Below are 246,243 nucleotides of genomic sequence, written 5' to 3' on the forward strand. Positions count from 1 at the left end.
CCTGACCTTTCTATTAATATAATTCTGTCTGCAGTAACACAGAAAAGATTTTCCTAGCAGGTAAGCATTGCAAATTGCAGTTTAAATTAATTTTTATTTCACCCATTAGCTCCCTCTGCAGTCAGGTGACCTCCTCCAAGAACCTTCCTCCTTTGTCCAGAGCTTTCTAACTAAATGGTTCCTGAGAGCATAGCTTTCGCATCAAGCTGCAAATGAAGAAAAATAGATTAAGGGCTCTTGAATGGATACTAGAAGTCAAATAAGAGACTGTGGAGGATCCTGGGAACTATAGCAACCTGCTGGCAGTGTGGTTTTTTTACAAAGAAAATTAACTGCAGCATTTATACCAGGTAAAGCTGGTGCCTACCACAAGCTTCAGATATAAATCATTACAGCAGTCTTTGCTGAGGTGATGATCACAGGGATGGATTGTTGTCAGCAGTTTCTTGTGATAAAGAATAACAATTTTTGCCTAGCAAGCTAAACATGAAAGAAAGCATCTCTTCAGTCTTCATACTAACTCAGAGCTTTGCAAGACTCATCTTCGGTAATTGACGGCAGATACCTTCAAAGAGTCAGTGTTGTGACAAATCATTAACACATTTAATTTCTGAATAGCCTCACTTTCAATTCCATTTGCTTTAATTTTTGCTCCTCTGTTTTCAACTGTTATGTCCAGTGGACACTCTGATATCCTTGAGGAGGACCCATTTTCAAAAGAGACTTTGCTACTAACAAACAAGAAGTGCAATTGATTTCTATTTCAGTTTTAAGTATTTCATAGATATCAAGTAACAACACACAACCCCAGGATAACCAAACCAAAAGGCAGCAAAACAGAGTTTGCTATTTAGGTAGACCCTGAACTACCTTGGGACGTTTTGGGAGCCCACTCAGTAGGAGTTTGTCTTGCAGGGACACAGCATGCTATGCCGAGAGACTGCACCCAGCTGTTATTGGGCACAAATGTCAGGTTTTCTGTAGCTAGGAGCTGCAAGGGTGCCCTGCACGGAGGAATCCATTAGCTGCCCTGTGCAGTCACAGCTGCTTCCAGCTGACTCTGAAACCAGTGTGCACCCCATACCACACACCAAAACTCAAACCAACCACACGGTGCTCCTGTTCAGACTTGTTTAAGAAAGAGTGGCAGCTGCTGGGAGAGGAGAAGCACAGGAGACACATGGATGGGGACATTGCTGAGGCCACAGACGGAGATGTGCTCTTCAGAGATGCTCCATGCCAGAGGAGGTGCACCTCTGAAGGGACTGCAGCCCACAGTGGGGATGCCCTGAAGGGACTGTGGCCCACAAGTGACATGCACTAGGGTAGGGACACCCCTGAGGGGCTACAGCCTATGGATGATCGCCACCAGGACAGGGACATTCCCAAAGGGACTGTGACTCATGGAGAATATATGCCAGGGCAGGAACTCCCCCAAAGGGACTGTGACCTCTGCATAAACTGCACTGGAGCAGAGGAAAACAAGTAAGAATAAAAGATTGGCAGAAAGAAAACATTATGTGTATAACCCCAACCCCAGTTCCCCAAATCATGGCTGTTTTGCTTGTGATACCACCTCAGCTGGTCCCCAGTGGAATCCCACTAGCTCAGGATGCTCTTACAAGGTTCAGTGCAGGAAGAGACTCATGGAGCCTGCAACTGAGACGTATTCATGTGAGGGGTACATGAGAGGTAGATCCCCCACTGGCTCTTCCTGCACACCCAGAGGTAATGGATTTGTCTCAGTCCTGGCATTAGAGTTTCACAAATTCTTGTTTCCTCTAAGTGCTGCTGTATACACTAATCCTCTGAAAGACTATTAAATCTGAAAGGTTGTTAAGTGTAAGTTATATAAAATGTATATGCTGTATGGTTTCTTCTTTTTAAGTTAACAAGTAACAGCCAATAGCACCTGTTTCTAGGTAGACAGCAGGCATTAACACTAGTGACTCCATAGGTAGTATCCTTATCCCTGAAGTGGTATTAAATAATATGTCAGCACACTGTCAGGCTGAATTGTTGGAAGCACTGTCTTTAAGATGCAGTATTAAACCTATACCTGAAGTATTTACAGTCCTCAGAGATCTCCACTGCACTGTGAACAAGGTTATCCCTGGAGTTCTGACTAAATCACATTTTCGCAATTGCATTCTGTCAATCTAAATTTCCACTGCATTTTTGTTTAGACACTGTACACTCCTTTGCCTCTTGTCTTAAACTGCTGTGCAGTATTTGCGCATACTTTTAGAAGCCTACATGTCGATAAGTGCTTGGAGAGGAAAACACAAGGTCATGCCACAGCTTCAATGGGAAAAGTGGTTTTATTCCACTCAGACTTGAGAAGAGTGGTACAACCACATTCCTCCCTTCAAGCACAGGCCATGTGCTGTTAATTTGAAGGGGGACAGGCTAAACATTGCAGCATTTACAGTAAGCATTAGAAAGAAGTGGCCAGTGGTAACTTCAGTATTGCCAGCTTCAAATAAAGGTAGCTCTTGACCCAGAATCTTTTCAAGGGTGGCACATTTGGGGATCTTTTTAAGCTGAATTCGAATTTTTAGGTACATGAGTACTATTTTCAAGCTTCTGTTTGTTACAGAAGCAGAACTAGCAACTTCTTAGTGAAAGCTTGTGATTTCAGGTTGACATGTGCCATTCAAATAGTAAGGAGAACTAATAACAGAGACTTCCGCACTCATGACGTACTACTTTCCCATTCCCTCTATCTTTTACAAGCCTTTCAGTGCAAGTTCTAGTATATCCTGCAAAAACATAGGACCAAATTTTGTGGCACACTATGCTTAGAAGTAAACCACTGTCTAGATCCCACGAATGCCTCAACAATGCACAGAAGGAGATGGTGCACCCAGGAAAATGGAATTTTTACACTGACAACAGACAGCTTTTCCCCTTTATGTGGGAAAAATCCTTCTAGGTCTTTAGAACCTGAGGAAGGTATGACTTTTTTTTTAATTATAATACTTAAGTTTGTGTGGAAAACCGCAGACAGTATCACCCTCTTTGTGCAAAGACTTGTCTATCCATCATTCGGCACAGCAAGCCAGCTGTTGACTCCCTGTTCTTCATGCTTTTTTTCTGGAATTGGAATCCAGTAAATAACTTACTCTAGAAGATTACCATCAATTTTCTTCAAAGAAAGCAGTCCTCTTAGTTCAATTTCAAATTAAATAAAAGCTCTCTTATCTAAGTGACATCAGAGATAACAACAAAGACACTTCAGAAATTTTTATCACCTGAAATTCCCATAGAAAGCTAAAATAGTACCACACTAAAAGACTGCTTACAGCTTGTCCACAATATGAGGTATAGATATTCTGAACGACTTCATGTTTTTACATGTCTTTTTCTGCAGAATTATCCTTTATTCTGATTTAGTCTCATAATTTGAAAGTTACTTCAGATAAGCAGAGTTCAAATAAGCACATCCACAAATGGAGTTACTCAGCAATAGCTACAGAAATTAAATTTACATCTACTTTAATCAGAATTAACTTTCAAGTGTGAACAAGCTCCTTATTACGTTGTTGGAAACAGAGGCTGAATTACAATGATCTAGTTAGAATACAGCTGCACAGATATACAAGGAAAAATAATTAAAAGTATGATTTTTAAAAGTATCTTATTAAAGCTTTTATTCAACAGTCACTGCAATAATGACACAGAGGCACAGGCCACAGAAGCAGCATTCCAAAGTAGCTACACACACACCCCGCCCATGTGAAAAATGTATTATGGAGAAAAAGAATAATTATACATGCATCTCCCAAGTGGACCACACTTCCTGAAGAAGTCATTTTTAGAGTAGAATAAATATGCCCACAGACTAAGCTGATCAAAAGCCATTTTATACATTTGTTTAAATACATACATACATACATACATACATAATCCCTGTTTAGACTCATCTGCCTTAGCTATTAGCAGCCTACTAAGCAGTAGGAGGGAAGTAGGATGGGATCCACAAAGATCACCTAAACAATTCTGATTCATTTTTTTCTGTCTTACGGTCTTCCCATTTAAGAGTAGCAACAGTGGTTATAACTGCTTAGAAGGGGACACACAAATTAGACTAGCAAGAAGCGATTCCTGCTGGCATGGCAATTCCAGATGTCGCACTGATCCCACTTGGACTGTCAGTCAGATTTCTTCACTCTTCTGACATTTTCAAACAACAACTATTGCTTCTTTAAAGGATTTCCATTTGTAGAAGTAATGGTAGCAGCAGCATAGAAACAAATATGTTTTACAGATTGACTCTTATGATACCTAGCTAATTCATTTGTATCAAACCTATACTGAAGTCACTAGAGTTCTACGTCAGGACCTCGGAAACCATGGCAGGGCCACAGCTTGAATGTTGAAGTGCCTAATGAGAATTTTTAAACAGTGGCTGTTGATCACTCGTTGCGGAGAGAGCACGAGAGCAAGCCAATTCAGCCTGAAAAAATAATCTGACTCATGTACTATGCAGAAATGGCAGAAGCTGCTTTTAACAAATTGTTGATGCATGAAAATCAGCATCAAGGAAACTGAGTTAAAATTGTTGCAACCATTTTATAGACGAACAATGAGGAAAACGCAAAAAAAAAATTGAGTTTTGAGGAGAATGTAATCAGTCATTTTTCATTTCTTTACCATTCTTTTTTTAATTTTTTGTGTGTCTACTTTATTCTTCTGCTCTTATGTGCGAAATCTTTGGTTGCAGACAGAAGGATATTGCACATGCTAACGTTTAACATGAAAGACGATGGTGTAATGGAACAATAGTACATAAATTGGAAGTAATTTAAATGACCTTTCACCAATCTGCAGAGACAGATAACACTTTTTTTACATTTACAGATGTTTCAGTTAGAGTAGTTGTGTTTTAGCTGGTATGTTAATACATTTTTCTTTATGGTTGCCTGTAACTAAAGTACATTTAATGTATTGGTATTCCTCCCTTTTATTCCATTCTTCACTTTTACTGCTAGCTTTGTGCATAAACAAATGACTGCATTAGAAATGTATGTATAAAGAGAATTGAAAATAGCAATTGAAAAATAAGGAAAGAATAAATAGCTTCATTAAGAAGAAAAAATCTTACGAAGCAGATGATTGACATCTTTGTTGAAGCAAATAGCATAATTATGATGCAAACAGCAGGAAGAAAAACAGCTTTCTTGTTTAAACACTGGAAGATACAGCAGGGGCCAGATTCTTGAGCCTTAAGCCAAGGATCAGCTCTCAAAGCACCAAGTGCAGGATTCACGCCGACCTCCACACAAACTCCAGACCCAAAAGGCTTTCAGGTCTGGGCCCTCCGCCTCAGCTCTGAAATGAATTTTACTGGCTGTGGTGGAAGTTTTCATCATTAACAAACCAAACACGTTATTTCCACTGGAGAGGATTTTAAAGGCCCTCTTAGGAAAGCCAGCTGGAAAGCTGTGATCTCTAAAGTTCCTGACAGAGGATTCACATGATGGCCATTAGACACTCTACCTTTGGACTCCTTTTACTTATTTAAATAATTTCTTCAGGAAGGCCTTACTAAATGAAACCTGTGGCTTACTTCATCCGAGTTTGGCACATACATCATCTCAGTCAGACACACAATAATAAGAGACAATTAGGCAACACATTTTAGCCATTTTGAAAGGGAGGAGGGTGGACATGGGCCATGGATTTGTAGTCCTCAGGATACGAGCAGTCAGTCAAGCTTAAGTGCTTGCAAAAAAAATCATATCTACCTCTATATGGGAATTGGCCAGGGTTTCTAACTGATCCTTCTAGCAAAGAGGCACAAGAGACATGTCTGATGTTAAAGTGATGCTACTTTTAATTACATACCAGGAAATAAATGAGATCTGTTTCAAGTGTGTGCTAAAATTAGCTCAAGTTATCAGCCTCCAGCAAATATATTATACCATCCATTGGCCTCAAGAAGGGAATTCCTAACTGCACCTAAAAGTCAACGTTGCCATATGTAAAAGAGCCATCTGAACTGAATCCACTGCTAAGTACACACCCAGCTCTCTATGAACACAGAAAATAGAAATAGCAGCTGGGAACTACAACCTTCTTACAGTATGCTTTTCCTGCATAGGCAAAAAACAGTAGAATACTGGGGGGGGGGGGGGGGGGGGGCGGGGGAAGACAAAGTTTTAGATTGTTCTGCTGGAAGTAAAAAAAGGAACAGTATCTAAAGCTTTCAAGAAAGTTTTTGTTTACCTTGTAAGACACCAGTGCAAGAGTCTTAAATAACAAGGCTTAATTTGGCATGAACCCTCCATGAGATCACCTCTGCTTTTCTTCACGTTCTTCATCTCTTAATCCTCTGATCTAGTTTACACTACAATTTAAACACTAAAGATAATTAGCTTACTTTCTAAGAGCCTTACTGCTAACAAGATATAAGACAAGTCTGTTTGGCCAGTTTGGATTGCAGCGTATCTTTTATTTGCTTTTTCACTGCGTCTCATCTATTTAAGTAGTGATTTCTTCAGGTGGGAGACTTGTTTCCTCTTAGCTCTTTAAAGCAAGATTCAAATCAGTGGCACTTAGAGCAACTAAACAGCATCTTCACATATAATTTACTATTCTTGACATATAAATGGTCATCTCTGGTTTTCATTTGCAGCACACAGAGTAGGTAGCTGCAAAACTGAAATAGATCCAATACAGAGAGCTCTTACTAAATGCATTAAAGGCTCTCTTTATGCTTTGAGGCTATATTAACCAAAGTGTGGGCATTTCACTTAATATTGTTATATTTTGTTGTGTAGTAAAGTTTGCAGTTACTGCTCTCTCTGTAGGGTTTGTATTACGAAACTAAATATGCCAAACGTAACAGGAGAAAATTTTTCTCTCTGTATGTCAGTATAATCACTAAACTATTAGCGTAGATTTTTAATTACATTTACATTATTTGTGTTGTGAAACAACAGTTTTAATCAGTATGCAACATATACTGACACTGCAACCAGACTTACAAAGTCCTTAGTCTTGTAAATCATCTTGAATAATTTTTAAAAGGAGTGAAAAAGCGAAGTGCAAAACTTAGGCAAGTTTTGAAACTGCAATATCTCCTTCCTCAGCAAAAAAAATAGAAAGTAAAACTAAAGAGAAGCCACAGCAGGAGATAGAGAGCACACACCAGGTAGAAAAAATGGAGATGAAGCCAGCATTTGCAACATGACTTTCAGGGCTGCAAATGATTCCCCTTGCTGATCAGAAGAATCAGTCCCGTGACCCTATGCCAAGAAGTCTAGTGTACCCCCGGTATACCATGACACTAAGGAAACAATGAAAGGCAGCCATAAAGGAAAAAGCTTCTTATCTACAGGACAGTACACATTTTGCTGCTTTTTAATTACAACAGTTTAAAACCAAGTCATTCTTAGCTAGCACTTAGCATGACGTTTTTAGTCTGGAATTGTAAACACTAATTTATTTTTAGCTGACAAGTAATAACCATGTTATCTCTAGCTAAATAATACTCAGATAAACAAGAACAACAAATATACTCATGCTAAATAAACAATACATCTTGCAGTAAATTAATAATAACATGTTGCTTTACAAATACACACCACATACTCTAGACAGTGTTTATGCTATTGATATAGGCCACACCTCTCTTGTCAGATATCTATTTTGTTCAGCTGTTGTAAATAAAGGAATTCAGGTTGCATAATTACAGCTGGTATTTTGTTTCACTAGTCAATACAGAACAAATAAATTATTCCACATCTGTGTGTAATTATTTTTCTTCCTCTTGAAATGGTAGGAATCTGAATTTCCTATCCACAGCACAAAGTAACCCAACCCTCGGTTAATTAAATATTAGCTAAGTTTCTCTTTACAACTGTAAATTGCACTGCAGCGAAGAAAGTGACTTGCATCTTTAATGTTACATCGTGATTAATAATGCCAATGTACTAATTGATTCTCCTTAAGACACTGAAAAAGACATCACTGACAACTCTGTTTTTTAAGTTATCAACATTTCTATATTCCAGAGCTATAAAGAAAAGAGGAGAAGGGCAAGAAGGGGAGGTTTCCCTAATCACAGCTCACATTGAAGAATTATATGGTTTTAGTAGACTGCACTCTTAGACAGTCAGTACTGTCCAGAATATCAGCAGATACGGGGTCTTTCTTCCCATCTAAGTCATGGAACTTGTATCTGTATTTTTGTTAAGCATACATAAATGAAAGGCTTTAAGCTTCAGCTTTCAAAAGTGACTGCTAATTTTGAGTGTCTCAGAGGACATGTCAGTGTTCAGCTGCCTTCACCTCTGTTCTTTCTCTGTAAAACTGGGGGTGACAGCAATTTATATTTGTATTCCAGTAACACTTAGAAGATCCATCAAAAATTAGAACCACACTGTTTGAGGGGCTTTAGAGAATGCTTTGGCGAGTATCCTTGGAAGAAAGTTGCTATTCCTGCATTGTATACTGCTGAAACCAGGTGTTAAGGATATGCTTCTTCAGCTAATGTAAGGAGGCCAAATAGCATAAAAGAGCGAGGTCTGCAGGCAGTCTTGATTAGCTTAGTAGAAATGTTTACCAGCTCTCCCAGACAGGCTGGGCTCCGCTGAGACTTCATTTCAAATCAAGTGAGAGCAAACTCTCTAGGCACAAGGTCAGCTATGTGCAGACTGAGCCGCGATGGTGTCCTTTGAGTACATGACACCACCCTGCCCAACTCTTTTCATCAGCAGGCTCATCCCTATCTGTGCTCCCACTCAGAGACTGTGGCAGCAGATCCCCTGTAGTGGTATGACTGCCTCTTCTGCAGGCTCTGATTTCGAGCTGCAACAGCAAGGGCCCTGGTCCAAGCTGTACTGATGACCAAGTGCTGAGTTGTGCCCCTGGGCCCTGCTCAACACTACCCAGAGGTTTTACTGCAGCCGTAACACAGCAAGGTTATGTGCCCAGCCTGCCCACTTCAGCCTCAAGACAAAGAGCAAAGCACGTCCAAAGTGCTCAGTTTTCCCCGCTTTGCTGCGTCCTCCGGTAGTCAAGGATAGGCATGCCATTGCCATTAGTACTCCTGAGGGGCTGCAGAGCAGTGCTGCACAGCCCATGTTTGGTTCATGGGCTGCTAGCTGAAGAAATCTGTCTGACAGCATAATATATAGGTAACTGTTAAGTGAACAAAGAAGCCTGATGACAACAATGGGGAATTAATACTGCCCAAATTCTTACAGAATCACAGAATTATTTAGGTTGGAAAAGATCTTTAAGATCATCGAGTCCAACCGTATCTATCAGAATGTAAGTTTCACGATTTTCAGAAATTCTTTACCAATTTCAGCTCATTGTCTTTTAAATCAAAGTCATTGTGAGGGCATACTGGACTGCAAGATTAGTCCTTGAAGTACACAGCCATACGCAAATACACAAGAAGTGCTTTGCTAACATTCAAACACTGATTTGCTAGCTCAGCAAAGTATTATCATCATGATCACAGTTAACCTGGCAAAGCCACAAGCTGGATTCATATCATGAAATAAACTTTCATTACTGAAACAACAGGGCTGTACTAGTGGCTGGATAGTTTCACCTGTGTGTAAGTGCTGGAAACTTGTAAAGAGCCATCAGCGAGGGATCGCTTTCCCTCATGTCATTATTTATAATGCAGAGCTGACTTGTCTTTGCTGTTAACATGGCACAAAGCACGTTACGTGCCCTGAAGGTCTTTTCGGCAAGAGTTTTAAAACAGAGTTGGGAGGTATCCCAAGTGGAGAGCCAACTATGTTGTATCAACCTGTGTAAATGTCTTACATAGAGCTAATTTGACTTTTCAGACATTGTGACGTTAGAGAGAATTTCTTTCACCAAGTACTGTAAGAGAAATGGTGGTAATACACTCCTTTCTAGGGAAGGTCTGGAGCAGAGCAGCTGGGAGTGATAGTGGCTCTCAGGCTGAACAGAAGTCAATAAAAATGTGCTGTTGCAAAAAGCACAACCACAATGTCAGCATGTTTAAGTGGATGTACAGACCCAAGACATGAAGAAAACCTAATGCTTAGCTAAAATACTGTGTCTAGTTTTACGCACTGAACTTCAGGAACGACAGAAACCATCTAGAAAGTCCAGAGGAAACGACAAAATCTGTATTCTAGAAATTCTATAAAACACGGCCTATGAGAAGAAAGAATTGTTAAAAAAAAAAAAGGGATTATTTAGTCTAGGAAACAGAAGATTGAGGGCAACATAGCAAGTCTGTGTATAGTTGAAAAGTCGATGCAGTAAGGGGATTAACCTGTTCTATGTGCTCACTCCTGGTAATATAAAAGCAATGGGCTTAACCCAAAGTACAGGGGATATAAGTTTGAATAACATTAACATTATAAACACTGGGACGGTTTGCCAAGAGAGACTTTGGAACTAACATCATCAGAGAGCTTCATAAAGGAGAATAACTTCTGGAGATCCCCCCAGTCCTATTCCTTCTGATACTTCTTTTCCTCTGCCCACTAAGAAAAGGAAAGTGCTCTCCTCCTCATGAGCTTTCAGCTAACACAACAATCCAAGAGACTATGATACTCTTCAACTGTCTAGTGTTTTTCTTATTTTAAGAAGATCTGTTCAGTCATTTCTGTGTGCACTCGACACACTCACGAGCATTTGCACTGCTCAGCATCCTCTGCTATTCACCTGCCAAAGTCCCATGACGTTCTGCTTTTCCTTCGATAAGGAAACCGAGTCTGTTTTTTCTGATAGACCAGCTCAACAGTTCCTCGAAAACAGAATTTCCTAGCTCGCTCACAGTCCTCTGAAACGCTGTGGCACCCCGCAAAACGAACCCTGACCTTGCGACTGTGCCATAATGTCACTGCTTCTGTCTGCACGCAGTTTCTGGGAGGCTCGGTTCGATTCCGTTGTGTTTTCCAGGCACAGATCGCGTGCCGGCCGCCCCCGACGCTCAGGCACTCGATGCTGGCAGCGGATTTCTCTCTTCGTGTCCCCGAGGAGCCCTGCGCCCACCAACCCGCCGTCAGCGAGGGACGCGCCCCCCGGCGCGCAGCGCTGCGCGGCCCACCCCGGCGCTTCTCCAGGCAGGGCAGCGAGCCGACGCCCTCCCGCCCAGCCGCCCCGGCACTTCCTCGCAGTCACACGGCCCCCGGAGCTCTCCTCGCCGGCTCCGCCTTTCTCTTCCTCCTCCTTCCCCGGCCGGGCAGGCCCGGCTGAGGCGGCGGAGCCGGAGCGGGCCATGGCCGGGCCGCCGGCGCCCCCCGTCACGCAGCAGGTCGGCAGCGCGCGGGGCCGCGGGCAGCGGCCGGAGGCGGGGGAGCTGCGAGAGGCCGCCCGCTGCCTGGTGGTGGACGCGGACGGGAGGAGCGTCCCCTTCAAGGCCCTGTACGGGGAGCAAAAAGCGATCGTGGTGTTCGTGCGGGTGAGGAGGGAGCGGCTGCCCGGGAGGGCCGGCTGGCCGGCCCGGAGCCCGAAGAGGCTCCTTGCGGGGAGCCCCAGCTTGGCTGCGAAAGGGGCGGGGGAGGGCGAGCGGGGAGTTTACACAAGCTGGGCTGGAGCAGAGAGGGAAGGAAATACAAAGCAGGTCAGTTCTGCTTCCAAGAACCCCCGTTCTTTGGTAAAATGATACAGTATTTACCTGAAAGGAAATAATTCTTCAACCGTGTGTTTAGGGAAACAAGTATGCTGTTCCCTGATTTCCCAGCTGGCAAGCCAGCCCTCGCATTCCTAAAATATCCAGAGACAAAAATATTAGCAAGGCCCCGACCCCAGTGTCCTTGTTCAGACTTGGATTAAACCAGGATCCTAATCCAAATTTGGTGACTGCAAAGAACTTCAATCTTTCCTGTTCCCAGTTCCTGATCACCTCCAAAATGGTTTGTGCCCAAAGTCAGAATCTGGTGCTTCATTGCTATGCAATTATGTCTGTTTCTGACACATCCAACTGGCTGTGTTGCAGAATTTTTTATGTTACACCTGTAAGGAGTATGTAGAAGACCTGGCAAAAGTCCCCAAGGCGTTTTTACAAGTAAGTACTCTGCCTTTAATATGTACATAGGGTTGCTGTAGTCGAGCAGATTTGTTATGTCCCGCTGCAGGCTTGCATGAGGCTTAAACACTCTAGGAATCAAAAAAAGGCTCAGAAGAAAGTCTGCGCTTTCATTGTTTGCTACAATAGCCATAATGTATCTGCCTAGGAGACGCAGGGAAGGATTTATTGCACTACATGCTCTGTTGCAGCAGCATTCTTTCTCCCTGCCCTGTTAGCTTGGTGCTGTTTTTTCTGCTGTGTTCTGAACAGTTAGACAACATCTGACAGGTATTTCTTTTGGTGTTAGTAGTGCCCTGGGCAGCTGTCTTCTCCTGACCACTAACTAACTACTGCCTTTTCCATTATGCCAGCACGGCTGATGGATGGTTGTGCATGGAACAAGATCAGAAAATTGATCTGGATTAAAAATAGTCTCTTTTTCTATGGTTATTTGTAAGCTGCATCAGTTGTGTGACCTGTTCTCCAGGCAGCTGCACAAACAGGAGTGACATAGTGACAGAAAGGAGAAATGGAGTGGGCAGGGGTTGCTATGGACGGGTATTTGTTGGGTGGTAGGAGATACCAGAGAAAGACAATGATCCCCTGCTAAATGTGGAAGGTCAGTCTGTCTCTTCTAGGCTGCTGATTGAAATTCTGTCATATTTTATTCCCAACAGCAGCATAGCTGATGACAGAGACTCAGCTCCTTGCTGACAGCAAGCCTTAGATGGACTAGGAACTTGGGGATGAAAAGGGGCAATTTCTTTGGCAGCCCCCCTTCTCAGGACAGATTTTTCTAAACTGCTTGATCAGTGTTACTGGGAATGACATTTTGTTCCTTTGGCTGCTCAAATAAATGTATAGAGAATCAAAACCGTCCATGCTTTTCTTAGTGTGAGTATTCTGTTTTTAGGAGGTCTTCTTTTCATAACAAGCAAAATGATTCTGTATGGGAAAGGCAAGTATTACAGCCTAATATTAAAACAACCTTATATTTTATTAACTGTTTTACTGGCATCTAAATGAACTTAAGTTTTGGCCTCTATTTTAGACTCAGGCCTAATGTTGCACCTGCAAAAGACAGCAGTACCTGCAGATGCAAGTTATGTCTATTAATGAGCATCTTACAGATATGTAAATCACAGACGTACTTGTATGTGCACCAGTACTTGCATGGTGTTTCTTTAGATGGAGGTGCAACTGAGTGGAAGTTTTGAATTTCCAAAATCATAGCAGGTTGCAATCAATTGAAAAGATTACACAACTAATGCTACAGAAAACTTAAAGTTTACACATCTGTAACTTAAAAGTTATCTTTAAAAATAATTTTTCACTTAGTAAATTAATGTAGCTGCTAACTGTGGGTGATAGACAAAGGTGCAGGCTCCAAACATGTAAGTGATGTTAATTTCAAATAGTTTTAACTCAGTGCACTGTGAGCAGGACACCAGATCTGCTAATGCTTTGCAGCCATGCAGAACCACCAAGTTCCTCTTTACAGTTTCAATACCTGTGTTCTGTTCTAGGAAGCAAATGTGAGGCTTATTGTTATTGGACAGTCATCTTATCATCACATCAAGGTAAATAAAGTAGTCATTAAATACATTGTATCCTCTATTGTGTCTTAATGGTCTGCATTGAGGGATTTCTCTCTGAATGAAAAGATGGTCATTTGCAACCACAGAAAAAGAGAACAGTATGCTTTTTCATGAAGCAATTGTAATCGTAGTACATGAATAAAGCAAATAACTAAAATTTTCAGTTTAAAAACCACTGGGGCTTGCTAAGGAAACATCTTTTCTTGATTTCACTGGAAGCTTTGTTTTAGTAAAATCTTTGGGGTTAAAAATTTTTGGCCTTTAATTTAACATGAGAAATCCACAGGTTTTCACATCGGGGGGGTGGGGTGGTGGGTTGTCAGTGTTTTTTCCACTGTCAGTAGATCCTAACTAATTACTGTCTTAACCTTAAAAGTATTTTTTTGTATGCATATATTTTGCAGCCCTTTTGCAGTTTAACTGGCTATACACACGAAATGTATGTAGATCCACAAAGGGAAATTTATAAAACGCTTGGCATGAAAAGAGGTGAAGGTAATAACATATCAGGTGAGAATAATTTTCTTACTTTGTTTGGACATACGCAGAACGAAAGAAGAATGCTGTGATAAAACAGTATGATCACAATGTAAATAGGAAGGGAGTTGCCCACCAGACCATCTCTTGTAGGCTGTATTTTGTCAAAACACTGGTAATCAGGAAACTCTGAACTATTCATAGCAGCTGTTCGATTTTGTTGTTCTCCTTATATACTTTTGTATTTCTAGATAACAAGTATTTTCCCCTTTTGTTTAGTGCGGAGCCCTCATGTGAAATCAAACACACTCCTGGGAAGCATTAAGAGTATGTGGAGAGCAATGACTGGCCCGGCTTTTGATTTTCAAGGAGACCCTGCTCAGCAGGGAGGAGCTGTGATTTTAGGCCCAGGTGAGCTTCTTTGTTGTGTGTGAAAGTTACAGTCTTCTCCTTCAGCTGTTTGCTTTAACGCCATCATCTTGGCTGCTGTCCCTGTGGATCCCAAGGAGACAGTCTTGTGTTGAACTGTGTGATTTTGGCAGCTGAAGGATCCTGTGGAAGCGTCTTTGTGTAGTCCCACCTCCCACAGAGGTGGCACAAAGCTGATCACAGTCCTGCAGAAACCATTAGGAGTGCTGATGGAACAACAGCCTCAAAGTTTGGAGGGTTTTTTTTGACATCGTGGTGTTCACCTACATTCTGCTTTCACATTTGATTCTAGGCATTTAATGCGGTTTTAGTAGAGGAATAATGCATGAAGGGGGGGCTGCAACATGACAAAGTCATCTCATCAGATCATTAGGAAACATCATGCTACAGCAGATTTAATTCAGTTAGATGCCTCAATGTTCCTTGCTTCTATAACTTAAGTAAAAAAAAAAATCTTTGTCATTGTTTAAAACACAGTATATTGTGCAATCTATAGAGCTAGTACACATTTGTACAAGAACTAGGAGGAAATCAGAATGCTTCTTTGACTCACTTATGCCTTTGAATAAATAAATATTTTATTCAACTATTTACATGTTATTCTCATTCCATTCCAGGCAATGAAGTTCATTTTTTGCACCTTGATAAAAACAGGCTGGATCATGTTCCCATTAACACAGTTTTACAGCTGGCAGGAGTTAAAACAGTAAATTTCACAAACCAACCCCAGATTATTGACATATGACACTGACACAATATATAAATTTTTTTATTTCTGCTCTACAAGAACGATTCTCCAGCGAATTCCCACCAGCATCGGTCTTGTTGTGTCTTTATGGGACATCTGAAACCTTATCTAGAAAATCAGAGCACAGAATAAACTGCCTGGCACTGAAGATGGACACAAAAGTGCTATTTCCATTGCATGTAAGATAACAAAAACTAAAACACAACTGATGCTTATTGCAAAAAATGCTGTAGCTTACTATTTCCTCATCAAACAATCTTGCTAATATATTTTAAAAATCTTTGTTCAAGATGCACTAAACTAAAAATCTGGTTTTGCTCAGGAAGAACTTGGGATTCTTGCCTTCAGCAGATCACACTGGCTTTCAATCCAATACTTCTCAGTGATGTTTTAAAGCTTCCAGCACCGTGTGACAATCTTGTATTAAAATATACCTTGAAAAATCACAGTTTCGAACACTGGGACTTAAGCTTATGCCTACTTTTGCATCTGGCACTGGCAGACATTATGAAATACATTTTATAGTTTTAAATAAATGTTTTAAATACATCATCCACTGTCTGCAGTTCTTTTGTGTCATAGAAAAAGGTGGGTCTGTAAGACGAGGGAGAGGTGTGTCTTAAACACATTTCTGATCAGATTATCAGTTTTGGAATAGGTCATAGTCAATTACTTGTTTTCCTATGAAGATTTGCAGCAGAATATTCTCCCTTCTATGTATGTACTTTCTCTCAGAGCAAGAGGTCTCTGAAAAAATGTCCTTAGTTATTTCTGTCCTAGACAACTGAGCTAAGGACAACGGCATTTTGGTTTGCAGTTCTGTCAGATTTCCTATTATCCATTTTTCTCGAAATGTTTATGTTCAGAATCTATTGCTTTCATTAAAGTAGATGTGCCCTCTTTCATCCATGAGGCACTTCTTTTTAGCAATTTTAAAATAAGATTCTCCAAGATTTATGGAGAAGCATATCCTCCTCTGCAGTTTCTGATCTTTGGCCTTCACTGTAAAATGCTACTATTCATACATATCTCACCTGCAAATTCTCTCCCCTTTTAAGCTTTAACACTAATGCAATTGTAAAACGGTATTCTGTGAAGAGGTTTGTCCCTGCATCCGTTAAGGTCACTGGCAGGCCCAGACCAAGCTCCGGAGCGCTCTACACCATTAAGAGCATGTGAAATTAAATGCAGTGTTCCTTGACGAAAAATAAAAGGCTTGCTTAAGAAACGTAATGATACTGAGCAATGTAATTCCATTAAAGGTACTAGGCCTTAGCACCTTATTAATTACGTACAGATTTTGATATGGTGTGTTTGGAAGAAGGATATTATTAATGTAAAAATACTGTGTTCAGTTCCCTGCTTTGACTAAACGGCACTTGGCACGGTGCTGAAAGTAGTCATGTGCAGACTCTGAACCCGCGTGATTTCAGGGCTGGCCAGAGGCTTCCGCAGAACTTGGCACAACGGACTGGGCCCGGCAGCTGAGGCTCACAGGGGAGTGAAGTCCACTTTTCATGCACCACTGCCCCTGCATTCATAAATAAGGAGCTGCCCCCTCCCTCCAGGGCTGCCCCAGCTCACCAGTATTTTTGAGTACGTCAGAAACACTGGAATGCAGCTGCCTCTATGTTACTTAAACCACAGCAGAAAGCAAGCTAGAAAACTGGTCTTAGGTTTGTAAAACAATGACAAGAAACGCAGAAAACTTATATTATTTTCAAAGAGAAAGCAGAGTGGAAGCGCTACAGATAAGTATTCCGTTTATTTGTAGTGCTTCCACTCTGCTTCATTCACCTGATCATGACTGCCAAGGACACTGACTCTAGTTCCACTTCTGTTTTGCAATCATTTCACTTTCATGTTCTCAGTGCTTTTGCTTTTAAATGAAGTGTTTGGCTAGCTGTTTTTCCTGTTTGTTTTGCTTTCAGTAGAATTACAATACTATACAATAGGAATAGTTCTATTGCTGCTAATACATTAAATAAAACTATAGCTAAAAGAACTGTGGACTCCTAAAAGGGATTGGAATGCATTAATTTGTAGTTTGACAGCTCTGTAGGTTGAAGTCATTCCACCCTCACCATTTCAATACTGACAGGAACCATACCACAGCCTCTGTGTTATCCCAGCCAAATCACTTCTTCAGAAAGATTTGCAAAGTGCAGACAAACAAAAAAAGGGAAGAAGACAGCGAGGAGGATTCAGTAGAAGAGCAGTCCTAATGAGGGCATCGGCCCTGCATTTTGCATCTGGCCACAGCTTCATCGAGTTTGCCGGCGCCCTGCAAGACAATGATTCCCACGTGCATAGTGAATTGGAACAACGATGGCCACATTCACCCACAGGAGAAATGGTTTTCGAAGTATCAGCAGAATTTCAGGTCTCTGGTGTTATTTAGAAAAAGTATTTAAAAAAAGTTACGCTGTGAAAGGTGGAAACCAGTGGGAGATAAACACTGACCTCATACTCAGCAGATGGTAGAATACTTCAGCAAGGGCTTTTGTCATAGCCAATTAGGCAGAGGTGGGGAGGGAGCAGTCTTCAGAAGTTGTTTTAACTACTAGCTTGATTTATTTTAACATCTACTTAAAGTAATGGTGTGTTTTAAAGTAACACCGTGTCAGAGAAGCAGACCCAAACACAGCTCTTTTAACTTTCCAGAAAAATCCATTTAATGTTCAGACCAGAAGACGACTGCGCGTACTGGGCCGGTTTCAGTGGGCCTTACACAACGTCACGTGCCCTTGGGACCCTCTTCTGCTACGTGTCCCGAGAGGCACCTGGAAGACTGCGATGCCTCAAGAAACGCAACTGCAAACACTCATTTCCAAAGGCGGCAGCTTCATGCCAGCGCAAGCGTTGCCGGCCCATCTGTGGGAGCGGACTCACCCCGCAGCCGGAGCCCTCGCACCCCCAAGAGCTGCGTTTCGGTCACGCTGTCACCACCACCACCACCACCACCGCCCCCCCCCCCGGAAGAAGTCCGGCGGGCGAGGCAGGGGCGAGGTGCCGAGGGCCCCGCCGGCCGCCAGCAGCCTGGAAGCGGCGGCGATGGGCGAGCCGCGCCCGGCCGCGCTCCCCGGGCCCACCTGTTACAGCGGCCACTATGACATCACCGTCCCCACCGCTCCGCGCTGGTGACGCCACACCGCGCTGACCCAATCAGAGGCGGTGGGGGCGGGCGGGGGTGCCGGGAGGTGGCCGGGAGCAGCCGGCGGCTCGGGGCGGGGGGCCGTAGGTGCATGGGGCGGTGGGAGGGGCGGTGTCCGGGGAGACGCGTCAGCCGCCGCCGCCGCCGTCGTCGGCGCGGGGTCCCTCCCCTCCGGCGGCCCGAGCCCCACGGGGAGCGGCGCGGCGCGGCGGGGATGAGGCGGGCCGCCTCGCACCCACCGTAGCGGCGCGGCCGCCTCCGCCATGAAACGGAAGAGCTGGGCCGAGGCCCGGCGCCGCGCAGCCCCGGCGCCGCCGGCTCTGAAGAGAACTCGGGGCGCGGCGTCGCGGGCGGCGGGGGGCGAGGCGGAGCGGCGGCAGCCGCCCCCGCCGGGCCGGAGACCTGCCTGAGGATCGCCGGTGAGGGGGCGTGCCGGGGGGGCGGGGGCGGGCAGGGTGGCGGCGCGGCGGGAGAGTTGAGGCGCAACTCGGGGCCGGGCTGCCGGCGGCGGGACGGGCGGTGGCCGCTGGGGCGCGGGGGTGTCCCGTCCCGTCCCGTCCCGTCCCGCCCCCCGGCGGTGGGCGCCGCGCCGGCCCCGAGGTGGGAGGCGCGGCCGCGGGGAAGGAAAACTTCCCCTTAGCGCCGGGTCGCCGCTGTCGCCACCGGGACCCCCGGGCGCTCGGCCGGCGGCCGCCGCCTCTGCCATCTGTGCGGTGGGTCGGTTCTTGCGTCTCTCTGGCGTTTCAGACAGCGAAGTGTTCTTTAAAAATGCGTTGCTCGTCCAGCCATTCTTCCAGAAGAATAAGCACCGTGGTTTTTTAATAACGCGGGCTGTAGCGAGCAGTTGCCCTGTGTTGTCTTTTTCTGCTTGCAAGAGAGGAAAGGGAAAAGATATTTGAACCAGTAAAACATTTCTGTGGGGGAAAAGAAAGTAACGTATTTCTCTCTGTATTGGGGATATATATCTTTCTCCTAGCGTTGTGCTTGCTGGCTAATGGATAAAATAATGGACAAGCGTCACACCTCTTCTTGACACTCGAGTGCCAACAACTTCTGCAGGCAGGTTTGCTCAGTGTCCTCCGTCCCTTCCGTGGCCCTGTGATTTGAGCCGTGCTTTGTTTTGGCACAGGAACCTGCCTCTGTGGAGAAGCGTGTTGGATCACAGCCGAAATAATTCTGGATTTAGGTTTGAGTTCCCCTGCTAAAAGACATGCTTGAGTTTAGTTTGCCTAAAGCAAAAAAAAAAACAAACCCCTTTTTATGTCCTGTGTCAGAATCTGAGAATGGTAGTATTTACAACTTCTCTTAAAAAACAAGAAGTAAACCTCACTTACCACTTCTCTGTGAAGGACGTGGGAAGTTGTCTGTAGACAGCGCAGGCAAAAATACAAAGAGCAAACGTCGACAAAAGGCACCAGTCTTACCTGTGCCAAGAAACAGGGTTCCTTAAATTAACTAGTGGGTCTCCTAGATAACAATATATTTAGAAAACCGTAAGATTTTGTTTTGAAAATTGGGTATAACAATGTAGGAAGAATGTAAACTCCCAAAGCATACCACATTTCTCTTTTTAAAAAGCTCTAATACTGTCAGGGAATAAAATCCTAAATACTCCACCCTAAAATACAGCATTTTAGGCCTAATCTACACAGAGGAACATAACGGTGTGCTTATATGCAGAACTCTAATGCTACAATAACTCCATATGTGTATTTTTCTATAACTGCAACCATTTGTATAGGAAATGATGATGGTACAGTTTTAAGGTTAAATGTAGAAACCTCTCATTTGGCAGGTGATGACTTTTTGATATCAGAGTAATTTCCCTGCCTAGAATACTGTGCAGCCTTGTCCAGCTCAGATCTCCAATAAACAGGTCTGTGTAACCATTCTCACGCAGCAGTTGCTTGGATCTGATGTTGCACATCTGGCATCAACAGGCCTCTTGAATTACTGTATTTTCTCCTCCAAAGAAATGTTCACCCATTTAAATAATACAGTAGAGCACCTAGGCTTTGACTTGTGTTTTTTGGGTGGGATTTCACCATACGCAGCAGTACACGGTATAACAAACTTGATTAAAATGCAGTAGATATTATTATATTTAATAGTATTTCATTTTGTCTTGATCTTCTTTTCTTACTGCGCACAGTGGCTGCTATTTACAAGCTTCTAATAATGGAACAATTATAGTCTGATTTTCATTACGCTGGTATGTCATGTGTGTTCTTTAAAAGAGAAACCTTAAAAGAATAAGGCCACAGGTTTACCTTTTTATTCAGCTGTTTTAAAAGTTATTTCAAGTTTTGAACTGTCAGTTCTGCCTTCTCATAATGCAGTTCTGAGAAATGGACTAATCTATCTCCAGTTCTGGACTGGAGATAGATTAAAGCATAAGGCCTTATTCTTGCAAATGGAGATACTGGTAAATCTTTTAGCCTCTGTAAAGGCTGAGAGATCTGTGTTAGCTTATCTGCTTACAGAAACAGTGCCAAACTCATTAAGAACATTGCAGGCTACCCTTATTTTCATCTTTGCTAAAAGACAGAGGCAGAAAACAAACCCCAATAGCTGTAAAGATTTATGGATCTTTTCTTGCATGATGTTACATTCATAAACAGCAAAGTTTGTAATCCGTTATTTGCATGGATTTTAAACTCAAAATACTTACACTAATTATTGCATTTCTTTATTTCCTAATGTATTGTATGCATCAGCCATATGTGAGAATAATTTTTAATCAGAATCATCTAAATATTTTTGTTTACCATTAAGACTAGTTCAGGAAAGCTATTCTTGTAAAAAATTGTTTGTTTTGGTCTGTTAAGCTGCATGGTAAGCCTTACCGTTTTCTCTTTGTCAGCTAATGCGTGAGGCTTGCTGGTATGAATTCAATTTGCTGGAACTGAATGCATTTCTTCTGTTTATTAGAAGCATATTCCCATATCCTTCTGATCTCGGAAAGAAGTAATTTATATGATCTAAAGAAAATGTAACAATTCTGTGTGAGATGCTTGAAAGCTGTTGATTTCCTTTCCTTGGCTGCTTTTCTTTGTCATTGCTCTGATTTTATAAATAACATTTTAAAGAAGACGTGGAGTTATAATGCATAAACCTCAGGCAAAAGGTGTGTGTTTCTCTCTCACCTCTTTTCAGTAGTTAATTTTAAAATGAAGTAACTACAATACATGGAATTAAATTTTAAGTGATATAACAATGTGGGGCATTTCTTGACATTTGTTTGGCCTCCTGCTAAACATATATCCAGTTTGTTTTCAGTGAGGAACTAACATCTTAAAGGATGCTCTAAGCTGTATTGTATATGCCTTTTTTTCTTTATTGAGAATCGTTTTACTTACACTGTCACTTGGAGTTTTTATGAAATAGCATTTGGTTTAATATGTTCATTGATATGTGGCTTGTTTTTTTGGTTTTGTGTTGTTTTTTTTTTCAAACCATTGAGTTGTCTTTTGTTTTTTCAGTATTGCTGGCCTGTCATTATAAACTTTGTGTATTACGTAGAAAACTATTTTTTTGGAATGCTAAGGACATTTCTACCAAGTATCATTAAGCTTTCCAACGTTTTGACTATCAACATTTTCAATTAGTTTTCATTATACAACTTTCTCAGTACAAAAGTTGTATTTAGTCTTTTATCAATATGACCTCACTTACTTGTGAGTCTTTCTCAAAGTTAAGATTTCAAATACGAGTTTAAAGTTTTTAGTATCTAATCCAGCACTGAAAGTGCATGAACATACGTAGTTTTGTGAGTCAGACAAGAGCAGCAGAGTGCAAGGACTCTATCTGAGTAAAGTAACACAGTGTTGTTGATCAGTCGTGACATGGCCATGAAAATAATTTTTTTCATGGTTTTCTGTTAAATAAAAAGTTCTTTCAGCTTTTTAGTGTGCTTTCATTTTCTTTTTCAGAGGCCAGGCTGATGTTCTAATTGCCAACTCTATCACCACTTAAGTTTGAAATATCATAGTGACGACTGAATGAATCTTTCCAAGGACAGAATGACTAAAAAGAAAATCTTGTACAATTTTACTTTTCGTCTTGACATTGCAGTAGAATTTGTCTTTTATGTTTTCTCATGTGTATTCCTGATATTTTGGAGTCTTTTAAACCAAACACAACAAAATACCATGTACCAACTCTGAACTTAGAAATACACTCCTCTTACAATAGTAAATAACTCTCTGGTTACATTCCTGGTAATTCAAAACAGACTAATGTTGGTTTTTATTGTACTGTCAGTCTCTTCTGAATTTCTCATCTAAGGCATTTGTTCAACAATAGAACTGTAGAACTTCTCTCTTATTAAATAATCTTTGCTGATCATATGCAGACTTGTCCTGCAGCGAGTGCCTGTTCGGTATTTAGTTGTCTCTTGAATTACTGCAATTTCGTTCTCCAAGGCCTGTGCAGCAAGAAGCATCAGGCTTATTGAGAGTAAAGGGAAGGAGATTATTTTGTCATCTCTATATTCACATTAACATGATTTTGAAGGGGTAGCTCTCAGTTTTCTACACGTCTATTTCCACAGAACACTGTAGATCTGAAAAACAAGCAAAATACTTTTCCTCCTGTATGCACACTACAATCAGATGCGTAATTATTATAGCTTGTGTAGACATGCTTGTGCTAGCTTTAATCTCACTAGTTCATGTACCAGCAGTAGCAAAGCTGTGGTAACATAGTCCTCGGTTAGGGGCATGCAAGCTCATTTTGTTGTACGCTGGATGCTTACTCAAATTAATTGCCTACAGTGACGTCCATGTTTCTGTATTTTAACTGTTTTGTTATATGAGGCTAACAAAATTAAGTGTAATTGAAGTATAACTAACATACTGCAGTCATATCTCCTAATTGCAGTGCAGATGCAGCCTGTAAGGCAGTGAGCGCTACTCTCTCATTCTTCTGACAGACAATTAGAAAGGTCTGCTCTAGTTTGATAGTTTTAGGATGACCTTTTATCAGAAATTTGCAGGAATCTGGAAGTGCTCAAGCACACTATGTGAAAGTGAAATACTAAAAAGCTAAAAGTAGCAAAGAAAGCATAAAAATAATAAAATGGAAGCCTTGCTTCTGCAGTCCAAACCTTTGTGGAGTCCTAGTGAAATCAATTCATCAGTGCTCTCGTGTATTTTATGTATAAGCCCTCATCCTGCAATCAGATCCTTAATGAAGGAATTCTCCTTTCTCAGCATGTGTTACTCCTATTAAAAAACGAACACACTAATCCTTGGCTAAACAGAACTGGGAATGTGTTTGCAAAAAAACAGGTTAATACAGACATGGTGAGTAATACAGCATTTGTCTGATACCGGACTGGTAAGCCAGTAGAAAGGTAAATACACTTACAGGAAAGGACTTCTCTGTGTAGCTCATTTCTAAAATCTCCCTATAGGAAACTGTTAAAAAGATGGAGCCTGCTGTTTACATAATAGGGAGCAATTGTTAGAGGTGCACAGGAACGGACAGCTTGTCAGGATATTGGCATTTGACACACACTGCTCTTACTATGAGGTAATTCTGTAAATTCATTAAACTCTAGTTTCTTTCAGGTGTTTTAAAAATAGCAACAATTAACGCTATCCACAGATACCAGTGCAGAATTGAACGCCAACAGCAATTCAAAAGGCCATGTACACACTGTTCACTCAAGATAGGAATTCTTATTTTTGGACATCTGGACATTTCTGCAAAAGCTGCAGAAGATTTTCAGTAAAAGTAGGAGCGCTGAGGAAGCAAGTGATTCTCTTACTCCAGATCCTGTTTAGGAGCAAAATGCTAAAGTATTTTAGGTGTTTGACGTGTGCAAATATATTTCTTTTCATTTTGATCTTCCTTTTGTATTTGAGGATTTTGGATTACTTTTTGTGTAGTGCTTTTATATTTTCAAAAGTGATGTAAAGCTTATGTGGAGAAGCTGGCGTGCAAGAAGGTAGTGTGTCAGTTTGAGTACTACAGCCATTCTGCCCAGACTTTGGTGTGGGTGGTGTTTGTGTACAAGGAGAGCTCAGTCTAAGTCAATAATTAGTCTGGATCTAAAGGACAGATGCCATCGAGGGAAAAATTCTGGCTGTGTATTCCCACTGTTAACCCCCAGTGGGCTGGTTCAGTGAGCTAACTCAGAAGAAAACTTTTCCTTGTAAGGAACCTGGTGGCAGCTGGCCATTAAATCAGTTTAGAAGTGGTGTGAAATTATGGCTTTGGGCTGTAGTGTGACATGTGTTTAATCTAGCAATGCCAGTTTAAACACAATCCCTAGATATCATATCCTCTCAGTTCTCCTTTCTGCTTCCTCCTTTGCCCTCAGTCCTCCCCCCTCACACACATTAGCTCTCATTCTCAGGACAGAGGGAAGTAAATCAGCAAAACAGCTTTTTTTTTTTTTTTTTGCCATTTTTTTTTTAATACTGTGGTAGGATACCTGTTACAGTTTCTCATTCACAGGAATCCATCTTGACACGGCACAGGGAGTAACACAGTAGTGGGGACAGATGCAGGGGAGTTCTGGGAAGCTGGGGCTCCCTCCACCCCCAAAGTGTTGGCCTAAACACTTCCCTAGGACTGCCTTTCTGTGAAGCAGTTTTCCCCGTAGCGTATTTTGCATCCCTTTGGGGTATCAGTGCGCTTTCTTCTCCACACATATTTCCCTTTGTGGGCCAGTTTAGTCACTTCTTAAAAATGCACAGCATTACTCTAAATTTTATCCTTTGGCTTGTTTTCAGGAGATGCTTTGGTAAATGCTGGGAGGTACAGAAGTTCCTCAGCAGGTAATGCACTTCCCAGCTAGTACTGCAGCTGCTGTGCCTACAAGATGGGACTATTAGAAATTAAATAAGCAAGTTTGGTGCCTTGCTTCTGCTGAGAGAGTAAGGAAGTAGGTGCGTGACTTGCTCAGGAGTTACTGTACGTCCCACTGCTTGCACCTGACCTGTAAATGTTTAAGCCGAATCATTCACATCAGGCCACTGTTCTACTGAAATGTGCATTTAGCAAATGTACACTTTTTGGTGGTGTTGTCTGCCTCCACCCCCTGAGATATTGCTGTACTTAGGTGAGCACTGAGCATGTGAGTGCTGAAATACAGATGTGGGGACTCCTTTCATGGCATACTTTACTGTGTATTTTCAAGATACAAGTAATGATTTCTAAGTGTTAGTCATGGAGGATTTTGTTTTGAAGCATAAAGTGATTTTTTTTTTTCCCTGCTCTCCAGAAAAGGAGATACAGCTTTTCTTTATCAGAAATTATGCTTTGAAATTATACGTTCATATGGAGGTGATCTGTTTTGATATTTAAGTAACATATCTGTTCCAGGCAACGAGTTTGCAAAAAATGAAATCTTTCCTTTTAGGTTTGAATTTTAATCCAATGATATTTTTTCAGCAGGAGGAAGAAAAGTATTGCTGTGGTGCTGCAAGGCCTCAATTTTTATTGACCAATTACCGCAAGCACAGCAATTTACAGCAGCAGCACAGTCAGTGTTTAAAGTTCACTGGGGCTACAGCTCCCCCGGCCATAAAAATAATTTATATCTGTGTGAATACCGCTGGCATTTTTTTCCCCTCAGCTTAACAAAGGAAGCCAGGGCAAGCTCAAGGTGCCTCCTGCCTGCATGCACGCAGGCTTTGAAGGGGCAGCTGGGGTGGGGCTGGGATGGGGATGGGGATGTCCAGGTGGTGGCTCCGCTGGTGCTCCCGTGGGCGGCCGTGGGCTGCCGCCTTGCCCCTCGCATCCCTCCGGCATCTGTTGCCTGCAGGCTTTAATTGCACGCCACTACTGTCAAAATCATCGGTTTACGGAAAGATGGGAAGTGCCTGTGTCTTGGCACAAGCGTGCTTCACCGTTTAGTTTAACGTAGGTGCTATGAGGTGCTAAGGGATTTGTGGCTTAGTTGGGGGGGGGGGTGTTGGTATTCGGAGTGCAACAGGTGGGTCTGTTGCCAAAAGGAGGTGGGCCTCTGCTCTGTGCGTCGGTGCAAGTCGGGCTCCTGCTATATTGCAAAGTCGTCAAACAGGTAGCTTTCCTGGGAATGCTTTGTTTGGGAAAGAACACTGAAGAGCTGCGGATTACAGGAACACGGCTGAGCAAAAAGGCTCAATCTTTGTGTGCGTTGTTGCTTAACACCAGAGAAATAATAACATCTAGTTTGGTAATACTTAAAAGAAGATTTGGTTAATTTTAAGTCATTTAAAGTTGTTCTGTTGACAGGTAATACTTCCAACTTTCAGCGGAAAAGTGTGATGTTTATAAAAGCTTTTAATTGTCTTGCATTTCAGATCGCCTTTATTTTGCAATTCTCTGCCAAAAACCAAAGAGTGGAGCTTCAAATACCCATTATTTCTGCATAGATGATGAACTTGTGTATGAGAAGTAAGTACAGACTTATTTTTTCCTGTTTTTTTACAGAAATAAATTAGTTAGAACAACAGCAATGAGGAACCAGTCTAATTTACATTCTGTTTTTAAATGTAGCTGAGGGAAACGTACCATTCCCATTATAGAACTAATTACAAGAGTTTGGTCCTCTCAGACTTATCTGCCATGATGATTTATATGTCTTAGAATTGTTTCGTGGCTTCCCATCAGGATTTCTTAAAAATCTTTTCGAAGCAGAAGCTTTTATTGTACCCATTCTTGTTAGAAGACACAGGAACATGATGCAACAATATATATGCAGAAGTGTGCACTGGACTGCCGAGCTGAAGGGGATGTCTTTGGCTGCTCAAGTATTAAGTGGAATGTCTAAACTTCCTAGAATAAGGGAAGAAACTGGCAAAATCAATTCAAGCCTTTATGAGCTGACAATGGATATATTGTTTCCCCTGTAGTGAATAGTGTATGCCTTTGTATGTCATCTGGAATGCTCCTAATTCTTTAAATATTTTTGATGAAGGACATGCTTACTATTTTTGAAAGTACTAATCAATCTTTATTCTCTGTGTTCACTTTTCTCTAGCAATATTAATTGCCTTCTTTTAAAGTAAAGCTTTTGGATTGCTCTTAAAATAGAGTTTCTAAACTGGTATCACAGAGTGATACAGTAGTGAGAATTTTTCAAACCTTGAGTATTCCAGTTTGTTTGTGAGTGGTGGTGTGTGGAAAACAAAGAAAAAAGTTTTAGTCCCTGTTTAAAGATGACAAAACTGTTTCCTCCAACAAAATAGTATGTATTTAAAAAGACATTCTTGTTTTTAGAATGATGCGCATATGTCACATATATGTTATTGCTCCTTGCTTTGTGTGTCTGATTAAAAAAAAAGGCATTTACAGACATCATGTACAATTTTTTTCCTTTCTCCTACTAGCTTCTATGCAGACTTTGGGCCACTCAATCTGGCAATGGTCTATAGATACTGCTGCAAGCTAAATAAGAAATTAAAGGTAACACTTGGTTTTTTTATTCAGTACTCTTGACTTTTTAAAGAACAAAAACAAATGGGCCAAAAGTTTTTTTTGTTCAGGTGCTTTTCTGGGTTCCTAATCCAGCTAAGTTTTGAATATAAATGCTAAAATTTATCAAGGTGAATTTAGGCAGGAGGAGGATCAGGAGGGAGAACCCACTTACTTTTAAGATCCAGAAGATGCACCACTGCGGCAATAACTAATGTTAAGCTCCTAAAAGATCAGTTGCTAAATGGGTACAGACTTCTTTAAATTAAAAGCTCCCCTCCCGGATTTCATTCTTCTTGGCAATCTGCCAGTATTGAGTGAGCTTGAAGGTGCAATGCAACACATTTTTATTTGAGATAGTTTTTGTTTGACTTGGGCTTCTCTTCTGGTCCTGACATCTCTTTGGTAAGAAGCAGCATTTGATCTTTGATAGTGTTTAGGGCATTGTCCTGAAGGAGACTGCCATGCTCCTACTGCAGATTATCTTCTCTGAGGGGTGCTCAGTAATTTTCAGGATTGAGCTCTTGATAGAGCATAATGTCTAAAACAGAGAGTTCCTATATTAATTAACATGAATGACTTCAAGGTAGTTGACCTCTAACAGATGTTGGAGTATAAAACCTGTTAGGCAGATGAAAAAGCTTATTAGCATTAATGTGAATCACAGTTTGCCTCTTCAAAACTGCTTAGATCTTGAAACTGCCACTGAAATGTGAAAATTGGGAAGTATGCAGAACGTTATAGTTTAACAGATTTTTTTTTTAATTTTTATTCCTTGATGTCTGTCACTGGTATTAGTTTGCGTAATTCAGACTTGCTTTGTCCCTGTGGCACTATGAACAGGTTTGCTGGAGACAAGATTCTCTGGTTTTTGTTTACAGGGTGCTCTGAAACAACATAAGTCTATATTATAATGCCTTTGAATATCTTGGGTTTGGTATTGGAGAGTTGCGCTAGGATTGCTGAGAACATACTACTACTAGTGATCTGGGGTTTATTTGTCTTGAGTGCGTTGAATAGTATCTGAGCAAGTAACACTGCTATTTAAATAGTGACATTTTGTGATAGCTTAGCAGTTGATCACAGTGTACAGTTTCAAGCACATCAAAATTTGTTTCAAGGGATAGTTTTTTAGGGGATAGTTTTTGCTGCCGCCACAGATGTAAGTGTCCTTTCTATTGGCAATGCCATTCCACCCCCTTTCTAAGATAATCGGAGAAACTGTATGCCAAGCTGAGATTAAATTTCAAAAAGTTATTTATGATAAAGTTTAGAAATACTTTCAAAATATTTAAGCATATATTTTCCACTGGTTCTGATCCTTAGAAACAACTACTAGATGATTTATCTAGAGTCAGGTTTTCTTTAAGAATAAAAAAAGTCTAAATTCTGTTTTCAAAACTATTGCGACTTTAACATGCCTGTGATGTTTTTGAGAATGCTACTTTGTATTTACTTCTCATAAATGCCTATCTGTTACATAAGGCTTGAAGTCAGAAATACTAAATGCATTTAAGGAGAAAAAGAAAGATTACTGTAATTTGTATAAAAAATTATTTAGGCTGGATACTGGGAAAAATACTGGAACATTCTAGGTAGGGATGCAACAGAGTCTTCCAAAGATTTTGAGGGACTAGTCTACAGTATACTTGGTCCTCTGAATACAGGTGGCTGAAAGTAGGTGAACAGACCCTTGCATTCCTCTAATTTTATAAAAGAAGGCATGAAAAGTCTAAAATGCAAAATCATAATCTTGTTCATTTCTTGATACAGTCGTTTTCATTGATAAGGAAGAAAATAATTCATTATACTGGCTTTGATCAGAAAAAACAAGCAAATGCTGCATTCCTCATAGGCTCCTACGCAGTAAGTATTTAAATTTTTACATTACATCAGCTTGCTAAATGTGTTCATTTTTTCATACTCGATTTTTAAAACAGCAAGATAAAAACAATTCTCTTCTCTTGAATAATCTTCCTACTAATATATTTTATAGTAAGGTACAACATACTAAGACAGTTTTTAAAGTCTAGCAGGTATGTGAATGGAGTTGTATGGTTTTGGTTTTTTTCCTCTCTACTGCAATCTGTGCTCCTAAGAAGTAAGAGCACCACTGAAAAGAAAAATCTTTATTAATATTTTCATTTAGAAAAAATAACTGGTTCTTGATGTTTTTCCTTCCCCCCACCCACACATACTCTCTTTTTTCTTTTTTAAAATAGAGAAATATTATCTTGCACAAAGTACACTATATCATTTCCCATTGCATGGACATTTAAATATACCTTTTCTTCCCCAGCGGTGTCTTTTCTAATGTAAGGTGATCTCTTCAGTTAACCTAGGAGAAGGAGTGAGATCATGTGGTAGGCTTAGAGCTGGTATAAAGCTTGGGAATATACAAGGTGGCTGGAAATGTACTCAGCCAGGTCCCTGACTGCAGAGGGGAAAATGACTGACTTTACATCACAACTGCATGTGTCTGGTACACAAAAGTGTAGTCAAGGAATAAAATGCTGAATGCTTCAGAATGAAAGATGTGATATGTCATATTCATGTTCTGCATTGACTTGTAACACACCTTGATTGTAACTCCTGTTTACTGAGTAATACAATGAAGTGAAAACCTATGCGTTTTTTGATGTTGGAGATTTGAGGGGTCAAAGCTCATGTAGCCTTAGGTCATTCCTATTTATTAGCTGCAAGGCTATACAGTACTTGCTGTGATGCTGGCAGTCTTCTTTTTGCCTCTGTACATCATGCAGGAGGTCCATTTCCTGCTCCCCAGAGTTTCTCTGTTGTCTGTTATCTACAATACTTATTACAAATTAAGAACTAGATTTCAAAATGTGTCACTCTTGGTGTTTGAAACACAGGTGCTTAGGAATGTTGCTGTGGACCTTTGCATTCTTAAACCACGTGGAAACTGGCAACATGAGTTACTAAACTTGTTTGCAGTTAAGGCATTATGTTGACAAAACAGCTGCGACTTTTAGAAAAACTACTTCTTCAAGTGACTTGATCATAATGGAAGCCCAGAAAGTGAGAGGGGACTGGCTTCAGTTATCAGCTATTATTTGGAAGGAAGTAGGTTTTGTTTTTCCCTAAACTTTTGTTCTGAATAGTTATAGTAGTATTGTGCAGCACAGCAGCTGAAATTTTGAGCAGAATCCACGGTACGGAAAACTAACTAATGGCAAAACAATCTAATACGAAAATACTGTGGTTGACTGTGTGAAAGTATACAAAAAACCTAACACAAATCTTATTTCTGATCATCCAGTAGCCCTGCCATGTTGCAATAACAACATGCAGTTGAAGGGGAATGCTTGGACAGACTTGAATAAAGCTCTAGGATTAATATATATGGATTATGACAGTCCAAAGCATGGTAATTAAAAATGGAGGCTGTTGGACAGAGGAGTAGGCAGTGTTTGCTTCAGAGAACCACAGTGAAGGAGGTGGGAGCTGCAGAGTACAGAAGGGATGCTAACACAGATCCAGCTGAAGTATGACACGAGATCATGACTGACTAGCCAATGCATGTGTGAGGGCTAGTTGCAGACAGCTGGCATATGGCAGAAAGAGGCTGGTCAAAACCACTGGTAATTTTCAGAGTTCAGAGACTTGTGCTTAGGTCATTGCATTTTACAGATTGACTGTTTCAGCAGTTTCCCTTAAAGACCCATGGCAAAGTGCAGCACTATGTGAGTATCAGTCCCCTCCTTGAATGGGGGTGTGTCTGTCTTGCATAATCAGAAGTCCCAGATGGTGAGGTAGCTCTAGCTCGATGCTGATTTTCTTTCCAGTGCAATAGACTTCGGCTTTGGTACTGCTTTTTCTATAAAGTAGGGTACAGTTTCTTCACAGATTGATGTGGGAGGGATTCCAGTGAAGGAAGGTCACAGAATAAAGAGTTACTTTTTTTCCCCTGGTGCCCTTTGATGATCTTTCATGAAGAGGCAGGCTTAATTACAGCACTCACTGCTGAAGTGTTCAAACATACTCATCCCTGCTTTCTGCAGGGAGAATTGGATTGTTCTCTACGGGGCAAGCAATGGTATAGGATCTGTTCAGAATGCATGATAAATATATGTCTATAAGCATATTTCCTGATTGAAAGGAAATATATTGAGGCCTTCTTTATTTAAAACATATGTAGGCTTAAGCATCCACCTACTGCTTCAGTTCAGAGTGCTTTGCTTTTTGATGAAGAAGGATCCATCCAGCTATTGGTCAAAACTTTAAGAAGCTTTTCTGTAATTTTCATTAATCAGACCGTGTCCTGTTGGTAGTGCTCTTCATTGCTTGAACTGAATATCATCAATTAATTTCTGATCCCTTACAGTAAATGGTAGATTGCCACTGTATTTTGTTTTCTGTGGGTTGAATGTGTTTTCTTGTTTGATTTTGGTTTTTTAGCTTCATGGTGCGTTCCCATTTCAACAGTTTACCTTAGGTTGAGGAACTGCATGGCAGTGCATCCAGTTGGAGGAGTTCAGGTGGGAAGAGCAAGGAAGTAGGAAGGAAAAGTAGCCTTTGCAGAGTTTGTCATGAAAATAGTACTTATCTGCGTGTGTTGTAAGGCCTTTGATAACTTAAGCATAGTTCTGGGTGCAAGGTTCTCTGTAGATGCAGGTGCTTTAGGTTACTTGTTAGGAATAACAGGCTGCCAGGTTTTCAGGAATAGCACAGACACAGGAAGTGTGTGTGCTTTCTGGTTTTCTCTTTTTTTTTTAAACACAGTCACATTTTAACTATAAAACTATAATGAACTGTATATAACTAGTTCTCTTCTGGAACTTGTATGTTCTCAAAAATGTTCAATATTTTTGTGCTAGCAACTTCTGAGCCTGTCATATTAAGGGCTTGTTGACCTTAAATTTGTATTCTTAAACAGAATATTACTTAACTTCTTCTTAAAAGAATTGGGATATATTAACATGGCTTATCATTCAACATCTGTTGTTTAAATATATATGTGTGTATATATATCATTTGGGGACATGCTCGTTTTGACTACTAAGGCAATGATGAAAGTCTTCATTAACTGGTGAAGTGTAAGGGCAGCTGTTAGTGTTCTGGTTTAAAAGCAAAGTCTGTTCCTAGTCTTTTCTTCACAGTTGGTGTGTTTTAATGGTTCCCCCTCCTGCCTTCATCTAACTTGTCTTTCTTTCCTCTTCAGTGGAGATAGTTTCTGAACTCTCCAGGCTACACACTTCTTTCTCCCCCCTCCCGCATCTGCTGCTTCCTTCCAGGTGTACTTTGATGTGACAGCACAGCCTAACTCAAGCTACAGGGCTCTTCAGTATAACATGGCCTTAAAAGAACCAAGTTTTCAAATACATTGTTATATATGTAGTTTTAGAATAAAGTATGATTTTTTTAGAGTAAATCTTAACAATTTAGATCTTAATCCCTTCATTGTTCATCTTCCATCTATTTTAATTCTGTATTTTGTTTCATTTTTACAGATTATATACTGCGTAATGGGAATAATGTTCTTCTGTGTAGATTAGCATAAATTTGGCATGTTCAGCCACACAAAGGGTAGTCAGAATTTGGTGTGTTGGGGTTCAATGTTTACACTTTATTTGGGCAGAGGGAGCGAGGGGAAAGAAGGGGGGAGGGGGGGGAACCTTTGTTCTTCACCTTTTAAAGAAAAATTGCTTTTCCTTGGAAGCTATCTCTACTGTTCAGGCCTTACCACTCTACCAAAGCAGCAGTGATCTTCTGAGTTGATCTCTACAGTGGCTTCTCTTGATTTCGCCAGGACTTGGCTGTGGGTGAGGAAAGTCTGCTTCTTACATCATTGCTCCTTCTATATTAAGAAAGAAAATGTACCCTCTGTGCCCTGTCCACCCAATTCCCAAGCTCCCCCCTCTCTCCTTGGCTGCATTAACTTAGTGTTTTTTTTCTCAGGCCTGGCACTAATTATGTACTTGGAGGGTGACCCTCCGAGGGTACCGCCCCATGAACTGCTGTAATTCAGGTCACCTTCTCCAGGACTCATCTCTGTACTTTGTCTATTTTCTCATCTTCTTTCTTCAGGGTAAGCAGCGTTTCCTTCATCCGTTCTGATCCGTAGTACTGTGTTTTTGCCTTTTCAATTTGTTAGTGTCCTTCCTAGCTGTGGGCCTAATGCTGGGTAGAAGCTGGAGGTTGCAGAAGCAATTAGTACCCATCTGTGTGATGTTGAACTGCTCTGTTCTTACTGTGGCGTTTGCAGAATTCTCTCTGTCTAAGCCATGGGAAAGCAGGCAAACCTGTTTGTTTAGTGGTCCAGGCTGAGTGGTGGTAAATGGGTAACTGTGGCCGCGCTCAAATGGCAGGTGGGTAAACCATGTTTACCCTTAGCTAAGTTTTGGTGAGAGGTGCTTGTGTTTGACAAGTGAGTGGCAGAGACGAGATGGACAAAGTACTGGCCTTTCATTTAAGCAAAAGTTGCCTCGAGTCTTTTTGGCGTTCTCTGTGTTTGTGTCCTCTAAAAAGCTACCTTCTCTGAATTATATTTGGGAAATCATGATTAGTCTTCATGATGACAGCTTTTCCTGCTGTTTGTACTAGATTCTTCCTCATGATGTTCTTACCAGACTGCTTGTCTCCATAGAAGAAGAAAGGTTGCTCTTTGGGGGTCCCTCACTAGAGTAGTAGCTTGCTTCTTAGCTGTCGTGAAGTACTGATGTGCCCAGCCCAGTCAGTTCCCAGCTACCAGGGTTTTCTATACCTCCCCTCCGCTGTTTAAAAGGTAATTGGATGTTTCTTGCTTTTGTTTATGATGAACAAAGAGAGTTGCCAGAGACAGGCAGTTATTTCCTCTCTGCAACTTTTATCCACTTAATGACTATGTTTCTGCTAATGAAGGGACTGTTGGCCACATGTGGATTTCTTCAGTACACCACAAATCCATACAGGAAGCTTTTTATTCTAATGTATTTCTAATTTAATTTTGCTATATTTAACCTTTTCTTCTAAGGAATATTGCTAGAAAATTTAATGTATTAACTGACTAGTATATCCAATGGAGGTTTTAAGGAAATACTTAATACTTTTAAGTTATAGTAAAATTACACGTGTGCGAGCTTGTGTTTGAGTCTGGTCACACACAGTAGTTATTAGTATTTGTTCAGAATGGGTGGGTTGTGATTATTTGCAGTTTACAGCAGTTCAGGCTATTTTGGGTGAGTGACATTTTTGGAACATAGTTGTATCCCATGAAATTTGCTTGTAAGCAGTTTAAAATGAATCATCTCATTATTTTCTTGCTTTTAAGTCAGTATGGTTGGTAAAACATGTGACTTAGGTAGCAACCTTAAGTAGACTTTGCAGTTAAGGGTGAGCAGGTGGATAAACTTGATTACACTAAGCACATCATAGACGTGAATTTGAAGTGCTATTTATAGACTTGAGTTGATATAGTTTCTAACAGTACAGCATATTGAAACATTTAATTTTCCTGAAAAAGCAACAAGTTATGTCATAGATGATTATTATCAAACATGTTTTGTCTTGCATGCAGCATTACTATTTCACTTGACAATCCCATGTATTGAAGATTAAGATGCCTTTTTCAACCAGAGCCTCCTTTCCTTTTCTACCAGGAATACTTTTCGTCCTATTGTGAATACCGTTTTCATGATTGTAACGCTAATCTAGGAAACCTTTGTTTAAAAAATAGGGCTGGTTTGAAAACACTAATATGAATCAGACAATAACATAGCTTGCTAAAAGAACTCTCATTCTATGGTTGATTTTAAATGCTCAGAAATAAAGACTGGGTTGCCTAGTCCTGCAAGCCCTTCTGTTTCATTCAGTGAACCTTATAGCAGCTGTTTGACTACATAGCGATGTTGGCAGGAGCAGTGCTTGAGTGCACCTTTCCCAGTACTCAGCGCTTGGATGGTTCTTGACCATTCACAGAGCTGCCTGCAGTCCCTTAATTAGAAACAGATGTCCTAAATGAAAAGGATGATTAGAGCAATGTTAATGGTTCAACTGCTAATCGCAGATTTCTGGCTGTATTTTGAAGTTCAGTAGGATATTTTTTTGTATGCATAAAGAAAGCAAATTTCTAAATTGTTGGTACACAAGTGATTACATAGTGTGATAAAACGGTATGTTATTTTGGCTTGAAAGATGTCTGTTCCTTATAGTAACAATTTTCCTGGAAGGTACTTAAGTAAAAGACTTGTAAAGGATTTTAAGAGATTTCTGTGTGTATTTGTGTGTGTGTATGTAGATGTGTATGTACACCCATCTGCACTTGCATATGATAGTAGGAAAATTCTAAAACCAATGCACCTGTACTTGTGGATGATTTATTTCAGGTCTGCTGAATTTTCTAAGTTTTTTAAAAAGCTGCCTTTTTTTTTTTTTTTTTAATATTTGCCTGACCTGCAGGAAGGGAGCCCCTTGGGAAATCAATGTAAAATTCTAATAGAGTTTTCTCCATTTGTGTATACAAGAACGGACAAAAACTATCCCAGAAAAAGCCTGCTTCTGCTAAGTAACCGTTAATAACATTGCTTGTAATTTATTTTAATATTTTTGATCTTTTTAATAGTATTTCTTGTTGGTTGCTTTATCGGCATTAACTTAAGAGAACAACTTTATTTGTGAAAGTTTCTGTCTTCTTAGAAGGCACAGCAGAAACATAACTTATAATCAGCATCTGGACAAACTGGTTTCAGCTGTTGTATATGTTGATTTCTGGAGGTTATGTCTTTTCCCATTTCCCCTCCTTCCCCCAGTATATGCCTCATGAATTTACAAATATATCTTTGTTTTGCTATTCATCAGATGAACATTTTCATTCTCTTCATTTCTGAAACTTCAGTTCCACTTACTGCCTTCTCTCTTTCAACCCTTCTGTCTACTACAGGTCTATCTGATCACTTTTAGTTTCTCATTTACTGGCTTTCCTTAGTCCTTTGTTCACCCATATCATTCCAATGAAATTGTTAATCTTTAAGGCTTTAGTGGCCTCCTCCTGGTCAGAAACAGTATTATATACAGTTATATATAACTATATAACAGTTTCAGTTTGTGTCAGGAGTATGTTTTTGAAGTGAATCTTTCCTTAAACCCTGCTCACTGCATTTTGGTTCACTTCACGGAGCAGTCTAGGAGCAATCCCAACAGGTAATGGGTGTTCAGTCCACAGGACCAGACTAGGACTAGCTGTTAAGGTTAAAAGGTGCTGAAAGTGTATAATGCAGATGTCAGATCTTCCGTGCTGGCTCTCAGTCTACAGATGCATTTCTGCTGGTGCACACTACTTCCTAATGCAGATGTGGCCTCTGCTGCCTAGATGTCTGTTGCTTCCCTGGGCTTTGCTGCTCCTTCCCTCACTCCGTCAGTCTTACCTGTTTCTGTATCTGGAATTTGGTTCACCCACAACCTGAACCCAGGCTCACCCACTTTCAGCCTCCATCCTGCCTCGCTTGCATCCAAGATTTCCAGCTGGGTGCTCTCTTATGGTCTTAAGCTGTGGCAGAAACTGATCCTGTCTCCACTTTGAATGTCACAGCTTCTTGTGTTGTGTTACTGCCAGGATATTTTCCTTGTGAAGTAAGTGTCTGTTTATGGTCTTTCCCGTTCTGTGTAGAGACTAAATGCCATTCTTCCCTTTTGAAACACTCCACACCATTGCACCTGTCCAGATATTCTCATACTAACCTAATTCTTTTTTGTAAGCCACTTTTCACTGAGAACACCATCTGACCATTTCATCAACTGCTGTCTCTGCAACTGTTCACGTGTCGTATCTTGTGTGTGTAGTAGTGTCACAGCTGAAGTGTAGCAGGATCTCTGTTTCAGAAAATTCTGAGAAATCCAGCTCAAAGAGCTTCCTTCTTCAGTGAATATACTGTATGTTGCTTCAGTTGTACAGGAAGTACTGCCTATTTTGGTTTAGTAGCTTGTCCACGTTGAAAAATGCCATCTTCTTGCAGTGGGGTAAAAGCTCAGCTGAGATATGGGAGAAATCCTTGGCCTTTCTGAGCTACATGTGCTTACAGGATTAGCTAGTATTAGCTGCATTTCTGCTTGCCTGTTGTACAAGTAGTACTCTCTGTATATTACCCAGCCTTACAGCACTGAATCCCACGTTTTTTCCAGGTGACTCATTTCTGGCTACAAACTCTGTTTCTGCTGTTTAATTACGTTCTGTTTGCTAATGCCATTACATTAATGTTTGTAAGTTTTTCTGGGGCAGGGCTCTCTTTCTGGTAAGCAAGCAGTGCTAGATTTATATGGTTGCTAGCAATATGTGTTCACTGTGCTGCAAGATGCAAAGTATGACTGTATCAAAGCACACAACTTGGAATTTCTTGGAACATAACCTTTATATCCAATTCAGGCAATTAATATGCCTGCAGAGTAGAAAGTGAACTCTGGCATCTGAGGAGCAGCTATTCAATGACATTTTGGAGGCTTTTTAAGTCTCTTTTCTATTCCGGGTGTATGCTTGCAAATATAAATGCAAAAGTCACTTACCCCTCCCCAGTGAAAGCACACACACACACAAAATATGCAGTTTTCATTACTTAACTAAACTACTTAAGACTTTTTTTTTCCTTTGGTTTTGCTAATTGCACAGGAAGAATGCTCAGAAAATACTTAACACAGTAATCGAATCAGAGGAAAAATGAAAGGGGTCACCTGTTGCCATGTATGTTTTAGCTGTCTGTTTAGGATATATTTCAAGCTGGGTTTGTGGGGGTTTTTTAGCAGCATTTGTTCCGCCTCGCATTCTCACAAGAATATGTGTGTGTGTGTGGAGAGAGGATGTTGAAGGTATATTAAGCCATTTGTTCAAACTGGCTTTGCAGCAGCATCAAAGAAATTTGAAAGGCAATGCAACTTTTAAAAGAAAAAAATGTCAAAAGCAACAGAAAGCAAAAATGCCACACTTAGATTTTTGGGGAATGTTTAATTAATACCCATTGGGATTCTTACTTTCAAAAAATCTCTAAGGAAAAAGGTCATTAATATAAGAGATGTAAATAATTTTACTGAAAGTTAATGAAAAAAATAACTTTCTGTAGTGTGTTAAAGCTTAGTTAATGCAGTTTTAAAGAAAAAGTATTAACTTGAAATTACCGAATATTGACCTGTTAATGACAGCTTGTTATTAACAATTGTTATCTCCTGGCCATGCTGGGGATGGTGTTTGATGGTATTGGAAGACATGATTTGCGTAAAAGAGGAGGTTTATGGTATTCCTTAAGGAGTCCTTAGTGTTAGAGGCTATCCAGGAGGGATCAGGCATCTCGTGATGGAAGACCGTATGGATATTTGTTGTGAGTTGGTCCTTTGTGAATTCTTTTCTGCGTGTTTTTGACAGTAGAAAGTTTGATACGTACTGCTTCAAGTATGTTACTTCATTCTGTTCTTAGGATTTTGCTTCTGAAGCTACAGATTTTTTTTTTTCCTTGATGGCATCTGGATTTAGTTACTGGATACTGCCTCACCAGTGCAAAGGAGGAAGTACAGGATTTGCAATAATGCAAATGTACTGCTGTAGCAAAATCAAAACATACACAAATTACTGTTTTAATCTTGTCTGCTGAGTGTACACACTGTTTTGTAGACCAGATGATTCATAGCTTTGCTGATATCTCTGTGGGGTTTTGTGCTTTGATTTACATCTTAAAAGCTTAATTAAAAAAAAAAAAAAAAATCTGCAAACTGGTCCAGCAGTGTTGCAGTGGAAGCATGGAAGAATCCAGATGGAGAGAAGCTCTTTCACTGTAGCCTGTAGTTAAACGACTCCCACACAAATCTATAAATTTTGTGTAAAAATATATATTCCTCTAGGTGGACCAGTATTTTATACTGTTTATGTTAGTTTTATTGTTGCACACTTGCATACATTTGTTCTTGATGCCACTCTTTCCCAGCACTTCTGAGCTCTGTAATAATTAATTATGCCTTCTCTAGTAAACAAGCGACTTGAAGTTATTAACATCAATCTTAATCTTTTTATTTTCTTTCCTGTCTTTTTCCACAAAAATAGATAATATACCTGAGAGAATCCCCAGAAGAAGTGTACAGGCTTATATTGTCTGGAAGCATTTCATATCTTCCTTTCAGGTAAGTAACAAGTTGTTAGAACTTTCTGTACCTTGATATTTTGAAGAAGAATGTAGCATTTATCAGTACTAATTTGGGGTGGGTGCTCGCTGAAGTTTTAACATGCGATACATTCACTGCCTGAGCTTTAAGTGCAGACTGCTGAACAGGGGTGTTGGCAGCTGGTACTGAAGCGTATTGACAGAAGGTGAAGGAGCCACGCTGCTTCATATGCACTCTTGTTGAGCTTTTTGATCTACATTGCTTCTCACTTGGCAGTCTGGTTTTGTGCCAGTGGTTGATAGTTAACTGTATTAAAATATCTGTCATTTATCACAAATGGCTTGTAATACTTTTAGCACTCCATTTTTCCCACTTGTCGAATATATGCAGCAACCCACAAATACTGTTTTGTGCATAAAGAAGGCTAGCTAACCTCATATGATGTAGTGTAACTTTAAAGTATTTCTTTTTACGAATGAGGAAATGTGTAAAACCCTTGGTTCATGGTTGCTTGACCCTGAAGGAATGTAATCCTAGCTGTTTCAGACCACCGACTTCTCTTTGTGGTATATGCTGTGCTGCTTAATGTACCAAATAAAGTCCATCCGTCGTGCAGAGGAACAACTTCTTAATTTCTTCCAAACAAGAGTTTCTAAAAGTTGGACTAAACTAACGTTCCATTGGCTGCTGCAATATGCAGAAAAGAATGGCCAGTTTACTGTCCAAATATATTGTTATAAGGTGATTAATTCAGTCCTTGCTTGTTTGTGTTTTCTAGCTGTCTTGCCAAGAGATGGGCTTTTGATGATTTGAATTTCTATTGCTTCCCCCCAGCCATCACCACAGTATAATGGTGTAATAGCACCTCTCTTTATTTGCATACTTCCATCATACCATTTCTTACTTTTAAATTCCATTTTTATATTCCCAGAAGAACAAAAGTCCTCATTAGGAAGACTGTAAGGTTTGTTTCTAAATATCATAACGGTGTATGTGGGTGATGGAGATAGTAGCTTCTCACTCAGGTCATATACCCTGCCCAAATTCCCAGACTGTCACTTCAACAGCACTGCTGAAAGAAATGCAAAGATGTGTTATATAATAAGACTTATTGAGAGCTGACTTCTGAAGATATGTCCAGCCTCTGGGGTAAAGAATACAGTCTGCTGAAGTGTCTGCAAACTTTACCATTTTCTTGAGTTACTAGTGCAGCTAAACCTGGTGCAGAGGAATTCAGATTACATCAATGATGAACTGAGATGTTGGTCTGGGCTCTGTTCCTTTAAGATATTGTTCATCTCTGCAAAAAACAGTACCTTCCCGTAGAATAATAAAAAATGAGTCAGGTAGTTGCTACTTAGGGTCATTATCAACACAAAAACTTTTGTTAGCAGGATGCAAAGAATTTCTTTTTTCACTTACAGAATCACAGTGGGGTTGGAAGGGACCTCTGGAGGTCATCTGGTCCAACCTACGTGCTCAAGCAGGGCCACCTAAAGCTGGTTGCCCAGGACCACGTCCAGATGGCTTTTGAATGTCTCCAAGGATGGAGACTCCACAGTCTCTTGGGGCAACCTGTTCTAGTGCTTAGTCACACTCAGAGTGGAAAAAATGGTTCCTGATGTTCAGAGGGAACCTCCTGTGTTTCAGTTTGTGCCCATTGTCTCTGGTCCTGTCACTGAGCACCACTGAAAAGAGCCTGGCTCTGTCTTCTTTGCACCTTCCCTTCAGTTATTTATATACATTGATAAGGTCCCCGCTGAGCCTTCTCTTCTCCAGGCTGAACAGCTCCAGCTCTCTCAGCCTTTCCTTCTGTACGAGATGCTCCAGTCCCTTAATCATCTTTGCGGCCCTCTGCTGGACTCTCTCCAGTATGTCCATACCTGTCTTGCACTGAGGAGCCCAGAACTGGGCACAGTACTTCAGATGTGGCCTTACAAGTGCTGAGGAGAGGGGAAGGATCACTGCCCTCGACCTGCTGGCAATACTTTGTCTAATGCGGTCCAGGATACCATTAGCCTTTGTCACAGGGCACATTGCTGACTCATGTTCAACTTGGTGTTCACCAGGACCTCCAGGTCCTTTTCTGCAAAGCTGTTTTCCAGCTGGGCAGCCCGCAGCCTGTACTGGTGCCTGGGGTTGTTCCTCCTCAGGTGCAGGACTTTACACTTCTTGTTGAACTTCATGAGGCTTCTGTCAGCCCATTTCTCCAGCCTGTCAAGGTTCCTCTGGATGGCAGCATGACCCTCTGGTGTATCAGCCACTCCTCCCAGTTTTGTGTCATCAGCGAAGCTGCTGAGGGAACTCTCTGCCCCTTCATCCATATCATTAATGAAGATGTTGAACAGGATCAAACGCAGTATTGACCCCTGGAGTACACCGCTAGTTCCTGACCTTCAGCTAGACTTTGTGCCACTGACCACAACCCTTTGGGCCCAGCTGTTCAGCCAGTTTTCAGTCCACCTTGTCTGCTCGACTAGACCACACATCACTAGCTTGTCTATGAGGATCTTATGGAGACAATGTCAAAGGCCTTACTGAAGTTCAGGTAGACAATATCCACTGCTCTCCCCTCATCTACCAGGCCAGTGATTTCATTGTAGAAGTTTATCAGATTGGTCAAGCATGACTTTGCCTTGTTGAATCCATGCTGACTACTCCTTATGATTTTCTTGTCCTTAATATTCCTGGAAATGGTTTGCAGGATTGGCTGCTCCATCACCTCTTTGGGGATTGAGATGACACTGACTGACCTATGGTTCCCTGGGGATTCCTTCTTGCCCTTTTTGAAGTTGAGGGTGACATTTGCTTTCCTCCGGTCTTCAGGCATTTCTCCCAGTTGCCATGATCGATCAGAGATTATTGAGAGTGGCCTTGCAATGACATCAACCAGCTCCCTCAGCATTCATGGGTGTATCCCATCAGGGCCCATGGACCGTTTGCAGTATTCCCTGACCTGGTCCTCTTCCACCAAGAGTACATCTTGCTTACTCCAGCCTTTCCCCCTGTGTTCTGGGACCTGGTATTTGTGAAGGCTGGTCTTGCTAGTAAAGACTGAGGCAAAGAAGGCATTCAGTACCTCAGCCTTTTCCATGTCCTGTGTAACCCGGTCCCCTCTCTCATTGAGCAATGGGCCCACATCTTCCCTAGTCTTCCTTTTGTCACCTGTGTACTTGTAGAAGCCCTTCATGTTTTCTTTGACGTCCCTGGCCAGATTCAATTCCATTTGGGCTTTAACTTTCCTAACTTCATCCCTGGATGGTTGGACAATGTGTATATTCCTCCCAGGTTACCTGTCCTTGCTTCCACCCTCTGTATGCTTCCTTTTTGTGTTTGAGTTTGACCAGGAGTTCTTTGTTCATCCATGCAGGCCTCCTAGCATTTTTGCCTACTTCATACTCATTAGGATGAACTGCTGTTAAGCTTGAAGGGGCTGATCCTTGAATATTAACGAGCTTTCTTGGGCCCCTCTTCCCTCCAGGGCCTTATCCCATGAGACTGTTCCAAGCAGATCTTTGAAGAGGCCAAAGTCTGCTCTCCTGAAGTCCAGGGTTGTCAGCTTGCTTTCCACCCTCCTCCCTGCCCTTAGGATCCTGAACTCCACCATCTCATAGTCACTGCATCCGAGGCTGCCTTTGACTTTCACATCCCCAGTGAGCGCCTCCTTGTTGGTGAGTATGAGGTCCAGCAGAGCACTGTTCCTCATTGGCTTCCGCATCACTTGGAGGAGGAAGTTGTTACCAGTTCATTGCAGGAACTTCCTGAATTGCTTAAGTCCTGCTGTGTTGTCCCTCCAACAGATACCAGAGTGGTTCAAGTTCCCCATGAAGACCAGGGCCTCCCAATGTGAGGCTGCTCCTATCTGTCTGTAGAGGGCCTGATCCACTTGTTCTTCCTGGTCAGGTGGCCTAACAGACACCCACTACAATGTCACTTTTACCTGTCGTCTCTTTTACCTGAATGGGGTTCTGTTATTTCCTTCTCCTGCAGATTTTTTTTCCCCCACCTTTCACACTGATTCATTAGAGAGGAAAAGGATGGAAACAAATTGTAGAGGCAGCCATCCAGGTTCTTCAGAAGTTCTTCCTCCTCTCAGTTGAAATTTGAACATGATGTGCTTTTTACTTTTTTGAAACATTAATGATTCTCTGCTGATGAGGGCTGCATGGTCTCAAAAGGAGGTGTTCTGCCAAGACATAATATTCTTTGATGTAGATTCAGTTTAAATTTATTTTTTGACTTGACTATAGTATGCCTGTAGAATGCTTACTCTGCAGTGCTTATGGAATCTAATAATGGTCACATACTAAGAATATGCCATTCTTGGATCAACAGAATTTAAAAAATTGTAGTTGAAAGAAGGAGTTTTAATGAAAACCAGTTTCTCCTCATGTTTAAGCATAAGCTATTTTATGCATCTTAAGGAAAGTCTTTTAATATATCTACACAAATGTGTATCTTGACAGTTTTAGTAAGAAGATGCTGTTCACGTAGACATAGAATGCATGTGTGCAGCATCTTTTTTCTTTTAAATGGAGTTTGAAGAAAAAATTTGCAGTGTATTAAAATGTGACTTTTTTGAAAGTGTACTTCAGAAGAAAATGTTCTAAGAGTGTATGTTAGAATATGATACTAATTTAGGCATTAGCTTTTGCCACAAGGAGTTTGTGTTGTCTGTTCTTTGTTGACGTGAACACTGAAACATGCCAGCTTCAATGTTCCTGTCAGAAATTGAACATGTCAGCTTTACCAAAACTATACCTGGAGTAATCTTACTCTTGGATCATCTGTTAACATAACTTATTTTATGTTTTGTTATTGTTGTAAGATGCAAGGTGGGGGAAGTGAAGTAATCATTTGACATAATTATTTCATTATAATGGTAATTAACTTGAAGCAATTTTTTAAAGGTGTTTTAGAGAAAGATCTTCAATTGCTTTCATTTGGATTAAAATGGGATAATTTTACTGTTTTGGTTATCATGTCTTACAGGGATGCTTCCTTTGGTACTTGCAGTTTTCATCTGACATTGCTGGACTGTTTTCATGCAATAAACAAGGTCAGTAAAACAATATTTTTCGTATTTCAAAAGGTCAGGTAAATATTGCCCAGCAGAAAAAGGCGGCTTAGGAAACTAGGATCCAATTAGAGCTGTGCAGTAGCAGATTTTCTGATTGTTACCTAGCTTATTATGTATTATGCATTGTAACAAAACTTCTAGATACAGCATCCATTGATGTCGACCGGTACCATATATAATCAACTAGTGAAGATTTTAAAGAGGGAATTCTGAGTTTTATATATGTCACCTTTCAGGACAGCAATTCACACTCTAATCCCTAAGAATTTTGCGATAGGTTTATTATATGCCCCCGCAGTGTTACATTTTAGGCTGAATGTAGCCTTTGAAAGTGGTTTTGAATTGGTTAGTGATACTTTTTAGGCATATGCAGCATGTGCTAATGACTTCAAGTTTTGCTTTAGTGATACAAATAGAACAAATGTTAGGAGGCAGGTGCTTTTGGTTTTTAACTACAAATTATCATAATCTAGAGTTTTATAGCAATACAGTGGTGAAGTAACGTGGCATTGAAGGACAGGGGAATTTATATGCATTTTTTTTAGTCTGTATGAGTAGTGACATGGGGAATTTTGCAGCTTTCCGCCCTACTGCTGCCTTTTGTATTATGGGTATCTCTGCCAAATACTGGTGTTTTTACTGATTAAGCCAGCTTCTTGCAGATTTGTGATTCAGCTTTTTTGGATGTTTTGACATTGGCTGCATGTACGCCAAAAGTGGTGAATTGCTATTCTTCTTAGTACCAGTAAACAGCAAGGAAAACTACGGAAGATTATGCAGTGAAAGAGGAGATTAGAATGTAGTATTTTAAATATCTGGAGATATGAGATTATCTGTGTTTGTGCTTCCTGACTTAACAAGTGGGTAAACTGCCAGTTACCCAAATGTTTACATTTTTTATACAGTATTAAATATAATGGTTGTGGATAATTACAGGACACCAGGGACCACACTAGTGTCTGCTTAGGACTGTGTGTCTGCAAACAATTTAAAATCAGTGAAGATACTAGCATCGTAATGAGAGCGAATAGCATTCGTGCACAAAAATGTTTGCAATCCTTGAATGTAGACTTTAGAATGTACTCATAATTTCAATAGATAATTTTTGCCAGTTATTTTTCTCTTTTTTATTTTGTACACCTGGCAGTAATAAAAGGACTGAATGCTTCTGTAGTCTGGAATTTTGTAGTGATTCAATGAAAACAGAAAAGAGTGGATTTGCTTGTCTAACTTCACTTATATTAAAATTTACAAATCTGTTTTGAACCAAGACTGAATTGATCTGTATTTTTTCAAATATATGAAGAAATCTCTCTGAAAGAGTAGAATAGGTATTAAGGGGCTTTCAGTAACCTAAAAGGGTGATAAACTGTCCTCATTGAAAAGGTGTTGTCTTTGTTAAAATCTGTGTTCTGAATTTTAGGCTTTGCAATATGGTTTCCTGGATTTCAATACATTTGATGTAAATGAATATGAGCATTATGAAGTAAGTGTTCAGTATCAATCTTCTGATTTGTTTGCTGTTACTAATGCTAAGATCATTGTTTATAATATGTGCTATTTTTTTTGTAGTATTAGGTTCCATTTCTGTTTTGTCTCTTTAAACTTTGATTGTTAAATAAAGGTGTGTGGTCAGAGAGAGGACATTGAAATTCAGATTGAAGCATAGTCAGCCACAAACATGGGGGGGGAAGCAGAAACCAAAATGGAAAGAAACACTTTTTTCCATTATTATTAAAGCCCTGGAAGCTGATTGGGGAGTGGGAATTTGGCCACCTTTTAAAGGTCATGCATATTCTTGAGCAGTCTTGATGAGAAACTCGAGGGCATACAAGTCCAAGTCTAACTGAATTCTGGAGAGCAATTAAAGTATGTATCTGTGAACACATGGCAAAGATACAATAACACTCTCTGAGGTAAAGAAGGAAACAGGGCTGGGAAACTTCAAGCCTATAAAAATCACTTTGGGGCATGGGAAACAAATGTCACAATGAAGGACTGCAACTCTTGACTATATGCAGTCTCAGAAATGCAAAGCTGCCAGTTATCTGTAAAGAGAAAATTAAGTGTTCTTAGAATCTAAAAAATTGTTATTTAAATTGTGAACAGAGATAAGGCCAAGGTCATAATTTAGAAACCTATAAAAAGTTAAAAATTGGAAGTTGCCCTTCATCTGAAGAGCATCAGTTGTGTTGTTCTAAAACTCTAATTTAGAAAGAGGAGAATACAGGCAAGAAAAGTGAGGTTGAGAGCATCTGGCATCCTCCCGGTGGAACGGAAAGCAGGCGACTAACATAACTTCCTTTGGCAAAAATTGTACATCACTTCTATCTAGCATGTATTTTGAAACAATAAGGAAAAGCCTGAAAATACAGGGATAATGATAAACCAAGCATTTTCTCTTGACAGAGAGCAGAAAATGGAGATTTTAACTGGATAATACCAAACAAATTCATTGCCTTCAGTGGACCTCATTCAAGAAGTAAAATTGAAAATGGTATGCTTAAAAAAAGAGGTGGGGGACACAAGCCCACTGCTTTCTTAGTTGATTGTTACCAGTAAGAACAAGCTTTAAAAATTGTTCCTCAAACAGTGTGTTTTTTCCTTGGCTCTTTTTCTTTTATAAGAACCCTGGCAGTAAAATTTTAATGCTTGGTTTAATTGTATCTGACCTAGGTGATTATGTTAAAATTCCATTTTCGGTTAGTCTATTTCTTTATGTTGAACATGAGTTCTATTTTGAAAGTGTTTTCATCTCTTATTTTTGAGTCTTTGTTTATTTCTGCAGTTTGAGCCTTACTCTCTTCTTTTTTTCTCCTTCTTTTTTCAAATAGGCTATCCCCACCATGCTCCAGAGGCTTATTTCCCATACTTCAGGAAACATAAGGTCACCACTATAATACGCCTCAACAAAAAACTGTATGATGCCAAACGATTTACAGATGCTGGATTTGAGCATTTTGACCTCTTCTTTGCTGATGGAAGCACACCTAGTGATACTATAGTAAAAACATTTCTAAATATTTGTGAAAATGCTGAAGGTGTTATAGCCGTTCATTGCAAAGGTATAGTGTGAAAACAATTTATATTACAAGTGATGCTTATAGTTACAGTTCCTGAGGTATTTTGCACTATAATTCCGTTATATCTAGTTATTAACATCTCTGCCAAACTGCAACTTTTCCATACAAATTCTTTCTATGCTTCTGTTCTGCACTTCATCTTCTAATTTTTTTAAGTTCCAGAAAAATCTTTCCAGCTGTTTCCAAGAATGAGGCTGGGGAAAGTGAGCTTGCCAATATCAACAGCTCTTTCTGCTAGAAAGTGTAAGCACTTTCAAAGGATGCTTTTGAGCAGGAATTTGAAGTCCTGGCAAGGTTTATAGGTCTTTCTGAAAACACACAATTAAATATACCAAGTCATAAACTTTTGAAAATATCAGTTCAGCTTTTTGAGGAGATTCCTCATAAAGTATGTGTACTCGTCCAGAATCACAGAAATCTTTATCCCTCAGAAACCCTTTATACTAGCTACATTGGGCATGCCCTGAATATCTGTTCCTCCAGAGTTAGACTGCCAAGGAAAAGGTATTCAGAGCATGCCCAATGCAGCTAGTATAAAGATAGAGTTTGCTGTCGTTCTAGAGGAACTATGTTTCCCTTCCCATACCATCTTTAATAGTCTATCAGACATTTGTTCTCCACAAACTTTTCCTCACTAGCGTACCTGATAATGCTGTGATTGAAGAGAAAGGCCTTTTCTTAACCCATTTGCCTGGGACCTGCAAAGACTGCATTTTTGTTCCTGGATCTGCCATCCATTTGCTGCATGTTTAACAGGATTATACTGTGAAGTGGAAGAATTGGTAAAAACACCATCTTGACTGCTGGGAAGCGAGTGCATACTCTTACTCTCCACTGACGTGATAAATTCAGGCATATCACGTAATTGATTATGCCTGAATATTGAGTATCAGTGGTACAAGTGCTTTGTTTTCATTCAAATTCAGATGTTCTTTGATATATATCATACTAATGGTGTCTAGACTACCATATGTTCCTCAGCCTGCTCTTACTCTTGAAAAAGAATGGAATGCAGTAGCCTGTTCTTAAAGTTGGGCAATACATGGCAAGTGCTGTGTGGTTGTCTTGGCTATTAGGCTGTACTGAAGATCTTACACTGGTGTTGATCCGTCAATTGTTAAATGAGAGAAGGTGATGTGTGGTTTGACATTTACAGCAAGTGATTGAGGAGAGGAGCCACTTAGCTGGAGCTGTCCTCCTTTCCTTCTCGTGTTTCCCAGGGTAAATAGAACTGTTTTGAGGGCCATTGCAAAGAAGGTTCCTCATTCTGGAGTACTTTTTGCCTGTGTCAGCTAGTACCCAGACTTGCTTATTGCAAAATTTGTCTTTTCCTTGGGAACTAATGTAAGACATTAGTTAGAGGAGGGGTTGGAAGAGCAACTGGTTTCAGTGCAATGTATGATCATGCAATGTATGCAAGAAGGTGCTTTGAGAATGTTGGAAAAAAGCCAACTGTTTTATCCCATGCATAAAAACATTCTTATACCTGTATACATATTCATAAATAGGTAAATAAAGATAGATAGACTTACAGATATTTGTAAAGCCACTGGCTTTGGAAGGTTACCTCATTCAAAAAACAGGTGAACAATGTGTTAGTAACCTTGTGTATGGAAAAAAAAAAATTCAAAAGGTAAGTTGCACTTACCAAATTTGATCAGTAACAGGTTAGTTTAGTAAACCAGGCAAGTAACTATTTGTCCAAGTAACAATGTCTGTAGCTACAGCAGATTCCAGATGAAGATGGGTATATAAAAGAAGCCATTCTTTTATCTTACACAGCTGGTCTTGGACGAACTGGCACACTTATTGCCTGTTACATTATGAAGCATTATCGGATGACAGCTGCTGAAACTATTGCCTGGATTAGAATAAATAGACCTGGTTCAGTGATTGGACCACAACAACACTTCCTGATGGAGTAAGTAGATTGATGATAAATGATTTAAAAAATAGATCTAGATGTCTTTTTCTTCTTCTTTTATTGTACACTTAATAATCTTTGGTGTTAATGTGTTGTGTTTGGGGCTTTTTTTTTTCCATGTTATGATAGCAAACAGCCAGAACTTTGGACAGAAGGAGATATTTTCCGTGCAAAGTTGAAAGGAAACCATAAAATTGCTGTAACAAGAATTCTGTCAGGAGTAGATGATATTTCCATTAATGACACGAGAAACAGGAGAACCATCCGAAAGGACATTGAACTGGTAACCATCCGAATATTCCGCTCTGGTAAAAGTTGTAACTGCTGTTGAGAATCTCTCAGGTTCTGAACAAACCTGTGGGTACACTAAAACTATGTTAATCAGATTCTTTTTCTGTTTGCCCTTTTTCTAACAAGGGATATGGGGGGGGAAGGTATGGACAGCAAGTATGAAAAGCGTAGTGCAGTACACAGGTGAAGTAGGAGCATCCTCATCATATTTTAGTCTTTAGTAATTAGGTAGACATTAGAATAAAAAAAGTACTCACGATTTGCAATCAAAAACACTGTGATTTTGTTTTGGATTGTCTGTTATTTCTTTGTATGTGTTTAAAGGGAAAGGACGAAAGGTTTTTTGCTCTTTTTAGTTTCTAAGTAATTGCAACTTCTATAATACCTTTTGATGCTGCCTTTTAAAAAAAATGGTACTGCTGTTTTAAAAAGGCAAGTGAAGGAGGGAAATGCTGTACTTGAGTGAAGATTGTACTGTACTTAAGCAAAGATTTGATAATACGTTTCCACTGTTTTAAAGGTAGACAACATTCTGATGTATGTAGTTCATGACACCACTTAATGGTTTACAGCTTTAAAAGCAGGAAACTGGAAAGAACAGAATTGTATTTATGCAAGTGAATTTCCTTTGATTTTATGCTGGCAAACTTTCCTGTTGGGATAATTCTAGCTTTAAGATTTAAGATAAGGTTAATTCTTAAATGTGTAAGTGTCTATATTTTAATCTTGGTTTATCCCTTCCCCCCCTCCACTTATCCAGTACAGTGATGAAGATGAAACAAACTGTGTAACACAAGGTGATAAGCTTCGTGCTCTGAAAAGTAGAAGGCAGGCAAAAGCTCCAACTGCATCTCCGCTAACGTAAGTCAGTTTCTGAATGTATAAATGCCAGAAGTACTTTTATCCTCTTCTTCATGCATACTTCCCTTTGCCCCCAAAAGTTTGTTGCCAAGGCTGCTTTTACTCATTTAAAACAAGTATGAGATTCACTGTTTCTCTGAAAGCGTGGTGAGCGCTAAGGAGGCAGGAGAACTTGATTAAAGAACTGCATTACCCAATTTCTAGTTTTCTGCGTTGTTTTTGATTCCAGTAGTCTGCGCTTTACGAGCTCCCATAGTATTTCTGAATGCTTTACTTCTAGTTTAATCACAAACATTCTTTTATCTTTCCCGTGGTAGTATAAAAATGGAAGAATATGACTCCGTGTGGTGGTGTTTGATTGGCTGAAATAAAGTACGCGCTGTTTTTTGAAGTAAAGTCAGCTACCCAAGAAGAAGAGTTGAAAGAAGAATCTTTAGCTTCCTTTCATTTCCTCTTCCTTGGAGAGGAACTTTCCCTAAATCCTGTGGGCTTTGGGATAATGGCTGGTAGACCTGGAAGGCAGAGAGTAGCACTATTTCAGTAAATAAATTCAAAAGGAGTGCATTTCTGTCAGGGAGCTAGTCTCTTATTTTAGACAAGTACTGAAACACCACCTGTAAAAGAAAGTTCGTAGTCACCTGTGCATCTGTTGTAGCTTGTAGCAAGTGTAGGTAGAAAAACTTTCTGTCTGCCCTTAAATAAACTACAAGAGAATGCAAGACTTGCAGGACATATCTGGATCTCATTTGATTGCTAGGAAAGGAATGGTGACCCCTGGCTGTCAGATTTTTGCAAATAACACAGCACCAGAGTCACAGACGAAAGGCAACTCGGCTTTTGTTGTGCTGTCTTTCTGTAGGGGATGATGCTTTTAGCTGCTGGCCTTTTCTTTTTGTTTCTTTTTCTTTTTTTTTTAAGACCAAACAGTGTCAACAGACTTATAGAAAAAGTGAGAGGTACGCAGTAAGAATGTGCTGAAAGTAAAGGAATATATCTTTGGAAACCCTCACACATCGCTATGTATGAATTCTGCTTTTGTTTTAAAAGATTCTCTTTTGTTCGTGCTCATCATGTACACAGGCAATCGTATAAGACACAACAGATTCAGAACAAAGCCTGTACCCAACTGACATTGAAAAAACCCCCAAACACATCACCTCAGTTACCTCAAATAGCACAGTCAAAAACAGCAACCTTGCACATTAGTTTCTGAGGCACATAGTGTGTTAGTTTCCACTTCATAGTATTTCTTCAGAAAAGGTACTTTAAGTCATTTAATAAAGGTTGTGAAAGATCTCATTTATTGTCTGTTCCATAGAGTGAATGTAGTCTGTATGATAATCTACTCAGAGCCATCGTCTTAATATGCAGAAGGCCTATCAACTATTAAAATATTATTCCATTCATGAAACATTCTGCAACATGACTGCTCTAATTAAAACTAGTTAGCTTGTACTTCTGTAGAATTAAAATAATTGATCTAGAGCTTATAGTTGTTTTTTATAGTGTGCACTGTGGCACAGGGAGTTGGAATTTCCCTCCTCCTGTTCCTCTGAGTTATTTGTATGGTTCGCAGCTTGTACTGAAATAATTTGGTGAAAAATGAATGTATAACTTCTTACATTCTTTGTGTTACTATTATTAAACCAAAATATCACTAGGAATATTTAGCTGTCCTACATGAGTCAGAAGTCTTCCCTACTAGAAGAGGTGTCAGTTGTTTTCTCTTTTAGTTCAGACTGTTAAAAATAATTAATCTTGCAGTGAAATTGATGAATTTTATCTAAGTAAACAAAAAGAAGCTTCTAAATCCTCTATGTAGTTTTATTTCACAGAAAAGGAAAAAAAAAAAAAGGCAAAATAAGAGCACCAGAAGCTGGGACAATTACAGTCTTTGAGAGCTAGAGGCATTGCTTACATTTAAGTTGCAAGGGATTTGTGTGTAATGTTTGTTAATGTTTATTGAAGTTGGTTGTATAAACTGTATGTGCTTTGATGAATAGATACTTTGTGTATGTTCTAATTAGCAATATTCTGCACTTTTGGCAAAGGATTATGAATTAGCTTTTGCTACTTTGAACACAGGAGGGTAATATACCCCCATCATCTGGGTGTTTACATAAATTGTTCCTACAAACTGATCTGGCTCTGATCTAATGTTTTAGTATTAAAACGTATGATTGTGAAGTAGGATGTACGAATACAGGCTGATCAAACTGCGTAAGAGATGGCAGCAAGTGGTCAGAGATACACTGCTCCAGCATGCACTTATTTTCAAAAGAGTGATACAGACTTTGTTTGGAATAGATGACTTTAGTGAGGATTTGAGAAAATTTGCTTTGATTCCAGCAACACGTGGATGCTACATTTGGCAATTTATGGTTGCATGGATTGTTACAGTCATACAAAGTAAGAAAATGCTTGGCAAAGGTTATAGAGCAATATGCTTTTGAAGAACTTGAAACAAGCTAAAATGCACCAATAGCTTTTGCTTTTGAATTTTTGTTCATCTTTTCCTCCCCCTCCAACCCCTTTTTTTAGATGGCTCCTAGCTATGCTGGTGTCTACACTGTGTAGTATTGTCATCTGGTGGATTGTATGTGGCTCCCTTCTACCCAGCCTGCTATTCTGTCTAGATGGTTTAAGAACATAGTAACCATCAGGACCCCCTGAGAGAGAGCCACTGTGTAAGTGTCCCATTCCATTTCTCTACAATAGCTCACACTTTCTGTCTCGTATGTCTCATAAATGCATGTTTTCATATCATGTTTCTTACTGGCTTTGTTGCAAGAGTAAATTTCACTGCTCTGGCTTTGTTGTATTTTTGTATATATTATTTGGAATAACTGAGTGATTTTTATGGCTGGCTTGCAATACAAAAAGGTGCAGAGCTTTTATAATTAGGATAATTTATAATTTTGAAGCCTTTCTTCTCTGCATGCTCCTGCAAATAAGCAAAACTGTATAAGCAAAACTATATTTGTAAAAAGGAAGTACTGCTTTAAAATATGATCCTATCCTTTGCGTATTGCAAATGAAGATGTTAGCTCCAGTTTTACTTTGAAATTCATGAACTTGCAAAGGAGCTGTTTCCCAAAGGATGGTTTTACTCACGTGAAATGCCAGGAATTAGAATTTGTTAGAAATGTCAGTACATCTTTGTTTTTACTAAGAGATTATAGTATTATATGCCATAAGAGGCAGTAAAATGGGACTTGTTTTTTTCCTTTTTAACATAATAGAAGATGAGCCAGGTTGCAGTATTAGGTCAAGGCTCACTTGTTTACCCAGCCAATCTGGTTTCATCTTCTTTTGTTCTCAATTATTTTTTTATTGAGCTGTATGAGACTAGTTAAAACCCTTCTTTCTGTTACTTGGATTCAGGAGCTGAGTAAAGCATTAAAAACATATTAGTTCCTTGAGTACAGTTTTCACTCTTTCTCCACTCTGCTTTTGTCAGAGTAGCTGCAGTGATTGCTGTGCCTCTCTTCCCCTTAAAAGGCGCAATGTTTTCATCAAACGACAACTTCCATCTTTTGGCCAGACAAAACTTGAGCAGCACACAGAACTGCCAGGAAACCCAAACAGGAACTTTTTGCTTGCTACCGTGTCTCCTTGGAGCTCCTCCACCACCACCACCCTCAAAGCGAAATGGTTGCTTTGGGTGAATGCTTGAAACTTTGGTGCTCTCAGAGAAAAAATGGGTCAGAAAAAGTGTTTTACACTAAGTAAGAAAAGGCATTCTCTCCTGGCAGAACATTAAGGTTAAGAGTTTCTGTCTTTACCTTTGGCCTTGCAACTTTTTGCCTGCACTTGAAAAAAAGCATGCTCTTTCTGCTAAAGTAAATGACATAATAACTAAAGAATGAGAACTGGGGGACTTGTGGACAACTAAGTTATCCTGTTAGCCTTAGCTGAGGTTATCTTAATCTATTCTTTTGGAGGGAAAAGAAAAAAGAACTAAAGATCACTTTAGCTTTTTTTTTTCATTGGTACCTAACTTTGTCGAAGAACATGATTAAGTGAGAGGCTTGTTTTCTAAGTTTTACACCAGATGTAGCAGTATTTCTTGTCTGAGTGTCTTCCAGAAGTCAGACCTCAGATTTCTAAACACAGACTAAAAAGCTAAAACTTAAAACATGGGTTAAAAAAATGAAACAATCTGTCCTTTGTTTTCCTGTACTGTAAGATCAATTTCACTCAACTATCATCCTTTCTTTCTCTTATGGTTTCTGTGTTCTGTCTAAAAACTCCCTTGCTGGAGGGAAAGAGAAAAGGCTGTTTGATGTTGGTAAATGTGTCACGATGCAAGCAATCGAGTTACTGGTGCTGCAGCCTCGTATCCAGGATTGACAATCATACAATGTTGGTTTATGTCCAGTACGAGAAAACGCTTGAGCTTTTCTTAAAAGCTAGACTAATGTTCTCTCCATTATGCAGCTAGTGTCCCTTGTGTTTTAAGAGATCAAATTATCAATCAGGATCGTGAATCTCTCTGGCCTCGCCTGGCAGTCCTGTTGGCAGGAGCCCTGTAGACTGAAGAGTATCAGCCACTTGTTGCCTGTCGATGACTTGGAACAGTGGTAGAGGTCTCAGGCCTATTTTCCTAAAAATCATGAGGTGATGAAGGAGAAAGCAATATTGCATTTGACAGACCTCATAAAACAGGTAGCCTTGGCAAGAATAAAATGCCCATCGCAGGTCAGAGAAGACATGCTCCTGTGTAACCTCTCATCCCCTCATCCCTCCCTAGGATACTGGAATAATTTTTCTTTTAAAAAAAGCTTGTTGTGTGGATTGATTTCTCTCCAAGATGTATTACCTTGCTAGCATTTCAAGTTTTGTGAATTTTGTCTTGGGTTGTGGGGTTTGGGCTTTTGTGTCCTGGTGGTGTACCTGCCCCCCCCCCCACTCTGAGTTAAATGGTGGAAAAAAGTTGTGAACTATTTAAAGATGGTGCTACTGACCCAAACACTGTTCCATTTAAGCAGGTTTTGATTTGTTTAAAGGCCAGTAGATTAGCTTGAATAAGAAAGCAGTGTATAAACTAGTCTGGTGTTTGGGGAGTATATTAGGTTCAGAACTACCAAGGTGTCCTGAGGATCTTACCCTTGTCTAACATAGTTTGGGATTTTTTTGAGGCTGAGATTTTGGGAGGATTTCCTCTACTGTGGCCTCATCTCATGTCCATTATAAAACCTATCTATCAAACCTGCTGTCAAGTGAGGCTGCTAGTCTAATTGTGCTAAATCAAAATTCCATACATTAAAGATAGTTTCTTCTCTTACCTTAAACATGTATGCAGTAGCATTCTAATAAAAGCTCTGGTAGCCCTGTTACTGCTCCTAAGCTGACAGTCGTTGGGCTTGAAGACAAGCTCTGGGTGTTTAGTTGTAACGCCATGTCAGACGATGGTGTAAATGGGACTTCATCTGTTTTCCTTGAGGTGCTATCAGCCTTGGAAGTCTAGAATTTTAGTCTGATTTAAACAAGTCTGTCTGATCATTCAGCAAATGTTTTGTTCACAGGGATTTCAATTAATCTTTACTCTTGGGTAGCCATGTGAAGTTGTGTATCACTGAGATGTAAAAATGACATCGACTGAAGAGCAGATGATAGTTAAAGGTTCTACCATGCTCACAGCTGGCTCTGAGCTGATCCCATAAGCCAGCTCCTTCTCTCCCTATCCTTTGGTAAATACAGCAATCTTAAGAGGATGATGTTGTGATTCGTTTGGTTTTAAGGTGCCATTATATATGGTGACTATTTTTATAAGTCACATTCCCATTTAGAACCTCTTTTCTTTTCTTTCTTTGTTTTGAACAGATAAAGTGAAATTCTGTGGGAAGTAAGGACTTACCTATGATATTTTGATGCTGAATACTTAAGTGTTTGTGCAAGATGGTATCTTAACACTTCATAGTGTTTCAGTTCATGTTAGATAAGTATATGCGTTTAAGCTGTGTATACTAACCTGTCTTCTGAACTTCTGGTGTCTGGAAAGAATGGACACCTATAAGAGAAAGATTATAACCATTAGATCATGTTCCAGTAACTTTTGCTTTCTTTTATATGTACATTACATGCATTTTATACAGAGAGACACTGTATGTATATGTTTAAGGAGAAAACATGATTTTTCCATATTTCTGTCTGCATGAGCACTAATAAACCACCATGTGCCATGATTTGGTCATACTTATATTTCAGTAACTAAATGTTATGGGGTTAAGCCAGCTTTGTACCTTTCTGTTCAGTCCTGGAAGTTGCTAGTGGCACAGATAAAAGGTACAGTGCAAGTGTTTTTTCACCACTGGTGTCATTTTTAAAGCTTAGTTGAAAGTGCAGTAGCCCAAATTTGTTCATGTTGTATGACAGCTGTGGCACTGAAAAGAGAATTTTAAGTTTTAATATTAGAGCTTGTTAGAACTGGTTTACAAGCACAATAGAAATTATAAAGTGAACTTCCAGATTTTGAACCTTTTCGCCTTGGGCATGCAAGGAAAACAGATTTTTGCTAGAAGAATTTGTGTTGTCTACAGAAGCATGATATGATGTTGAAGGTATCTGGTTTTTGTTTTCAGCTTCTTGAATAACCAGTTCCTCCGACTTTGAATGTGTTGTGTTTACAGTAGAATTTGCTTTGCATTTTGATAGTAGTTGCCATTACAGTCTTATATCTTATCTCAGAGGAAGAGAAGACTGGTTTGGACTTTTGCAAATCAAGTGACAAGATTTTGCAAGTCTGAAATATTGAGACTTTTTCAAGTAGAAATTTAAAATACTTGAACTTTGTGGTTCTGTAGTCATCTGTTTGCTAAACAATCTAGAAGTATGTGGTAAATAGAGTTGCTGATCTGTTTTACCGCTGTAAAGAATTTATTTTAGATGAAATTGTGTTATCTCCGATGCATATTCTAATTCTGGTATCAAACCCATATAAAACAATGAAAGCAACAGGGGTTTTTTTGCATTTTTGTTTTTGGTGAATATGTTACATGAGTAGGAAAATACTCGTATTTTCTCCCATGTATGCCTGTCCACTTTTGCTCCAAAAGTTACATTATGTTCGTATCTAGGATTCCTTGAAAACAGTTTCTTCAGAGTATTAAGGAACCAGACTGCAGTTTATACAACTTAATGAAGGTTTTGACTTCCAATCTAATATAATCTGCTGTCACAGATGGACTCAGTGAAGTCACTGAAAATTAGAGTCTAATAACAGCAGGGGACGAAAACAGTAGTAGCTAAGTTACTCTTAGCTCTGAATCTCTACAATGATGCACAGTTTTATAGTTGGAACCTTGCACAGATGGAATGTCTAGGGAATAGACGTATAAAATGATGCACTAAATAGATATCTGTGGACTCCATTGACCAGTTGTCACTTTTTGTATCATAATTTCATAATCACATAGTATCATGATTTCACTACAAGTATTTAGGAATAGAGAAGATGTGGTTTCCCTATGAACCAGTTGGCTGGTGGCTAAAAAGAGTTGTTTGCATTTCACAATCTGGAATTCTTTTCTTATTGATGACACTATTAACACTAGGATTTTTCTGCCTGTTTAAGAAATAGTCAATATATTGGTCTAGAGTCTTCCAGAGAAGCGGTTGAGCACAACCAGCATGTAAAGCTGAGTTTTGAGTATGGTGTAGTAATTCCCTGTAAGAGCAAAATGCCAGCATATGCAATGATTTTCCTAGCCTACTGTATTTGAAGGGAATATGTCATGGTTAATTGCAGGAGATTTAGACTTTGATCCTCACAAATTGAATGACTTGGGTTTTTTTCTGAATTCCTTTCTGTGTCAGTCTGGAAAATAATGTTTGGTTTTGTTTCATAGTTCAGATTTTATCTTTTTTTTTGTTTTGTTGTAGTAATTTAAAATACAATTTCTTAGCTTTTTGTCTTCCAAAAACCTAACAGGAAATTCAAAACCATTAATTTAATCCATTCTTTGAAAGCAAAAAAAACCCCACAACCAACAAAACAAAGTGCTATGGTCCTAATAAAACAACTTGCATTACCGTAATTATAACAAGGATGTTGTAAAGAGAAGGATGTGTTTCAGGCAGAGCAGTTTGCTTTTCAGAATTATTTGTGAAAAGCCAGCTGATACTTGTTAGCTCTGCTGCAACTGTAATATCCTCTTTTCAGTGTTTTCCTAGAAACTTTCAGGTTATATAATCTTTCTTTTTTCCTACTCTTTCCAGAGTAATTCTGCAGTCCAGTGTTCAGAAAAATAAAACCTCTGAACCTAGCATTTCTGACAGTACAGACATTACTAAAAGAACTACCAGGTCTGCTGCAAGAAAAAACAGTTTAAAAAGGTGAGAGTTACCCTCTTTACAGATCCAGTAACTGTTCTCTAGGCAAATACTTTGAGCTGGCGTACCCATTGCTGACAGCAACTTTTGCCACAGTTCAACTCCTTCTCCGAGCAGTGGGAAATGAGAAACAATTTTATGGTTTATGTCATGTACTGAGAATATCTGGAACCTTAAATCTTATGTCATTTGTTTACGTTGCTCAGTCTTTCAACTTTGAGAATTTTATATTGTAATTCCTAATGTGAGTCAGAATTATTGAAGGTGAGGGATTTTGGTAACAAAACCCCCCCTTTCTTTACCAAACCTCTGCCTGGAGTAAGAGGTGGAAAAGTTGTTCACTGCATTAAGTCAATTATTAGTCGGTACATGAAGTCAAAACTAAGAGGAATTTGATGGACAACTGAAATGCAGTAGTAGTGGAGAGGTGAAGTGTATAAAATGCAATTGTATACTGGTATGAGATTTTGTACTGAGAGTATGGCTGATCATCTGAACTGAACCTGTTCAGTAAAGCTTAATGAAATTTTAAATTCGGACGGATTTATGCAAGACTGGAAGTGCTTTTTGGCCCAGAAGCCTATGGCCGCACTACTACTATGTTTCTTTGTGTGTGCATGTGCTTATGCCGCTCTACGGCAGCTCTCCAGGTCGTTACCAAAGGTGAGCCTGAGAGCGTAGCTTAAAACAATTCCCAGGCAATTTCCAGTGGTTACAATTGACCAGAATTTGTCTTGTGCTTATAGTGAAACACTTTTGAATGGGTCTGTCAGGTGCTGAAGAGACTTACTTTTCTTGGGAAGAGTAAAAGATGGCAAATAACATAAAAAGTAGTTATGTAGCTTGTTTTATAAATATTGCTGAAAATTCCAAGTTCTTGTGCATCTTTTTCCCCACAGAGCTTTTCTTTCCCCTTCCTCATTCTGTTACCTTGAAGGTAACAGAAGTTATGAAAAATGCACTCTTATCAGGCAACGGAAATAGTCAATAGTAGACTGCAGTAAATTCTTGTCAGAGAATTTTTAGCAGTAGCTATATGAATTATGTTTTGATTCATATAACATTGTTCAAAAATAATCTCTCTTTCCTGAAATGCATGTTTTACTAAAAATCTGAAGTATTTCTCAGGGTTTTCCTGTTCGATTGGTTGTTTTTTTCCTCCGTTTTGCATCATTTTCACCATGTCAGTTTTGGTCCAAACAGAATTGATGGGATTCTGCCTGCTGTTTTTATTCTTCATGCCTCTCCCAGTTTGAAGCTCCTTGCACTGCTTGGTAGCTGTATACATTCACATGTGTAATTGAACAGAGATTTTCAGTTCCTCGAAAACACACCTCCGAGTTGACCTTTGTGTCGTGTGAGATGAGAATACTTATCCTTAGGAGGAAACAACATCCCTAAAATAAAGTTCATGGAAGATTTCAGTTATTTTGAAAGAAATCCTTTAGGTGCATTGCTAGATTTATGACTGAGGACCAAGGATCAGGTTGATCTCAGACTTCATAAACTACTTCATATTTTAATGGATTTTCTAAAACTTCTACCCCAAATATTTCATTCCATATACTGTTTCTTTTCTTCTAACTTTTGAGGTCAAAGAATTTCAGTCACTTTATGCTTGGATCCAATAATCAAATTGTCCTAAATAGTTATGTCACAGTTCTGGAGTTCTTAATTATCTTGTCATCTGAGAGGGCTAAATGGGTGCTGGTCCCTCTAAAGGGTACTTCAGTATGACTGTACAATTTCATGGACTTAGAATGCAGTACCTTGTTGTTAATCTTGTAGGTGTCCTTTTATTTTTCCTGTAGCATTTGGCAAATCCTCACTTTTTTTTTTTTTAAGCATCCCTTTGTTTTTTCATCTAAGTTTATTTTAATTTCTTGAAGTCTGTGCAGTTTGCGTTACCTCATAGTGCTCATATTGATTTACCTATTCCAGATCAAGTGGATCTCAACAAAATTGAGATCATGTCCTAACCAACGTCTGTCTTTGTCAAGACCTTGTTGCCTTCTCTGAACTTCCGACATCACTGTGTACCCTTATTCTTTCATTTTCTCGTCCGATATGTTCCAGTGGAAACCTCTTGCAGTATTTTTACATTAATCTCATTTGTTGATGCTTTAGGTCATTTTAGTCAATTCTTACTGTAGATGAATCACATTTGCGACCCATCCTAACGCAGTATAATCCGCAGAGCGGGGTAATTCATTTGCCATTCATCCTTCAGACTATTGGAGACACTATCATACAATGCCTCCAGAGTGATTTTTCAGCCAAAACAGCCATTTACAGCTAAAACACTCTATTCTGGCTTTGCAAAGAGAATTTAGGGAATTTCAATCCTATTCATAACATTCATTGCATTTCCTTTGCGGAACATCTCTAGATGTCAGCTGCCATCTACAAAAGACCAGTACTGGTGGACATAACACATTATATCTTGTGACAGAAATAACACTGTTGTTGAACGGCAAGAAATCGCATTACTAGGGCGTTATCCACAGTCTCTTTCTGTGGATGCCCTTGTTTCTCCAGTTAAGACATCTTCCTTGTAAATTTGCCAATTACTGAGAAGTTCGTGTTTGTATTTTAACAAGGTGCATAGGTCTGATCCAAACCAATTGAATCATAGTAAGACACAAATGAAAGTCTTTTCCGTGTTGCCACACGTAACAGAATTAGGATTATGTATATAGTAAGTAGTTGATTAGAAATGAAATCTTGAGTGGTGAAGGAATTTTGGTAGGTAGAGGTGCTTAAGGGAATGCAGGTCAAGTTATTACAAAATAGTAATTAGGAGTATGGGGAGAATGTATGAAAACTATAGATTCCTTTACTTCTTTTAACCAGAGAGGTATATCACAAAAACTAACAGAGGAATACACTTTAAAAATCTTATATGCTTGTGCTTTGCTGGGAATTGTAAAGCAGCCTTCTGCACCCTTGTTCAAACACCGAAAACTACCTGCAGCATTTCAGAGCTTGTCTATATGTAATCGAAATCTAGCTTTAAAAAAATTGTTTCTTTACTATTCTTTCTACTTTTCCTACAGTCTGATACCTCAGAGGGAGAGAAAGAAAAGGAATGCTTTACAGCAAATGCGCTTAATGAAATTATGGTACTTTGAATCCTCTGTTGCTTTTCTGTATGGAACGGAACCTTTCTTCATATTGTCTGTGATCAGACCAGTCCGTGCTTTCTTTACAACCAATATTTTTGTGTTCTTAAATGCAGTGACTTTTATCTTCTGCTCCTTTCTTTGAAGTATCTTTTGCTTATTTTACCTTGCCAGAAATATTTGCTTGAAATACATCTTGAGTACGTATTTAACTTTTTTCTTCAAATATGTTTTATTTCAGCAGCCAATCCATCCCAAGGACTAGAACAGTATTGCGTTAAATTTCAAATAAGCAACCAGTGTTGAAGAGGATATTCAGGAGTGAAGGGGATGTTACTAGAGGGGACCTGATGCAATTCAAGGAAGATTACTTTGGCTCCATTTTTCAGCAAAAGTGAAACAGAAGAATCTCTTCCATACTTGTAGAATAAAATGAACTGTCAGCGTGCTTGGTAGACACTTTCCTAATGTGCTAACTCTTCCTCAAACAAAACCAACAAAATCTGTGTACATTCAGACTCAGGTGTAAATACTTAAGCTCTCTATTATAAAGAGGGCTTGCTAGTATGTACGATGCATGTGTATAAATTGTGATGGCAATCACTTAGCTGCTGACCACCAGAAATGAAAAGATGGTGGGAGCTTTTAAATATATAAATCTGTGTTGTCCATTCAGACTGGGCTCAAGTCTCCACTTGAGACTGAAAATCAACCACAAAAGCTTTTTTCTTATAGTATTGGTACTCTCCTGTGTTAATTGGCTATTCTTTCTTACTTTGTATGAAGTTTTTTATGAAGCTGCAGTATTGAGTGCACAAAGTAACTACTGTCCACCAAAGAGTGCTTTATTTTCAAAGGTTGTGTGGTTTGTTTATTTTGGAAAAAACTAACTAGAAGCGATTAACTTGTTTTTAATAGTAACAGATTTTTAGTTGTTCACAACCAATGGCTCTTTTAACTAGTTGTAATTGCTTTAAATCTGGTATGATTTTAAGGGGGAGGAAAAACAGCTTACCATTTAAAGCAGTGCTGTCATATGGAAATGTCATTACTGTTTCTTTTCCTATCTTCAGGTCTTTTAGGTGAAACTTTAGATTACCGTATCTAAAAGGTAAGAATTTTTCCCGGGTTTTATTGGTACAGTTGATAACATGTGGATGTCACTGGTTTTTAGCTTTGAGACACTTAATGAGTGCAGCACACAAAAAAGGGAAAATAAGCTTGCTGTACAACTGAGATTGGTAGTGGAACTCAGGGGTAGGTATAGTTTTTAACAGCTAATTCACACTTTAAAAACTACAGCTTACCTTTGTTAAAAAGCAGTGTAATTTTTAGAGGAATCTGTCCGAGACTGAAATTTTCTACAAGAAAATTCACTACAAGACTGTCTTCAAATACTGGCAGCGATTTTTCCCTACCACTTTTCACATTATGAAATCTCAAAGCTGGCTTTGCAGTGATGTATCCTTGTCTGCCAACTGAAGTTTATAGCTGTGTATCCCTCAGATGAGGACTGTTACCACATCGCCTTAAATACAATACAGTTATCTGTTGATTTAGTGACTCTTACAGTAGAAAGTAGAAGAAATTGAGAGATGTGAAATGTTAGCAATGGAATAACTGAAGTTTTTAAAGATACAGATTACCTCTGCAAGGGGGAGAATTTTCTTTTTATGAATGTAAATGGGCAGGTTCAGTGACTAGTTTCAATCTACATCCTTGTAAATTAAAATTAAGGTGTTAGGCTGGTGATTTTTGAATGCCAGTATGAATAACCACACATTGGCTTGAAAACATTTTGTGGCAAGAACATCATGAGTTGGAGGGGAAGCAGGATGTGAAGTGTCAAGAAGCTTACGGGTAGCATCCGTGAGTTTGGATAGTCAAAATTTGGAAATATGAATACAAAGAAAACAAAAGAGGCTTGTATGGTGCAAAATACAAGGACCATTGAGGCTCAGACCCCTAATATTTTTTGGTTTCCTCTTAATCTTCACCTTCACCACCATTTTCTTCTAGGTGAAAAGCACCTAAAAGAGAGGGACTGAATTCACCCTGATACAGTGATTAAAATTTGTCCTTCCTGCCCCTCCCCCCCAAAAGTAAGCCACTTGCCCAAAAGCTGAAGTACTGGTAACCACAATAGTAGGTACATTGTGCAAATAGGAATCTATGTTTGTTTTAGAATAAAATTCTTATCTTGGAAGGCAGAAGGGATGAAACTAGTGAGGTGAGAGGGTGAGAGTCAAAACAATAAAAATTTAGTAATATTTATTGTGTTTGGCTTTGCCCTTCTCTCAGCTGAGCTTCCTCTTTTAGCATCTTTGGTTTTAACCTAAAAATAATCAATCTATTTCACACCCCTTCCAAATTCCAAACTGGAATTTGCCTTTTTTAAAGTAACCAGCAGAGCCATTAGCACTTCCAGGTTCATCAGAAGTGAATTTGCATAAAACAAGTGCACAAACACACACAATAGCAACTCTAGCTAAACCAAAACTGCATGTTTGGCATGAATGTGTTTCAGGATACCCCTTCCACCACCCAGTATCTTAGTGAGAAACACATAAATGTCAAAGGGATTTTACATTTCAACTCTTCAAAACAGCCTTATATGGAAAATTAACTCATTACCTCATTGTGTCCCATCTAATTGTATTGCTTAGTTTGTTCTTCTGAATTTTTAGTACTTTATCTATAGCATTTTTATTATACCATACCAAAGCTGTCTTAAGTACAAGAATGAAGAGTGAGCATGGGTGAGGGAGTCCTTGGTTTCTAAATCTTTTTCGAATTGTGAAGTATTATGTGCCAAAATGGAATGTGTGGTGGCAGCTGCATCACCCATTGTACCACAGAGCAGCTGAAGGAATTTATTTCTGCTGTCATCAATTAGGAGTTTTTCCTCAGAAATTCTTTCCCCTCTTTCAAATACATGACAGATGGATTCTCCCTCGATCTATTATTCAAAAGTATGCAACATACTCAAAAGCTGTAAGACCTTGGGTCAAATTGCTAGCTTCCATTACAGCATCAATAACTTAACTCAGATGTTAACCCAGACCTTGTCTTTTTGGCCCAGTATGACAATAGAGGAAGTGCTGCTGATTTAAAACAAACAAGTAAGATTTGTTAGAGACTCATGCATAAAAATGGAAAAAAAAAGAAAAATGTGATGTTCATCAGTTTGTTGCACTGCAGTTTTTATATTAATGGTTTGCAGACTGTTTGTCTTGTGTAAACTCATGTACAGACTATCAAGATCTAAAATTTCTTGACTAATCAGTACTGTTCATCCGGATTATTTTTAAATTGTATATTTCTAATCATATTTTTTTAACTTGGATTGACAGAATGGGAGTTTATTTTGCTGAAGGTATTTTTAAGATAAAGCTTCATATTATCTTGTAATATTAAGTAGTTCAATATGCATTTGTGTCTCATTTGAAAATACTGCATATTGTATTTGATTTTATACAAAATATTGAATAGTAAGACTTGTAAACATGAATTGTGTAAAATTAAAAATAATCAGAAGTTTGTTTTCTCACTTTTATTTCCAGCATTCTAAAAAAATTCAGCACAAAACCATCATATCTGTACCACACTGACTCATATGGGCTCTGAAAAATAATGCAAGAATCTCAGCTGCCTGAAAACCTTTAATTAAAACACAAATCCATAAAACATATACTTTTCTAATTTCAAAAATAGAGAACTTCTGGCTCTACATTTCAGGGGACTCACTTTGGAAAACAACAGTAATTGTGTTTGAATTGTTGGGATAGTGTTACCTAGTAAAAAACACAGATAAGACAGAACAGTGGGGTTCTAGTTAATTTGTTTCCTTCCTCTATGATCATACAGTACTCATTTTTGTAAACAGGCTTCATACTAAATACTATATACTTTGATACTTACCATGAAAGTGAAGGTTTCTCAAAAGTAAAAACCAAATTTTCAGGAACACTTCTTTTTGCATGAGTTGATGGTGGCCTAGTTTAGTCTTTTAAAAAAAAATCCAAACACAACAGCAAACAATATTGACCAACTCAAATACTTCTAATCACCCTTACTTTACCTACATTAGAAAATGCAGAATTTGCACACCCCAAGCAGAGCCTGTTTGACAAGCAAGTAAACTTTCACTTGCTCCAAAGATACATTTTTATGGTTGGAAAATATGTGTTCATCTGTTGTACAGTGATCCTTTCTAAACTTACATGAATGTTTAAACCACCTTTTCGTGACACACTAGTTGCCTGCTGAAGAGTGAGTGATGGGTTTTGCCTGGGAAAACATCAGTTTATGCATGGGATGTCCAGAGGGAAACACAGTTAAGCCCTATCATATCATCAGCGATTTCCGGAGTACTGGCACTGGGCAGGGGAGGGCAGAGGACTAAAAAAATCCTACAGAGAACAACTGAACAGTGGCCCAGGTCAAATCCATCGACATGTTAGTGCACTGCGAGAATAATCTGTTTACAGTATTTCTGATCTGGCTCTATTTAGCCTCCTTTGCATTACAGTTTCTACATAGCCTGTGTAGGAGTAGATAAAAATATGCTGTAGCAAAATAGATGTGCTGTTTAGAAATACTCAAGGCTAGTGTTAAAGAGAAACTGCATGCTTTAAGCCTAACTCGCTAAGAGTTTGTTGAGGAAGAGATGTTTGCTTTTTCTTGCATTTGTGTTTTTGAGATTGGTTTCACATGGGTGTTACTGACCAGTAAGCCCCTAAAATGGAATAAGGCTGAGAGGAGATGGGCAAGGGTGATGTGCTTGTGAAGCTCAGGCAATGATGCAGGGTGTCATGGACCACAGCTGTTGCAAAGATGACGACTTCATCTCAACACAAAGGGGACTGGAGGGTGGCCTTTGTTTTAGATAAATGGCTATCAACAGTTGAGTGGATCAACTGGTGGTATAAATGCTTCTCCAGTGCTTTAGAGAGAGTGAATGTCTCCCTGAGCTGGCCAGACCAGCATGGGGAGAGTGAATACATAGAGTATAGGCCCCAGACAACTGCCAAAAGCATTTCAAAGAGAGGAATGGGCTTGAGCTGGCATCAACCTCCCTATTCCTTCCCAGCAACTGGGGAGACCCCACATGGTGACAGGATATTATAGGGACCAGTAATGGGAATCACACTGGTACTGTGATTGAACTGTGCATTGCAATTGCTGGATTTTGCAAAGTGTAACTTACATTTGTGTTGTGTTTTCAGTATACTTCATATCACTCTAAATCAGAAATGCCATGTGACATCAACCCTCTTCAAGTAAATTTGGTATTAAGCATGACACTCTCCATCCATGGAATATCTCCAAGAACCTGGCCCAAGTGTTGGACTGTGTCAAGGGGGACTGGGGGAGGGTATCTAGAAAGTCCGTCCTTTGAACAGCTCCACTGCTGGTCTGTGTTCTCCCCATCACACCCTGTCCCAGTCCACAAGGCTGCTAAAGAATCTGTGGCAAAACCGGCCAGCCCAAGCAGCGGCTGCTGTTTTTCATCCTCAGCCCAGCACGCAGTGGCCCTGCTGCACAGCAGCAGATACAAAGCACTTCTGTGTCACTAGCACCTCCAACTTCCAGCTCCTCCAACTATGGCAGCTGCTACAGACCAGTTATGCCACAAACAGGATAAAGTGGTAAATCCCAAACTCCTTGGGCCCTGACAGCACAGAGAGAGCAGACAGACTACCCTTGGCAGCAGCTATTATTAATGCAAGAAAATCCAAAGTGATTGCTGCCAACAGCAGGAAGACACACTATGCAAATGCTGACGCAGACCAATTCCCACCATTGTGAGCTTGCTTTTACCTCCATCAGTGCTTTGATGCCATTCTCTTAAGATGGCAGGGCAGTTCCTTGGTTTTGGCTCAGCCTCCTCATTACTCCTCCTTCAAACACAGTTTGTCTCTCGACGCACTTGGGTTTCTTCCCAAGTTTTGAGTCCTGCCATTACCAGATTCATCCTTCACTGTTCTTCCCAAAATGTCACGCTCCTAGGACTGAATTGCTACTCAGTACTCACAACAGGTGACATCTGTCCTGTTGTCATGCTTCTAGGTGCTTTTTGTCCATCTCTTCCACACCAACATCATCTCTATTTTTAAGTAAGTAAGTGAGCTATTATTTAATGTTGGTTTGTTGGGATTCCTTCCCTTCCTCCCACTGATCAGACCTTTTCCAGCCTATGGTCTTCTTTCACTTCAGTGGAAGCTTCACTGAAAAGGTTACCAGACTTCACTTTTCCCACAAGAGCTTCCAAGGTCCAGAGCCTTTGCTAGAGCCAGGAAAACCTCTGAAAACAGCATTCAATCCATAAGCGACAGAAATATAACCAAACCACTAACAAGCACAGAATTCCTGGATTATAGTATGTCAACTTACTTTTGCCAGAAGAGAATAAATCTGTACCTTGTTGCTGCTACTTTTACCTTTTGACAAAGCTATCCTGCTAATTCAATTACGTTATGCAAAACTCAGTATCTTTCATTCAGATAGTAACTACTGTACAGATCTAGACAGAGGAACTACCATTGCTAAAAGCAGACAGCAGCTTATTGAGTCCTGTTAACTAGCTGTAAAACGTTGTAGAGACAACAGAACACAGAATATGGATATTCACACCAGCTACCCAAATAGGGAGAGCAAAAACTTTATTCATTAAGTGCTAGTTTGTCTCAAACATAACACTGCCGTTAAATGTGATGCAGTATCTAAAGCTGCTCTGAAGATGCAGCTATCGGCAACATTTGTTGCATCACATCTTCAAAAAGGCATTTGTTTGCAGACAAATAAAACCCAGCTGAATATTTAATGTATTTCACATTAAATTCTAACTAATAGAGCCAAAGTGTAACAGTTGTTACTTCTTCCAAAGACTGAAGGTTTTCCCCCCCTCCAAGCACACACTGTTCAGTATCATCAGGCATGATACTGAAAGAGGAAAGCTTTAATTCCATGCCTGTTATTCAGTGACCAAAATGTACTTTTTCTGCAAAGATAACCATATTTCACATTCAATTGTTGATCCAGTAACAATGAGTCAGTGTTACATTACTTTCAACACTGCATATGTATGTGTGTGTATATATATTTTTATGTGGATGTGTGTATGTGCACATGTGCCTGTAACAGCTCTGAAGGGAAAAAAATGGCTTGAACATTAGGTAAGAATAATCTTAATGACATAGGTGTACTAAGGCTACAGATTTTGGGTTTGGGCCAAAAGGCTTTGCATACCCCCAGTCCTGTTTTCACATGAAAAAGTGTTACCAGAGCTGAAAGCTTATCTCCCATGGGCTCAATTGCCTAATATTCCTTTTTATCAACTCAAGTTTTGATAAAGCCCAACCAGGGCTTTTTACTTCTGAGTCTTTTTAGTTATTCTTCAGTATTCTGATGTTAAGCACAGATATTCCTCTCCTCTTTCCTTTAAAGGCACTTTCATAGTAATACACTCTTGCCAATCCTATACCACAGTACTACATATGATTCAAGTGGACCACATATAATCAACACTATGACAGCTGTGGAGAGAGGTGAATTCCTTTCTTTGCAAACTTACTGTGATTTACATTAATCTAAAACTCAAAGCTGAAATGCAGTAGTTTTTCCTAGGCCACTCACTACAGTAATCCTAACAGCAGAGTACCTTGAAGTAGTGCATTAAAGAGTAACATGACTAAGATCTGCAACACAATTTAATCTCTCCTAAGATGCATGCTATGTTTTACTAGTGTTTGTGTATATATTTACACCTGCTACCATTTGCTTTACATGAAGGAGTAAAGCTAAACCAGGAGTGACTGTTACCAGCAGACATGTGCTTAACAGATACAGCTATTCTGATACCTTAAATATGACAGATGACTGAGATTTAGTAAGTTCTCTTTTCACAGCTAGGCAAAGGAATTGGATCACTGTCACCACTTAGAATTAACAATTTCTTTTCTATACTTATATACTATCAACTAGAGAAACTTAAGCCATATTCAAGTCTGACAGACTGAAAATTGTCACACGTAGCTGCTCTAAGACACTTTTGATTTAATGAGCAGCAACCAGCTACACTAAACCTCATTCTCACAAAGTTTTGTCATTCTGTTTTGAAAAACAGATCACAGTTAGAGGACTAAACAGTAACTTTGCAGCAGCAGGAACCAGACTGAAAAATAAAGCAATCCTTTCAGCCTTCCCAGATAACAGTCAAAACTGAACCAACTGCATTAGACCAGATTCAGCCCAGTAGCATAACAAGATTTCATATTTTTAGTAGAAAAAGGAATGGTTGCTTTTAAGTATTTCACTGCTTTCCTTAGCAAAAAGAGGTGTTAGTAAAAGAAGAGGCTACACCTTCAAAACATGATGGAAAACAGAGGTGAGCCTTGCAAAGAAGCTCTATGCACCTATACATACTCACCCCTGCAAGCAAAAACAAATAAAAATTCAGACACATTCTTCCCTGTCCAATGGGATAAGGGGAAGAGGAAGGGAAGAACAAGCAAAAAAATCCCAAGACCCTCACAGACAAAATCACTACTGTTCCACAATTGTGAAATTGCCATTTTTGGCAGAAACACCCAAACACCTATTAAAAGAGCAGCAGCAGTTAAATCTTAAACTGCAGTGATTTCAAGTAGTAGCTTGCTCCTACAAGGTGAAAGAGTAATTTATGTTATTTCATCCAGTTCAATTACTCAAAAGGCAACAGCATGGGTTCCTCTAACACCAGCACTTCGTTCGCTTTTGCACATTCTTTCTACTACAGGTTGTCAAGAGTATCTCTATGCCACTAAAATGAGCTCCTTGTGGAACCTGAAATCTCATGTTATAGCAAACTGTCATATAAGTAATTTAACAACGTAAGAAAAGTTCTTTGGGCAGCACTACTTTGCAGACCGTCTGTTTGGAGCATATAGAAAAGGGTCAGTAGTCTTTCTAGGATTATTATATCCTACTTGCATAAAGCCTTACCACAGAGATAAGAGTTAAAGTTTCTGAATACTCTTAGAGCTTACTCCAAAGCAAAACAGTTCTTCTCTTCAAGTCTCATCCACTATTTGCTCTCAAAGGAGACTGCTTAGAAGTGATACAAAACAAAGTGAGGCAGAGAACGGGGGGGGGAAGGTTTATATTCATCTGCTTTCCCAGTAAATTGAAAGAATGAGTTCAAGTTGAGCAGGAATTTGAAGACTCCTTTGAGGCTGACAGCTACTTCCGGTGTGGTTGTCCTCTCATTTCTTTCCCTCATCACTTCTGGCACCATTTCCTTGTTTCTCTCGGATACCTGAGAGCAGCTCTGAGTGTCCCCTTTGACAGGGAACAAGTTCGGGTATCTGGCTCAAGGGAGGAAGTACGTTAAAGCTGCAAGGAAAGGACATCCCACCTCATCCCCAATGTCACACAAACTTCTTGGTAAGGCATGAAACATTTTAGTTTGTAGTCACTCCTGCTAAAATTAAAAGCTTAACAGTTTAGTTCTGTCTTTAGCTCAAAATTCTTACTTTACTTCACCTTCAACATCTTCAAAGTAGTTGCAGATTATATCTTGTTACTGAAGCAACGCTTATGGTTAGCTATCAGTTAAAAGCATCTGTGCTGCCTTAATTTTAAAGATCACTTCTGTTTAGAGAGATGTTCACTGTTTTGGGTGAGTAAGGTCTGCTGTTTAGGGTTGGTTTTGGGTTTGGTTGGGTTTTTTTTTTTCTTTTTTTTTTTTCCTTCTTTTTCCAGACTACATCCAAACAGCAAAAGCTTCAATCTGCTACTCTGACTTGTGAAAATAATACCTGTAACCCAAACCAATGAGCCCTTTCCTTTATTTGCCAAACTCCAAAGAACTGCAACTTGTGACTGTGTGAAATACACACTTCACTCAAAGAAACAGGGGAAGCAGCTTTCAAGTGTACAGTGAAATAGAGTCCCAACTGCAGACCATGTTGTACAGTTTACCTTTCACCACAGTGTCATGGAGAACTTGATATAATCTCTATATACACATTTTTAAACACTGTAGTCTTGAACTTCATTTGAAGCCTTGTAGTGAAGTACTGTAAGCCTTCACACAGTCTTCACCAATGGAGGCAGGCACTGGAACCTGTGACAGGATCCCAGTCCATCAGTATCTCCAGAACCCAAGTCCATTAGCAGCGGGCTGCAATCATTCCACACCAAACACTCAAACAGCTTTTCCAGTAGCAAGAGACTTTCTTTATCCACGCCAGCATAAACCTGGTCTCTTCACAGCTACACCAAAGCTACTGTGAGATACCACCATTCATGACAGTTCAAGCTAAAGCCGGAAAATCCTCAGGATCATCAGGATTTGGAGCAACAAGCTGCACCTATAAAGTAATAAAGGAAGCTTTATAAAAATGAGTGCATTTCAAAAGCATCTGACAGCTATGTATATGTATTTTACCCTGAAAAGGGTTCATTCTTCTATTCAAGTTAAATGCTTTGTATCCACCACTATCACAGAAATGCTAAGCATTTATCTCAGAAGTAGGACTACTATAATTTCTTCAGTGTGAACGTATTTATAATGCTGATCTACTGCCTGGGGAGGACCAGAAGATCGCAAGCTCTGTGGCACTGAAGTGAAGAAAAAAAGTAAAGCAATCTCACTGAAAATACTGTCTGTTTTTAGACACAGCATTATCTTTTTACATTCTAAGGGTACTACTCACATTGGATTGTAGTTTTAAACTCTATGCTCTGTTATTATAAAGAGTGTTTTTCATTCAGGTGAAACAAATGCATCAAATCACTTCCATATCATTGTGTAAGTTCCCAACCTTAAAGTATTTTACTCATACTAGGCAGAAGCAAACCGAGACCTTCAGTTAGTATGAAGAATAAAGATGTCATTTTCAGTGCGCAAATGGTTTGGGTTTTTTTTAAAGAGAAAAAGGTCAGTGGAAGTTTTTTTTAAATGATTACATTGAACACTTGTATCATTCTGTAGGATGCTGTAGGATTCTGTCTTCATCTGTAGGATCCCCGATTTACTGATCTCACTCTCAGCAATCAAAGTACTATTACTGTACTATACTGAAACTTTTTGTAAGGGATACAAGCCTTCAGTCGCTTTAATGACTTCCCAATTTATATCAAAACTCACTGCAAAAACAAATCTTCATTGCATCCTTTCCTCTAGTTACCATTACAGCAACTAGTAATAAGACCTTTTGAAATTTATGTGTTGAGTTGTGAGCCTGAACGGGTATTTAATTTTAAGTAACATGATATGGGTCAGGAACCCAAAATAACCAGGCCAACATACTATGAAACAGGAATTAGAAACAAGTCTGTCACTACAGAAATCAATAATTCCACACAAAAGGGGGCGGGGGACACACCACCCCACCCCCCCAAAAAAAAATCCCCAAGCAAACAACAACAAAAAACATAAAAACCATTACCACTACTTCTGGTCGAGATCCTGCCTCCTCAACTCGTCTGCCACGACCGCGACCACCTCGTGCTCCTCTTGATCCACGGCCAGGGCGAGGAAGACTCCCAAAATTAATATCCAGCTGAGATGTTATGTCATTCACTGGTCTTCGAAAGACATGAGAATCATCTTCAAAGGCTTCTTTTTGCAACTAAAAAGAAGATCTGGTTAAAGCCTATAGGTTCCATGGACAACCTTCTCCCCTCCCTGATACACATACACACACACACACACACACTTGTATTACAGACTAAGCAGCAGATAAATCAAGATGATATCCAGAATAGAAGACAGGCCTTAACTTGCATACAGTTTTAACAGAGGCGAGGCACTTGCAGCTTCCCAGATGCCTGGGATAGTTCTTTGCTGGCTCAGAGAGTCCTGGCAACAATATCTTCTGTACCAGCTCCGTAACACTGAAGAGGTTTTTCAGAAATATCATCTACAAAGTTTTCTAAGGGACTGGAGAATCAGCCTTAAGCTACCTACTCTTACAATTATCTTCAAGTAATGGTCAAAAGGCCATAGTAAAGCACAGTATTTGGCTACTAACCGATCTATTAGTCTATTTGCCTGCAGCTATGAGATTACCGTTGTTTTAACTCTGTGTATTCCTAGTAGCTAGTGGATGTAAGACTATTTCCCATCATAATTTTAATGTGCACTGTAGTAATGATAACATATATGTAAACTCATCCCATACAGTGATGAATCAGTTATTTTATTCAATGTCTAATAGGGACAGGGATTTGACCTGTCCATGTTACACAGCTCCCGTACCTCCTATTCTGTGTTCATGTTGACAAGGTCCCTCGATACTGCCAGCCAAGGAACATTACGGGCAAAAAGAACAGAAACTTGCATGCGCTCTTCACACACTTGCATACTCTCTTCAGAGCTTGTGAAAGATATTCTCCCCACCCCTACTACCATCTCCCTCAGAGAAGGAAGAGGGGATAATGGCAACTGTGAACACCAGAAGCCATGCTAAAAAGGACGCAGGCCACTTCAGTATTAGTGTCTGTCCCTGGAAGCACTCAATGACCTAAAGTGATTAAGGCTTAAAAAGCTGCAAGTTTTGATGTTAATATTATAACTAGACAAAGGATAATATGTGTATTCATACATGCATGCAGACTTTAGGGATCAAAATTCCATCATGCTAGACTACGAGTATATGCACATACTTCTGTGACCCCCAAAATCTGAAATCTAAGTAAGCAAGAATCTGTGAAAGAAGCCTCCCCTCTCTACCCAATCATATCAATAAACTAGAAGTTCTCCCTGAAATGTCAATCCCAGTAATATCATGGAATAAAAGTTAGGGAAAAGGGGGGGAAAAAAGCACTTTTTTTACAGAACAAGCTCTCCAGAATTACTAAGAAGCAGGACCCTAAAACTGGAAAAAAAAATATCTATATTCCAAGTGCACAATGGAAGCTGGGATCCAGCACAGATGAGAAATAGGACACTTAGCATCCAGACTAACAGATGCCAAAACCTGAGTTTAATATATACATGCAAGTGTATACCGGCAAGTAAGCTAAACAGGATTCAAAGTTAAGAAAAGAAGCGCTTAGTAAACCAAGTTTCTCTAGCAGCATTACCAGAGATCTACATAGGTGGTAGCAGCAAGGACACATGTTTTATATTGCTAAGACTGAGCCATAAAGGTAGAACAACTTGATATATTATGTATTTGCATACAAAACAGGGGTGATGATCTGAGAGAAGAAAATGAATAGACGGTAAGTTTAAAGCAAGTTTTGGGGCACATATGTCATTACAGTAACAAAGCTTAGATACTGATTTCTAGTCTGTTCAGATTACACTAAAACTAGTAGAAAAAGAAAAGAGACAGTTTCCTAACCCTGGGCATAAAGCAGAGTTTACAGAATTCCTGAGGCAATGCTTACATCATTGCTATATTTTGACTTGTGAATCACCACTGCTTTGGAAGGAACAGTGGATTCTGGCTTCCGGATGTTGAATTCAGGCTTTGGTCGATTCTGTTGCTGAAGATTTTTCCACTCATCTAACGTCATTTCTTGAACTACTTCTTCCATTGGCTCTCCTTCAGCAACTCTAAAGGTTTATAGTTGTAAAGTAAAAACCATTAGCTTGCAACATGCCAGGATGAACAAGAACACTAATCTCTAAAGTAAGGATACGAAACAAAACATTTGGATGTTTCTCACCAAATTACTATCCTCAATTTCACTTACTCCCCACAGTAACTTGATGTGTGAGTTTTACATCAATGTAAGTTAGAAAATATACTTATGGCCTGTTTGAAATTAGTCGTATGAACAAATGCTGTCTCCACCCTCCTGCAGTAAGTTCTGGTATTTATCCAGTCTCATTGTAAGTTCAAGCACTTCGGATTCTAGACAAAACCAGTCTGTCTTTTGATCTGGCATATTCTCAACCCTACTGTTTAACAGTGGATCTACTCCTAGCAAATATAGCCATAGTAAAAAAAGCATACCGAGCAGTTTTAAAACACCCCAATTGCATGGTTTTATTGACTCATACTGCAGGATGACAATGAGATGGATTCACGTTTCAGTGCAGCTTTCAGTCACCAAAAGGACACGATGATCATACCATGGGATCTTCTAGGTAATTATTAACATTTCCTTTGTTAATTTCACAAGACGCTTCTTTGACTTCTTTTGTCAGATGTAGTAGTACACAAAGAGACAGTATTTATCACCGGGCAAAACCAGATTAATCCTAGTCCAGTTTTAATTTGTCACAAAATGCAATAATGATGATATGTTCAAGGAAAACATATGGAGTACGTCGGAGTCTGCCTTGCAAATTTTTGAACTGTAAAGACAGAAGTCCAAGGCTTTACGTCTGTATTCATAAGACAAGATACGTAAGGCAAAACTAAAGATTCCTCTCCACTCATCACTGCTTGACTACTCTTCTGCCATTTTTCTGATGCTGACCAAGACTGACTTGCCCAGGACCAGCAGCTATTAGAGTACACTACAGGTATATCTTTTAATGATATTTGCAGAAAGCTATTCCCTACTAAGCAGCATCACATGCAGAGAGCACAACTCGCTTCATCACCATAACTGTTTGCTCCAGAAACAAATCAAATACCATGAACTACAGGAAAACCTGCACTGATGACTCCCAGACACTTGAGAAACCATTTCTCCCTTCTCCCATGCAAAACTCTTACACATTGCAATAGCAGTCGAAGTTGGTTAAGTATTTCCTGAACATTGATTTTTCCAGAAAACCCTTTCATTAGGTCCCTTCTGGTGGGAGAACTATAGATTTGTTTTTCCTTACTCAATCACAGTTCCAAGTCTTCTTCTACCAAATGCTGATGATTTTTCCAATCTAAATACACAGTCGATTAGATGCAAATTGGAAATTTATTTTATTGTGGAAAGATGCAGAGTCAAATGACAGCCAGTGAACTGTGCATTTTGTTTTTGAAGTTGTACAAGCACCCCATCAGAACACACACATTTGTTGGGAGCATTCTGTACATTTAGAACTCGTTTATACAGGAACGGGCCTGCTCCTTCTTCCTACTTGATCTTGCAGAAAACCACTCTATTTCTTGCCAGTCAATATTATACAACGTTTTCCTGAAGCACCCAGTATATGACAGGTAGAAGCAGAACTGAACAGTAAGACAGCCCTTAATTTTAGTTCTAGGATGAACACAGTTTTAAGTGCACTTCACAGAAAAAGTAAATTAAAAAATATGCAAGTCCTGTACTATATGCCTACCCTCTGACATGCCTTCATGCCCTATTATTTTGAAAATTCCAGCAATTTATTTTGAAAATTCCAGAAGCTAAAAGTTAAAAGACTGGTAAGCAGCTCGTAGTTCCATAATGGTTAAGAAGATCTGAAACTTTATTAGAAGGACTGTTAAGAAAAAGATTAACCTGTTTACTGAGTTAAATAAAAAGGATACTGGTATAAGATGCTGCTGCTTCTGGAAAAACACCAACAAATACTGTTCCATGTGTAAGAGCATTAAGAACCAATTGCATCCCAAACATTTCAATTTGTTGTCCTCAAGAGTAAGAAGCCAGCTAATTTTTGATCAATTATCTGAAGCTTCAGTTTTGGGAATAGGTGTTGGAAAAGCAAGACTAGTTGCAAGCACCCAGAGGAAGAAAAAAAGAAGTAGTAAACTAACAAAAAGGGTCTCCATTAAATTGGTTTAATTTCTTCCTAAGCCACTACCTCAGGACAGAATCAGTAAATTGCATGTCTGAACTTTAGGAAGTCTTTTGTCCTCCTCTCCCATTAAGTTTTCACCACATTAGGGAGACACCATTTCAGTCCTTGGCGAGAGCTGTAGAAAGATACAGAACTGGTTGCAACAAGTACTTGAGAAGTAGCTATCAATCTTTAAATTTGCAAAAGAAAAACAAGCATTTGAGTGCAGCTTTAAGGCCAGCTCTGTGCAGTTATCTGCAGTGTAATACATAATACATTTACTGCATTTTCTACGGCATAAAGCTTGCAAAAGAAAAGGGCAGTAGCGCAAGTTTTCAAGAATACTGAAGGACTGACCAGTGGTATGAAATGCTAAAGTGACCAAGTAATTTGAAACCAAACAACCAAAACAACCACCACCAGGAAGTCCCAAGGACAAGCAGAAATACGTACTCTTCAGGCAAAAGTATCAGCCGCCCAACCACAGAAAGAACCACTGGCAAGGCAGAAGCTCTGAAGGAGGGACCCCAACCCCTGCAAACTGTGTGATAGTATTGCAGGTAACCCAGTCAAGCCGAACGTTAAATCAACAGCATTTGTCCCTTCTGCAACAGCACACTATTATAAGGAGACACCAACAGTTTTGTTTAGAACAGATGTCACTGCTGGTAGGATGGAACAAGGTCTCAACTGAGTAATGTCTCTACGTGGGAGCAGGCAGAAAGTTCAGAATAGAATTGCAAGACAGATATCACATCTAAAATGCGTGATCTACATGAGAAGCCTTTAAAGAGATGCTGAGGAGGAAACATACATAACGCTAATAAAGACAGAAACTTTTGCATATCTATGATGTTAAGGCAAACCACTGAGGAGAAAAAAACCAAACCCAGTAGTTTCTATTTTCAAAGTATTGGAAAGACCATCAAGGGACACTGAAATCTCTATCAGTAGAGGACATTAAAATCAACTAGAGAGGTTTGAGAAGTGGCACAGGTATGTATGGTTGGTCATGCCTTGGGTCAGCAACACCCCTTTCAGAACTAAATTTCTATGATCATAAGACAACACAAGAACATTTCACTACACAGCAACTTGACCTCTCAAAAAAGTAATCCCAGTATTACTTTGAAAAGTACACATCTATCAAAAACAACCGCTTGCCTGTTCTAAAGGAAATACTGGTGGATTTACACTGCAAATGTTTGTTTTTTCCACTGCAAAGTACAGTTTGGTTTTTACTCCAAAGGATGGTTTCAACTGCTAGGTTATTAGCAGTACAACTTTGTTATAGGAAGCCAAGACTCCCAAGGGGAAACACCTCCCTTAGTGAAGCACAGCAACAGGAACTTGCATATCACATTTTGGACAGAGACTCAATTGTAGCAGGTTATTCTGGGCACCAAGCCTGCATGGAAGTGCACTCTGTGCATTACTTCCTACCTTCTAACCTTACGCATTTTTAGCGACTGCTTGGTGTGCATTTTCATTAATCAAGTTAATAAGCTCCTTGGCACACCAACAATCATGCCTACAAAATACTGCTAGACACCTAAGTGCCACCTCTGGACATGAACAAACTGAATTCACAATGCAAGTACATACCAAAACACCAAATGGGATCCTTCAGTAATGGTTCCTACTGCTTCAGTGTTTTCAATGGATGACCATAACCCTCTAGCTATGCCTTGTTTACTGTGCATACTTTTTTTGCAGGAACTGCTCTACATGAACACATTAATATGCAGAAGAAATGCGAATGGAAGAGAATGCCATTCAGCTCAGTTATTCGGCCAATTATTTTCATATCATTAAAAATAATGATAGCAGGTCTTTTTCAGATCAGTTTTTGTATTATTCACCTGCACAAAGCAAATTTTTATTCAGCTTTTATCAAGAAATCAGTGACATGAATCTTTCCTATTAAACATCATTTACAGGAGCATTACCACCAGTCACAGCAAAATTCAAAGTTAAACAAGGTAAGACCAAGTGACAACTGTACAAGTTAACTATAGAAGAAAAACACTGAACCAAATACTTACGAAGATCTGGCCCGGCCTATGGACAGCTTTATGTCACTATTAAAAAAACCAAACAACAAAAAAAACCCCACTAAACAAGAGAGGTAAATAGCTCAGCAAACTTGAAGACAAATTTCGAAAGTGTCCTATTAAATGACCAGAAGGATATATAGCTCCACCAAAAAGAAGAAAGTCTTGTGTGAAGAAATGGAAGAAAACCCCACAGAATAAATACTAACTCTGCAAACACCTTTGATAGGAATTGATTAGGCTATATGTCTTACTGAATAAAAGAAAAATCTATTCATTTGAATTACCAGTCAACAAAAGTGTGTTACATTGTTCAGACTGTGAAGACAAGTTCAACAGAAAGCAGCTGTAAGGAAAGCTTATACTGGTGTACTACTTGTATATTTTATATTTACTACTTCCAGCAAAACACCCCCAACTATTAGCACGCAGTTCGGGGTGCTATAAACAGAGCTAGATAATGTTGATACATTCAAGGAAATTTGAAGATATGGAAAGAAATAACTTGAATTATATTATAGAAATATTAACAAAACTCTTGTCCTGCAATACTTTGCAAATGGAAGCTCAAGAGCAGCAATGTGGACACAGTCCTGAAGGCAAGACCCCATAAGTTACAGAAGCCCATAGAAGTCTTTCCAGAGTTGCATTGAAATTAAACAGTACCACACCAGAAAGCTATACAGTATCTCCACGCAGACAGAATAGTCCCAGTTTCCAGGAATACTTTTTTTTCTTTTAAACGGAAACAGTTACAACAGGAAAGAGAATGAGAGAAGAAACAAACCCAAGTTTTCCACCTCTTCCTCAATACAAGCACAAAACTGCAATAAAGCAGTAGAAAAGAAATGGATTCCTTGGAGTCGCTGCATTTAAGAGTCAAAATGAGAACAATCCTAGCAGTAGCTTATGTGAACACACGCCCCTACACCCTCAATATTGAGGCTGTAGCAAAAGCAGAAGGTAGCCTAGCTAGAATCTTTTGCGGTGTGTAACCCACGAGAAGACAGCAGCTCTGGAGAGCAGGGGTAACCTAAGCATACAAGACCTTAAAATACATCCTGAAGCCTGAAAACCATACCCCACCAGCTTTTGCTTTTAAATATTAAGAGAACAACAAAAATAATTCCACCTTGTTAAGCTGTATGCCATACAACCATCCCTAATTACCTAGGCGCTATTCGCACAATGTCTCCTCTTTTATTTTAAAATACATAGAGTCACCAAGCTGACACTACCCCCAAAGGTAAGTGCAATGAGGTATATGTAATTCGTATTGTGTATACAGATTTGTAAATCTTCAGGACAGGATTTACCACACTGAAAAGAGTACACAATGCAGAATTTTGTACTTGTAAGTTATCTGCATTTTTTAATCTTACGGATTTCAGTGGACTATTCCTAAACGAAGCTTTTTTTAAACACATGAAGAGGAATAAAATCTCCAGAAAGGCTCACAATCTGACCAAATACCTAGTGATCTCTGAGAAAGGGAAAAGAATTGAAGACAACTAGCAGATTCTGGCAGGTGCCTTTTCCACTACATATACTTCTCATGCCTTACGCTCTACAAGGAACTGATGTCAGGACACGTCTACAAAGAGCTTGAATTGGACTGGAAACAAACACAAGTCTGAAACAAGTGAAGGTACCAGTAGCTGGTGAAAAAAGCTGAATAATTGTTCTCATACTTAGCTAATACAGTGCATTTTTGACAGTTTATCTACACTACCCATCTGATTTAAGTTAGTCTTGAAACAATCTTCTGGAAATCCAATCATAGTCATTCAATTTCAGAGACAGATTTCCCCATCTATACACACCTCTAGCTATATATTTATTAAAAGCTAGTTTAAAATTAAAAGAATCAAAGCCATATCAACTCAACTTCTTACAAGGTTATACAACCTGAACATATAAAACAGGTTTTGTAGTCTAGTCAGCTTTATAATTAAGAAATGAACCAAGGCCACTAATAACTGGAGCTGCATCATTAGGTAAAAAAGGCCTCACAGCAACAGAAGAGAAGGCTGACATACTGCACTGACCCTCTTTCACTCATTAGCAGATATTCATGATATGCTATTTGACTGTTCTTTAAAGTCTCTTACTTAGACAAGATTGTCCAGTTACTTTTTCTTAAGCCAGTGTTTATTTGCTGTGAAGTAAATTCTCACTGGACACAGATCAGAATGAAAGCCAGAAGATGAGGTGCAGATTTCTCTCTGTTTCCCTACTTCTAAGGCTCAGTGCAAGACCATTTCCAGCAAGTTTTTCAAGTTCTACAGAGGCTCTTCATGAACAGATGACAACTGCATGGTATTAGTGATTGATGAATACAGACTTAGAGAATTTTATCTTAGTGTATTTTGTGTTTGTACGATTGCATAGGCACCTTGAATACCTTTTTCTCAGAGAACTTCAAAAAGCAGGGTAGTTTTTACAAATTAGCCAAGTTAAAAAGGTAACAGACAATATGTAGCTCCTCCTTAAATTATCACCAAATCTTAGGAATGTAAGCATCACTGGGCAATTAAATGCAATCTGCAGCTGTATAAACCAAGCTTTAGTCAGAATTAGGGATGCATTTTCTTATCTCAAATATAGACAGAACTTTTCTATTTTTAAATATGTGCACTAGCAAAACTTCACAGTTCACATTTCAAGCGTGCCTCCCCATGCAAGTGTATCAGTAACAGTCAATTGTTTTCTTTGCATTTAGAAAGAAAATATTTTAGTCAGACTATACTTGTTCAGAGGCTGTCCTTCAGATGCCCCTGGCTGCTCAGCTCTTTCTTCAGTGTCTTCCACAGGAGCTGTCTGTTCCATCCCACTAAAACAGTAAACAAAAAAACACAAAGTCTTCATGGGTCACATTGGGAAAAAACCTTGCAGATCAATACATCACTTTTTTCCAGAATTCCTTGGAAGGGGAAACAATAGAAGAGAAAAACCTCTAGGATCATAAGCACAAAGTAGATCTACTAAGTGACTAGTTGAGCAACTAACGAAATGAAAAGTATTAGGAAAATCTGACTTCTATGTACTTTTAATCAAAAACAGTGAAAAGCATGCATGAAGACAAAATAATTCAATTGTGAATATTAATACCAGTACGTGATTACAGTATATCACTGATGTCTGGATTTGCCTTTTTGTTTCAACTATTAAAATTGTAAAATTCATACTCCAAGTTCGTATTTTCTGTAACATGGCCATTAGTTCACTGTCAAATGAGAGCAGCAGCATACTTTCATTCCACTGGTAAGCATACATATTTAAAATTAACACCTTCTAGCTTCGATGCATCATTGAGCAGAATTAAGGCACAGACATGCTTTTAGAATTGCTTAGACAACTCCAATTTAATGTCACTTTCACCACGTGCACCACATCACAAGAAAGCATTTATATCTCATGTTTATATCATAAGTCCTGATGCTACTGAACTAAAAAAAATAAATATAAGCCATCTCAAATTTCTTGTACTTTATGAAGTTCACATAACCTTCCCTGGCATTCTACAGAAGCTAGTTTTGTGCTTTTGGTCAGCTAGTGTTGTGCTATCAGCTCAGAACTATGTTAGCCTAGCTGATTCTTTGTTTTGAAAAGCCAGAGTACCTAACCAATCTTTTACTTTTAGTACGAAATATTATAGAAGAAACAGAAGTTAGTACAATCTTTCAGAAGAACTTGGAATATCAAGCCCCAAAATTATTACCCGTCAAGGCTGTATTTTTCAACCTTTTAGCCAGACTGCCTGAATCCATGATCTAAGTTTTAAAAATAAAACTTTATTTTTAAAAAAATTTTGTGAATGAATGTGTACGTGGCCGAAGATGTTTGCTCTAAGTTCAAAGTGCTGCCTTTTCTCTGTCCTTTATCAGCCTTCAATTAAAGAGTTCTAGTTGTATATGAGAACAAAAGCTGCCGGAAAGAGTAGCATATCGCTAGGTGCAAAGAATGGACAAAAGCCGACATTACCAGTCAGCTTTTTGCAAATCTGAACAGAAACGAGTAAGACCAATACAGAATTGAATTGAAAATTTCCGATTTTTTTTTTGATGTAACTGACCATTAATAAGTCATCACATTCTGTTACTGATCCTCCTGTGCGCTTTAAAATGTATTTCAGTGGTAGAGTCAGCTAAATATTACCTCCAGAGCCACACTGAATTGTATTACAGCTTTGCAATTTTGAAATAATCCATAAAACTTGAGAAAAAGAGACTGGACTTTAAGCCCACTAACAGAGTTTCAATCTTTTAATCGGCATTTTGTAGCAATGCCATTAAATACCAGAGTCCCACTTACCTGACTACTGAGAAAAGTCGTAACTTATTTCAGTTAAAAGACAACTTGGCCCCAGTCAAAAGATTTTGGCAGTCTTAATTGAAACATCACCATGCCTTTGCTACAATTTAACCTCACCAACATGAAGGAGACAGTTCAGAAAACTGTAAAAGCTACCTTCATCACAACAATTAATAGAAAGCAAGGCTTATAAAGCTCAAAATTGGCATGAAACAGACAAACAGAAAATGATGACCTAAGGTGGATCACAGAAAATGATGATCTATGGTGGGCACAAGTATATGTTGTACCTTGTATCATCTTTAACTGTTCCCCAGTCGCGAGCTCCACCTTCCCCCTTTTTGTCATCTGCTTTCATTCCCCTAGAGAAAGAAACAGGGTTCTGCAAGTTTAAGAGCTTTTTTTCATTATGACCTCAAACTAAAACTATTATTGACTTTTTGCCAGCCAACTTGGATATAGAAGAAGGGAACAGAATACTTAAGAGACACTACTGCAGTGCTGACTATTGTTTACTTGTACACCAAGTAAGAAGCAGCACACAGAACACTTACATTTTATCATTCCCACTTTGTCTTTCAAATTCCCGTTTTCCTCTTTGGTCAAAGCCATCGAAACTTCTATTTATTCCACCACCTCTTCCTCTACCTCGCATTCCACCTCTTACTCCGCCACGACCTCTTATTCGCCTTTCACGGTCTAGTCTTTCAATTGGTCTAAAAAGAAGATTTCTAGTCAGATTTTTGTTCCTACAGAACAGTTAAAAAGGAGAAAAAAATTCATATGGTTGTATTTGTGCAGCTGTGAGACATCAGTATATGAGAGCTACTGTACAATTTTTAGAGTGCATCTTCACACAGCACACAGTACAGTTGTATTAGTTTTGTCATTAAAAATGGACGTAAACTGAACTCGGGGAATTATTACAAATAACAGGAATAGAAAGTTCAGCTGTTTATTGATAACACTGAAAAGATCAGAGAAATTAAATAAAACATTATAGAACTGTCAAATCTTCAGCAACTTTATCAGGCAATAGCTCCACTGTCTAAACCTAGATTTATATGCAACTGCTAAAAATTTCAGGGAACTTGTTAAATACTGACTATTGTGATGTAAAGTAAGAACAGCCACGCTCTTAAGTGTTAAAGGTTTAGGTGGAATTTTCTAGTACTTATAAAGAAAGCAAAATTAATACACATTCAATGTCCAAGCAGTAGATAGCATGACAAAAGTTTATTTTCAGTTTGAACAGTAAAATTCGTTCAACTGGGAACCTGCACCACATGTTCTGCAAAGCTTGGTACGTGAGCTCAGAAATGAACATTTATGTTGCAGACTGGGAGTTATATTTTCACATCTTTACACTTTTCAGTTTCGCCTTATATTTCTAATATTTAACAAAACCGCTCCAAATCAATCTGCGAGGAAGCTGAAATTACAGATCTGATGGGCATGAACTAAGTCATCTTGCAACAAATCTACACACTAATAACGCAACCATGCCTTCAAGTCACATCTGGCTACTAGATCTGTTTTACGAAGGTTAAGTCTTTCCCTTCCCACACCCCTGTGCAGGTTCTCTGTGAGGCACCTTACTTCTGCCTGTATGATACATACTTTTCCACTGTGAATTCCACTTGTATTCCTGTTGCATAGGAACGGCATTCCCTGAAAGATGGTCTCCATTCAGTTTTGTCTTGTTTCACCTCTGCTCCTTTGTTATTCAATCCTTGCTGTTCTCCCCACTTAGGTGCTCGCTTCTGGCCTACACAAACATACACATACAGATTACTAACAGTTTAACAATAACTGAAGTGCAGTTACCAAATAACTGACTGAAATGAGTTGATTATGCCTTACAGTCTTCTGCTTTACCCTCTCCAATTCTAAGTCCACCAGAATATTAAATGCACTTACAGTTAATGTTGCCAGACACTGTCCGCTTTAAAGACATCTACTTACTTTCCCTTCTGTATCGATGAACCTGCCTCAGCCAAAAATACTACAGGTGTTGACACAGCTCAGACATTTCCAGAAAAGACAGGCTAAAGAAAAATGTCATTTTGCTCACATTAAGTCACAGAAATGGAGAACAAAAACTGTTTCTCTCATGTTCTCTCAGTGTACTACAGAACAAGGCAGAGAAGCTTCAATGGAAGACATGAATTGCAAAATGGCTGCAGGAGCAATGAAGGTGCAGGAAAGAGGAGGACCATTAGAGACAGGTGTTAGTTGATGATCATGAGACAACACACCTCCTGCCAGATGAGCTGAATTTAGAAGTCTGAGCCTGCACCTCTACTTTAAGCTCACGGCTGTGGTATCTAACAATGAAAAGAGGGTCACCTCCTTCTGTTACTGTTCTATGGGGGAGAGAACCATTCATCAACACTACAAGTCACTGCGTTTAAGTGGCAGAAACCCAAGCAGTAAGTACAAAGGCTCCAACATCACTAATTGATTCTAGAATGTCAACATATTCCAGGATAAAATGTATTTAAGCTTTTTGGGGTTTTGTTCGGCCATTGTCAGGGTTAAGGAGGAGCAAGTTGGGCAGGGTGAACGCAGAGAAATTGTGTATTATAAAAGAGAATAAATTGAGGTTATTCACTCAACCCATATACATCTAGCATAAGATTAGAGTTCATTATGTGCTTCCTTCCCCATTCTCCCAAATTCTGTGCTCTATTTAGTACAAAGTTCTCCAGAAGCAAGCAAGCCTTTTGTCTGCTAGGCTCCTATACTCACACTATTGGCTGAAAAAGGTGTTGGTTTAAGTCAAGCAAGCAAGAAACTACAGAAACACTGCTCTCAGACCAACAAAACCGAGCTATTCTTTTCACAAGAAGTACCTGTGCAATGCTGAGCAAGTTACTGAACTCAGGTTAGTGGACAAGTAACAGTCCTGGCCTCTGTTGCTAGCACATAAAGAGAAAAAAGCCTATTCTATGTCACAATACTAAGATACAAATTAATTCATAGCTCCATAGAAATGTCCGTATAAGAAGATCTCTGATCAAAGCTTGGGTGGCAAGCATGAAGTCTGTAACATCATCTTTAAAAAGGAAACTTCAAAGAACTATCCACTCGGTGAATAAGGTAGAAGAGTGGTAAATAAAGCTTTTTGTTATGCAGTAAGGACAGTCGTATCTGTACAAAGAAGATAGTTTTGTATGTGCTGCAGGAGCAACCCTAGCCTTAGTTTTCTTTAAACTACAAACCACTTGACATAATATATTCCAGTAATTCTCTCTTTTCAAGGTTTAGAGTTGCTCGATCCTTAGAGCAGCAAGCATATTTGCATCCCAAAAATTACAATGTAATCTCTGGATAAAGGACAACTTTTGAAATCAGTTTCTGAGTAAGCTTTTCAAATGAGGATGCTTTAATAAAAAGCACAATTATAAAGAATACAGAACTGTACATGCTATTGGGAAACATGTCTCCTCTATGCACATCTCAACTACACCACCAACTATACAAGTGTTAATTCCAAATTGGAATCTTGCTGTGGAAAAAGTGACTACTCATTTCTGACCTCATTTTTACTTATTTTGTTTGGATCTGAATGTGCAACTGCAATACAAGAGTGCATTTTTATTTATTTTTGAGCCTCTCACTGGCCATCAGAAACAACAGTTATTCTGAACAGATTAACTTGACAAGAATGCAGTAGTCAGAGACCACCTTCCCTATGTACTTAGTATTAACCTCAATTTCACCTTCAGATTCAAAGAGATCCTTAGAACTAGTAAAGCAATGCCAAAAAAATGAAATGCAAAAGTCATTTTAAAAAGATGGTCTCTGGTTTTGTTATCTAGTACCACTTAAAAGTACTTCAAAACAAGTCTTGCCAGAAATGCCAGTGTATTACATGTCACTAGCACTGATCGTGCTAGACAAAGGAGTCAGCTCTACTCTGATTTCAGTGCAAGGCTATTTCACTTTGATTCTAACAGGTGGCTATAATTACTGCAAATGGATTTTAAATACTAGAAAGATTGCAGCACTTATTACCTGTATAAAAACATTTTTAACTGGTTTGACAGACATGCAGCAGTGGATTAAAATGCTATGCAGCAACTACACCTCTCTAATAAGCCGAGTCACCCTCACGGCAGAAACTTGTGAATCAGTTCAAATACCAGCACAACTTTCAGCTCTGCATATAAGGGCAAACTAAACAGGAGCTTGGCAACAGTGACAGCGTAAGCTATCCAATTTTAATCCCTGCCACATGTCTGACCCAATGCAGACTCATTTTTATTTACGGAGCTGAAGGGCCACCTACCCTTTGGGGGAAAAAAAAAAAACAAAACACAACACCCCCCCCCCCCCCCCCAACAAAACAAAACATGAGCAATCTTGTGTAGCGCTGCCATCATAGCTTTCACTTAAACAGAACTGGGCTACACTTTGAATGCTCATTAACTACCTCTCCAAGTACACCCCATTTTTGTCTGCCTGTTTGCATATATACACTGCTATGCAGGTTTTCTTCAAAAGCACAAAAAAAGCTCTGGAGTTTTGTGGATCATCTACCTGAGGTCTTACAAACATCATGCTGAAAACTGAAGATGGCTCTTTCCCAGTTACAGAGTTTAGCCTCTCTAAGGTCGTTTTCCTGTGCCTTACAGTTACATCTGCAACCTGTATTCAGCTGAAGACATTGCCCACTGCTCCCCACCTCACCACCACTTCCCCAGGATGTTACCGCAGCAGCCCTGTCTGTCGGCTGAGTTGCCTGTCACTTTCTAAACTGAGGAATAAGAAAAGAAATCTGATGCTTAAACTGTTTCAACAGACCCAGCTTTTTTTTCAGAAGAAGCAGCCGAGCTATTATTAGAGAGAAAGACATCTGTAAATACTAAAATTACCAGGTACTAGAACTAGACATTGCTAAAGAAAAAAAGCCCAGTTTTACGAGCTGTTGTTAAAACTCTAAATCATACAAAGCTAACATACTTAAGTAGTTTTCACCTTCCCCACAATAATACTTTACTATCAGTATTGGTTTTGTTTATACTACAGCATTTAGATAGGAAGACTTTCTAGAAAAGTGTTTTTAATAAGCGTGTATCACAGAACTCACAACTGGGAAAGCAGAAGTTGTTTTTTTAAGACCTGCATTGCCTGGTTTCCCAGACGCTGGATATCTATGAATTAACAGACAGATTTAAAACGACACAGCAAAATCTAGCTGCCTTTGCAGTGTGGTTGTCTAGCTCTCACCAAGTTTCTCTAACCATATCATCTGTCCTCAAACAAGTGGGACTTTTGCTTGGGAGTAGATAGTTTGCTAGGTTTTGTGGGCTCTTCACTGGCCCCCACTGAGACAGCGTGCTCTCACCTTTTTTTTAATTTTTAGTTTTAAGGGGAAAAAAGGTTTTTGTGCAGCAAACCTTGACTTCAGACAAACACCACAAGGAGCCCAGCTTGCAACTGCTATCAGTGACTACAAGCTAGAGCAGAAATCTTGCTGTCTCCCCCATTCCCTTATGTAAGGGGCATGGCAGGTGAGGGTGGCAGCTAGCATGCAATTCATGGGCTGAGGGAGGTTACTGCTGCAAAGAGCACTGAAACCTTGTATTCTGACCTAAAATCCAGCTGACAATGCTGCATAATAGTGTTTTATGAACTCTCACAAGCCTGAGACCAGCTCATCCCACCAAAATAGGCGACACTCAAACCCAGTAAGACAATTCCATCAATACTCCATTTCCACAAACGCAGACTGGGATGAAGAAGAGCCAACGAAGAGTTATTTCTATTTTGCCCGAGTAGCATGCATGGGAACAGAGCAAAGGCAAACAGAGTGTAGTTTTGATTCAGTTAGGATGAACATTGGAGCAACCATAGTAGCCAGATGAAAGACCTGTGTATCTTATAGCATGTATTTGAAGAAAGAAAAAAGCAACAACAAAATACTTTCCACCTGGTAATCTACCCTTAGAGGTTTTCTGAATCAAAGACTATAAGCATTGATTTATGGAGGACAGAACCACAGATAGGCTGCCATGTCTTTACCCAGACTGCTGTCTGAATAGATACATGCTTTGATGTATCAATGTCACCCTACAGCAAGAAGGGCCACCAGTCAATTCTAGTCTCTGCAGAAAAAGCATTCTTTCTCCTTATTTCACAAAATCTGTCTGAAATTATATTCCTTTATTTCTGTAAAATAAGAACAATAAATATTCTTTGCCTTCTCCAAGTCTCACCTGCAGTTCTATACACACTCCTTTTATATCCTCAGACACCTCCTCTCAAAACAAAAACCTTAATTTAAAATTTATCCCAACACATAAATCATTCCGTAAGTTTCATCATGCATGTCACTCTAGTGTGCTTTTTCTAGTTCTAACATCTTTGAGGTGACCAAAAGCGCAGACACACTTCAAGATGTGCGAAGGTGAGATTCCTTCAAAGGCATAACAATTCCTTTCCTGTTTTCCTTGCTACTGCTACCTCAGTAATTCCCAACACTGCTTCTCTCCTAGATGGCAAAAGGAAATAGATCTGCTGTTCTACTCTTAAAAGTCCTAATGACTCCAAGCTCTCTTTCCTAAACTACAATAGTTTGAATCAGAAAAATCTTGCATGTTGCAGTATAGCTTGCAACACTGCCCCCCACCTCGATCCATATTCTCCCATATGTATTACTTTACACTTACTGATAGTGGATATCCACTGTCATTTTATAGCTCATTTACAATATGTAATTTGTGTCATTGCCCTGCAACTCTTCTTCTACTGGGCTAAATAACCTTGTACCAGCAAACGTCAGTTATTTATCCCTCTCACAGCTCTTTTAGCACAGACTTCCCACCCACCTACACACACAAAATGAAAAATTTAAACTGTGCTTAAAATTTTTCATTTCAGACAAGTTTCAACTGCCTTGCAGATGTTAAACAAAGCTAACAGCAGCACAATCACTGGTCCTAAATTCAAATCTCTCTTTCCACTTATTCCAAGAGACCCTTCTTTCCTCTGCTTTCAGCTTAACAGCTCATTTTTAAATGAAAAAAATCTGAGCCTCAGGAAACAATTTAATGGGAGTCCAGAGGAGATGAAGTAAGTACAAAAACCAAAGAGGAATACTGGAATGAGTGCAAGTGGAGAAACTGTGCTGTAATTCAAGGATCTCTGTCACTAATTATGGCTGCATGCAAAGACACTACTTCATTACCATCTCAGTAACACAATAATACCTATACATGGACAACTGATCTTCCTTTACAATAAAGCTGCATAACTGGAAATAGTAAAAGACAGTTCACACTCTCAGGAACTTATTTTGCTATATTTCAGAATATAGCAAATTTAAGACCGCACAAACAATCTTATTTCTTCCCCTTTGCATGTCTGTGTCCATGTGATTTTAATTCCAAACTGCAAGCAATTAATTTTGTGAACTAAAGCATGGCTAATTACACAATTTGCAGAATAATACCACAGTATCCCAAAATACAAAAAAAGGCTTCAGCTATTGCATGCAACACACCAAAGAAAGACACATGGAGTTAGATTCTATTTCGTGGTATTTTGTTTTCATGCGTGCCAGTACTCAATTACAGAATTGCTTACTGCAGCTTTCCTCTGGACCATCCTTATGACTATGCAGCTGAAAGAATGATATTGAAATAAATTATTTAAAAATAAGAAAATTGCAGTCAGTATAAGATAAAATTCCCCAGAAACATTCCATGCCATATTAACTTAAAACCGTAGCTAAAAGCTCAAACACATAGAATTCAGGAACTACATCTAAATGTTACACGAGTCATCAAATGTACATGAAAGAAGAAAACCTTTTAGAGGTATTAGCAACAAAGGTTTAGAGATTTCAACAGAACAGAGCTTATTACTGCATGATCAACAAATTTAATTTGCCTGTACCAGTAAAGAATGCAAGCTCTGCAACTGGGCCTTTTGAATAAAGAGCTGGCAAATGCAGTTTGGCCACTGTGCTAAGAATGAACTGAGTTAACATTAAGTGGTGCAAATATAAGAGCTGTAATACCTACAAACAGCCTTCACCCAAATCCTCAGCATAGTCTAAAAATCACCAAAACACAGTCAGTAAAAGAGGAAAAAAATACATCACTAAAGTCAAAAGCGTAGGTTTTGCTAGGCTATGAAATAGGAGTCCATTTTCTCCTTAAAGAAAGATTAAAAAATAGTCTCCTTACAGTTGTGTCAATTCTTAATAAACAGTTTGGATTCTAAAGGTCAAAGTACTGGATTATCTGGCAAAGTTCTCCTAGGAGGTTTGTTTCAAATTGAAAACATCTCCAGAAATTAAATAAAAACTCCTCTCGAAAAGGCAGTGAAGAACTAAATAAAAAACTGTCGACTTCCACTCTAACATCAAAATGTAACACCAAAAGAAGTCTCTCAGACTACTGTAGAACTTTTTATATATTGCAAGATCAAAGACTAGGCTTGCTTCAAGTCTTTCTAAAGGTAAAGACTATCTTGTTCAGATTTAATATGCCCAAGAAATAATAGAGTAATAAAACAAAAATCGTGAAACTTTTAACAAGACTTTTTGTAACCCAAACAAGAAAACACACCATTAATTAGATAAAACAGTCTGGAGGGGGTCCAAAGGAGGGCCATAAAGATGATCAAAGGGCTGGAGAGTCTGCCTTATGAGGAAAGACTGAAAGAGCTAAGTCTCTTCTCCCTGGAGAAGAGAAGGCTCCGTGGGGGCCACATCACAGTATTGCAGTACTTGAAGGGCAGCTACAGCGAGGACAGAGGCTTTCTCTTCACGAGGAGCCACATGGAGAAGACAAGGGGCAACAGGTAGAAGTTGCACAAGGAGAGGTTTCATCTCAGTATCAGAAAGAAATTGATAACAATCATTCACTGGAACAACCTCCCCAGCGACATGGTGGTGTCCCCATCACTGGAGGTTTTCAAGATGCGATTGGACAGGGTGCTAGGTGATCTCTTCTAGGTTGCCTTTCCCAGGAAAGGTTGGACCAGACAATCCTCCAAGGTCCCTTCCAACCTGGGCTGTTCTGTAATGATTCCGCGAACACTAGTACAATACAGACTGAATTTTATCGTTTCACCCGTAATATCAGAATCTGATTCAACTGTTCAGATGGGTCTAGATGCTTCTTTATGGTGTTTAACTCCCGCTCAGTGAAATGAAATTAGAGGGAGCTATGCCTGAAATCTGGGGGGAAAAAAATTCACTAAGAAAGACTGGAAACAAAATCTTCTAAGTTTTGCGTTCTTTTAACAAAAATTTAATCATTAGTTTCACAATTTAGTAATTTTAATCAATATTATTTATTTCCCCAAACAGGAGTGCACTCTTCTAGCAATGCGTCCATCATTAGAAGCTTTACACCAAATTGAGCTGGTACAAAGACCTTCCTGAGTGGTTACTCATTCTCAACCATCAAGCTGATAGTCCCCTGAATCTTTTACTGTATCCAGAAGTTTTCTGGTCAAATCCTGTATAACAAATCTAACTTTGTATGGCCCAAATAACAAGCTGCCCCCTCTCTTCCAAAAAAGCCTAGATTTTTCCCTCAACCCACCACTTGCTTTATACTTGTCAGCCACACCATCACTGTATTTGCCCTAAGTCAGAGGGCGATCTCTGTCCTTCAGAGCAGGCTTGCTAAGACAGCACATCCAAAGGAGGAGCACGAAGACAGGACCAGGTCTCAACTCTCTGCACTGCTTTAGCATCCTGAGCACTATACATTTACAGTCCTTACTTCACAACAAGCCCAAGACACAAACATACAGCACACACAAAAACCAGGATAGGCACTTTCTTTAAAGAAGAAAGTGTGGCATTCTTCAGAGCAAATAACTCTTAAGGTAGATGTTAATTCACTTTCACAAAGGCTACTATAAGCCAGCAGCCTTTTGTCCATTTTAAATTAGCAGGAAATTAAAACAAGGTGCACGTGCCTGCTGTCTCTATATGAGAAACTGGGTTTCTTAATATCAAGGTGCCAGAAAACAGTCAAAGACACTCCACAGGGTCACTGTGTATTACCACAGAATTATACTCAGAACCTGCATGCTTAAGATACCTATAGACAACTAGGAGGTAAAGGATGCTCTTCACATACTTCCACACTCCTGGTAGGTTACTGATAACCACCACTTCTTGTTCAAGAACTTTTTCATCAAAACTTGAGACTCTGCTGTTCACTGAAAGGCTCCTCTGCCTTCTGTTGATAACCACAGCAAAGTATCCTTTAAATAAAATAAGCCTATTACTGGTGTGAGTATTGCTCTTACAGGCAGAGATCTCCAACAAAGTCACATAACAACCACAGAGGAACCTCAAAAGACGAGTTTCAGACAACTGTCCAAAGGCACAGTGACAACTTGTTAAGATCATCCTCTACAAAGATGCTCATTAACTAGTACATATTTGGCATGGAAAGATTCTCTGCTCCACAAGTCAAATAATCACTGCTGGAGCAGTGTAAGACTAAGTCTAAGCAACAGAATTGGTAGCACTGGCAACGACATGATGGAACAATAACCCCAATTCAAAGGCCACACCTTTTTCTAGGGCATTAAAACACACAGTTCAGTTACTGTGAATTTAACAGGAGCTTTTACTACAGGAAGAAATTAGTATCTTAAGAATAGTTGATGTGTTAAGCTTCATTGCCCGCTGCAGGAGAATGGGAATTTACAACAACTCAAGAGGGTAAAACCAGAGTCTTCTGGGCAGAGATTCTCAATGTTTGGAAACCATCAGCCAGCTCTCAGATACTTTAGGTACTGAACCCAACAACTTGAAATTCGGTACCAGGTAAGTAATAACAATCAGACTCACAAAAACGCCTCCAAATGCAAGGAGCTGTAGCCCAGCAAAGCCTTCAGCTGCAAAGAGGACTGTGCCAGACATTCTGATACAAAAGCCAACTGGCTCCCTGTTCCCCCAAAGCAACATTCAGCATCAAAACCTAGCCACTGACAAACAACCCAGACCATTCCTGAACACTATGCTAAAGAGTTCACCCAGGAAGTAAGTTTTCAGTCAAACGTTTGGGCATCAATGCAAGCTTAAGGCAAACTAAGCACAGATCCCCGGACACGTTATAACCCTGAAGAAGCTGAACTGCCAGAAAACTCAGAGGTACCAAGAAAACAAGCCTGGAAGCATCAAACACCGAAGGAGAACGGCCAGGGTGACGAGCGATGAAACGCATCCACAGGGACGCTAAAGTAGCATGAAAACTACAGATGCTGCAGTGGAAGAGTTAATGCTCTTCCATTTGTCTCTTAGGACTATTTCTGAAGTATTCATTTACACGTCCAAAGGCCCGTTTCACTTCTAAAGCCTCCCGCTTAGGCTGGGAGAGCACCGCAAGACACAGCAAGACCGTGCCGGGAGTGCGCCCAAGCACGGCCACCCGGAGTAACGCTCGGGTTGTCACTTGCTTCTCCAAGGGGACTTTCAGGTTTGCATTCACAACGACAAAAATACAATAAACTGGGTTTTCTCAGCCCTGCTTTGACCCTGCTACCGACAAGCGGCTGCACGCCACAGCACGGCTGCCAAGAGGCCGGGCAAGCGCGGAGCCAGCGGCGAGTCACGCCGCGCTGCAGGGCCCGGGCTGCCCGCACCGGCACCACGCCGCCGGGAGCATCCGCAGGGACCTCACTCCTCAGGAAAACCGGCTGCCGGGCCGCTCGCCCCGCGGGCCTGCCCGCCCCGAGCCGCCCCCGGCGCCCGCTGAGGCGTCGCCTCCGCGCCTCGCCCCGCTGAGTAGGCGCCGCCGGCGTACCGGGCTGCGGCGGCCCCCCGGGCGCGGGGGGACTCCCGGGCTGCTTGCGCTCCTTCTGCGACTCCCTCTTGCCGCCGCCGCCGGCGGCCCTGCCGCCCAGGCCGGCTCTCCTGGCCGCCGCAGCCGCCTCGTCGCGCTTCTTGCGCTGCTGCTGGCGGCGCTCGGCCTCCCGCAGGATGTCGAAGGGGTCCGACTCGTCGTCCAGGAGCTGGTAGAAGCGGTTGGCGACGGCGCAGCCGAAGCTTTCCTGCATGACGGCAGCCACCTGGCTGCCCACCGTTCCCTTCATCATCGCCGTGGACGACTCCCCCCTTCCTCCCGGCGCTGCGGCGGCCACCGGGGCTGCCGCTGCGCAGGGCTGAACCAACGCGCACGGCGGCGGAAGAGCGACAGGCGAACGGCCGCCGCGCCGGCCCCGGCTCAGCGCTACCCGGACCGCCGCACCATTGCCATTGCCGTTACCCCGCCCTTCGCCGAGCCACGACAGCCAATCGAGCTTCGGAGCTCCTAGCGGCCCCGCAGCCACCACCTATCAACGCCGCCGGGCCCACGCACCGCCAACAAGCGCGACCAATGCTAAATAATGGCAAGAGCGAGCAACCAATCCCGGCTTTACGCTCCGCCCCGCCCACGGCGTGCGGCTACGGCCAATTAGCGTGCAGCGCCAGCACGGTCAATAATGGACCACTGACCAATGCGGTGTGCTGCTCAGGGCGGTCGACCTGGTTAATTATTCAGGAGCTACGCATTATTCATGAGCCACTTCCGCCCGTCCCGGGCTGCCTGCCGCCCGCTGGCGGGCACGGCGCGGGTCGCGGCAGGCCCAGCGGGGCTACCAGCGGGGCTACAGCCCGGGCACTGCACTCGCCCATCGGTTCTTTGGCCACAACGATCGTAGGAGGCTGGCAGACGCATTTGTATGCATGTCTGGGTAGACTGTTCAGCAAGAGCTTATAATCTGATATCATCACGTAACTGTATCACCACGAGTTTTTTGATATAATCCATGTCCACTAATGAGTGACTTTAACGAAAGATGGAGCATGCTGGACTGGGAGCTCCAAGGCCAACTCCGCTTTAGGTGGCCAGCACACTTGCATAAACTAGCCTGGTATTCCCACAAAGTTTCTGAATTGCCCTTTTCTGCTTAAAACTGCGGTGGTGGTGATTACACCGACGGACCTCTGCGAGCACGTGCAGTAACACTTCCGACAGCTTAGAAACGCAGCACTACAGTGAGACGTAGGGGTTTCACGGTTTAACCTGGAGAGCTGCTCTGTTCAGCAAAACCAGCGAATGGAGCTGCCCGGCCGTCACCAAGGCTCCGTGACGTGAGGCTGTACGCGCAGGCACCCCCAGCACTGCAGGAGCCACGCTGGTCACAGCCCGCCATGCCTGGAGCGAGCTGCACGTCCTTTAACTGTCTCTCAGGTTTGTAAGTACGACCAACGGTGCAAACACTCCTGGAGACAACAGGGTTCGTTCACAGGGGACAGGCAACTGCCCAGACACTGAAATATTAATGCTTTTATTCATTAAGCTCGTCACATAGCATCAAAATACTATCAAGAGCAAACATATTTAATATTGTTAAGATACAACAGCTCAGATGATTACTTTAGAACTGTTTTTACATAACGTTACATGAACTATTAGTTAATACGTGTGACTGTATGTACTGAACAGCAATGTGTTTTAAGCCCTTCAGGCCACGCGCAATTCTGTGTGCATGTTTCCTCTGCCAGCAGTAGGACGTGGGCAGAGAGGTCACTTCTCTCTTTTTGGTCATTGTTATTACTACATGAAACACGATTGTTCAGAGCAGTTAAAATACTAGAAGTGGCAACAGCTCACCTCTTCCTTCTCTTGTGCTACCTCCATTAACAAAGATCTATTATTTGGCATTAGGAAAATTTACAAGATCCATGTAAAAAAGTTAATCTGCTGCCAGGCCCTTGAATGTCATCACAAAATTTAATGTGTACACTGAGGTGGCATAGGATAAGTATGGAGATATTCAGTTACTTGCAATGCATTGCACCATTCACAGTATCTACAATTTTATGTACCAAATCATAAAATTAATTCCATCGGTCACCGGAGTTCCTCAGCAGCTACATACACTTGTTGAAGCATCAAGTCGTGTAGTTTTGGGAAGTTATGAAGGGTATTCACAGTTTGATTTTGGGATGCAATTATTTTAACACGAGTAATTTTTTTCCCAAATAGATTTTAACGTATCTTTCTGTATTACTACTCCTCTACAACATTGTTCTCTTACCGGAACTTTCTTCCACGGGTTATTTTTATGGCTGAAGCTTTTTAAGTGGGTCAGATCTAAGCATGGGGAAACCTGTTTGCTCATTTTGGAAACAAAAGTTACAGGCTGTAGTGTTTTCTTTCCGGCCCGGTAAGCACGGCCTGAGCTGGCACAGCAGTGGCACAACTTTGACATGTAACACCCAGTTTGAGAAGCTAGGGTATCGTTACCATGAACAAGAACTTACCTAAGCAAAAATTACGTGTTTTTTAGTTAGTTAAAAAGGACAGCTGTAACAAACTGAACTGTCATTCATAATGAAAGGGCTGCCTATCTCTGGACGGATACTTAATACTGCAGTCCAGTACTACAGTCTCTACATTGGAAGAACCGGTAGGAGTTTCCCATTATCCAGAGGGGGGTTAGTTAGTAGTCATACACTGCAAATTTGCTCTCCCTTGCACTTTTCCTGTTCTTGTCAGCAGTGACGGTTGCTAACACTCTTAAAAGGCAGCAGTCTACAGCATACAAACTGCAGTGAACAGAGCAGAACAGGGGCAAAAACCTTCACTGTTTTTACAGCTTCATGGCTTCTCTGTGTTTAACTGACTCACTGTCAGTAAACAGGGTACTGACTGAGTCAGTAAAACTCCCTGCGATGGTAAGACAGTGAGGCAAAAGTAGCACGTTAACGTAATGCCACTAGTTAGCTTCAGCATAAAAGGCCCGCACCAAGTGCCAAGAAATGCGCTCCTGCTTCAGAACAGCGAGATCTACTGCTTAAAAAACCGCAGAAAACCAGCATAAAATAAAGTACTGCTGTATCTGTAAAGCTAAAGCCTCTTCAGTTTCAAGTAACCAGATTTCCAAAGGATTCAGTAAATGAGGCACAGTGGCTACTTGCAGATTTAAAAACTGAACATATAACCAGTTTCATGTTTTCACCAGCTAAAGCCAGATCAGCGTATTTCCAAATCATTCCTCGCTACCACTAAATCTTTCACAGATCAGCCACATACCTCTTACTCACACAGATGAGTTAAAGCCGGCACAAATCCCAATTTCCTGTGGCCGTGGGAGCCTTGCACCCAAGCGGACCTGCAGCCTCCCTGCGTGCAGCAGTTTGTGCTAGCAGGCTGCAGAACTAGAGCGGGTCTCAGTTTCAAAGGATGTAGGCAGGAAATCTAGATTTTAAAGATACCATTTTAGTAATCGCAGTATAAATACCTGAGCAGCTATATTAGAGTGGGAGGGGAAAAAAAACAAACCCACCCCTCAAACTGTAATATACTAAAATTAGTAACCTGCACAAACTTTTAATACCACCTGCCTGAAAAAACTCCTAAAATTCCCGACCCCCGGCCTGTGGGAGCCGGTAAGGCGGCTGCGGCCGGGGGCAGCCCCCGCAGCCACTGGGCACATCTCCTACCCGCTTCTTACCCTCCTGGCGCCGGTGCCTGTTGCTCTACAGCAACGCGGCCTGGCCGGACAGCCCCGGCAGGACAGCCCCGCGGGCTGCAGGACGCCCGCCGGGGCGGCGGCACCTCACGGGGGAACCCTCCCTGCCGGCAAGTGCGCTCCCAGCTCTGCCCGTCGCTGAGGGCAGCGCCGCGGCAGGGGAAGGGAAGGGCTTCCCCCGCAGCAGGAAAGCGAGGAGGAGGAGGCCGCCGCCGAGGGCGCCCCGCCGCCGTGGCGGGCACCGCTGCCCGCGAGACGGCCCTTTAAACCGCGCACACGGCGCGCCGCGAGCCGGGCGCGCCAAGGCCCCGGCGCTGGGGCGGCGATTGGCCCAGGCAGCCCGACCACACTCAGCGCGCGCCAAGCCCGCCCGGGCGCGGCAGCCCCTCCCCCCCGCCGCGGCGGGGCCAATCAGCGTCTCCTCCGAGGCAAGGAGCCGCGGCGGGGCGGGGCGGCCCCAGCGGCCCGCCAGCCCGCTCAGTTTCGAATTCCGCCGGTGAGCCGAGCGCCTGTCCAATAGGGCGGCAGAAGTGAAGCCGCGTCCCGCTCGGACTCCGCTCCCGGGGGCGGGGCCGCCGACTTCCCCGCCTAGCGGTTGGTCGGCGGGAACCGCCGCTCCGTGACGCTAGCGCCGGGTTAGGTGATTGGTTACGCTCAGGCGCGAAATGTAACGCGGGAAAATCTGGGGCTCAGCCTGGGCTGTGGGCGCAGAGGGGTCGCGGCGGCGGCTCCTCCTCGGGCATCGCCGGGACCGGGGCTGCCAGCGGGGCCGGCGCGGCGTCGGAAAGGTGCGGGGAGGCTGCGGCTGCTGCGCCCCGGCCGCTACTATGGCCGGGGGCCGCCGCTGACTTTGCGGATCCGCTCGGGGGTGGCCGCGGAGAGGGGGAGGCACCGAGACACTGCCGGGAGCCGCCGTCCCCGGCGATGAGCGGCTGAGGCGGGCCCGGGCGGCGACAGGTGGCGGCGGCCGCGGGACCTCCGTGCCGCTCCACACCCCCCCCCCATCCCGGGACGCGGGCTCGGACAGCGGGGCTGAGCCGCCGCGGAGCGCCCCCGCTCCCTCACCCCCCCTTCCCGCGCCGGTGCCCGCGAGGGGTCGGCGATGGCGGAGCGGCTGCCGCCGGGCCCCCCGGTGATTTTTTGCCAGGACTCCCCGAAGCGCGTCCTGGTTTCCGTCATCAAAACCACCCCGATCAAACCCTCCTCGCGGGGAGGCGGCGAGGAGACGGCGCCCGCCCCGCCCGTCCCCACCAGCCCCGGCTTCAGCGACTTCATGGTCTACCCCTGGCGCTGGGGCGAGAACGCCCACAACGTGACCCTCAGCCCCGGCGGTACCGCCGCCCCCTCGGCCCTCCCGCCGCCCCGCGGGGGAGCGGGCAGAGCCCCCGCCGGGGACGAGGAGAAGGCGGGGAGCCCGGGCGGCGGCAGGCACCGGCACCTGAAGGTGAGTGCGGGGCCGGAGCGGGGCGGGCGGCGCTGCGGCAGGGCGGGCGGGCGGGCAGGCAGGCGGCGGAGTTAAAGGGTGACTGCGCGCAGCGCGCCCTTCCCCCGCCTCCGCCCGGAGATTTAAAGTGAAATCACTTCCGGCAGCGGCGCGCGCCCCTCCGGTGCTGTCCGCCGTGTGGGGGGGAGGGGGCGGGGGAAGGCGCGGCGGGCAGCCGAGCCGAGCGGGGAGCCGCCCGCAGGCGGAGCGGCGTCGGCGGGGCTCCTGCCCCTCCTTCCTCCGCTTAAAAGTTTTTAAAAAAAAAAAATAAAATAAAAAAAAAAATTGTCGGTTCCTCCCCACGTCGCTGAGCGCACGTCAGCGCGCTGGCGGTGCCTGACGTTTCCCCACCTGCAGCTGCCGGCCGCAGGCTAGCTGTCAGGAGAGAGTCAGGTACGGGCTTGGCACGCTCTGGTTTGGTTAACGGCTAAATCGGTAACGCTGTCACGGCACCGGTCCTCGGTCGCACCCGCGACTTAAAAGCCACTTCAGGGAAAGCCGTGGTTTCTGGCTAAACGGCAGAGGTGGGAACGTGCGGGATTTCAGTTCCGTAATTTATTTCGATGCAGGATGGGATAAGGCGCGGCCGTCCGAGAGCAGACACCGTCCGTGACCTGATCAATGAAGGAGAGCACTCTTCCAGCAGAATACGTTGCAATATCTGCAACAGGGTCTTTCCACGAGAGAAATCGCTGCAGGCCCACAAACGAACTCACACTGGTGAGTAAAGGGAAGGTGTGAATAGCTGGCATGAGCAGCATAGGAAGCAGTAGGGAAGGAATTAAAAAAAAAAAAACCAAACCCAAACAAACCACAAAAAAACCCCCAGCAAACCTGACCTGTTAATATCTTATTGTAACTGCTAAATTAATCATACTTTTCTTCCAATGCTTGTTAGTGCAATCAAAGTCTTTGTAACTGTGTTTGTCATGGGAAAGTGCAGCAGCGATTTGGGCTATAAGAGTATAGACAAATTGTGTAAGTATTTTATCTGCTGCGGTCACAGGCTTACTTTGTAAGAGGGAGAACTTTTCTTGAGCTTGGCGCTCTGTACATGTGTCCTGGTTTCAGGTGGGATAGAGTTAATTTTCTTCTTAGTAGCTGGTACAGTGCTGTGTTTTGGATTTAGTGTGAGAATAATGTTGATAGCACACTGATGTTTTATTTGTTGCTAAGTAGTGCTTATCCTAAGTTAAGGACTTTTCAGTTTCCCATGCTCTGCCAGCAAGCAGGTGTGCAAGAAGCTGGGAGGGAGCATAGCTGGGGCAGCTGACCTGAACTAGCCAAAGGGGTATTCCATACCATGGAACGTCATGCTCAGTATATAAACAGGGGGGAGTTGGCCAGGAGGGGCGGATTGCTGCTTGGGCATCGGTCAGCGGGTGGTGAGCAATTGCATCGTGCATCACTGGTTCCCCCCCCCCCCCTTTTTTTTGTTATATTCCTTTTCATTACTATTATTATATTTAATTATTGTTAGTGTTATATTTTACTTTAGTTATTAAACTGTTCTTATCTCAACCTATGAGTTTTACCTTCTTTCCTGATTCTCCTCCTCATCCCACTGGGAGTGGCAGGGAGGGGGAATGAGGGAGCAGCTGCGTGGTGCTTAGCTGGTGGCTGGGGTTAAACCACAACAATGTGGTAGCACTGTTTAGTCTGACTGCCTCTTCTCTATGATTTGTTTCCTTCTTGCTGGTGTATTTTTCACACACCAATTGAACTTTAGCTGCAAGAGGAGACAGTAACTTAAAAAGTGGCTGGTAACTTGGGCAGTGTAACACCCTAGAAGTGTAGTTTAAATGTTGAGAAAAGAGTTCAAATGCTTAAAATCACCATCTGGTTGTCTCTCCGACCACCTAGAATTCATTTTCTGGAGTGAAGGTGGTCATGCTAATTTACTGAACTGTATGTAGAAGGCAACTCGCAGTTAAGTTAAAATGTAGGATCAACTCACTCAATACCCAGCTGAGCTTGAACTGAACAGGAGATGCTGTTTTTTTAAACCAAGTAAATTTTTTTTTTCCTTCATGTTCCAACAGGACTCTGTATTTGCAATAGCGTGAACTAACATAGCTCACAATATGGACACAACCACCAACAGTACCCCCAAACGCCCAAACCAAACAAACAAAACCCCAGAAAAACCTTGGCTCCCATGGTCTCTTTTTCTGACTCAAATCAGTAAGGCTCATCTAGATACTAATATTAAACTGCAGTTTCCTCATGCTCTTTGGTCAAAAGATGTTTTTATTTCACTTGGTTGTATGAGGTGTTGCACTTGTATGAACTACCTAACTTACTCTGGTGTTACTCCTCTGACTTAATAAGTCAGCATCATCCTCGTTTTGTTGTCCTTCCTGAGGAGCAGTGGCATGGCATGCCTTTGCATCGTTGCACGCAGTCAGATCCTCTTGAGGGAGGAGACACCTGCTATCTCTGTTCTCATTGCAGTTTGCATGGGGAAGTCTTCCTTGATGACTGGCCTAAGAGAACTTTCTTGGCTTAAGTCTGGAATAAGTTTCTCTTGCGACCTCCATTTATCCATTACAACCTTTTTCAAATAGTTTTCCCTAATGAGATATTTCTACAACTTTGTATGTTACTATACTGTTGACCTCAGTTATTTTACCCTAGTTCAGGCTATGTTAAGGATAAAATTTATCTGGCTCCAACTTGAATTACATTACTTGTCCATTTACTAATTTCACTTCATATATTTCTTGCTCTGTAGGTGCATAGTTTCATGGGACAAAGCTTATGTAGTGCTGTGCAAGAGGCCTAAATCAGAAAATATGACAAGGAAAAATATAATTTTGGTTTGTTTTTTTTTCCCCCCTCTGGAAATAATTGTATTATCCAGTAGCATTGAACATGTACTTCAAAGTAAAGATCTGTTTGGTGTGGAAGTGGATCTCTGCTATTTGGTACACCAGGGCTTTTTAAGTAGGTGCACGCGTCTGAGTGGGTAAAAGGAGAGCTTGCTTGTCTAAGTCTCAAGCCAGGGACCACTACTGGATGCTATGACTCTTCTTTTTTTATTCAGCTTTCATAAATCTGTTATTATTTTTAAGGTGAAAGGCCTTATTTGTGTGACTACCCAGATTGCGGGAAAGCCTTTGTTCAGAGTGGGCAGCTCAAAACTCACCAGCGTCTCCACACAGGGGAGAAACCTTTTGTCTGCTCAGAGAATGGTAAGCATCAGAGAACAATTTGCAGCTTTCAGAACTAGGGTCAGTCTAGTACTAGAAATGTACGTATGTTCATGTGGTAAAGATCCATAAAAGCTTCAGATTTTAATTTTGGAGGAGCTTCTAGGGAAGGGAGGAGCCACGCAGAATCTGCGTGATCACGCAAATATGTATCTAAGGATTGCATACGTTATTATGTAATTAGGTTATCAGTAATTCTGTCAGTTGATACTAATGTATGAAATGATGGGGCACGTTATGAACCTTGCAACTAGAGCTTGCGGATTTCAGCCAAACGTAGTGTTTCGTGAGTGAGGAAGGTGGGATTCAGCAGCATCTTCATCCCACAGATGTTATGCTTACTCATTGGCTGGCTGCTTTCCATAACGTGTTCTTCATTGTCACTTCGTGTTTTTTAAGGCTGTTTAAGCAGATTCACGCATGCAAACCGTCATTGCCCCAAACATCCATATGCCCGACTGAAGAGGGAAGAGCTCACAGACAGGCTGAATAAGAAGCAGACAGCTGACAATAAAGCTGTGGCTGAGTGGCTAGCAAAGTAAGTTCCCTTACGGTGTCATCTTTCTCTAAATACTTATAAGGGTGGTCTGAGAAAGCATTTTATTCTTAGTGGCAAAAAAACCCCAACAAACCAAAACCAGCTGTTCCTCCAGTACAAATCAGCCTGGCCTTGCCTTTCCTTAAAGAAGTGTGAACTCCTGGTCAAGACAAAGTTCCTCGTGAGACCTTTTTTTTTGTTGTTGTTGTTTTGTTTTGTTCTCCACTTAAATGCTTCTCTGTGCTTGATCAACACCTCCCAATACCTTGTCAGTTAGTGCTACAGTCTTGCTGAATTTGCATCTGTATGAGGGGCAACAACTGTGTATGCCTAGGGAGAAAGGCCTGCTGGGAACACCATGTAGAGGAGAAATCTGTCACAGATGTTCACTTGGGCACTTTACATTTAAAATACTGAATAAAGGAGGTTTCTGACAGCTTACAAACTACCATATAAGGGCTGAAAGATAAAGCCAAATGCAGTGCTTAGTCGGATGCAAGCTAGTACTTGGGAGGTTTTTGCCAGATTTGAATCGATGGTGTGCGAGTCAGTTGTATATATTTTAAAAGCATTCCCCACATGTGATTTTGTAGATACTGGGAGACTAGAGAACAGCGTGCTCCTGCTTTGAAAACTAAAACAATCCAGAAAACGGATCAGGAACAGCAGGACCCAATGGAGTATCTTCAGTCTGATGAAGAGGATGATGAAGAGAAAAACAGCGCTCATTCAGCTGCTCGCCGCCGCCGTCTCCAGGAACAGCGTGAACGCATGCATGGCGCACTGGCTCTCATCGAGCTTGCAAACCTAGCTGTGGCACCCCTGCGACAGTAGACAGGAAGAGAGTCTGCCTATACAAAATGTACTTCTGGTGGTACTTAACCAGTTAGATTCTGAGCATAAGCTAAGCACCTTATTTGCTTATCCTAGGCTGCTATTCTGTAGAATTTATGAAGAATGTTGTCGCCTCATAACATGGGGTGAGAGAATTGCACTTTTTGTAAGGTAAAAGACCGATGTAAAGTTTCTAAGTATTTTGTACATATGGGACTGCATAATGCAGGGTTGACAAATTTACGTGTTGTGGGAAGCTAGATTTTGCAAGGTTAACTCATTTATTTGAAGCAGTTTTCACAGGAAGCACTTTCTGAACAAAGTGTTTGCGATTAGCAGGATGGTACACATGGCCAAAGAAGGCTGACAAAAAGAAAAGTATCTGACAATTTAAGCAAATTTATATTAAGTGGTAGGTCTGAAGATATTGTTAAGCAGCAATGAAACCGTGTTTTTCTAATGTCAGTATATCTTTACCTAGTATCACTGAGGCAGAAGGCAAAGCTTAGTTATCTCAACTTGTAGACGGGAAGAAACTGCTTCATGCAGGAAACTGTGAGATCGTTCAGGATCTTCACTGTGACTGCTCAAGGTATGAGGCTTGACTTTGCTGTTTTATGTTTTCCGATTTGATTTCAGCAGAATCTCTTGGTAGCACTTGTTGTTCCTAACATGTGATGTTAGGAACTTTTGCACATTGTTGGGTTTATCTGAAAATGATTAGTCTTGCAAAGTCTAGACAAAGGTAAACAATTGGTAATATTTTTTTCAGATATTTTTGGACCCTGTAGTGATTTGGCACTTGATTTTGTTAATAAAGGGGATATTTACAGGGTGGTATGGATTTGTAGTAAACTATTTTAGATCTTCTATTAGCAAACACTAAGTTTTAAAGTATTGCTTTTATATGATTATTAGCAAATAGAAGCCTCCGTACTTTCTGTGCATAAAGCCACCTTATTGCTTTACTTCAGGATAACATGCCCATTTTGTGTTCACTAACTGTAGCACAGCTATCAATTAAACACTGCAGAAAAGTATTCACTATACAACTAGAAAATAGGCTTCCAAGGATAGTTACAAGTGTGTTAACAGTGTGATTTCATGTATTTCCCAAATAAATGAAGTTACAGAACGCTGCCTAGTACTCAGATGCTGATATAAAATGTTTAGCAGCATATCTTGTCACTTCGTGAATGTTGTATACTTTCAAATAGCATTGTCTCATGGTGATCTTTTTCCGTATTTTGCTTTGAAGGCACCCAGAGATTCCTAATATGCTAAGGAAACTTTGTTTTCAGATTGGACTCTTTGTTGTGTGGTTTTTTGTTTGTGTGGTTTTGGTTTTGGTTTTTTTTTTTTTTTTGTTAAGCTACTGCTTTAGGGGATATTAATAATTCATATTTACTGACCTGCTTGCTTTAACTCCTTCCTCTTGTTAAAGGTCAGGAAATTCAGATGAGAAGGGAAGCCACTTTCCCTCTCGGTTAAACAAGAGGAAGAAATCATTTTATCAATCACTTGATGTAGACTGACCAGATGCGTACAGCTGTTCTGGAAAAGTAGCGTGATTTTACACCAGAAACTGCAACTGTTGGATTATGTTCTCTGATAACTGATAACCTGTTGTGGTTGAAAATCTCATTAACCCAGTTGGTTTAAATCATTTATTGATGCACTTAACTAAAGAGTAATTGAATAATTAAAAAAATCACTTTCATTGAATGTAAATCATTTTGCACCAGTGATACGGTTTAACTTTTGCTTCCAGCTCCTAAACTTAGCTGACATCAGGCTGATTTGTTTCTGGTTTAAGTCTTTTAGGCTTAAAAATATGAAACACTGTAGTCGTTCTAGGCTTCTTAGCCTATGTAAAACTGGTAATTCACGTGTAGGTTTGGAGTTTCTCAAGTAAGTTACATGCTTTTGACTGTTTGGTTGGCTGCAGGCAAATGGTCTGATCCCAAAATGAGCCATGAGCGTAAATTCGTTGTACTTCTGAGTCATAGCTCAGAATTGCTCCTGAGTAGTATTTCACAGGGCACAAGACTTGTGTAATTACCAGCCAGTTGCAGACTGGAGTCATAACTTACTTCAGTAGGATTGATTTTTTTATTTATTTTTTTTTTTTTTAAATCCGCCCCCCCCCCCCCCCCCCCCCCCCCCCCCCCAGTCAGCTGTAATGCTTCAGGCAACTCGCAGAGTATTTCTTCAGGTATGAGTACACTGAATTGTACTTGGCTGTAGACAAAATTCAGACAGCTGAAGCAGTTTTGTATCATGACAAGTTTTGGGTAAAATACCAAGTAAAAAAAAATTGAGATGTGGAAAACTGCTTTTTGTTTTATTAAGAAGTGATTACATACAAGAAATCTGGAAGTGTTCAGTGCTTTGAAAGATTAAGTTGTAGTTTGGCATGACTTAACAGCAGAAGAGTGGATGTGCTGTCATTTTAATAGACGCTTTGAATAAAAACTTGGTTTAATTTTCAAGTTCAGTGTGTGCTGTTTGGTAATTGTTAAATACTTGGGCTCTTCCTTGTTTCTGTAAGCCTGTCAGCCTGACTTGTTGCAGAGCATGAAGGTACTTATTTTCCCTGTCTGTTGAAATTTGACAAGTTAACCACCCAAAGCAAATTTTTTAGGGCTTTTTTTACAGTTTGACAAATTTGTGATAAATCCTTTGAAGCCAGGCCCAGGCCCAGTGTGGCGTGGCGGCCCTCGCCCCTGTACGGAAGGGGCCACAGCCTGTGGAAGCCGTGCTGGCCTGAGGAGGGCTGCAGCCCTGGGCCAGACGTCTGCCCTCGGGTGGTTTGAACCTCTCCCTTCCCTGAGGGAGAGTGCTCAGAGGTGCTGAACTCCCTTCCCGCTAGACTGGTTTTAAAACAAAGCTGGTGCCGGACGGTGGCAGCGGGTACCGCGGAACCCCGGCAGCTGCCCTGCTGCCGTGGCCTCCCCCGCAGGCGGCGGCACGTCGCGCTGCATTGTTACCCCGAGCACCTTCCCTTTCAGCCGAGCCCCGAAAGGCCGCGGCGGCAGCGGGCTGGCGCTGCCAGAGAGACCCGGCTGCGACGCCGGGCCCGGCGCCAGCGGCCCCCGCAGGGGAGGCGCGGCTGCGGGACTCCGCGCCCGGGTTCCGCGCAGCGTCCCGCCCCGCCCGGGCGTGCCCTGCGGCCGCTGCCGCCGGCCCCGCCGCTTGGGGCCGGGCCGGGCCGGGCCGGGGAGGAGGCGCGGCGGCCCGGCCGGCCCCGCACTCGTGCAGCCCGCGGTGGGGCCCTGCCCGCCGCCGCCGCCGCTCTTCGCCGCCATGAGTGCCGGGAAGGCCGCGGGGGAGGCGGCGGGCGCCGCCGCGCCCTCGGCGCTGCCCAGGGTGCTCTCAGCCCTCTTCTACGGGACGTGCTCCTTCCTCATCGTGCTCGTCAACAAGGCCCTGCTCAGCGCCTACAGGTGAGGGCCGGCGGCGCGGGCCGGGCCGCAGGCCGCGGCAGAGCGGGCGGCGGGGCTTGTCCCGGCTCTGTCCCGGCCCGGCCATCCCGCGGGCTGGCGGCGGTGCCGCTCTGCCCCCGGCAAGGGCAGGTTGTACCTCGCTCCCGAAGCGGAGCGGGGCCGCACCGCACCGCCCGTCGGGGAAGCGTTTTAATTACCGTTAGCATAACCCAGGGGCGTTCGTGCAGCTCGGGTCCCGGGGCGATCAGCTGGCGGACCGGCACAGGCGCTTTAGCACTGGAGATGTCGGGGAATGTGCTGCGGTTTCTTCAATTTCAGACCCCGTTTATGCCGAGTGTGTACCACTTCTGCAACACCGCCCGACGGCAGAGTCCTTGGCAGGCATATTTTTGAAGCATGCCAGTCTTTTCCTCAAAGACCTTTCGTTATTCCTAGCGTCGAGGCTGGCATTCCGCTCGTCGCACCAGCTCAGACCCTTCAGGGAAACAGCGTTTCCCCTAACTGTTCCTGCCAAACAATCTTGTTACCTTCCTGCGAGCACTTTTCTTTTCTGAGGTAGCCAAAACCAAAAAGTGAACCTCAGAAAATCTCTTAATCATAAAAACACTGAAGAACTACGTATTTGACTTGATGGGGCATCCCATATGGAATTGGTGTCCTGTAGCTGTGATGATCTCACTGTTAATATTCTTTACTTAAATGGTTTGCTCTGGTTTTGCTGTGTTTTAGGTCATTATGAAGTGAAAACACAAAAGGAAAAAAGTTAAAAAGCAAAACTTGCTGTTATTGTCTAATGTTCGGTGCTATTTGAACACACAACAGCTGTATATACCATCTCCCAGAAATTATACATGAGGCAAGTTGAGATTTTGTGTTGTAGTGGTTTTCGTCGTACAATGTGCAGCTCCCTGTACGTCCCTGGCATACGTCTAGCACATCCGTGAAAGATATTCAAGGACAGCATGCCCATCAGTAAGCCTGAATTTTGTATAAAGAGCTTACAGCATTGCTGGGAATGTTTAGGGCTCTGCAAATCAAAAATGTCTGGAGAAATCTGTGTAGTACAGATGAGTGAAGTCTCCATATTTATATGGTGTAGCTGTAAGTACAAACCAAAACACAGTTCAGGTGTCACTTGATTATAAGTGGAAGTCCTGGGTTTTCTACTCTCTTTTTTTTTTTCCCACCCTCCCCCTGCCCCAGACCTCTGTTTCCTGGAATCCATTTTGCTAATGGCTGCTCCTACCCCTTTATCTATGTTATGACTCCACTGTCCTTATTGTCTTCCTGCTGCGGTTCAGAGCATTTCTTTCTTTTGCTAATACTATGTTCCCATCCCAGTGGTGCTCATCTCAGATGTACATTTCTCAGCACACCAAGCAGTAGTATAGAAGTTCCTGGTGGCTTCTGTGATAAATAGCCACAACCTCAAGCAGCCTTGATAAAGGAAAATTACAAAGCTTGTTGGGAACGTGGACCCTCCTTAGGCATTTGTTAGTGCAGATGTGCACAGAGAATGAAATGGGTTTTATTTAGATTCCCTGGATGTAGGTTTGTGTGTGACCATGCCTGACAGTGCAGTCCAGCAAAATGCTGCATGACCCCTGGGAGGCAGCAGGAGCTGTCACGTTCAGGGAGCTCCTAGACACCTAGGGCTTTTGGGCAAAGAAGCTCCAGACACTGCTGGTTATGGCATAAAGCACCCATCCATTGTAAATAACTTCTTTGCTTGTATTTCAATATGTATACAGAGAATTAGCAGTTACTGCAACACCTTTATTGGTTTTAACTTGATGTAGATTTAGGGGAAAAAATGGAGGTGCTCAGACTCTTCAGGTGTCCTCCTGAAGTTTCTGCTTTCTTAACATTGAAGTATCTATGCTTTCAGCTAAAGCTAACTGAAGTGGTATGGTAGGAATTCAGCTGTTTTAGCAGACAATAGGTGTTTCTACAACATTTACCTAGGTACTTTCTTTTCACAACAACATATTGCTGGTGTGTTTGGGCTGTGGAGATAAGCTTCTAAGTTAAGGGAAGTGCAAGAGATTTAACTTACTATACCATCTCAGGATGTATAGTGTATATGTGAGGCCAGTCAAAAAATTATGCATTGTTAGAGTTCTCCAAGTTCTCTTGAAGTTCTCTTGTAAGTTCTTTTCACTTACAAATATCCCCAAAACAATTAGCAATTTAGAATTGATCAGCTGTGCATATGCTGTATAATTTGGATGCAGCTTGTGTTCTGCTGGAGAAATAAAATATTAGGACTCCAATAAGCGTAGCTGTTCCTGAGCTCTTCTGAAAGACAGGCCAGTCATCCACATGTGCAGTTGTTGGCTTTGGTGCTAAATTTAAACTCCCCCCTCCCCTTCCCCCCCCTCTTTTTTTCCTTCTTTCTTTTTTATTTTTTTCCCTTAGTATTAAATATCTGTTTATACTTTTCAGCTTCCCATCACCAATGTTTCTTGGAATTGGACAGGTATGTTCACAAGTAAAGCATACTAAATGTACTCATTATTTTGTAAGTTAAACTAATGTTAGCATAGAGAGATACTTTAGAGGGGGAAATCCCTGTTATACTGCACTGCTCGTCTTCCGGATTAGATACACTGTGAGGAAGAGTGATTTGTTTTAGTGAGATTGAGGAAGTTTCAGCTCAAGTCAAAACTATTGCCTTGGAAGAATCATGTAAAGGACTGGAAATGCCATTTATTTCCCCTTGCAGAGTTCAGTAATTAAAAGATCTAGCCTTCAAAACTGTCAAGATTTATTCTAGCAAGTGCATAGATCCCATGAGAGTCCTTGAGCGTTTGTGGATTATATGCAGAGATATTGCCCCTATTTGTAGACAAACCATATATTTCCTCATAAATCTTTCCCCCCTTTCCCAGCAGTTTTCCCGTAGGACTACCACACAATTTTGGTTCTTTGTTGCCTTATTTACCTGTGGGCAATTTGAACTTCTGCAGCAGAAATATGTTTTTTGTTATTTTTGTTGTTAGTAGGCATCATAGTAAAACCAAAGTTCAAATGTTTGTGTACATGGTCCATAAAGAAGAACGTGTGACTTTGCAGAGGGATGGCTGGGAAAGATGGAGCCTTGAAGCAAGTGTTGTTTAGGCAAATATATTTAAAAGAGAGGATTTACTTTCTGCTAAGGTTACAAGCTAGGGGGTAGCAAGGAAGAGGTGAAAGCAGGGTACTGCAAGTCTAACATTTCTGCTGTTTGGTGCTGAAGAGAGTAAAATGTCTTGTAAAGTCTTTGCTGTGTGAGAGGGGGACTGAGAGTTTCACACATCCAGACTGCTCAAGGAACCACACATCATGTCTCAGTGGAAGCCAAAGACTAGAAAATGTGGCAATAATTCATGTTAAGGGCAATGATATGGCTTTGTTTCTTTGCAGAACCTAAGACTCAATGGCATTTCCATTTTTTGTTGACTGATCCTTCCCAGATTTCCCTGAATACTTTGTAAAGTGCATATAATAAGGTATAATGCTTTAGTCTGCAGAACATGACTCCACCCCATCCTCTAGATAGTCAATTATTGTATTTTTGTATAAGGAAAATTTTAACTTTTTTTTTTTTGCTCGCTGGGGCTAGCATTAACTCTTACGATTGATTGCTCAGATATTCTCCTTCATTCTGTCCATATCTTTATTATTTCTTCCTCATGTTGTCAACAGACTAATCAATGCACAACCTCTGTCTCACATTACCAAAAAAGCTGTAGGAGTGATTCTGCAGACTAAACAACACTCCGAGTGAAAATAGCATGATTATTCTGGGATCCTATCCTGTTTTATTTTCTCAGCTCCTTCTCAGCATGCATTGTTTCACAGGGTGCCGCTAATTTTCTTAAGCTAGTAAAGCATATGTCTATATTGTACTTTTAAATAAATAGCTGGCAAAATTGATAAGAATAAAGTTGTTCCAGTTTATTAATTGCGTGCTGTGTTGTTCTTTGAAAGAAATATGTAATACCTAGCATGTCAAATGCATATAAAGGTTTTGTCTTTGAAGCAGTTCTTTCATTCATACATTACAATTTTGCTCTTATATGACTTCTTGTTTTTTCTTTTTGTTTAGATGGCAGCCACTATACTTATCTTGTATGTGTCAAAATTAAATAAGATTGTTCACTTCCCTGATTTTGACAAAAGTATACCTGTGAAGGTAAGGATTACAGGTCCTGAGATTAAGAAGAAAATGTTACCTCCTATAGTGGCATTCTTTCATATGGAGACAAGATATAAAAGAAGAACAGACAAAATTTTGCATTTGTTTGTCAAATGTGATTATTTGTATCTTTGTTTCCTTTAATACTGGATTTGATCATTTTAATTTCACTGCAATATTCTGGCCTCTTGTTTGCAGAGAAATCTGGTGCCATTTTGTTATGCAGTACATGGGAAAGGGTGCTGCACCTTCATAGAGCTGGATGAACTCTTTCAGATTCCTGAAGTATTTTTCTGGATGTATAGAGCTCCCTGCGGGATCAATGGGAGATCTGTGTTTAAGAAGGAATTTTGATCACAGCATGAAGGGAGAAGGACTGCTTGGAAATTTGAATGGGACATGTGAGAAAACAATAGCAAAAGAATATGTGATAGACCAAAAACCCAAACAACAGTTGACTCCAAATGTAAGATTTATGTTCCATAGGAGAGGCTAAAATAATGCCCACTGAACACACTGTAGGTAGGGGCTAGCTGCATCGTACAGGCCTTAAATGTATATGGTCTAAAGAGGCAGGACAGAGAAAATATGAGAGGATCTTTTATTATCTCAGGTTGGGAACTAGGATCTGAAATTACTACAGCAATGATCCTTGTAGATTTTTGCATCCATGTGCAGTGTTGCTGGAGCTTTACTTTAATGTATAAGCCTGTGTATTTATGTCTTGTTGCAGGGTATTGGTCAGTGTTTGCTCAGAGGTACAGAGAGAGTTAGGTCCCAGCTCTGCTGCAGGGCTCAGATATCATAGCTTTTCAGGCCAGCATCTTCATTGCAGAATCTTGTCTTAGTATCAGTATGAGGTTTACTATGAATGTCTTGGAGCTGTTGGTGAATGCTGTTTATTCTTAATGCACGTTGAAATCATTGACATTTCTGGATGTAAAAATCTTATAGGAATATCTATATTCATCAATGATGAAATGGACAATCTTTATTTTTTCCAAAATATGAAAGAAGAAGGTTTCCCAGTGGGTAGTTTTGAGTTCCGCGTATAAACAACTTGTTGAGGCCTCGAGAAGTTTCTTCCCTCCACTTCCCCCAGTCCCACCACTCTTCCTCCCTGCTGGTGCCTTCACTTTAACATCAGTACAAAGGCATTAAAAAAATACAGCACCCATTTTTTTTGTCCTAATAATATCTATCCTTCGGAAGACTTTCCTGGGTATGCTGGGAGCAGTCAGCACTGCAGCATCCAGGACTTGCATATTGCTTGCAGTGCTGGCTTTGACTAGTCACAGTGAATCAGCTGGATTGCTCATTGTTGATTTCTTTACTTTTTAAAGCACCCTTTGACCAACTCTTTATCTTTTTGACAACTTTTTTTTCACTAAGATTGTCATTGCTTTTCACTCCCTGACTGGTTTATGTCCTCAGTGCTTTCAGCTAGGGTTTTAAAGCAGCAAAGTGCTTATTTTAGTGATGAAGCTTTGGAGTTCTTGACCCTTTTTAAGTCAATGTTTCACTGATCTCTGATGTGCTCGATGTTGTAATTTTGTCTTTACAGTAGACGAATTTCAGAGGAAAGAGAATGTAATGTCAGCTCTGTTTTCATCCTATGAATGAAAAACCCCAAATTTTTCTAAATAAAAATCTGCAGAAGAGATAGTGCATTACAAAATTTTTCCAAACTTATGTTGACAGGTTTAATATTTACTGTGATTTATACTGCTGTTTACTTTATAGTCCTGTTTACTTTTACTGTTACTTTCACTTAAAAGTTAACTTAGTTAACTACAGTTAACTTTTACTGCACTTTTCTCCTCTCTCCTCTTTGCTGTAAAAGAAATGCAGAATTTTTAACATAGGTAAAATGCAGCCCACTCCCCTGTATGCTTTTCCAGCACACAATACTTTGGGAGGGCACAGCCTCCAACACACACAGTGTCTCCTGAAGTATGTATAGGCACAACAACAGCAGCTATTACAGGTTAGGATAGAGGATCTGTTTTGTCTTTCCACCATTTCAGCTCCACTTGACTGATAGTGAATGGGACTAGATGTACACAGCACCTTTGTCCCCGCTGATTACTTCGGTTGATTTTAATCTTCTGCAGCTTCTCTGTAGTGGGAGAATTAACAGCTTTGAGCTGCGGCTGAGTATTGTATAGGGATCCCTGACTTCTTGTACATTTTCCTAAGGCTCTGAATTTCTGTTACTCTTTCTCTGTATTATGTGAGGGCCCATATGTTTCTGTGCGAGTCAGTCTCATTGTGGTAGAAGGTGGGACAGGTAAAGTTTAATTTACCCCTAAATACTTATCTTTCCTTCCTAGTATCTCGCATAGCATAATTTGTTGGGTAGATCTAAAATGGTGTATCTTCTAGGCATACTAGTGTATGTGGAGTACCTAGAGAAGCACAGCATACTTACAGTTTATTCATTCTTTTATTCCACCTGTTCTCTTGCTTATTTAGCTACTGTTATTAATATTACTTTTATACCTAAATTTCAAATGTTGGAATGGGTATTAATCTGAGGATTATAGTAGTTAAAATAAAACTGATTAACATTTACTCTAAATGGAGTCTGAGTCTCATTAGAGGTAGATTGCGACTCTTGTAATGAAATCAGTGAAGCAGTGGTCGTGAATGGTCGCATGAACAAGAGCTGCAGATCAGTTTGCAGTATATTTACATTTTTTTTCCTTAAAAAAACCCTTCTTTCTTGCTAAAAGTACATCTGATATTGCAGTTATCAAATTCTATCAAGTAAAGTTTCTCAACAGTGCTTCAAAACATAATAATCTGAGTTGTGCTTTTAATTTTATCACAGTTGTTTCCTCTGCCTCTGATTTATGTTGGAAACCACATAAGTGGATTATCAAGTACCAGCAAACTCAGGTACAGTAAATGGGAGTTATAAGTAGACTGTTTGGATTTTACCCTTTTCTTTTGTGAGGGTAAAAAATAAACACTAAAGAAGAGCATTGCATAGGGACTTAAATGCTTATGATGTCTGTCTGTCTGTCTAAACCCCTGATTATGAAATTCTTACCCAAACATTTGATCTGTTTACAAGTTGTGTGCTTCTTTTAAGGGGGGCTTAGCCAGGCCTGTACTGACAGAAAATCACAATACTCCTCTGTGACAATGAAAGTGCTTTCGCTTTCCCCTCACCCCCAAGCGTCCAGCTTTTCCTGGGTGTCCTAACCAGAGAGTTTGAAAGCTGTAAGAAAGACGTTTTTGAAGGAAGACGAATAAGGGAAAGATTTGTACCATGATGTTGGTGCGGGTTATTTAGGAAGCACTGAGATGGAAAAACTACTGGGTAGTGGGGTGGGGGCAGCGGCCTAGCCCTGCTGAGCACCAAAAGCAGGTTGTGGGGAGACTGCAGAAGGGCTCGCTGGCTCCTGTGGGCCCGTAAGCATAGATCCATGAGAGTTGCTTCCATGCTAGTGCTAAAAAGGTGTAAGTTATGTAGAGGACCTGCTGTAATAGATTCAATGGCCAAATTTTCTGTGGAAGAGGAGTGCAGAAGCGTGATGGCTGCACCAGGATTGGAGGATACTACCATTGATTGGAGCGCTACCATTGCGGCAGTTTCTTGTATGTTATTACAGGCTCCTGAGGATTTGGTAGGAAGCTAAACCAAAACGGAGAATTTTGCAGGTTTTCAGAATTTCATAACTTTGAGACAGATGCTGGGAGAGAAAATGTATTACTTTTAATTTGTTTACATTTCTTTATAGAATTAATTTTCTCTGACTAGCAGCATTAGACGCCTGATTCTGCAACTCTTTGTTGTATGCATTCAGAAGTTGTTCCACTGAAGTGGCTGTTCAGGCAGACACAAGGACTTTGGCAGTACTGTCCCTAGTAGCACTTCAGCCATTGTGAATATGGAAGTAGTTTCAATCCTGTAAAAGTTTGATTCATGGGTTCTGCTTTCCTGTTTCCCTAACTGTAACTTTAAAATAAAAAGTTTAGTAGGTTATTTTAAACATAAGCGCACCATCTCCTCCTCCTATGACTGACATACCTCTTTTAGATTTACTATTCATAACTAATTTTTGTAACAGAAAAGTAAGAATGGCTGCAGTGTTTCTACCATTAACATTTTGTTACATTGTGTTTTGTTACATTATGTGACATTGGTTTACATTATGGAATTTTCTGCCTTGTTTGGGTTGTCTGTAAGGTGTGGATGATCTTATGCATAACTTCAAAATGTCTGTTGTAAAGTGATTAAACTCTGTATTAGGATTTGTATCATTTATTAATGCAGTTGCTAACAGTTATCTTGAACAGAGGATTAATTGGTGCATATGGCCATGCTGTCAGATTTCCAAAGTGTCAGATGCAAGTGTTTTCTCAAATTAATCGAAAAGGTTTCCAACTGCATTACTTTGTGTAGACCAACAATATGTTGTTCAAAAGCAGCTGTTTGTTTGGTAGGTGCAGCTGGTCCCACGTTTCATGTTTCTTGTACTTTCTCTGATTTTTTCTTGTGGATTCATTTTACTTTTTGAAAGTAGAACTTGTTTACTAAGCATGTTTGCTTTGTATTTCATTTCTGTTATATGTTTTCAGAGACAGGTTTATTGTGTGTCCTCTAAGTTTACAATAGATATAATTTTTACTTGTCCTGCCCATGAATTCTACAGAAAGAATTATTTCATAGGGCCTATGCTAGGTAGAAAATAGCTTTTATATTCCATTTCACTGATGCAGAGGGACCTTTTAGAAGGTGGCCAGTTGCATTGTTTTACAAACTGACAATTCTTGTTATTTTTCAATGATTTGGTTATCTAATCTGCCTCTACTGTCAGACTGACATTTTTTTATATATGCTAAGTGGCTAGGAATTTGTTTTGGTTGCTTATTGCTGGACTAATGGTTTCATCCTCTGGTTAGTAAAATTAGATAAGAATTAGAACATAAAAATGCTGTTAATCTGATGCTATGCTTGGATTTTTTTTTTTTTTGACAGTTTGCCGATGTTTACAGTGCTCAGGAAGTTTACCATTCCACTTACTTTACTGCTGGAAATCATCATACTTGGGTGATCCTTTTTTTTTTTCATTTAAGATACCTTTATTTTAGATCATATCAAATGGATTACTTGTGGCATCTCGTCAGAATATTGAATGAGTGCTTTTCACTGACAAATAGAGAAAAGCAAAGAAAGTGGGTTTATGTAGCTTTTTTTGAAGACTTAGATACATGCGCTTTAGTGAATACAGAAAAAAAAATTTCAGCTTGCTCTCACACAGCTTACTCTCTTTACTGTTGCACAGGAATCAGGTAAGCAGAGCACAACTCAGACACTTTTAGCAGTTGTGGTTTGTGTCTCATCTCGGAGGCCCCTAAGCTGCAAACTGCTTCAAACAGACAGATCCTTATAGTGATGACAGCATGGCGGTCTGCTTATGTAGAGTAACTTCCTGGGTCAAGTCTAAAACCATACCAGTTTAATGAAGCAAAATGGTATCTACCAGTGTGCTGTTAGATCAGAAAACTCCTTTATTATAGCTACCTCCATTATTTTTAATGAGAAATTAAGAAGTGTGTGCTATTGCAGCTTTGGATCACTAGTTTCAGTTGTACTGATGTGGAAGAAGAGGAATATAAATACGTCATACTTTGTCACCGTCATAGTTCTATCCAGATGGCTTGTGCTTGGTTAAGGTGAGGTCACAAGGGGAAAAGCAGTTTGCTGAAGCTGAACCCAGGCAACATGAGAGTGATGGTCAGGGGAAAAGCTTTTCAGAAAGCCCCCAACTAGGCTTTCATCTCCCTTTGGCTGAAGCAGCAGTTGATCAATGTGATTCATATTTGGGGACGCTCTGGGATTCTTTTCTAGTTGTAAGTTCTCACAGGGAAAGCAAAACTTGCTATCTTCTCCTCTTGGCCTGATGACTCCCTCAAGCAAGTGAGCAAAATGTGAGTCAATGAGGTTGTCATCAGTTCTCAGCTGGACTACAGCGATGTGGTGGATGAGTGCAAGCAGTATCCTAACCTAAGGGAAGCTTAATTGCAGAATGCTGCATTCATACAGCCTGCCGCAGTGTATTTCCTCAAGGCTGAAAATGAAAGAACTCCAGAGAGTCTATGCTGGCTTACCTCAGCATTTGAAAAGCAGTCAAGGTTTGGGTTGTTACTGTTGAGAGTCATTATGATCAAAGCCTAAAATATCTAGAGACTGCATACAGCTTTGTTTTGGGGACAGTGGTCCACAGCTGTGCTCCTTTGACACACAGGATTTCTCCAAGAACATTGTACATTTTGTTTTGATGGATCTTTTCTCATAGGCCGGCTCAGAACTGGGAGCTAGCCTGAGAGAATGACTAGGGGAATGTCTGTAAGGCATATTGCAGTATGGTGCAAAAATAAGTACTTAAGACATTCTAAATAAAATAATACAGGTATAAGAAGCAGAATAGTTTTACAGTATGCTTTTCCCTACTCTGTGGCAGTGCTGATGTAGACGTAGTGAAGAATATCATAAGCTTCCGTGCTTTCCCCTTCAAGTACAAGTGTCGTGGTTTAACCCCAGTCAGCAACTAAACACCACGCAGCCATTTCCCCTTCCCCCCTCCCAGTGGGGTGAGGAGGAGGAAAGGAAAAAAAAAAAAAGTAAAACTCGTGGGTTGAGATAAGAACAGTTTAATAACTAAAGTAAAATATAATACTAACAATTATTAAATATAATAATAATAGTAATGAAAAGAAATATAACAAAAAAAAGGGGGGGGGGGAAACAGTGATGCACAATGCAATTGCTCACCACCTGCTGACCAATGCCCAGTTAGTTCCCGAGCCACGATCCACGCCTCCTCCCGGCCAGCTCCCCCCTGTTTGTATACTGGGCATGACGTTCCATGGTATGGAATTCCCCTTTGGCTAATTCAGGTCAGCTGCCCCGGCTATGCTCCCTCCCAGCTTCTTGCACACCTGCTTGCTGGCAGAGCATGGGAAACTGAAAAGTCCTTGGCTTAAGATAAGCGCTACTTAGCAACAACTAAAACATCAGAGTGTTATCAACATCATTCTCACACTAACTCCAAAACACAGCACTGTACCAGCTACTAAAAAGAAAGTTAACTCTGTCCCAGCCGAAATCAGGACAACAAGGTTTCAGTTTCACTTCAAAATAAGTATCTGTTTGAAAAGTAGCCCAGATAGTGTGCTGTACAGCATCGTCCCCAAGAAAGGTGAGATGAAAAACTACATGAGAGATGTGTAGTGATTTTCCTTTATTGGATTATTGGAAAACACTGAAATAAGTCAATTATGAATACCAGTACACAGTAAATTACAGTTTGTTCTAGCACTGTTACTTTAAACCTTTAATCTTTACTTTTAAAATTATCTAGTAGCAGAATGCTCACAATGCTTTTTCAATCTCTGTTCTCAGGCCAAAGTCTGACAGTGTGGCGCATGGTCAATCACATTGCTTCTTTAAGGTTACCAAGACTGTGCCCTCATGTTAAATGTTCTGTGATTACTAATTGCTTTGAAACTTTTCAGGCAGACAGCCATTTAATCTCCTCTTCAAATAATGAAAATGTGAACTGTCTAATTTTTGTCTACAGGAAACGATACCCACTGAGTATTATAGTCAGCGTATTTGCCATCATTCTTGGGGCTTTCATAGCAGCTGGGTAAGGTTTTAATTTGTTATACAAAGTCATGTTATGAGAGGAGGAACAACAGGAGGATTTTTTCCTTCTTAAGTGCCAAGTAAACCTAAGTTGAGATCAGTTACTCTAGATAAAGTTAACTTGGAAAATCTCTCTACTGACATCATTGGGAGGTGCAGGACTACAAAGGGAAAAATTTAACTCCAGCTGGAAGTATTTGGGTGCTTCTTTTCCTCCCCCTAGGTTTTCCATGTTTGCAGGATCATAAATGAACCAAGTTAAAACTGTGTGAGGAATGCTGCTTTTATTTCATAGTATCAATGTATTTTAATAATCTTAGGAAAATATATTCTTGTTCTGGATAGAAAGACTGATTTTTTGGTTATCAAATATTGTTTTGAGTTAGGCAATGTCTATGTTTTTTAATCACTTTGAACAAGTTCAAATGTGAGATTAAGTTCACAAAGCACTCATATGCTAATCTCTTGTGTTTTCTCTCTATTTGAATATTCCTTTATTTAACTGGAAATGTAATGTTATTTTTTGTTTCTTGACTTTGCTATGTACAAAGGTAAATAATTTCCACGTGATGTGACTTGGATAGAGCTATGTCCTGTTAAATGAATTACCCTATATCCATGAGGTAACTAGTCAAAACAGAAAGGACAACAATATGTCTGGTCTGACTGTAAAAAACAAGTAGTCAGACTTTATTTCCTAGCTACTTTTTGTGTTAAAAGAAATAGATAAGTATACTCAGTAATAATTGGACAGGTTGTCAGGATTGAAACAGATGGAATTTTTCAAAGAATGAAAACTGAACATTTCCTGCCACTTCAGCACTGAGTACTGGGAACTCTCTGATGACTCATTTGTGGTGGTCCTGTGACTGGAGAAATGTGAAGTACTTTGACTTACAAAGGTGGCTTAAAGCAAAACCTGTGACTTGCTGGAGTTCTCAGGATTTGCATTTCCTCATTTATGATATTTCTCTACATAAACAAGGTAATGCAATGCATTGTATACTGTTTGCTTATTTACTATATAATATTTCTTTCCCAGGTCTGATCTGTCTTTTAATCTGGAGGGCTACACCTTTGTATTGCTAAATGATATCTTCACAGCGGCAAATGGAGTTTACACAAAGCAGAAAATCGATCCAAAGGTAACTAGGCTGATTACGTTGAATGTAACATTATGACAACATGGTAACAGTGGGTTCCTTATTGTATGACTTTATGAACATACAGTTATGAACTAATAAATAGTTTCATTTGCTTTCATATTTCAGTTGATATATGCATCCTTAATACAGAACAGCCTGGGAAAAACTTGTTATTAGTATCTCAGGCCAGGCTTAGATAAACAGTGTATTTTATTTTCTCCCAAGTCTTTTAGGCAGAGTTTGTAGTGGCTTTAAAACGTTGCTTTTGGCTAAAAAAATAAAATAAATCCAAACCAAAGGCAAATTGTTTACCTGTAAACGTGATATATATATCTAAGGAAGATGACTTTTTGACTAGAAACACAATTTAAGTGAGGTTTATGTAAAATAAACTTGTGGGTTTACAGAGACCTGTCCAGTTTGAGTCAATAACCACAACAACTGGTGTCTTTTTTGGCTATCTAGAAGCAAGTCTACACCAAACCCAGGTATGCCAAAGAATTAGGTGATACCTTGATACATTATACTTTATGTACACATTGAGCAGGCTGCTCTTCAAATATAGTGCCATGAAAACATACTAAGCCATAGCAAAGAGCAGTCTTGGAGATGCTGGATAGAGGTTTTGTCACTGACTTTTGTGGTTTAGTCTGTACAGTGGAAATACATGTCTTCTAATAATCTCAGGAGTCACACTGAATCCAGACTCTGTATTTTTCTTTATGAGCAGCACTTAACAGCCTCACACTTTTCTTCAAAATATGGGGTTTCATTTTAAAGCAAGAGATAAGCTGGAGAGATTTGCTAAGTAGCATGGCTGAATCTGGAGGAAGGGAAGGCTGCTTTTTCATTCCCCAATCTTCTGCCTTTGTGTCAAGCAAGTTAACCAACATGATAAATGGCACCCCTCAAGTTGCTTGAAGCTACATCAGTTACTAGTGATTACAGATGCTGCATCTAAGAGTCAGACTTCATTAATTTTCCTGTTATGCTGGCCCCAGGGAGCCACCCTGTGCCCCATGCTTTCATGGTTGATTTACAGTAGATGGAATGGGTAATCCCTTGGCCAGGCAGAAGCTTATGTGGAGTCTAACACAAAGCAGTTCTGGACCGGTGCCTTGGGAAGTTTCTGACTAGCTGGTGTTGTATAGAAACTGTTTAAGGTATAGCAGAGCAGTAATATTCTGCTGAGCATACAGACAAAGTGACTGAAGTGGAAACTCAGCTCAGTACTAAACACTGAATCCAACTATCGCAAGCTTGTATTTTAAATTGAAATGTATTATGTTTTGTCTGCTCATTGACAATAATGTCAGAAGGATTGCCAGAGTAGTGTTTAGTATTTTGCTCCCAAATGGCTTGTAATTCCAAACACCATGTTTCATTTTTCACAGGAGTTGGGAAAATATGGTGTCCTTTTCTATAATGCTTGTTTCATGGTGGTTCCAACAGTTATTATTAGCTTTTCCACTGGAGACTTTCAGCAGGTAAGGAGCAATATTGCATATCTTAGACTGATAATGGTATTTTGTTCCTTTGTTTCAGTTGGGGGGTGGGTGGGCTTTTTTTGTTTGTTTGTTTTTAAAGAGGTAATCCTACCTCCATGTTAGTGACTAGTATTTGAAATATGTGACTTGGACTGGCCCTTCACAGGTAAGAACTTTTAATTATTCACTCCAAGGAGAAGCTGAATGTGTGTGATAGCCCTTACATGAATCTTTGTTTAAGAACTAATATGTGACTGGGGACTCTCAGGTAGAGCAATTGGTTGGGAATCCAGCTGCATTGTGTGATTTGCCACATGCTCTAAAATGAGATTGCAAATACCAAAACCAGACAATTTCCAGTCCTTCTCTCATTCTGATGCACAGAACAGATTCTTGTTTAGTCTCAGTCTAGTTTAGTAACCTACATTTTACATTCTCATAGAACGACAGCATGATTCTCCATAGCTAATCATAATACAGTATAATACTGTAGGCAGTATGTCCTGGCACGTGAAGTATCAGACCAGGAGGTTTGTGTTTTTCTGGCTCCCTCACAGACTTGCTGAGTTGCCTTTTTATTACCAGTAAAATGAGTCTAGACACTTGTATTCCTCTTTGGAAATGTTTGAGATTTGCCGCTGAAAATTGTTACAGAGCTTGGGGGTGTCACAGATCATGCTAGTATCTTACGTTGTGTGGTGTTGTGCCCTGGACTCACATGATTTTGTCATTGTGTTCTTATAAGTCTGCTTTAAGTGGAAAAATTGTCATTCTCTGAAAATGATGGATTTAGATATGCTCTGAGTGCGAAATCTCTTCGTGTGACATCAGTCAAGTATGACCTTGCGCCAATTTAGGAAAATGCAGCTGATGCCCTTCTTGGCAGACGTAGTGGGGGCCAAGTTTGTATGGTTGCAAGGTTTCAACTGCTTTCCCAGCAGACAGGGCTGGAGGCATTTTGGGAGGACTGGACAGGGAAGTTTACCTTGTCGCTAGGTTTATTCCATGGGAAAAATAAAGAGTGTGTTGTGCCCACATGATGATTTGGCACGAACAGTTTAATGCTTGATTACCTGAAAAGAATAAGTAAGTATCAGAGAAATGCATAGTGCCTATTGTGCATGCACATTGGCTTGGTCACTTAATATTAAAAGTGCCATTAAATGATGTGGATAACTAGTGTCAATGTGATGCACAGAGATTAAATCACAGAAAAAAGGGAGAAAATAGAAAAATACTGATGACAAGTCAACAAATCATTGTAGATGACACCTGTATTTGGCAGATTTTCAGGCCATAGAAGTTGGCTTGCTTTTACCTTAGCAGAGCTTTTTGCCTTGATCCATGGCAGACAATGCACAGCATGTATCTTTTGCCAGTCAAAATATCAGTACCGTGTCTATGTGATAGGGGGATTGCTTCTGCTCCTCTAGCTAGTTCTGGAACGGTAGCTACAGCATCTTGTAGAGACTGCAGTTTGTGAGTGTCGCAGTTATGCACTTCTCCTTCACCAGCTGGCTGACTAGGAGGACAGGAAAGCATGATGCAATGGAAGAGAAAGGAAGCCCCAGGGTGTCTCTCTGTAATACTTTGCAGTTTGTTGTTGCACACCAGCACAATTGTAGCAGGGCAGAGCTGCCCGAGATCCCTCTAATCTATTACCTCAGGTGGTGGAGGCTCAGCTAGCCACAGCTTAGCATGGACCAACAGCCTTTATCCTGTTTCTCAGGGATGTGTTCAGCCTTTGCTGAGTTATGTGCTGATACAGATGACTTCAAACTAACCAGATTAAAATGAGGCATATCCTGGAGTTACTAGAGATGGAGAAGAATCTGTGACATGTTTCTTAGTGACTGTTGTGTGGCACTGTGTGTTTGTTTGCTGCACATCACTAAGGAGCAGACTTCAAAGTGATGATTTAGCCTTTTCATTGACCTTCATTGATGAGAGACCTTAGTAATGCTTATTTAATCTACTTTTGAGCTCAAAAATCCAGGCTTGGACCTTGAAAGCTGTTCATGAATGAATCGATGGTATGAAATAGATTTCAAGGAGATTATTTATTTGCTTTTTCTCTCTGTCTCATATCAACACTATTTATTATATAATATTAATCAGAGTGTTGGTATCTGTATCAATAAATACAAAACCACACATTCACTGTATTGTATTTATATTCATTGCTTGCAGTGTGCAGTTGTATATCTGCACTGCTATACGTGTTACAAGAATGTGTCTAGGTATCATGGATGCTGTCATCCTGTTGTCTCTGAAGTTAAACGCATCAAACTGTTTCCAGTAGTAATATAAAAGTTTTGTAATTATAATATGACTCAAATGTATTTTGTGATTTTGCACATTTTCATATTAATTACACTTTATATGTGTTTACAGTTGATTATATAGCACATAATTCTCTCTCTCTTTTTTTTTTTTCAAATAGGCAACACATTTCCAGCACTGGACAAATTTTTTATTTGTCTTTCAATTTATTCTTTCCTGCTTGTTGGGGTAAGGACACAGGGCAATCAAGTAAGATGTTTTAATGACAGTGTTTCAAATTGCAAATCTCAAATGTAAGACTCGCTAATAAGTTATGTTAAAATTCAAAGAAAATGGCTTTTTGCTCCCAGGCTTCTGTCTTGTCTTTTAATTATTTCTAATAGTGTAAATAACTGTTTCAGTACTATCTGTGTTGTTGACCTCACAGTACAGTGGTCAACAACATGACATTTAGCTTTTTACTTTCTGTACTCAGTATCTCTCTGCTGGCCGTCTCTTCTGATTATCTAACTTCTTCTTTGCAATTAAGAGAATGTAAGCCCTTTAGTATAGGAACTGTTTCAGTGCGTTTGTTCTTTAAAGTACCTGGAGAAGTATAGGAGACTCAAAAGTAATGAAACAATGCTTTGTTCCTGTTGGGACTGCAGAGTCAAAGGAAGAATAGAAAAATGAGTTGGATCCTGTTCTGCTCTTTCACACGTCACCAACCAAGGGGTCAAACTAACTTCAAATACTGCCATTTAAGAATCACAGAGAATAGGGATGACTGCTAGAGCTCAAGCAGCACATTTTAACGTGTATTTTGAGTACTCTCTATATGCACATCATTAACTTAAAATACAGATCCACAGAATCTTTTTTTAGGGTTTGGAACAGGTGGGATTGAAGATCCCAGCAAAATAGTGATCCAGAAAATGTTGAACATTTCAAAGTGTTGCTAAACTTCTGAGCTCCCTGGGAGGAATTTATAAAATTTTCTCCTTTACTTCATTTAGGTTTCTCTTGATGTATTCTACTGTCCTATGCAGTCATTACAATTCTGCGCTCACAACGACAGTAGTTGGTGCGATTAAGGTGAGTTATGGAGCAGAAGAAGGGGATGAGAATGCTCAAATTGACAGGGAAGAGCATTGTCTCAGCAGTGATCCTGATTATGCTTTGAGCTGGAAACTCAAAATGAGGGCTAATACTGAGACACTGCTTATGCCATACAAGGTCACACCACGAAGTGACCTTGTTTTCTTCCATTGAAGCTCAGGTATTTCCTACAAGAGAAACTTGAACCACTTTAATTAAAAGATGTACATTTAACCACATTTATTAGGTACTGTCATCTGCTTCTGTTCTTTATAAGGTTACTGTGAGTTAGTCAAGGTGGCCTGGTGCAAATCCATTGCAAACTGATACAGGCTAACCCACTTTGACTTTGGGCTGAACTAATTTCCATTGCAGCTAATACATAGGACATTCGTAGATACAGAGTAATGGCTAAGCTGTAATAAGGAGTGTATTGCTTTATGGTTAACTGCCTCAGCCTCTGTGTGAGAACTTGTATTCTAGCAGAATGGACTGTTTAGTCTTGGTTTGTATAAATTCTGGTCAATTTGATCAACACCAAAACATGCATGTCTTAAAAACTGAACTTGGTGTCCTTACAGTCTGTTTTCTCTAACCCAGTTTAATTTAAAACCAGTGCAGCTTCCTTTGTGTAGATGAGGCCAGCATGTCTGAGCTGGGAACATCACTGACTGCCCAAGCACCTTTTTGTAGGCCAGTTTGGAGAGAAGCACGGAGCTGTAAGCTGGAAGAGTTTTAGCAAAAGAGAAAACTTGTGCAGGTGTGGGCCACACAACTATCAGAATCCAAACTAGCTTAGGCACAGGAATAGCAGTCCTCAAGGTGCTCCCTTGCATGGGTGACTAAGGAAAACAATACCTCCAGCATAGCAAAATCCGCAAAAGGAAGATGGTACTTCTCTTTCTACAGTTGTTTTTTTTTGAAAGCTGGCAAGATTAATCTAGTAGTTTTCATTCTGTGTCCCTGAAAGCATTCTTTTAAATTTTATATGTCTGCATTGAACTGTTAAGATAGAGCAACACTATTTCTATTTTCTGAGCAGTAGTAGTCTTCGAGATATTTTGAACGGCTTTAAAGTTGAGAGGCACTTTATGATGCAGTAGTCCCCAGTAGAAACTCGTAGAAATGATGTCATTGTCCAGGCTAGCTGCTAAAATATTTGAAACCAACGAAGTGTTGGTAAAATGATCACACAGTTCTATAGCTTTCCTTCTGTCTATAGGGGACAATTTTCCCAAAACTTGATGGGGGCGGGGTGAGAGGTAGAATCTTTAACTTTAAACTATACCTCCCTTGAACTTGAGCCAAGTGCTTTCAATGTACATTTAGTTGGCAAAGTAAGGAGTAACCCTTTTAAAGCAATAATAAAGACCTTTTATTGTAACTTTAAAGCGTACTTTTTATGCTTGAGAACCCAAAACCTGCTTTTAAGAAATGGGATTTGAAAGGAGCCTTCCAAAGATTAAAAAGAAATACGTTTTCAGAAGGTGGCCATAGCTCCATTTTGCCTAATATCAAAGAGCTGGTTTTCTTTTTAAATTTTTTTCTTTCTTTTCTTTTGAGAAAGTCACTCTCAGTGCATTGCGTGCATTTAGAAAACATACTGATTTTATTACTTTGCTGTTACATTACCCATAAGGCTGATGTCCTGTGAAACTAATTTAAATGCTGATTTTAGAGTGACCAGCAACAGACTATAGCTATTTCCTTAGAAAAGTAAATTAGTTGATATTATTTATATTCTTGGAGATGAAAACTGACTTCAATAAATGCATGGCTTTTGTTTCCTTTCAGAATATATCCATCGCTTACATCGGAATGTTGATTGGTGGAGATTATATATTCTCCGTGTTAAACTTTATAGGGCTAAATATTTGGTGAGTGGAACTTGAATAGCCTTTATTTGTTAAAGCTGAAAATTTCTCAGTGAGAGATAGTTTTATGTTTTGTTTGATTTGGCCCACTGGGTTGATGCAGTTTTGAAACTACTGGCCTGAGGAAGCACTGCCTCAGGATGTAAAGTTCATTACAATTAGTTATGTCTTTTCATGTCTGTTTTCAGATACTGAATCTTACTGTGGTAGGATCTTAACTATGGAAACATGCCTGCAGTTTTACTATGTGGGATTGAGTTAATTCTTTTTTTATGAGCAGCAGTTCTGAGCTGTGAGGCTTCGAAGTAAAAGCCAAGTGGTGTGGGAAGTGAGAACACTGACTGAATGAGTTGTGCCCATTGAATATGAGTTATAACTTGTGAGTTGTTACTTTTTGTGCCTGGATGGACTGTTATATCTGTTTGTATGAATCTGTTGGAGCAACTGATAATTGATCTTTGTCTGCTTGGTGCTAGTTTCTCAGATGGCTTACATAGCTCTGAGGCACTCCTAATTTATGCTAGCTGGCATTCTTTAATCCTTTGGAAGGAAAGGTGCATACCTATAAAATGGTATATAACAACATCAGGTATCTCTGACACTTCTGTTCGTTCTTTTTTCTTTAGTATGGCAGGAGGACTGAGATACTCGTTTTTAACCTTAAGAGGAAACAGCAAGCCTACGCAACCTGGGGATGAAGAGAATGCACTTCCTGAGTCAAAGAGTTAGCCAAAATGCCTGTCTTGAAAGAGGCTGAAGATACAAGTTTGTTTAGCATTGCTGAGAACTTAAATAAGTATATGCTGGAACATATTTGGAGCAAGAAAAAAAATCTACCTCAGTTGCCACAGATGTGCACACAATTCATTGGTTCAGAAATATTCTTGCACGCCATGTTTTCTACATGTGGACAAGTTTAATTTTAGCTTTTTTTACACCATGAGCTAATCTATAGGAAGGAATGCCATGAGCAAATCTCAAGTTGTAAATTTCTTCATTTGCCTGTATTTTGGTGCTATTTGTACTCAACAAGATCTGTGAGTTCTGTTTCAGTATCTGCCAGTACTCTCTGAGGCAAAACTCCTTGTAAAGATTATGAGGCTTGTTTCACCATTGCCTTATGCCATATGCAATCTTTGATATCAGTGAAGAGATGAAAGATGCTAGTGATTCAGAATGATGCCAAGTATGCATTTCCTCTTGTGTAAGTGATGTAGAGTGTATGGGACAAAGAGGAGATGTGCCCTCAGATTGTTCCCTGTGTAAGTGTTGACTAAAGAATTCAGGATTTGGCCTAATGTGTTCAGTATACATTGTGTAGACATTCTCTCTCAATCTTTTCCTCACCCTCAATAACATCATGGTGTTCTGCTGCAATTGTCACTATTGTTGTAAGTGAACCCTCATAACTTTGCTGCAGGATCAAGGAGAGAAGGAAATTGAGAGAGGCTTTTTTTAATATTTAAAAATATTTTTGTGTGTGTGAGCCAGTACCAAGCAGGTGATTAGGAGAGATAACAAAGGTAAATCCATTTTTGTTTAGGTACATTCATCTTTTTATATCACAGTCCCCTCCTCTGATGTTTTGTCTATAACTACCTTTTAATGCTGCAGAGAAGTGATGCTACTATGTACACACTACAAGAGGGGAAACTGATAGATATATGGAAGACTAACTTGTGTTTAAATGAAGAGAAAGGATCAGTGTCCTATTGTGTCTTATATATGCAGTAAAAGCTTGTCTGGTGCTAGTTTATGCTTAAAATTCGGAGCAAGGAATCATAACAAGCCCAGGGGGTTGCTACAGTGGGCAAGGCTGGTCCAGTGGTTAAAAAAAAGGTCCAGAATGTGGTGGTCTGGGTTCATCTGGGACATCAATGGCACCACTCTGTATCTTTATTTTCTTCTCTGAAAATACAGTTGAAAATGCTTACCTGTTTCTCTGAGGATATAGTGTTAATCTGTGAAAACACGGTAGAAGCATTGCAGCGCTGGAAGACAGCAGAGTAATTAATCTTGTTGAAGTTCTCAAGTCCCTGCAAGCATGAGCCAAGATTTTTTAAAATAGTCAAATCAAAAGAAGACTTTGGAAGACCTTGACATGGAACCACGGTGGTCTAATGACTTGTTTGATCCCCGCTTGAATTAAAATACATCTAAATCTGAAAAGCATTGCTCTGTGTGTAACACGTGAATGACCCGACTGGATTAGATCTAAGAAACATGTGAGTAGCTCACACCAGAAGCTTCAGGGAATGACTGGGCTGCCCACTGCCTGCGTGGGTCTGAATGGCAAGAGGAGCAGTGACTGCAGATACTAGAAGTGGAATTTAAGGGCACAGTCAAAGTGGAAACAGAAGTCTGAGCTATCCAGTTTCTCACAGCTGGCTAAGAGATGTGACTTCCATTTTCTACCTATTGAAGAGACAGGGAGGGAAAGGGTTGCTGCAAATATTTTAGAGAGAGCTTCTGTTTTTAAAAATTTCCTTTATACTTAAAAAGCCTTCAATATTTTTGAGTGTATTCTTTCATAGGACTCCTCTTTCTCCAGATCATCTCTACCTCCAGAACCCTAATTATTGAACCTCAACTCTCTGCAGTGGGACAAGGCATTGGAAGGTTTTCATTAATTACAAAAAGATTATGAGAGCCATTTGATTGCAATACTGATGGACACACAATGGCACCTGCTAAGTAAGATGTAGTTCCCACAAAGGAACAGCTACTGTATGCATTTAATTAATTAATATTTTGCTGTACCTTTTATAAATAAAGAGATACAGATTATGGTTTTAACAAGGTTTTCATTTTTTGTGTAGATGGACACATAAAATGCTCTCAAGCACACATGCATAGCACAGATATTTGCTTTCTATATGATCCGCTGCTATAGTGTACCTGAAGTAGTGTCATTAGTTCATTCTGTGCCATAGTGGAAGTGATTTTATTTAATTCATTGTTCATGTCATGTTTTTGAAGTGCTTCAGACTTAAGACTTCTCAGCTAAAATATAGACCTGATTTTCACAGTCTTTATGATAGTATTACTCAGAATCATTTAAAAATAAGTTTAGGAATAATGAAAAGTAGGGACTATCTAGAAGAACTTGCAAGTGCTTGCATCCTTTCACAAAGCAACTCAGCTTCAGTCACTTACTATTTTCCTCTGTATTTGTGGAGATAATGTTGATTCCAGTAAATTTGCTGGTTGAAACTCTGGGAATATAGGCTCAGGCAGGCACAACTATCACGTTAGATTTTAGGCAGTTACGGAAATGGCTATTTCATTCAGAACCTCAGTAATTGTGTTTTTCATTTAATAAGGTAGTAATTTAAAACTGATTTCTCTTAGGATACATCTGTAGGTTGTCCTAACTTTACTTTTCTACAGATTTCATATTAGCTTAATGAAATGTTGAAACAGTTGTGAAACTAGATGACTTATTTCCTGTGTGAAGCTTCATTTTCTTTTTTTGGAAAAATAGTAAAAATGGTTAGAGAAAACATTAGTCGTCAGAATACATATTTAAAAGAATTAGTAAGTAGGTTAGTTTTAAGAAATACTGGATTGAGTTCTGAAAGTCACATTCCCTCGTGTCTTGCGATTACATGCTTCTAGCTACAAAACTTGATTTTCAAAAGTCAATCTAATATTTTTAAAACTTTTTAAGTTCTACAAGTGGCAAGGTGTATTTGCAAGGGAACATACAAAGAAACTTAAAAATGGTAACTGGACTGGAAAGGAATATTGTACTGTACATTGATCTGTTCGTACTCTTAATTTTATAGGGATTGCTTAGCAGTCGACTAGCTGTAATGGGGTGAGATTAAGAGAGAAAAAGTACAGTGGTCACCCAAAGAAGCTTTCCACTCATGCAATGTGTAAAGTTCTTGCAGTGATTCCTGTGAAAGTCAGAGAAGCAATACCTCGGGGAAAAAACTTAGACTGGGCTGGATGAACAATTTTTCACATTCATAAGAATTTATTATTTTTCCTGTCAGTATCTTGGCCTGATTTACAGATATTAGGCCCATGAAGTACTGTACGCGTATCTTAGACTTGTTACCAGCCTCTGGAAAAGAAAATGGCAAAGGAGCATGGGCAGAGCTGGAAGTCCAAAGGAGAAGACTGGCAGCTATGGAAGTTTGTGTTTTGACTCCATCATCAAATAGAAGTGTTTTTTGGTTTGGGGGTTTTTTTCATTTAAAGGAGGTATTCAGCATCATTGCTGCATATGAAAAATACAGGGCAACTTGTTCAAATTTAAAGTATTCTGTGACTAGTAAGTAATTCTTTGGGGAATTTGTGATTGTAAATATTTTTGGAAATTAATATTCTAGACCTTTTTTGATTTGACTGGCCTTACAGGGTAAAAAGAGGTGAAATTTTAAGAGCTTATGTGTGAGGAAACTGGGTTGTTGTTACGCTAAGATGGTAATGATTTTTATATCTTGTTACAGATAAGTTAGTGTTTCAGACACTTGTGATTCAGACATCTTTGTAATGCATCTGCATATTGTGGTTTTCTGGCTGAAGGTGTCAGTAATGTGACACTTGACATATATTGCTGCTCTGCAGCTGGAGATTTCTGGGTGTCAGAGGTTTAGAGGTGACTCGTGTTAAATGTGGAAGAATATCATTATAGTATATGGACAAATTTTATTTTCCCTTATCCTAAGTGCACATGTAAGCATCAGTGTTTCTCTTCTCCAGTTTAAGCTGATCTTTGAAAACTGGATGTTTCAAACTGCCACTACAAAGAAGAGTAAAGTTTGTTTCTGTGCCTTCCCTGAGAAATTCCATATGTTAACTTTTTAAAAATTTTTTAATCACTTGAAGTCTGAATTTCATTGATTTAATCTCTGTCTTGCAGTGAGATACTGTTCTTGTGTTTTTCCCCTTAAGGTTTTGATACATGTCCTCAACTTTAATACTAGTTCAAACATACTTTGTTCAGAAAAGCTGAAAGTCCTCTTCCCTTGTTAATAGAATACTGTACTTGTTCATGCCATAATTGCACCATTTGTAAAATAGGCATAATGATATTAACTTCTTTTCAGAAAGCTCTATGAAAAGTTATATAATACTGCTTTCTCTGTATAGAAAGAATTAGGTGACTTTAGTAACCTTCTATTATTTTGTCTTTGAATTGGTAGATAAATCTGTTTTTCTGGTTTCACTGTGAACTTGCCATGGAAATGTCTGGGCTAGAGATTAACTCTTCGCTGTAAGAAGTAGTGCTGATGTGTGTTATCCCCAAGGTTTGGAGTATTCTTATCCAGGGTTTTGGTTTAGACCCATCTTTAGTCTCTATGAATCCTAAACAATGATAATAAAAATGTTTTTTTTCTTTTTGTTCTTGGGTAATTTCCAGAAAAAGAGTGAAACCTTTCCTCTAAAGCAAGCACCAGAAATCATTGTTTAGTTTGGATTTTTTCAGTAGTTTACAAATCTGAGTGCAATGTAGAGATGTTATTCTAATCTAAAGCCTGAACATTCCTTGGAAAAAGAAAATCACGTGGTTTGATTAGACTTCTCACTTCTCTGCCAGTGCTCAGAGACTAGCAGTGTGCTGGAAAGAGGCATTTCCCGGGGTGAGAGCGACTGATCCGTACTAGCTCACTGCCTTCGCTCGCCATGGAAGTGTTCCAGCATCAGCTACTCACTCTTATTGGGGGTCTGATCTGTTTCTGTACGCTGGTAAAATGCATCAGATTTATGAAATATATTTTCCCACATATCTGGAGTGCTTTGCCTCAGACTTTCTTTCGGTCGCTGGGAGAATGGGCAGGTAAAGGAAACTTCTTCACCTTCTTCTTGTAACTGAGTGGTGGATTGTTACATTACTAATGAGGAGCGATGTTCCTTGCATTTCTTTACCCTGTCCCTTCAGAACAAAACACAGTTTCCACTAGGTGTGGTTTGCTTAATTTCTTTTTGTTTTCTCCTATTAACTTCCAGTTTATGAGCCTGAAGGTTTTTGCGTACTTGGGGAGAACAGAAAAATAGTCGAACTGGTAACAGCTCACACACCTGGTGTGTAGATGTGAATTCTCTCCCCACTCCTACTTCTGACGTTTTTTCTCTACTGCAAATGCTTTAGTTTTAATAGCATTGCCTATATCCTCAGTTTCCTGATATGTGAAGCAACTAGTTTATGTCTAGCATATGGTCTCCACTTTTCAAAGCAACTTTTCTTTTGTTCCCGGTGATGTTGTTCCAGTGTGTTTTTTCCAAATTGGTGACCTATCCTTAATGGTATCATTAACAAGCCAAATCTACTCTAGCCTAAAAACTTCAAAGTCTGCAACTTGGCAGTACTTTTTAAAAGATACAATGCAGTCTCATAAAATAACAGAAATGTTTAATAAACGCCTTCTTTTTCCTACTGATCATTGATGTTTTTCTTAAGCTTGTTAGACTATCAGTATGAAGCAAGAATGAAGAGGTACTACAGTTTCTGAGTTCCTGGGCTACAGATGTCACTGATGGTGGCGTCTTGTTAAGAAGTGACCCAGTGCACTTGTGCTTTGTTCCTTTCCCCTGCATTAGAGACTTGATGTGACTGGACTGAATGCATGTTTAGTAAGTGCATCTCACAGTGGATTAATAAGAAATGAAATCCACCCCTGTGCAGAAGACCTGCCTGAATTCCAGCTGCTTCTGAAGCAATACTTAGGTCTCATTTTGATTTAAGTGAGGCAAGGACCTCCGTTCTGTGCATGAGGTGAGGAGCAGCGTATGGAACTTTCTGTGTAAAATCCGTGTTTCCACTGAAGGTTGGGAGATTTGTTTCCTTTAGTGGACCTTTTATGCTCTGTCCTTTTTATAAACATAAAGTCTTCTGGGCCCAGTAAAATTCATAAGGCTTGGATGATTTGCTGTATCATGTGGCACATGAGATCCTGAGAATCATGAAAATTAAAGCTGGCAGGTGGAAGCTTGTTTCCCAACAGACTCTTGCTTTTCCTTTGTTGGTCTGCTTGAAAGCTAAGGATCCACTGCTGCCTCACTGAGGGGACTTTTCTCTGTGAAATGAGAGAGTAATTGCTATTCTGTTGGCAACAAACCCAACCACTCAAAATCACCTTGCTTCCCCAGTGTCTCTTGCAATTTAGAAGTCCTTAATACACATTTTTTCAATATTGACTAATTTTCCATTTTGCTCTGAAAACTTACCAGATTTACCTTGGAATTGCTTTGGTGCTTTCCTACTTTATTTATTTCTTCTTTGTTTCTAAGGTGATAAGGATTTTCTTTCTATAGTTCCTCTTTGGTATTTGTTTGCGTAACATTTAAAGTTCAGGGTGCTTTACAAATGCCAAAGCTTGTTTACTTTCCCAGTAACACTAAATCCAAAGGTAAACTGAGTAGAACAGCTCTGAAGGAAGAGGTTTTTATAGATGGTAGTAAGTTTGCTGTGATGTTTCCTTACAGACAGATTTCCTGTGTGAGAAAGTGTTGTGTCAGCTTCGGTCACCAGTTAGTCCTTATCACCTACCATTCTGCCACCAGCGTAAAAGTGAAAAACTGGAAAAGCAAAAGTTGTAAAAATACGTATATGGAAGAAAATTCTACCACCTCTTAGGCAATTGACTTGTTGCTGAGGCAATTGTTGCTTAGGCAGTTGGCTTGTTGCTTGTTGTTAACCCCATTGAAAATGAGAGTAATAACTACCTACTATATCAGGTAGGTTACTTTGGGGAGGGATTTGCTTTGAAGACAAAAAGTGCTAAATGAAGTAACAGAAAGATGAAAAGGTCACAAGGAAGTAAATTTTTTGAAAGATTGATTCTGTGCGTCAGTAGAAGCATTTGGACTGCAATGTTCAAGAAACACAGATGATGAAGATTGAAGAATTCAAGCAAGAACAAGCTAAAGCAGAGTTCCAAATGTAATCCTTATTCTTCTTTTTACTTTCTCCAGTGGTCACAGGAGCAGGAGATGGGCTTGGAAAAGCGTATTCCTTTGAGGTAAGATAGATTTCTTACCCTTAAGTTTATTTTGGCAAAACGGCAATTGTACCCCTTCATCAGTCTTTGCAAGTTAGTAAAATTATTCTAGGATTCAAAGCCACTGTGATAAACATGGTGCTAATCCTTCTCCCCGGTATGTGCAGAATAGCATTAATCAAGTTCTGAAAGGAAACTGGTTCTGCATTTCAGAGGAAAGTCATTCATGCCTCGGTGGTCTCGTCAGATCAAGGAAATAAAATGAGTAATCCAAAAGATTTCACGTTGTCTGTCCAGGCTAGGAAGTCTCCTAAATTGTCCTTTTATTTCCCAGTTTCCCAGCTAATCTGCTTTTTGACTTTCAGTGGGGTGGTCCAGCATTAACATACAAAATGTAATTTTTTAGCCTTTACACTTGCAAACACACTTTGAAAGATATATCTGAAACAACAAATAAAGGAGAAATCTGTATAAATTAATATAAACTACAAGTTTTGGAAATTATAAGGAAAGCTAATGGTGTAATTAAGAATTGGTAGCTCTAGGAGGCTGCCGGAGAAGAGAGGAGCTCTGTGCTGTCCCTGTAGCTGCTGCTGTGCAGTGTCACTCCAGCAGTCCCTTTCTTTTCACCTGTGCGAATCAATGCTGAAGGCAGGGTGGCCTTGTACTGTCTTGCACCAGCCTTGCTGTTCGTGATAGTGACTGAACAGTAGATTTTCTCTTTGGTGTCTTCACTCAAAACTGGCTCCCTTTCTAGAAGCTAAACAGCACTGAAACATGAGTTGTCTTCAGAGCTGAGGTGACCAAGTGAAAATTAGCAGCCTGTAATATGCAGGAGTTTAAATGTGATGCCTTCTGCTCATAAATAATAAAATATATCTCACAGGAAAGGAAAATGAGTTGGCTATTGAATTAATTTACAGGATTTTTAAGCTAGTGTTTTTAAGTGTATGCATTGTTTAAGCACCTACCTCATGATTTTCATTACTGGGAATGACAATACAATAACTACTTTTGAAAGTGCATTGAATGTAGGAAGCACAAAGACAAATACCAGGTATTATAGTTTAACATTTGACATAGTTCTGATAAAGATCACAAGCTCTCCCGTGGGAGAGAAGGGAAAATGTTGCCTTCTGTCTATTCACTGAGTTGCTGTAGTGATGAGTAAATGGGAAGAGTCTGATGAATACACAGGTCAGGGGGGAATGGGATGGGATCGAGACAGGGAGAGGAATTGTCAGAAATGCTTAAACATTTATTTAACACCATGCTTCTGGGTGTAGTCACCTGTACATGCAGCTTGCTGAACTAACTTTGTGTGTGAGCACCTGGTGATATTTTATCCATGTGAAGGCTGCAGGAACGTTGTGAATGTCTAGATCAGAGCCTCTGTCATTGTTCTGCTTCCTTTGTGCTATATGGGTTATGCAAGACTAAATCCCATTTAAAAGGCCAGCTATGGCATGCGAATGGCTGCTTTATACTATGAGAAAAAATAAAATAACTACTGTGGGTTTTTTTTTTTTTTTTAAACTTGGCTGGAACTGGTTAGATTTTGGGGAACATTTGTTCATTATTTTTGGCATTTGTGGGATGACTGAGAGCCATCTTTATCCATGCTGAGATGTACCTTCCTCCCCAGGTGGTCCCTTTGATTGAAGCTGTGCTCAGCTACTGCTCTGTGGGGCAGATCCCAAGCCCGCACCACATGAGCTCATAGCTTGGCACGTCATCTTGCTGGCTGAGGTCGAAGCACACACTTGTGTGTGGCTTGTGGATAAATAAATCTGACACTGCTGTTTTAATATCTGTGTGCCTTTGGAGTTTCTGGCTCAGCACTGCTGTCTTGCTGGTCTGATGTCAGGGTACAAAATTCTCTGATGTTCTTCTGGCGTAGGTTCCTCTGGTGTTATGGGCTGATGTGAAGGCAAGCCTTGTTTGATGGCCACAGCGTCTGTTCTTCTAGAGTTTGAGCTCTGACACCAAGTGATTAATTTCTTTCTGACATCCTGAGCTTAGGCATGGACTGATAACAATTCACAGCTAATGTAAGGGCTCCACACTTGTTGATTGTGTATGGTACAGAAGACTAAGGAGAGCAGTTCCTGTGTTTTGGAAGGCTAGTGTGATGTGGCTTTCTCTGTTTGGTGTTTTATGTGGAAATCGCAGTAGGTGGTTCATTGGGTAAAATCCAGCAGACTGAGGTCCAGGCAAAGGTTACAATATTTACTGGTTCAGTACCCTTGCTTCCAAGGTTTATGGCTAGATACAGGTCTCTGCAAAGTCTCTTAAGCTCAAGAGCTGCCTGGGGCTGTGTGAAGAGCCCTATGAGGTCTCAGAACACTACTTTGTTGATGCCAGGACACAGACTTTTCAGAGGAAATTATTGTCCCTTTAGTTTCCTGAGCTTGTATTGAGAGGCAAGCACACACAGAAGTTGAGCTTATCCTCTTCTGCGTGAAGGTCTAGGCTTCCATGAAGGCTCTGTCTGTGTTTCTAGCACATCAGGGTGATTTTGAAGGACTAGCCTTCTCGAGCGTAAAGACCCCGACCTTTTAACTGGCTGCTCTGATGTCAGAGTACCAGGATTTTGGATCTAGTTTACTATACTTATTTCAAAAGCCAGGTTTCTGTTAGATTTGGTACATTAGTCCTTGGGCTGATGGGGTTTAGACTCACCAGACTTACAACAAGGAAAAAAAAAGTCAACTGTGAGTGTGCTGCTAGGCTGCCACATCTCTACTCAACTGGTACCATTTCAGGTACTGGTGCGGTCTTGTTTGTTCTGTTTTTCTGATGTAGAAACTACAGGTGTGCTTTAGCATCTGTTACTGACTTAGCACCTCAAACATACTGGGTTTATGGACAAGGCCATGCCATACTCGGAGGTTTATGGTTTAGCCTCTGCACACTTCTCATCTGATGTCAGGGCACAAGCAGGACATTGGTGGCTCACGTGGTCACCATTTTTGTTATTGTTAATAGTTCATAACTCTCTTATAAGTCAGGCCAGTCCCTGTGTGTAATCAATGTTTTAGCAGACCATTTTGAGACAGGCACTGCATTTGTTAATACAACAGTTTCTCAAATCTTAAACCTTTGTTTCATTTCCTGAAATTGCACGTAGTATTACCAGCAGTATAATACAAGCTAAATATGATCTGAGTTTTCCCGCTCCAGTTGCAAATGTATTCTAATTTCTCCACTTGGTCTTGGATTTATTCCTGGAAATACTGCTATTCTACTTGCGTTGCACAGGTGCAGAGCTAGCAGAAAGACTGCAGAATCTTTCTGCCCTCTTGTCTCAGTGCTGGTCTGCTGGACCAAAAAGGGTTGAAAGATTTGAATCATGGAGACCTTACAGGTCTGAACCCCAGGCAAGGAAAGAAAAGGAGTGAAGCACTGAGGCCGTATCAGTGCTCCACAATCCTGGAGAAGAGAGAAGAATCTCTTTTGTAATAGGTAGAAATTTACAGTAGGCAGCTACAGATTCCATGAAGAATTATTAGGGATTTTAAATTATTACATCTAATGGTCCATGTAGAGTATAACCAATTTGTCAGGGTAACTGTAGTAGTTACATGCATGGTTTGAATCTAAAACCTGTGTCTTGCCTTTCACAAAGCTTTATTGTTTAAAAATTCACCTTAGACTGAGCTGCAAAAACACGCTAGAAAATGCAGAGTGACTTTATACTCATTTAATGTAGGTTTAAACTTTTTAACCATGAGTTTGTGAGATTCCAAAGTGCAGATCCTGCTTGATCTTTCTTCATTATTAGCCCCATTTCTAAATGCTAAGTTGTCATAATTCATTATGGCTGGAGTCAGTAATAATGATGTTACATTTTGGCAGACTGAGTTTCAGGAGCATTTTAGTCCTTTGCCACTGGGAGTCAGGATTTCCTAACCCAAGGAGGTTCACGTTACACAGTGCTGGGAGCCAGTGCTTATTCTTAACTATGAGAGGAAATGTCATCCTCTAACGTCAAAGCCTTCATATGTTTGGAAAATGCTTTGTGCTAAAGATGTCTACACTAAAAGTTACCTTTATTTGAAATGTGATAGTGTTAAACCTGATTTAACCTTTCCTGTGGATGGCCAGGAAATTCTTTTCTAAGCGCAGTTCTTTTGGTTTGCTTGAGGGTGCATTTGAATCTCATGTTTGTTACAATGTCCTACGAAACCTATTTCTGAAAAGGATGGACATTTTCAATGTGGGTGAGGAAGCAAAAAAGAGTAGTCATGTGTGTAGCCTCTTTTGCCTTGAGAAATGGCTGCTACAGCCTTATACTTCTGGTTAGTCTGGTATACAGCAGCAAGGGAGAGTCCTCTCCCCTGACCATTAACAATTTTGTAAGATTGCCACAAACATGTGCTTTTAGCTGAAATACCATGCAATCTTAGCAACATGAATAATTTTTTACTTAGGTTTTAGGAGGGATTTTTCTACCAAACGAAATACAGAGACATAGCTGAGAAGATATTGAGAAGCCCAGTGAAGCAGAACTTTGTTTTTATGTTGTGCATGACATGGCTGATATTTGGTCTTGGGTCTGAAGGCTCAAAAATTAAAATAATCCCCATCCAAACATCCCCAAATGGCAGAAAGGAGCAAGTGACCATGGGAATGGAGACCACGTCTCCAATTGGAAACGGCTTGAGTCAAGCTCATTGTGGGCAAAGGGAAATCTGCCAGTATGTAGGCAATTAGAGTTCTCTTCCCGAGAACTTCAAACGGAGCCCTTAAAACAAGCTTTCGAAACTCCTGAGCGTCTAAGTCTGTGCAGGTTTCTTTGGAGCACTGGTCAATTATGTTAGAGGGTCTCCAAAAGCACAGAATTGTTAGCATGGTCTTTGTGCTGAAAATGTAAATGGTTGTGGCTCATGCATTTAATAGACGGTCTGCCCCTTGTACTCTTGATGTAGTGAATTTTGAACAAAGGTCCTTATTCCTTAACATTCTCTGCATTGTTTCAGAAGAGCCCAACAGGACCAACTGTTTCCCTCAAATAGGTTTAAGGAGAAAGCATTGCAGGGAGTCAGCTATGGAAATGAATGGGTCTTCAGTGTGTGGCCTTTGCTGGTTAGTTACTACTTCTAAGCAAACCTGGTACTTTTAGATGACATTGGCTTTATCTTTTGTGCTGACTAATTTAGCTCTCTTTCTCCTTGCTCTCACGGACATTTTTCTAGTTTCAGCTTTATCTTTCCTTTCTTTATGCACACAACTCCGTTCAACTGCCACTTGTTAATAACTTAGTTTCAAAAGCTGGGGCCATGTTTCTCTCTCAGGCTTTGCCTAAAACTCTTTAACTGATGGGAATGGGAGACCTCAGGAAAACAGGAGAAAACCATTCTCTGTTTGTTCTGCATTTGTTCTGCGTATGGTAATACCAAACTGACTATAAACGGACTGCTGTGTGAAATAGTGTTCGCAGCTATAAACTTCAGCTATTGCAAACATCTTTGTGGATGTACATTTTTATGACTGTATTTTGAGGTTTTGTGCATGGACTTCACCTTTTTTCCTTGGGTTTGTTTTTTTTTTTTTAGTTTGCGTCTAATGAAAAAAACAGTTAAAATTGATCCATCTGACCTGCGTCAGATTTTATTTCTGTTAAAAAAATATGAACAAAGTCCAAATCCTTTCAAACTCTTGAGCCTTCAATTCAATATGCTTGATCTACTTCCTCAGGATAAAAAAATGTGATGGTGGAAAGTGATGTTGTAAAATGACTAGGAACTCATCAACATATTTGGCCTCCCGAATCCAAGTAGAAATAAAAATGTGTTTCTGGGAAATGTCATGTTGCTTTCACTCCCTGCAGACTTCCATTCATTTGAAATTGGCTCAGATTATTTATTTTTGTTCATATTATTGGGGTTTGATTGTTGTCCAGTATATTTTTCTTGTAAGGGTCCAAGATTATACAGTAAAGGAGATGTTTTGGAAGACTGTTAAAAGACTGATTATTGCTTGGCCTGGTTTTAATATCTGTTGTTTACACATTAGGCAGGTGACAGGTGAATGAAAGCAATTTAAAAAATCCATGATTGCTTTTATTGCAAAACTGGAAAAAATGGAAAGATTCTTGTCACCTTACTGTTTCCTAACAACTTTTATATTCCTCTCTTGTAGCTGGCAAAACGTGGATTAAATATAGTTATGATAAGCAGAACTCTTGAAAAACTGGAGAGAGTAGCCTCTGAAGTTGGTAAGTGTTTGTCTCAAACTTATCTTCCCGTTTAGCAGGCTGGATTTACAGGAATCTAGAGGTCTCTTCCCTTGGTACAGTATCTAGTACAGTAGGGCCCCAGATATTGCTACAGATACAGCCCCAGGTATTGCTCCAATACTACAAATAATTTTTGGTATTACTGTGTTGCTTGAACCCTTCTAGTCATGGATCACTTTAAAAATATATGCTATCATTCAAATAGTGCAATGGGTTTGATAAAAAAAGTGAATATGGGTTCTTTACTGGCTTCATCTGCCCTTAAAATCTGTAAATACAGGCAAAGGAGATGTAATACTAGAGTTGTCAGAGGGATCTATGAAGCAGTTTATGCTTGGAAAAATAAGGTTACCTTTAGGCTAGTTCTTGGAACATAGCAAAAGAGGAGTAAAAATGAAATCAAGGTACCTGGTTTGGTTTTGGTTGGTTGGTTGGTTTTTTAAGGTTTTCAAGTTACATTTGGATTTTGAAAAAGCAGTTAAATAGTGTGGCTTTAGAATTAATGTTCCCTTTCTTTTCTTCAAAGGATATTAGCCATTTACCCTGGGGAATGGCTTGTTTAAGTAAGTTAAAGATTGACAGTTAGGATTTCTTTAGGAGTCAAATGAGTTTATATCCTCCATTAACTTTAAAGATTGCTGTAATCGAGGTTATTCTTCCCACTGTCTCTTTTTCTATCCACCAGATTCCTTGATTCACAGGTTCTTGTGTTAACCATGTGTCACTCCAAGACTATACCTCTGTCAGAAATATTTGCCTTTAAGCAGGCTTAGCAGCTGATTCCAGCAGAGTGTCAGGTTCAGGATACTTACCTGCAGAGAGAGCAGTGCATCTCTCAGGGACGTGGCAGACTTGAAGTGGGTGAACAAGTTTGTAACTTCTGAACCTGCAGCTACCAAAATCAAGGATTGGACCCTGAAATTTTCTGTCCAATTTCCCTCCCTTTTTTTCCAGGGATAGACTTGTTTTCCCTTGGGAAGCAAGGGGTATCAGAGAAGGAAAGCACCAACTCCCCGAATAGCCTCCGTAAGCAGTCATATCCGTGAGACCAATGTGACTATGGACTACACTAGCCCCACTTACGTAAACAGCCATAAAAAAATAATTTCTGTGGGAATTAGGTCAGCTCTGGTGTCATTGTTGCATTTCTTTGCAGCTAAATGTTAAAGAATTACAATAACAGAAACCTGAAGGAAAAAAGGCTAAAGAGTTTTTATAGTTTCTTTGCATTGTAAATTATAATCAGAAGCAAAGAACGAAAACAATAAGATTCCTGAGACTGACATAGCTAAGTAAAGAAAAAAAGTGGTGGAGGGCTGGAAAGATGACATACTGTAAATTCCTCTGCACTATGATTTATTATAAGGCCATCCATGGCCACCTTCCTAATTGAGGCCATACTGTGCTGAATTGTGTATGCCACTTGCCATGTCCTGAAAGGTACTGCTGAGATAGATAGCCTACCCTGCAAACACTCCTACGCCTTGTGCAAAAGTGACCCGTGGCTTTTCACATGTGAGGAAGCTTCACTGACTGCAGCAGTGTTATCCAAGGTGCGGGGAGGTGGATGATGTGACCCCAGGAGCTCAGGCTACACTGGTCAGGTTTTCGTGCTATGTTCAGCTGGGTTGTGGGCCTAAAGAGTCTTCCCCAAAGCGTGCTGAAATTGGTGGCAAATCCCTATGAGGTCTTTCTATTGTTTTCAGTGGGGTTTGGCTGAAGCCCAGAGTGACTCATCTGTTATTTATTGTGTCAGGTTGGAAATTAGTACATAACAACAAGTAGATGGCACGAACAAAAGGAAAGAGAGGAAGATACAGTGATGAAAAGCATAGAGTATCTGACCTGGAGGCCACTAAAATCAGCAGGGAGCTCTGGATGTGGACTTATGTTAAAGCTTTGGAAATGTTCCACTGATTCCAATTTTCAGAGACAGGCTTTACTGTAATTAAGCTAAGCAGTCATTGGGAAGGAAGAAAAGTTAAACTTACTGTGATGTTATGTGAGTAGATAAACAATGGAAACCAAAAATGAAGCAGAAACTTAACCAAAATGATTGTACTGTTTTCTAAATTTTCTAACTCTCACTGACTTTTTCTTTCTAAACTGCTTAAACAAGCAGTATCTCACTCCAAGCAGCTATCATTACCCTGAGCTAACGTGCAAGGAGATTAAGGCACAGAGAGAGAGAGAGAGAGAGAGAGAGAGAGAGAGAAAGAGTTTGTTGTAGGCTATGTAAATTTGTTGTGGGACTGGACACATTTATCTTGTTTCCTTTTTCTTAACAGCTACACCATGTATATTTTGCAATCAGTTGGATACCATAATTAAAAGACTTGCCTCCCTTTTCAAACTGATGATATTATTTGCCTAATTATACTGTCACATTCAGTTTGGATACTGAATAATATAAATCAAAAGAGTCTAAACTGTGGGTAATTTCAGAGATCTCAGTGTTTGACTTTCCAAGTCCTGTGGGCCACAGGTGTGCCTGAGAACAGCTCTCAGAGCTGGAGCAGGCAGAAATCCACAGTAAGAAAAACATTTCTCTAAAGAAGCACTGGAATTGAAAACTGGATTTTCATCCACTTGGACTGGAAAGCTCTTTTAGAATGAGATGAAAGATAACAAAATAAGTCTTGTGGAAGGCAGACAGCGAGGACCGTTACACCAGGTATACTGCTCATTTAACACATTTAGTACTGTCGTTGTAAAACATTGATCAAACCATAATACCAGGAGATTAGAAATGATAGAATGCTGTTAACTGCACTCCTTTTTTATTTTTTCTGCCTACATTTCCTAAGCAAGCTGTACGGGTAGAGCTAGGTCCTGAGTGAAAAGTTATACCTTAGGATCTATTTATATGACCAGAGCCTGTACTGTTTGGCTGTTAATGCCAAACAAACAAAAAAAGCCACTTCTGTAAGGCATAAAAATTATTCACAACAAGGGTGGTTGGGTTTTTGGGGGTTTGATTGGGTTTTTTTGTTTTGGGGGGTTTTTTTGACAAGAAACAAACCTGTATTTAGGGAAAGATAAGGTGTGTGATCCTCAGAAAGCAGCAGAAAATACAGCTGTACCAGCGTAGACTAGCTGAGCATGCGGTTAATGAATTTGGGTTTGGTGATGCAGGAAGTAGTTTATCCACCTCTCCCTCCTGAAATTATGCCTGTTATATAGAATAAAGCAATGAATAAAAAAATCACCCCACCCGATCAAGAACCAAGTGCGCCTTGCTCCCACTAAGACCTGTGAAGGTGCTAATTCATTTAGCTGTCCCCCCTCCTACAGGTTCAGTTTCCAATCTGCTGTACTGTGTCCTCTGCCTCTTGTCCTTTCTGCTCCAAGAGCTAACTAAGCAGGTAACAGGCTGAGATCACTGACTAGCATAAAACAACTCACTTAGCACATCCTTCCTTCACCCTCAAAGGCTCTTAAAAATGCCTGTTGTGTCTTGCTGATCCCTTGAGGTAAAGTGTTATTGCTCAGGAGTGCTGTCCCAATATGCACTACTACGTAACAGAGCACTTGAGGGCCTTGACCGATTTTCTGAGTGCTCTGCTAACTAGTAGCAATTCCCATGTTTGGGTTTTTTTTTCCACTGAGTTTGTGTTCTCTGGTATCTTCTGTCATCTTTTGCAGGTCTGCTTTTACCCTCATTCTTTTTGTTTCTTCTCTATTTTCCCATTATTTCTGAAACTGAGTTATCTTATATTTCTGACGAGATACAGTTCTCCAAAAGACTTTTGAAATGTAGCCAGAACTTGTGCTTTATAATCTAACAGAAGTTTTTATATTTCTCCCCAATCTTAAATTTTTTTTAACCTCTCTCTGTTGTTAAAATAACTTCTCCTTTTGCTCTCCTGTCTGCAAATTTCCACTGAATATGAATGCCATCTTAGCCTGAGTGCTTCTCTCTTCATATTCAAATTTTGCTGTAGCACTTCAAAAGGGTCTCCCCTTTCTACAAAGATCAGTTCTTGTGTCACTCAGGCATTCATTTTGCTACCTCAGGTTTTCAGAAGATCTTCATAACTCTTCAAATAGAAAGGGAGAGTTTCTGGCAAACTGCATGTCCTAACCAACTTCATGCTTCATCCTGATTTATTCTCTTCTTGGTTAATTTCAAAAGGCAGCACATTATCCTGTCTGACAAGTGGCATTCCCAAGTGGTCTGAGGTCAGAGGGAGTTAGATGTATCCTTCTTAATGATACATTTTATAACACATCAGATTAAACAACTCAGTTCAAGTTTTTAATTTTCCTTACATTAGTTTTCTCTGCATTTTTAAAAAAGACAATAACCTGTCCTGATGTTTGAAAACCTAGGCTTTTTGCTTCTGGCACGCTTAGGACTTTTAAAAAGAGTTGGACTGGCTTGTGTCTTCAAAGACTGTCATAAATCTTTGTCACAGAGAGGGAGAGACATAAGAAACATTGGAAATTTTTTTTTTGGCTCTCTCCTTTGCAGAATTGTTATCATTTTCTGAAGAGCTATCCCTGGATAATTCATTTATCAGCATGATAGTTTTATTGTTTTTTAATATATTGTTTTATTCTTAAATGAGACAGAAGAAAGCCATCTGGAGTACTTGTTTGTTGGCTGACAGTGCTGGTTGCAGCAGTACAGTTTTGTACAGACAAAGGGATGCAGAGAAAGTCCAAATGGTTTGTTTGATCTTCATTTTTATGTTGCTCTAGTTTTGGCTGCCCTTCTGATTGCCCGCAAGAAAGATGGCCACAACATCACTACACTTTTTAAGACCATCTAATTTTGTTTATAGAGCTCTTCAATCAGAAGGTCACTGTAGGTGCCTGCTCCAGCTGTTGCTCTGTTCTTTCCCGCTCGCTGCATTTACACTTACAATGTCCTTTTCTTTATAGTTGTACCATTCCCCCAGCCTGGGACCACGAGGGGGTCATTTGCCACTAGAGTTGCTTTTATAGGTTGAAGATTCAAAGGGTGTTTCGTCCTTTTCATACGCACAACTGCAGCTTGGAAAGAGGGCAAGAAAAAGGGCACTCCTTCCTCCTTTCTTCTGTCATGGAGACAGATGTCCTCTAAAATTGCACACAAGATGCAGCCTGCATTTCAGATCTGGAGTCAGAGCGTCTGCTGTTTCCTCAGACTGCTTGCATTACTTGAGTAGCATAAGGTGGTCGAGACTTGCAGTATATGGAGGGGCAAGGAGAAACAACCAAGAGGGAACAACTTTCTCTCATCCTCCAACGGAGGCTCTGTTTTGTTGCAGACTGGCCTGCTGGACCCAAAGCCAGCTTTCTGCCAGCCTTGCTCTCCTGCGGGAGCTGGTGCAAGGCCTCTTCCTAAGTTCTGAATGTACACCAAGGGATGAGGCAAGATTTCTGGGTAGAGATCAGCAAGTTTGATTCCTATTCAAGGCAGTGCTCTCTGTCACCTGGATGATAAAATCAGGCACCAAACAAGCAGAGACCATTTCCCAAACAGGACCCAAAGCAGGCTTTCTGCCATCCGTGTGCACCTGAATTCCTGCCACTCGCAGCGAGTCTGCAATCCGATCATCTATCGACATTTCCTAGCTTCGCCTGTCACTTTTTCAGCAAACTTCATCTGGATTTCAGGTTGCCCATAAAACTTGAAAGCAGGTTTAGTAGCAAGAATTTACAATGTGAACATTTAGTTAGAAGAGACCTTACTGGGCCCCTTTAAAGGAGAACCTTGCCTTTAAAAATGAATAAATAAGAGCCTCTACCTCTTTTCCTCACGAAACTTCATTGAAAATATGAACAGCAATAAATCAACTGCTGAAAAAAATGATAATGTACAGCTGGGGTCCACTCCTGCATAGCAATGACACTGGAAAAATCACACACGTTTCCCTTTCCCTTCTGTGTAAATTGACCTTGTAAAATTTAAGCTATACTCTCCCTAAAATGCCTTTTAGTCCTGCGAAATCCTGAGGAAGGTTCAGTCTACGGGAGTACCAATGTCAAAACAGGAGAGGAATTGTTTGAAAATAATGCAGAAAATACTGCAATCACATCCAGCCCTGTTTTCCTCTCCTCCTACATAAAAAGATAAGCTCTGCTTGTTAAAATGTTCATCTTATACATGAAAACACTTTTAAACCATTCTGCAAAACTGTGCTTATGTAGAGGATCTGGCACCCACATTCACTTGTCTAATGTATGCTGACAGTGTTCATTTATAAATATTATGATAACCAGGGGAAGACGACCTGTGTTGTTTATTTCTGGGTTTTTTTTTTTCTTACTGAAGGACAAAATGGTATTTAGATTTTGTGAGGGAACTTCCATTGATTTCAGGGCATAAATTCCTCCTGTATTTGCCAGGCCATTTCCCTGAAAACAGCTGGGTACAGTGAGAGTGTTTTGCTTGTGTTGTATCGTTTCTTAAAGTAAGAAAGTTGAAAAAATTGCTTACTGTACAGTGGGCATGACTAAATGAGACATCTTATTGTTTCTCTCATTACTTAATTACAGCTCTCCCTCTCTCTGGGTAGATGCAAAATGGTTTTCTATTTTTTGTCTTAATTACAGAGCAGGCCACGGGTCAAAAGGTGAAAGTTATACAAGCTGATTTCACTAAAAATTCAGTATACGAGAACATTGAAAAAAGTCTACAAGGCTTGGATATTGGTGTTCTGGGTGAGTCATTAAGGTTTGTTAATTGAAGAGTGTTTTATAAAGATTGAGAGAATTGTATAAATGATGTGTCATAATAACTTGTTAGCCAACACTTAAAACCAAGCATACAGCTGCCTAATGCATTTGAGCATTACTTACCATGAACAAGTTTTAAAAGTTAATTCGTTCTCCAAAGGCTTCCTGTTTCTCTGTACAGTGGCTTCTTCACTGTGAAACCTCTTCTGCTGCTTTATAAGCAGCATCCAGCTTGTGGGGTGACTTCTTCCCTGTTTGGCCTCAATGAATTAATTTTTACCGTTGGTTATGTTACAGCTGTGTGCAATTCTTATATTCAATTTGAAATGAGCCTGTGGCTAACACTAATCGGTATGATCCACGCAGCAACAATGAAAACATGTTTTTTTGGGATGTTTTTGGTTTGTTTTTTCTTAAAAAGAAACTACTCCTTTTAATAGTGAAACAAATGAAACAACAACAGCAAAACACAAACAAACAAACAAAACCCCAAACTGTAGCAACAGACTGTCTTTCTGTTCCCTGAAGTCAGCACTGATCAGTATTGATGACTTCAGTGAGAACAAGACTCGATGCTAAACAGCATTTCTGTTCACATACAGCTCAAAAGCTTCTGGGTCTGGAGAAGCCGCCATTTGTTTAGCTAGCTGAACTCTGCACTTTGTCTAGATTTGGTTCTTATCATTAAGATATCATTCTTATCATTCTTATCTTTTCCTTTGATTAGTTAACAATGTTGGAATGCTTCATAATCCTCTTCCATGCCGTTTCCTTAATGGACCAGACATAGATGAGGTAGGATTACTCTGTGGGTTTCTAATTCCAATTTAACAATGAGGAATTGTAATTCCACTTAACAAGGGACAGATTCTGCCCCTGCTACAATCAGCGCATATTTAACTGTTCAGTTGAGTGGGAAAAGAACTGGGCCTGAAGGAGCATGTTTTGATTTGTTTTTAATGCTCGGAAGAGCTTGCAAGATAAAAAGAACGGTAGATTTCAGCTAAACTGCAGCAAGCACCCAGCGATGGAGGGAAGACCACGGCTGGCCTGGTTGTAGCAGGCATCAGCGGCCCCTCTGGCTCACTGCTCACCTGTAATATAATGGGGTCCAGCCTGGTCACAGCCACACCTGAAGTATTGGGTTCTTGTTAGTATTATTAAAACTTACTTTCTTTGGAACACCATTGCTTAAGTGTGTGAAAAAATAAACCTCATTTAAACACAGTTTACTTTGGGCGGGGAATTAATTTACACACGTAGAATAGTTTGACAGGATTAAGGATGTGATCAAGTTCTTCATTGCCTTATTGTTACTTACCTCTATAGTATTAGCCATGAAAAAACCAGAATTTCTAAGTGTATTTCTTGCTAGCACCTGTCTCAGGATCCATTCAGTCTATGTATCATTATCTATTACAAATCAGAGATCCTCAAGCAGGCTGTTTCCTTCAGAGCTGCAACCGTATGATGGCATCTCTGCTGCTGCTATGACTTGTGTTTGCTTGCTGGCCTTGGGAGGATATCTCTACATGGCAGTGCTTTTGCTGCACAAACAGGCTGCCTCTGTCCCTGAGACCCACTCAGTCTCCGCCTGGAACCTCTATGGTTTGTTGTCTGTGTGCATCCAGCTTGGTTTGCTGGCGTCATCACTGCCTGGGCACCAGGCTTCCAGGTTTCACCACGTGCCATGATGTGGCTGGGCAAAACAGAGGGCACGGTCTCAAAGGGAAGCAAAGCAGATTTGAACGCCATGTTTAAAATAAAATTAATCAGGACTTACCTGCCTCTGAGTGTCCCACATCATAGGCACGGTCAGTGACAATTCGAGGCAAGCTAAGCAGCTCTAAAAGCAACTGCCTTGCTAGAAAGCTTTTCAGTTGGAATTGCTAGCTTTGTTACCTAGATAAGCTACAAACGCTCTGAAGTTAACTATGAACTTACTGTTTTCTTGCTTCCTGCAGAACCTTGTCAACTGCAATATTATTTCTGTTACAAAGGTATGTGACACACTCGCGTTTATGTTACATCTGTAATGTATTTTATTGGAAAAAAATTAGTCCCACACAAGAGTGACCACCTAGCTTTTCTGTGTATTTTCATTTAATTTGTCAGCAGATAGTGATTTTCAGCAGGAACGTCAGCATTATTTTAAGGACTCCATCTGTTTCTACCACCTATGAAATATTTTGATCAGAGCTGACTGGAAACATTTTAACACAGTTACTTGGTTGAGACACAACATTACACTGCAGGTGAAACATTTTGCAAAAATATATTTGTTTTGGTAAACAGGGAGATTTGTTTCAGAATCAAAATCTTCAAGACAGGAAGATCTGCAGTTGGACTTTTTGACCTGTACTTGCATTTTTTGTCACAATTCTGTTCTGCAAAAATATTTTTGTATCAGTGCAGGACAGAAACTTGAGGAGCTGACTCCCTATTCTGTATTGTTACCTCTTGGTGCTAATTTTGGTTGGCTGCTTCCCTTACAAGAACAGTAGTATTTCATGCTTTCCACCTCTGATTAAGATTTGTATTGCTCTGCTGTTTGCAAGCAGCATGTTAACATGAACAAAAGCAGAACAAGAGCTTTGTAGTTCATCTCAACCTTGGCTAATATCTTTCTAAACATGACATGAAAATTATCAACAGATGTTCCTCTTTCTTTGGCTAGCAAACTTTACATTTCAAATTTGTACTGCTGCTTAATGACTTCACATAATAAATCATGTAATATCAGTCAATTGAAACAAATTCCTCCATAAAGTACTTTGGTGAACTTTCTGCTCCTAGGTTTTATTCTATTTATATGTCAAAAGAACAGAAATATCTGCAATATCTGAATGTTATATATATATGCCTCATAAAAACAGGCGAACATTTTGTACCCTCTCAGTCTGGATCCAAAAGGTTTCTCCCTTTATCATTTCCCACCTTACAGATATCTCAGAATCAACCTGTTCTGCTTCACCAGGGCCTGGGGATTCCTTTCCTGCACTGCTGCAACCACGTCCCTTTCAGTCTTTCACAAACATTCACCTTCCTCCAAAATACAAAGAAGAAATCGTGCTCCTAACCAGCATTCCTCATGGTTAGGTCCAAATCATCTTTAAATCTGTTTGGGTTTTCTCCCCGCTCCCCCGCCTTGATTCCTGCTAGGATCCTGCTCACCACTTTTTGCAGTGGGGTGCCCGAGCTCCAGGTATTCCTGGCTCACACAGATGTTAGCAGGATTTTCAGCACTGCAAAAGCAGGACCTTTTCCCACGTTTTCCACTTTACTTGGAAATTCCCTTTCACCCAAGCTGATGTGACCCACTTGCATTGTCATCCTTTCTGAAAATGAAGCTTGTGAACCCCACCCTGCTGTGCACAATGACACTACTGAAAAAACAGAATTAACAAGGATTGAATTAAGCTGCATCGACCATTTGCATTACTTTTCATTACTGCCCTTTGCAAGTTAGGTCAACAACTAACTACAACTCTTACCGTGAGAAGATGAATACACTATGTGTGTTCTTATAAAGAGCCATTAGTATCAGTATGAATTCCCTAGGGACTTAGGCTTACTATCAATAATACTCTTCAAATAAAACAAACAGAAGCAGATTTCTTACCTAAAAATTGATTCAATTGCACTTTAAAAATCATAAGCGTGATTAAGTCTATTGTTAAAATAAGAACGGATGATTAAATAATTAGCATCAAAAAAGATCCTAACGCTCTTTTTGGTAGCAGAAAAAAAGTTTTCTTTTCATTATTTTCTGCTATTTCTGATCCAGGTAGAGCCAGAAGTGAAAATGCAAAAACACTATGAAGTTGACTTTCTCCTTACAGTTATGATTCAGTATTGAAGAATGACAAAATTCAGATACCATTGAAAAGCTTTGGATAAGCATAAGACTTTCACTGCTTAGAAGACCAACCTTTGGAATTTTTTGACAATTCAGATGATTTGCAGGCCATTAGCATTTCTAAAATGTTTTCCAAAACTTTGAATGTGCCACATTTTAGCTATTTGAACAGTATACATATGGCTGGGGCTTGAGCAATTGGAAAATCTTGTGAATAAAACAAGATCAGCTGAAAAATGCAATCCGAAAGAGGGAGAATGGATATAACTCTTAACATACTTATCTTACAGATGACAAAAATGATTTTGAAACAAATGGAGCCAAGGTAAAAATAATTTTTTTCTAGAACTTTCTATAGCTTTTAGCTGCTACCTCCAGTTTATTCTGGAGCTATGGTAGCTATGCTTTTTCATGATTAACTTCTGCACTTTACAGTATGTCAATCAGTAAGATTTCTTCTGTTGCTGTTAGTGCTGTGTGAATGAATGATAGGAACTGCAGCAAATTGTCAGTCAACTGTAGAACAAGACAGAAAATATAAAATATAGGTCTGTGTCCAGAAAAATCATGCAAATTTTGCAGAAATAAAATGGCATGTGATAGGTCTAATTAAGCAAGAAATGTCATTTGAATATGTTGTCGTATTCTTCTAAGAGTGGTAGCTGTGCTTGGAATAATACTTTTCAAGCTCTGGAAATACCTGTACTACATCAGAGAGATTAATTCAGCTATGCAATTAAGGATCCCTTTTCTCCTTTTAATACAATGTGTATTTTAGACATGGCGGTCCTTAAACCAGAAGTTAAGGTCTTCAGATGGAGTTTCTAGAAAACATTGTTTACTGCGTTTTAGAGGCCAGTGCATGCTTTTTGTTTTGGCAACAGAATAAGCTCCTACTCTTTAATTCTCTTGGTTTGTTTTTTTCCTGGTTGTTGCTGAATGAATTGTTTTTAGTGATTTGTACAGGGAGTTGTGAATGGGGAAGCTAAAACAACAGATGCATGGAGCAGGAAAAAGAATGTGCTGGTTAATGAGCAACGGGGACCTACCAATTACTTAGAAGCATAAAATCTTTCCTCTCATGGCATTTTTTGCTCTGTTAGATGTACAATAGCATGTACAACGTTCCCATGGTTCTGATTGCACTGGGAATTTAAATTTCACTTATGACATTATTCCTAGCTGGTTTAGACTTAATTGCACCTAACTAAACCGTAAAAATCGTGTGTTTTGAAAGTGTAGTTTACAGTATAATAGGAGAGCTATGCCTCCTGGGGGAAAAAAGTTGTTTTCCACTTGTGCAGGCTTTTACTATAATACTGTCAAATATAAACTGAATGTAACTGTTTAAATTAAATTTCAGACAGAAAGGTCTTATTCTGAATCTGTCCTCTGGTCTGGGTACTTTCCCTTGTCCATTATACACAATGTACTCAGCTTCTAAGGTAAGTCTTTCACATTGCTTTATAAAGAAATCCCCATCAATTGTTTACCAAAGCATTTGTATCAGCAATACAGGGCCAGGTTTTCAGGATATAAATCAGTATTACTCCACTGAAATAATGAAGTAATGTAAATTAGCACTAGCTGAGAAGTAAGAATCAGTGAAGCTATGTAAATGAAATCCAGCTGAAGGTATGTCTGATCATTGGAACATTTTTGCCTTTGATTAAATAGCATTATACCAGTGCTCACAATCTGTACTCGTTCAAGGAAGTGAAGACTTTTACCAGGCTGCCTTAGCTAGTTCACTCAAAACTGTAGATGCACAGAAGTGCTAGATTTTGCTTATGGAACCAAGAATAAAATTCCTGGTAGGTGGGTGGTGAGTTGCCTGGCTTCATAGATTTCATTTTGAAATTTTGCCCTGAATTAAAAGCCCAGAGCATACAAAAACGGGGAGTGAATGATTTTTACTGAAACTCCAGAAGCAACTTGCTCAGCTCAGGTTTGCTTCAAATGAAAAAAACTAGCAATATTTGTTTGAACATACCTAAAATTCAGCTTGGTAAGAGAAAGCTAGTTATTCTTGGTAAGAAAGTCTAGTTTTCCACTTCCTTTTTCTCTTTTTAACGTAAGTTTCTCATTACTCAAAACCTGAACTACATTCAAACCAGACAATTTTAGTTCCTTAAAAAAGTTTAGTTAATTTTATTTCAAAGTGATATGGCACATTGGTTGTATTATTTTGACTTGGTTCATTCTTGGGTGTCTTTTACCTTTGTTTCTTTTTAAATGGACATGTTTTTCAATACCCTGAAAGGAAACTATTTTACTTGTCAGCATATTGATGTTTCATGCAATATCATGACACTATTGGTGTTCAAATTGTAAGACCTGTCAAATGATGGCTTTGAAATACTGTTATTTTTTCTCCTTAGTAGGACTTTTATATTTCTAATTACAGAGGAGTGATCCAACGTTGTCAAGTTTGTGAATATTTCTCAAAGATCCAACTCCTAAAATCAGTCTTAAAAGAGACTCAACCTTTACACAAAGAAGTTAGTATATGCGTACTCTTCATGGTGTGGAGAAAAACTTAGAAAGATAAACCTTAAAGGCTGAAGCTACAAACACCCCCAAATTCCCAAATATCTGACTTTGAAAATCATATTTGTAGGCTGTGCTAATAGGTATATGCTTAAGGCATGAGTTGTATTTCGCTCCCCTTTTTATTGCAAGAGAAACAGCAGTGTAAGCGTTGAACTGGGAAGCTAGATGTCAGCCAGAGATGATAGCCACATGAAACAATAGCTAGAATAAATGGGACTCAGGTATTTATATCTCTGCATTTTCATAAATGTGACAAAGCTTTCAGTCCAGTCTGCAGGAGTACTTGTTTCATGTCTGGCTTGGGCCAATGTCAGGCTCCATCTTTTCTGGTGCAGATAAAGAGTCAATCTTGCCATTGCTCATGTGCACCAGCAGAAACTGTGTCTTGAAAAGTTAATTTCTATGTTTTCACCACTGCACTGTGGCTTAGGTTGTATGATGCTTGGCCATTTTTGTTAAGGATCTATTTGCACATATTTGTGAGCATAGGTGAAAGTACTTAGTTTCCTATGCTAATGTTATTTTGTTTTATTTTATTCTAGGCTTTTATAAGCACTTTCTCCAAAGCACTACAAGCAGAGTATAAGGCAAAGGGAATTATCATACAGGTGATGCTATATCTTGCCATATTTGCCTTCATTTTAACAAATTCTTCAGGAATATCTGAGATGCCTGAATCTGTATAGTGTAGCCGTCCTTGGTGAAGTGCTGGGTGACCCTGTCAAAGCTCTGTCTCCTCTTGTATGCAGCTTTTTTCCTTATTCCACCATAGTACCATTACTTATTCCACATAGTGCCTTAATCCATTGCAAATATCTGTTATAATTTGTCAGATGCTGTGGGATTCTGCAGAGTGAATGGCCTTATGTAAATGTCAGATGACATTACACTGTTATTATGATTTCTTATTTTAGGTAGTGGCTCCTTACAGTGTTTCTACTCCAATGACAATGTACCAAAAACCCGGTCTTATTACAAAGACAGCAGAAGAGTTTGTTAGTGAATCACTGGATTATGTCACCTTTGGAGATGAGATTTTTGGATGTTTAGCCCATGAAATGCTGGTAATTGAATTTGATAATGTGTAAACGGGTCCCAAAGGCTGAACGAAGGCTGTATGGGCTCAGCAGGTTCTTTTGACTGATTTCAGAGACCTTAAGGTTGGACATCAAATGAGAAACAATGAATAGGTTGTTAAGGCTAATATGGCACCAGTAAACTATGAAGGGAGGAATACACAAGTAAAACATAGTGGTAGCAGCACAGTGTGGCTTTTTCCACTTTTGTGTCTTGAGCTGAGCTCAGTTTGATATCTGGTTAGTCTTCATCCTTTTTTTAGCTGCCTGTTTTCATGACCCTATTAGGAGTATTTCTGAGACCCCTACTCTTTTACTGAAATTGGCCAGCAGATTCAAAAGTTATTAGTGGGGAAGGGGAAGGACATAAAAACAGACGGTGCTATCACATAAACATCATTTCCTTAGCATACCAAGCTAACAAAATAGAATTAATATTTATACATGGCAGTTGTTAATGATGAGCATTAAATTAAAGTATAGGGAAGAGAACAGATTTTCTGAAAACTGAGAGGAATGAACATCACCCTCTAAGAGAAACATACATACTGAAAGTATAAAGTAAAAGCTTTTGCATTTGCTGTTTTCTATGACCTTTCTGAACACTCAGTTAATTTCTTTCAAGAGGTTTCTGTAACCCTTTGCCTTTGTATTGTTTTTGCTTGATTATTCTGAAGGCATGTGTCCTGCAGTTCGTCCCTTTATGGGTATTCCACAGCGACAGATTTCAAGAAGCAGTCCTGAATGCATTTACCAGTTATCTGAAGAAGAGGTGGAGAAACCCGTAACAGTAATTTTTTTCAGAAGATGTGCAACAGGAAACCCCAGCAGGATGCATTTTACTGTGTCTCTGTGTGTGTGAATGTGGAAGGAATCAAATCGGTTTGAGCCATAGCTCCATCCAAATCACCTATCAAGTGATAAGTGATTTGATCCAATGAATCTATTAAGTAAATTCATTTCTGTCCCTTTCCAAAGACCATAAAATTTGCTAGAGCTGTTCCAGTGACTTCTGTGGGCCTTAGATAGGTTCTAAGAAATTTATGTTACTATTTTAACATAAGCTTGGAGGCCACAAATATTTACGCTTATTTGTTGTTCATGAATAAAACAATAACTTGCTTTCTTTCCAAACTTGTTCACAGTGTATTTTAATGCTTTCAGTGAGTGTTTTGTGTCTTTGGTTTCTTCTGAAAAGTCAAGGAAATTTGCAAGAAGAAAAAAAGAAAGCTTTCAGGGTGTAAAGTACACACTGGACCTTTGGAAGTGTGCAACCATAAAAAAATGTATTTCTGTCCAGAGCCTGTGAATGACTTCATCCTCTGCAGTATCTGAAATGGGCTGGAGGAGGCAGGAGCATAAGCAAAAGATAGGCAGTAATTCTACATTCGTGGATGAATCTGGAAGGCAAACCTTTTGATTGTAGATACCTATGAAGATCATACTAAGTGCTGTTAAAAAGCATTTCAAGGACAATGCAGTCATCACGCAGAGTCAACATGGGTTCACAAAGGGAAAGTCCTGTTTAACTAATTTGATATCCTCCTATGGTAAAGTCCCACGCCTAGTGGATGAAGAGAAGGCGGTGGATGTAGTTTTTGTCGATTTCAGTAAGGCTGTTGATACTGTCCCTCACAGCATCCTTCTGGACATGTTGTCCAGCTGTGAGATGAGCAGGTACATGGTGTGCTGGGTGAAGAACTGGCTGAATGGCAGGGTTCAAAGGGTTGTTGTGAATGGGGCTACATCTGGCTGGTGACCAGTCACCAGTGGTGTTCCTCAGGGCGCGATTCTTGGGCTAGTTCTGTTCAACATGTTTATCAATGATCTGGATGCAGGAGTTGAATGCACCGTTAGCAAGCTTGCTGATGACGCCAAACTGGGAGGTGCTGTTGACTGTCTTGAGGGACAAGAGGCCTTGCGGAGGGATCTAGATAGATTGGAGCATTGGGCAATCATCAATGGCATGAAATTTAACAAGAACAAATGCTGGATTCTGCACCTGGGATGAAGTAATGCCAGGCACAAGTACAAATTGGGAGAGAAGTGGCTGGAGAGCAGCCCTGCAGAAAGGGATCTGGGGGTGCTGGTTGGTTGCAGGCTCAATGTGAGTCAGCAGTGTGCCCTGGCAGCCAAGAGGGCAAACCGCATCCTGGGGTGCATCAACCACAGCATAACCAGCCGGGCAAGAGAGGTGATTATCCCACTGTATTCGGCGTTGGTGCGGCCTCACCTTTGACTGTTGTGTGCAGTTCTGGGCCCCACAGTTTAAGAAGGATGCAAAGGTACTCAAATGCGCCCAGAGGAGGGCAACAAAGCTGGTGAAAGGGCTGGAAAGCATGTCCTGTGAGGAGCGGCTGAGGACTCTGTGTTTGTCTAGTTTGGAGAGAAGGAGGCTGAGGGGCGACCTCATTGCTCTCTACAGCTTCCTGAGGAGGGGAAGTGGAGAGGGAGGTGCTGATCTCTTCTCCCTGGGACCCAGTGATAGGACGCGTGCGAATGGTTCAAAGCTGCATCAGGGGAGGCTCAGACTGGACATTAGGAAGCATTTCTTTACCAAAAGGGTGGTCAAACACTGGAACAGGGTTCCTAGAGAGGTGGTCGATGCCCCAAGCCTGTCAGTGCCTTAAAAAGAGGCATTTGGACAATGCCCTTAATAACATGCTTTAACTTTTGGTCAGCCCTGAAGTGATGAGGCAGTTGGACCAGATGATCATTGTAGGTCCCTTCCAACTGAAACTATTCTATTCTATTCTATTTAATCAGATGTACTTCTGTTTGTTAAAAATCAGGAATTCTAATGCATCTTCTCCTTTTGCAGGTTTATTTTACTTCTGCATTTCAAAAAGCTTTTTTGTAAAGCTGCATTAAGATAGCAAAGACCTTATTAATAAAAGTAAGTATATGTTGGTGCGTTTTGGCCAAATGTGAGGAAGAGTCTCTGTAATCTTTCCACACAGGATAGAGAGGAACCACAAAATGTATCCTACTGGCTCCAGAAATTCCTGTCTGCTGCATTCAGGCTAGTGACATATATAGGCAACACCACATAGACTTATAATACAGCACCATAGGGTCCCAACTTTCTGCACATGCCTCCTATACTTGTTGCTGTAATTCTCAAAAAAGAACAAGTAAGTAGTGCGCTGAGATCTCTGAACTGAAATCATGAAATTTGTGATACATAAAATGATATGTATCTTTCCTGTAGTAAAATCAGATTTGGTCCGGGTCTGCAAACAGTCATAAAAAATCACCTTATTCACATGGATTTCCAGGTCCTGCCATTGAATTCAATGAAGCTGCTGACATACTTACATTCTTTCATGTCAGAATTGGAAATGGAGAAGTAGCTCACTCTTAGAGATCGGTATTGCTAAACCCCAGCATTAAAAAAGGCTTGGCTCACACCTAAAATGGTGAAATTTTAATATACTGTAAGTATTCTATATTTCTGGTTTGGATTTTTTTTGAACCTTTGAAATTCACACGTTCACTGCTTTTTCTGTGCCCCCCTCAAAAAAAAAAAGAGAAAATAAAAACCCACAAACATTTATTTTACTTATATTTAAGAGGATAAGCTCCAATTCATACATAATGGCATGATTATAGAATTTTGTGCTTTAAGGAAAACACAAGCAAACATGGATCTTGATAAAATTATGTCAGTGTCAACATTATAATTTCTGGGATGATGGGATTTTAAATGAGGCTTTTGACTGTGCTGAAAATGAAATCCTGTCTTTGAATAAAAATAATATCTGAGCCATACTCCTGAAGGACGGTAGAAAAAGTGTTGAGATGTGGCAGTGCTGCAATGTCGCAGCAGCAGTGTTTGCTTGGGAGATCGTCCCTGTGTGGAACCTTTCTCCAGAATTCCCTGAGACAAAATAGCTGCAATTACATCTGCAGGGAATAAAGCTTAATAAATATCACCTCCAGCCCCCCAGAAGAAATTTTACCTACTAGTATTAAGTGTCTGTAAGTGGAAGATTTGGCTTCCACTTTGTGCATGTGGCAGACTATATTTCAAGATACGTTTGCTGGTTTTTAAGGAAGGAGTGAGGGAGACATTTGGTTTTGGTGCTCTTAATCATCATTAGAAATAAAAGCAGTGGATAAAGGTTTTTAAAAAATCAATTCTGTTGTTCAGGAGCAAAAGTATCACTGATTCTTAGAGTATGAAATCAGCTCAGTCTTTTCAAAATGTTTTCTAATTAATTTCTCCTAGGTTGTGTCTCATCATCAAATGATGACATTCTGTTCTTTGGAACAAGAAACCATTTCTTTCTGTGATGGCAGAAATTTTTTAAAAACTCCTCTTGTACTATATGCCCATCACATCTCATAGCCTTTTTAATTAAATGGCTTGTATGTTTCTCTGTGGCCTCTTGTATTTCATGCCTTAATATAAAATAATTCTTCAAATACAACTACTACTGAATATTACCACCCAATATAGAAAACATCTGGAAGTGAAAATGAGACATCTGTGCTGGATATTTCAGCATTGCTGGTTTGAAAAGCAAGGAATAGGAATGGTTTGTTCATCACTCCATAAAGACTATGTTTTCAAGTGATTAAACTATATTCTAAGTGCGATATTTGTGCAGCTGTGCAGCAAATAAGTATGGAATACAATATGATACATGTTACATGTGGGCCAAAAGCTGAAGTCCCTGGGGGAAATACACATTCAATAGGAGGCCTGAGTGTGGAATGCAGAGTTTGTGTTTGCTGTTGTGCAAAAAAGTGCTCATTTCTCCATGGATGCATATTTTCAAGTAATACGTTCTCAGATACAGCATGAAATGCAGCACACATCTCTTCCCCTTGTTTCTCCACTCCAAACACACACCAAGGCCTTGCCCACAGGCAGCTCTTTGCATGTTTGGTTTACACATGTGAGTAGTCCCAGCAGGGTGAAGCAACTCCTACAGAGCAGTGACTGCTCCTGCTCTGCTTGAGTCAGTAGGGGTTGCTTAGGGGATTCCGTGGCAGCAAACCAGAGGACTCCCTTGCCTGCAGCTTGTCACGATACCACATAATATAGCTACAAATTCCCTTGTTTTCTCTCTGATTTTTGCGTGAGTTAGTTACCTAACTCAGGTTAAAGAACATCCTTTCACCCTCCCCACAATGACAAAAGATGTGTATGTTTGCCACTGGAGACAAATAGCAGCTTATCTGATGTACAGGGACCCCAGAAACACAGAAGTAGCATTGGCACAGGCAGAGGTTAGTGAGCAATGGAGACTTGGTTTCCAAGGTTTACAAGTCCTGTAATCTATGACAAGTGACATTTCCGTATTTCTTGTCTCACATTTGTTTATGGTTGTGCATGCTGCATGAGTCTTGCAGGCTGTTACTGAAGTTGAGCAATTGGCTTAGCGTAGATTTGTTTCTCTTGAGGAACAGGAGGATCTTGTTACTGACTGCTCTTGCATGGTGACTCTGTTAAAAGTAGCCATGTTTTGACCTTTTGGCTTATTATTTGCACAATATTAGGCTGGGATCTTGCTGACTTGCAATCTTCAGGGTCCTCTCTCTGACGGTGTGTTAATGTAAGGCTGCAGAGAGAGGTTTCTCCTTCTATGGCCCTTTGGAGAAGTCAGTGGGTGGATCAGCCATCAATGCATAAGCCTGGAGGAGAAGCAATTGTGCGTTCCCCTTCATTTTGTAGGCCACGTCTCCCCTGAGTGCCGAACAAACAGCTCAAAAGTTGTATCATCTGCTCTTGCTGCTAAACTTGGACTTAGTTGATGGGGAAACAGAAACAGAGGGAAAATGGCAGAGTTTTTCCTAGCACTCCCTGCCTGGGGAGAAGGTGGAGGAGCAGACCAGCAGGTTGGGCCTTCTGCTTCCCCCCCAGCACCCATCGCATGGGATTTCCTGTTTTGTGATAAAAGGTTGCTAATAACAATAAAAATGCCTGCACACTGGAGCGGTGGCTCTCTGTAGACTTTGTGGAAGGACTCAGCATTACCCCTTTTCTACAGAGTGGGAAGGAGAGGTGGAGAGAGGCAAAGCGCCTGCCCCAAGCCACCAAAGGGAAGGAGGATCACCTTGAAACAAACACCATCCACCTTTCCTCAGCCCCAGCTGCATGCCTGGCTCACCAGGGAGCCCCAGGGCTGGGAAAGTCGAATATCATCAAATTAATTAACAAAAATAATGGCTAAACACCTAAAACCAAACCCTGCTGTGCTTATGTGCTTACACCCTGACTCCAGCTGGGAGTCTGAGGAAAAACTGCCCTCTGGGCCTTAAATGGAGGGTGATGCCTCCTTTCCCAGGGGTAACAGAATCACAGAATCACAGCATGGTTTGGGTTGGAAGAGACCTTAAAGATCATCTAGTCCAACATCCCGCCATGGGCAGGGACATCTTTCACTAGATCAGGTTGCTCAAAGCCCCGTCCAATCTGGCCTTGAACACTTCCAGGGAGGGGGCACCCACAACTTCTCCAGGCAACCTGTTCCAGTGCCTCACCACCCTCACAGTAAAGAATTTCTTCCTTATATCTAATCTAAATCTACTCTCTTTCAGTTTAAAACCATTGCCCCTTGTCCTGTCACTACAGGCTCTGGTAAAAAATATCTCTCTGTCTTTCTCATAAGACCTCTTTATATATTGAAAAGTAGCAATAACGTCTCCCCGGAGCCTTCTCTCCTCCAGGCTAAGCAACCCCATCTCTCTCAGCCTTTCTTCATAGGAGAGGTGTTCCAGCCCTCTGACCATTTTTGTGGCCCTCCTCTGGACCTACCCTAACAGGTCCATGTCTTTCTTGTACTGGGGACCCCGGAGGTGGACACAGTACTCCAGGTGGGTTCTCATGAGAGGGGAGTAGAGGGGGACAATCGCCTCCCTCAACCTGCTGGCCATGCATGCTCCTTTTGATGCAGCCCTGGATATGGTTGGCTTTCTGGGCTGCAAGCACGCATTGCCAGTGCATATGTAATTTTTTCGTCTACTAGTATCCCTGAGTCCTCCTCTGCAGGATTGCTCTCAATCCATTCATCCCCCAGTCTGTACTGATACTGGAAATTGCTCCAACCTAGGTGCAGGACCTTGCACTTGGCCTTGTTGAACTTCATGAGGTTCACATTGGCCCACCCCTCAAGCCTGTCAAGGTCCCTCTGGATGGCATCCCTTCCCTCAAGTGTATCAACTGCAGCACTCAGCTTGGTGTCGTCCACAAACTTGCTGAGGGTGCACTCAATCCCACTGCCTATGTCATTAGTGAAGATACTGAACAGTACCGGTCCCAAGCGACAGGACACCTCAACATTTCATGGTCCCTTCAGCTGGAAGAAGAGCTCTGTTTAGTGAGGCCCGTGCTTCTTGGGGCCACTACAGCAACCATCTACCCACCATATGCCAACTTTGGCCCTAACCAGGGCCACGCGGTGGAAAAAAACCCAAAATCTGCTTGCAGACCCTGTTGCCATGGGGGCAGGCAACAGGGAAGGCCACCATTGGTTCCAGTTCCCCTCAGCTCTGGCACCTTCATGGCACAAGACCCTTGGCCATGGCCACCTTCCTCACAGGCCGGGTGCCAGGGAGGTTGAGGAGCCGCCATTTTGTCTGGGGACCTGAGACAATCACCCAGCTGATGGCGGTGCAAAAGCATTAAGTGAAGGGCATGGGATGGCAGGCCCTTCAGGAGTGTGTTGTACTCAGAGTTGTTCCCAAAAAGGGCTTGTTTGGGGATTTTACTGCAGGGAACTAAACCCCCTGTTTTTCTGAGCAATCAGAGAGCAGAAGGGAGCTAGAAAGAAAAGCGCTGGACCTATGGAAAAATAAAATGGGGCTGAAAGTACAGTGTAGCACACAAAGTAAAACATTTTAAGAATCTCATTTTTTTCCTTTCATACACTCACGCTGATTACATTCCCCTGCTTTGCCCCATGTATATGCATGTGCATGGTCACCCAGGTGTGATGCCAGAGTGTTAGCAGCTTGGGTTCCCTTGAAGCCAGGGTTCAATAAAGGCCCCAGTTTGCAGAAAATCAGATCTTTTTGAACTTCAGGCTCCTTTTAAGTATCACAGTGCAAGCATTCACTAATGGTTTTGAATGTGTAGGCCAGTATAGAGTTGTGGGTTATTTTTTTTAATTTTGACCTTTATTTTTCTTTTTTTCCCCCAAATCACTGCTTGTTGAGCAAAGAGGTTCCAAGCTAAAACAATTTACAGTTGTGGGATGCAAACAGTAAATCTTTGACTCACACAGATTTCAGTTATTGAACTACTCCCATGTTCAGGCAAAGGAGACAATCACTCAAGAAAAAAATTTAGTTAGTCAATCTGCAAGACTACTAGATTGAGGAAAATGGGAACTATGCAAGATTGCTTTTAACAATACGATGTACTCAGTCAGTGGATTACATCAGTAACTGAGTCAAAGCCTTACTTTCACAAAGATTGGAGTTTGAAATCTGTCTAGACAAGCAATTTACAGCAGGGGGAAAAAAATCTAAACCATTGAATCCTAATGTTGTAAACAGTCTCTTATCAAGACTGGTAATACAGACAGGGCCCTACTGTTCTCAAGGACCACCCACAAGAGAAAGAATTTGATATGGCAGCTTGCCTGAAAAATTTATTTGCGATATACTGGTATGTGGTAACAGCATGAAAGAGCTGTAGGAGTGAGGAGTGCTTTGCTGAGGGAGCAGTTGATAGGATTGGCCTTGACAGTGACTGCAGTATGCACTTCAGAAAATGTCAGTCCTCCTAAAACACAGAAGAAAGACAGAGAGGCTGCAAATGGTCTTCTTGGCTATTCTGCTGTGTCCTCTCATCTTCCCATCATAATGACATTTCAAGAATCATGAATTAATCATAACTTGTGTGTAAAAGGCCAATTGTCCTTTTTTTTTTCTTTTTAAAGAGCTTTCTTTGTTAAGAGCATACTTGTAGATCCTATGCGTGTTCTTTAAGCCATGGTAGCATATATCTTGGTACATATGGGTTACTGGGGGTGAAGGCAGAGTTCAACTTTACAACTAAGAGTTTTCCAAAGTGAGACAGACTATCAGTCACTGTTTATGGCTGCAGCAGAAGCCTGGCAGGCATCTGGTATAAACTGCCCCTTGACATCCCCCTGCATCTCCTGGGACAGCTGATAGGCAATGAGAGCTTTCTAAACCACATTTTCGGTCTTGGATATTAAAGCTAGGTACCTATTTCCACACTTACACACTTAGGTCCCCATTTTAGAATAGTATGTGTGATTTACATTCAAATTGTTGGCCATCTTACTCAGCAAGGTGAGAAAGTGATAGCAAAATACACTTCTGACCGAAGTCTCCTACATTGATTTTGGTGTATTTTAACCTTTGAGAAATGATTAAAAACAAGAGCAACTGAGATGTTTATATAAAGCACGTTTCAAACTAAAGCTATCTAAACTTCTCCAATGTTTCAAATCTAAGTGAATCTGGGCATTTGTCATGAAAAACTGTAGCAAATGGACCAAAAAAGAAACAACCTGTAAAACAGCTCTGCCTCTCCAAAACGTTTTTTTGTTGTTGTTGCCAAGAAAGAAAGCTGAATGAAAAAAGTCTGGCTAGCATTACTGGCTACTTGCTCGGTGAAGAAAAACACAGGAAAGGCAGCTGGCCCAAGAGGGCTATTACATTCCTCTTTTCCCTTCTCTTCCCTCCGCCACTCTGCAAACTTCAGAGCTGAATGGTACAGAGAGAAGGAGCAGGGAGCAAGGTCAAACACAGCTTTACACATCGAAGTCCCAACTTGATAGCTTTGCTAGCACAAGGGGAGAGTGTAAAATCTACTGGAGGTAGACCTACTGCAGTTTGTACCTCCCTGAAGTATCGAGGCAACTAGGATTGTTACTCCCTGTGAACAGATTAAAAATCTATTGGGCTTTCTCAGGGAACCTTTTGGAAATGTCAAGGATGGCAAAATTCTGTGTGGCCAAATAATTACGCTTGCTACTGTTCAAGATGGTAAAGGCCTATTTCAGTACAAGGAGAGACTTAGCTGAAATGCTGTGATCTAGAAGGAGAAGTCCTCCTGATGCAAGACTTTGCTACAGTGTGAGCACAGTGTGAGTTTGTGCTGGGGAAATATATTCAGTGAATAGCTCAATGAAAATTAAATAAATGGATGTCAAAGTTCTGCTCACTGTCTTCAAACAGACAGGTGACCTAGGATTTAAAATATAAGTAACAACTAGTGGAAAGAAATAATGGTAAAAACACATTCATGCAAAAATACCAGGCAAAGGAAAGGAAGAAGTCAAAGGCAGTTTTGCTTTGACATAGACTAAAGCATACTTGGGGGTGTGGGGGGAGAGGGGGGGAGAGAGAGGGGTGACTCAGGTGCCTGAGTTGGAACAACAGAAAGGAAGCGATCTAGGCAGAGGACTGATGCCGGCACAGACTCAGTATGTGGTCAGAGGTGATCATTAAGGTCTCTGGGGCAAAGCGTCCCTCCATGGAGACAAGAACATTTATCCCACATCAGAGGTACTAAGATGTGAAGCCACTTTCTTGGAAGACTTGTTAACACAAGTGTAGGGACGGCTGGTTAGTATTACTGCTGTTTAATGACTTAGAATATGATAGCACTGCAAGTGCTGGAAAATTTAATTTGTGCCCTAAAGAATGTACAACCTAAAATAACTTCTTGAAGAAAAAAAAATGCAGCATATAGTAGTATTATAGTTGCTTGAATTGCCCTGAGCAGGCTAGGCCAGCTTCTACAAGTGTGCTTTAGAAGGCACTGATCTATCAGCATGGAAAGCAAGGCAGAAGAAAGATTTCCAGTGACCTCATTGGGCTTTGGCTCAATCCCTAGTGAGACAGAATGACTGTTTGCATAAAACCAGACATCTTCTGCTGAGAATGGATATTGTATTTCAAGCAAAAGTATAGTGTTGTAATCCAGCTTACTTAGATACTGAGTCCCAATAGGGTATTTGAGGTAGCACAAATTTCTTGCAGGGAAGTGACTGATAGTGTTAATCAGACCAATTGTTACCTCTTACTGAACATTGAACTGCTGTTATTGAAACTAAGAGAACAAAACATCAGATCTTAAATGTTAATGTAGGCCAGGACCATGGACCCACTTTCTGGGAACGAGGTGTAGGTTGGCCTCACTCCTGGGACAGACCCAGGCATGGCAAGGATGCACTCTTCGGGGAACTGAGCAGGCTGAAGCAGGTGAGTGCTTCAGAGATGCCTTCGTGCCGCTGGCTCAAGGCACGCTCCTTCTTCTTGTGTCATAACTGAGAAATAGCAACATTGCTTGGTGACTGAAACTGCCTCCCGGGAAGCAGTAAATCAAGAGGTGGCCTCGCCACTAAGGGGTGCTACGAGAGCGTGTAACTGAAACACACGCAGCAACGTAACTGCAGCTTGTGCGTGGAAAATAGCAATTGCTAAAATCTACAGAAACTGAAGTTATTCAGGAGCACACCGAATTGCACAAAAAGCAGAACAAGTCAGGGTTAGGAGAACAGGTTAGATCTTTAGGGTCTATGTACACCGCTGTATAAATAAATAAGCTTAAAATTTATGGGGAGCCATGCAGCTATCTGAACACAGATGCCTCAGGGGGGCACTATGACCACAAAATAAAACCCTGCCAGATTTGCCTATTATTTTGTTTCCCTATTTTGTTTCTTCTAATATTATTGTAAGCTTCGTACGTTCATTCAACTTCTCTCTCCAAGAGTATATACAGTCTTTTTTTTTTAAAAAGGAAAAATCTAAAAAAAAATCAAATGCTGATTTCAAGGATGTTTTTCTTGAGCCAGAACTCAGTGAAACCCAGGTAAAGACATCAGAGCTTGTGATCTTTGTTCTGACCTCAGCCATACGCAGACCACAGCACATTTCAGCTCCACGCTGAGCTGGAAAGTCTGACAATCCAACAGAAAGTCCTGCCTTTCATACACCTCTCAACAGCGTGCCGTCCACATTAATAACTTCCGAAAGAGCCAACTGGGCATGCTCACACCAAAAGCCCGCTGATGTCAACACAATATTGAAGAAGGATCAACACTACAGGAGATCAGCCCATAGGGGCACACCTGGTTCTGATTTATGTCTGCTCTGCTTGCAGACTTTGGTCTAAATCCCCTGTGTTGTTCCGTTCCTACCCACGGGCTAACATATGGCTAGGAGTCGGATCATCTGACTGCTTTATGGGCTCTTGTCTTTCACTGTGCTCCACACAAGCAGAAATACTTCTAGATCTTGCTCTGGTAGAACAAACAATGCTATAAGTGACATCAGGTAAATAAAACATCTTTTTGCCTTTGAAGAACATGAAAGAATGTTGTGTACCTTCTCGCTGATCAAAGGTGGTTGTATTGCCCTTTTTATTATAGATGCAGATTTATTGTTGTATTTGTCTAATATTTACAGCATGTAAGGCTGCTTTAATCTGTCACTCAAATTTCCTAGTTTGTCTGGCTTTGGTTTTATCTCTGCTTTGACCAATAAAGTTCAGTGTGAAAGTGTAACTGAGTATTTACGCTCCCTTTTTATTCTAGTCTGGATTTTCACCTACGTCTCCTTTCTAATCCACTCCACCCTCTACTCTCCAGCCCATGTGTATCAGCTGAGCAGCACTGGTGGTTTAAGATTATAGTTAACATTTCTCTTCAAACAGAATGGAAATCTCTCAGATGTGACCAGAATGGCATTCTCCCTCACACGCAGGAGGACAGTGGCAGAGGGACCTGAGTATGCACAGGAGAGTGGGAGAAAGAAAAGTAGGGAGAAGAAGTAGGCTGGAAAAGGAACTGAATTTCAGCATTAGCAGCCAGAGAGAGGTTGGAGTTCCCTGGGCAGACTGGCAGCTGCAGGTTGCCTGGAGGCTTTTTGGGCACAATCAGGGGCCACAAAGGCCATGGAGCAAGGCTTCATGCTGCCCTCAGCAGCACAGCCAAACAGTCACACGCAGACTTCTCAGCAGCATTTTTTAAGCATGCTTCAACCTAAATCACCTTGAATTGAAGAGTCCAGGGCCAACTTTCTAAAAATGTAAATGGAGTTCTGAGTCCATGTGAGAGTTGCAAGACAAGCAAAGCTTGTAATTTGAGTCAATTTAAGTCATCTGAGGGCATAATATCTGTTTTAAACATGTAAGTCCTGATTCCCTAATAGTTTAGGATAAAGAATCCAAGTCAGCTTAAACAACTGAAGGAGCTCATCCCAGTGAGTTCCTCCAGGGTTTGATGCAGGTTGGGCTATGTCTACTTCTTTTCTTGTGTTTCCTTGATCTCAGGCACACAGGCAGATCATTCTGGGAAATGGCTTCTTGACTTCCTTAGTTTGTTTTGGTCCTTGGATGGGACCAATAGCTGGGAAAATTAAAGCCCCTTTAAGATGAAGATAAATGAAATCTTTTTTCTTAGCATGAGCCGAACACTTGGTAACTTCAATCAAGGGCCTGTCTTTACCTAGCTTCTCTCTTCTCTCCTGTATTTCCCAGTGGCAAAATGTCTGGGTCACCTGGAAAAAGTCTTTTACTGAAGAAATGTATGCATGATAGGAAGGCATCTAGTGGAGAAGAAGGGAATCTGGAGGCAAGACGTGGCTAGGGAAAGGGATGAAAGACTTACAGGACAAGTGGACCTGGTTGCAAAAGAGGCTTGGAGAGATGCCTGGAAGATGTGAGTTCTGGACATAACCTCCAGTGGGGCAACCGAAGGATGAGGGCTGCAGACAGAAAGATGAGGAATGTGTCACAGTTGAGGGACTGGAATGAGGACCTAGGATAGTAAAAGAAATGGACACGAAGATGTAAATCAGCTGGTGAGGCAAATGCCTAATGCCCAAGGGCAAGTGGATGGAGTTTCTGTAGAGGGGAAATTGAAAAAGCAGCAACAGGCAAGATCATTTGTTTGTGGCTCCTGTGCTTTAAGAGCAATCAAAATCTATAAACATTTTGGTTATTACTATCTGTCCCATTGCTTCTCCACAAGGCTGCAGGCTTGTGGAGTTGCTCTAGCAGCAAACTCCTGGCCTCCCTTATTCCTAAGGGTCCTGAAACTCCTCCCTGCCACATGGCTTGAAGTATGTGCCCATCAGTGGCCAAAACCCAGGCCCGTCCCATTTCTTCTTTCTCCCTCTCTGCAATTTTGGTGTATGTCTCAAACATGACTTCAGTCACACAATGGGAAAGCGTTGGAAGTTATGTGGCCCTTGCTGCTCTCTGCAATGAGCTGTGTGGACTGCCCCCCTCAGCAGGTTCTCCCATGGCATGACAGCTGTTGTAGTTCTGCATTTTTGAGACATACTGCTTTGAGATGTGAGCCACTGAAATACGCTGTTTGGGTGTATGACTCTGATAGCATTAGGGCAATTTCATGTTTAACTGTGTCTCCTAATTTTGATAGTTTACAGTAACTCCACCTGAGTTCTAAACATGTTTCTTCCAATCACTCTTCTGGGACTGTTTTTCTGCAAGACAATGTAGTATGGCCCACAGATCACAGTTTTAATTAAAACTTGAAATTTTTTGGTAAGGAAGTTCTCCAGACTGTAATGACTAAAATCTTCTGAAGATGTTTTATGTATATTGCACTAAACCGCTTGCACCCAAATACAATATGTGAGTTGCTCAGAATGGATAAACAAAGCACATTCTGCTTTATTTCCACAATTTTGAAAAGGTGGATGTTTAATGACATATTCTGTACAAAAAACCAGCAGAAGCTCTTAATGTCCGACACAAATGTTCGCAGAACAGTGTCTAACTATCCTCACATACTGATTTTATAAATCCAGGCTTTAAAAGGAAGCTTTCTTCCCCCAAAAGCTCCGCCCACATCATAAATCAATAAATAGATCAATAAATAAAGTAGCAAAATGTCTCCACTGTTGATACACAGTAGATGCCAGTTTCTCTTCCTGTTCTGTTTGGCAGATCCCCATGAATGGCAGAGAGTGTGTGGCCCATACATTGATAATCACCTTGATTTCCAGAGCTGCCTCTGTTATTAAGCCATGTCACTGATCCCATCTGGATTACAGAAACCCATCTTACTGATGAAATCACAGAGGATTTCAGTAAAAGTTGAATAATATTCTTTCAATATTGAATAACTGTGTGTGGACCTGGCAGTGGTTGCGACATAGGCATATGGCAAGCACATGAACAACATGTTGTACTCTGAATCTATTGTTTTAGTTTGTTTCCAGCAGTTTCAGTCCAGACAAATCCATTGCTAATAAATGACTCGTGATGGTTTGTTGGAAGAGAAAGATGTTATAGCAGAAGAACATCCTCCCCCACCCCCCCCACCCCCCCCGCCTTTTGGGATAGTATTAAAGCAATGTTAAATAAATTTTGTACACAAACAACTTTTTTTGAAGTATAAGCAAGTCTGGCAGAAAGAAAGAAAACTGCCTAGTGTAATAAGAATGAGGCAAAGTTTGTCAGGAGAGATAATGTCCTTTATTAGATTGACTATTATACTTGGAAAAAACAGGCAATCTTACAGGCACATATGCCCTTTTTCATGTCCCAATGTAATAAAAGATACTGCCTCTCCCGACAAACCTTGGCTGCTTTTATCCTTGTACCATCACAGCTACGTCAACACAACTGCTAGTATAATGAATTCATTTGCTTGTGGACAACAGGCACAGATACTCGTTTGCTAGTTGAAAATTTCAGATGTTGCTTTTGATGTTTCTAAGGATACACTCTCAGCCATCTCTTACTTTTTTTTTTACATCCTGCAATGTTACAGGCTTCACAGTAAAAATGAAAATCAACGTATTTTCAAAATTTTTTTTAATTTTTAGACTTTTGGATATTCTCCAGTGTAGATGCAGACCTCTGCTTAACATCAGCAACAGGTTTGCTTTTCTTAACAGCTTCTTAATGACTCTATAGAGACAGCCTCTGGCTCTCCCAGGTGCTGTGTAGTTCTTGCAGTGGGCATATTCTTAATCCCATTTAAATGTGAAGAAATTTAGTACCTTTTCTCCAAAAGAAGGGCCACCCAGCACTGTCTGATACAGTGGGGGTGCTCACAAACACAGCAAGAAGGTGGTAACTGCTTATTCAGTGTATTTTCACACCCTTCAGTAACTGTAGACATCCAGCTGGTGCATCCATGCCTATGCTGAAGGTGGCCGACTCCTGCTTTAAAGCTGGTCCTGCACATGGATTTGGCCTTCTCCTTTTTCTTCATCAACGACGTTCTTATGAAACCTTCATTTTTGTTGTGGGATGTCTCTTCCTTCCCCAAGGAAGCAGTGCAAAGAGCAGGTACAGCCTCTCACAGGATTTGCAGTGCTGCCGTCCTGGTCTGGGCACCATTGCCTGCCTCCCTGCTGCACCCGGGGCTGGCAACCGCATGGGGCATCCCTCCTCCTCTTTCTCACAAGGTAACTCTTGGTCCCTGGTGCTCAGAAACTGTGCTGCTGACCCTGGGCCTGAGCAATCAGAAACTGTGCCATGTAGTTCGATGTAACGTGACAGGCCAGCCCCTCAGGGGACAAGGTGTTCCCTGTAGCTCCAGCTCTGATCAAGCTATCATGGATGGGCCTGGCCAGAGAGGGAGACACAACCTGTGTACGCAAAAGTGGAATTCAGCTTATTTCACCTTCAGAAACTACTTTCTCTGTTGAATGTGGCAATATAATTCAGGAGGGAGGCAAAGTTCCTCTAGGCACTGGTAAGCTGCTTTCACCCAGCTGGGGTGACTGTCCTGATGGGTCCAGCAGCACCACACGTAGCGTTGATGTAGGGAAAGCTACACCTCAGCTTGGAGGTCAGTGTAACACCTGGCTAAGCCCAAGCAGTCTCAGGGCCATGTAAATCCTTTTCCACTTCTGGGAGGACTAGACCTTTTAGCATTCACAGGAATAAAGTATGTGTGAAACATATGTAATATCTCCCCCCTACACACATGCATGACGTGAATGCTCTGAGACTGTCAGGTCATTTATAATGCTGTTTGGTTTTTATTACTAAGTAGACACAAAATTATTCATGTACACATCTTGCATATTCACAAATTATTTTCAGCTGTTATAAAGTAATAAATATTCTCATGCACCTGGCCGTAATGGTGCTGCAATTCTTATATATCCCATTTGCCTTTCTCCCATCATTTCCTTTAAAAGTGCAGTATTGATCTGTAAGGTTTCAGAAGTGTGACAATTATTTTACTCTGATATAGAATAAAATAAAAAGATGTTGCTGGGTAAAATACTTGCTTATCAAATATGTCTTGAGCTCAGAAATAACAATATTAAAGAAATAGTTGGGCTGCTAACCTTTGGAGTTCAGCTCTTTGCTGCTGCTGTTGTAATCATACCTTTGGTTCGATAATGAGCTGCAGAGACCATATACCTCTCTTATGTTTGTGGCACCATTCACATTCCTAGCACTCTGTAAGTTGTAAAACTCATACCCACTCTTAAAGACTGTCACAGCACAGACTGTATAATGGGAGAAAGTATCTTAAAGTAAAATTCTGACAAGAATGAAGGCATAAGTGACCCAAATGAGGCAGCTTCCCCCATGTACAAAAGTGAGATGACACTACAGCAGTCCCAAGTTGTCTTGCTTGAAGTGCCTGGCACTTGTGCTGCTGTCCCCCAAGGAAGAGCCTCTTCCCTTCCAGACCACACATTGAGTACAGTAACCACGGCAGCACTTATCAAATCCAGAATTCAAAACTACTCGAGCTGCAGCTGCAGATCTGGTGCAAGTGTACAGAGTAGCTGCCACCGCTCCCTGTGCAGCGGTATTAGGGAGCCTCCTCACATAGCACAGTGCCAGGGAATTACAGGTGGGTTTCTCTGAGGTTTCCACTCTGCTGGTAGAGCACAGAGCTTCAAATGCCAGGAAAAGGAAATAAGCTCATGGCTTTTTTTTTCAAATACATTCTGTAGTGCTACTCTAAATATGTGTGCAATTTGCAAAAAAAGAGAGTGCCAGTGGACCTGCCATTTCACTGCTCAGTCGAGACAAGATTCTGCATGGTGCTTCACCAACAAAACGGCAGATAAATGGCATTTGTCCCCAAGGTACGTTTCTGTCTGCCCTCCCCCCCACAGCTGGCTGTGTGGTGCACTGACATCAATTTGTAGTTGTGGGAGTTCACTACCACATAGGGAGCAATTGTTGCCTTTCAAGATGCAGCTTTTTTCTTTTGAGACCATTAGGCTTTCCTATCAAGTCCAAACACTGGAAGAAATGGGGAGAATAAATCCTACAATGATGCTATTTACAAAGCGTGAAGCTTTAGGATATTAAAATGTATCGAAAAGGATCTTCACTTTGTTAGGCTCACTCATGTCCTCTGCTTTGACCTTGGCTTATTCTAATTCACTTGAAGTTTCCTTGAGTGAGGGGAAAAAAACCAGAGTGAAGCATAAAGGACGTATGATCAGGAAAACGTCTCCGGTATTGGGGAAGAAGGACAGCACTAAGAAAAATACGTCCCATTGGAACATGGTAGTTTAGAATATTTTTATGCTTGTAGAAGCATAAAAGTCTTTTGGCCCCCATTTAGATATATTTTGAAAGTATAATAAAAAGTTACACTTTAGTTTCTCATCGGATAGTGTCCCGGGTGTGTCCTGACACAGAACAGCATTTCAGAAATGGCATTTAAAATCTAATGTGAGATGAAACATAATTCTGCAGGTTTATGAGTATGGGTTGTAAAGACCATGAGTGATAGTCTGGCAGAAAGGTCCTGGCAAGGAGGATTACAGTGGATTTTAATAAGACTTTGGAATGTAATGAGGGTACTTTTGATGTCTACACCTTTTGGTATCTACTTCTCCTTCCATGTGCTCCGGGGCTAATGCTGCAGCATTAAAAATGCTGAATGAGTGCTACTATGCACATGATACTGTGCTGTTTTAACTGCTGGATTGCTCCCTGGGGACAAGCCACTGAAGAAAGCCCTGCCACAGAGTATAACCTCTTTGCAGCAATGGGATGAGTCATGAGAACACACATGCACCCAGTGTATATTTCATAGTTTGTTTTGGTAGCCCAAGTCTTCTCACCTTTTTGCATCTGGTGAAAGATCCTTTACCTCTGGATCATTGAATGCCACACAGGACAAGATCCTAGGTGCCACGGCAGTCATTAGTTGCCCCTTCTGCCCCCTCTGTTGGAATGACACTGTGGTGAAGAGAAACTTGAAGCCTTTCTTGCTGGCAAATGTCCTGACCAACAGGGAAGGGATGCCTGATAATGTAACTATTAGCCAGAGGAGAAACCCTGGTAACCATCAGCAGCTCCTCTAAAAACCATCAGAACTTTAATAATAATTATGCTGGCAATTCTTCTTCCTCTGTTTAGGTGGGTGGGATTGATTCATGATGAGGGGCTTGCACTGCTAAACCCAGGCTATGCCTTGTTTTTTCCAGTATGTGAAAGATCAGAAAGCTTCTTAGAACAGAGCTTAATCTATGGAGAAATGGGGAACTCAGCTCACCCACTTCATAAAGAAACCTCGAAGGAAACTTTCTGTGTTAAAATTCCTCTTGTTAAAAAGCTGTGAAGTCATAAAATTTTACCGAACAATGGTTTTCCATACAAAAGGGCTCTTCAGTCAATAGTTCCTCTCTAAGCTGTTCCAAATCACGCTGGCTTCAATAAGCTCAGATCCTCAAACAATCAGTGCAGGAAACAGTGTGACTTCTATAGGTTTAGCAGCTGTTCAACATGCTCTGTTGTGGGTCTGTCTATCTGTGTGCAATTTTGTCATGTTTTTCACAGACTTCCATTATTGTGTCTATCAGACAGGACACAGAAGAGATCAGTTTTTAAAATAGCTTGTGGGGGGAGGCATTGCCTGTACCTCTTTTTTTTCATTGGGATGTAGAAAGGAGTCCCAGTCATTAAGGTTGTAAATGGTTTCGCAGTAGGGTGGCAATTTAAAAGAGGACTATCTGAGCTTCCTGAAGCAGACAAGCCGTTTGCAGTCCCCTATGACGATTAATGTCAGTATTATTTATTTACCTAATGAACACTATAATGAATTCAAAAAATATAGCCCAAGATTTTCTATAGAAGTTGAAGATCTTGTGTTTGTTTCAACAGAAAAGAGAAAGAATAAAAATGTTTACTGTCTCAATCCTGTTCTCCTTTATCTAAGGGTCAGTAAAGTAGAAATACAGTGGAGATGAAATGTATTTCCACTTCATACAGTCTAAACTCACCAGTTGCCTTGCTTTCTCCAATTGAAAGGGCATGTGCAGTGGATTGGATACCATACATTCTTGTCGCCTCTTGCCAAGAGTGCAGTCAGAGGTTCATTAGCATGCTGCTATGCATGCATTCATTGCTACTGCTGTGCTCTGGCAGGATGTGTTCTTGAGAACAAATTTCAGATTTCATTAAAAAACTACACCTTCCTATAGTCCACCTGTAGGATCACTTGGGTTTTCAATCACAGGCAAACCAGGAAGTTGGAAAAGCGTTGAAGAGAATGGACAAGGCATTTTGTTTAACCCCAAAATGCAGAGTTTCATTCAGAGATTTTTCTCTCTCATAAAATAAATCTGGATAAATTTCTAAACAGAATGTCACTTCAAAATGCCAAAGCAAACTTCTCAATTTTTTTATTTAGGACGTCTAATAGAACTTCTACTTTCCTCTATGTGGCTAAAACAACTTGATGAGTTAAATGGGAATTCCAGCTTACCTGTTACAAAGTAAACATCAGCAAAAAATAACTTCACTGAAAATGTGGTTCGTCTCTCTCTAACTGCATTTATTTCTAGATTTATTTAGATTTAATGGATTTTAAGGCCATGGGAGACTGTTATTATCATTTATTTTGACCTTCTCTGTAACTGAGGCAATATAATTCCCTGGAAAAATTCCTGCGTCACTTACAATACTCTGGTCCCCCATTTGGAGAATTTTTGTATGTGTGGGAATTGCTCTGGGAATTTTAGTGAAGCTAATGATGCCCAGTCTCTACCAAAAACTTGCAATCCAGAATGGTAAAATCAATATGTGTGGCAGGTCTCTTAGCAGAAAGCAGCTTCTTTCTCTTCTGGCAGATAGCTGGGGCGGGTGGGCTGTGTCTCTGATTGCAAGAGTCTGAATTTGGTAATACTGTAAATCCATAATAGATGTATTGGTAATACAGCACTGTAATAATCTCAGATGGTTCAGATTTCATGTAACTGAATTTCAGATTACCCAGATGTCAGACATATCCTTCAGTTCTAAAACTCATGGAGTATTTGAATTTATTTGAAATCATGATTCTTGGATTGTCCTGGAGCTACTTGGACAATTAGAATTTATCTGCATTCCACATAGATTTCAGCAGACTTTCCACCACATTAGAATCTTCAGAATGAGAGCTGACAGATCTTTTTTACAATCATATATTCACATTCACAATCATACACACAGTTTGTGTATTAATATGTTGTTGCTTCATTTTGTTCTAGATATTTTAGGATTAAGGTATTAAGGGTATTCTTATCACCTGGCAGAGCGGTTCATCATCTATGTCTGTATCTACTCTACTGTTTTGCAGTCAGATTTTCCACTCTAGCTCCAAAACAAGTCATGTGGTTCAGATAATTTGGGCTGCATGTTATGTCACAAATTCAAGAAGCACAGCAGTCAAAACAGTGTCTACAGAAGTCCACTGGTGCAGCTGCACCAGGAAGCATGCAAAGACACTTTGGAGACAAACGCTTGTTCCCAAAACATACTTTCCATAAAGCTCTGTCACTCCTGGCTGGCATGGGCAGAAGGCAATAGTTTATTGAATTGCAAACAGATTTCAAGTGTCGGTTGCCTACCTCTTTCCTCTTTGAGAACGGGTGTTGATAAAGGGTTCATACTGTTGGCACAACTAAAATGTGTGCCACAGGCAGTACTAGTTAAGAGGTTTGTTATTCACTTGAGGCTTGTGAACAAACAGGATTCCTACTTCTTCTCATGTGATCACTTTGAAATGGGCCAAAATTTGCCACTTAAAACATATACCTAAAGGCAATTGTTCAGATTCAGTCATTACTTGTCAGATAATACAAGTGTCTTCTCCCTCAGGTAGAGTGCTGTAGAAATGTCTGTTTAAAAATCTGGGCTAGTGTCTCCTTCTCCCTTCCCCAGGGACAGTCTGATGCTCCAATTAAAATTATACCAGGGAATGATTGTGCTATGGTTTATTAATGAAACATAGAAGCATGTGTTTACTGTAGTTCAAGCATCTGACTGTTAAGACTGTCTGCCTGGTGTAATGGTCAGGGCAAATGTTTTCAGAGACCCAAAGCAAAGAAGCAATGTTTATAAATGCCCTTTGCCTTTTTGTAAGAGAGCATTTAGCAGTAGCTCGGTCCTTCAGTGATGCTGTGTGACTCAGTATCTACACACAGCGAATAGCAACTGAAGAAACACAAACTGGAGTAGCAGTACATGACTCAAAATGCTCTATTAGTAGAGGTTTCGTCTCTTGATACATAAGGCTATAACCTATGTGCAGGAAGGGAGGCAGGGTTAAATCTCTCAGGCAGACACTTCAGTTATGCATATGATCAGCACGGAGACTACAGAATAGGAAAGTTGATTGATGGTAAAACCAGGGACCAGTTGTCAACTCTAGGACAGGTAACAATCCAGGAAATGGTGTTCAGTGACATGGCCAAGAGAGATTGTACCTGCTGATAAATCTCAGTTTTGACAAAAGAGGCAAGCTATCTTTATGGTCCACATGGAATGGAAGGACGCTGTTTATTTTGAGACCTCTTCTGGAAGAGCCAGATGCAAGAAGTGGAGTACTTTTTGACCAATTTCATTCAGCCAATAAACTTCTGTGAATGTGTGGTTAATGTGGGTGTGTATGTAGGTATTTGTATACCTTTAACATTTATAGTGGACTAGTCCGCAGAGGTGTTAGAGTAGCAGTGTCATCTTTATGCCACGACTCCCTATGGAGGAGGGAGTCCTCACAGCACCTGGAGAGGATCCATACAGATTCATCTCCTTCTGTCTGATCCAGCGAAACAGTAGAAGTGAACTGCTGTCAGACAGGCAGCAATATCTATGAAGTAGATAGGTATATTGTACAAATAATCATATGCTTATGTGATTTCACGGCCTGGTCAGAGTGCAGAGAATCAGCTGTCTGTCCCCTGTTCTGGAGCTTAGCTTTTCCATCTACTCAAATAGTTCAATTTCTTTCGTTTAGAGTTGTGGTTCTCACATGTGAAGAAATAGGTTCACAACTGCAGGTGTACAGAGATGCACAGAAATCTGGCCTTCCTTGCTCCAAATACATCATTCTCTGTAGTTTAGGATCCCCCTATTAAACTGTGAGTATTACATGAATAATCTGTGAAGCTTGCTACAGATGTACCAAGTATTTACTAGCTTGCTGCAGTGTTTTGTGGGAAAAGCAGGGAGAGAAGTGCCCTTCTCAGAGAAGGCTGGTGAGCTGTGCTCTGATGCCACTTCAGAACTTGCTTTCACTCATCCCCAAAAAACATGGGGTACAAGTGGGGTCTGCTTCTTCTGTTCCAGTAGATTTCAAAACTGTCCAAGAACGTGTACTTTGAGAATGAGCTTTAGTTTGTCTACTTCTCACAAGAATAAAAAACAGAAGGGGATGTCTGCACATGGTTCTATATAATGCCAAGGCTGACCAGGCAAAAGTGGATGAGATATAGACTGTGACTTAGGGTAGTTAAGTCCAGATCCAGAAAGTTATCTAGGTGCCATGTGAACGTAAGACAGCTAACCACTGCTGTTGATCCCAACCTAAGAGTTGTGAATAAAAAGAACACAGTGTTAGCAAGCAGTCATAAACATTTTGGGAAAGAATATGCACCACAGAAAGGTATTTTATTTAAAAGGGAATGGTAAAAAACCCCAATTTTGATGTGACTCACTGTCTGAGATGTGCCTGTTTAACTTTACTTGGATAATTGAATTTCAGATGCATATGAATATTCGCTGACACTTTCTTTAATCAGTGAAGAGAAAAGGGAAGTTCTGGGGCATGGGTCCTCTAATCCTATGGCAAGTGTCTAGATAGGTCACAAAAATTCCTCCCCATTGACTGCTGATGAAGTGCAGACTAATAGTTCGTATCAACTAATGTCTAGGTGCAGCACTATTAAGTGACAAGTACTCATTAATTAGATAATAAATGTTGATGTCTAAATTTTAGGCACTTGAACTTAGATGAAATTAATTTCTTTCCCTGTGACTGGGGAAATGAGTCACTCAAATGCTGCTGAAACTGACTTGAAGTTGGTACTTCATTACCAGTACCCAAGTAGTTAAAAACCCCTCCAACAGAGCTGCTGAGTTGGTGTTTAGAAGGCCCAGGACTAAATTTCTAGATTCCCTGGTCCTCTTTCAAAGGTGCATCAGGCTTGTGACAGGACCCAGAGGAAATGGGTTGCTCTTTTGCAAGCTTTTCGCATGATCAGGATTCACGAGAATATTTTGGAGTGGGTATGGAGGAGTTTATGCCATCCATCAGGCATCCTTAATGAGAAACTGCTTTCACCACTCTCTTTTAAACATAGCACCTGGGGCACCTCTGCTGGTCACAGCTAGCAGAAGGAGAAAATCAAGTAAGAAAGTCCAAAGCCATTTAGGGCTTTGTAGGTCAAAGTCAACACCTTCACTTCAATCTGGAAAAGCAGCAGGCGAGCAGCAGAGATCACAGAGCACTGGTGTCACACGTTGCCATGCTGAGGAGCTGTCAGCAGAAATCCAATTCAGGGATTGCTAGAAAAACAACAGATAGCAAAAGGTTTGTTTTGCTTCATTTCAGCTGAGTTCTGAGGTTACCAGGCTTTACAGAACGACAACGACAATGTACGTTTTTATAGTCCAGCAGAGTTCAGAGCGCTGGTAAGAAAGCAAAGCACTGCTTGGTCAGCTCCACACAGGCACAACAGTTCAAGGGTTCGTGTTTATTCCCCTCTCAGCTAAGCTGTTTTCCCAAGAACATCTTTGTTACTTTTTGCCATAAAACAAAAGGTCAGGTTTGATGTTGCTCCTAGAAATGTTCTTGTTGTTCTGTTTGTTTATATAACCCCCTTCTCCTTCCATCTGATGGAGAATGAGCTCTGCTGCTTAATGCCAGCTGCACACAGGATGGTGAGAAGAATGACAGCTCCCAAAAGGGGGCCAGGGAAGGGGGACTCAGAGGGGTGAAGGAAATAAAGGGAAAATAAGCAGAGTTTTGCCTCTGGCCATTTGCAAACAGCTTGTGAGATCCTCACATCACACACATTGCTGGGTAGCCTGTGACGTTTCTGAACACACAAGCTGTCATTTCCTCACAAGGAGTCAGCACTGCTAAACCCTTTCAGGCGACGTGGGTGGGCGCTTTAGAAGACATACTGTCTCATCCCATTCAGGAACTGCCCTCTGTCACTGCTCTCCTGGCATGCTGGATGTTTGTTGTTTAAGTAAATAAACTGGCTGGTGTCTCAGGCTAGCTGTGAATGCTGTGTCCTCCCACCACCACCCTTTCCCGGCCACTCCAGGGAACAGGAGTAAAAAAAAGAGAAGAAAACAGCCAAAAACAACAACAAGATGAAAAAGTTCACAGAGAGCTTCAATGCCACCCACTAAGCCCCAACCTACAAATAATCAGTGACCAAATGGTGTCATTAGAGGCCCCAACATCCTGTCAGCACTCGGCCTTCCGATGGGAAGTCCATGGTGGAGGTGATTTTGAAACCATCTTTCCTGTCTCTTTCAAAAAGAAGAATCTGCGAAATGGCCGTCACAGGATACTTCGGTTTTCCTCGTTTCTTCCAAGTGAACCCTTCATGTTCCAAGCCAGCGGTCAGCTTTAGCAAAACTGAAGGAATATTGTTTGAAGCCCTGTTGTCAGCTTGCCTCCTTTCTAGGCTAGGGGATGTATTTGGTGTAGAAAGGAGATGCAAGATCATGAATCTGCACCTGTTTTGTCACGGGTACACAAGCAAGATTGCGAACAGGTTTAACTTGTGTTTTACTACATCCCCACTGCCTCTTTTTTCTATCTCAATGTTAGGCTACAGCAGGGAAAACAGATGTCTGCTACAATATAGATTGTCTCTAGAGTTAATAGGAACTTTTCATATTAGCTGGCACAGCATATAGTTTTTCATATGCTTCTGTTGGTGAATCCATGGGTATTGACGTCACCCAAATGTAGAAACCTCATTAACTAAATCAGCTGGCTAGCCACCCTTAACTCCATATGTAATCAGTGAGAAAAAATGAGGGCAAATCAGAATAATTCCTGTAACTCCTCTTTGAAATCACCATCTGCATGATTTTCTCCCTTTCTCCCTGTCTCCTCCCTTCTCCCTCTCCACTGTCTCTCCACTGCTGAATCTACAAAGTGCCAGTGATTTAAGAAATTAAATTACTTCTTCACACATTAGTCTTTGTGCCTATTTGCTACCTGGAAACAGACTTTCTCACTGAAACACTTCTTCTGGAGATACTGCCTGTCTATTCATTGTGCAAACAAAGTTAATTAAGGGAAAAATACTGAAAAGTGACAGATCACAAGGGTTTGCTCTATTGGTTCTGCTTTCCTCCCCAAACATGTTCACCTGTTTTGAGAGTGGATTGGTGAACATCAACCACAATACGAGGTAAGGTATAGATGAACTCTGTCACTAGATGCATCCTGCAAATGCAAGATGGCTAAACTGAATGTTTTTGTAGGGTGCCTAGCAAAACTGGCTTCCAGGAGTGCTTGATTCAGTGAAGATGTCATAAATCATGAGTTAGCCACAGTGAGCTGTGGTGATGGTTCATTGATTTCCCTAGTCTCTCAATACAATTGTTCATAAATAATCTGAAAAAGACACTTCTCACAGTTATCAGCACCTCTCAGTTAGACAAGCAGGGCAACAAGGCTAAGCCCACAGGCTGGGAGGACTCAGCCCGTGGAATTTGTCAAGAGAGGCAGCAGTGAACTCAAACAGGTTACTGGAAATGTCTCTGAACCCCAGGCCCACGCAAATCACACAATGTCTCATCATACCACTTGCATCTCCTGTTCCCAAAAGGACCAAGATTCAAAACTTAGAGTCAGATTCTTACATCTGAGTTTCTCCTGAGTTCAGTAGTGTTTGCCACCGTATGAACTCCACCAGTTTGCATCTGAAACTCATACAAAAAGCGAAAAAGCCACCCCCAAGCCCCAAAACCCCAATCTTTAGAAGTAAGACTTATTTCTACCCTTCCATTCAACTTCTTTACTTTCCCACAATCCTCAACAGGGGATCTTGTCACCACGAAGGTGTTTTTCACTTCTACAAATAGGCAATATAAAAGAAAATCAGTTTAATGCCAAATTTAGGACTCACTGTGGGTAAGCACGGAAAGTGACAACAGAGTCACAAGTGCTTGCTAGCAGCATCTTTAGCAGCTCCTGGGGGCCTGCTTTCAACTTTGCAAAATCCTAGCTGTATATTTCATTATGAAACCAAAGGACATCCTGCATTTGCCAAAGATTTCAGTAAATTTTAGACAAGCTTTGAAATCACAGGAAGGAAAGCTCTATTGCTCTCAGGGAGAAATAAAGTGGTTTCATGAGTTCACATTTCTCCTTCCTCCTTCCCTTCAAATCAAGGAAAGTTTAATATTTCAGTTGCATACACTTTGACTGAAACAAAAAATCAAAGCAAAAAGGGATCCACCAAAAAAAAAAAAAATTAATACAGAACTTCAAAACTCTAATAAAAAGGACAAAGAAAATCTTAGATCTCAGATTCCCTCATGCAGAAAAAATCCTCAGGTGGTAGGTTAAGCCACTACTGGCATAATTAAAGGAGTGTAAATAAGTGAAAACATAACAAATAATATGGCCCAAAGCATTTTAAAGCCTTTTGGAATCATACTGGCTATGGGAGTCAGGCTTCCACAGCTGTAATTACAAATAACTGGATTAAACATCCCTCCCAATGCAATAGACAATGAGTTGGTTTGGTTTCAAGCCAGCCACCATCCTTCCTTTTAAGAAATCATCCATATATGTTATGAACCAAACTCTGAATGCCCAGTGTCTTTACCAAGAGACCACATGTACATAGATGTGTCCATAAGAGGTTGAGCAAAATGTCATTTCAGATCAACCATGTCACGATTTGCAGCCAGTTTTTGTTCTGTATTTTGTACTGAGCTTCAGCTGACAGTCAGCCTGGGAATGGCAGGGTACAGCTGGTCATTCACACCCATTCCTCAGCCCCCTCAGGGTGAGGAGACACCGCTGTTGCTTCTGGTCCCTGTTCTCGGCCAAGTTCCTGTCTTTGTGGCGCTGGGGACTTCCTCTCCTGATCAAGCATGGAAACATCTCTTCCCTTCTCCACCTAATTTGAAGACTCAACAAGAGGCAGAAGCCCTTGTCCCTTCCCAAAGGCCAGATCCTGCGGGCTTTAAGGTTTAAGGCTTTTCAGAGCTATAGAGTGACCTAGCTGGTCCGTAGCTTTAGTGATAGGCAGGACAGTGGCTCTGGAGCCAGCCTTTCTAGCCTGCTGTGTGATCCTTGGCTTTTGCTGCGAACACTTCAGAGCAGTGTAAGTCCCACGACTCTATATAGACCTCCTCAGAGCTGAACCAGACACGAATGGCGTTATAAACACAGCAGTGCTAGCCATCTCATAACCTATCTAAATGTCATCTTTCTCCCTACTTGAGCAACATATTTCTTTTTCTTTATTATTTTTTTCAGTAAGTATAGGGCTTTTTTATCAGGTTCAGCTCTGCTTTGGAGAATAACTTTAAAATAGAAATGTGTTTATTGTGTGTCTCACAGATTGAAGTCAAATGTGCTGTGTATATCCCTTGGCCTTGCAAGCACAGACTGGTAGCAGAGCACCAGGCAGAAAGCCTGTTCTCTGTGTGTATCACTGAACTAACTTGATATAGATATTGATTTAGAAACACAGAGCCTGTTCAATGCTGTGTTCACACAGACACTTTATAGGGCATAGCTGCAACTGAAGGCTGTAGTGGTAATGTTGAATACTAATGAGATAACATGTAATTTAATCCCAGTTGAAATCTGGAGCTGTTACTCATAGGAATCATACATTTTAATTTAGCTAAACCCCAAATTTTACTGACAACATAACTATCCTTTTTTACTCCTTTTACAATTTCTGGTGAAAAAGCAAAGCTAAAGTATGGTTTGTTTGAGAACTATAATAATAACCTGGACTGTGAATTGTCTTTTTGTGATTTGCACCATGCGTGCAGAGAAGGCTGGAGTGTTAAGTAACTGTGCTTAAATTGCCACACGCACGCACAAAAGGAACATCTCTCCTCTTTCCCTCCTGCCCCTGAAACAAAGTTTTATAGAAAAACAAACCAACACAGAAACTATGCCTGTGAATCCATTTCAATTTAATTAACACTATGCTAGTTACAAATGCAAACAGGTTCCCAAGCATGCAGTTTGGCTGCCCCTCCGCGCTGTAGATTCAAGTTTGACTCCTTGCTTTGTTCTAACAGAACAAAGAGAGCAAAGAACAATGTGACCCTGACCCTTCTTTACCCCTTCACACACAAATGATCCCTTTTAATATTCAGAGAAGCTGTGACATGAAGAGGTCCCATGAGAACAAACACCTGCCATTTCTCCGGACAGCACTTTGACCAGACATTGCCTATCTAGTTTTTGAACAACTTTTACATTCCTGTGGCTGTTTTGTAAAGAAGATGGCAACACTTGGGTTCTCAGGACATAGTCTATATTTCTATGCAGAAGCACACAATGCACAATCCCTTCCCACCGTACCATACAAACACATTCCACCTGCAACCTCACAGCAATTTTCTTGCCTGGAGGACCAATGAGATAGCCTTGGAGGCAGGGATAGCCTAATATCCCAGCTGCAAACTTTCTCTGAACATGTGTGCATACATGCATTTGGACTGAGATAGGCATCCCCAGGCTCTCCACACTTCTTTCCTTCTTCTGAGTAAGTCCAGACCCAGCAGGGGAGGAGGGTGTTAGGAAAGTGTGGGCACTGCCTGGACTGAAGGTGCCTTGCTGTTCCTTAAATGTACATATGTGCATTAATGATAACACAGGGGCATCGCTGGGGCTCGCCCCAGTGAGAGCTGCTGCAGTGGCACTGCAGACACATGTGGGCAGTGTGGGAGGCTGAATCCCCATGTTCTCTGCACAGACTGCAGCAGTCTGGCTTCTGTGTCTGCTCCGGCAGCGTGCGGAGCTGGGCTCTGATGATGCTGGAAGTTGGCATGAGGCTGATGGGATTTGTTGTCTGGTGATTAGAGGATACTCTTCCTCGCCCAAAGCCCTAGTCCTTCCCTGCCTAGTTGTACAGAGTAAAGGAGATTTTTACTTGGCTTACTCCTGAAAAGCTCAGTAATAGGCAGAGGAGTCTGGTAAGATCCAAATATTTCACAGAATTATGTTATTCCTGACTGATATTTGCCAAACCCATTCTTAAAACCCTTCAGCGCTGGGAATTCCCAACCTCCCCTGACGATCCATGCCAGTGCTCCACCAGCCCTATCATTAGAAACGCTTTCTTAAAATCAGATACAAATCTCTCTTGCTATGATTTGTACCCAGTTGTGTCCTATCTGTCATGGACACTGAGAGAAGATTATTTAAAAGAAAGACGTCACACTGGATGGAAACCTTGCCCTGCTAAATGCTGTGGCGCTGTGTCTGCTTTACAACTGTCACGTTCAGTGATCACCAAGATCTTTTTTTTGCCACTCTGGAGTTCAGAGTAAGAGTTGGCTTTATGTTCAGACTTTCTTCCAAAAAAGGAGCTGTGCTGCTATACCTTTTACTGACAGAAGGCATGCAAAACAGGGTCAAAGACAAAGGGAAGAAAAGAAAGCCTAAATCAGACAGTAGTGTGCTTTGAGCTTGATGTGATCTGGACAAGATGGCTTCCTCCACAGTTCTCATCCATCTGATGGAAAGCAACAGTCCAGGCTGAGCAAGGCAGGTCAACAGAGGCATGTGGGCTGCTGTTTGCTCTGGAAAGCAATGGGAACGAGGCACAGACATATTGTTGAGACTTGTCAGTCAGTCTCAGCCCTGGATTTTAAGTAACTGTTGCAGGAACGCTCCCAGTCCTTGCTGGGGGCAGCAGCAAAAAAGCCAAACCAAAGTGCTTATGTCAGAACAGTTTTTGATGCCTCTTATTCTGTTGAAGGCTCAGGCTACGAGAAAGATAGGCCAGCTCCTCAAAAAAATTCAAGAGTCTAATTCCCACAGGAAGCAGTCATGTCATCGAAATCAATGGGAGGTTGGTACTAAGCACTTATGAGTAGCTGAGCACCAGTTAATATTCTTCCCAGCCACAATCTGTGAGAAGGTTTTAACTTTGTTTTCCTACTTGAAACAATGAATTTTTGACATTTTTCCCATTGCCTTGGTTCCCAGCAAGAGATGCAGACTTTTCCAGGTTAGGTAATGTGACAGCCAAACATTTATCACATTGCGTAAGCCGAGTCAGAGCTTTTCAAGTAAACGAATACATTTTCAGAATATTTAGACACAGCTCACTGCTTGCCCTCACATCAGAAATGAGGTCTCGCCCATGATCTAACACTGAAAAAGATTGCCATTGTGGTTTAAAGTGACAGCCTCATCATTTTTCCCACCGTTAATGAGCAAGTTCCCAGCATCCTGTGGACTGGCTGGGGCTCCATATCGGCGTGAGGTGTCCAGCTGCTTCCAAGAGCGGAGGCGATCAAACATCCATCCAAGTGCTGTACCAGTGACGGTGTAGGAACTGTGTGGGCAAGGCTGTTTGCTCAGGGGTGGAAGTGACCTCTCTTGACCAACTTCCTTCCATGCAGGCACCCAGAGCCAAATATTTTGTGATGTTTGACGTGCATGTTGCATGTAACATACTCATACGTCTCTGGTGTGGGTGAGTGCCCCTCTGACAAGGGGATTCCTGCAGAGAACAGTCACATTTACAAATCAAAATATGTCATTTGTCTATACTTGTTGCTCCATCAGGTTTTCACTAACAAACACATTCTCCAGAATATTTACTGCAAGTCATTACGAACGCGCCACCAACTGTTTACACATTCAAAAGGAGGGTAGCACTTCTGCTAGTCTTTACTCCAGTTCTGTTTGTGCTTCATATTTTCTGCTTCCAGGGAAACTGGAAACCACACAGAAGAATACTTATGCTTCGACCAAGTTCCCGAAGCCTCAGCACAGATATCAGTAGCATTAAAGAGTTTTAAAGCTGCGCCTTATATTAGTGTTGCTGTGTAATTCATAGGCCTATATGAATGGGAGTTAATAGAACCCCTTTTTCTATTTGGCAGATCAGAGAGCTGAGAGGAGAAAAACGGGTGGCACTGGTGGTTGTGTCTTCAAGGGCTGAGCTTCTGAGACTGAGAAGATGTGAGCATCTCCGGCTATGCAGAGATGTGCAAAAACACGATGTGCAAAAAACCAGCTCCCTAGCTGACTTCTGACGTGATGCTTGACCATTGAATGTCACAAAGTGAAGTATGCAGCTAAAATAGCTGTGAGAGAGGCTAAGTTAGAATTAGGAGTCTCTGGTTCTCATTTGTCCTCAGTCAAAAAAGATTCAGATTAATACTTTTCCTGAGCTTTGAACAGAGGTTGAGAGCTGACAGTCTTCCTCTCTTTGAAGGAAGATGGTGCTCTGAGCAGGCATCAAGGAGCTTGGGACTGAAAAGACACCATAGCTACTCCTGGCCTGTGTTTTCAAATGTCCACTAAAATATAGCTCAGTGACATTTGATGTTCCTGGGGATAATGGGCAACAGATCCTGGGTGGTGGTAAAAGCAATATATACATTCCATCAGAAATCTAAAACGTGTAAACAGACAGACAGAAATTGTCAGAGGGATGTGAGAAACTTGTAAATTAATAACAAATGCAGGGAGAGGAAGTCCAGAACAAATACATTGATGTTTTTCACAACCATGGAGGAGTTTAATCCACTGGTTTAAAAAACATATGGTACACTAAACATTAGATGGGTAACAGGCTGAGAGATACTTGGCACTGGCCCATGGAAATATAAACACAAGGCATTTGTTTCATTGTGTTTCTTTTTCCTTAAATATTTACTTTCTGTGTTTTTCCAGGGTACAGTTTTTCATCCCTTATGCATAACAAGTTACCTGTCCAAAAGCAGACTTGGGAGGCATCACACTCAGGGCCACTGGTTTGGTTCCAGTGGCTCTTTGTTGGGATTTAGCCTGTTTCCTGAAAGAAAAATAGCCATATCCAACTTCCCTCCCCCATCCCCAAGCCCCCCATGCCCCACCACTGTATTTAATAGCCTTTTTGGCAAAGACTGTCAAGAATAGGGACTGAATGGGTTTGGAAAACAGCAGCTGCTTGCTCCTCCCCTTTTGCATGGGCTGGAGCATCTAGAAAGCAGGTAGGCTTAAACTCCATGGCTGCGTGGAGTGGGAAAGTAGATACGTGTCCTTTTCTTCACTTCACTGTAATACCGTTCCTTAGGCCTTGGAGGCAGCTTGGATGGTGCTCAGCCCTGTAAAATTTCATGGCATGGAACCGAACTGAGAAATTGGAAAAGGTACCTTCACCAGCATATTCATTTCCAGTGTTGGCATGCACTGTAATTGGTAAGTAAATCCTGCTCTGTGGATTTTCAGTGCCATGCAGGAAGACTGGATTGATGTCTGAGTGTTTCCAAGGGTGTCATTCATGATTCTGGATATATCATGAAGCATAGGATTTGGAGGCCGGGTGAGGGAACTATAAGAGGTGGCAATGCTACCTAGAAGATCAGGAATCCACACAAGGTCCTCCTTCGTGAGGACCTCCTTCCTGAGCCTCCATAGCTTGTTACCCCTTCACTTTCCTGAAATGCTTCATGCTGGGAGGAATTCACCACTTGGTGTTTGAGGGCCACCCCTACCTTTTGGTCTCCCCCCAGAAATCTCAAGCAGCCATAGGAGCATTTACTTTTAGGATGTTCTTACATTGAAGGGAGCTGCCATGAGTCAGAATTAAGGCAAGACTAAGTCAGAATTAAGGCAAGAGACAGAATTAAGGGCAGACAAGAAGAAATTATTTTGCTGCGCTTCCTGTGGGGTTTTGTGAATAGTATAGGTCTTCATTTTCTCTCTACCCTAAGAAAGTGCCCTGTGACTGCACTGATGCACTTGTGTGTACCCCAGCAGAAACACTCTGTGTATGGCCTTGGAAAGAGGTATTTCTGACAGAACAACAGACCAGAAATGTGTGGGAAGGGAGGATGAGAGGCATTGTGAACAGGCTGGTTTTTGTCAGAATTTATCTGTTTTACAATTCTTGCATTTTCTTTGAGATTGATCTGCTGTAACCAGAAAAATAATTGAACATCATGAGACACACCTGAGTCAGGTTTAGACCAGCTAGTCTGATAGTGCTGGCAGTGTAACACTGCCAGAACCATGTTCAGTGATGCTGAATTTTTTCAACAGAAAACTGAGACAAGGACCAGGTCCTTGCTTGCATTACCATAGTCTTCCATGGAGCAATGTAAATGTGCCTCTGCAGATTCCGGACCTGCCTGCAAAAGCATCAAATTTGAGATATGCTGTGAATGTCTGTGAATGTAATGGAAAATTTAAAGACATTTCTAGAGATTCATTAATGTAACAGAGAGGCAAATCTGGGGCAAGAGTAGGTGTCAGGAATGGCGAGAGGAAGAACTTTCATTTTGTCTGTCAAACGATTCGCTACATATTGGCAAATCTTCTTTGATTAGCACATTCTTCTGCAGGGCTAGTTGACATTTTTCAGTGTAACAAAAGCTTCCTTTGTATACATATTTTCTTTTGGTTTTTTACTTTTAGGGAGATTCAAACAACACTTAACAAATGTAGATATTAGTTAGTTGAGCAATAAAACACTGCTTGTGCTGAGACTGGAAAATAAGTGAATGAAAAATAAACACAGGAGAAGTACATTTGTTAATATTTATTCTAGCATTCTTCATCTATCTCACATCTTGCAGAGGGGAAAAAAATTAGTCAAAAGAAAGGACTACGAACATATTTAACTCCACAGGGGGGATTTCTTCTTCCCTGTTTTCCATTTCATCTGCATCTCATAAAAGTTGCAAGATAATCTAGTCCTTTCTTCTATTAAGTATATGGATAATTGCAGAAGGCATAGCAAAAGTGGTTTAGCTGATGGAAAGCTAAACACTGCAATGTTCAGAGACAGACAGAAGAAGCAGGTGGAAATGTTCCTTAGTAACACCCGTGAACACTCACTTACCAGCACTTCAATAATTCACTCCATTTTTTTGACTCATCCTCCTTTTGGATCCTTGCTTGATTTGCGAAGCATGTCTTCCATCATAAAAAATGTCTGTGTCAGGAAGAACGAAATGACATTGTAGGATTTTGCTTTTAAAATTGCATTTGAGATAATAAAATATTCTGACATTGAATAAAACATTTTTAATACAAACAATGAAAAAGGAAAAGCAGGTATATCTCTATTATTTATATGTATCTATTATCTTGCTTCTCACCAGGAGACCTACCATATTATAAATACTAAGCATGCTGTAAGAATATGTCTTATTATAGCTTGAACTTCTGTGTCTACATTTTTACTAGTAATGTCCTCAAACCTTTATATACATTATAACATATTATAAAATGTTATTTTAATATAAAATATTTTTTAAATATTATTTTAATATTTTTAAGTAGCATGAAAACCTTTAACCAAAATTGTGTAGATGAATTCTCCAAAGGTCCACTCTTTCACTAGTAACACATCTGATGATTTTGACATAGTATCTGATCCTAGTATCATTTATATGTGCGACACAGGTGTCTTCCAGTAAAACTGCAAAGGAGAATGGGAGATTTAGGGCAAATTCAAGTTTAGGTCTTCTCAAATACTTTTTCCCTGAGATTCAGAGAGTAATTTTACTTGGTGGCAGCAGGAAGTATGGTGCTGTCTCTCTTTCCACCAGACCACTTGCCCGTTATATGCAGTTTTCAGAGCAAAGATGTGAGGAGATGAGGTCAGGCTTCCCAAAGGCATTACCAGAAAGGTTAGAGCCACGAAAGAGACCTCACTTGTTTGGGATCTTAGCAAGGTCAGGGCAAAACTGCTGTTTGATCCAGACACAAATCAGAGTCTCCCATTTAATCAGAGACATGGCAAACTGCCTGTTTTGTGCCAGCTCTTCTTGATGAGATGTTGTGCCACTGTAATCTCTAGCTGGCAGGTTCTGCTGCCACCCCAAATGGACACCCCAACAGTGTGGTAGGGCACAGTGAATACGCAGAGGAATAAGTGACTCTCATCTCTCACGATCATGCCTTCAGAGCAGGGCCAAGGCATTTTGCTTGCTGATGGGGGTTATTGCGCTACCACCCAAATTCACAGGCTGATCATTTGCTGAAACACTCGTTTGTAACAGATAAACCCCTTGTTCTGTAGTTTCTAGAGAAAAACAAAGAAGTCTGGCATTTCAGTGTCTAGACCCACCATAGGTTGCCATGCTGCCAAATGGCAAATTTTTTCTTTCATTATACAAATGACAGCAGATCTATAACCTGGTAAGACATACAGTATAAAACTATGTTGAAGAAAAAAATTGAAATATAGGTTAAAATTTAGCTGTCACTTGGGAAGGACACTAAATAAATTATTCTAAATTATTTTTTCTTAAAAACCTGTGGACTCTACTCAGAGCTTATTTAGAGCTACATACTAAGTATACATTAAAACATCTCTACAGGACTAATTGAATCATTATTTACACATCTATGGAAGTTGGAACTGTAAATCCAAACCAAAACTCAGTTTTATTTTGTGTGCAAATGATGCAACTTTTAGCGTAAATAGAATGCTATTTTTTTCTTTGATTGTTGCTGAGATGTATTTGGACCATATGTAGGGACCCTACTGCATCCTAAATATAAACCCTATAGACACTGAAAAGAGGAAGGATTGAAGAATGTGCCAATAGTCATGAGAAGACTAATCACTGTCAGAAGGACCAGGAAGAACAGAAAAGTTAACAGAACCAGCCTCATCTACTTTTTCCCATAATAAATTGAGTCAGTCTCACAGGCTGCCATCCACTTCTTCCACCTTCCTCCATGGGAAATTGTCTCTGGGAAAAAGGATTTTTCTTAAAGCAAGTTATAAAAGCCATCAAGAAAATAATTTCACTCTTAGCCATCATTGACAGGCAGTTGATTTTCGAGGGGCTGCTCATGCAGCATTTGTAGATGCTGTTTGCATGCTGGTGTTGCCAAACCATCTGCATTCTGATACAGGCAGCTTGTGAATGTCAAGCTAATTAGCCAAGGCTAATGTCTGGTTTCCTGTAGAGAGCTTTTGTGGAGTAATTACCTTCCTCGAGGTCAAACTGCTGTAATTACAGGTCTTTAATTAATCGAGATAAACAGCCTTTGAATTCTTGCAGTGAGTCAGCCAATCACTCTAATGCACTTTTATCTCAACCTACAACAATATAGGCTATTATGACAGGTGATAGTAATGCTTCTTATTTGTATGGGATCTAAACAATAACAGCTTTCACTAAAGCCATATAAATTATTAACATCTATTAAAGTCTCTGCCTAGGCTTATGAGCTAAGTCATTGTTAAATGCTTTTCAGGGTAGACATTCATATTTAAATAAACCAGAAAATAGGTATTTTCACAGAAGTAGATGACACATGAGTAAGAGCAAGAAGAAACTATTCTCACCCTAATTCCTCACTCTTTGCCTGTTTTTATTCCTTTCTTTTAATAGTAACACTGAATTGTTCTTTGAAGAGTAGTATTGGGGCCATTTTAAAATAACAACCTTCCAAACAGCCTGTTTCCCCTGCTTGTGTATTTTCCTTCCTCTGTGTGCCCTTTGCTCCTCACACCTCTCCTTGAGGCTCCGATATTTTGGTCTACTATGGGAATGTTGGCAAATGTTCCTCCACCTAACTTCATTATTTCTAAGGTTGATTCTCTGTAGGATTTCCTCTTCAGAAACTGTTATTTGCCTTACCTCCTTTCCTCCTGCACTTCAGTGAATAAAAACTCTAATATAACATCCCTTTTTATAAAAAAAAAACCCACCCTATTTCTAGTATACTGAGGGCCTACCCTGATGAAGAAAATGAAATTGAGTGCAAAAGGAAATTAATGGAGTCTTGACCCCCATCATCTTCTGTAGGCTTCAGCTTACCTTTGGAGTGCATAACAAGTTTAAGTAACATATTTCCCTGATTTAAGTAATCGCTGTACTACTACATTACTAGAAACACATGTAAGTTTAGTTTGGATTCCTGCCACAGATCAAAACCAATATTTGGGAACAACCTTCAGAGCAACCCAACCTATTAGCCAACTGCCCAACAAGGAAAAAAAGAATATCCATAGTGCTGCTACCACTTAACTGATTTTTTAGATCTAATCAATTAAATTTGCACAATTCTGTTTTTTTTTGGGGGGGGGGGGGGTTGGGTTTTTTTTTGCAAATAAACTAGGAGTATAACATAATTAAAGCTTTACAGTAAATTAACAAGTGCCTAAAATACAGCATGATAAACTCTAGAATGGTAAGTCATGACCAAACCATATGCAGTGTCAGAGAGGAATATGCCTCACATAAGGAACCAGTTTAGCAGAAATTTGGTAGTCATGTATGTAAAGTGACAAGAAACAGTGTTTCAGTTTTATTAATTTTACATACATGACACTCAGTGTCTGTCTGTATGTAAATCTGCTCTTCTTGCTTCTTGTGACCCTTGACTCACACTGGGTCCATGTGTTATCAGGCAGTGCTAACACTGTGCCACATCCCAGACGTAATGACACCAATAAGGACTAGTAAGGGATAAATGAGTTCTTATTAATGAAGTACCTACGCATTTACAACCCTTTTTCCAAACTCAGAACAAAAATCTGACTTTTCATCTCCATATCTGTATGTATATATGTGTGTGTTTGTGTGTGTATGTGTGTATTTTATAAAATATTTTTCTCCTTCAACCTCTGCCACTTGAGTATCTGTTCATGAAGACCTATGGAAAGGCCATGGAGCCCGGTTCAGAGATCTCAAGCAATACAAATACTGTTTGCCATGCTGGCATAAAAGGCTCTCCCTATGAAAAGACTCAAGGAGGTCAAGGGGTATATGAAGCACCACTGGAAGATGTCCTTGCAGTGCTGAGTGATTTTGGGTGGGATTTTATCTGTCTAACTACAGTCAGGTAAAGTTTACAATGTAGACATCTGCCTATGAGCTAGTCATTCCAGAGTCTTTTTATAGTCAGTAGCTAGCAAGTCAATATACACTGTGGAGTAGGCAATGATTTATTCCTTTTTAAAGTAGGTTCTGAAATAGTCTAGTATTTCCTGCAGAGGGCTGATTTCTCTCCATTATCTGTAAAAGGACCATAGAGACAGCACTGTCAACATATATGGGGGCAGAGGTGGTGGAAGAGAGTAATTCCTTCCCTTTATCAGCCCTACCCCTCCTGTATTTGCAACAACAAAGCATCCTCTATGACTGCTTTTCATAGCTTCTCTGTTCAGTGAGATACTGGGAACTTTTCTGCATTTACCCTTTGGCAGTACTTCTCCATTGCAGTACTCTGGCAGAGTAATGCAGCTTCATGCTGGGAACATATTATATCCACATCACTTTAAAGCTCCCTGAAGTTGCCAGCACAGGCTCTGCGTCTTTCTAAATGTGCATTGTTCTACAGCAGCCGTCCTCTTCCAGCCTTTCACAGGCTATGTAACGTAGTGACTCTTCTGCTGTCTTTCCCCTTCCTGCCCTGTATATGCTTTCAGTCACTGACAATACATTCAAAACAAAAGTATTCAAGAAATTAAAACCAGAATGAGAGTCTCAAGGCCAGGATTCAGAACCTGGTTGTAAATGAAACATCTAGTTGCCTTTATAGCATTGAAGTGGTATAATGGTAAATAAGAGTTCTCATTTAAATGGTGATTCATGTGCCAGGGCAGACTTGAGGCACATGCACAATGACCCAGTTTGAGTAGGCTGTAAAGTGCTAAAATGTTCCAGTCTTAGACATGTGCAGGAGTTTGGGCCCCTGCAACAAGTAAGCTGGGACTTTTAAAGAGGCAGAGATCTGAGGCAGCTGCTGAAGCAAAGGGAACAATACTGCAGCATCCATGATAAAGAGAAATGGGCTTCATTATGAACATCTGCCAAGAGCAAGATTTTTGCGCATGACAAATCTGACTCATCCATGGCAGAAAATTTCTCTTGTCCTTCGGTGACAGGGGATGAAGCACTGACCATGGTTAGTTCAATTGTAAAAGGAAAATTAATTCCAGCATTTTCCAGTATAAAGGCGAATTCCCAGAGTATTTCATCTGGAAGCAGCCACAAAGCTCATACAGTGACTGAATAGAGTCTTTGATTTCTACCCATCTGCCTGCTGGCAAAACCAACAGTCCCGCCAAATGTAAAGACCCATGAATATCACACAGTATTTGGGGTTTCTTCTTTTAACCCGCCTATGCTAATTCCAAAGAAAACCTATGAGTGTATTGTTCTCTGGAGAACCCTGGGAAAACACAGAAGAAACATATTTCCAAGTAGATCCACGAGGTGGGCGGGTAACTCTCCACTGACTTACTGTTATTAATATGAGGGGGGTAAGGTTTAATATTTACAGCAACACGTTAGCAGAGGGATGAACTGGAATTGATTCTTTACATCTGCTCTGACTTTCCCTAGGTCGCTGGGATCCTAACACATTCTCTCTTCCTCAGTTCACACTTTCCGGTCTCCCAAAGGTATAGGGAGACTTTTCCCACTTCTGGAAATTTAGGTGGAAGGTGTTGTATGTGTGAAGTATTACTTATAGAAGAAAAAAGATGGTGATTCTCTTTCTGGAAGCAGAAGGAAGTGCTTTTGTTTGACATTGAAACAGGTGTCGGGGCAGTGCATTTATAGGCTGATACACACTTTTAGTTATAGTTCACAGTAGAAGAAAACACTAGAAAAACGTGTCTTTCTAACATATGGACATAAAAACTGAGAGTTCAGTTTAAAAGGTGTGCATAGTTATTTGACCTTTCCATTAGACAGTGTATTTGAAATTGTCAAATTAAGTCACATTTGCATTTAGCTTTGTATTGTATCAAATATTTGTCTTGTATCAACAATGGACATAGGGCTGCTTCTCTTCAAGTTTGGCTCTTTTAAAGCCGTTTGAAGTTAGGGTTTTTTTCTTCTCGGTGAAAAGATAGCTATATCACAAGCCTCTTCCTGCTGATAAGCTAGTCCTTGAAGATGTTTTTGAGTAAACAGGATACTTTCCTGGATACCAGACTAAAATTTTACTTTGACTATATGGTGAGGTTTTTTTTTTTTAAACCCACAGAATAAAAACACACATTCACAGTTTTGAGTGTGAAGCATATATTTGTTGGCAGAAGTAGTAAATGACTAAACTTAATGCTCAGTGCCTAGTGAACTGTAAAGTTCTCAGAGTCTTTCCTGAATATCCCTAAGCTCTAAGACAATTTGCTTTGCTCAAAGGTAGTGAGTTGTGAAAATTTTACTTGTTATCTTCCTGGAGTCAGTATTTATTTGGGGAGCTAACACTTCATTTGTGTATAGTCACACCTGCCAGAATGACCCTCTGAAACTCACACCACCCCAGAACAGAGTGTGTTTGAAAGCCTTCCAGAGTTTGGCCAAGGACCCCATCAATCTTGGGAATGACAGTGTGTTTGGATAAGAGAGCTGACGGGCTTGCTCGCCCCTTCTGGTGTTCCCTTCCCTTCTCTCATCTTAAACCAAAGTCTTTGAAAATGCACCAGCTGTTGTTGGGGAAAGGGACCTGAAAAGTATTTTCCAACTGTTGTTTTGAGAATAGGCTAGAGATTTGAAAGGCACCATCACTAAGGAAACACATGGAACATAGCCTTATTTCTCTCATAATCAAAGAAAAGGAAAAAAGGCCAGCTATTGAGAACGCTGCAATTAAAAACAAAAGCTGAAACAATAGCTTTGGGCAAATGTGATGTTGTCACCGAACATCCTGCTTTGCAAGCAGTCCACATGGAGTGGGACAGTAATGAAAGGTTCCAAACCAGAGACAACGCTGAGCAAAGGGTGCCGCTCTGGCTGGGATAGTCCTAGTCTGCCTCCAGTGGGCAGGCTGGAGGGAGGAGGGGAGGGAGAAGCAGTGTTGACACACAGATCCTGCCATAGCATTTTCACAGTAGCTTGCCATAGGGAAGTGGAAGACAGCTTCCAAGAAATATCTCGCTCTCTGGGTGGGCCAGCCCTGCACCACACATAAGTTTATTGCGTAGGGCTGCAAAGTTCAAAGGAAGCTCTGGGAAAGGGGAACTGTGGCTCACAGTGCTGAGCCCAATCTGCTGCACCACACATGGCTAAAGTACACACTATCAGTAATCAAGAGAAGGACCTCCCTGAAGCACAAATGGCAGTGAGGGTACCCTTCTATAAATATCCTGAGAAACAGCAGAGTTTCCCTTTCCAGTTGCCTGAGTGACTCCACCTCCTTTGATAGCTTGCAAATGTTCCCTTGGTTTTAGTAGTTACCACTGTCGCGTGTGCTGTAGATCAAAAACAAGTGCATGGGAAAAGGCAGCTAAGCACAATAGGCATGGGTGAATTGGATGCAGTAGGAACTGTTTTGGGGTTGTGGTTGTGTCCCTTCCCTTTTTTCCATCCTCCTAATCCCTTTCCTGATTCAGTTACGTTCTGATTTCCTATACTGAGTCAGAGCAACCTAATGCCAACTACAGCTCTCAGCCTACCCATAAGGAAGTAAATGAAGTAAAACCATACCCACAAATTGGTAAAGGACAGTTTCAGCCTGGCCCTTTTTCTCCTGCCGCAGACAGCAGCGAAGTAGAATCCAACAAGCCTCCAAGCCAACTCAATACCACTCAAAAATCTTGTTGGCATTCGAGCAACCTTTGTAGGTCTGCATATTCAATTCTGAGGTCTGGGTTTGGATGACGATGACCACAGTCCATAGGAGAATTTGCCCTGATACCTTTCCACTAATCGTTGGAAAATCTGGTTTAGGCTTCACAGAATTCTGTGAACTCAAATCTATTTAAAACGATGCAAAGCACCAATAAAGCAGGAAACACAAAACAGGTTCACCTAAATACATGTTTGGGCTCTTTAGAAGAAGAAACAGCAAGAAGTTCTCCTGGAAAATAGCGCCTTTGTTCCATAATGTAAAGAGAGGTAGAAAATTTCAGTAACTATATTGCATCTACAGTATCAAATTTAAATCAGACAGCTCATGTCTTAGAAATCAGAAAAAAAGAAAAAAAATCCCTTCTTGTTGTTCATGTGCCTGGAAATGGTTCAGCTGATGGGTAGAAGTTACAAATAGCTATAGGAACTGGCCTGTTGTATAGGATATGGCATGAATATTGGCATTTCCTTACCATTGTGACTACCTGAAACTTAACATGGAAGAATCATTTCTAGAAGTAGTGTTCAGGTCTTATACAATCCTAAGAGCTGACATCCACCTGAACGAACAAGTGAGCCACTTATTACTATAAGTGGCATTAGTCTTCTGTGATGTGGATCTAAACCATTTAAAAGCCCTGTGATGGCTATGAGAAAAGTTTGTATTTTGGGAAATGGCTAGCTAATTCCTCCCATTCTAGGTCAGATTTAATTGAAGGTACTGTAGACCACTGCAGGTCATGCAACCCATCCAGTTAATTTTACATAGTTTGAAGGATGGACTCAGTTTGGTGTCATACTGCATTTCTGCAGGGGAAAGGAGGGTAGAGAACACACCTTCATGGAAAGCTCCCATAAAATGTAATAGAAGCCTTTCTGAATTATCCTCTAGTAATAGGGGATTATATCCTTGTTACAGAATAGGAAGATTCAGGAGTCTTATGAAAGGATATTATCCCTTTCCATATAATCATATCACGTTGGTACAGAACCAAGGACCTACTCAGCACATCATATCATTTCTGTCATAGGGGATTAAGTGGAAGAGTTGGTGGAAGAGTTCAGATCAGAAAATCGTCCACAGGTTTGGATAACATCTGAAATCGGAAAGGGCTTCTTCTTCTGCATGGGGCAAAAATGCAAGCAGAATTTGCTGAAGATAGCTCTACTTCTGAAATTTTGGGGACAAACAGTGGACAGTCACAAGGACGGCAGTCAGCAAGTGAGATTTCCAGTATTAATAACTTACAAGAACAGTCCTCTCATGCCTTCTGCCTGCTATACTGATGTGAAGTCCTGCAAGAGCAGAAAAGGTGATTTCAGGCTGACCTTGAATCTACCTCTGAATCCAAGCTCCAATTTTGCCTAAAATATTGTCCTGAACCTACTCTGATTCTGCCTATTTGGGGCCCATGTCTTCCACATGGTATGCATATGTGGTAGATCGTTAGGTAGAAGCAGTGATAAAAATAGACCTGTTAAATATCCCTTTCATTTGGTACATCCTACTGAACAATCACATGGACATATTAAAGTTATTACAGAAGATATTATATACTTGCACAATAAATACTACTTATACAAAGTATAAGTTAAATACTTATTATTACTCTTTGAGCAAGCTTTCTAACAAAGCCAAAGCCTTTTCTCATACCCACAAACCTCCTTTCATACTTAGCAGAAAAAAATAAGTGGCAGATGCCAGAGATCTCTTCCTAGGAAAACAGTTCTCTTTGGCTCTGTTTTTACCCTCAAGCTATAATACTTCGATGCACATTTGCAAACTCTATACATTGCCATACTTTATCTATGAATTTCTATTATCTACAGAATTATCTATGCTAATACTGTAATTTAATCAGGGTTATATGGTTGCCAAAAAGTCATTTTTCAAATATATTCAGAAGATAGCTTTGATAATATGGACACTAACTGCCCAAATGTCTCTTCTGCGTAGTTCCCAAAAATTTCAGGCTAACATGTAAATTCATTATGGGACTTTTATTCCTCCATTACAAGAATGCTATTCTCCTCACATTAGAGCACATCTTAACGTGTACATTTCACTCATGTGTCCAAGGTACAAATTCTTTATTGTCCATTATAGAAATTAAAACAACTTTCAGGCAGGCTTCTCAAAGCATAACGAGCTTCTATGTGTATACTCAAAATATGTTTTGTTGAACAAAGCTGAAGTAGAGACAAAAAATATCTTTAAATACTCAACAGTGCTTAAAATTATGCACACTGTTAGGGTGGTTGAACTTGATGGGATACTCTCAAAATCAGACAGTGTGTAAATGTTTGTTGGATAAGGAACTTACACTTCATACTGAAAATAACGTGTCTCCAAAGCCTCCAAGGCTTTGGTTGCACTTACACTTTTCAAATAAATTTGGCCAGGGTTATTTCTGGTGTATTTCTACTTGACCCATGGCCTTGAAAGAAATACGGTAAAGGAACTGAAATTCTATAATCATTTCCCCCTGCTTTTATATCACTTCAGTACTTAAAAAAGATAGAGTTGATAAAAACATTGAGGCCTTCTAAGGTTTCCTGCAGACATACTTTACAGGTTTGATCATGATGTATTTTTCAGGTACAGTTACTCTTTCCCTCAATGACTCTGATGTTATCTTCATCCTGTTGTAGACTCTTATGGCTGAGGGATGAAATATCAGTTGATCTCCTTGCAAGAATTACATGCTCTGTCTTTCCATGAAGTGAACCCGGTTATGACTTATACCTTGTGAATGACCTTCTAACATGGAAAGAGCATATGGGAAGCAAATGGAATTAAAAGGGTTATCTTCAATTAATGTTAATAAAAGAAAATAAATTAGATGCACCAACTGCTGCAGTCAACCCGTCTTAACTCTAACTTTACCATTTAGCAGGCCTTTTTTTGAGGAAGTCATTGTAGTCAGAAAATCTAATTTCCCTTTGAACAAAAGTATAGATTTATAGAGAAGATGTTAATTGAGCCATAAAATCTAGATCAAGAAGAAGAATCAAGCTGCAGAAAACCTGTTTACTTGGTGTTTGGGTATAGGTGTTCTGTCGTGATGGTGCTGCTCTGACCTCAGCATGGATTTCACCAGCATGAGTGAAACTGGGTTATATTCATTGGCCAGATGGGAAGAAAAGAAAAAAATGAGCTACACAGAGAACTTACTATTTTTAAAATTCTCTTCACTTCTGCAATTTATTATATGTTCAGAAATTCAGGAAGAATTTATCTTATTTCTATTTTGCCCATGAACCTCTTCTGTCTTTTTTTAAAATGTGTTATTTTCTTCATACTCTGCCAAGAGCACTTCAGAACAGCAATGAACACCCCAGTCAAAGCACATTAACACTGGCATTTCATATGAATAGTACAGAATAGTGTAGGGGAGGATGCGGATTTGATTTGAGGCAGGACACAGGAGTCATATGCAGAGTCCAGATACCTCTGGGACAAATGCAGAGGGAATAGCACAAGTTCATTTTTGCCATTTTGGGCTCAGGTCACTCCCTTTTGCCTGTATGCCACCTCAGGCCACTCAGCCCTTTTTCAGCTCTTCCCTCCTGCTTTCTGTTTGTTATGTTGTTCACTGGATGACAGTGCTTTAACACCGTTTTGTTTTAGCAACATGCAGAAAAATATTACTAAGGAAAGTGGTGCACACTCCTTTTTGCTTTCTGTTGTCAATGGAAGAAGTGCCTCTTTCTAGAGCGCGTCCAAGCACCAGGCTCAACAAAGGGAGTGACTCTTGGGAACTGCCTGGCCTGTGATAGCCTGGAGACAGCATAGGTGCTTTAACAGTCTCTTCTGACTTTAAAAAATCTGGATTTATTAATTAAAAGAGGAATGGTTCCTTTTTATCACTTTGGTCAGAGTAACTGCCCTTTCTGTCTCTCATGCAGTCCCTCGGGATCATTGGGAAATCCCTGGATGAGGAGTGCTAAATAAGCAGTAGTTATTCTTGCTATGATGATCGTACAACTGCAGCCTCAGTAGCTGTTAATGTCTTGTGTGAAACTCCTTTTCAGTAGGATGCTCATTTAAAATCTTTACTCTTGCCACAGTGTTTTAAAATGCATATAGATTTCTCCCTTGGCACATCATCCCTAATTGGGTAAGAAAGATGCACATGATAACTCCAAACTTGTGTTGTTTTTTCTGTACCTTTCATGTACATGTTGCCAAGTGCACAACTTGCCATAACAGAGCTTAGTAATTCTGAGTCATCAAAAAGAAATCTCTTTGAAAACAAACAAAACCAGCCTCAAGTATGTTCACATGAACTTGGTTTTACTTGTATCATCACTACTAGGTTTTTTATTATTGTTATTGTTATTATTATATTCTGACAATGATGAGAAAGACGATTTTTGTGAGCTCCATCAAGAGAATTGTTGCAGCCACATCGCCCTGGGCTGTAATTTTCTGAGACTTGAAAAACAAAGCAGCCTAAGATTGCTCAGCACTTAGTCCTTCATGAAATAATATTACACAGTTGTGCTTGGGAGCTGATTATCCGCTTGGTTCTTTTCTTCCTTTCTACACAGCTTTAGGATAATTTCCTGCCAGAGGTCCTGGTTTTCTTTCTGATAAGTCATAAGCTGCTAGCCTGACTGCATGCTAAAATTAAATGCCTCTTTGCACTTGGGGCAAGAGCTGGGGATGTTCTCTCGGTCATATTACAGTTTGAAAAATTACATCCTACCTTCTTAAATTCCAGCTGTACATTCAGCTGGATACAGTACTTATCACTTTCCAGCTTAAAATGTAACAATGCAGGGTGCTTTTAAGCAGCTGCTGCTCTCCACTCTCCCTCCCCTCCAGGTGGCTGCACTTCGCTGATGGGTAAAGTGATTTCTATTTACAGAAAAAGCAGCTTTTATAGTTTGTAAATGGTTTTAGGGTCCTTTGGGAGGAAAGGCATGGTGCAGGAATGTAAGCTATTCTGATTCTTGTTAAGAGAGGAGGACAAAACCCCATAGGAATTAGAGAAAACTAAACTCCTGTAAAAACCTCCAGGTGTGCAATCTCTCAAAGTAGGAACACTGGGCCAATAAAATGATCAGTTATGGTTTTAATTGAAAGCTTAGGGGAAAAAAAAGGAAAAAAAAAGGTTAGCAGTGAATAATGTGGGATTTCTTGGGGGGGGAGGGGCTGGTTGATAAATAAAAGGTCCCACCCTCAAATGTGTATACAAAAGCAAGAAACTTGTCTAAAGTGCTGATGACATAAGCAGAAACATTCCCACTTCGCAGTCAGAAGCTGGTTTTCTGCAAGCTCACACGGACTGCACTACGCCATGTTTTCTTTGTAGGACCGAGGAGGGATCCATTAAATTGTGATCCACAGGGATTTGTTGTGCTGAAGATGTTAATCAATGTCTGATTAACTATGCATGCAAACACAGACAGCCCCCACGGCTGCTGGCTTTGGGCTTTAAACTCAGCCCAGCACCACTGGCGAGCTTTAAATACTGTCAGTAGCACTCTGAAGAGTCTCTCTGAGACACAGCCAAGATGCAGGCAGCGCATTGGGAACATTACCAAGCGGGAACTAGACTCTCCTTTCAGTACAGAATGTTTTCTTCAATTAAAAAAAAAAAAAAAGAAAAAAAAGTGATCTGGGATTTGAATAAACTTGTTAGATTTTGATCTGCAAGCTTATGTCATTTTTTCCATGCTTCCCCCCAGAGAAATGGATTCCACAATTTAAATAAAAAAGTTCCAGTTTCTTGTAAAAATATTGACATTGACAACATATCCCAGAATCCTCCCACGTGCACCCCCAGCTGCTCTGCAGCTGGTGGGACGGGCATCGCCGCGGCTGGAGCCTGCCGGGACCACGGGGACTGCGGGAAGCTGCACGGGCGGACTCGCATGCAGCACAGACTCCCCATGTGCTAATGCAGGGTGGGAATGGCACAGCCTGAAGCCCCTGCCACCCTAAGGCCCACGGTGTGGATCACACTTTACACGTCCTCAGCAGGTTCACAATGAAGAGACGTTGAGCGGATCAGGTTTAACAGGGCAACTTACTGGTAGCGTCTGAAACAGATTTAGGTTAGTGTTGTACAGCTACCAGGGCATTTTCAAGACTGAACGCACACATGTTTTTTTCTGATACACTTGTCTCAGTCTGATTGAAATATATTAGCACGCTGCTCCCTAAAGGGATCCGACTCAAGTTTATGTGGGAATTAGCTCCGGTTACTGCTCCTAGCTGCAGGTTACCACCCCTGCAGCAGAGACTTGACTGGATGATCTAACCTGCTTCTCAGCTGCCGTCGTTCGCAGTCCTGCTATTAGCATCCACTGCAATAAGCTCATTAATTGGGTTCACAGGGACATGGTGGGATGTGAACCATGGTGGTTCACACAGCTTGCTCTGCTCCTTCGCAGCAGGGTTGGCAGCGGGCAGGTGAGACACAGGGGCGTCAGTTGGGCTGTGTCCTGCCACTGCGAAATCAGGCAAGGGAGCATGAGTCAGGGCGCAGCAGGTATCTGCAGGGCAGAGCCTGGCCTCAATGGTGGCCGCTGCTTGGTGCAACAATGCTCCTGAGCAACTCAAACAAGAGCTGTAAATGGAGAAAAGAGAATTGAGGAGATCAAAGTTTTTACATGTGTGACTGAACCTGGCTTTGAGGCAACATTTAGGTGGTTCAATGCTATCCTGGAGTAAGAGAACCTGAAAGCAGTCATTTGGTAGCAGTTCAGAGGGCTAACAAGAAATTCAGCAAGTTTGCAAGGAGATGTGCAATTGCATGGTTAGAAAAGCAAATGCTGTTCATCTGGATGTATGATGTTTAGAAGTGTTTATCAACTGTACAAGACCAGGTTAAGGATGAAAAAAGAGCTAATTGGCTGAACTATTTGACCTAGCCCTAGCAAAGCCTGTAGCAGCCTGCGGACTTTCTGTTTTGTTACAGCTCACTATAGCCTCTGGGGTCCCATGCTAGCCAGGTATAGCTGGAGTATGCCCTGGTGTTGATGCAATATTGACACATCCCCAAAAGGTCCCTTACCTCAGAGGATGCAGGAAAGAAGGAAGTGAAACTTAATAAGCAACCTTCCTGTCTGCAGGGGATTTCTACACCAGCCAAGTCCCCAGAAAAGCTTTTGAAAAAGGCTGCTGCTATCTGAGCAGTAGCAGCAGTACCCTGACCTCATGCTGGGCAGATGGTCTCAGAATTTGGTTCAAAGCAAACCCAATTAGGAAAAAAAACTAAAGGAAAAATTGACAAGTGGTAGTTTGAGGAAAATCTGTTCATTGCTCACTATTTTCACATAAGTCATAATTGTAACAGTGCCGTTCCTTATGTCCTCTACAGAGACTGGGTCTGATTTGGTGTAAGGAACCATGACCCTAAGAGACAAAGCTAACCAAGACCAGGTTAGCCAGGAACTAAGCCTAGGTGGCATTATTTCAGAAGAGACTTCTTTTTTCTACAGATAATTCAGCTTCGGGGTGAGAATTCACTGGTCCAAGCTGAATTTCTTAAGCAGCGCCAAAGCAGAAGAGAATAATGAGAAATTTTACACACAGAGAAGTGCTGGCTCTGAGACTCTGGAAGCAAACTTTTTTTTTTAAAAGAGGCATTTTATCACAAAATACACCTAGTTTTAAAGGAAGTAAAGATGTTGTGAAAGTACTCACGCTGCACCGGTAGCACAGCGCTCCTTTCTGTGCCCAGGCTGTTACAGCCCAACTCGCTTAATGCTCAGAGCCCCTTGCAGCATCCTGGGTTCCCTCTGGCACGTGGGGCATCACTCAGAGGGGAACCCGTGTGCTGCACTGGGACGGGGACAATGCACAAGTGGCAAAGGGCTGGGGCCATGGGATCTGTACTGGTGCTGGTGGCCAAATGCCAGCCGGTGCATAGCTTTGCCTCTCTCTGCCTGAAATGCTTATATGTCAGACAGGGATAGTAAGTACTTCCCTACCACATAGAAGCCTTGCAGGCAGAAGCGAACAGATTTTTCAGAAGGAGACATGAGGGTACTTAGAAAAAACACTGCCCATGCTATGAAATGTCCCGTGCCTTTCCAGCCAGCATGGGCTTGCAGGAAGAAGCCAGGGGGCTGCAGCCCTCCCGCTAGCCACTGCTCGGTCTGGTGCAAGTGCTCCTGCTCACGGTCCGGGGGCACAGCCACCTCATCCTCCCACCTTTCTGTGGTGGCCGCATCCCCCTTGTTTATGGTGCTGTATAAACAATGAATAATAGTATCGGTAGGTTGGTTATAAGTTAAGCAAACTATATTAAAATTGATTTTGCATTGCGGGGAAAAGTAAGTTATGAGGTGTTACAGTTGCAAACATTTTGTTTTATACGCTACTTCCAAGAAGAAAAATATTATGCCAAATGAAAAAGAGGTGTCGACCAATCGGATCTCCTGATGCCTGTCCCTTCCTCCAGTAGTAATAGTCCCATCGTGCTGTTTTACAAGGCAGTAAGCCAGTCACCAAGTGAAGAAACTACCAGACTGAAGTTCTCCTGGTTTATGCCAGGGAGGGAACCAAATTATGGCCTTGTAAAACAGTGTGATAGTGCTATTATTGTGCTGGTGCTACAAACTGCTTAAAATAGAGTTTTGAATAAGTTTTTCAAATTATTCTCAGGAGGTGGTCAGGAGAGAGAGTCTGTGATGCCGAGTAGTGTAAAGCAGAGCAGGAGACCTTGGACTAACATATGTCCGCTCAGGCAATGTGTCCATGAACCAGGACCTAGTGCAATGCTGCACGCTGTTCCTTGTGGCGGGCTGGACCAGTATCAGGCTGGGGCTTGCCAACCTTTCTTGTGGGATTTTCAGCCCTTTCTCATCTTCCGGCAGAACAGGAAACAGACATTTCATGAGAAAAACTGTTATCTCAATTTTACGAGGATGAACTAGGGTGTTAAGATCAAGGACAGTTTAGCTAACTGTTTTTGAGCACTGATACAAAATGTCCCGCCTTGCCTTTTGTAGTCTGCCCAGGCCTCCCTACAACATTAATGCTGAAAGGAGACATTTTACTGAAGCACACTCTGATGCTAACAATCATAAAAGCATATATGAGCTCCCTAGCCCAGAGATAAAGATGGTGGTTTAGTACAAACCCCAAGAGCAGTGTCTAAAACTGACTAGGTGGGGGAGCAGAGTGGTGATAGCTCAGGGGACTGCTACTCAAAGCTCTCTTGGAGGAAAAATGATGTTTCAACCAAAAAATGTCTGCTTCCAGCAGAAGATGTTGGATTTCCTTTAGAAACAATAAAAATGTCTGCTTGACAAACCAAAACATCTGGGTCGACAGGAAGTATTCCCATTTTGGAAATGCTATTGATGGCATGAAGGCTGAAATTCGGTTGTCTCATGGCCCATGAGGGACGACTCCCCAGCCATGTTTTGTCTCCCATGACACACTATAGCCGGAGATTTTTAGTGCTCACATTGTGTCTCAGCAAGAAAGAAGGCTGGGACGCAGGAGGGAAAACATGGCTTACAGAGGGAGCCCGTGCTCAGGTGAGAAATCCTTGCTAGCACTGGCAGGTCCGTGGAAAATGCAGAATGTGAGCATGGCAGCTCATCAGTTACTCAGGGAGAGACCTGCAAATGGCATCCAGGTACCCCCTGAAACGCATCAGGTACACGCACTTCCCTGAAGCCTGGAGGCAGGGGACAGGACAGACTGGAGCTGTTGAGGTTATAAGTTAGCGCTAACTTAGTTCCTTAACCTTTGAAAGATCTGGGTTGCAAAGGAACTAAAAAAAACCATTAAAAAGTAAATTGCAGTCCTCATCTGTGGAATCTACACTTGCATCCATGACTTGTGCTCTTGTAGGCAAGCAAAAACAGACTGGGAGCAGGCTGGCACTGAAGTAGAGGGGAAGGCAGATTTAACTTGTCTAATATTTGTAAATATACCAGAGAGGAAATCTCATCACATTTAATTCTAGGCTCTGCTTGTTTGTTACCTCCAGTAAATTAAATTTCCAGATAAAATTACCAATGGGTATATGTGAGATTTTTTTAATGACATCATTACATGAGGAATCTGGCAGAGCTTCAAATAAAATAAACAATACACAAGGAAATCTATTCATTTTAATAGGTTGAACGCATCCATGGATGATGATAGGGAAAGCAAAGCTCTGATGCTTAGAAGCTCAGCAATACTATTAAAAAAGAAGGCATAAACAAGGCCTGCTCACATTGTCCAAAAAAGGGTAAGAATGAACTAAGAAGTGGGATTTTGTTCAATGCCTCAGTGTAATTATATATTCTACATCTCTTTCAACACAACACTTTGTTTAAGCATGGGAATGTTCTAGCAGGCTTATAACAATATTTCCATACTGTACATTTATTGTAGCTACTCATTAAGTCAAATTGCTAGCACATGAAGTCATGTGGAAAAAAGAGGGATTTAAGACATAACATTTGCAGGATGCAAATATGAGAAGTGAAGACTTTTTCATCAAACTCTGGTTCGCAGTCAAAGCAAAATTCCAACAACTGTGCAGAGGCGAGCTAAAGGGAGGGGTATTACTATAAATTTGAAAATTATTTTACATTCAATTTCTTTGCAAATTACAACTCCTTCCAGGCTGGCTGTGGCATATTTATGTGTTGCTACTTATAAGAAAACAAATAAAAACATATTAGGAAGCTAAGCTTTAAAAGTTTTTAGAAAAGAGAAAGCAAAAGAAGCATTACTGCAACCAGTCTTTCAATGATTACCAATGTGCTGTTATTCTCATTCGAACAATGATCCATGTAGAGACTCTATATTAAAGTTTTCTGCAAAAAATTGTAAAACATAATGTAATTGAGCAAAAAGAAATAGTTGGGGTGTGAAGGAAGCTTCGGTGATGCCTTTTCCTCTTGAAGCCACACGTGTGCATGCCGGAAATAATACTTTCACCTTGATTTGTTCTTTGGTTACACTACATTTGCACTGCCTTTGCATGCTAATTTTTGAATCTTAATGTTTCCTTAGTCAGTGTTCATTGCACACAGCCATAGTTCACCAGTTAACTGGACATAAAACTGCAATGTACTGCTCAGTATCCACGTTCTCCTTAGCTGTTTTCATCTCCCCTTTGCAGATGAATCGGCACCCGAGTCCAGAGGGCGGGCACAGTGGGAAGGCTGGCTCCCAGCCTCGTGAGCAAGCCGGCAGTACAGCCAGTTTATCTGCCATGAGCATGGCAGCTTCTCTGAGGGGGAGTTATTCCCCAGGCCAGCCAGAAACCTGCCGTCCACAAATGCTATTGCTAAGTTGGGGACCAATAAAACAAGCTTCAGCCGGGTGAAGAGGAAAGGAAGTGGGGGAAGTATCACTGGATTTGAAGAGGGGCGGGAGGAAAGGCAAACTATGGGAACTGTATATTTATGTGTGTATATACACGTATGTTCATATTGCAGAGGAAGTGAGACTTGTGTAACTGATGGAGTTAAAATATTGGCAGCGTATCCCTGTTGGGGAACAACAGCTGTAGCAACACCAAGAGAAACAACAGCAGCCACCCTCCTGCATAGCACCTGGGGTGGTCAGTAGTCAGACATTTCTCCTGTTCATCTCATTACAGCGTGACCAAAATATGTAGCTGTAAGAAGGCCCTTTCCACTCCCTGGTGCATATTATTTGTTATTTGGTACAGCAGAAGGGGGAGGCAATAACAGCTGCAGGAGCAATAGCTAAGAAGTGTGAGGGTGAAACAGAGTTTCTGAGAGGTGAGTCCCTTTCTGTGGAAATACTATATTGCCCCAACATGGACAAATGTAGGAGTGAAAGAACTGTATATTGCAGGGGCAAACAGGGGTTAAGTATAGAAAGGAGGCCATGTTATTGAGAAGACAGCAGTTAAAAAGAAATTGGAGACTCCCCACCACTCCCACACTCCTGCTCCGGTAGGACAGGAGCTACTGAGGCCCCTGAGCCACACCAGCTGGAAACCTCAAACGAGGTGCACAAAAAGAAATAAGAAATAAAGGAGCACAAAGGTCTACCTGCCTTCCTCCGATCCAAGCAGCATCACACAAATTGTCACCTGCCTACGTTGGGCAGCTCAGGAGGGAGCAGGCAGGCACACCCCAGACCCACTGATGTTTTCAGGTCTTTATTTCAGGAAGGGTACCTTGGTGTCCCGCCTTCCTCTGTTTTGGTACACCTCTTCCTTTTCTCTCCCTAGCCTCCGAAAATTCTTCTACCATTTTAGCAAGAATTTTACACTAAAAGGTCATGAAGTATCTCAAAAGTTCAATCACATTTTCCTTGCAAAGTAAAAAATGTGTGCTCTTTTCCACTACATCATCAGTGGATTTACTGACTGAGAATAGGGGCAGGGATTATATGCTGATGTATGTGACAGGGTCAGGAGACTTGGATTTTAATCTTGTATTTTTCATTAGTCTAGCACCATCAGTCAGAAAGCCCAGACAGATGCTCAGGTGTTGCTCCATGTTCATCCTTCCTTCCTCTACTTGTGCAAGAAAGGAGACTCGCTTACCTAAACTGACCTGGTAAGTGTGTGTATTGCTGGGCACACTTCCCTGCTGTTCACTTCTGAAACCAGCTCTGCTCTGGGTAACCTTCACAAGCCACTTCCCCAGACCGTGCTGCAATTTCCAACCTGTACAATGACTTCTTTGTGAACTACCTCAATGTCTACTGTATCACAGCTAGGTATTTATAATATTACAGCTGATTTTTTTTCAGATGGAATGACTCCATTTTAGACAGCATTTCTTCAAAGCATTGATGTATTTTTCCTTTTTATCCCTGGAACGTATAAGCACAGTGGACTGCAAATTTAAAAAATCCCAAAGAGTAATTTTATTAGCTGCTGAAATACATTAGTGTTCCTGGACTTTGAACTAGGAATAACGATAATAGCCTTTCCTGAGAGTGGAATTTTTTCCTGACAGATTTTTTTCTGATGTTAGATTAAATTATCTTTGTACTGCTTTAGCTTTAGTGGTACTTAAATAGCTCTTTCTTAGTCTGCCTTTATGTGAGAGGACAGTAAATACGGCTCACTTTTTGATCTGAGTTACTTACTGCACGGTGATGGTTAGCCAGACGATGGCTGTTGTTAGGCAAGCTCAAGAAAGAATCCAAGCCTGTGATCTTTCCTGTCGCTTAAGAGACCTAATTTTTTATGGTGGCTGTTATACCTGGAAGGCCTGTAAGGAATCACGGAGAGGCACAGGGAACTGGGGTTGGAGAAATCACTGATGACTTTGCCTATGTTTCTTCGTTCTGCCAGCGCTCTGTGTCAAGCCTTTGTGGAGAGCACTCACTGCCTATGGTCACCCAGCCCTGGTGGCTACTGTACTGGCACTTATGGAAAGCACAGTGATGGCAACATAGGGCAGATCTTCATTCACACACCTCTCTATGCTTAATATCAATGCATTGAATACCTTTTACTTCTGATGACTTTGAAGCAAGCTCAGATGCTCTTAGTGCACTGAAGAAGCAGGGTTTTCATTGTACAAGCTCCTTGCCCCGTTTGAGGTGATACACACCACCCTGGTTAAATGTCTGTGCAGTTTGGAAAGAGACTGCCTGAGTCCATGAGTACTCTGTTGCCTGGGATTGCAACTCTTTTGTATGGCACTTTCACACAGGGGCTTACCCAAACCTCCATATTTAAAACCAAGATACAATTCTTCTAGTGCTGGTGAGAGTGAGTTCTGAGTTGCACACACCACAGCCAAGTGCATAGAAGACTTTTTATTCCATAAGCATTCAAGCGCTCATTTAAAATTCTTTCCCTCCCTCTCATGAGGGGTAAGAAGTTCTTCTTCTTAAGATCGAACATTCAATATTTGCAGAGAGCAAACAGCAAAGGTTCACAGACATTCAGAATTAAATTCAATTGGAATCTGATCAAACAGCAACAGAGAAAAATACCTTGGTTAGTTTCACAGATCTAATTCTTACAGGGATTATAAATACCCAAATACACAAATTCAGAATTAAGAAAAGTCTCTGCATCAACATGTATGAGAAGATTAAATAAAGCTTCTTTAGAAATGCATTCATCAGTCCTGAGGGTACAAATTGCTGTTTTCCCAGACACTTAAACACACATTACATAAAGCCATTGTAGCTGAACAATCAGGGGCCAGAGAAGAAAGCAGAAAAAAAGAGAAGAGAGAGGAACAATGACAGCCAGGATTTTTAAAAAACAACATAATTGTTACTACTTTTAAAGGGATTTGAAGGTGTATGTAATCACTATTCCCAACATAGATCAAAATTAGGATTAACAGGAAGCTATACTGAAAAATAAACTCTTTGGACCACTGTATCTGGAAAGATAAAGAACTTTCTGGTGGTCAGTAGACCATGATTAAGTAGTGCTAGCTGTTATGGAAATATTGATAATGTCCGTAGGATTTTATCACAGGCCTCCTGTGATCTGAATTTCAGAAATTTAGAATTCTCAAGACCAGGAGCTGAGCATGGGTTTCGTGAGCTGCCTCCCCACAGCAGCTGGTGGGAAGAAAACTGCCCACTGAGATGAGACTGCAATATGCCTGGGTAGCCCTGTCTGCAACAACCTGGGCAGTTTGGTCACTATTTGGCCTGTCAGCTAGTCAAACAAAAAAATTGTATAGAGGCGAGAGGCAGAAATTTGTCATCTGCACATTGAACATTGTTCAGACACGTCAGTAGGGTCCTAGTCCATCTGTCAGTGGCGGGGAGCAGCGTGGCTGGGTGTAAACTCAGGAAAGTCCTTACGCATATGAAGAAACTTTAACACCCGCTTAGTCCCAAGGAAGCTAAAGGAACCGCCTGAGAGTTTAAAGAATGCATGAAAGTCCCCTGTTAACCAGTGAGAGTGGAATTTCTAGGATGAAACCCTGCCACTGGGCCTTCATCATACAGAAGCGAATACTGGAGGTTCACATTCATGTTGATTTTCTTTTTTTTTTTTTTTTACAGTCATATACTGTTTCTGACTCTTCAGTGTCACATTTTAAATCTTGGTCATATTCATTTTCAGTCTTACAAGAGGTAGTTTTTCAGCTGGAGATGTATTTTACATGCCCTTATTTTGTACTTAGCGTTTGAAGGCAAGCTAATACTAAATCCTTTGAACATTTACTCTCCCTCCAAATAAAAGACAGTGAAAGTGCAAGTTCTAAATGCTCCCAAATTTGGAACAAGACCTCACTTCTGTAGCTGAACACCATCTGTGCATCAGTCACGTGGTGAATAGGAATAGGAAAAACATACACAAAAGTTATCCTAAAAGCCCGGTATTTCCTCATGTTCTCCAGCTTACCTGGCTGTGGCTCCAGCCTTCCCATCTTCCTGATTGAAGACTTTATTCAAAGTCTGCTCTGAGGCTGATGGAAATCATTCTGTTGTTCTACCAGTGATTTCAGCAGGCGCTGGATCATACATAAAGACTGGGAAGAACAGAGACTGTGTCCTTTTTTTTTATAATTATGCAGAGACCGCATAATTGTTATCAAATCAGTTGGGTCACTGATGCATTTTCAGGTATTTTAAAACTTGCTTTTATCTTTTTAGAGTTGCTGATGCATGATTTTATCCAGATCCTCAGGATATTTGGAACCTCTTTCTTAAAGCCTCAAGCAGCTAAATTGCTGAATTAAGTTTTTTTGTCACTAGTGTCCGGACTCCCTAACTAAAGTTTGAAAACTGGGGTGCAACCATAGGCCTCAAACAAAGAAAGAAAAATAAAAAGAATGTGACTTTCATTATTATATATTTTTTAACTGTTGATTTAAGGTAGTTTCACAAATTTTTGAGGCTTGATCCATTATCATTTAATTTTTGGAACTGGCAAAACCCATAATTTCTTCTCTAAACTTCTGTTGTCTAGTCCTCAGCAATACTAGTAATAAGTGTTCCCTAACTACTCACTCTGAACACCATGCTTAGTGTCTTTTCTGCTGATACTAAGCATCTGCACCTCTTCTTCACATCTTCTCAAGGTGGCTTTCAAACCGGGCACTGAATGCTAACCTCCTCGCTCTATCATGTAAGCAGTAGAAGCTATAGGTATTAAGCACTTGTGAAAAGGTGGTGTATCAATATACATGTGATTCAGAGTGCAGTGTTCACCAATGCAGGGAACACTTCCAAAAAGAGAAGGAAAAAGAAAAGATGAGGAAATACAATAATTTGCAGTAGCTGCCTGACCACAAGCCATTTCATACTGCAAGTCTGTAATGGAGAAATGTTATCATGAGACTGCGAGTGCCACCATCTCCCAGCGTCATACACGGAATGCGAAGGTTAGGAGCAGAGAATAGTGAAGGGTTACAGATGTACTAAATTTGGTTTATTAAACCGTCACAGATTATTTATACAGGATGCTCAGGGGAAAACAAAATCTAGTATCTAATGTTACAATGGATGCACTGCTTGCACAGCAGAAATTGGCCAGTTCAGATAATATTTTTATTTATCAGTCATATATCACAGCCATTTCGGCATTTCCCAGTAACATAAAGGGCTCTCTTCTCATCTCCCTTATAAAAATTCACCACAGAGTAGATGCAGAAACACCATGTGTCTTTTCTGCTCAGCCAGTAATAGATTACATATGGGAAGACAAACTGCTTTTATTTTCATGACTTTCATTAAAATAATGTGATGCTCAGAAAAGGCATTCCTGAAGGCCATTTAATGAACAGCAAGCATTCTAGCCTATTGCCTTGCCAGTGAGATTTAAAGTCTACCAATCTTCTTTGGGAGGCTCAGTGCAATTTTTGCTTCCATCTGCAGGGCTACTGGAAAGGGCGTCTGTTTAACATCTCATGCAGAACATTACCTTTAAAAGAAAATGACCTGTCTACAGCTACGCTTCAGTGTCAGTACAGATATGAGACCAGCTCCTAGCGTACAATCATCTCAGCTACATTGCTGGGTGGCCCAGAGTACCTTGAATGAACACATTCCCGTGTTTAAAGGGATGTTTCTTTTTCATAATGATGTAAGCGATACATTAACACAGCATCTGCCCATGCTGAGGGCTGAGTTTAGGACAGTCTCACAGAGACAAATACAGCAGGAAACTCTGTCAGTGAGTACATTAACATAGGAGGATCGGTTTGAGTCTGTAACGAAGAGGTGGCGCAGCTGGTCTGTGAGACTTTACACACTGTCATAACAGGTAAGTTAAGCTCCTCTGGAGCAAAAACAAGGCAGCTTAACCTTTCCACACTCTTGAACTGGTTAGGAAGATTTCAGAGCTGTGGGTGTAAAATGCATATGGAACAGAGGAAGGGGGCAAGGGAACTGGGAACAAGAGATTAACTAATTAGAAAAATATCAGAAGCAGAGACTCACATGTGAATATTACTTTTGGAAAAAAGATTTTGTTAAAGAAATTTTTTTTATAAATGGAAAATGCTTCAAGTTCAAGCCATGCTTAAAAGCATAACCATATGGGACAAGAGAGCAACAGCTGCACTCAAATATTTTCTTAAGAGATGAACATTCATACTCACTCTGTGCTATATCAAAATAACATTTCTACATATCAGCTTAGTTCACAAGTGCTTTTGAAAGGGAGTCATTGTTTGTCCTTTCCAAAGCCATTTTTAGCTGGAGCCATCATTGCTCACTCTTCCCTGGTGACGCACAGTATGCTGGATCCTCATAAGCAGAGTAAAATATCCCTTTTCTGGCAGTAAAGAGGGCATTGGCCCCTCAATATTGCCTGAAGAAGGAGAAAGTGAGGAATATGTTCTGCCCACATTATTTCAATATTTATCCATCCTTGAAATAAACATTCAAGTATAACATGTTAAAAATAAAATATTCAAGATCTTGCTCATAAATACTTTATTTATGGCTTTGAAAATATAAGTTAGAATGTCAAACTGAAATATGTCCTGCACTTACAATCATAAATTATACAGCACCATAAATTTACTGGACATTTTACAAATACAGATATTTCCCCTGCCCCCAAAAATTTAAATCTAAATCAAGCATGACAAACAGAAGGCATGGCAGAGGACAATAGTTCAAGACAGGAATGACGAGAAAAAAGTAAACATTGTCTGAAGTGATGGGTTTAAAGGAGAGAGAGAGATGAGGTGAAGGTCTCCTTTTAGGTGCAGGAGAGTTTGAATTTTAAACGCATCTCTGTTCCCCAAAGAAGGACAAAATACATCTCTGGAGGTCATCATTTATATGCTTACTGATAAGTTCACTTGCTGAGTTTTGAAGGTTTGGTTGGGACTTGTTTATGTTTTGATTGTTAATAGATTATTATTCTAAGTACACTTACAGAAAGACACTGAATTTACAAGTGACAGCTTTTGGCTTAGTAACAAAGTTAAAAAGCTCAGCCAGAGGTGGCAGAGGGCTTTGTTTTGCTCTGTGTTCCCAACAGGGAGGGCCTCTGCCAAGTGCAGAGAGAAGCCACAATCATGGTGCAGAGCCGACTTCACAGCAAGTACGGACAGAGTCAGCAGCATCTGTGCAAAGCTGGCTACGCAGGAACCTAGCTGCTGGCAGCCACCCAAAGCTAACTCATTGCAATTTCTGGCTGGCAGAAGCAGGGTTGATATCACTGGACAGTATGGGTGGACTGTGGGGTGGGACCTAGCAAAGGGGTGCCGGTAGAGCTCAATGGATCTGCAGAGGGCTGCCACTTCCACGGGTCCCCTTTCTACCAAGCAGGCAAGAATGGGGTTTTAGTGAGGTGGTGGATGAAGTTTGTAGTGGGATTAAGCGATCTGGACCTCAGAAAGCTGGGCAATAAATACTTGGAGCTCAAGGCTGAACAAACTCTATGTGCAGTGGTTTGAAGCCGTCACTTCCCCAAGTATGAGCTAAAAGCACGGAGAACTATTCAACTTTTCTTTGTTGTTTTTTTCATCCCTCTGCAATAATACATGAATTTCCTCTTCTTAGTAAATGCTTGGGACTGGTAAAAAGCCAGAGCTATTCCTCTACACCATAGCAGTGGTGTTATAGCTAAAGTACCTCATGGGAGACATAGTCCAACTGCAGCAATAAAGCCAACTGCAGTTGCTTTGACACAGGAGCCTACTGTGATTTGAGACACCCTCAGACACCTGAAACCCTTGTAAAGGACTTGTGGGAGCTCTGTAGCCATCTGGGACCACAGCTGGCGGTAAGGTGTGATACTCCACAGCACCTAAAATGATGCTAGACGTCTATGTTTAAGCAACTGAATTTCTCCCATGGTGTCAAACAAAAGCAGAAGAGGGTAAAACAGAAAATACTTTGAAATAATACGGAACTGAAATGATACTTTACCTCAGCCATTGTTTCCTGACTACCATGAAGCAGTGACAAATCTAGATGAATTCTCAAGCTACAAAGTACCCTGTTTATCTACCGGCAGCTGAAGTTGCTGAGCCTTTTGAAAGGGTCTCTTGCGCCACCATACCCACCTCAGCTTTAGATAAAACCAGCCTCATTTTGTTGGTCTTCAGCAGTAAGTAGAGTAGTTGAGTGATGAAAGGGATATCAAGTTGCTAGAGGTGTACAGACCAGCCTGAGCCTTGGTGGTCTGACGTGTCTCAGAGAGGTGCTGGACAGACGTCGAGCAGGACATGCGATAAGTCATTGTGTAGGGAGCTCTGGCAATTGATACATTTTGGCAGCAGACAAATTGCTCACCTCTGCTGTCTGACTGCATTTCATAGGCTGTCAATGAGGTCAAAGCTCCCCCAACACCACTTGTTCTTCTTCCCAGAGGGACAGCTGTACACTGCTGTCAGTATGTAGAGTGGACTGGGTGTGCTTGTAGTACAGGGGACACTTACCCCTCTTCATGGCAGGACATAGCCATTGCTACTGCTGACTTGATTAAATGTCCTAGTCTGAAATCTGCATGTAAAGGGCTCTATTCACATCGGTGGATACATAGGAATGCAAATGGTTTACTTGTACCAAGAAAGACATGTTGGACAATTTTTTGAGATGTACAGATTTCAGTGATACCTCGTGACTTCCAGTGGGAGACCACAGCCATTTACAGCACATGCCCCTTTTAAAAATGACATTAAGTACACAATTACCAGCACAAACATGAGCTCCAGTTGCAGATTCAGGTTACTTTCTCTTTCCTGACGGGACAATGTATTTACACCTGGTTGATGAAATCACTGTTGTCCTGAGTTATTATATTGTTTAGATACTTAGACTATGCTTAAAGCTGTTTTAATGGTTTATCTGGGTCTCTATCCTTTCTGTTTAGTTCTAACCAAAGATCAGGATAGATGCATTGACCTCTCATTACTGCCTGCTGGAAATGCAAACTAGCCAATTTGCTGGAAGTCACGGGGCCAAAGCATCATGGCCCCACAAATATGTCTTTGCGTAAAACTATGGTTTTCATTTTCCTAATTGCTGGATCCAGCTGCTGGTTTCCAAAGAGATGCATCAAGGTGCCCCTGAGCAAATGAAGAACTGTGCCTTACAGGAAATTCTCATCATGGATTGTACAACAAAATTTAAAAATGTATCAGGGACAACTAAATTGCTATTCTGGAGATATTTCAAAAAATAAAAGTTATGATAAATTAGCTTTGCCTGTGACAGTGTTGGTGTTACCTACAACAAGTCTAATACTGGTTGTACCTACGAACAAGCAGATCAGAAAAGGCCACTGCTCTGGAGTGATGAAGCAGATGTCTGATCAGGCAGCAGTGCCATGGAAACTGCCTAGAACTCAGCACTTTGGTTTCCCAAACTGAAGAGAAGAAGGAAATTCATATAAAAACTGCTAATATGCTAAATCCTGGTCTATAAACTTGAATATCGGGGCTTAGCACAACAGTGCTGGATGGGGCTATCAGGACAGCTCTGGACCTCCTACAGATGGGAGCAAAGGAACTCCTTCCATTAGGCCACAACCATAACATGATAGGTGCTGATGTCCCCACTTAGACGAGTTAAAAACATCCAGTTTGTCAGTACGAGAAAGCTTTGTGGAAATGGGTTGGCTTCCACAAATTTGTCAGGAAGTGGCTGGAATATGTAACTTACATTTCTCCATTTTGATTAAGCTTTAGTTGCTCAGACTGTAACAAATAGCAAGTTTATATAACACTGCAATCTGTATACAGACAATGTTAAATAGTTACACATTATGGACATTATATATCACACAGGCTAATTTAATTTAGTTTTCAAAGTTCTCTCGAACTAAAACACTAATATTGAAATAATTTTTTTTTCAATACTACCACAGTAATCAAACCCTGTCAGACTTTTTTTTTTGATGGGAGCATGTTAGCATTTTGTTTTGTTTTGGAATAAGCTTTGTTTCAAACCATTGGAATTTCCTTTAGAACAGAAATCCCAATTCCCAACCATTTTTGTTCCCATTGTTCCTGCATCCCAGATCCCAGCACCCAGAGGCTAAACTTCTTTTCCAGTGCATGTCCCCGTTCCACCTCCCCATGCCCACAAGTCCTGCTGTGTAGAGTCTCACAGGCTCTTTTTTTGAGAAACAGCCTCTGCAGACAGCACAGGCACACAGCCCACTCTTTGGAGAGCAATCGTATTGTGTTAGGTTCCTGTGCCTAGGGCTCTTTGTAGCATAATCTCTCACAGCACTAACATTAACCATCTGGTACTGTCTACCCCAAGGAGAGGCCCTGTGTACTACATTACCCAGAATCCTTGACAGGTGAGTTGAGGAGTTACTAATGAGCGAAGAATAAATCATGCTCAGTCACTGTGTTGCTCAAAGTCATGCTCTTTTTCTTGCATAAAAGCTACTGGTCAGATGTACACAATAGATGATGGTGACAGCACGTAAAAATGTAAGCCAGAAATGGGTTGCACTTAGATTCATCTCAATAACAAGTGAAAAATTCAGACCCAGTCTTTCTGTTCAGATCCATGTCCCCAGCCATAATGTGAAAAACTTACTTTTGCTCTGTCCTGATAGAAATATCCAAAAAGCCACAATCATTGTAAAATTCTAGTAAAAAAAGCCCAAATTCTATAAACCTAATCAGATTAAACAAAGTTGATCCCACTAGGATAGCGGGAGGTGGTGGTTAAACACGGATGACTCTCCAGATGCTGTAGCAAGACACCCATAATGATTCCATCACAAGCACAGCTGGAGAGATGCCAAACTTCCTCACTGCAACTGGAGCAGGTGACAGAGAATCTCTGGTTCTTCCCTAAGTAGCCACACCACTGACAGCTTGGCATTTGCACCCTCTGCTACCAGATCAGAGCGCTGCTGCTTTCAATGCTGACAGCAGGCATCCAGTTTCAGAGATGGATCACTACACTTTAAAAAAGCTTCCTTAAAGTTTACGATGGTGGAGACGTCACATAACATTTGGCTTTTGATGTGATGCAGTGTAAATGCTGTAATCATATTTACAAGACATGATTGATAACATGCTGCGCATGAACTCCTTCCTTTAAACTTTCCCATAAAACACATTCATCTGCCATTTCCCAGTCTCAACTACCAAAGGATCCAAGTGAAAAAAGAAAAATTAAATAGGTCCAAGCAGGGCAAATAGGCCCTGAACGACTGTTCAGGAGGAGGAGATGAAAGTTCAGCTCCATATTTGTGTTTGCTGAATTATGATGTTCTTCTTTTAAAAGTCTGCGCAAATTGGGGGTTTGGGGTTTTTTGTTTGTTTCACTGAACAAACTAGACTCATACCCCATGTAAGATTAACGTGAGATCCCAATGAATGCTAAGTGCCACAGCAAAACTGTTCACTTGATTAGCAGTTCAATTAGTATTTTTTTTCAGCAGTGTGATCTCACTGATACAGAAAGTTACTCCTGAGCTCCACTGCTGTACAGGGATCTATGCGAGATGCTGTGGAGGAGGCTATGGATTTCTTGAGCTGCTGTGGTGCCTGATAATGTTCTCCCCTGAGCTGCAAACCACAGTAAATCACCCTAAGTGACTTCTAGGTTAACACAGCCAGCTCCGCTGGCAGGGAATCAGGGAGCACTCTGTTATCCGTCTGTCTCCAGAGCTGGGAGGTGATAATCTCTGACATGGGGCAATCACAAACGGTGGCAGCGAGTAGCCCTGATAGATACTAAAGACTTCCACTGCAACCTTAGGCACTGCAGCCTGCGTCTGGGAAAGGAACATTTTACAACTGAGTCAATCGGTTGTGCTCACTTACCTCGCTTGAAACTCCCCTTCAACACCCACACAGGCAAAGTTTGACTCCTGTAGAAGACCATGAATGTGACCAGCTCACACAATAGGAAAGGCATTAAATTCTTGTAACTGGATTGTGATGGAGCAATTAAACCAACAGTAAAAATGCAAATTTGTCACAGTGAAGGAAGATCACGGTAAATAAGCCCAACGGGAATAGAAGATCTTAATATACATTTGTGTTGCACTAGACTTTCACATGATTCTGAGATTAAGGCTACCAAGTAGCATGTATTAAAAAACTCCAGTTGCAAAAGAATCAAATTCAATTTTTGGGTCATACAGAAATGTATTATTTTGCTATAGCATGTTTAAATCTACAGCCAAGAATGTCTAAAACATGCTGCAAACCTTTGGGCAAATAGGAGATGAGGTTAAAGTTGAAGTAAAATCATCTGCCCAGAAGTCTGGCATGTGGTAAAGTCGTGCTGGAATAATTTAAGATTATCTCATGTAGTAGTGGGAGACACTTTGAATGGTAGAAGGACATCCAATCCTGCAGATGTTCAGATAACAAATGTTTTCAAGGCACTTTGAAGATGAAGCACATAAATAGAAGGTTTCATTATTAGATATTAGGAAGAGTAATAAAAATAAATACAGTTCATACTAAAGAACATCTGAAGGCTCTTTTATGAGACACAACATAGGGGTCTTTTCAAAGTAGTGATTTATTTTTTCACATTACTCCTTTTCATTAGCAGAGTTCAGAAATTAATTTGAAAATTTCTGTTCATTCAATCCAGCAGTGTCAAATATTTTTGCCAAAGAAAGACACAACTACTCAGACAACGTAAAGAAGCTTGTAAAAAGCTACTAGACAGAGAAGTTCAGTCAACCACTAGCAGCACTGATTGGATCCAGAGCCACAATAAAAATGGATAGACAAGATATGCCCTTACCTTAAACCATCTCAAATACCACACAAAGGAAGGGGGGACAAAGGAGCAAAAGAGCATACTGTAGAAAAACAAAATGAAAGCCATACACCCAACATCTCAATTTCGAACAGTTGGGTAAAAACATCTGGAAGTTGCAAATCCTGAAGAACCCAGCAGTCCCCTGGTCTCCTGTTTCACCCAAGGACACCATAACTGGTCTCTATGAACTAGAGAACAGGAACAAAAGGAAGCATAGCACATCAAATAATGCGCATGTATGAGCTAGAGATTTGTTGGCTTCATTACAAATGAATCCATTTTCTGTGTGATGAATGAGAAATGTCCTACAGACTTGGGCTGTGAGAGCAGCATACTGCAAAATTCCTGTTATATGGATAGGCGTTGGAAGGGGACCTTACACCCCGAGGCTTACATCCGTTAGTGTGATCTTTCAGTTGTGTCCCTACAGTTACTGTAAACATATACTGTACCTAGTCAACCTTTTGCTTTTCCAAAATGACTATATGTAATGACAATTTTGATGGATATATCTTCAAGAAGGGAAATTCCAGTAAGATTGTAGAAGTGCCTTTGAAGTAAGGAATATACTGAATGATAGCCATTAAAAATTTATGAGGTTTCCTTTACTGGTGGAAGAGAAAGCTTTGTGGTATTTGATAGACCTAAAGTGAGATGAGAGAGCAACTCATACTGTGTTAGGAAAAGAACGTACTACCTTGTGCATAGTACAAGGCAATTTTTGTGAATGTAAATATTATCAGAGAAATCCTTTCACTGAAATACCAGACAGGACATCCTCAGAAAGAAGGACAGGGCAGGGAGTAGGGAGGTAGAAACAAAGCAGATGCTAAATAATTGTCAACTGGACCAGTAAACGACCACTTACCAAACTGAGAACCAAAGCAAGTAAGGACAGGACAATCCTACAGAATGCAAAGCTCTTGATTTTCCTTGCGATTCTGGAGGGAGGGAGGGTGGATGTGCCTGTGGACAAATAAATACTTATTTCTCTGATTTAGACATAAAAGGTGACATGGTGCAGAAAACTCACAAGCAATTTTCTAGTGAAAGAGAAGCGTAGGAATATAAGGAATATTTTAGGAACATCCAATTAGAGTTAGGACTATAAGGATCCTGAAAAGCAAAGCTATTAGAGACGGCAATATTTTGCATGTGTGGTGCACACATGTAGAACTAAAAATACAAAATGAAGTCGCAGATTCAATTCTTTAAAACGAAGAACATCAGAACTTCCCTTGCCCATAAAATCTTCCTTGGGTTCACTTGCGTGTGTGCCTCAGGGTATGGTGAGGGCTTACAGACTGGGCTGCTAGTGATCAGTGTGTCCCATCCCCAATGTTCCGTACATGCCTTCTGCATAATTCAGACACAATTTTGAAGACAGAAGTGCTAAGTTGCTTGCAGGTCTCTGTGTTTTCCTTCTTATTATAATACTTGAGTTCTTCACAGACTGCATTTATAACAAGCCTCTGAAATGAGGGACTACTATAAAAGATGGGAACTGAAGCACAAATAGATTAATGTCCAAGGGGCCCACCTCTTTTGGGTGCCTAAATTGAGGCTCCTAGGATTTTTTTTTTTTTCCAGGCTTTTTGGCACTAGCAGGCACTTTACATTTTCCAGACACCACTTCCGTTGACTTCCATGGCTCTTGTGAGTGCTCTGCAGTTCTGCAAGTGAGACCCCTGCGCACAGCGAGCGATTACCTGCTAAATCCTTGGCGATATGCTGCACGTTAAATGTGTTAGAGAGAGAGAATTCCGTTGTCAGTGTCAGCATTTCTCCACCCGAGCTCTGCTGGATTCAGTAAATACCTTCCAGTTTCCTCAACAAAGGCTAAAAAAAAACGGTAACAAAGTCTTTCATTAAAGAGTCCTGTCCCTTGTGCTACCACATTCAGTGTGCTGAACAGGCCCACTCAGATTGTTGCCAGAAAGAGTCTCCCATGCAAACTGTAAGTAGCAGTTTTCTCCTATTATTCCACTGAGCTTCTCCCCTGTCTTGGAGAATTTCTAAAATCTCACTGAGGAAAAAGAGTCCAGTCATGAAAGGTGAACTCCATATTGGAGTTCCCATTGGAAATCCTACTCAGCAATTTCAAACCTAAGCAAGGTAGGGGGATGGAGTCTGGAAAATATAAATCCAGCATGGATCCCTGTATTCCTGTTTCCAGGAAAAAAAAAAAAAAAAACCAAAAAAAAAAACCACCAAAAACTGGTTTACTGGAAACCAGTTTTCTTGTTTTTGACTTGTGTGCAGATGAGTAAGAATGGATGATGGAATGGCTCCCCTCATATCTTGTGTTCTTGATACAGCAAAATAATGTGGAAAAATTGGTTGGCTTTTGGATACTAAGATTTGCTAATTATAATGAACATCTGAAGGCTATTTATGCATATGTTGCTCTGGCTAATCTTGAAAGTATAAAGCACAGTGAAAGCTCTTTAAAGTTCCTGTACTGTAAATATGCTTAATGCCCTAACATAAAGCAAATGAAATTCAATGGTTGTGAAAGAAGCTAATGGTCCCTTCTGGCTTTAAACTCTATGAATCTATAAAAAGGATATTAAAAAGTTAAAGAGGCATTACTATTAATAAAATAAAATTTCCCCCTTAGTTGTATATGAATATCTGGTTACCTCTTTCAAACACTTTTGATTCAGCATCTTCCCAAGACCCTGACATTGCCTGGAGCATAAAAGACCTGCAATTGAAGGGAACAATCATCTGAAAAAACAAATTAGCTACTCTAACTTGTTTTCAACTAAAGAAGGCTACAAACAGTTGTTTCTGTATATGAGTCAATCCTTTTGCCATAATATACTATGGTTTAGCCAATGTGGGGTCATATTAGATCTTGCCCCATCATATCAGACTATGCCATAAAATGACTGTCTCCGGATCCTTGTCACTATTGCTACCTCCTGCTTCCACTAGCAAGCAACCAACACTTGCAATTTGATTGACAGCTTGAAATTGATATCATAACAGCTGGTGCCATAAACGACCACATTTCTCTGTCATTCTTGTAAGACCTTTACATGTACTCCTAGAGCAGGATTTAGAAATTGGTTATTTGCAATAGGAGAAAATAATTTCTTACCCAGCAGCCCTTAGTAGCTGCTAAGTTCCTCTGTCAACACGAGCACAGTGACATTCTGCTGATGTGGAAGACTGAAATGCAAGGACAGGAAAGACCTTCCAGCACATGGCATGCCTCTACTCCATATGGGAAAATCTACCATGGACTTCCTGGACTTCCCAGAAGTTTTGATCCAACACTGACACACCTGAAACTGAAGCTCCATTTTTATTTAGGCAGGAATTATTTTTTTCTCCTCTTTCTTTCTAAGCCCTCAGGCACCCCGGGCCATATTCACTGACACTGCATGCCTGTTACAGCCTCCAAATTCAAGAGCATAATGAGTGATTCAGACCAAAGCTTGAGTGGGGGAAGGCGGTGAGATTCAGCACCTAATTTAGGCTCCATAGTAAGCCATCTGGATATTCTGTACTTCAGTAGATCAGATGAATATCCTTTTGCTGCTCTCTGCCAAAGAATGCAGCACTCCTGCACTTCATAAGACAGAGTTTTAGCCTCAGCTTTTTACAACTACATGTGAAATTTACTGTAATAACACCCAAGAGAAAGAAACGGATTTCCCCCGTTTAAGTTGCTCACAGCATCAAGATTTTTTGCATATTCATCCCTCTAGGCTGTCTGTGACAGGCTAGCTGTGAAGTTACAGGAAGCATGGAGGTTATATCGAGCTCCGTTTTAACTCTCATTTAATAACACAGTGATTATTGTTGTGCCATGTAGTAGCCGCAGAATCGCTACAACATTTTCAGCCAGTTCTGTGCTGTCACCTGCAACCTGATGAATCCAAAACACCCTGGCATTGTCCTTCTGAAAAGCTCACACTGACCTATATATTTTTTTAATTTGTTCCAATTTCCAGCAGTTTCTTCAAGGTTTGTTCAAACGAATAAGCATTTGCATTTGAGGCTGTTTCCCACAACAAAAGGACACAGTCTCTGAATGTGGTCTTTGTGCTTTCTCTTTGACCCCAGTTATTTGTTGCACAGACAACATGCCGCTGTTACAGTTCCCTGGCATCTGTAGTTACCATCACCACTAATCCACTAATTTCTAGTGCACATTTTAGGGCCATGCCAGCCAATCGCTGCTTTTTGATTGCCTCCTTTTGCACACCACACACTAACCAAGCCTGCAAAAGAACACTGAAACTCTGCAGCTCTACACAGCTCCATTAATTTTCTTAATTGAATCAAACAGTCAGAATTTCCTTTGTTTCATTCATTCTCCATTTGGAGACACATTTTTTACTAATAATACATACAAACTACATAGATTCACCATGATCTTTGATAATTGTACTTAGTAAATACACAGCCTCATGCAGATTAGCTTTATACAGGCTATCATCTTGTCTGGCTTCTCAAGTGGGACACAGCAAGCATCAGTAGTCATTTAGATAATTTTAAAAGTTCTCACCAAATATTTATATGTCACTACAGTACGCTTCAGTCTTTCGCCTGTATGCACAGTGACTGAAGAGTATACGCACATTTTGATAAATAACTCAATTTGCGGTACTTTGCTGATGTATCTGCAGAACAAGAGCATAGAAGGAATGAGAAAAAATCTTTCCACGGGAGACAGGCACACTGGAGTGGTGTGGGATCTTTTGTTTTTCCACGCAAGACTGGAAGCCCAGCCCTCCTGAAGTCAAAATGAATTTTGCTGTAGATTACAGCTGCAGATCTTGATTATTACAGCTTTTTGCTTCCTTCAGTGTTTTACTACAATAAGGCTCAAAAGAGGCAAATCCCATGACAAATGCGTATACTACCGCAGAGGCCCTACTTGAATTTTGCTGCACCCAATAATATTTGCCATACATGTTTAAAAGGTGCAAAGGACTTTGTGGGAGATGCTGGTCAACAAGTATGTCAACTTAAACGTTAAAATAGCATTTGACATCAGAATGCTCTCTAGACAAGGCTCCTCCCTACACTGAAAGCTCCTGATAGTCACCTCAAAGAGAAAAGGAGAAGCTAGTATAAGCATATTCTGCAATTATCGTATCATTAGGTACAGAGGAATTAAAAATCAGTTTGGGTTGGGGTCCAGCAAGCTGACCTCACTCCAAGTGGAAAAGTGCCAATAGGGTGGTAATGGAGATATCCTGAGGAGACAAGAGACATTTCAACTGGGAGAGAACTGGCCATGGGGAATGGAGGCAAAGGGCCAAGACAGAGCTGAGGACCTGGAGGATGTATGCTGTTGATGTTGGATAAAGGGTATAGATGACTTTGGAACAATAACTCAGGCCTTCACATAGATGTACCAAGATGTCTGCTATGCTCTGAAGTTACAGAAAAGTACACTTTCAGCATTAAGAATATATGTACTTAATATTGAACAAAGCCACAACATTCCCTGAAAGTAGTTACTGCTTACAGACCATTATCTACCCTCTGCAGAAAATCGTCAACATTTCTGTTCAGTGTTTTTCTCAGACTTAATACATGTATCCTGAAAAAAATAAAAAAAGGTGGCATCTGGGAACGAAGTAGACAATACAGCAAACCCTTGCAGTGACTAGAGAAGCAGAAAGCAGAAAAAGCCAAGGAAGATGTGCTGTCTTTCGGGGATTTCAAAGCCATGACTTTTTTTTTTTTTTTTTGCATGATGCAGTTATGCTTTTCAGTGAATATGACAGGATTCATGAGAAGAATTCTCAGCATTTAAGAGCTTTTAAATTATGGATAAATGGTATACACAAAATGCTGTATTCTCTTTTCTGTATTTCTTTCTCTCACTCACCCCTCTGGCACATTTTCCTCAGAGCTTCTTACTTCAGCGGTTGAGAGGTATTTATTGCCAGGATCTTCTACCCTTATTTATTTGAGCTGAAGAAACATACCTTACATCTATTGCCCAGAGAGAAGGAAAATCATGGAAGTGAAAAAAAGGGTTTCCAAAGAGCTACAAAAGCCTCACTAATTAAAGGCCTTGTGAAATAGAAAAGAACTACCTGGCAAGAGGATTGAAGAGCAGGCAGCAATGCTTAAAATCCCTAGGTTACTGCTTCAGTCTGTGTATAAGTTATCCCTCTAGAGGCCAGCAGAGTATCAAAAAACAGTTACTGTGAACTAGCCCATAATACCACTGTAGACCCAACTCTTACCCAAATTATTAACATTTAAAACTTCTTCCAGCTGTCCAAAGGCTGTCTTCTGCACTGAGACTGAACTGTCCTGCAATTACAGTAGGAATCTAAAAAGCATCCCATAGTACTAGCTTTATCATGGATCTAAATTCCTTATGTGGGGTCATGGATGTTAGCAAAGAGAGTGCTACCAAAACAGATATATTGCCTTCATTCATATAGGGTAGATCTGCTCATTTAAGCAGTTTGTTTGAGATTAGTGCATACTTAGGAGAAACAGTGTGTATTGTGGTCAGAGCCAGGAATGGGACTCTACCATACTCCAGCACTGATTTGCTGTCTCCAAACTTTATGTCTTGCTTCTACCATCTGTAAAATAGATATTGTAATACTTACAATGCACAGCTGACCTGGGAGAAACACCTCCTGCCTCACAGAAGTGATGGGGACATTAATTACTGTAATCAATTACATGGTAAAGCCTCAATAAAAAGTGCAACGGGAATGCAAAGCAATGAGAGATTTGGCAAATGAAACAGGCAGATGCATGCCTTAGTATTTTTATCTAACGAGTGCGCTGATCTAATGCCTTCACTTTGAGCGGGTCTTACTCTAAGGCTTCTTCCTGCAGCCCTCACACAGCCACATTCCCACAGAAGTTTGCTTGAGGAAGGCCTCGAGATTCAGCTTTGTGTGTTTTGTCTTGGTGCCAGGAAATATTATCCTTTTAATTAGCAGGTCCATTTCTTTGATAAGTGTTTAAGTGGCTTCACTGCAATTTCACCTCTTCAGTTGTCATCCAGCACCTGGGAGGTAAGGAAAAAGGAAGCAAGTACTGAATTTTTCCATCATTTCTACAGAGGGATATTTCTGAGACACTGTACTTGTGTGGGTGGGCGGATGGATGGATAGACAGACGGAAAAGGGAGTTTCCTTTATGGGATTCCAATAATTGGTATGTGGTTTACATTCCATTCATCTGAAGGACTCTTATTTTAATCAGAAACAGGCTTGGGCTACTAAACTACCTCTAGTGTTCAAAACATGCCCCTGCTTTCAGCCAGTGACTTTTCTTACATGCATCTTTTCTTTGACACCCACAGGCCCCAAAGAGTAATGTGGTCATTTACCACCAAGAACTCAGCGTCAGGTCCTATAATAGGAGTTGGTTCAGAGCCCTCTTCCAGGCAGAGGCTTTCTGATTGCTAGCTTCGCAAGCAGAAGCACTTTACAGTCTGGTATTTGAAATTGGCATTGATTTCTCAAAGAGGGTTTTGGTTTTGCTGGTTTTTTTCCTAGGCTCATCCAACTCGGGGAAAGCCTTGTCTGGACAGTGTCGTGGAGGTCTGGCAGGACAGCTTGGTTTTAGTAGCCAGACGCTAATGCAGACAACTGCTGAGAAAAGCCCCATATTCGGCAGCTGGACTTGCTGCTGTAAATCAAGCACAAATGAATGAGGGGCTAACACCTTGTCCAGAACTAGTTAGACTAAATAAACAACACCACCAGACAAATTTCATCTTTGGAGCTGGTGAAAATGTGGAGAACTTCAACATCAACTGCTGTCATCCAAGGGCAGGGAAAACATATAATGACTTTTGTAGTGCATTGGTATGCTGTTATTCAGAACTCTCTCTGGACCATTTGTGACAGGCCTGTAGTAAACCCTAAAAATCTCTTCAAATCCCACCTTTCCCCATCAGCTAAGTTGTTCCGCTGTCCAGATTTATTCACCCTTAACTTTGAATTACACATGCCTCAACACATTTATCTTTTCTGGGCCTATGTTGACTAACCTGTTGTCCTGGTTTCAGCTGGGATAGAGTTAATTTTCTTCCTAGTAGCTGGTACAGTGCTGTGTTTTGGATTTAGTGTGAGAATAATGTTGATAACACGCTGATGTTTTGGTTGTTGCTAAGTAGCGCTATCTTAAGTTAAGGACTTTTCAGTTTCCCATGCTCTGCCAGCAAGCAGGTGTGCAAGAAGCTGGGAGGGAGCAGAGCCGGGGCAGCTGACCCGAACTAGCCAAAGGGGTATTCCATACCATAGAACATCACGCTCACTACATAAACAGGGGGGAGTTGGCCAGGAGGCGCGGATCGCTGCTCAGGCATCGGTCAGCGGGTGGTGAGCAATTGCATTGTGCATCACTTGTATTTTCTTGTGCTTTATTTCTTTTTTTTTATTGTTATATTCCTTTTCATTACTATTATTATTATTATATTTTATTATTGTTAGTATTATATTTTATTTTACCTTAGTTATTAAACCATTCTTATCTCAACCCATGAGTTTTACTTTTTTTTCCCAATCCTCCTCCCCATCCCACTGGGAGGGGGGAGGAGTGAGCGAGCAGCTGCGTGGTGCTTAGTTGGTGGCTGGGGTTAAACCATGACACTGGTCTAGATTGTACCTGCACATGCTTTGGAGATTTCCATACCATCCATCCTTGACCGCACAAAGTGCTTCATGTCACAACCCCCTCCAGTGCTCACTGTTTGGGCAGGTCTGTCAATCAGCCCAGCGGGAGATCTGCTGCAGGATGCTACACAATCTAAGAAAGGAAGAACAGTTTCGCAGCTCAGGTCTATGGCAACCTGGGTCCATCACTGACTTTTTGCATGTGCCGTTTACCTGCCTTGTGCTTCAGTTTCCCCATGGGGAGAGGGTAGCTAGGGACAGGTCCAGATCCGACATCAAAGGGAAGGCTAAGCCCACCCCCTTCTTCCCACATGGAAGATGTGATGGGGGACGTCTGTGCCACTGGGCTGTGGACACAGACAAGAACTGCACCGTCACCAGTTCTTTTCAGCTCCACGCATCCTGCAAAGACAACACGCAACATGGCTTTGGCAGTTCATCAGTCTTTGGCCTGCACTAGGCAAGTAAGAATTGCTAATGTCATGAAGGAAGCAAAAACATCAAATGCCTCTTCCTTTTCCCTTGTGATTCAACAGCCTCTTGGCAACATTCATTTCTCTGCTGTTTATTCAGAACATGAGACCCTTGGGACCTAATTTAACATTGGCACTGGCAGGTGAGAAGTATTCCAAGTTGCATTCTGGGTTGCAAAGGTCTCGGCAAAATTCTCCATCTACAACCTGACAATTTCCTCTCTCATGCCACAACGAAGCAGGAACCTCTCTCCTGGGGCAAAGGCCTTTAGCCCTGCACTCTGCTAGACCTCTGAGAGGTGTGGGTCCATTCTGTGCTACCCAGGGCAAGGAGATCACTGCTGCATACCTGTCACAGGATACCTTAACCTGATTACGTTACCATGCTTTGCCTTGCCTGGGCTTTCACAGATCCTGATCTCTCAGGCTCCAAGATTTCTGTCCGAGATTCACTTTGAAAGAGATTCTTCCATCTTGATTTAGCTCAGAGCAATAACGAAGTTAATCCTGTAAATACATGGGTCGGACAGTTGGGGTGTTGGCTACATTGCTAATTTGGAGTAACTCCATCAAGGTCAGTGATATTCTGATCACTGAATAGCGGATTGAAAGCAGAATTCGGAGTACTCAGCCCTGTTCTGGCCAAATCACTTCCAATTAGCTGAACAGTAACATTTTGTAAGGCTCCTTGGTGCTGTCCCGTCATTTGGGTTTCACCCACAGTTGCTGGTTTGGTTCAATAGCATCCTGACTGCATTCTGGGATTTTCTGTTGTTTTTGGTTTTCGGGGGGTTTTTTCTGCCATGAAATAAACCATAATTTATTTTGGATGCTGAGACTTAGCACAGAGCTAGCATTTTCTACAATAACACTTTGCTGCTGGACACCCATGGTTTTCCAGGGTAGGACCATTTACTTATGTTGGACACCAAAACAGCTTGATACAAGGAGTCTTTGGATTCATCTTTCTGGGGGTGACTATAATGAGTTTGCACCACATTTGATTAAAGGAAGGTGAAATGCTGAATAAACTATGACCAGCACACCACAGGGGACTCCTAGCAGCACAGTCAGTTCATTTAATCATTCCCCAGTGTTCTCCCTGGACTGATCTGACAGCACCTTCACACACCAAGAGCTATAATCCAGCCTTTAATGTTAATTAAGGTGTGACTGCTTAAACTTCTGTGGTTTTTTTCCCTTCTCTTCCCTTGGCTGGCCACAACTGTTCAAGTGTTGCTAAAGGTTATTCTGTTTAAGTATTAAAAAAAGCTTAGCTAAATAGGTTAGCTTATTTGCTTTTGCTGATAGTAGCAGTCCACCCACAGAGCTCTTTCAAATCTCTTCAGTGTTTTGGAAACTGGATAAGGGACTTATTCAGTGACGTTCAAGTTTTGCCTGAGCCAGGAATGAAGCGTGCATTTCATGAAATGAGAAACAACCTCAGACCACACACAGAGTGTAATTTCTGAACTCCGGCTCGGGCTCTCTTCCCCTCGTCCCCACGCACACATACACACACTCCTGCTAAAAAACAAGATGATGACTGACATCCCTAAATCCTTTAAGCATTCTTCTACAGCTAAGAGCAGAGGGAGTTCTTCAGAGCTTAGGTGGCTCATTATTAGCAACAAGCTGACGAAAAAATGGATTACTACAGTATGTGCATACCATGCCAAAGAGAAATAGCAAAAAGCCTATGCCATCTAAACACAGCTTTCAAGAGGAGAAACTGCTGATGCAAACATATTAAAGCTATTTTTACTGCACAGGGAGATGAGGAAAAGCCCTTCCCACAATTTTCCTAAAGAATACTGTTGGTTCTGTCACTCCTTGTTTAGTTCAGCTAAAATCACTGAGTGTTTCAAATATTATTTTCCATTATAATCCAGAGAAGTAAAACAGACAGATAAGTTTATTGCATATAAAAAAACTCACATCCTTTCCTCTCCCAAGCATAGGAACTATGCTGCATGGCTGGTGAGAACAAACTACACACAGAATAGGCAAAGGGCAAACTTTTCCACAGCTGTTACTCCATTGCTTCAATATCACCTCCAGAGCTTAATTCTCCACAGCCTTAGAGCAAGCAAGTGCACTTAAACACTGAGACATTGGCCAAACCCCTGCTCAGCTCTCCTTAAATATTTCCTTTATGCTAGTCTAAAAGAAGCAGCTTCATTGCATTCAACAGGTAAGGAGTTCTCCTGCGTTACAATTGTAGCACCTCTCCTAACCTGCCCCTGCAGAGCTTAAAATGAACAAGCAAAGTTGCTTACAGACTGACTTCTGTACTTCATTCATTGCTTTGTACCTGATCAGTACTGCCATCATACAACTGAGCCACTGATATCTACACTATCATCCGGGATACTCTATATCTGCTTATGCATACAAATGTACATCTATACTTGTATTATATGCACTGCTGTTACTTCCACCAATAGTTAAGCTTGCTTAACACTTTCCATTATAGGACCCTGCTTTCAGTTGTTTATAACTTTGCCAAACTCCGAGTGCTTAAGCTGAAATTTTCCATGCTGAGTGTCTGCTTCAGCCTGAATTTTTCTGGTAAGTTTCAACTAAAATAGTACAGCTGTTCTGAATATGGGGTTAAAGGGGAGCAATTTCCCTTTTCCCCATGTTTTTCTTACAGCCTTTTCACTGAGAATCTGTTTTGTCTGCATGCTTTGGGAGAGATATTGGGGGTGGGAAAAGGGGTTACCTTACTGTAAGGGATCAGACTGTCAGGGTCAGGGCCAGCACTAGCCTTCTGAAAATCTGCCAAATTTTGGCCAAGTTATAAAGTTCTAAAAACTGTGTTTTATCCATGCTCCATATAAGTCTCCTAGAGAGTGGCACCATTATTTTCTGAACAATCCACTGAAACAGAAGACAACCTTGACCTCACACACCTCCTCCATGTCCATCACCAGACTGTGTGCGCATCCTTCCCACAGATCAAACAAATTACCCAATTACAGAAGGATCTATAGGGCAGTCTGGGACTTTTCATGCAATTTCTGGTCCTGGCCCCCAGGAGCTGCTGTGGCACCAGAACTGAGAGCTGAGGAATTCTGCCCGTTGTACCATCAATACCCGTTGATGGTGCCCATGCAGTACACTTGAGGAAGCTTGTTAGCTTGGAAACAAGCCGAAGAGCTTGGGGTAACAAGAAAGAAATGGAAAAGCAGAGCAGACTCCAAGAGACAGATGCAACATAGCCAGGGCATAATGATCCATTGTGTTAAATACACAAACACTGTCCCCAGACTGCAGAATAGAACCAAGAATTCACAAATGCCAGCACTCTTTTGTTTTCAACCAGTTTCTGTGACATCTACTAGCAACTACATCCTTTCTTCCTCTAACTGGCTGGTCCACAGAAGAGATTGTAACCTATTGCTTCCTGCTATTAGCCACTCCAATCGGTCAAGTAATGGAAATTGTGATTCTAAATGTTGATGATGGTCCATGTGAGCATCAATCACTTCCAAGTGAGAGAATTCCTTTTTATTTCTGGTTTTATCTGAAAGTTTGCAAAAAGCACATTATCATAACTGTGCTAGAAATATTAAAGTTATAAAAATACTCGAAAGTTAGAAAATGACAGCATTACAAATGCTCATGCAAACTGGTGTAAATGCACTATGGTATAGTCTTCAACTGTATGCTCACCGATACTAACTTTTTCCCAAGGACATCACCCTTATTCTCTGCAGAGGACACCACATCTCTGGAAAGATCCCTTTATTTCTTTCCCTTTCAGATTTGCAGTTTTTCCCTATGACTGTGCCAGCACAAAGCCAAGAATGAAGAAATTCCAGGTTGCACCCCAGATCAGCAGCAGCCTCTGCGGCTGTGAAGAGGCCACAGCTGCACAGCGGCTACCACCTCAACTCATCCAAACCAAGCTACTGGGTAGCTATAATCTTTTCTAGTTAATTCCCGGTTCCCTGCCCGAACAAAAACAAAAGGTAAAGCCAGACACATATCACAGACTTCATGTCTGTTACCCTGTAATCCTGCAAGGCTAAAAATGGAAGTTCTGTGCTACCCGGAGGAACAGACTCACTGCAGCTTCCCAGCGGTTCTGAACACCCACTTCTCGCCTCTGAAGCAATGAAACAACAAAAGATAAACCAGTGACATGCTTAAACTATAGTAACTCAATTACAGAGGGTTTTATTGCTCACTGAGTCTTAAACACAAAGTCTTCTATTAAGATGACTCTTGGGATTTCCATGGTGAGGAAAGTAAAATAAAAATGTCTCATTCTATTTTTTTAAACTCCCTTAAACTTTCTAAAATTATTTTCTTACCATGATTTTTTTTCAGACACATCATCCTCAAGAGACAGCTGCCTCTTCTCATCGTAGAGACTAAGACTTCATGTATGAGATGAAAAGCTGTAACAACAGTGAACCTACCACCATGGTCTAAATACCAAACCATGCAGAGAAAACACTGCAGCATTGCAAAAAGGCCTAAACCTTTACCTTTCGTGGGTAAGGGTGGTAGAACAGTTTGACATTCTGGACATCAGGGTCTCCAGGTGCAAACAGGTTCCACGTCTTTGGCTTTTTCAGTCACTAGCTAGGATATTCCTCCTTTTACTGATATTCACGAATGTTAATATGTAGAGTGCGTGAACCAAAGGGTAAAGGAAAAGATCAAAAACCCCAACTTTAAACAGCTTTCCTCGCTACTACTGAGGATCTTAACCTTTCCATTACATAAGCAATAGCAAGTCCAACTTTGCCCTTTAAGTGCCTTCCTACTGCTTCCATCTCTTTCAATGAAGTGGAATTTATGAAGAGAATCCCTTCATACATACCCAGAAATGTTTCAAGAGAAATACCACAATCTAGGCCAAGTGCATTTTCCTATTTAATTTCTTCTTCCTTGTTCATGTGTGCAACTTACAAAGAACCAGAGAGATGAATGCCACTGAATTCAGGTATTTGCTATGGATGCAAGTTATGATCTTTCAGTGTTGTCTTAGCAGCCTAAGGTTTCCGAGTTGGAAACAAAGTGCCATCAGATGGTGAATTACCCAATTACAACAATTTGATAGAACCACAAAATTCTAAACCACAAAATTATTCTACGTTCCCAAGGTTCAAACAACAGTATGTCAAGTATGTAGGTAAAATGCCTACTATTTGTTTGCCACAGGCCTAAAATATGTATTTCATACAATCATGATTTCTTTCCATGTATGTTAGAAGTCGATTATATTGTATAGATAATCTACAATACAATTGTAATTTATACTATACATGTATATGTATAGTATATAATAATAGAGTATATATTATATATATATAATATATGTATCAGTGTATATATATAATTTATTATCTACCTCTAATGATTAGGGCATGTAGTAATGTAAAGTAATAATGTCCATTATAAGGAACTTAGATTCTGCTTTTGTCAAATACTGCATACAGATACAGTGACATGTCAGAAGCTGAACAGAACCTTAACATTTGATTGAAGAGAACATATTCCTCCATATTCCCTCCAAGTACAAGTCTCTTAAATTAGAAGTAGTGTATTGTAACACAGCAATATACATAACCACAAATACAAGACAGTGGGGGGCAGAGAGAGAAGCAAGAGGAGCCTGAATTACTCTAGCTATGCTAGTACAGTATCTGCATGTAGAAGGACCAAGCCAAGTTCACATCTGAATCTACTGCAGAGGTGATGAGACCAAAGCACAAAAGAGAAGTTTTAAGAAAACAGCTTTCTCAGAGGTACTTAAATTACATTCCCAATTAGACCACAGTATGAATTTGTTTTCTTTGCCATTGAATTATAAACCAGAACAACTAGAAACTGTGCTGGAACTTCCATCACAGCCTGAATCACGGAGAGGCCAGTGCTGCCGATGGTTGTGAGCATTTATCTCAAACAATATAAACAGACATCTGGTATTTGTTTTTAAAGTAATTGGCATTGAATGATTTTCAGGGTGATACAGGAGATCATGTTTACATGAGCGTTTACTTGATGGAAACAACTTAATATCAAAGCATAGGGGAAGAAAATCCCTTTAGTATAAACAGTTCTGTTGAAGTAAAACACATATTCATTCTGAGTTGAGCTAGTATTTGTTTAGCATCTGAGCTATACCCACTGCTTTGCCATTGTCTTTAATGGGTGCAGCGACTAGGGATTGCAGGGTTAGAGATTGCGAATGTTGATATCAAATATACAACCAATGTTCAGCCATTGGAACATGCTACAATAGACCGGTGCAAATTCTAACGTAATTATGTTGTGTGTGTGCATTTTCAGAAAACAACGCTTTAGCACAGCAGGCCTGCTCATGCTCGTTTGTGCGAGTTGATGTGTGCAATCTCAATTCAGTCATACTGTGTGTAGACACACAGACACAAGGTCAGGTTCTGACCGCTCGATTCCATCCTCTCAGCTCAAGCAAACTCAAAGAACAATTGAGACAATCTGTCCTCAAGTATCATGCTTATACAACATACCTGCATTCAATTACTTGTTTCATTTTAGAGGACAATCTTCACTTGGTCTTTGAAAAAGGAAATTCAGCTTTTTGGGTGCCAACTAAACAAAGGTTAGGATGCCAAGCAAACAACTCTGAAGCCCTCCAGTCATCTTGTTTAGATGTACTTTCCTCCTCTTTCAGAATTAGCTGGCAGAATCACACACAAGATACAGACTCATTTAGCATCACAAGGACCCTCCTATGATCCACACGTGATCTACAGGAAAAGAGGCATACTTCTCATATGCTCTGAATCACTGCCTACCTCTCTGATCTGCACATCTAGACGTCCAGTTTAGACAGCAGAAATTGAATTTCCTGAGTTACCTTAAGCCAGCTACCTACTTTTCAGGTGCCTTAATCAGGAAAGTAGATTCTGGCACGAAGTCTACTTAGACGGTCATTACTCTTTTTCTATAGGATGCACTGAGTCAAGATGTACTGAATCATCGAATGGGCAAACGCAAGGAGAGAGAGTTTTCATAAGAATATTACCTCATTTGTTGCATAAGCTGGAAGGTATGCAGTGAATAAAATATGCAGGGCACTGCAGGAACAGAAAAATACGTAGCAGCAAAGGCAGTCAAATGCTTCCCTGGAAGAACAGAACCCTCTCCTTCTGCTGTTAAGATTCCTAAGCAAGTAAATTAAACCATCTTTTTCATATGTAGTAACTGTATTATCATCTTTGAAGTATCCGGTGATACTTTGATTATGCCATTCCCAATTTCCCTTCCCTGCTATTAATGCTGCTTTCACTCACTGTGCTGAAGCCATGGCACTGGCATCAGTCTGCCTTTCAGTGCTTGAAGTCATGACCTGCTAAAGCAGAGCAAATACATCCTTTCAAACTGCCTTAATGTGTTCATGAAATGTTTGTATGCACACCTTGACTTTCTCAAACATATTCATTATCTGAAATTATTCATTCTCCCTCCCCTAGACCAAATATGAAATCTGTGTACCACATGGCTGCTCCCAAATGTAGTTATATGCATAGCTCCAGTTTGCAAAACATGCTTAAGATCGCAACTACACTGCAAATCAGACCCAGGACACACACAGTGTCTTTAACTAGGTCTGGTGACAGTTTTGTAAACAGGTTGCTGACAGAGCTGCATTTGTTAGCATAGGCAGAGTCAGATTTGTTACTATTTCACTGGCAACCTATTTTTTTTTTCCAGTCAAAGAATTTCCATTGAAGGCAATGGGAACTATTGCTACCCCCTGTTAGCTCAGGGACCCACAGCCAGACCCATAGGAACCCCACTGAGTAAAAGAACAAGGAAACTGCAGTAAGGAACAGTAAAAACCTAGTGAGCCACTTCCAGCTGAAAGCGATGACAAAAAAGACACCCTTCTCCTCCTGGCTGATTTATACTGAGGTCAGGTGATACCTACCATGAAGCTATTTCCTTATGCTGGGAGGCTGTTACAGTTTTCCTGTAGCCTGTGCCTTCCTGCAACCATGCAGGAACCTGCACGCGGAAGCTGTATGAACTTCGCTCTACCATAATCCTAAACACGGCATCCCCCAAAGCCTCCTTCGTTTTGAAAGCCAAACAAAATGATAATCACAGATTTCCAAGAAGACAAAACCAATCTCTTTGTTTTTAATATTTGAAGGATATAGCTTCAAATACAGGTCAAATTCTTCCTTTTTGAATGTGTTCAGATTCTTTTTTTAAAATCATACAGACATCTTCTTCATGACAAAAATATTTTATACACAGATCCTTAGGGCGCTAAATTGCAGTATTTTTGGCTTAGGCAATATTCCCTAGTAAAATACATTAAATTTGCACAGGAAGCTATGGAGTGACATAAATCTTACTTCAAGACATCTTCCTGTAGCTCAGTTCAATTGCAGATAACAAATTTATTTCCACAAATATATCACCAGCACTTGGCATACATGTGAATAAAACATGCACTTCTGTGGAGGTTTTGATTTATGCATATCATCACCTTATAGATGAGAAACATAATTTCCTGATTACTTCAGGAAAATGATGACAGCTTTGTACTTGGGAATCAGCCCTGCAGTTCAGCCTTCTGCCTGTACAGTTCCACTGCTCTGACATTTTTCTAAAAGAAGTAAAATGAGAAATCTTACCTAACTCAATCAGATTTTGCCCTTCTCAGTATCTACTGATTCAGACCATGACTGACAAACTAGTGGTGCTCAGGTGAAGCCTCTCTCTAGTGCCCCGATATCAGCTGAAGTTGACAAGGCTATTTAGCCCTTTCTGGCCCTTAGATTGAGAAGTTACCATTCCCTCCTTCTGGCCTAAAAAGAAGTCAGTTTTACCTATGCAACTTCTAACAAATATTTGTCTCTCCTGTTCTTGATGATGTCCAATATTGGCACTACACAACCTATTACACAACATTTACCCTTACAGAGTTTCCCTGTTATCTAACTCTAATTATCTTTGGTGTGGTTTAAGCCACTTAACTCTTCTTTTTTTGCTGTAGACACGAAGGGATTATTCCCTTTCTCTATGCAGCAGCCTTTTTACATATTTGATGACCGTATTCTTTACTCCACCAAATCTCCTCTTCTTTAGCTAAGCAGCAGTTTGCCTCTCTAAGCAGAAGAATGCTAATCAGTAAAGAAAATCAATACTGATGCCACCAATAAAAGGCCTTAATTTATGCCCTATTTATTAACGTCAATAAGAAGGGTGCAGATATTCCCTGTCTTAAGTTGACTTCCTTCAGCTGTACATAATTCAAATGTACCAATAACTAACAGTTTATGGCTTCTTCTTTTATTTTCTGAGACTTTTTTTTAAAAGCTGCTCCAACTGACTATCCTAAATTTCAGTTTGTATCTTAAATATCATTGGGTATAATGAAGTGGTAACAGCATAGATTCAGGGTGAGAAAAACAGTTAGGGAACACATTTATCTTACTTAGGTTAGCTGCCTGTAAAGACCAAGGCTTTTACTACTTTATCATGTATGTTAAATACTGAGCTCCTTGTTCCAGGTAGTTAAGTCAGATTTCCCAATTAGGTTTTTATATGGCTTCCACTTACAATAAGCGCATAATGGTTAACACAGAGACAGAGCAAAGCCTACAAAAGCTTCCCATGACCTAAAGTAGAAGCTGCTCCAGATCAAATTTAAGCTTATTTTCCAATGGGCAGTCATCCAGACCACAAAAACTACCACCATTCACAGACTGCTGCTGTGCAGCTTCAGTGTCCAAGGTTTTAAAATTTCATAACATTTACCCTTCGCATAAAACAATTTATACAGTATACTCAATGTAAAACCCTATACTAATACAGCATTACATCTGAGATTTCAAAGCTTACAAAAATCAAAGATTAGGGTTAAGGTTTCCAGAGCAACATGAAGCCCTGGCTTCTTTTGGTTATGTGTTATGATAAGGTACTCCTTCACATGATCCCATAGCACTGAGAAATCTGACAAACTATTTGGCAAATGAGAAATGACATTGCTTATCTTATAAGCACTCCTCCAATCTGCGAAGAACAGTTTTCCTTTGGATATTTTATTACAGCCAGCATTTCAGGACTAAGATGATAACTTGTCAGTATGTAGAAATTCCTTACTCCATACATACTGTATTGCATATTCTCAACAACTGACAAGGTGAGTCCCTCCTTTCTGAAATACTGGTAGTATATTAAGTATTGGAATAAAAATGAGATCCAGCAGCTTTTTTTTGCCCCCCAAGTACACCTTGGAAAGTATTTATTATGTTCTCAGAGATGTATAGATTTATCTATGTTTTGCATCCAAAATGCTAAATAGAACCCTGAGGTCATGTTCCTCTTAGGAGGAAGAATTAATGTGTTCTGCTATAGAAGTTGTCGAATGGGGTGCAGCCTGTGTATATTCACAAATGGGTAAAACCCAGCACGATTATCTATCATTCTATTTGATAATGCATGCATTTGACACATGCATCAGAGAGAGGAGTTATGATTGAACCTGATCCCAGTCTTACACATCTTTATCCTCAAAGCTTGGGACTGCAACCCTACATAGCACTAGTGAACTGTTGGGCAAAACTAATGTTTAAAAAGCCCAACATAAAAATTATTTGCCCTGAAAGCAATGAGTGCAAAGTAATAGTATACAAATTTGATGTTGTGGGAAGTGCTATGATCATAACCAGGCCATTCCAACGCCAGTGTTGAGGATAAAGTCAAATGTGGAAGACACATGTAAATAGATTTGTTTGGGCTGAAAAACAGCAGCCAGAACAGGCACCCAGCAGCTGTCATGCCAAAGCCAGAGGAACACTCAATACTGGCACTAGTGTTTTCCTCAAGCGTAGACTGCTGTATAAACAGTCTCAAAGGGTAACGGAGTTAAATAGTCAGCTATGATCAGGAACACAGATCCTCTATACCTTCAATGGTGAAGGGATGCATGCTGTGCACACCCAGCGTACTTGGGTCATTTATTCCTTCAGTTACTGGTCATCTGCATAGATGAGATAATGGAGTGGCTTGAGAGAACGGTCTGACTTGAAACTGGGTGATTGACTGAACCTTCATAATTGTGACTGACTGCTACAGAGTCCTCCAGGTCGCAGTTTTGGATAGTAATTCTCCCCCTCTACTCCACTCTCATGAGACCCCACTGGAGTACTGCATCCAGATCTGGGGTCCCCAGTACAAGAAAAACATGGACCTGTTAGAGCAGGTCAAGAGGAGGGCCATGAAAATGGCCAGAGGGCTGGACTGAGACAGTTGGGGTCGTTCAGCCTGAAGAAGAGAAGGCTCCAGGGGGACCTCATCGGGGCCTTTCAGTATATTAAGGGGGCTTATAAGAAAGACTGACAAAAGACTTTTTACCAGGGCCTGTAGTGACAGGACAAGGGATAATGGTTTTAAACTGAAAGAGGGTAGATTTAGATTGGATATGAGGAGGACATTTTTTTTATGATGAGGGTGGTGAGACACTGGAACAGGTTGCCCAGAGCAGTTGTGGGTGCCCCCTCCCTGGAAGTGTTCAAGGCCAGGTTGGATGGGGCTTTGAGCAACCTGATCTAGTGAAAGGTGTCCCTGCCCACGGCGGGGGGGTTGGAACTAGATGATCTTTGAAGATCCCTTCCAATTCAAACCATTCCATGATTCTATGGTCGTATGGTTCTTGAAATTCCCTCAGGCAGCTAACTGCTGTGTCTAGTCTAATTTGTGTACTTCAAATGTGGTAAGTAAAATACTTGGTGAAATGTCCCCATGACACTCATAGGTTGTTCCTGCTGCAGAAACGATTAAAGTATCATATTGGAGCAAACTGATGTAGCGCAGCAAGAATTACAATTATGTAAGCATAGTATGACTGACAAACCTTTTGGCTATCAGCAGAAGCTGAATTCAAGCTGTAATACACTTAACAGTAATATTCAGTGTCAATAGCAGACTAATTCAACAGAAGTTTACAATCAATTTCCTCAAAAAGTTACCTCATTGTGATTTTAAGAGTATGCATGCCTGAGTTTAAAAAAAATGTGGCCACACAAAATTGCTCATACTAAATATTCATGTTTTAAATAACAGAAGAAAAAGAAATAATCAATTAGCAATCTGCACATGCAATTGCATATTTTCTAAGTGCACATGCAATACAATAATGTACTTAAATTTTTCTGAGAACACAGTCCTCACAACATGAAACGTTTCATTTCTTAAGCTGAGCAAGAAATAAGTTTTCCCAGTATAAACCGTATTTGTTTTTTTTTCCCCTATCAGATACTCAAACGTACGCAATAAATGGAGACAACAGTGAGTCTGAATTACTGAATGGCATTAGATTCTTCCTGAAATTCACTAGGAAACAGTGTTGTTTTCTTTTTTAT

At 40.7% G+C, this 246,243-nt stretch overlaps 6 protein-coding genes and 1 long non-coding RNA gene across 10 annotated transcripts; 5 read left to right on the forward strand and 2 right to left on the reverse strand.

Annotated features, from left to right (window-relative positions):
* Window positions 1-11,223: 11,223 nt before the first annotated feature.
* PRXL2C (peroxiredoxin like 2C) lies at window positions 11,224-15,820 on the forward strand. Its single transcript, XM_050912910.1, has 6 exons — window positions 11,224-11,407; window positions 11,945-12,013; window positions 13,543-13,596; window positions 14,019-14,124; window positions 14,371-14,502; window positions 15,138-15,820. The coding sequence occupies exons 1-6, from the start codon at window positions 11,225-11,227 to the stop codon at window positions 15,263-15,265; spliced, it is 672 nt and encodes a 223-aa protein (XP_050768867.1). The 5' UTR covers window position 11,224; the 3' UTR covers window positions 15,266-15,820.
* A 2,865-nt stretch (window positions 15,821-18,685) lies between these two features.
* On the forward strand, window positions 18,686-66,137 carry CDC14B (cell division cycle 14B). Its single transcript, XM_050913709.1, is given in 15 exon segments — window positions 18,686-18,809; window positions 18,812-18,841; window positions 26,720-26,813; window positions 27,749-27,824; window positions 29,607-29,699; window positions 39,850-39,926; window positions 44,901-44,967; window positions 46,412-46,474; window positions 47,398-47,485; window positions 47,823-48,053; window positions 49,854-49,992; window positions 50,125-50,278; window positions 51,047-51,147; window positions 59,368-59,484; window positions 62,845-66,137. Coding segments are annotated over 15 exon segments (1,494 nt in total). The 3' UTR covers window positions 62,885-66,137.
* Window positions 66,138-69,684: 3,547 nt separating this feature from the next.
* Window positions 69,685-96,808, reverse strand: HABP4 (hyaluronan binding protein 4). 3 transcript variants are annotated; one of them, XM_050913711.1, is made up of 8 exons: window positions 96,431-96,808; window positions 86,262-86,409; window positions 85,196-85,357; window positions 84,932-85,003; window positions 83,077-83,160; window positions 75,987-76,155; window positions 74,039-74,221; window positions 69,685-72,958 (listed from the first exon to the last, which is right to left on the reverse strand). In XM_050913711.1, the coding sequence occupies exons 1-8, from the start codon at window positions 96,720-96,722 to the stop codon at window positions 72,902-72,904; spliced, it is 1,167 nt and encodes a 388-aa protein (XP_050769668.1). In that variant the 5' UTR covers window positions 96,723-96,808; the 3' UTR covers window positions 69,685-72,901. The 3 variants fall into 3 exon arrangements, with proteins under 3 accessions (XP_050769668.1, XP_050769667.1, XP_050769669.1); XM_050913710.1 differs by having other exon boundaries at window positions 85,196-85,390; XM_050913712.1 differs by lacking the exon at window positions 84,932-85,003 and having other exon boundaries at window positions 85,196-85,390.
* Window positions 96,809-97,903: 1,095 nt separating this feature from the next.
* On the reverse strand, window positions 97,904-100,177 carry LOC127027848 (uncharacterized). Its single transcript, XR_007767834.1, has 3 exons — window positions 100,131-100,177; window positions 99,710-99,874; window positions 97,904-97,941 (listed from the first exon to the last, which is right to left on the reverse strand). It is a non-coding gene; the product is annotated as an uncharacterized LOC127027848 (long non-coding RNA).
* Window positions 100,178-101,250: 1,073 nt separating this feature from the next.
* On the forward strand, window positions 101,251-108,302 carry ZNF367 (zinc finger protein 367). Its single transcript, XM_050913713.1, has 5 exons — window positions 101,251-101,592; window positions 102,201-102,351; window positions 104,706-104,825; window positions 105,243-105,381; window positions 105,975-108,302. Exons 1-5 carry the CDS (start codon window positions 101,251-101,253, stop codon window positions 106,213-106,215), a joined length of 993 nt encoding a protein of 330 aa, XP_050769670.1. The 3' UTR covers window positions 106,216-108,302.
* A 1,219-nt stretch (window positions 108,303-109,521) lies between these two features.
* Window positions 109,522-132,164, forward strand: SLC35D2 (solute carrier family 35 member D2). Its single transcript, XM_050913267.1, has 12 exons — window positions 109,522-109,661; window positions 112,107-112,140; window positions 113,752-113,838; window positions 116,675-116,742; window positions 118,832-118,903; window positions 121,437-121,505; window positions 122,547-122,649; window positions 124,044-124,136; window positions 126,580-126,647; window positions 127,415-127,493; window positions 129,291-129,373; window positions 129,997-132,164. The coding sequence occupies exons 1-12, from the start codon at window positions 109,522-109,524 to the stop codon at window positions 130,097-130,099; spliced, it is 999 nt and encodes a 332-aa protein (XP_050769224.1). The 3' UTR covers window positions 130,100-132,164.
* Window positions 132,165-134,171: 2,007 nt separating this feature from the next.
* Window positions 134,172-158,834, forward strand: HSD17B3 (hydroxysteroid 17-beta dehydrogenase 3). 2 transcript variants are annotated; one of them, XM_050912908.1, is made up of 11 exons: window positions 134,172-135,161; window positions 137,297-137,343; window positions 143,467-143,542; window positions 150,107-150,214; window positions 150,957-151,024; window positions 152,194-152,229; window positions 154,379-154,413; window positions 155,452-155,533; window positions 157,184-157,249; window positions 157,556-157,705; window positions 158,395-158,834. In XM_050912908.1, the coding sequence occupies exons 1-11, from the start codon at window positions 135,008-135,010 to the stop codon at window positions 158,503-158,505; spliced, it is 933 nt and encodes a 310-aa protein (XP_050768865.1). In that variant the 5' UTR covers window positions 134,172-135,007; the 3' UTR covers window positions 158,506-158,834. The 2 variants fall into 2 exon arrangements, with proteins under 2 accessions (XP_050768865.1, XP_050768866.1); XM_050912909.1 differs by lacking the exon at window positions 157,184-157,249.
* The last annotated feature ends 87,409 nt before the right edge of the window (window positions 158,835-246,243 follow it).

Source organism: Gymnogyps californianus, chromosome Z, assembly GCF_018139145.2.
Source record: "Gymnogyps californianus isolate 813 chromosome Z, ASM1813914v2, whole genome shotgun sequence".
In the NCBI taxonomy this organism is placed as follows: Eukaryota; Metazoa; Chordata; class Aves; order Accipitriformes; family Cathartidae; genus Gymnogyps; species Gymnogyps californianus.

What these genes read in the sequence shown, in the direction of transcription:
- SLC35D2 (XM_050913267.1), top strand. Translation starts at nt 109,522, where the DNA reads ATGAGTGCCGGGAAGGCCGCGGGGGAGGCGGCGGGCGCCGCCGCGCCC. An exon ending in ACAAAAGTATACCTGTGAAG is followed by an intron (nt 113,839 to 116,674) that starts GTAAGGATTACA and finishes ATTTTATCACAG; the next exon opens with TTGTTTCCTCTGCCTCTGAT. An exon ending in CTGGAAATCATCATACTTGG is followed by an intron (nt 118,904 to 121,436) that starts GTGATCCTTTTT and finishes TTTTGTCTACAG; the next exon opens with GAAACGATACCCACTGAGTA.
- PRXL2C (XM_050912910.1), top strand. Translation starts at nt 11,225, where the DNA reads ATGGCCGGGCCGCCGGCGCCCCCCGTCACGCAGCAGGTCGGCAGCGCG. An exon ending in CATCTTATCATCACATCAAG is followed by an intron (nt 13,597 to 14,018) that starts GTAAATAAAGTA and finishes TATATTTTGCAG; the next exon opens with CCCTTTTGCAGTTTAACTGG. An exon ending in TGAAGGTAATAACATATCAG is followed by an intron (nt 14,125 to 14,370) that starts GTGAGAATAATT and finishes CCTTTTGTTTAG; the next exon opens with TGCGGAGCCCTCATGTGAAA.
- ZNF367 (XM_050913713.1), top strand. Translation starts at nt 101,251, where the DNA reads ATGGCGGAGCGGCTGCCGCCGGGCCCCCCGGTGATTTTTTGCCAGGAC. An exon ending in TTTTGTCTGCTCAGAGAATG is followed by an intron (nt 104,826 to 105,242) that starts GTAAGCATCAGA and finishes GTGTTTTTTAAG; the next exon opens with GCTGTTTAAGCAGATTCACG. An exon ending in GTGGCTGAGTGGCTAGCAAA is followed by an intron (nt 105,382 to 105,974) that starts GTAAGTTCCCTT and finishes GTGATTTTGTAG; the next exon opens with ATACTGGGAGACTAGAGAAC.
- HABP4 (XM_050913710.1), bottom strand. Translation starts at nt 96,722, where the DNA reads ATGATGAAGGGAACGGTGGGCAGCCAGGTGGCTGCCGTCATGCAGGAA. An exon ending in CGGGGGGCCGCCGCAGCCCG is followed by an intron (nt 86,410 to 96,430) that starts GTACGCCGGCGG and finishes ATGTTTGTGTAG; the next exon opens with GCCAGAAGCGAGCACCTAAG. An exon ending in CAAAGTGGGAATGATAAAAT is followed by an intron (nt 85,004 to 85,195) that starts GTAAGTGTTCTG and finishes TTCTTTCTCTAG; the next exon opens with GGGAATGAAAGCAGATGACA.
- HSD17B3 (XM_050912908.1), top strand. Translation starts at nt 135,008, where the DNA reads ATGGAAGTGTTCCAGCATCAGCTACTCACTCTTATTGGGGGTCTGATC. An exon ending in CTTGGATATTGGTGTTCTGG is followed by an intron (nt 150,215 to 150,956) that starts GTGAGTCATTAA and finishes TCCTTTGATTAG; the next exon opens with TTAACAATGTTGGAATGCTT. An exon ending in TTGAAACAAATGGAGCCAAG is followed by an intron (nt 154,414 to 155,451) that starts GTAAAAATAATT and finishes ATTAAATTTCAG; the next exon opens with ACAGAAAGGTCTTATTCTGA.